At 40.3% G+C, this 255,274-nt stretch overlaps 2 protein-coding genes across 2 annotated transcripts; both read right to left on the reverse strand.

Annotated features, from left to right (window-relative positions):
• Positions 1–66,830: 66,830 nt before the first annotated feature.
• POC1B (POC1 centriolar protein B) lies at positions 66,831–181,762 on the reverse strand (the record flags this gene model as incomplete). The annotated part of the gene is made up of 12 exons (XM_079714308.1): positions 66,831–66,932; positions 70,387–70,605; positions 104,714–104,794; positions 120,360–120,512; positions 121,247–121,315; positions 123,586–123,719; positions 125,023–125,138; positions 125,493–125,600; positions 155,634–155,813; positions 160,072–160,243; positions 180,996–181,080; positions 181,748–181,762. 12 exons carry the CDS (start codon positions 181,760–181,762, stop codon positions 66,831–66,833), a joined length of 1,434 nt encoding a protein of 477 aa, XP_079570434.1.
• Positions 178,665–180,672, reverse strand: GALNT4 (polypeptide N-acetylgalactosaminyltransferase 4; the record flags this gene model as incomplete). Its single annotated transcript, XM_079715245.1, has 1 exon — positions 178,665–180,672. The coding sequence occupies exon 1, from the start codon at positions 180,411–180,413 to the stop codon at positions 178,665–178,667; it is 1,749 nt and encodes a 582-aa protein (XP_079571371.1). The 5' UTR covers positions 180,414–180,672.
• Positions 181,763–255,274: the final 73,512 nt, after the last annotated feature.

Here is a 255,274-nt window from a genome sequence, read left to right on the forward strand (position 1 = left end):
AACTCCCAGGGGGTGACTTTTCATTGTAGTCGGGGTCAATGGCACCCACTGGAGTCACACAGTGCAGCCGGTTGGCTGTACAGGGCAGCGATAGTTTATGAGAGTCGTCAAAATATCACGAGTCCACGTTTGGCCATCCTAATTCAAACTATCAGGCTTTCTGAGTTTTAACAAGCTAGATTCTGAAATTCGGGAAATTTTCTCCATCGAGAGTGTGCAGTTTTCATTCTCTTGAATCCCTGCAGTTGTTAGGGAAGAAGGAGGTGTGTGTGCACAGTGAGAAGTGATGAAGGTGACAGGAATCTGGGAAGCCACTGAAAGTAAAGTCGGCTAAGAAAGATTTCAAGATCAGAGGCACGCTTATTATGTTGGTTGGCTTATATACAAAACAAATCCGATAAGAGCAAGTTTCAGGGGAGAAGATGCAAAAATGGACCATCATAAACTCCCAGCCATGTATAACTTGGTATTTCTGAAAGGCTATGTAGGGGTATGTGTTCAAAGTCTAAATTATGCGCATGTCAAAAATTGTAAAGCAGGTTTTAAAACTATGTACAGAGTGACCTCACCAAAAATACATATGAATCCATGAAAAAGACTGTGAGTTTAATTGCGTGTAGACAATGGTTCTCTGGAGAGCATGGTTATGGGTGATTTTTTTTTTCAGCTTTACTAAGATATAATTGACTGACATATAACATTGTGTAAGTTTAAGGTGTACAGTGTGTTGATTTGATAATTATATATTACAGAATGATTACCATCATAACGTTAGCTAACACCTCCATCTCATTATATAATTACCATTTCTTTTTTGGGGTGAGAACATTTAAGATCTACTGTCTTCGCAACTTTCAAGTATATACTACAGCGTTATCAGCTATAATCACCATGCTGTACGTGAGATCCTAAGAACTTATAACTGGAAATTTGCACTTTAACCAACCTCTCCCCATATCTACCACCCCCAGCCCCTGGTAACTACCATTCTACTCTTCTATCATCTTTTTTAGTTTCTACTTTTAAGTGAGATCATACAGTATTTGTTCTTTGTCTGGCTTATTTCACTTAGATTAATGTCCTCAAGTATCATCCACATTGTCGTAAATGACAGGATTGCTTTCTTTCTCATGGCTGAATAAAATTTCCTTTTTAAATATATGGGTGATGTTTTTCTAACTCTCTCCTTTTACTTTTCTAATTTTTTTGAAAGATTTATTCACTCAACAGATGTGTTGAGCACCTGTCACTTGTTGGGGGGTTTCCAGGTGCAGGAGATACAACAGCAAATCTCATGGTGCTTAGATTCTAATGGGGGGATCTAGGCACAAAGGAAATAAATAAAGTATGTAGTGATATGGAGAAAAATAAAGTGGAGAAGCATATCAGGAGTAATGGGGTCGGAGGACTGTGCTTTTTAAATAAGCATCAAGAAAGGCTCAGAGAAAGGTGATATTTAGGCAAAAATGGAGAGGAGGTGAGGGAGTAAGCCTTTCAGGTGTCTACACAGAAAAGCTTTCCATGCAGAACAACATTTTCAAAGGCCCTGAAGCGGAGGACGGAGCAAGCAAGAGGAGGGAAGGTAACAGGATCTGAGTTTAGAAAGGCAATGAGACCGATTATATGAGACTCTAAGGTCTTTACAAGCGCTTTGCTTATACCCTGAGTGAGATGGAAAGCCATTGTCTGATTTTGAGCGGAAATGTTATATGACCTGGCACGTTCTTCAGTGGTACCCCTCTGGCTGTGTTGAGAATAGTTTCAAGGGGAGCAAGGTGGAAGCAAGAAGATCAGTCATGAGGCTATTTCAGCAGTCCAGGCAAGATGTTCCAGTGGTTCAGACCAGAATGGTTGTGACAAATGGTGTGGTACTAGATATATTCTGAAAGTGTGACCAACAGGATTTGCTAAAGGTTTGGATGGATAGCGTGAGGGACCAAGAGAGATCAAGGAAGACTCCAAGGTTTATGGCCCTAGTTAGAGCTGCTATTGACTGAGATAGGGACATCTGTAGAAGGAGCAGTTGGGAAGGGGGAAGGCCAGGGTTTCAGTCTTGGACGTATTGTATTTGCAATGTCAAGGAGCGGTTGGATCTGGAGTTGGGGGTGGAGTGCAGGTGAGAGAAGGAGCCTAGGCTGGAGAGTTACATCTGGGAGTTTGTTAACTCCCAGAGACTGAATGAGGTCACCAAAAGACTGCCTGTAAACAGCAAAGAAGTGTCCACGCTCTGGAACCCTCTAGAGTTAAGTGCATGGAGATGAGGAGGAGCCAACAAGGGATGCTGAGAAGGATCAAGTGAAGGAGAAGGACAACCAGGAGCTCATGAAAAAAAACTCTTTCAAGGAAGAGGGATTCATGATCAGTGTCAACTGCTGTGGATTGGTTAGGTAGGATGAGACGAAAAGTTCTCCATTGGCTACAGCAACTTGGAGGTCACGGGTGACCTTGACAAGGATAGTTTTGGTGGAGTGTGCACATGAAGGCCTATTGAAGTGGGTTAAAGAAAGAATGGGAGGAATTGGAGCCAGCGAATAAAGACAACTCTTTCAGGAGTTTGCTGCAAAGGGGAGAAGAGAAATAGAGCTATAGTTAGAAGTGGAAATGGGGCCAAGAGAAGGGTTCTGTTTATTTTAAAGATGGGAAAAATAAGAGTTGTTTTATGCTGACGAGAATGATCCACAGGAAAGAGGAAAAATTGATGGTGCTGGAAAAAGAAAAGAGACTTGCTGGAACAGTGTCCATGGTTAGGCAGGGGGGCTGGCATCCAGTGCCCAAAGGGAAGAGGAGGGAAGGCAGAGCTCATGGCAACAGATGTTGGAAGATGGTCGAAGTGGTGCTGGGGATAGTGGAAATGATCTTCTGGTGACATCTATTTTCTCACTGGAATAGGAAGCAAGTGTTAAGAAGATGAACACATATTACTTAAGGACAAGGAAATAAGGAAAGAAAGAAAACTTAAATATGCATGAACTTTCACTTGGCAACATCACTTCCAAGAATTTTTCTTAAGGAAATAATTAAAGAACTTTGCCAGGATGTTCTCTGGCAGGATTATTTGTAAGAGCAAGAAGTTAGAAACAATCTAAGAGCCTCGCAGGAGCAGATTTGTTATAGTTAACCAGTTTATTAAGCAGTGCTGACTTTCAAACATAGGCATTGATATTGAAAGCTATTGACTATACATTTAGAAGAAAAACAAAGTTCCCATGTTTGTAAAAATTATATGTTTATTTGTAGATATCTATCTATATGTATCTACATGTGTGAAATTGGTAATCCATGCCAAATTGGATCATGGATTGCCGACACTTTTTGTCAACTATATTTTCTTAGTTTTCCATAATAAGCAGAATGAGAAACTTGTAATGAGAAAGCAACAACACAAGAACTTGCTCAATGTATCTGTGCTGTGTGGCACCTTTCGATTTTTTGGTGACTCTCAAGAGGTCCTGGGCCTCTTTGCCTTGGGTCCCTCCACATCATTCAGGACCCTCTTGCTTGAACTAACTCAAATGTTGCCTGTATAATCCTGCTGTATGTCGGCAAGTCTCCTTCAGACCATGTCTGTAAGATGCTGGTTGATATCCACAGCAACAGAGAGGGAGGTGTCCAAAGCTATAAGTTGCGCCTGCCTGCTTGCTAGCTAATATGTGTACATATGTCCGGCCATTTTGCCCAAGACTTGCTTGAATTGTGACACACTAACTGGTTTGGATCAAGTAATGCCCACTAGCCTGTTACAAGAAACTGCTGAAATTTCTCAGGAAGAGCCGCATGATCATCCGTTGGCCAGATTGGTTTAAGCCATTTGTTACAAATAAAAATAATCATATTACTTGATATATATAAGGGACATTGTCTCAGTAGTATATGAGGTGGGTATAAAAGCATATTTAGAGAATAATACTTTCATTAATCTGTTGTACGTAATCTAAGTTTTAAAAAGTGTGCTGCCTATACCTTGAAGACAACCCTTAGGCATCTCTCTTTTTTTTTTTTTTTTTTTTTTTGTGGTATGCGGGCCTCTCACTGTTGTGGCCTCTCCCATTGCGGAGCACAGGCTCCGGACGCGCAGACTCAGCGGCCATGGCTCACGGGCCCAGCCGCTCCGTGGCATGTGGGATCTTCCCGGACAGGGGCACGAACCCGTGTCCCCTGCATCGGCAGGCGGACTCTCAACCACTGCGCCACCAGGGGAGCCCAACCATCCCTCTTTAAACCAGATTGCTGCTCCAAGCCCCTGCTATCTAGGGATTCTGGTGCAGCCCCGACCCCCAGGGGACTCTGGATGTCCTTTAGAAGTCCATCTGCCTTGTTTCCGCAATGTGCCACTTACATTTGAAACAGCTGCTCCACAATTGGAATTTCCAGCCCCAAATTGGCGTTTCTCTGAACCATTTGCAACTATGCACTATTAACGTTTGGATTACACTGGATAACTTTGGAGGTTAAAATTGATTCATGCAAATAGATGACTGAGTAAGCAATAGAAACATGACCTAGAATAATCTCATGGTTTGCTATTGCATAAACATGTTTTATAATCTGTTTAACAGCAAACTTGATACTTCCTGAACGTGCCAACCATAACACACCCTTTTCTGTTAGACAAGAGAAAAAGAAAAACCAGGTTTTTCTTCTCATTCATAATCAAGGAAATTATTAAACTAAGAAAATCTGGTTGTCCTTAGTAAATATACTTTCTTGTGCTTTTCCTTTTGTTCTGTATTCTTATCTTCTTGTGCAGGACTGGAACAAAGGCAACACTCATAGTAGCAATGGTAGCATTTGACCTCAGGTTTATTATTTTAAATACACCTGCCTGAAAATGACCAGAGATCAAAATAAGCATCGCCAATAATGGGATGGATTGAAGCTATATGTCCCTTGGTATGACACACTAAGAGAAACACAGCCTCACTTCCATGATATTCCTGGCAAAATGCAAATTGTACTAATCATAAGGAAACATAGTACAAATCCAAATTGAGGGAGATTCTACAAAACAACTGGTGTGAAATCTTCAAAAAAATAGAGGTCATGAAAGACAAGGACAGATTGAAGAATTATTTCAGGTGGAAGAAGATGAAAGAGACATCCAAAGTGAAGGTGACACATTATCCTGGACTGGAACCAGAAATAGAAGAAAAAAGAATCGGAGGGGGTGGGGGGTGGGATGCAGTATGTATTAGAATAATAAGTGAAATTTGAATGGTGTGAATGGATTACATGGTAGTACTGTATAAATGTCAACTTCCTGCCCTTGATGGCTGAATTGTGGTTATTATGTGGGAGAATGTCCTTGTCTTTTAGTAAGTTCACATTGACACTTCCAGTGAAACTGGGGCATCACGTCTGCAACGTTCAATTATTTCAGGAAAATAGCTAGCTAGACAGATAGATAAAGATAGATACATAGATAGATAACAATAAAGCAAAAGTATCAAAATGTTAGGAATTAAGGACTTTGGGTAAAAGGTATATGGCAGTTCTTTTTATTATTCTTTCAACTTTTCTGTGTCTAAAATTATTTCAAAATAAAAAGTAAAAAAAAAAAAAGAAAGAGAAAGAAACATTAAAGAATATATTAAAGCAAGAGACATTAGTTTACTTACCATTTCCCTTAAAGTGAGAAGGTTCAATATTGCCACAAAACAAATATCTGTACCCATATCTGTTCTTATATAAGATATAGATAGACATCTGTCTATCTATTTATATCTATCTTACATATGTACATGTATATAATTTGTCTGGGACCCTGCAGGCCTGCTGAATTAGAATATGGGTAGGAGGTGGGGGGTTGGTCCTAGAAAGCCCAGAGGTGACGATGGTACACAGCCAGCATGGCACGTCACCCTCTAAGCAAGTCCTCTCAGTTCCGGGAGCTCTTGGGTGGGTCTGGGAAGGAAGCAGCAGTTCTGCTTCTTGTCCTGGCTTCTCTCTCTTACATTCCAAGTCCAGTACCTACTGTCTTCTCTCTTTTGCTACTTCCTAGAGTGTAAATACCTGACAATGACTCAGCAAAGCTTCCCAAACTGTGTTTCTCGAAATGCTAATGTGTTCTCAGAAAACAAATGAAAACAGAAACAAATAATCCATTTGGTTCTGAGTTGAATATGCTTAATATAATAGTTCCTTCCTGGACATTTATAAAAATGCATTTGTTTATAAATGGCTTACAAGTGGCTGCATTTTGTGTAATTCAATATTTTGCAAACGTTTTTGGCCACAGAACACTTTCCCCCCCACTTAACACCTATCACATAGCAGCCAGTGACCCTTGTGTTTCTCCAGGTGCTCAGTCTCTAAGGCTGTGTGAGCCATTTAGGATGCTGATGGGAAAGGCGTGAAGGTAGTCGGCCTCAGGCACGGCTCACTCAGGGCCTGGCTCAGGCCATTTGTTGTTATCCTCACGGATCTGCCTTCTTGCGTGTGTGTCAGCTTATGTGCAGAGTGACTTCCCTCAAGAGATTTCAAGATGCTGTAAGCAGCAACTGGGTCTAATACTTCTGCCTTCACAGGCAGGCAAAGAACATATTGTGCCCATCCTGCTCAGACGACCCTTGAACCAATCACCAGATCCAGGGAAATGGGACTGGCCTGTTCGCATGGACCAGCCAGGGCTCATCCATCCATACATGCTGGCTACGCGTTGGTGAGAGGGTGGGATGGATGTTGGGGCTCGGGGTACCAGAACGTCCTCCACAATGTGGAATTTAAGTAAGCAGAGAACTGGGGTCTTGCAATTGGCTCAGGTAAAACTGTCCCCACCCAAGTGTCCCCAGACAAACACCAGCTCCTCGGGCAGTTCTGTACCCGGTTAGCCTGTCCTGGGGTGAGGAAGGGGCCCCCTGAGAGCAGAGGGCAAGGGCAAGGCTGACCCAGTGGCTGCTCACTGAGGAAAGGATAAGCATGCCAGTGAATTGAGTTGCCTTTTCCAGGTTTTTCTTTTCTTCTTTTATTTGCATGCTTTCCCATGATTGGATTTTTCTTTTTCTTTAGCCCCACCTGGCAAGCCCTGGTCTCTAGGAGCCCGGCTACATTCAGGACACTTCTGAAAAGAATACTGAACACAGTTTGCTTCCCAGTTCCCCCACTGGAGGCTGAATTCCAAAGGTTATTTTCTTTAAACCTTAATCTCAACCTTTTGCCTCATAATTTTGAAGTAAAATCCATCTCGAGACAGGTCCTCATAAAGTGCTAAGAACTGAACAACGTGTCATTATTACACTTGCAGTAATTCCCAAACAGCAACAGTGAATTCGAATATTTGTACCTTTGCGTGGGTCAGCCAGACTGCAGCCAAGGAGACTCCCATGCTAGGTTAACGTTGAAGCTTTCGTTTGATCTAATGCAAACAATGAACAGAAATCAACCCAGGTCGGATTTTCCCTCCTTTCCTGGGAAATAGTTAGTGTTAATGCCACAAGTACAGTGATTTCAGAGGACTACAGCTGGCTTTGAAGACGGGCCATCACTCATTCATCACCCAGGTAGATGAGAGATGGATTCTAGGCCTCGGCGGCTTACTGTAGGAAGCCTCAGAAAGTGCCCGGGCCTGTCCCAGAGCAGGTGTCCAATTAGATGTTCTCTCTCCTTCCTTCCATTCCTTCCCTGCTTCTTTTCCTTCCCCCCAACACTGCCCCAGAGGAAAAGGCCCAAGAAATTACTGAACGTTAATGTAACAAGTTACTCCTACAGCTACTCTCCAGTTGCCATTCCTGAAATTATCTGTCCCTTGTTTTTAGGTTACTGCCTAATTCATTTGATAAATTACTATGTGATGAGGTGTGTTATCACACACACACACTTTTTTTTTTTTTTTTGTGGTACGTGGGCCTCTCACTGTTGTGGCCTCTCCCGTTGTGGAGCACAGGCTCCGGACGCACAGGCTCAGCAGCCATGGCTCACGGGCCCAGCCGCTCCGCAGCATGTGGGATCTTCCCGGACCGGGGCACGAACCCATGTCCCCTGCATCGGCAGGGGGACTCTCAATCACTGTGCCACCACGGAAGCCCCACACACACTTTTTTATTGAAGTATAGTTAATTTACAGTGCTGTGTTAGGTCCTGGTTTAGAGCAAAGTGATTCAGTTATACATCTATATGCATATAGCTTTTCACATTCTTTTCCATTATGGTTTATTACAAGATATTGAATATAGTTCCCCTGTAGTTTACTTTATATATAGTAGTTTGTATCTGATAATCCCAAACTCCTAATTTATCCCTCTCCTCCGCTTTCCCCTTTGGTAACCATAAGTCTGTTCTCTATGTCTGTGAGTCTGTTTTTGTTTTTAAAGTAAGTTGATTTGTATCTTATTTTAGATTACACATATAAGTGACATCATGATATTTGTCTTTCTCTGTCTGACTTACTTTGCTTAGTATGATAATCTCTAGGTCCATCCATGTTGCTGCAAATGGCATTATTTCTTTCTTTTTTATGGCTGAGTAATATTCCATTTAGACACATTTTTAATATGAGAACTTCAATGCCTCAATTCAAAACAGTGACAAGAGCTGAGAAACTTAAGCTTTCTCCTCACCATCAAGCACTTGCTACTCTTTTAAACCAACCCTAGTGATGAATTGGGTTTAAATTTTTTTAGGGTCCCTTTCGGATACAAATAACCCCTTAAAGCCTACTGCTTGTCAAATATCTGCTTCAGAGAAGATTCAGAGCCTAACTATTGTAAGAGTTTCTTGAGGCTCAAAACTCCGCAAGGCCATTCTTAGACGTGTAAATCTCCTCCAGTCCCAGAATGACTTCTACATTGACCAGTTTAGCAGATGTAACCACAGGATCATGGAGTCTCAGGGTTGGAGCTGGTCTTGAATGTTCCATCATCTATTCTAAGCTACAATTTCCTTGCCAAGTGGTAAGCTAACCTCCCATAAACTAGCCTCTGCCTGGCAGGGTCATCAAGATTCTTGCCTTCTTTATTTTCACGTATATCCTTCTAAAAATTCTTGCATTACCTGAAACAAATCAAATGGATGTCTAATCCTTGAACCCATAAGAATTTTTTTTTTTTTTTGCGGTACGCGGGCCTCTCACCGCTGTGGGCACAGGCTCCGGACGCACAGGCTCAGCGGCCATGGCTCACGGGCCCAGCCGCTCCGCGGCATGTGGGATCCTCCCGCACCGGGGCACGAACCCATGTACCCTGCATCAGCAGGCAGACCCTCAACCACTGCGCCACCAGGGAAGCCCAAAAGAATTTAACTAGGCGTTCTCGCATTTTCCAAGTCTTCTCCAGGGTAACCATCTGCAAACATTTAAACCCTCCTTCTGAAATGGCTTCCAGTTGCTGCAGTTTCTCTGCCCTCCCCTCCCTCCCCCATCCTCTCTCTAAAGTTCTTGGTCCCACCTCCTCACCCCCAATAACCAGCATCAGAAACGAAGCACATCAAATGGCAGCCCATCCTAAGCGTGTGCTCTGTATCTCCGGCATAAGCAGAAGGCTTTTATGAAATCAAATCAATATACATTTTTTTGAATGATCATAGTAAAGATTTCCGTACCTAATCAGTCCCATGGCTCCCAAGGATTGTTAGAACTAAACTTGTGAATAATGAACTAAAATGGATGATCATCTGTATGCTCTTGAGGGGAACATGATGAGGAGTCTTCTGTGGATCTCCTGACCACTCCTCTCCATTGGGTAAGATAATCAAAAGTATTGGCTCTTAGTTCAACTTACTTAGCTAGTATTTGGAAAATAAGTATCTGAAAGAAAATGTAAATGTTCTTATGTATATTCATTTTTTGGCTGCAAGTAATAGAAAACCTAATAATTTCATAAACCTTAGGATACCATTGAATGCAGGTACCTAAAACTGGGTGCATGTAAAGGTCTATGCTTTTGCTTTTGTTTTCCACTCAAGGTTAGAATCTGTAATTCTGCCTCCAGAATTCTGCTTGGCATTTTCACAAAACTGTGTTCAAGACTGAAAGTTCTGAAAATGTGTAGCCACCAGCAGACTTCCCCTCCTGTCTCATTAGTCAGGGTGGAGGCACCAGGCCAATCTGAGCTACAGGGAAGCAAGGAAGTGCGTTTCTGGCAAAGGGAGGTGGGATGGTCATGACCAGGCAAAGCGTCTGCTTCAGTGTGTTTAGAATGTGTAAAAATAGAGTTTTATTTTATTATAAAAGTTAATGCATAATTATTAAGAAAGTGAGAAAAAAAATTCCCCAATGCCACTACCCAAAGTCTTTTCTCAATGTACTATTTTAACACTGTTCTAATCATTTTGTACAGTGTGAGGTTTTTTTTTTCACTTAACATTATTTTAAAGCTCTATGGTTTTTGAAATATAGTATTTTGAAATAAAATAGAAACCAAAGGAGGCAGCATAGAACAGTGGAAAGAGGGCTGGCTCTGGTGTGAAGAGACCATGAGTGTGGCCCGGGTCCTGGCACTAATCCATCAGTGTATTTCCATTTCCTCAAAACAGAGAAATGTGTTTCCTTAGTTCTACCATTTCTTTTTTTTTTTTTAATTTATTTTGCGGTACGTGGGCCTCTCACTGCTGGGGCCTCTCCCTTTGCGGAGCACAGGCTCCGGACGCGCAGGCTCAGCGGCCATGGCTCACGGGCCCAGCCGCTCCTCGGCACGTGGGATCCTCCCGGACCGGGGCACGAACCCGTGTCCCCTGCATCGGCAGGCGGACGCTCAACCACTGCGCCGCCAGGGAAGCCCCGAGAACTGTATCTTTGAGACACATAAGCCATGCTGTTCAGATACTGATTCAACACAGCAGGTCAGGACCACAAGGACAAACAGACAAGTGAGCTGGAGGTTACCACCATGTGAAAGTGATGCATGATATGTAATAATATAAAATATAATATGTAATATGCACTATATGACATTACCAGTTCTTTGTATTTTTCAGTGGAAGCCAGAAATCTGGATTTTCATGTGAAATTGTTTGCTTTTTAAACATGGGCACCTAGTTTGAAAAATAAAATACTCTAGAGGCCAAACAAAACATGTCTGTTGATTGCCTGTCGGCAACTCTGGTTAAACCAGCAGCCAACTTGATCAACACCAGTTGATACTAACTAGTTAGTGTTGATACTAACACTAACTAGTTTAACACTAGTTAAAAAGATGTACAGAGCGGGGGTAAGAAGAGCTGCTTATAAGATGTTTTGGCTACACAGCAACTGGATTATTACAATCCGTCTAAAACTTCAAATGCTTACATTAATGGTGAATAAATATAATTAGGATTTTATCATCTCTAGTTTTTTACAGTGACAATATAACTACTTCCCATTGCTGATTCTGAAACACCCTTGGGTATGAACTGAGCTTTGATGTGCTGTCTTGTGTGCTATATTGGAAACAACTAAGTCAGGACCCTGCTAGGATGACTCCTTTCACATGTGTTTTTCATGATCATGATTTTTATGGTTCAAAATCAAGTCCTGTGTCTTTTGCCTCAATCATTCAGTTTAAGGACAAAATGAAAAAGGAAATGATGAAAGTCTTAGACAGGTGTTCCCTTGAGTTAAGAACTGCCACCTCAAGCAGTTTGCTCTCTTCTCACCCTGAACGTTGCATCTTTAATCTCTCCTTTTCAGGCAGAGAATGATTAACGTCACCAGTCACTGCAGGCCTTTGCACCCAGCAATTCTGACTATCACTCTCTTGAGAGCAGTGCAGAAAAAGGATCTAACAACTTTGAACTTTTTACGTGATTTTGTACCTTTGACACCGTTGTTAATTAGAGTTCTAAAAAAGCAACAGCTCCCTACAAGAACATCAGGTTTTTAAATGATTCATCTTCTCACAGACCTTGATATTCAATCCAGGTGCAGGAATAAACAGTATAGCCCTTGGGTTCTATCCTCAGGGCTTGGAAATGCTTCAGTGAAATTCTATAGCGAAAGGCCCCTGTGCTTCCCCTGACTTTCTCTTTGTTCTACTAACTTTTTATCTCTGAAAAGCAAAGGGATTTCCTTTGGGGATTAAGCAGAGGAAACAACCTAAGGTAGCGATAGTGTTTCATTAGAATTATGAGATGCAAAATTATCCTGAAGTCAACTCAACAAGAAGTTCTTTGCCCCAGTCTTGGAAGGGTCCTCATGTATATCCAGCAGAGAGCATCACAAGCCCTTGCCCCACGGAGGCTTCTCATCCTCTGTTCTCCTGGCGCCACAAATATCTTCGACAAACAGTGGTGGGTTTTGAGTGAGGTGGAGAGGTGTCTCATCTGAATGTGATGCATGACAATTTTTTGTCCTTTTTCTTTTTAAAACTTTTTTCATGTATTATTTTGCTAACATGAAATCATTCTGAAATAAATATTTAAAAACAGTTAGGTGCCATGCTCATCCTGCCACGTCCTGCTTTTGAGTCACTGAAAGCAACAGAGGTAGAACAAGACAGATGATTAATTTTCTTAATGACAGATCTTAGAAGCTTCTGTTCAAAGAATGAGATGCAAGTGAAGGGTTTCCTGTTCACAGAAGACCAATGTGCTACTCTACAAACCGTTCCTACTCACACTTCTTCCAAACGGGGAGTCTGCAGAAGGATTAGCGTATGACGGTAAAAGAAAAGGATTTGTGTCAAAGCAGCTACACTAATGCCAGCCTGACATATCCATCTTCTGTCAACACAAAGCTGGATGAAAAGTACATACTTAGCTGCTATTCGAGAGTCACTAAAAATTCTTGAAATAAACAACAACATAAATCACTTTTCTATTAGATTTCTCAAATATTCACATTCTGATTTATGGCTGACATTTACTTTAAAAATGTTCGATGGTAACCTGAATGGCCAAATTTTAAGTTAACTGTGTTTTTATTAATTACTTTTGAAGTAAAACAAGCTTTTTTTTATCCTTTTGGTTAATGATTAACTTTAAAAATTTTGAAGAGCCAGCTATTTTTCACATTTCCTTATATAGCTTTGTTGTATTTTCCTTTCACTTATTATGATTGCTCTTTACATTCTTAGGGATATCCTTGGTTCATACTTTTATTGTTTTGGCTGTATCCCATCTAATTTGACATATTGCATTTCTATCTGTATTTAAAAATACTCTTCATTACATTTTGGGGTTTCTTCTCTGGTCCAAATATTATTTAGTGGAGTTTAAGTTTTCCTTTTCATATTTTCTGTGTGACTATTTTATTTTGTTATGTCTAATTTTAAGATTTACTCATGATACATGGAATGTAGAGTTGTGACTTTATTATGTAGGGCAAAACATGGTCAATTTTTGTCTAAAATACACTTGGGCGAAAAAGCAAACTTGCTTATATTTCCACGTAGTTTTTTGCACAGATGTTAAATCTGCCTTATTAATTTTGTATCACTTTGTGTCATGTGGATGAACTAAATTCTACTTCTGAACTGTTGGTATTTCTAATTACATTTTGTATTTTATTTCTGTCAATTATTTCTATTCATGTACTTTGTAAATTTAGAAGTTTAAGATGATCGAGTTACTTCTCCTACTGATTTTGTTGTGAAATCTACCTTATTATGAGAAGAATCTCAGATCAGAGTCTTTATTTTTAATAGAAACATGCTTGAGATTTGACCCAAAAGAAAATGCAACTGATGGACTTTGCAAACAAAAAAGTAGTTATACACACCCTCTCCACCCCCATTAACCTCTGCCTCTTGGCAAGCCATTGACCTATTTTCCTAGTAAGCCCAGGCTACCATTGTGTTATCAGGCTGAGTCACAGTTAGAGCTTATGGAGGACAACCTGGAAATTACACCGTGTTCCTAGATTCAATGTACATTCATAAATCCTCTGGTTCATGAAGTCTAAGATCTTGTGACTTGCTAAGGCAGAATGTTGTATCAGCCATCAGGGAAAATGAAGCATAGAGTGTATTGATATAATTCCACTTAAATATCTACTATAGACCCATCTGTTTTTATCATTAAAATTGCTCATGAGTTGAGCATAATTATTTGTCAGTAACCTCCAAATATTTGGATTTTTTTTTTCCTCAACAGCCAAATATTTCTACCCACGAGCAGACGGTTTATCCTCCAATCCCCTTGTATGGTCAGGCCAGTCAAGATGGCTGTTTTCTTGCTCTTTGTACATCCCCTCTTCCATCCGTCCTGCCTCACCGACATCCCACGCACGTGAAGGTCCTTTCCCCTGCCCCAGCTAGTGCTTGTTCTAATCCTTAGGCCAGCACAGCTCCACGTGATGGTTGATTAAAGGGAAACATCTACCCTCATGATGGTCATTAACCAGAGGGTCTGTGAGGGATGTGGCTCAGCTGCCTGTTCCCCTGGTAACTGATAAGCCAATCCGATGATAATTCCCCCTATAAATGGTAGCCTCTTCCCCTCAGTAGCGAAGATGGCTACTATGTCCTGTCTGCCTGTGGCCACACAGGGTGGGAATGTTGCTCCAGGACCTTTTGCTTTTGCGAGTAAGATCCCCTGTCCAATAACCCGTGGATGTCTCTGTGGCTGTCTCTGGGCTTTCTTTAGTCTCCGGGCTGGGTAAGTACAGGGCTTGCAGGTCTGTGGGGCTCAGCCCAACAGTTGGCAAGCCACAGGAGGCCGGGGAAACTCCCGGGAGCACCATGATGTCAGGAAATAAGGCCGGGGAATGGGAAGTTGGGAAGGTGCTCCCGGGGTGGCTGTCCACTGGTATCTGAGGCCTGCAAGTTGAGGGGGTAACCTCGGGCTGTCTGTCCACTAGCATGTGAGGCCCTGTGGCAGCTGACTACCGTGAGAGCTGTCTTTCTTTTCCATTATATTGACATACGCTGCTATGTGTATTGACATACACGTACACCTCAGTCTCTTTCCAGTTGACAGTAGCACAGCTGAGCTCCCGGTTCATTGACTGCGTGAGGATGGCTGGTGAAAACGGACAAAACGCAAGGACCTGGATTATCTATAAAATAAAGGCATACCCACACCCACCATGCCTCAACAATTACAGATGCGGGCTTTAGGGATATTAACTCAGGGACAGGCTTGTGAATTGGATGTTGCCAGTTCCCCAGAAGGGTTTGTTTGGGGCCTGAGGCAACAGCAAAATGATGAGCACCCTTGGGCTTCTGGTCCCAGCTATGGAAGGGGGGAGAGCAACGATATAGCGTGATGGAACAGGAGGAACAGCAGCTATGTGCCATCTACAGTGCCTTACACCAGGTGGAAGACGTTCCAAAAGCCCTACCAGAGTCCTCAAGCAACACAGAAAAACCACTTTACCGGCCGTGAAGTTCAGGAATGGGCCAACAAAACGAACATACATGGGCTTTTCCTCCTGCCCTACAACCCTCCTGCTGCTGGGCTAACTGAAAGGATGAGTGGGTGACTTAAAACAACAGTTGAAATGGAAACCTGCTTTCTCCACATGTGGACCACCCAGGAGGCTACCTCAAGCCCTACAAACTATAACTGCACATCCCAGGAGCAGTCCTCCCAGTGCCTGTGCTGTGTCAACCCAGAGGCAACTAGTCAACACAACCCAATTTCAACTGTTGACCACTGAACGATTGTTACCAACTACCAGTCAGGACGATAACTCACTTTTGCCCTCGTCACAGGGTCTACCCCCAGGGGAACACCTTATAAAATGGGACTGGCAGGTAAATCCCCGATGGTTTGGGTTTGCTGCCCTGTGAGGGATGGGATTAGAAAGGGACCTACAGATTTCACCTGTCTTCTACCCAGCCTCACCTAAGACCACTAAGGTAATTAATCCAGGCCCCCTACTGGCGGAAGGCACCATCATATTAACCTTGTATTCTGTTGTTATACCGCCTCTCCAGTACTGGGCACCGGCTATGGGGACTGAGGGTGGACAGGCGGGATGGTACTGCAGGCCAGGAGGAAAACCACAGGCAGGGGTGGTATTCTCTCAGAATGCTGTTACTGCTTGTATTTTGCCTAGTGGTCATGATCTTCCCTGTACTATGCCTGTTAAACATTTTACATTTGTTCCCTAGTCTGAGCAGAGGGAATCAGCTTGTAGACCAGGCGACAACAGTGGCTTCACTGAGAAATGAGTTTGATTGCTGGGTCTACGGCGAGCTGTCATTGTCATCCTCTGGACTTCCATGAAAGGAAGCGTCTGGCTCCAAAGTCTGCCCACCTCTTAGACTCTTGATAGTCGAGCTGCTGCTGTCTGTACTGCCTTTGTGGTATTTGGTTGAAGGGCACCTCTACATACTTGATCCCAGGGATATCAAGGAGGAGAGGCAGACCAAGATGATAAGGGTTGTGCAGGGTGTGTGTGGGGGTGGAGTGTGTGGTCAGGCGCCTCAAGATGGCTGTTCTCTTGCTCTCTGTACATCCCCTGCTTGACCGATCCCTGCCTCACCTCCAACGCCCCACGTGAAGGTGCACGGCCCCCGTTCATCACTTGCAGGCCCCTCTGATCATGTGTGCACCCCCTCTCGATCATGTGTGCACCCCCTTTTAATCACATGAATGCCCCCTGGTTGGGGGTCCTTTGCAGGAAGAAGGCTGATTTCTCAGCCTTCTGTTAAATATTTTGGGGTTTTGAACTCAAGGACAGAGAGCTGCTCCTTCATGGGAGGGAAGCTCTCGCCAGGGCTGTGGTTCCCACCAAGACCACTGCCCAGGTGCCTGAGAATGGCCGGCTGGATTCTGCCACATCTGGATCCCCCACTTTGGACTCATAGCAAAACCTTTTGAATGAAGCTTCTAAAGGGGAGATCGTGAGTCTCTAGACTGAAATCTTGGAGGATAAACATCCAGAAGACCAGCTCCATCCCTGCTGGATAGGACCTTCTAAGAAATGTGACTGGAAATGGAAACCATGCTGCAGAAGAAAAACCCTGACCAAGATCATGCAAACCTGGGCTGGTTCCGGACCCTGGCTCGGACTTCTCGCAGAGGGCAGGTGAACCCTGCTGGATATTAAGTTGCTTTTCAGAAGCTGTGAGAAAGGAATCAAGGTGAGTGGGTTTGCTGCAATGGTGGCTTTGGTCAGTCCTGTGTTTCTGACCTCCCTGGCCTGGAAAAGAAAACTCGGGGACTAGGATTTCTCCTACTTGGGCAAAAGTAGGGAACCTCTCTAGCATTGGATCTGTCCTCCAAAAGCTCTTTCTGGACCAGATCATGCTGACCCCTTGGTTGTGCTGGTCCAATTTTCAACCGTCCCCCACTTTGCTGACTTCAGACGGCACCTATCAAGATCACCTGTCTCCTGTCTTACCCTCGCCTAAACCGAACCTTTGCTCTCTGCCTGTCATGGGATCCTCAGATTTAATAACAAACCAACAAACCCTGGCATCTACAACTGTCAAGGTTTGACTTGGTCCAGATATTGGAGGAACCATACTATTCCTAGCCTGTGTCCCTTCCATATTTCATATTGAAGTGTTTCAGCCAAAAGGATAATGATGGAGGCGCTAGAACATGTAAACAGGTGAGACACCATCTCCGCTGGACACTGTCCTAGATAAAGCCCCTAAAAATCCTAAGTGTTCATCATGGCTGGCATTCTGTGAGACCCCTGAGGGTACATCTTATAGATTCAGTTACCGATCTTGGGCCTACGGCTGCTCTGACACCTGGTACATAGGTGGGATTTGTTTCTTGGCATCCAAAGGTGAACTTGGAACCAGAAACCAGAAAATACTCTCAAAGGGGTGCTAACCAGTTTCATTCCTCAAGCCCTTGTCGGGTCTGTACCCCTTATCAGCAAGAAGTACCCAGAGCTGACCTCACCCCTTTCCCTGCAGATGGAGGAATGATCCAAAGATGGGGGGACTGAAGCCTGAATCCGAGAGTTAAACCCATTCCACCTGCCCTCAACTAATCAAAGTCGTGAGGACTTCATGTTCTCCCATGAGAACGGAGCCTAATCAGTGAGCTGTTTGCCTGAATTACTTTCCAGGAACTTGGAGTCTCAGCTGTGTCTAGTTGGGGCTGAGCGTGAGACTGGATAGGACCACAGATCCCTCCACTGGGCCTGCGCGCATGTCCGCAGGACGCTTGTGAACGTGGGCGGGCCTAGAGCCTAGTAACGCCTGCGCAGAAGGACCCTACCCGCTCGTTTGCCAATCACGAGTGCCCGCCCCGCCCACGCCGCCCACGCCGCCCACGCCGCAGCCCGCCCCGCAGCTTCACCCTAATCCGTCAGTCTCCAGCCCGGGCTTTCTCGGAGGCGGGCTTGAGGCCTGTCCTCCCGGCTCCTCGCCTGACTGCCTCGTGAAGAAACCCTCTCCTCGCTTCCACCGTCTGCATCTGGGCTTGCTGTGCGTCCGGCAAAACGAACTTGGTTTGGTGACCAATTCGGAAGCCAGCGGGAGGCAGTCCAGGGGGACCTTTGCCCGAGGGTCGTGGCCCCCGGGGGCACTGAGAGCCTGTGTGTGAGCACCAGAGGCGTCGGGTCCCTTGGTTCCAGCACCAGCCCCGGATTCCTCCAGACGCCGCCGACCACCTGAGCTTGGTTTGGTTTTGCAGCGGAGAAGCGGTTTGGGTAGGAAGCCGCCTTTGGGTGAGTAACCTGGTTATGGAAACGCACCTGGCTCTAAATTGTTATGCAGTCCTCAGCAGGTCGTGGTTGGAGGCCCCGCTGGCGGGGTTTTGGAAACAATAGGAAAGGTCTCAGCTGCTGAGGTCCTCCGTGCCTGGAGGAGAGGCCAGTCTCTGCTTTTTGGTCTTGTTTGTTCTGGTCTCACGTGTCCAGGACCCTCTGTATCTGATTGGCTTGTTAAGGATTGGATATTGGAGACTGAGCTTCTTGGTGACCACAGCAAGGACCCTTAGATTTCTTTACTGCGACCATCTGGAAGCAGAGCCCCTTCAGAATGGGAGATGTTAATTCAACAACTTGCAATTCCCTCTAGGCTGCATTCTCCAAAATTGGGTACTTTGAGTTATGAATCCAGGTTGGAGACACTGTTTTAATTCTTGTTGTAAAATGACAGGTTTTGGAATGAGCTAGATGCATTCATGAATGGTAACGTGTTCTATTGGGTTCAAATTTCCCACTCCAGAATTCAGTTAGGTGACACCACCCACGTGTGTCACAGAGACGCATGCAATGGAAGAATAATTTATCTGAGTATGAGATGGAGACATCCTGGATTCTTATAGGCACGTTTAGAACAAATGCACATCATTACTAAGAAGTCTTCTCTTCGACCATGGCTGCCTTCCCCTATAGATGCCCTTCTAGGGTCCTGACCCAGAATGCAGAGAGGCCGGGTCCCCCTGTGTGTTCCCTTCACCATAAACCATGAACATGCACATTCGTTTTGTCTTGGTGTCCCTGACAACACAACCCTTTACTCTCCAGGGGTTGGCCTGGTAAACGTACCAAAGGCATCCAGCACGTGGGTGGTCTTGCTTTTAGCATTCCGGCTGACTGTGTATTTTACCAGGAAATCATGTGTTGAGTGAATAATGATGAGGTCAAGTGTGCCTGCCTCTGTGAGAGTGAAAAGATAGAACATGTATCACTTGAGTGGGTTTATTCCACTTTGGCTTTCCCCTGTTTAACATGTTCTCAGCATCTGTGCGTTTCAGTCTCATCTCTCTCTCCCCCTTTTCCCTCCCTCCTCATCTCACTCCCAAAAGTCTTAGAATCAGTTATGAAAGCTACACATTAGGGATGGTTTCTGTTCAGGCGCTTCTTTAAGCATCAAGAACCTTATGTTTATATGTTTCCATTATAGTATATGATGATATTTTCAGTATTTTCTGCATTTTAAAACATTTGTAACAGAATTGCAAACAACTTAGGGACCACTTAGGATACTGCTTAAGTAAATATGAGTACACGGTGTGCAGCTCTTCACAAAGCATTCTTCTGGACAGTGTAGGTTATCATTACTTTTCGTTCTTTTTTTAAATTTTATTTCTTTTTTGAAATATAGTATATGCAGTACTCTAAATCCTTTGTTGTAATTTCAGTAGTCTTCACAGCATCTTCAACAGGACTGGATTCCATCTCAAGAAACCACATTTTAAAAAATTTATTTTTTAATTGACGTGTAGTTGATTTACAGTGTTGTGTTAATTTCTGCTGTACAGCAAAGTGCTCCCGTTATACATATATAGTCTTTTCCATTATACTTTATTAGAAAATATTGCATTTTGTTCTCATCACAATCCAGACAATACATAAGATTCCACAATATTGACAGATCCTTCTCTTGAGAGTCATGGTAGTCTTTGTGTCATTCTCTTGCTCTCCTCTCTGACCTTTTCGGAGGACACAGATAAAGAACAGAACGTCACAACTGCGTTTTCACCTGCTTGTGAAATCCATCCCTTGCCTTCTTACTATCCCAAACTTCAAGATTTTCATTCTGCTTGCTTCCTTCTAGTTTTCTTTTCCTTTGCTTTGGCGGGGGTGGGGGTGTGTGGAATCTTAGACTGTTTTCTTCAACATACCCTTTTACCTTTTTATCTGTGCAGTTGCCCACTGTAAGAAAGAGGAGATGAATGTCTGTCAGATGATGATCCAGCATTCCTTGCTCACTCTCACTGTCCTGAGCTGACTGATAATCACCAGGAGATACTTTTCATCATCCTCACCCAGGCACTCAATCTGTCCCGCTTAGTGCATTTTCCAGAGATCTTGTCTTACGATCCTAACTCTACACAAGTGGAGTTTGCCCCAAGGCATCTCCATCTACAGTAAATTTATCATCTCAACTAATAATGATTCAGATAATGTCTGCGGGTCCATGAACACAGACTACTCTGCATTTATATATAACTTCTTCTTTTTTTTTTTTTTTTTGCGGTACACGGGCCTCTCACTGCTGTGGCCTCTCCTGTTGCGGAGCACAGGCTCTGGACGCGCAGGCTCAGTGGCCATGGCTCACGGGCCCCGCCGCTCCGTGGCATGTGGGATCCTCCCGGACCGGGGCACGAACCCGTGTCCCCTGCATCGGCAGGCGGACTCCCAACCACTGCGCCACCAGGGAAGCCCTATGTATAACTTCTTAAATCAGAGATTTCTAGTTTTCCAGATGTAGATCTTATAAATATTTTATTAGATTTATGCCTAAATATTTAAATTGAGTTGGTGATAATGTTATTTTTTTCTATTTCAAATTGTTCATTGCTAGCATCTAGGTAAGCTATTTATTTTTGGCATATTGATTTTACATCCTGCAACCTGGCTATTGTCATTTATTATAGAAATATTTTATCAACTTTTTGGGATTTTCTACATAAACAATTATGTCACCTGCACATAAAGACAGTTTTTTTTTTTTTTTTTTTGCGGTACACGGGCCTCTCACTGTTGTGGCCTCTCCCGTTGCAGAGCACAGGCTCCGGACGCGCAGGCTCAGTGGCCATGGCTCACGGGCCTAGCCACTCCGTGGCATGTGGGATCTTCCCGGACCGGGGCACGAACCCGTGTCCCTTTCATCGGCAGGCGGACTCTCAACCACTGCGCCACCAGAGAAGCCCAAAGACAGTTTTATTTTTCTTCTCAAATTCTAAACATTTCATCTCCTTTATTTTATTGTTCTAGGTAGGTTTCTAGCATGTTGTTGAATAGGACATCATTATCTTCCTGATCTTAGGCTAAAATCATGCACTTTCTCAGTATTAAAAATGATGTTATATTTAGTCTTTTATAGATATTTACTATCAAGCTGAAAATTTCTCCCTCTATTAATAGTTTACTGTGATATTTTTCATGAATTTTTACTTTTTTCCAGGTGCTATTTTCTGCATCTGTGATAGGATTATATAATTTTCTTCTGCAGCCTGCTGATGTGATGGGTTACTTTGATTGAATTTTGGATGTTTACCACTCTTACATACCTGTAATATGTCCCCTTTGGTCATGATGTATACATCTGTCTATCTCTACAGATGTATACATACACACATATATAATTTTTGTAAGTATCACGCTGAGGGTATTTGCATATACAGTTATAAGAAATATTGAGCTGTAGGGTTTTTTCTTATAATTTCTTTATCTAATTTTTGTATTAGAGTAAAACCCAGACGTACAGGATGAGTTAGGAAGTGATTCCTCTGCTTCTCGTTTATGGAAAAGCTTACACATCTTTGGCATTTTTTTTTTTTTTTTTTTTGCAGTACGCGGGCCTCTCACTGTTGTGGCCTCTCCCGTTGCGGAGCACAGGCTCCGGACGCGCAGGCCCAGTGGCCATGGCTCACGGGCCCAGCCGCTCCGCAGCATGTGGGATCTTCCCGGACTGGGGCAGGAACCCGTGTCCCCTGCATCGGCAGGCGGACTCTCAACCACTGCGCCACCAGGGAAGCCCGATCTTTGGCATTTTTATTCATTAAATGTTTAGTAGAATTCGCCAGTGAACCTATTGAGGCACGCTGCTTGCTTTTATTCTGAAAAGTTATTAATTATTAATTTGATTTCTTTAATAATGATAGGCCCATTCAGATTTTATATTTCATCTTGTAAAAGTTTTGGTAGTTTGTGTCTTTCATGAAATTGGTCCAGTTCATCTAAGTTACCAAATCTGTGAGCATAGAAGTGTTTGTAGTATTTCTGAACACAGATTGTATTAATATTGTTCTTATCATTGCTCTTGGTTTTGCCTTCCAGCATGCTTTGTGATTTTCTTGTTGTTGTTGAAAGCCCCATATTTTGTATCAGGTAATAGGAAGTAAAATCAACAAGACTTTTGTGTGAGGGTTTATGACAATCTGCTGGTAGTTGTGCTATAATTAATATTTGTGGGTTTCCACTCAGGTCTCTTTGACTTTGAGCTTCCTTAATTACTCCTCCTCAAAGAGAAACTGCATCTTGAAATTCTTTCTGTGGGATCCACTGTTTTTATATCCCACTCTATTGGTGTGATGCTGAGGTATGGGAAAGGGAATGCATTTTATAATATTATGACCAAATCAGTAGTCATGTGGCTTTGTGTCTTTGGACTGAGACTTTCACAAGTGTTTCTCCAGTCAAATATGAAGTGTGGAATATGAAGGTGGCCTTCCTTCAGCTGGGTTAAGACTGTGGCAAAATACTTTTTTCCTAGAGTGTAAGCTTTTATCATGGAAAATGCAGTGGCCATATTTCATGATAGTTTCTCTTCCTCACTCTTGACGCAGCCACAGTGGGAAGTTTCTTGGTTTTCACTGTGAAAACCTGGTAGGGTTCCTGGAGTCACAGCCTATGAAGATGTGTGGACACCTGACTTGAGTTACCAGGATGTTTTCCTTCTCAAAGTCCACACTCCACCTCCAAGAATTTGACAGAATTACTACTTAATCTGAGCTACCCTGTGATGGCTCCAGAAGCTTGTGCTTCAGCTTGGCAAGTCTCATCTGTGACTCTGTACACATCTGTCCCTCCAGAATTTGATGAATCTGTTTGCCCTTAGACCTCACTTCTCTAATGCATCTAAGAAAAGCTGATCTTTTTCATTTTGTTCATTTTCTTCTTCTAGGGACCTGAGTGATGACTTATAAACTTTACATGTGTAGCTGATATGAAAAGTCCTAGAAGTTTGATATGTCTTCCAAAATAAATGTACTTCCCTCATATTTAACAATGTTAAAATATAGTTTCCCTCTAACATACTTAGGAATTACACCTCTAAAAGAGTGTGCATTTATCATGGTATCCATCCAGAAGATCTAGATTTAAATTTAATAAAATTTTAACAACAAGGACCTATTTTGATATTCACTATACCAGTAGCATTTATTGAATGGCACCACCTAACACCATACTCATATGATATTCCTGATTTTTCTGCCCTCAAAAATTGACTGTTCTTTCAAATCATTCTCTTGAACTATCCTTTCAGTAACTTTCTCAGATTACATAATACATGGGAGGGAGTTCTGTACATAATGTAGCCAGTTTGCTCTAGAATTTACACATGAGTTTAAAGGTGGTCCAAATTAATAGTTAAAATAGATGGGGCTACTTGAGGTGAAATGTAAGAACAAATGTCTGAGGAGAAAAGACAGTACATTTGGCAAGTGTTATAATAGTATGAGGCAGGTACTCCTTAATCAATGACATAAACAATGTGTTGAACTATTTGACAGGACGTAGTGCCATTTATAGATGTAGAGATGATGAAGACAGTCTTGAGAGACAAGGAAAAGATGTTCAAAACAAAACAGTGTTACAAGCCGACATTCTAAGTGCAAGATTGCTAGCCAATGGGGTACACACGTGTGCTAAGTCAGCTGCTTTAACTTCCACAAATTGCTAGAGCAGGAAATTTAAATCATTTAATGGTATTTCTGGGAAGTTGAAAATTCCCACTTGTAGAGTTTTAAAGAGAGTGGCAAAGAGTGAAGACTTTTATTATTTGTACAGTTCAGAGAAAACTGGTTTTACACAAGGGGACAGCATGAACAGATGAGCTCTAACAATGCTATCTCATCTCCAAGTGCAGGATGGAAGGTGGAAATAGGAAGTGCTATCATCAAAATCCAGGGGAAATCTCTGGGAGCAATGCAGACCAGAGACATTCTCAAAGGTCTTGAAGTCAGAGGTTGTAGACGTGTAGAAGAAAGCACACATCCCCATCATCAGAACAAATCTGAAAAGTAATTCTGGCAATTTGGACACTAGAAAACCTCAGGCCATACAGGATCTCCTAGTGAATGACATTAAGACTCATAAGGGAGCTGTGCATTGAATCAATTCTTGCACAAAAAGAATGTGGAAAGAGCAGAGAAATTCACCAATACCTTGGGAGTTCAAAGAAAAGTTTCCTCTACTCTGTCTACAGGTCCAGTTTTACAGAGGATAGTTCCAAAAGCCAGATAATATCTTTTCCTGGCATATTTGTATACCTTTGTGTTTATTAAATAGTTTCTTGCCCAGTAATTTACCTCCAGGAAATCATTTTATTTACCCTTGGCCAAGAATTGAGCCTAAAGAAAATTCACCCTCAGGAAGAGACAGCGATGGTTGTTTGATGAAAAATTTCCCAGTCAGATGAATATAATTCCCCAAAGTACCCACACAATGGCCTCTGCTTTGATGATGCATCATAGTTTGGAATCTTTTTTTGAAGGGGGAGTAATTTAATTAATTAATTTTATATTGAGATATAGTTGACTTAGAATGTTGTTTCTGGTGTACAGCAAAGTGATTCAGTTATATATCTCTATATACATATTCTTTTTCAGAGTATTTTCCCTTATAGGTTATTACAAGATACTGAGTATAGTTCCCTGTGCTATACAGTAGGACCTTGTTGTATGTCTATTTTGTATGTAGTAGTGTGTATCTGTTAATCCCAAACTCCTAATTTATCCCTCTCCCACCCCTTTTCCCTCTGGTAACTGTAATTTTGTTTTTTATGTCTGTGAGTCTCTCTCTGTTTTAAAAATAAATTCATTTGTATTGTTTTTTAGATTCCACATGTAAGTAATATCATAAATGTCTTTGTCTGACTTACTTCACTTAGTATGATAATGTCTAGGTCCATCCATGTTGCTGCAAATGGCATTATTTCATTCTTTTCATGGCTGAGTAGTATTCCATTACACACACCCACTCACACACACACACACACACACACACACACACACACACACCACATCTTCTTTGTCCATTCAGATGTCAGTGAATGTTTAGGTGGCTTCCATGTCTTGGCTTGAATTCTGACCTTTCTGAAAGTTTTAGCTGAATAGGTTTAGCCTTATTTTCACTCTATAACTGGAGTCTCACTTTTACTCCATAAAAAACCAACAATGATTATTTAATCTGATTGCCTTCTTTTTATCTATTTCTCTTTGCTTTCTAGTTTAGATGAGTTTAACGTACTGTGCTATATTTTACCCCTGTGATCTTGTGTTGTTAAATACATGAAATAAAACATAAAGTCCAGAGCATCCCATTCCCCCTCACCTCCATCATTTGTGCAAAACCGATGTGGAGATATAATTTCATTGTTCCCAAATACAGCCTCCATCTCCCGTTCTCTTTTTGGGTCCTGTTGAGCAGGTTTCTTCCTGGTACCATGCCTTACAGGCACCCTCATCTAGAATAAACGTGTTACCTTGAGACTTATTTAATAAGGCTTGATTATATCCTAGAGATCTTACTGGCCTTCTTTTTTCAAACTTGAATGGATTCATGAAAACCCCTACTGTAAATCTCTCAGTTGTCAATTTTTTCCCCAAGTTCTTTTTTTTCTCCTTCTGATATGTTACATTCAGGTTCTTCTTTGGTATAGTAATCACCTGACTATGTCTCTTTTATATCAGGAAGCTTTATTGAGAAATAAATTACATGTCATAGAATGCAGATTTTCACTGTCAAAATCAATCAGTGTTACCATGTGTGTACAATGTAGCACACAACCCTTCAGGTATATAATACACCATCACCCAGAAAGTTCCCTCATTCCCCTCCTGAGAAGAAATCATTGATCAGATTCCTATAGTTTTGCCTTCTCTACATCTTCATAAAACTGGAATGCACAGTATCTACTCCTTGGTCACATTCTTCATAATTTTAGAATTTTTTATATTGCTGTTTATCAGTAGTTCTTTTCCTTTTTATTATTGAGTCTCACTGTGTGGTTTTTTTTTGTTGTTGTTGTTTACTCACCTGTACATAGTTACCGGGCATATTTCTAGTTTGCAGCTATTATGAATAAATCTGCTATCAATATTCTTGTGTAATGCTTCTTGAAGACATGCATTTTTCTCTTTCCGGGTTACATACATATCCAGGGGAATCGCTGGTTTATTGAAGTTGTATATATTTAACTTTTAAGACACAGGCTGACAGTTTTCCAAAGTGTTTGTACCATTTTAAACACATCTTCACCAACATTTGGTGTGGCAATTTCCTTCAAATTTTAGCTATTTTACGGTGCACTAATGACGTCTAATTTTGGTTTTATATTGTATTTCCCTAATCCTAATGATGCTGAGGGCATTTTAACGTGCTTATCGTTCACTCGTTTAGCTCTTTCTGAGAAGAATATTTAATTTCGCAGCAGCATAATTTAATCATTTTCCTTTTATGGTTAGTGCTTACATTTTAAATCATTTTGAATTGATTTGTATGCATCATTGGAGGTGGGGGGTTGAAGTTCATTTTTATCCATACGGGAATCGAAGTATTTCACCAACACTCATTGAAAATATTTTCCTTTCCCACTGAATTTTTTCATCACTTTTGTTTACAAAAAGTCTACGTATATGCAAGTCAGTTTCTAGACTGTTTTCTCCCTTTAATCTGTCTCTTTTCTTTGGCTACTATCACATTTTCCCTTATTTTCCTTTTTTTCCCCCCAATTTTTTTTTATTGTGGTAAAATACATATAACATAGAAGGTACCATATATTCATAATGTTGTACAACCATCACCAAGCATCCATCTTCTGAATGCTTATCCTGCTGTAAAACTGCCCATCTCCTTTTCCTCCAATCCCTGACAACCAACATTTTACTTTCTGAGTTTATGATTTTGACACTTTACATACCTCATATGGTGGAATCACACTTTGAAATCAGTAGATACAGGAAAAATCTTGGTATAGTGCAAATCCTCCACTTTTTCTTCTTTTATTACAGGCATTATAATACAGAAGTTATATCATTATATATAATATACATAACTAATAGTAATAGATGATATGTATTTGTGATATAATTAATACTAATTTAATATTTATAATTGGTATCAACATGATTAATTATGTATGATATATATAAACTATATAATTTCTGGAACATAATGCCTGGAATAGACAAAAGAGAAGAAAAAAATATATTTGTATTTTTAAGGTACAGGTATCACATCTTTGTCACCCTCATCCTGAAGTAATTTGTCTTTCAATACTATTTTGAATGATATTTTATTTCAGTCAGCTGATACAGATCTCCAGTCTGTTTCTTCAGCCCAGGGAAACTCATGAAATCTCTGCTCAGCAATTTTAGCTTTCCTGGGATTGTTCTGTTAGGATCCTTAGAGTCTCACACTGAATTGATGCAATTAGCAGTCAGGCCAGGATTTTAAGGGAATTTTTCCTGACTTTTTTTTTTTTTTCGGTACGCGGGCCTCTCACTGTTGTGGCCTCTCCCGTTGCGGAGCACAGGCTCCGGACGCGCAGGATCAGTGGCCATGACTCACAGGTGCAGCCGCTCCGCGGCATGTGGGATCTTCCCGGACCAGGGCACGAACCCGTGTCCCCTGCATCGGCAGGCGGACTCTCAACCACTGCGCCACCAGGGAAGCCCTTTCCTGACTTTTGAGCTCAGCCTTCTGTGGCCTCCTTCATTGCAGATGGGCACCCTTGATTTACAGGGTCACAACTCTGTTGCAGGTCAGCATCTGATTTCCCAAACCTGGAAAACAGCTGATCTTTCTCCAGGTTACTTGTACGGTCACACAGGGAGTGCCTTCAGGTGACGGTCAGATGTATATATGCCCATCTCATCCACTTTTCCCTCTCTTTACATAGGGATGTTGACACCTCACATTCTTCCGTTTGGTTCCCCACCTTCAGAAATATGTATTTTTTTTAAACTTTGATTAATTGTTATTGGCAGAATGATGAGTCCAATGCAAGCCATTTTCCTATCACCATAAACAGAATTTCTTGCCAATATACTTAGTTTTATACATTTTACACTTCAACTCATTATACTGAATTTGGAGGAAAGATGAGAACTAGATCAGAAAATGTATAAAATTAATCATCCTCACTGAAAAGTTACCTTTAAATTAATTTGGAAAATATGAAATATTATCTAATTGAACTCTGGCCATAGCCCCACATTTGGTATCTAAGTTCACAGCATTTGATATATTTAATAGATTATAAATGCATTTTGACTGCCTCGTCTTAATTCTTAATATTAGGTTAAGTAAAAATCGGACACAAGTACACTTTTATGTAAGCAGCACAGAATAAAGTGGCAGAAAGTTTCTGTATCTCCCAATATTTCCCTGTTTCTCATTGCAATCACCACTCCCACCCGCCCAGCAGCAGGCAAACAAACCCTTATCTAATTTTATCACTCTCGGTCAGATTTATGTTTCTCCCATTTCATATGAATGGATCATATATCGTGTTCTCTTTTGTTTCTGGCTTACTTCGTGCAGCATAATGTTTTAGAGATTTTTGAATGTAATCCTGTGGTTCAGGAGTTGTCCTATTATGTTTTGACACATAAATGACTATTTTTAGAGGAGTTCTAGGTTTATAGAAGAGTCAAGCAGCACGTAGAGTCCCTGTACACCCCTCTCCTCCTGACAGTTTATCAGCATCTTGCATTAGTGGTGTGTGTTTGAGACAATCGATGAACCCACATTGATACACCCTTGAAAATCCTCAGTTTACATTAGGATTCACACTTTGTGTTGTACAGTGTTTGGGGTGTTGAAAAATGCTTAACATCATTTAGCCAACATTAAAGCACCAAAGAGAATAGCTTTACTATCCCTAAAAATTCCCTGTGCTCCACCTTCCTCCCTCCACCTAAGCCCCTGGAAACCCCTGGGTTTTTTTGTTTTTTTTACTCTCTCTGCTTTTTCCAGAATGTCAGAGTTAGAATCATACGGTGTGTAGCCTTTTCAGATGGGCATCTTTCACTTAGTGATATGCATTTAAGTTTCCTCCATATCTTTTTATGACTTGATAGCTCATTTCTTTTTTTTTTTTATTAGTTTCTGCTTTATAACAAAGTGAATCAGTCATACATATACATCTGTTCCCACATCCCTTCCCATCAGTTCTTTTTAACACTGAATAATATTCCATTGTCTGGGTGGACCACAGTTTATTAATCAGTTCATCTACTGAAGGACACCTTGTTGGCTTCCAAGTTTTGGCAATTATGAATAAAGACGCTATAATCATTCATGTGTGGGTTATTGTGTATACACAAGTTTTCAGTTTATTTAGGTAAATACCAAGGATAATTGATGGTTGGACTGCATGGTAATTGTATGTTTATTATTGTAAGAAACTGTCAAACTGTCTTGCAAAGTGGCTGCACCGTTCTGCGTTCCTATCAGTGAGTTCCTGTTGCTTCACATCCTTACCAGCATTGGTGTTGTCAGTGTCTGTATTTTAGCCATTCTAATAGGTGTGCGGTGGTCTCTCCTTGTTTTAATTTGCAGTTCCCTAATGACCTATGATGTTGAAGATCCTTTTGTAGGCTTATTGAGCCTGAGTATATCTTCTTTGGATATTTTCAGTTGGGTTTTTGGTTTTATATTGTTGGGCTTCAGTTGTTTTATATATATTTTAGATTGGATTCCTTTATTAGATAAGCACTTTGAAAATATTTTCTCTAGTTTGTGTCTTATTTTTCCATTGTCTTAACAGTGCCTCTTGCAGAGCAGAAGTTAATTTTTAATGAAGTTCAGTGTATCTTTTTTTCTTTCATAAATTGGGCTTTTGGTGTAATATCTAAAAATTTACCAGAAACCTAAGGTCATCTACATTTTCTCCTGAATCTTGATAGTTCATTTCATTCATTTTTTCATTAACTTTAGGAATAATTTCTATTTTTGGTATACACATATTACATATTTTACTAACTGTATCCTAAATATTTCATGTTCCCTACAGCTTTTAAGCATTTCATTTTGTTTTAAAATTCAGTTCCAAATGTTTTATAACATATGTAAAAATTAGTTTTGTTTTGTTTCTTTAAGTTGTTCCCTGGAACCTTACTAAACTTACTTGTCTTGTTCCTGTTGTTTATTTTGTAGGTAATTTGGTATATTCTTTATAAATTATCATGTTGTGTGTGACCACGGAAAGTTTTGTCTTTCTTTTGAACCTGCGTTTCTTTTTTTTTTCCCCCTTTTTTCTCCATTTTGGTACTGCTAGCAGGTCCAGTAAAATGTTAACGAGAGGTTAAAGTTATAGATATCTTTTATTTTTTCTTGATCAATGGACTTAATCTTTCACCATTAAGTTTATTTATTTATTTTTTGTGGTACACGGGCCTCTCACTGTGTGGCCTCTCCCGTTGCGGAGCACAGGCTCCGGACGCACAGGCCCAGCGGCCATGGCCCCCAGCCGCTCCACGGCACGTGGGATCCCCCCGGACCGGGGCACGAACCCACGTCACCTGCATTGGCAGGCAGACTCTCAACCACTGCGCCACCAGGGAAGCCCTTAATCTTTCACCATTAAGTTTAAATGTTACATGTATGTTTTTATTTTATGCCTTCATAAAGTTCATAACATTTTTTTAAATTCCGAGTTTCCTGATAATTTTTATAATTAATATATTAACTTCTGTCAAGTGTTTTTTCTTTATCTATTGAGATGATTACAGAAAATTTTATGAGATTGTGAGGGCTGCCATAACAAAGTACCACAGACTGGGCAACTTAAACAACAGACATGTATTTTCTCACATTCCTGGAGGCTGTAGGTCCAAGATCCAGGTGTTGGCAGGGCTGGTTTCTTGCAAGCCTCTCTCCTTGACTTAACCTTCTCTCTGTGTCCTCACATGGCCTTTCCTCTGTCCTCATGAATCCCTGGTGTCTCTTTGTGGATCCAAATTTTCTCTTCTTATGAGGACACCACTCAGATTGGAGTAGGACCCCTCCGATGGCCTCATTGTACCTAGTTACCTCTTTAAAGGCCCCATCTCCAAATATGGTCACATTCTGATGTACTGGGCCTTAGGGCTTCAACATAGGAAATTGCGAGGGGGGGACATATTTCAACCTGTAACACTAATGTCCTCCTGCATGTAGGTCTGTATACTATATACTTATATTCTTATGTTTACCTATGTAGAAACCTTTACAAGCAGTCTGTGTGTCTTTAATTCTTAATGAGCATTCAAGTTACCATCTGCTATTACTTCTCACCTGCAAACTTCTTTTAGTCTATCTTCTGAGGCAAGTATGCTAGTAATCAGTTCTCTAAGTCTTTACCTGTGAAGGCATTTATCTGGCCTCCTTGTTGGAAAAATAGGTTTGTTGGATATAGGGTTTTTGTTGGGTCTTTTTTCTCTCTTCCAGCACTTTGAATATGTCATCCCACTGTTTTCTAAACCCCATCACATCTGATCAAAAGTAAGCTGTTAATCATTTTGAGGTTCCTTTACTTGATGGATCATTTTTCTCTTGCCAGTTTTAAAGACTGTCCCTTTATCTTTGGCTTTAAATAATCTTCCTATGATGTATCTAGATGTGAATGTCTTTATATTTGTTCTACTTGGACTTTCTTGAGCTTTTTGGATGTATGTTAGTTTTTGTTGTTTGTTTTCCCATTGAATTTTGGACATGTTCAGCCAATACAATTTCAAATTAAATTTGTGCTTTTTTCTCTCTTTGCCTTCTACAACTCCCATTATATATCTTAGTAATAGTGGAATTCTGTAGGTCTCTGAGACTCTGTTAGTTTTCCTTATTCTTTATTCTTACTGTTCCTCAGCAAGAATAATAACTACTGACCTAGCTTCAGATTCACTGATTTATTATTCTTCCTTCAGGTCAAATCTATAGCCTAGTCATGCTAATAAATTTTTCTTTTATTTTATAACTTCTAATTCCAGAGTTTCAGTTTCTTTCTTTTTTTAAAGGAAGTTTTCTGTCTTTATCAAAAGCCTTTTTTTTGTGGTGTTTTATTGTCATTATACTCTAATTTAAAAAAATTTTTTCTTATTTGAACATATGTATAATAGCTGATTTTAAGTATTTTTTCACTAAGGCCAATATCTGGCCCTTTCCATTTATTTTCTTTATATTTATAGGCTATCCTTCCCTCTTTGTTTTTCTATCTAATAGATTTTTTGGTTGAAAAATTGGATGTTGTAGATCATTATAGTGTAAGAGATTTGAATTTTGATTTTTCCCTGCAGCTGTTGTTTCTATTTTTTGTTTTATTATTATTATTTTTTTGAATGAGGGGCTCAGAAAACTTTGTTTTTCATTTAGTGACTTACTGTAATAAATTTACAGTCTCTGTTCCCTGCAGGTGCAGCCACTAAAGCCTCTGCTCAGTTTTTGGTTTTTATTTTTTAATTCTTGTTTTCATTTTTAAGGCTGATTTCCTAAGGGTCAGCCCTGAGTCAGCATAGCTTAGTAGTCAACCACAAATTGTTCCGTTTTCTTTAAACAACTCAAGTCAACAAGACACAAACATCTTTCCCTAGGAGACCTGCGTGTGGGTTGCAATATGCATTCAAAGTGCATGCAGTCTACAATCAGCCCTGAGCAAATGGTAACCAATGCCCTCTTCTGTCTTTCCTGGCCCTACTGTAGCCCTGCATATGCACAGCCTTCCAAATCCCCAGGAATACACCAAAGGTTTCCAGAGTTGTCTAGGACTATTTCCTCTTTCCCATTTCCCTTAAATTTTTGCCTAATCTCTCGCCTGGTCCAGCAGTATGATCATTTTGGGTTGCTATGATGCTCTTTTTTCCCCCATCATTTGCCATCAATCAATCACTATTGATTTTGAAAACATCCCTGATATGGGACTTTTATGCACAGCTGCAAATAAGTCAGCCCACTCCATCAGTGGCAAGGCTGCTGGTCTTCAGGTATGGGGCAGGACAGTAAGCAGCCCCTAGTCAGACAGCACAGACACTGTGCTTTTTTTTTAACCAACATTCAGTACTTTTTCTTGAGTAAATATTTTTCATATTTGTTGTACTCCTTTAATTAATTTCCAGAACTCTAAAATAGTTGTCTTTGATAATTTCATAGTTTCGTGAGTTTCATAGTTTTTTTGTTGGAGGAGAGAATTTTCTGAGTTCTTCATTCCATCCTTCCAGAAGTCCTATACCAACCTTTGAGTTTTTGGCAACTGAAGCTGCTCACTTAGCCCATCCCATTGGTGGATTTTTGTTAAAAAAAAAAGATGATCTCCTACATGCTAAGCATTTTGTCCATTTCTAGTGAATAATTGGGAATTCTGTCTACCTAAAAATAGACCCTGACTTTATGTGGGTATCCTGGTGCTATGGTCCTCTAATCATAATGGGTTCTGTGTAGTAGTAGGGCTTCATGAATTACAGGTGCAAGTATTTGTCTTGCATCTTAATCAGATTCTCTTCCTATGGCTTAGCATCTTATCAGATTTCTGAGACACAGGGATAAGAAGTAAAAGAATGACTGATATGCAGAGCAATATGAAAATTCTAAAATAAATTATGAAGAATGAGAAAAAGGAATAGATACTGTGGACTCCAGTTTTATGAAGATGGAGATTAGGCAGAACTATAGAAATCTGATCAGTGATTTCCTGGGGGAGGGGAATGAGGGACCTTTCTGGGCAATGGTGTATTCTATATCTTGATGGGTTATGGGCTACATTGTACACACATGGTAATACTGATTGATTTTTACAGTGAAAATCTGCAGTCTATGACATGTAAATTATTTCTCAATAAAGCACTCTGAAATAATTAATATATTCAGGTGGTTACTACATCAAAGAAGAACCTGAATGTAATATGTCAGAAGTAGAAAAAAAATTGGGGGGAAAATTGATGACTGAGAGACTTAGAATAGGTGCTTTGATGAATCCATTCACGTTTGAAAGGAGAAGACCAGGTAGATCTCTAGAATATAATCAAGCCTTACTAAATGAGTTTCAAGGTAACACATTTATTCTAGGTGAGGGTGTCTGTCAGGTATAGGACCAGGAGGAAACATAATCACAGGACCCAGAAAGAGCAATGGTAGATAGAGTCTGCAGGTTGGAACAATGAGAGTATATCTCCACCATGGCCTTGCAGAAATGACGGAGGTGAGGGGTGTGAGATGCTCTGGATTTTGCTTATTTTTTATTTCATGTGTTTGACAACAGGAGATCACAGGGATAAAATATAGCACAGTACGTTAAAGTCATCTAAGCTCGAAAGCAAAGAGAAATAGGTAAAAAGAAGGCAATCAGATTAAATAATCATTGTTGGTCCTTCATGGAGTAAAGAAAGTAAGACTCCAGTTTTAGCTAGTGAAAATACAGCTAAACCCATTCAGCTAAACACATTCAGCTAAAACTTTCAGAAAGGTCAGAATTCAAACCAAGACAGGGAAGCAACCTAAATGTCCACTGACAGATGAATAGATAAAACAGATGTGGTATATACATACAATGGAATATTACTCAGCCATAAAAAGAATGAAATATTGCCATTTGCAGCAACATGAATAGACTTAGAGATTATCATCCTAAGTGAAGTCAGAAAGAGAAAGACAAATATATCACTTACATGTGGAATCTAAAGAATAATACGAATGAACTTATTTATAAAAGAGAAAGAGACACACAGACATAGCAAACAAATTTAGTTACCAGAAGGGAAAGGGGGTAGGGGAGGGATAAATCAGGAGTTTGGGATGAACAGATACACACGACTGTATATAAAATAGACAACAAGGACCGACTGTATAGCACAGGGAACTCTACCCAGTATCTTGTAATAACCTATAAGGGAAAATAATCTGAAAAAGAATATATATGTATGTATGTGTGTGTGTGTGTGTGTGTGTGTGTATACATATATTTACATGTATATATATATATATATATACGTATATATGTGTATATATACGTATATATATATATATATAAAACTGAATCACTTTGACCAGAAACAACATTGTAAATCAACTGTATTTCAATACAAAATAAGTAAATGGATGAATGAATGAATGAATAAATAAATAAAATTACTCCAAAAAAAAAAAAGATTCCAAACTATGATGTATCCTCAAGGCAGAGACCATTGTGTGGGTGATTCGGGGAATTATATTCATCTTACTGGGAAATTTTTCATCACTGTCTCTTCCTGAGGGTAAATTTTCTTTAGGATTGATTATTGGACAAGGGTAAATAAAATGATTTCCTGGAGGTAAATTACTGGACAAGAAATAAACACAGAGGTATTCAAATACGCCAGGAAAAGATATTATCTGGTTGTCGGACCTACTTTTTGCAAAACTGGACCTGTAGACAGAGTAAACTTCTTTGAACTTCCAAAACAGACGGGTGGATTTCTCTGCTCTTTCCACATTCTTTTTGTGCAAGAATTGATTCAATGCATAGCACCCTTATGAGTCTTAATGCCATTCACTAGGAGATCTGGTATGGCCTGAGGTTTTTTAGTGTCCAAATTGCAGGAATTACTTTTCAGGTTTGTTCAGATGATGGGGCTGTGTGCTTTCTTCTTCACGTCTACAACCTCTGACTTCAAGACCTTTGAGAATGTCTCTGGTCTGCATTGCTCCCATAGACTTGCCCTGGGAAGATGAGACAGCATTGTTAGAGCTCATCTGTTCATGCTGCCCTCTTGTGTAAAACCAGTTTTCTCTGAACTATACAAATAAAAGGCTTCACTCTTTGCCACTCTCTTTAAAACTCCACAAGTGGGAATTTTCAACTTTCCAGAAATACCATTAAATGATTTAAATTCCCTACTCTAGCAATTTGTGGAAGTTAAAGCAGCTGACTTAGCACACGTGTGAACCCCATTGCTTAGCAACCTTGCACTTAGAATGTCGGCTTGTAACATTGTTTTGTTTTGAACATCTTTTCCTTTGTCTCTCAAGACCATCTTCATCATCTCTACATCTATAAATGCTACTATGACCTGTTAAATAGTTCAACACATTGTTTATGTCATTAATTAAGGAGTACCTGCCTCATACTATTATAACACATGCCAAATGTACTGCCTTTTCTCCTCATCAGAGGTTTGTTATATTTCAACTCATGTAGTCTCATCTATTCAAACTATTAATTTGGACCACCTTTTAACTCATGTAAGTTCTAGAACAGATTGGCTACATTATGTACAGACCTCCCTCCCATGTATTATGTAATATGAGGAAGTTACTAAAAGGATAGTTCAAGATAATGATTTGAAAGGACAGTCATAATATTTGAGGGCAGAGAAATCAGGAATATCATATGAGTATGGTGTTAGGTGGTGCCATTCAACAAATGCTACTGGCATAGTGAAGATCAACATAGGTCCTTTTTATTAAAATTTTACTAAATTTAAATCTAGATCTTTTGGATGGATACCATGATAAATGGACACGGTTTTAGAGGTGTAATTCCCAAGTATGTTAGAGGGAAGCTATATTTTAACATTGTTAAATCTGAGGGAAGTACATTTATTTTTGGAAGATATATATCAAATTTCTAGGACTTTTCATATTAGTTACACTTATAAAGTTTATAAGTCATCACTCAGGTCCCTAGAAGAAGAAAATGAACAAAATGAAAAAGATCAGCTCTTCTTGGACACATTAGAGAAGTGAGGTCTAGGGGCAAACAGATTCATCAAATTCTGGAGGGACAGATGTGTACAGAGTCACAGAGGAGACTTGCCAAGCTGAAGCACAAGCTTCTGGAGCCATCACAGGGTAGCTCAGATTAAGTAGTAATTTTGTCAAATTCTTGGAGGTGGAGTGTAGACTTTGAGAAGGAAAACATCCTGGTAAAGTCAGTTGTCCACACATCTCATAGGTTGTGTCTCCAGGAACCTGGAGTATTTTATTGAAGTAGAGTTGATTTACAAAGTTGTGTTAATTTCTGTTGTACAGCAGTGTGATTCAGATATATATTCTTTTTTTATATTCGTTTCCATTATGGTTTATCACAGGATATTGAATATAGTTCCCCATGCTATATAGTAGAACCTTGTTGTTTATCCACCCTATATACAATAGTTTGCATCTGCTAACTCCAACCTCCCACTCCATCCCTCCCTGCTGCCCTCCCACTTGTCAACCACAAGTCTATTCTCAATGTCTGTGAGTCTGTTTCTGTTTCATAGATAGGTTCATTTGTGTCATATTTTAGATTCTACATATAAGTGATATCATATGGTATTTGCTTTTCTCTGTCTGACTTACTTCAGTTAGTTTGATAATCTCCAGGTCCATCTGTGTTGCTGCAAATGGCATTATTTCATTCTTTTTTTATGGCTGACTAGTAATTCCATTGTATACATGTACTACATCTTCTTTATCCATTCATCTCTCAGTGTACATTTATGTTGTTTCCGTGTCTTGGCTATTGTGAATAGTGCTGCTGTGAACAATAGGGTCCATGTAACTTTCTGAATTATAGCTTTGTCTGGATATATGCCCAGAAGTGGGATTGCTGGGTCATATGGCAACTCTATTTTTAGTTTTATGAGGAAACTCTATACTGTTTTCCATAGTTGTTGCACAAACTTACATTCCCACCAACAGTGTTAGAGGGTTCCCTTTTTTCCACACCTTCTCCAGCATTTGTTATTTGTAGGCTTTTTAATGATGGCCTTTCTAAACAGTGTGCAGTGGTACCTCATTGTAGTTTTGAAATGCGTTTCTCTAATAATTAGGAATGTTGAGCATCTTTTCATGTGCCTAGTGGCCATCTGTATATCTTCTTTGGAGAAATGTCTATTTAGGTCATTTCTCGATTGGGTTGTTCATTTGTTGTTGTTGTTGTTGAGTTGTATGAGCCATTTGTATATTTTGGAAATTAAGCCCTTGTAGGTCGCATTGTTTGCAAGTATTTTCTCCCATTCTGTAGATTGTCTTTTCATTTTGTTTTTGGTTTTCTTTGCTGTACGAAAACTTATAAGTTTGATTAGGTCCCATTTGTTTATTTTTATTTTCATTTCTATTGCCTTGGGAGACTGATCTAAGAAAACATTGGTACAGTTTACATCAGAGAATGTATTGCCTGTGATCTCTTCTAGGAGTTTTGTGGTGTCATGTCTTACATTTAAGTCTAAGCCATTTTGAGTTTATTTTTGTGTAAGGAGTGTTCTAACTTCATTGATTCACATGCAGCTGTCCGACTTTCCCAGCACCACTTGCTGAAGAGACTGTCTTTTTCCCATTGTATATTCTTGCCTCCTTTGTCAAAGATTAATTGACTGTAGGTGTATGGGTTTATTTGTGGACTCTCTATTCTGTTCCATTGGTCCATATTTCTGTTTTTGTGCCAATACCACACTGTTTTGATTAGTGTAGCTTTGTAGTATTGTCTCAAGTCTGGGAGGGTTATGCTTTCTGCTTTGTTCTTTTTCTTCAGGATTTCTTCGGCAATTCTGGGTGTTTTATGGTTCCATATAAATTTTAGGATTACTTGTTCTAGTTCTGTGAAAAATGTCATGGATAATTGACAGGGATCACATTAAACTGTAAATTGCTTTAGGTAGTATGGCCATTTTAACAATATTAATTCTTCCAATCCAAGAGCATGGGATATTTTTCCATTTCTTTGAATCACCTTCAATTTCCTTTATTAATGTTTTATAGTTCTCAGCATATAAGTCTTTCACCTCCTTGGTCAAGTTTATTTTTAAGCATTTTATCTTTGGGGATGTGACTTTAAAGATATTGGTTTCTTTACATTCTCTTTCTAATATTTCATTATTAGTATAAAGAAAGGCAACCAATTTCCGTATGTTAATCTTGTATCCTGCTACCTTGCTGAATTTGTTGATCAGTTCTAGCAGTTTTTGTGTAGAGTCTTTAGGGTTTTCTATATATAGTATCATGGCATCAGCATATAATGACAATTTTACCTCTTGTCTCCCAATTTGGATAACTTTTATTTCTTTTTCTTGTCTGATTGCTGTGGCCAGGACTTCCAATACTCTTTTGAATAGATGTGGTGAGGGTGGGCATCCTTGTTTTGTTCCAGATTTTAGCAGGAAAGCTTTCAGCTTTTCACCACTGAGTATTTTATTGGCTGTCAGTTTGTCATAAATAGCTTTTATTATGTTGAGATATGTTCCCTCTATGCCAACTTTGGTAAGAGTTTTTATCATGAATGGATATTGAATTTTATCAAATGCTTTTTCTACATCTATTGAGATGACCATGTGGTTTTTGTCTTTTATTTGTGTGATGTGTCACATTGATTGATTTGGATTTGCATATGTTGAACCATCCTTGTAAACTTGGGATGAATCCCACTTAGTTGTAATGTATGATTTTTTTATGTGTTGTTGGGTTCAGTTTGCTAATATTTTGTTGAGAATTTTTGCATCTATGTTCATCAAAGATATTGGCCTGTAATTTTCTTTTTTGGTTGGTGTCTTTGGTTTTGGTGTCAGGGTGATGGTGGTTTCATAGAATGTCTTTGGGAGTGTTCCCTTCTCCTCAATTTTTTGGAAAAGTCTGTGAAGGATTGGTATAATTTCTTCGTATGTTTGGTGGAATAAGTCCATCTGGTCTTGGACTTTTGTTTGTAGGGAGTTTTAAAATTACAGATTCTATTTCACTTCTAGTGATCGGTCTGTTCAAATTATCTATTTTTTCTTGATTCAAGTTTGGTGTACTGTATTTTTCTAGAAACTTTTCCATTTCTTCTACGTTGTCGAATTTGTTGGAATATAATTATTCATAGTATTCCCTTATGCCTTTTTGTATTTCTGCTGTATCAGGTTTTTTTTTTCCTTTTTTTTTTTGTGGTACACGGGCCTCTCACTGTTGTGGCCTCTCCCGTTGCGGAGCACAGGCTCTGGACGTGCAGGCTCAGCAGCCATGGCTCACGGGCCCAGCTGCGCTGCGGCATGTGGGATCTTCCCGGACCGGGGCACGAACCCGTGTCCCCTGCATCAGCAGGCGGACTCTCAACCACTGCACCACCAGGGAAGCCCCTGCTGTATCGGTTTTTATGTCTCCTTTTTCATTTCTTATTTTATTTATTTGGGTTCTCTCTCTTTTTCTTCTTGGTGAGTCTGGACAGAGGTTTGTCGATCTTGTTTATTCTTTCAAAGAACCAGCTCTTGGTTTTATTGATTTTTTTCTATTGTTTTTTTAATCTCTTTTATTTATTTTCTCACTGATCTTTATTATTTCCTTCCTTCTGCTGACTTTAGGTTTTGTTTGTTCTTGTTTTTCAAAGGAAGGCTTATATTGCTATGAACTTCCCTCTGACTTTAGGTTTTGTTTGTTGTTTTTCAAATTCTTTTAAGTGGTAGGTTAGGTTGTTTATTTGAGATTTTCTTGTTTTTTGAGGCAGGCTTTTATTGCTATGAACTTCCCTCTAAGAACTGCTTTTGCTGCATCCCACAGATTTTGTATGGTTGTGTTTTCACTGTCATATGTCTCAAGGTATATTTTAATTTCCTCTTTGATTTCATTGTTGACCCATTGGTTTTCTACTAGCACGTTAGTAGCATGGGTTACCATGGGTAACCATTTTTTTCTTATTTCTTTTTCCTGTGGTTAATATCTAGTTTCATGATGTGGTCAGAAAAGATGCTTGAGATGATTTCTGTATTCTTAAATTTGTTGAGGCTTGTTTTGTGCCCTAATATGTGGTCAGTCCTAGGGAATGTTCCATGTGCACTTGAAAAGAATGTGTATTCTGTTTTTTCAGGTGTAATATCCTGAAAATATCAATTAAGTCTAAGTGTTCTATTGTATCATTTAGGATCTCTGTTGCCTTATTGATTTTCTGTCTAGAAGATCTGTCCATTGATGTTAGTGGGGTGTTAAAGTCTCCTACTTTATTGTATTCCTGTCAGTTTCTCCCTTTATATCTGTTAGTATTTGTTTTATGTATTTGGGTGCTCCTATGTTAGGTGCATATATGTTGACAAGTGTAAAATCCTCTTCTTATATTGATCTTTTTGTCATAATATAACGTCCTTCTTTATCTTTCTTTATGGCCTTCGTCTTAAAGTCTATTTTGTCTCATATGAGAATTGTGACACCCCACTCTCTTGTCATTTACGTTTGCATGAAATATCTTTTTCCATCCCCTCACTTTCAATCTATGTGTGTCCTTTGCCCTAAAGTGGGTCTCTTGTAGGCAGCATATTATAGGCTCTTGCTTTTTCATCCAGTCCGCCACTCTGTGTCTTTTGATTGGAGCATTTCATCTATTGACATTTAATGTAATTATTGATAGATATGTATTTATTGCCATTTTAAACTGTGTTTTCCTGTTGATTTTACATTTCTTCTTTGTCCCTTCATCTTTTTGTTTTTCCTTTTGTGGTTTGATGATTTTCTTTTGTATTAAACTTATGTTTTCTTATTTTTGGTTTTTATGAATCTGTGTTTTTGATTTGTGTTTACCCTGTTTTTCAAGTATGTTACCCCCTTCCTTTATCTACGTGACTTAGACTGGTAGTCATATAGACTCAAACACATTCTAGAAAAACAATCTACATTTACTTACTCTCCTCCCCAACATTTTATGATTTGATGTCCTCTTTTACATCTTCCTGTTCATCCTTTTGGTGGTCATTGTGGTTATCGTCACTTTCACAGAAATTTTTTATTATTATTTTTAAATCTGTGTAATGGCTTGTTTAAGTAATTTACTTTCCAACTGTGATTTTCTCTTTCCTATAGATTCTTACTTCTTTTTTATTTAGGGAAGACCTTTCAATATTTCCTTTAAGATAGGTTTAGTATTGCTGTATTTTAGTTTTTTCTTGTCTGAGAAATTCTTTATCTCTCCTTCTATTCTAAATGATAATCTTGCTGGGTAGAATATCCTAGGTTGCAGATTTTTTTCTTTCAGGACTTGAATATATATTGCCACTCCCTTCTGGCCTGCAACATTTCTGTAGAGAAATCAGCTGATGGCTTTATGGGGGTTTCCTTGTAGTTAACTTTGTTTATCTGTTGCTGCCTTTATAATCCTCTCTTTAACTTTCACCATTTTTTTTTTTTTTTTTTTTTGCGGTACGTGGGCCTCTCACTGTTGTGGCCTCTCCCATTGCAGAGCACAGGCTCCGGATGCATAGGCTCAGCAGCCATGGCTCACGTGCCCAGCCGCTCCGCGGCATGTGGGATCCTCCCGGACCGGGGCACGAACCTGTGTCCCCTGCATCGGCAGGCAGACCCTCAACCACTGCGCCACCAGGGAAGCCCCGCCATTTTTATTATAATATGTATTGGTGTAGGTCTCTTGGGTTTATCTTGTTTGGGACCCTCTGTGCTTCCTGTACCTGTATATATTTCCGTCTTTAGGTTTGGGAAGTTTTCAGCTATAATGTCTTCAAATACATTTTCGACCCACTTTTCTATTTCTTCCCCTTCTGGAATTCCCAATATGCACAGATTGACATGCTTTATATTATCCCATAGGTCCCTTATATTGCTTTCATTTTTTTTTCATTTGGCTCTCTGTCTTCTGCCCTGATTTGGTGATTTCCATTATTCTATCTTCCAGGTCACTTATTCGTTTTTCTGCATTATTCATTCTGCTAGTCATTGCCTTTAGCTCAGCTTCCATCTCTGCAAATGAGTTTTCTAATTTTTCTTGGTCCCTCTTTATAGTTTCTAGCTCCTTTTTGCAGTACTCTGCATTTCTGTCGATAGCCTTTATAATTCCTTCAGTGTTTTCATTATCTCCTTTTTGAACTTGGTGTTTATTAGACTGAAGAGGTCTGTTTCATTGTTTTTTCCTTTAGTGGAATTCTGCTTCTTCATTATACTTATATTTCTTTTATTCTGTGAGTTTAGGAGAAACAATTATCTCCTGTGGTCTTGGAGGGCTATTTATATGTGGGGGCGTCGCTGTGTAGCTTGTGTGGGTTTAATATATTTGGTGTGAGGGGTTTTTTTTGTATGGATCCCTGTTGCCCACTACCAATGGGCTTTCCCCAAGGTGTGCTGTTTGTTATTCCCTTGATAGCAGGTGTGCAGATGCATCAGCTGATGACTGGTACTGGGATTCTCAGTGGCTGTGGCAGCTCAGGTGCACCCCCAGAGCATGCAGTTGGAGCAGAGGCAGCACACAACCACTCCTGGAGTCTGGGAGGGAGGCAGCAGTGGCTTGCGACCACCCCTGAGGCCCTTGCAGGTGGTGTCCTGCCCTCTGTGAGCACATGTACAGGGAAAAAGGCTGCAGTGGTGGGCCCTGACCCTCCCCCAAACATCTGGCCTCTAAGGTGGCCCAGGCTTCCTCTGCGTAAACCCTCAGTTGCTGTCATGCCAGATTCTAGCACACCCCGCCTCCAAGTCTGTTTCTGCACAGCCAACCCCAGTGTTCTCCCTGGGTCTGATCTCCAAAGCCTGAGTTCCAGCACCCAGCCCACACTGGTGATCATGTTTCTCAGGCTGGGGAATGCAGGGCGGCGGCCCTGACGGTCTGTGCAGTCCTTCCTTCACTCTGGCTGCCACACACCAGCTGCTGCATTCTCCTCTGGGGCTCTGAAGCTCCCCTTCTGTCTTGGCTGATCTCCTTGCCAGTGAGGGGGCTTCCCAGGGTGCAGGAACCTTTCCTCTTTCACAGCTCCCTCCCAGTGGTGCAGTTCCCATCCCTATTCCTTTCTTACTTTTTTTTTTCTTTTTCTTTTGTCTTACCCAGTTACGTGGAGATTTATTGCCCTTTCAGCAGTCTGAGGTCTTCTGCCAGTGTTCCGTAGATATTCTGTGAGAAACATTCCACATGTAGATGTATTTTTGATGCATTTGTGGGAGAAGGTGAGCTTCACTTCCTACAACTCCTGTATCTTTTTTTTTTTTTACATCTTTATTGGAGTATAATTGCTTTACAATGGTGTGCTAGTTTCTGCTTTATAACAAAGTGAATCAGTTATACATATACATATGTTCCCATATCTCTTCCCTCTTGCATCTCCCTCCCTCCCACCCTCCCTATCCCACCCCTCTAGGTGGTCACAAAGCACTGAGCTGATCTCCGTGTGCTATGCGGCTGCTTCCCACTAGCTATTTATTTTACATTTGGTAGTGTATATATGTCCATGCCACTCTCTTGCTTTGTCACAGCTTACCCTTCCCCCTCCCCATATCCTCAAGTCCATTCTCTAGTAGGTCTGTGTCTTTATTCCTGTCTTACCCCTAAGTTATTAATGACATTTTTTTCTACTTCCATATATACGTGTTAGCATACGGTATTTGTCTTTCTCTTTCTGACTTACTTCACTCTGTATGATGGACTCTAGGTCCATCCACCTCATTACAAATAGCTCAATTTCATTTCTTTTTATGGCTAAGTAATATTCCATTGTATATATGTGTCACATCTTCTTTATCCATTCATCCGATGATGGACATTTAGGTTGTTTCCATCTCCAGGCTATTGTAAGTAGGGCTGCTATGAACATTTTGGTACATGACTCTTTTTGAATTGTGGTTTTCTCAGGGTATATGCCCAGTAGTGGGATTGCTGGGTCATATGGTAGTTCTATTTGTAGTTTTTTAAGGAACCTCCATACTGTTCTCCATAGTGGCTGTACCAATTCACATTCCCACCAGCAGTGCAAGAGTGTTCCCTTTTCTCCACACCCTCTCCAGCATTTATTGTTTCTAGATTTTTTGATGATGGCCATTCTGACTGGTGTGAGATGATATCTCATTGTAGTTTTGATTTGCATTTCTCTAATGATTAATGATGTTGAGCATTCTTTCATGTGTTTGTTGGCAGTCTGTATATCTTCTTTGGAGAAATGTCTATTTAGGTCTTCTGCCCATTTTTGGATTGGGTTGTTTGCTTTTTTGTTATTGAGCTGCATGAGCTGCTTGTAAGTTTTGGAGATCAATCCTTTGTCAGTTGCTTCATTTGCAAATATTTTCTCCCATTCTGAGGGTTGTCTTTTGGTCTTGTTTATGGTTTCCTTTGCTGTGCAAAAGGTTTTAAGTTTCATTAGGTCCCATGTGTTTATTTTTGTCTTTATTTCCATTACTCTAGGAGGTGGGTCAAAAAGGATCTTGCTGTGATTTATGTCATAGAGTGTTCTGCCTATGTTTTCCTCTAAGAGTTTGATAGTTTCTGGCCTTACATTTAGGTCTTTCATCCATTTTGAGCTTATTTTTGTGTATGGTGTTAGGGAGTGATCTAATCTCATACTTTACATGTCCCTGTCCAGTTTTCCCAGCACCACTTATTGAAGAGGCTGTTCTTTCTCCACTGTACATTCCTGCCTCCTTTATCAAAGATAAGGTGACGATATGTGCGTGGGTTTATCTCTGGGCTTTCTATCCTGTTCCATTGCTCTGTATTTCTGTTTTTGTGCTAGTACCATACTGTCTTGATTACTGTAGCTTTGTAGTATAGTCTGAAGTCAGGGAGCCTGATTCTTCCAGCTCCATTTTTCTTTCTCAAGATTGCTTTGGCTATTGGGGGTCTTTTGTGTTTCCATACAAATTGTGAAATTTTTTGTTCTTGTTCTGTGAAAAATGCCAGTGGTAGTTTGATAGGGATTGCATTGAATCTGTAGATTGCTTTGGGTAGTAGAGTCATTTTCACAATGTTGATTCTTCCAATCCAAGAACATGGTATATCTCTCCATCTATTTGTATCATCTTTAAGTACTTTCATCAGTGTCTTATAATTTTCTGCATACAGGTCTTTTGTCTCCTTAAGGTAGGTTTATTCCTAGATATTTTATTCTTTTTGTTGCAGTGGTAAATGGGAGTGTTTTCTTGATTTCACTTTCAGATTTTTCATCATTAGTGTATAGGAATGCCAGAGATTTCTGTGCATTAATTTTGAATCCTGCTACTTTACCAAATTCATTGATTAGCTTCTAGTAGTTTTCTGGTAGCATCTTTAGGATTTTCTATGTATAGTATCATGTCATCTGCAAACAGTGACAGCTTTACTTCTTCTTTTCTGATTTGGATTCCTTTTATTTCCTTTTCTTCTCTGATTGCTGTAGCTAAAACTTCTAAAACTATTTTGAATAATAGTTGTGAGAGTGGACAGCCCTGTGTTGTTCCTGATCTTAGTGGAAATGGTTTCAGTTTTTCACCACTGGGGAGGATGTTGGCTGTGGGTTTGTCATATATGGCCTTTATTATGTTGAGGAAAGTTCCCTCTATTCCTACTTTCTGCAGGCTTTTTATCATAAATGAGTGTTGAATTTTGTCGAAAGCTTTCTCTGCAACTATGGAGATGACCATATGGTTTTTCTCCTTCAGTTTGTTAATGTGGTGTATCACGTTGATTGATTTGCATATATTGAAGAATCCTTGCATTCCTGGAATAAACCCCACTTGATCATGATGTGTGATCCTTTTAATGTGCTGTTGGATTCTGTTTGCTAGTATTTTGTTGAGGATTTTTGCATCTATGTTCATCAGTGATATTGGCCTGTAGTTTTCTTTCTTTGTGACATCCTTGTCTGGTTTTGGTATCAGGGTGATGGTGGCCTCGTAGAATGAGTTTGGGAGTGTTCCCCCCTCTGCTATATTTTGGAAGAGTTTGAGAAGGATAGGTGTTAGCTCTTCTCTAAATGTTTGATAGAATTCGCCTGTGAAGCCATCTGGTCCTGGGCTTTTGTTTGTTGGAAGATATTTAATCACAGTTTCAATTTCAGTGCTTGTGATTGGTCTGTTCATATTTTCTATTTCTTCCTGATTCAGTCTTGGCAGGTTGTGCATTTCTAAGAATTTGTCCATTTCTTCCAGGTTGTCCATTTTATTGGCATAGAGTTTCTTGTAATCTCTCGTGATCTTTTGTATTTCTGCAGTGTCAGTTGTTACTTCTCCTTTTTCATTCCTAATTCTATTGAGTTGAGACTTCTCCCTTTTTTTCTTGATGAGTCTGGCTAATGGTTTATCAATTTAGTTTATCTTGTCAAAGAACCAGCTTTTAGTTTTACTGATATTTGCTATTGTTTCCATCATTTCTTTTTCATTTATTTCTGATCTGATCTTTATGATTTCTTTCCTTCTGCTAACTTTGGGGGTTTTTTGTTCTTCTTTCTCTAATTGATTTAGGTTCCAGGTTAGGTTGTTAATTCGAGATGTTTCCTCTTTCTTAAGGTGGGATTGTATTGCTATAAACTTCCCTCGTAGAACTGCTTTTGCTGTATCCCATAGGTTTTGGGTCGTCGTGTCTCCATTTTCATTTTTTTCTAGGTATTTTTTGATTTCCTCTTTGATTTCTTCAGTGATCACTTCGTTATTAAGTAGTGTATTGTTTAGCCTCCATGTGTTTGTATTTTTTACCGATCTTTTCCTGTAATTGATATCCAGTCTCATAGTGTTGTGGTCGGAAAAGATGCTTGATACAATTTCAATTTTCTTAAATTTACCAAGGCTTGATTTGTGACCCAAGATATGATGTATCCTGGAGAATGTTCCATGAGCACTTGAGAAAAATGTGTATTCTGTTGTTTTTGGATGGAATGTCCTATAAATATCAATTAAGTCCATCTTGTTTAATGTATCATTTAAAGCTTGTGTTTCCATATTTATTTTCATTTTGGATGATCTGTCCATTGGTGAAAGTGGGGTGTTAAAGTCTCCTACTATGAATGTGTTACTGTTGATTTCCCCTTTTATGGCTGTTAGCATTTGCCTTATGTACTGAGGTGCTCCTATGTTGGGTGCATAAATATTTACAATTGTTATATCTTCTTGGATCGATCCCTTGATCATTATGTAGCGTCCTTCTTTGTCTCTTCTAATAGTCTTTATTTTAAAGTCTATTTTATCTGATATGAGAATTGCTACTCCAGCTTTCTTTTGATTTCCATTTGCATGGAATGTCTTTTTCCATCCCCTCACTTTCAGTCTGTATGTGTCTCTAGGTCTGAAGTGGGTCTCTTGTAGACAGCATATATATGGGTCTTGTTTTTGTATCCATTCAGCCAGTCTGTGTCGTTTGGTGGGAGCATTTAATCCATTTACATTTAAGGTAATTATCAATATGTATGTTCCTATTCCCATTTTAATTGTTTTGGGTTTGTTATTGTAGGTCTTTTCCTTCTCTTGTGTTTCTTACCTAGGGAAGGTCCTTTAGCACTTGTTGTAAAGCTGGTTTGGTGGTGCTGAACTCTCTCAGCTTTTGCTTGTCTGTAAAGGTTTTAATTTCTCCATCAAATCTGAATGAGATCCTTGCTGGGTAGAGTAATCTTGGTTGTAGGTTTTTCTCCTTCATCACTTTAAATATGTCCTGCCAGTCCCTTCTGGCTTGCAGAGTTTCTGCTGAAAGATCAGCTGTTAACCTGATGGGGATTCCCTTGTGTGTTATTTGTTGTTTTTCCCTTGCTGCTTTTATTATGTTTTCTTTGTATTTAATTTTTGACAGTTTGATTAATATGTATCTTGGCGTGTTTCTCCTTGGATTTATCCTGTATGGGACTCTCTGTGCTTCCTGAACTTGATTAACTATTTCCTTTCCCATATTAGGGAAGTTTTCAACTATAATCTCTTGAACTATTTTCTCAGTCCCTTTCTTTTTCTCTTCTTCTTCTGGAACCCCTATAATTCGAATGTTGGTGTGTTTAATGTTGTCCCAGGGGTCTCTGAGACTGTCCTCAGTTCTTTTCATTCTTTTTTCTTTATTCTGCTCTGCAGTAGTTATTTTTCACTATTGTATCTTCCAGGTCACTTATCCGTTCTTCTGCCTCAGTTATTCTGCTATTGATCCCATCTAGAGTATTTTTAATTTCATTTATTGTGTTGTTCATCATTGCTTGTTTCATCCTTAGTTCTTCTAGGTCCTTGTTACATGTTTCTTGCATTTTGTCTATTCTATTTCCAAGATTTTGGATCATCTTTACTATCATTATTCTGAATTCTTTTTCAGGTAGACTGCCTATTTCCTCTTCATTTGTTAGGTCTGGTGGGTTTTTATCTTGCTCCTTCATCTGCTGTGTGTTTTTTTGGCTTCTCATTTTGCTTATCTTACTGTGTTTGGGGTCTCCTTTTTGCAGGTTGCAGGTTCGTAGTTCCCGTTGTTTTTGGTGTCTGTCCCCAGTGGGTAAGGTTGGTTCAGTGGGTTGTGTGGGCTTTCTGGTGGAGGGGACTAGTGCCTGTGTTCTGGTGGATGAGTCTGGATCTTGTCTTTCTGGTGGGCAGGTCCACGTCTGGTGGTGTGTTTTGGGGTGTCTGTGGACTTATTATGATTTTAGGCAGCCTCTCTGCTAATGGGTGGGGTTGTGTTCCTGTCTTGCTAGTTGTTTGGCCTAAGGTGTCCAGCACGGTAGCTTGCTGGTCGTTGAGTGAAGCTGGGTGCTGGTGTTGAGATGGAGATCTCTGGGAGATTTTCACCATTTGATATTATGTGGAGCTGGGAGGTCTCTTGTGGACCAGTGTCCTGAAGTTGGCTCTCCCACTTCAGAGGCACAGCACTGACTCCTGGCTGCAGCACCAAGAGCCTTTCATCCACACGGCTCAGAATAAAAGGGAGAAAAAGTAGAAAGAAAAAGAAAGAAAGGAAGGAAGGAAGAAATGAAAGAAAGAGAGGAAAGAGGATAAAATAAAAAGTAAGATAAAATAAAATAAAGTCATTAAAATAAAAAATAATTATTAAGAAACAAGCAAACAAAAAATGGACGGATAGAACCCTAGGACAAATGGTGACAGCAAAGCTATAGAGACAAAATCTCACACAGAAGCATACACATGCATACTCACAAAAAGAGGAAAAGGGGAAAAAATAATAAATCTTGCTCTCAAAGTCCACATCCTCAATTTGGGATGATTTGTTGTCTATTCATGTATTCCACAGATGCAGGGTACATCAAGTTGATTGTGGAGATTTAATCCGCTGCTTCTGAGGCTGCTGGGAGAGGTTTCTCTTTCTCTTCTTTGTTCGCACAGCTCCCAGGGCTCAACTTTGGATTTGGCCCCGCCTCTGTGTGTAGGTTGCCGGAGGGCGTCTGTTCTTTGCTCAGACAGGACGGCATTAAAGGAGCAGCTGCTTCAGGGAGTCTGGCTCACTCAGGCCGTGGGGAGGGAGGGGTGCGGATGCAGGGTGAGCCTGCAGCATCAGAGGCTGGCGTGACGTTGCACCAGCCTGAGGTGCGCCGTGCGTTCTCCTGGGGAAGTTGTCCCTGGATCCCGGGACCCCGGCAGTGGCGGGCTGCACAGGCTCCCTGGAAGGGCGGTGTGGACAGTGACCTGCGCTCGCACACAGGCTTCTTGGCGGCGGCAGCAGCAGCCCCAGCGTCCCACGCCCGTCTCTGGGGTCCGCGCTTTCAGCCGCGCCTCGCGCCCGTCTGTGGAGCTCCTTTAAGCAGCGCTCTTAATCCCCTCTCCTCGCGCACCAGGAAACAAAGAGGGAAGAAAAAGTCTCTTGCCTCTTCGGCAGCTCCAGACTTTTCCCCGGACTCCCTCCCAGCTAGCCGTGGTGCACTAACCCCCTGCAGGCTGTGTTCACGCTGCCAACCCCAGTCCTCTCCCTGTGCTGCTACCGAAGCCCGAGCCTCAGCTCCCAGCCCCGCCCGCCCTGGCGGGTGAGCAGACAAGCCTCTCGGCCTGGTGAGTGCTGGTCAGCACCGATACTCTGTGTGGGAATCTCTCCGCTTTGCCCTCCGCACCCCTGTGGCTGTGCTCTCCTCCGTGGCTCCGAAGCTTCCCCCCTCTGCCACCCGCGGTCTCCCGGGTTCCTAGTGGCTTCCTAGTGTGTGGAAACCTTTCCTCCTTCACGGCTCCCTCCCACTGGTGCAGGTCCCGTCCCCGTTATTTTGTCTCTGTTTTTCCTTTTTTCTTTTGCCCTACCTAGGTATGTGGGGAGGAGTTTCTTGCCTTTTGGGAGGTCTGAGGTCTTCTGCCAGCGTTCAGTAGGTGTTCTGTAGGAGTTGTTCCACGTGTAGATATTATTTCTGATGTATCTGTGGGGAGGAAGGCGATCTCCGCATCTTACTCTTCCGCCATCTTCCCGATTTCCCCCCCACACGTGTCAACTCCTTTATCTTGATCACATTCCCTAGCTCATCGTAGTTTTTATTTGCATTTCTCTAATAATTAGCAATGTTTAGCATCTTTTCATGTGCTTTTTTGTCATCTGTATGTCTTCTTTGGAGAAATATCTATTTAGAACTTCTGCCCATTTTTCAGTTGGGTTGTTTGTTTTTTTGATATTGAGATTCATGGGCTGTTTGTGTATTTTGGAGATTAATCCCTTGTTGGTTGCAGCCTTTGCAAATATTTTCTCCCATTCTGTGGGTTGTCTTTTCTTTTCATTTATGGTTTCCTTTGCTGTGCTAAAGCTTTTAAGTTTAATTAGGTCCTATTTGTTTATTTTTGTTTTTATTTTCATTACTCTAGGAGGTGGATCCAAAAAGATCTTGCTGCGATTTGTGTCAAAGAGTGTTCTGCCAGTGTTTTCCTCTAAGAGTTTTATAGTGTCCGGTCTTACATTTAGGTCTGTAATCCATCTTAAGTTTATTTTTGTGTGTGGTGTTAGAGAATGTTCTAATTTCATTCTTTTACATGTAGCTGTTCAGTTTTTCCAGCACCAATTGTGGAAAAGACTGTCTTTTCTCCATTGTATATTCTTGCCTCCTTTGTCATAGATTAATTGACCATAGGTGCATGGGTTTATGTCTGGGTTTTCTATTCTATTCTGTTGATCTATACTTCTGTTTTTGTGCCAGTCCCATACTGTTTTGATGACTGTAGCTTTGTAGTATACTCTGAAGTTCAGGGAGCCTGATTCCTACAGCTCTGTTTTTCTTTCTTGAGATTGCTTTGGCTATTCGGCATCTTTTGTATTTCCATACAAATTAAAAAAAATTTTTGTTCTAGTTCTCTGAGAAATGCCATTGGTAGTTTCATAGGGATTGTATTGAATATGTAGATTGCCTTAGGTAGTATAATCATTTTGACAATATTGCTTCTTCCAACCCAAGGACATGGTATATCTTTACATCTGTTTGTGTCATCTTTGATTTCTTTCATCAGTATCTTATAGTTTTCAGAGTACAGGTCTTTTCCTTCCTTAGGAAGGTTTACTCCTAGGAATTTTATTCTTTTCAATGTGATGGTAAATGGGATTGTTTCCTTAATTTCTCTTTCTGATCGTTTGTTGTTAGTGTGTAGGAATGCAAGAGATTTCTGTGTATTAATTTTGTATCCTGCAACTTTACCAAATTCATTGATGAACTCTAGAAATTTTCAGGTAGCATCTTTAGGATTTTCTATGTGTAGTATCATGTCATCTGAAAACAGTAACAGTTTTACTTGTTCTTTTCCAATTTGGATTCCTTTTATTTCTTTTTCTTCTCTGATTGCCATGGCTAGGTCTTCTGAGACTATGTTGAATAAAAGTGGCAAGAGTGGACATCCTTGTCTTGTTCCTAATCTTAGAGTAAATGCTTTCAGTTTTTCACCATTGAGTATGATGTTAGCTGTGGATTTGTCATATATGGCCTTTATTATGTTGAGGTAGGTTCCCTCTATGCCCACTTTCTGGAGAGTTTTTATCATAAACGGGTGTTGAATTTTGTCAAAAGGTTTTCCTGCATCTATTGAGAGGATCGTATGGTTATTATTCTTAAACTTGTTAATGAGGTGTATGATACTGATTGATTTGTGGATAATGAAAAATACTTCCATCCGTAGGATAAATTCTACTTGATCATGGTGTATGATCCTTTTAATGTATTGTTGAATTTGGTTTGCTAGTATTTTATTGAGGACTTTTGCATTTATGTTCATCAATGATAATTGGCCTGTAACTTTCTTTTTTTGTGATATGTCTGTCTGGTTGTGGTATCAGGGTGATGGTGGCCTCATAGAATGAGTTTGGGAGTGTTCCTACCTCTGCAATTTTTTGGAATAATTTCAGAAGGATGGGTGTTAACTCTTGTCTAAATGTTTGATAGAATTCACCTGTGAAGCCATCTGGTCCTGGACTTTTGTTTGTTGGAAGTTTTTAAATCATAGTTTCAACTTCAGTACTTGTGATCAGTCTGTTCATATGTTCTATTTATTCTTGGTTCAGTCTTGGAGTATTGTAACTTTATAAGAATTTATCCATTTTCTCTGGGTTGTCCATTTTATTGGTATATAATTGTTTGTAGTAGTTTCCTTTGATCCTTTGTGTTTCTGTGGTGTTAGTTCTAGCTTCTTTTTCATTGCTAATTTTACTGATTTAAGCCCTCTACTTTTCGTTCTTTATGAGTCTGCCTAAAGGTTTATCAATTTCGTTTATCTTTTCAAAGAACCAGCTTTTAGTTTCATTGATCTTTTCCATTGTTTTCTTCATCTCTCTTGCTTTTATTTCTGCTCTGATCTTTATGATTTCTTTTCTTATACTAACTTTGAATTTTGTTTGTTGTTCTTTCTCTAGTTGCTTTAGGTGTAAGGTTAGGCTGTTAATTTGAGATTTTTCTTGTTTCCTGAGGTAAGATTGTATCTTGTAAACTGCCATCTTAGAACTGCTTTTGTTGCATCCAATAGGTTTTGGATCATCAAGTTTTCATTTTCATTTGTTTCTAGGTAATTTTTTATTTCCTCTTCGATTTTTTCATTGATCCATTGGTTGTTCGGTAACATTGTTTAGGCTCCAAGTGTTTGTGTTACTTACAGTTTTTTTCCTTGCAGTTAATTTCTAATCTTATAGTGTTGTGGTTGAAAAAGATGCTTGATAAGATTTCAATTTTCTTAACATTTACTGATTTTTGCTTTGTGGCCCAGCATGTGATCTATCCTGGAGAATGTTCCATATGCACTTGAGAAGAATGTCTCTTCTAACGCTTTTGCATGGAATATACTATAGATACCAACTAACTTCATCTGGTCTAATGTGTCATTTAAGGCCTGTGTTTCCTTATTTTCTGTCTGGATGATCTGTCCATTGATGTAAGTGGGGTGTTAAAGACCCGCCCCCCCCATTATTGTGTTACTGTCAGTGTCTCCTTTTATGGCTGTTAGTGTTTGCCTTATATATTGAGATGCTCCTATGTTGGTTGCATATATATTTCAATTGTTATACCTTCTTCTTGGATTGGTCCCTTGATCAGCACGTAGTGTCCTTTGTCACGTGTAACAGTCTTTTTTTTTTTTTTTTTTTTTTGCGGTATGCGGGCCTCTCACTGTTGTGGCCTCTCCCATTGCGGAGCACAGGCTCCGGATGCGCAGGCTCAGTGGCCATGGCTCATGGGCCCAGCCGCTCCGCGGCATATGGGATCCTCCCGGACCGGGGCACGAACCCGTATCCCCTGCATCAGCAGGCGGACTCTCAACCACTGCGCCACCAGGGAGGCCCAACAGTCTTTATTTCAAAGTCTGTTTCTTCTGATACGAGAATTGCTACTCCAGCTTTCTTTTGATTTCCATTTGCATGGAATACCTTTTTCCATTTCCTCACTTTCAGTCTGTATGTGTCCCTAGATCTGAAGTGGGTCTCTTGTAGACAGCATATATATGGGTCTTGTTTTTGTATCTATTCAGCCAGTCTATGTCTTTTGGTTTGAACATTAAATTCGTTTATGTTTAAGGTAATTATCTATATGTATGTTCTTATGCCATTTTGTTAATTGTTTTGGATTTGTTTTTCTAGGTCTTTTTTCTTTCCTTCCTCTTTTGTTCTCTTCTCTTGTGATTTGATGACTAACTTTAGTGTTGTGTTGGGATTGCTTTTTCTTTTGTGTGTGTGTGTATCTATTGTAGATTTTCAGTTTGCAGTTACCATGAGGTTTGGATATAGGCATATATATATATATATCACACACAAGATTGTTTCAAGTTGCTAGTCTCTTAATTTCAAATGCATTTCCAATATATCCTGCATTTGTACTCTACTCGTGATTGCTGGTTTTGATATCAGATTTGTATGTGGATGACTTCTTACCTTTACGTTTGCCTTTATCAGTGAGCTTTCCCATTCGTAACTTTCTCATTTCTAGTTGTGGCCTTTTCTTTTCTGCCTAGAGAAGTTCCTTTAGCATGTGTCATAAAGCTGGTTTGGTGGTGCTGAATTCTCTTAGCTTTTGCTTGTCTGTAAAGCTTTTGATTTCTCCCTTGAATCTGAACGAGAGCCTTGCTGGGTAGAGTATTCTTGGTTGTAGGTTTTTCCCTTTCATCACTTTAAATATATCATGCCACTCCCTTCTGGCCTGCAGAGTTTCTGCTGAAAAATCAGCTGATAACCTTATGGGGATTCCCTTGTATGTTACATGTTGCTTTTCCCTTGTTGCTTTTAGTATTTTCTCCTTGCATTTAACTTTTGTCAATTTGATCAATGTGTGTCTTGTGTTCCTCCTTGGGTTTATCCTGTATGGGACTCTCTGTGCTTCCTGGACTTGGGTGACTGTTTCCTTTCCCATGTTAGGTAAGTTTTTGGCTATTATCTCTTCAAATAGTTTCTCAGACCCTTTCTCTCTCTCTTCTCCTTCTGGGACCCCTATAATGTGAATGTTGGTGTGTTTAATGTTGTTCCAGAGGTCTCTGAGAGTGTCCTTCTTTCTATTCCTTCTTTTTTCTTTAATATGTTCCATGACAGTGATCTCCACCAATCTGTCTTCCAGCTCACTTGTTCTTCTGCCTCATTTATCCTGATAATTGATTCCTTCTGGAGTATTTTTCATTTCAGTTATTGTATTGTTCACCTCTGTTTGTTTGATTTTCAAATCTTCTAGCTCTTTTTTAAACATTTCTTGTATCTTCTCAGTCTGTGCCTCCATTCTTTTTCTGAGATCTTGGATCGTCTTTACTATCATTACTCTTCTTTTTCAGGAAGATTGTCTATCTCCACTTCACTTAGTCGTTCTTCTGGGGTTTTACCTTGTTCCTTTGTCTGGAACATATTTCCCTGCCGTTTCGTTTGATCTAACTTCCCGTGTTTGCAGTCTCCGTTTCTGAGGCTGCAGGTTTGTAGTTCCTCTACCTTCTGGTGTCTGCACCCTGGTGGGTGAGGTTGGTCCAGCGGACTGTGCAGGTTTCCTGGTGGGAGGGACTGGTGCCTTCCCACTGATGGGTGGAGCTGGGTCTTTTCCCTCTGGTGGGCAAGACCATGTCAAGGGGTGTGTTTAGAGGTGGCTGTGGGCTCAGGATGACTTTAGGCAGCCTGTCTGCTGATGGGTGGTGTTGTGTTCTCACCCTGTTTGTTGGTTGTTTGGCCTGTGGCATCCCAGCACTGGAGCCTGCAGGTTGTTGTGTGGGGCCAGGTCTCAGTGCCAAAATGGCGACCTCCAGGAGGGCTCACCCTGATGAATATTACCCGGGGCCTCCACCACCATCGTCCTTGTCCCCACAGTGAGCCACAGTCAACCCCGCCTCCCCAGGAGACCCTCCAAGACCCACAGGTAGGTGTGGCCTAGGTTGCTGTGGAGTCATTGCTTTGCCCTGCATCCCAGTGTACATGAAACCTTGTGTGGACCCTCCAGGAGTGGAGTCTCTGTTTCCTCCAATCCTGTGGAGCTCCTGCACTCAAGCCCCGCTGGCCTTCAAAGCCAAATTCTCTGGGGACTCCTCCTCCTGATGCCATACCCTCAGACTGGGGAGCCTGACATGGGGCTCAGAATTCTCACTCCTGTGGGAAAACCTCTGTGATATAATTGTTTTCCAGTTTGTGGGTTACCCAATCGCTGGTTATTGGATTTGATTATATTGTGAAAGTGCCCCTCCTACCATCCTGTTGTGATTTCTTGTCTTTGAATATAGAATATCTCTTTTGGTTGGTTCCATTCTTTTTTATTGATGCTTGTTCAGAAGTTAGTTGTGATATTGGTGTTTTCATGAGATGAGGTGAGCTCAAGTCCTTCTACTCCACCATTTTGTCTCGAACATGTTTTGTTTTGCTGTTAAAATAAGGAAACCAACTCCTGTTGAGCCCTGAGCTCACTGTTTTTTGCTGCATCTGGAGTGGCAGGTGAATCCTGCCACTTGAATCCTGGATCCTTGTGCCATGGCTTTTTTCCCCCCCTGAGCTTTCAGAATTATTTGAAGCATTTCCTGGGAGTAAAGTTTCTGAATCTTGTATAGGCAACATCCTTCCTAGTCTCTTCTGGGAATGCCTCTTGCGTCTTATTGATTTGAGTAGATATTAAGAGATCTCATTAATGGCTGAATGATGAATCCTTTACATTAGAGAAACTTCTAAATTGGTAAATTTTTAGAGAGTTCTCATTATTAACAACTGTTTCATTGGTAACTATAAAAAAACAAATTAGAAGGTGGAAAAAATATTTAGTGGTTAACCTAAGAACTCCCTTAATTTAAAACAAACAAACAGAAAAACGGTTTTGGAAGTCTTATTTGTGGTCTCCACTTCCCCTCAATGAGTCTCACAGTTGCTAATAGAAACAGTAGGATTATTAATAGGTTGATTAACAGAGAATAAGAAAAAACTGAAGGAAAGTCTAGAGACTTCCTCCCAATGAGGTGGAAATTTTAAAAGTACTTGTCCCAAATGGATAAAGAAGTCTTTAGATGGTTATTAAGAATTGGGATAAATTAAATGGACATCAGTGGTATTAAAACAAAGATTTGATACAACAATACCAAAGGTTGGATGACCCAAAGAGACCCTCTTTTTGGTTCCCAACATTAAAGCACTCCAAACGAGTTTGCTCTATTTCTCCCAGATTATACATATACTTAAAAATGTTGGAAGAAAATTACTCTGAGATACTTGATGAACAATTACTTGCAGCAACAGTTAGGCCTAGTTAAAATCAAGTTAAAAGACTGATAAAAGGGCCTGAGTCCCTTGGCTCAACTGCTCGCTGGGGACCCCAGAGCCTTTTATACAAAAATAGATAAATGGTCAGGAATAAAAAGAAAGGAAAGCTTCTAGGACTCCTTGAAACAGCAAGGCTTTTTTATTGTGTCCTAATTGAAACTAAAAGCTAAATGTTTAATAAGAGTTGATAGAATTGAGATGAAAGTTTATAAAAATTGGTATATTTAAATATGCTTTATTGAAGATGGTTACATCTCTTTTGCCTAATTGTATTGTGGGATAAACTATCTCACTGGGGAATGCTTCCCCTGCTTGGTATTATAAGACAGGGCATATGAATCTGTCTCTCAGGAAACATTAATTAAACATACTAAGGAAACCAATGGGGTTACCTGAGACTGTACAATGTAAAGTAAAAACTGCAAGGTAATATTCAGGGGCTAACAAAAGAAAAAAAAAACAACAGAAACTTTGCTCTGGGTCTAGCCTGTGCACTCAGAAAGAGGGACTTAGTTGAATGCTTTGTGCAAGCTTTTGAAGGCTTGATAAACGAAACTAAAATTCTAGAACATAGAATTCTTGAATTTCATTTTAGTTGGAAATCTCACTTATATGAAAAAAGCAAATGAAAGAAAATATAGTTGGGCAAATCAATCTTTTAATATCATTTAGGAGGCAGACCAGTTCTTTGGAGAATTAAAAGCAGCTATCTTTGTCTTGTAAATCTCTACAAATCAGAAATTTAGATATAACCCACAGTGACCTGAGACTGAGCCTAATCAGTTCAATCAGAAAGAACCTGAAGCCAAGGAGAGAAAAAGGGAAAAAGTGGCCTTTTAAAACTCGAACAACTGGAAAGGCTCCCTCACCTAGAATCTAAATCATAGCCTCCTTAAGTGTTTATCAAAGACAAATAAAAATCTTACGTCTTTTCCACAAAGAGTAAAGCCCTAGTCATCTGAGCAAATAAATTTAATTTATTTCAACTATTATTTATAAATGAAGTTTATATTGTTTATAAACTTACTTTATATTGTAAGTTTATATCTAAGTAAATTTATATTGTAACACCTGATTCATAACTAAGTGTTAAAGTGAAGCTATGAGATTTCTAATTATGTCTTTTTATGTCTGTGTATATTATACATATAACATATCTCTACCTCCAGAAAATATCAAAATTAAATTTATAAAAGAGCTTTGTTTGACTTGAAAGTAAGCACTTACAAATAAAATATTTCTAAATATAAAAGAAACTGGTCAGAATGAATTTGAGGTTTACATGATCTAAGAAATATCCAATATTAAATTAATATCTGGTATTAAAGCTAGCTTAGGCTTGTTGGTTTATCAATATAGACATGTCTTACTTTTATTGTACCTAGGTTAACTGAAGGTCAGTAAGGTCATGTTATTTCTGTTGGAGAGTTTGTCAGCAAGAAGAAAAAATTAACTTGGTATATTTTCATAACTTGTAAAACAAAAGTAAATGAGGAGTTTTCAGGTGAACTCCTTAGGAATTATATTTGGGGTATGTCTGGCTAAAATAGTTTCTCCAGATTTCTGGTAACTTGAGTTTTGCTAAGTTAAATGATGGGAAATCATTGAATATCAAAGTCATTTCAAATAAGATAAAATACTGGAACATTAAATGCTAAGCATATCTAAAATTACCTACCTTTGTATCCTTATGAGAGGGAAAGAGGAAGGAAATTATGCTATGAGAAGATGTGTGTTTCTGGAGGTTATGGATTATTCCAATCAGGAATGCTGGTATGACAGAGTTCACAGTTACTTGCTGCTTGTCAGTTTTTGCTAGAGATTAAGGTTTTTAAGGGTTAAAATTGTAATACGTAGTTAAATCTACAAAAAACGAGGGAAACATTACAGTATGCAAGGAGAATAGAATGTGTGTCTTCAGTAAAAGAAGGTATGAGGAATGGAAATACTTTTGTTAAGTGAAAAGAGTGATTTTTGTTCTAGAGCTGGTTCTTGATGGAAAAATATGGGACAAACTCATATGGATTCAGAAAGTCATGAAAGATTTATGGAAAGGGAGCCCTGAAAAGTAGTTTTGTGCATGGTTAGGCTGAGATTAAATTTAATTAGGTAAATGGATTTTGTTAAAAGTGGGCTGGTGCAGGATGGATTTGGTTCCTCTCTTCATTGAGAGAACAAATTTTTCTTGGAATACTGCTTTTGATTGTGTTCCTTTACCTTTAAGTGATTTGTATTTGCTTTTGAAATATTTTGTCACTTACATTAAATAAGTATTGTTTCACAGTGACCTATGATCCTGTTTGACCAAGTGTCTTGAAACCTTTTTGATATTTTTGACAGACTTCTCAAATATCAAATTTAATTGAAGTTCTTTTGACCTCCAGCTAACTCTGGGATGCCTCAGAGGAACCCTGAGGCACCTTAGAGAAATGTTAAACTAATTAAGCTTATTCAGTATGTTAAATTACTTGAAGCATTGTTAAATGATTGGAGACAAACTTTAGGTTATATTGTATGGGTAAATGTGATTAATATAGATATTCCAAAATTTATATGACATTCCTAAAAGTCTGATACGTCCTGTTATGTTATCAGTCATAATTCTATTTATTATCTCAAAATGTTGTATGTTACAAAAATATCCCAAGTTTCTTGTCAATTGCATTGTAATCAGATCTTTAACAATACCATTTTAAGTCTTTGTCCTTTAAAAACAATCATTGTTTTACTCTGATTTTATAAAATGAGGATCTTCAGGAAGATTTATAAAAAGGACTTTTTGACAAATTAAGTTTCTGATAACTTTTATATCATACAACTGAACTGGGTAGGAAATTTTAAAACTCTAATGAAAAAACCTGATGACTTCATCCAGATCAACAGGAATTAGTTACATGGGTCTGAATGAACTGATACATAAGACAATTTTATGACTCTTTTCTGAAATATACTGCCTTTTAATCTTTTCCAGAAAATCTTTCCTCTTATGCTGTGACCTGCAACAAGTTGATAAAGTATACTTTTGTAAATGATTATGAAACATTTACCTTTTTCTCTTTACCTGATTCTTCCAGAATTTGGCTTCTCCAGGTGGCTCCCCTGTGGACTTGATGGCTTATTGCAACCAGATTATAACTAGTTATACTAATCATTGTTTTAATTTGCTCTCTCTTGTTGTTTTTAAATTATTTATACCTTGTGTCTCTCTCTGCTGTACTATGACCTTATTAATGTTACTAGCTATATTATTCTGTCTATTTTATAGGATTGTTATCTCTTGCACTACCCAATATGTAACCAGGCCTCTGACAAAATTAATGATGGCTAAAAGTCTTGAGGTAGTTGATCATATATAACTCTACATAGAATAATTGTAATAGTGCCACTCTAGATATGGGAAGAAGCAACAAAGGAAAACATTACCTGGATCATAATAGTCTAGTAAGACAGCTGATCCAGAGAATTTTAGAAGATCAATAGCCCTAATCCAAAAAATGAGCAGATTGAATAGCCTATCACACAATCTTTGCCTGATCTAGGAATGAGCCTTCCTAGCACTGTGGGACAAAATTGGTCATTAAATGCCTCCCAAACGTTGGTTGAATTTATGACCAAGAGGAAACATTGTGGACATAGAATGTTACCAGCATTTCAGTAAACAAAGAATGCTGCAGCCGCTGCAGCCACCAACTGTGCACCCTGAGGGGAATTCAGGATGGAGAAAAACAGGATACTGGCCCTAGATAGTTAAGGTGCATATCAAAGGAATAATTTCAATAAGCCCAGACTCTTGCATCTTCCCATACATGGAAAAGTGCTAAAATTCATTAACTTGAGATGTCTGGTTTTTCTCTAACAGTAATCTTTTTTTTGTTTTGTTTTGTTTTGTTTTTTACATCTTTATTGGAGTATAATTGCTTTACAGTGGTGTGTTAGTTTCTGCTTTATAACAAAGTGAATCAGTTATACATATACATATGTTCCCATATCTCTTCCCTCTTGCGTCTCCCTCCCTCCCACCCTCCCTATCCCACCCCTCTAGGTGGTCACAAAGCAGCGGGCTGATCTCCCTGTGCTATGTGGCTGCTTCCCACTAGCTATCTATTTTATGTTTGGTAGTGTATATATGTCCATGCCACTCTCTCACTTTGTCACAGCTTACCCTTCCCCCTCCCCATATCCTCAAGTCCATTCTCTACTAGGTCTGTGTCTTTATTCCCATCTTACCCCTAGGTTCTTCATGACATTTTTTGTCTTAAATTCTCTATATATGTGTTAGCATATGGTATTTGTCTTTCTCTTTCTGACTTACTTCACTCTGTATGACAGACTCTAGGTCCATCCACCTCATTACAAATACCTCAATTTCATTTCTTTTTATGGCTGAGTAATATTCCATTGTATATATGTGCCACATCTTCTTTATCCATTCATCTGATGATGGACACTTAGGTTGTTTCCATCTCCTGGCTGTTGTAAATAGAGCTGCAGTGAACATTTTGGTACATGACTCTTTTTGAATTGTGGTTTTCTCAGGGTATATGCCCAGTAGTGGGATTGCTGGGTCATACAGTAGTTTTATTTGTAGTTTTTTAAGGAACCTCTATACCGTTCTCCATAGTGGCTGTACCAATTCACATTCCCACCAGCAGTAACAGTAATCTTTTGATGTTCTGACTACCTGTTTTTGTTTGTTTGTTTTGTTTTGTTTGTTTGTATTGTTTTGTTTGCAGAACTCCTTTATATCCTGGCTCCTGTCTTAACCTCTTTGGAAATAATCCCTCAGAGCTATCTGAGAAGCTGTATCTTGGGCTTAAGTCCTCAGTAAGCCCACTGAATAAAACATAATTCTCAACTTTTAGGTTGAGCATTTTGTTTGGACACCTATCTGTTGAGCTCCTCCTATGAACGAGGTACTGTGGTAGATGGGGAATATAAAGATGACACTGCTTGGTTTTTGAGAAGGTCAGTTCACAGTGGAAGAGGCAGGACTGTAACTGTGTTGCAACCTATGTTGTACCAGAGCTATATACCAGAGGGAGTGAATGGAGGGTTACTATTCCATATAGGCGGGTTAGGAAGAGCACCTCTGAAGAGGCAGAATGTGAGCAGGGCTGGAATGTAACGAGGGATACCTGGGGACAGAGCTCCAGGCAGAGGAAATGGCAAGTACAGATGCCCTTGGGGGGAACCATTTTGCTTCTACAAAGGGAAGCAGAGAGGCCACTGCTGCCAGAGGGCAGTGAGTAAGGGTGACCCCCAAGGGGGAGGGGAGGTCTAAGGTGAAGAGGTTAGGAGCACATCACTCCTGTCAAGTCTTGGGCTTTTACTCTAAGATGGGAAGTCCTGAAGGGTTTGGAGCTGAAGAGCCACATGTTTGAACTCGGGCTTTTCTTTCTTTCTTTCTTTTTTTTTTTTTTTGGCGGTACGCGGGCCTCTCACTGTTGTGGCCTCTCCCGTTGCGGAGCACAGGCTCCGGACGCACAGGCCCAGCGGCCATGGCTCACGGGCCCAGCTGCTCCGCGGCATGTGGGATCCTCCCGGACCGGGGCACGAACCCGTGTCCCCTGCATCGGCAGGCGGACTCTCAACCACTGCGCCACCAGGGAAGCCCCCCCCTTTTTTTTTTAACACCTTTATTAGAGTATAATTGCTTTACAGTGGTGTGTTAGTTTCTGCTTTATAACAAAGTGGATCAGCTATACGTGTACATATATCCCCATATCTCCTCCCTCTTGCATCTCCCTCCCACCCTCCCTATCCCACCCCTCTAGTGGTCACAAAGCACCGAGCTGATCTCCCTGTGCTATGCCACTGCTTCCCACTAGCTATCTGTTTTACGTTTGGTAGTGTATACATGTCCATGCCAGTCTCTCACTTCGTCCCAACTTACCCTTCCCCCTCCCCGTGTCCTCAAGTCAATTCTCTACATCTGTGTCTTTATTCCTGTCCTGCCCCTGGGTTCTTCAGAACCATTTTTTATTTTTAGATTCCATATATATATATATATATATGTTAGCATATGTTATTTTTCTCTTTCTGACTTACTTCACTCTGTATGACAGACTTTAGGTCCATCCACCTCACTACAAGTAACTCAATTTCGTTTCTTTTTATGGCTGAGTAATATTCCATTGTATATATGTGCCACATCTTCTTTATCCATTCATCTGTCGATGGACACTTAGGTTGCTTCCATGTCCTGGCTATTGTAAAATAGAGCTGCAGTGAACATTGTGGTACGTGACTCTTTTTGAATTATGGTTTTCTCAGGGTATATGCCCACTAGTGGGATTGCTGGGTCGTATGGTATGAACTCAGGCATTTCAAGAACCACTGTGGCCTGCTGTGCAACAGTGACAGTGGGAGACAGTTAAGAGGCACTGCAGACATCCAGGTAAGAGAGGATGATGGCCTGGGTTTTGGTGGCTGATGGAGGTGTGAGAAATGATCAGGTGTTTCATATGTTCTCATGAGATTTGCTGAAGGAATGGGAGTGGAGAGTGAGACCAAGGATTCAAGGATAACTGAGGTCTTCAGCCTGAGCGACTTGAAGGAGAGTTGCCATTTATGGAGATGGGAAGATGAGGGGAGGAGCTGGCTGTGGGTGGGGGTGAGGCGCAGCAGAGTTTGGCTTTGGACATATTCAGAGACTGCTTGCCATGTCGTCCAAGTGGAGATGTTGATCATGCAGTGTACATGCAGCTAGGACAGCTGAGAGGCTGGCATCTGACGAAAAGAAGCCTCAAAAGCATAAAAGAGGAGTGGGGGGGCTTATAAACTAACCCTCCTGAAAAAGTGTCAAGGCTTTTAAACTTACATCATCACTGTTTTTATATCACTTAAAAAGTTCTATGACTGTAAAAGGTGTGGCAATACCATGTTGCAGGAAGTGGCTGTAGCTGGTCAGTGGTTTCTAAAGTGTGGGCCTGAGGCCAACAGCATTAAATCTCCTGTGAGCTTGTTAGAGATGCAGATTATTGGGCCTCACCAGACCAGACCTAGTGAATCATAAACCCGGGGCAAAGGGCCGGAACTGTTTTGACAACTTCTCCGGGAGATTGTTATGAAGGTTAAAGTTGAGTGAGCTAGATAAGAAGTTTAGCATTTCTAGATTTTAATCATTTAAAAAGAAACAACTTTTTTAAAGGTAAAATGTCTTTATTGTTTGAAGCATTAAAAAAGTAGACAAAAATTGGTATGACATTTCATTTCTTAGTCTTCTCAATGAGGTTATAAAAATAGTGCCACTTAGTCTTATAAACTCTTGAAACTGTCTAGAAGTTCACACTTAGTATTATCTAAAAAGTCACTTAAAACACACGAGGTGATAAAACAAAATCACCTCATAAATACAATCAAAATTGCTTTGAGAAATTTCTAAATATAGACTCCTAGATAAATAGGACTTTTTTCTTTTCCAAAGCACAGACAGTATTTTCCCCATGTTATGCCTATAGGCGTCATAAATGTGGACTGCCTTCTCCTACCTTCTGTTCTAGATATAGGTTAACAAATGCAAACTAAATTCAGTTTTTTTTCAATTTAATCTCTTATTTTGTTTAAGATAAAATTCTTAATTTAAAACCAAGATCTTTTAGAATGCCGGGCTCACTTTCATTTTGTTTCAAATCACAATTCATTAAAAAAAAATAGGAAGATGATGCAAATGTTCTTTTAAAGTACTTATATTCAGCTACAAAATCACCCTTAACATTTCTGAAGCATGTGAACATACATGTGTGTATATTTTTAAATATTGCTGTTGCATCGTTCTGTGTTTTGAGGATTCTGCACTAACTTAATCTTCGTAAACTGAGATCACAGGTTTGGATACAACCCAAATCATTCAGTGCATTCATCTACGGAAGCAGATTCGTGCACTTTACATGTTTCTAACTCTTCATTTTCCTTCAGGTTGGTCAAAGAATAAACAAACAATGTATACCATAAATTAAATCGAAACCCTCCTGCCTTATGTCCTGTATGTGCTGTTGCTAATTAAAATAAGTGTATTCTTTCTTGCTGTGGAAATTCCGCAGTTTGGGAGTTGTATGAGATCATCTTTTCAAGGCATAGGTAAAGAATAAATTTTTTTTTAACAGAAAGAAATACAGATCAGATCATTAACTCATTCTCTGCATACAAAATGCTATTTTAGAGGTAAGTGAATTATTTCACCCCAAGGGTATTGTTTACACTAAAGAAGTACACCAGTTGTTTAAGGAATTGCCTGAACATGTTCAGTTTGAAATAACAATGAAATACAGAGATTTGATTACTTTACTGGCAGGATTTGGACTATTAATGAAAACTGACATTTAAAATAATATGGGGGAAAATACAGAGCCACTTGAATGCTTATCACCTTATTACTGCAATCATAAATGGTAATGATTTGAATGAGTCCTCGGCATTGATCTGTGTGTCTAAATTAGTCCTTAATTATGCCTTTTCTGCCTTTTGTTTGATTGCTCACCCTTTTAAGAAATGCCATGATAATCAGCACATGGTTGTGTTGCATAAAGCATCTTGTACCACCTTCCTGAGTACGTGCACATGTGTTCATTTCTCGGGCCTCTGCTCCTGTTTTTCTATTCAACTTTTCTGGATGGCATTGAAAAGCCTTTGCTGATTTTCAAGGCAGTCTTTCAGCTTATCCTCTGTCAAAGTCAGTCGCTGCTCCAAGATTGAAACAGTCTGCAAGAAAGGAGGACAAAAGAATCAATGCCTGGTGACCTGGTGGTGAGGAGGAGGATGATGATCTCAGCACTGATCTTTTTCAGAACTGGAATGCAACCCTTTTGCCAGGAGGTTGGCTCAGAAATGAGCCCCAGAACTTGCCCTGCTTCTGTGCCCTAACCAAGGCAAAGCACTGTCAAGCAGTTTGAGGAATAGAAGAAAAAGGAACCATTTGAGGAAAACGGAGTAAATGATCAAGACTCTGTAGGCAGTTCTGAAGTCTGATCTTCTAAAGCATCGATGCCAGAGAAGAGGCCACATGAAGCATGTTAGGTAGTGTCACAGGTGACATGGAATGTGGGAGGTGGGGATGGAATGCCACATAACCCCACTGCTACTTAAATGGCATCACTGGTCATTATGTCACAGTCAATCCATGATGGACCATACCTATATTACCCTAGACGGCTGGATACCTAGCTTACTTGGAAAATATAATGACTGCTACCCCTTTCTGCACCCAGAAGATGACAGCAACTCATAGGGTTGTTAGGAAGACTGACTAAATGAAATACAGCATGTAAAATGCTTAAGCTAGTGCCTGGCACACAGGACTTCGTGGATCTTAGCTAGTCTGACTCCTTCAGCTCATAAGTGAGTATATAACTACACACACACGTGTGACTACTTTTAAATCTAATTGTGATAGACGACTTCATCTTCAGTCTTTTATCTTTTAAAAAACCTATACGATAAAATAGATTCAGGGAGTTGCACAAAAAACACGTGGCACTTAATGAACTCTCATGAGAAAAGCACCCTTATGACCAACACCCAGGTCAAGAACTAGAACTCTGCCAGCCACCCCAGAGTGCCTTGCATACACCTTTCCCCGTAACAGCCCCTATCCTGACCATTATAATAATCACTTTTCTGCACGTCTTTATGGTTTTATCTTTCAAGTGTACATCCCTAGACACTATAACTGTATCTTACCCATTTTCAAGATTTGATGTCATTTAAAGTCTTTTAATCTACAGGTACCCACTCTCTCCATTTATTTTCTTTATAATTTGTCTTTGGACAGGTTCAGGCCATTTGACCTGCAGCGCCTCTACCAGTCTGGATTTTAGGGACTGCATACTCTGGGTACAGTTTAATCTGTTCTTCTACCCTCTGTATTTTATGTAAATTGGAAGCTGGATTCAAAGGCTTGGTAAGACTCAGGTTAGATCCCTCGGTAAGACTATTCTTTCTTTTGAGGGCACGATAATAACATTTGCTTCTTCTTCTGTGTTGTTAGTAGCTACTTAATGCCTAGATCTATCGATTCTTAGAGATTGCCAGTGATATTCTAATTCCATCACTTAAAAATTTATTAGTTGGGATAATTTATACAAGACACTTCTCTCATATATTATTTCGTTACCTGATAGTACAGTTCATATAGGAAAAGCAGCATAAATGCTTGGTTACTTTAGTTGACAAGTTTCAAAATAATAAATTGATTCCCTACCAGCCTCTGAAGGTAATCAGTTTTAAAAAAAACCATTATCATCTAATAGTTTTTGCTCTCATATTCCGTACTATAGATCATGATTCTTTGAAATTAACAGCAATGCTGATAATACCTTCTACTATTTCTTGAGTGCCTACTATGTGCCAAGCATTTTGCCTGATACTTTACATATATTATCACAATGTAAGATGAAAAAGCTTTTGATATGTGTATTATCAACACCTTTAACTGGTTAACTCCACTTACCTACCAACCATCTTAAAAATTATAATGAGAAAGTGATACTACAATCTGTACTGAAATATAAGCACTGCCACTGGGTTAGGAGATGTTCAGTCATCTGTAATTAAAGTGAATCTGAATGTGTTTATTTTACTTGTTATTTGCCCATAGATTCACACTGTTCCCATTTTGCAAGTGTGCTGTGCCTGCTTTTAACTTTTCATATTTGAAGGAAAGTCAGTCCTTAAAAATTAAAAGTAAAAAATTACAGACTTTCAATAAAGTTTAAAGTGATCCATTTAACCTTGAATCAGGAAAAAAGAAGGCAAAATGAGTCACGAAGCTGACAGAGTAGAAGATGGAAAGACCCTAAAGAGGACCTGCCACCCAATGTGACAGTGCAGGTGAGGAAGCCAGGGCCCTGGGAAACAGGCCAACCAAAACTAAAGCTGTCATGAAGCTGAGAGAAAAACTGCCTTTTAAAGGAAATGAAAGTCCGATAAACACAGTCACCTCTAGCACAATACTGCAGAGCAAAAATTGATGATTTTCCTATGATTTTCACTGAACAGATCTTATGACTCCAAGGTCTCACAAGGCTCATTCCCACAATTTGTCATGACCCACATCCACATCCCTTAACTCCAAGGCCCTGAGATGTTATCTAAACGGTAAAAATTTTAATTACTGGCTCTTAACCCAAAATGGAACCTTAAAAGTCCAATGCCAGGGCCTTGAATTCTCTGGAGATGAGAACTGGACATCTGGATGATTCTTAACTGCCCTGGCGATTATAACATACAGCCAGGGTTGAGAATAAGAATTAGATGATTTCTATGCATGAGCAATTTCAACTTGAAATATTTATTCTGCAAAAGTAATTGACGTCTTCTCTAGTTCACATTATAGCCTCTTTCTGTATAATTTAGGACAGTGTCTGCTCTGACAAATATTAGTATCCTCATTCTATTTATCAAAGAGGAACAATAAGAATTCTTCAAAGGAAACACTGAGCAGAGCCAGAAGGGCAACCTCGGATGTATCCATCTTAATACACCACTTCCATTAAATGACATCTGTATTTCCTGACCAAGAGTTGGAAGACCTTTGATATATTAAGATCCATGGTATCCCTTCTTGCAAAAGTATATTGGCATCAAAGGACTGGGTAATATTCTAAAAGGGGAATGTGGAAACCTCACCTCCAGAAGAACAGAGCATCAACATAAGGAGCTTTACAGAGAGACATATCTCTCTCTTGGACAGAGAGAACTTCTTCAGAGTGAAAAACTAAAGCACTGCCGATATTTCATTCTAACCGAAATGATTAATCCCAATACATTTTTCTTACTGCCCTAAATATTTCTTTGATAATGTCAAAATCTGAATACACGGCATCAAAAATTCTTAGGGCAAAACATTACTGTCCAAAATCAAATAATACATTTGTAGCACGAAGTACATGGTCTCCCCTATTCTCTTGTGGTCCTCAGATGCCAGATAGAGTACAGTGTGTGTGTGCACACATGCATACGTGTATATGTGTGCATGGGCTCTGACTTTGCCTCCATAAGGTTTAGAGCAGCTCAGCACAGCAGGCGCTGCTATATTAACTACCACCTTTGAGCTTGCCTTGCTAAGAAAATTTTCTCCCTGCTCTGCTAGTTCTGCAACCTTCTGTAACTAGGATTTTGTACCTCTTACCACCAAGTGAAAAGCGCGCCAACCCACCTGTGTCAAAACATTGAGCTGTTCCATAATATGCTCTAACGCGTTGGTCACAGCGAGCGGTATGCTTCGTTGACTCTCAGAAGGGAGGTCACTCATTTCCTCTGTTTTCTTTTTCAAGGTTGTAGGTGAACATTCTGATGACATTAAAGAAGGGTTCAAGAAATATCCGCAGATCTCTTCACCCTTGTCTGGTAGAGTACGAACAGTGGTTTCCATTGTCTTTGACACCATAGAAAAGATAGGAAGAGTTATATTTTCCAAACTTTAAAATGATATATATTAAAGTTTTCAACATTCCTCTTTTAAAAGCCCAGCTTTCATTTAATTGTTCATCTTCAACTACAGCAAATTATGGAAATTACAATTATAAGAAGGAAAAAAAGGCTAAAAAAGGATGGACGAAATTCACAATTTTCCTTGTACTTTGTATGTATCTGTCTGAAAGGTGAGTTCTACCATTAAAAAGGTGGTTACATGCTAATTCTTGATTTTTAAAAAGTCACATCCATTAAATGACTATTATTTGATTTCTATGGGGAGGGGACAAGATGGCAGAGTAGAAGGACTTGAGCTTACCTCCCCTCATGAAAACACCAAAATCACAGCTAACTGCTGAACAACAATCGAAAAAAAGATGAGAACCTACCAAAAAGATACTCTACATCCAAAGACAAAGAGGAGGCCACACAAGACAGTAGGAGGGGTGCATTCACAGTATAATCAAATCCCATAACCACCAGGTGGGTGACCCACAAACTGGAAAATAATTATATCACAGAGGTTTTCCCACAGGAGGGAGAGTTCTGAGCCCCATGTCAGGCCCCACCCCCAGCCAGGGGACTGGCATCAGGAAGAAGAGGAGCCCCCAGAGCATTTGGCTTTGAAGGCCAGCGGGGCTTGAGTGCAGGAGCTCCACAGGACTGGGGGAAATGGAGACTCCACTCCTGGAGGGCCCACACAAGGTTTCATGTGCACTGAGATGCAGGGCAGAGCAGTGACTCCACAGGAGCCTGGGCCACACCTACCTGTGGGTCTTGGAGGGTCTCCTGGGGAGGCGGGGTTGACTGTGGCTCACTGTGGGGACAAGGATGACAGTGGTGGAGGCCCCGGGGAATATACATCAGCGTGAGCTCTCCTGGAGGTCGCCATTTTGGCGCTGAGACCTGGCCCCACCCAACAACTTGCAGGCTCCAGTGCTGGGATGCCACAGGCCAAACAACCAACAGGGTGAGAACACAACACCACCCATCAGCAGACAGGCTGCCTAAAGTCGTCCTGAGCCCACAGCCACCTCTAAACACACCCCTTGACATGGCCTTGCCCACCAGAGGGAAAAGACCCAGCTCCACCCATCAGTGGGCAGGCACCAGTCCCTCCCACCAGGAAACCTGCACAGTCTGCTGGACCAACCTCACCCACCAGGGTGCAGACACCAGAAGGTAGAGGAACTAGAAACCTGCAGCCTCAGAAACGGAGACTGCAAACACAGGAAGTTAGATCAAATGAAACAGCAAGTAAATATGTTCCAGACAGAGGAACGAGGTAAAACCCCAGAAGAACAACTAAGTGAAGTGGAGATAGACAATCTTCCTGAAATAGAAGAGTAATGATAGTAAAGACGATCCAAGATCTCACAGAAAGAATGGAGGCACAGACTGAGAAGATACAAGAAATGTTTAAAAAAGAGCCAGAAGATTCAAACAAAAATCAAACAGAGGTGAACAATACAATAACTGAAATGAAAAATACTCCAGAAGGAATCAATTATCAGAATAAATGAGGCAGAAGAACAAGTGATCTGGAAGACAGATTGGTGGAGATCACTGTCATGGAACATATTAAAGAACAAAGAAGGAATAGAAAGAAGGACACTCTCAGAGACCTCTGGAACAACATTAAACACACCAACATTCACATTATAGGGGTCCCAGAAGGAGAAGAGAGAGAGAAAGGGTCTGAGAAACTATTTGAAGAGATAATAGCCAAAAACTTACCTAATATGGGAAAGGAAACAGTCACCCAAGTCCAGGAAGTGCAGAGAGTCCCATATTGGATAAACCCAAGGAAGAACACAATAAGACACACATTAATCAAGTTGACAAAAATTAAATGCAAGGAGAAAACACTAAAAGCAACAAGGGAAAAGCAACATGTAACATACAAGGGAATCCCCATAAGGTTATCAGCTGATTTTTCAGCAGAAACTCTGCAGGCCAGAAGGGAGTGGCATGATATATTTAAAGTGATGAAAGGGAAAAACCTACAACCAAGAATACTCTACCCAGCAAGGCTCTCGTTCAGATTCAAGGGAGAAATCAAAAGCTTTACAGACAAGCAAAAGCTAAGAGAATTCAGCACCACCAAACCAGCTTTATGACACATGCTAAAGGAACTTCTCTAGGCAGAAAAGAAAAGGCCACAACTAGAAATGAGAAAGTTACGAATGGGAAAGCTCACTGATAAAGGCAAACATAAAGGTAAGAAGTCATCCACATACAAATATGATATCAAAACCAGCAATCATGAGGCGAGTACAAATGCAGGATATATTGGAAATGCATTTGAAATTAAGAGACCAGCAACTTGAAACAATCTTGTGTGATATATATATATATATATATATATATGCCTATATCCAAACCTCATGGTAATTGCAAACTGAAAATCTACAATAGATACACACACACACAAAAGAAAAAGCAATCCCAACACAACACTAAAGTTAGTCATCAAATCACAAGAGAAGAGAACAAAAGAGGAAGGAAAGAAAAAAGACCTAGAAAAATCCAAAACAGTTAACAAAATGGCATAAGAACATACATATAGATAATTACCTTAAACATAAACGAATTTAATGTTCAAACCAAAAGACATAGACTGGCTGAATAGATACAAAAACAAGACCCATATATATGCTGTCTACAAGAGACCCACTTCAGATCTAGGGACACATACAGGCTGAAAGTGAGGAAATGGAAAAAGGTATTCCATGCAAATGGAAATCAAAAGAAAGCTGGAGTAGTAATACTCATATCAGAAGAAATAGACTTTGAAATAAAGACTGTTACATGTGACAAAGGACACTACGTGCTGATCAAGGGATCAATCCAAGAAGAAGGTATAACAATTGAAATATATATGCACCCAATATAGGAGCCTCTCAATATATAAGGCAAACACTAACAGCCATAAAAAGAGAAACTGACAGTAACACAATAATTGGGGGGGGCGGGTCTTTAACACCCCACTTACATCAATGGACAGATAATCCAGACAGAAAATCAATAAGGAAACACAGGCCTTAAATGACACATTAGACCAGATAGACTTAATTGATATTTATAGTGCATTCCATTCAAAAGCAGCAAAATAGACATTCTTCGCAAGTGCACATGGAACGTTCTCCAGGATATATTACATGCTGGGCCACAAAGCAAACCTTGGTATATTTAAGAAAATGGAAGTCACATCAAGGATCTATTTTGACCACAACGCTATGAGATTAGAAATCAACTACAAGGAAAAAAACTGTAAAAAACACAAACACGTGGAGGCTAAACAATATGCTACTAAACAACCAATGGATCACTGAGGAAATCAATAAATACCTAGAGACAAATGAAAACGAAAGCACGATGTTCCAAAACCTATGGGATGCAGCAAAAGCAGTTCTAAGAGAGAAATTTATAGTGATACAGTCTTACCTCAGGAAACAAGAAAAATCTCAAACCTAACCTTACACCTAAAGCAACTAGAGAACAACAGACAAAACCCAAAGTTAGTACAAGGAGAGAAATCATAAAGATCAGAGGAGAAATAAAAAATAGAGACAAAGAAAACAATAGAAAATATCAATGAAACTAAAAGCTGGTTCTTTGAAAAGATAAATAAAATTGATAATCCTTTAGCCAGACTCATAAGGAAAAAAAAGGAGAGGACTCAAATCAATAAAATTTGAAATGAAAAAGAAGTTACAACAGACACCACAGAAATACAAAGGATCATAAGAGACTACTACAAGCAACTCTATGCCAATAAAATGGACAACCTAGAAGAAATGGAAAAATTCTTAGGTATAATATTCTAAGACTGAACCAGAAAGAAATAGAAAATATAAACAGACCAATCACAAGTACTGAAATTGAAACTGTGACTAAAAATCTTCCAACAAACAAAAGTCCAGAACCAGATGGCTTCACAGGTGAATTCTATCAGACATTTAGAGAAGAGTTAATACCTGTCTTTCTGAAAGTATTCTAAAAAATTGAACAGTATAGAGGTTCCTTAAAAAACTAAAAACAGAACTGCCATATGATCCAGCAATCCAACTCCTGGGCATATATCTGGAGAAAACCATAATTCGAAAAGATACATGCACCCCATTGTTCATTGCAGCACTATTTACAATAGCCAGGACACGGAAGCAACCTAAATGTTCATTGACAGATGAATGGATAAAGAAGATGTGGTACACATATACAATGAGATATTACTCAGATGTAAAAAAGAATGAAATAATGCTATTTGCAGCAACATGGATGTACCTAAAGATTATCATACTAAGTGAAGTAAGTCAGAGAAGGATAAATATATATATATATATATATATATATAGCACTTATATGTGGAATCTAAAAGGATGATACAAATGAACTTATTTACAAAAGAGAAACAGACTCACAGACTTTGAAGACAAACTTATGGTTACCAAAGGGGAAAGGTCAGGGGGAGGGATAAATTAGGAGTTTTGGATTAACATCTACCCACTACTATATATAAAATAGATGATCAACAAGGACCTACTTATAGCACAGGGAATTCTACTCAATATTCTGTAAAAATGTATATGGGAAAAGAATCTGAAAAAGAATGTGTATATATATATATATATATATATATATATATATATATATATATATATATATATACATATATATATATATATATATATCTGAATCACTTTGCTGTACACCTGAAACTAACACAACATTGTAAGTCAATTATGCCCCAATATAAAATAAAAAATAAAAAACTATTACTTTTAAAAATGAAAATAATAAGCGTTGGTGGAGAAATTGGAACCCTTATGCATTGCTGTCGGAATATAAAATGGTCACCTGATGTGGAAAACAGTTTGGCTATTCCTCAAAAGGTTACAATACAGAATTAGCATACAATCTAGCAGTTCCACTCCTGAGTATATATACAATATATATACACAAGAACTGAAAGCAAGGACTTGAACAGATACTTGTACACCAATATTCATAGTGGCATTATTCACAATAGTCAAACGATAAAAATAACCCAGTACCAATCAACAGATAAATGTATAAACAAAATGTGGTACACACATACAATTCAATATTATTTAACCATAAAAATAAATAGAATTCTACTACATGCTACAACATGGATGAACCTTGAAAACATACTAAGTGAAAACAAGACACAAAAGAAAATACCATATGATTCCACTAATATGAGGTACATGGAACAGGCAAATTCAGAGAGAGTATAGGTTACCACGAGCTGGAGGGGAGAAGAAACATGGAGCTTATGTACCCATTGCTTAATGAGGACAGAGTTTCTGTTTGAAATGATGACAAAGATCTCAAAATAGTGGTGATGGGTACATAACATTGTGAATACTTAATGCCAGGGAACTGTACACTTAAAAATGGTTAAAATGGTCAATTTTATGATACGTATATTTTACCACAATAAAACAAATGAGCCCTCCAAACGTATAGCAATAAAAATCTAAAAATAAAATTAAGAAAACAACTCAGTCTACATGAGCATCAAAAAGAATAAAATGTTTAGGAATAAATTTAGCAAAAACAGTGCAAGGCTTATATACCAAAAACTACAAATAAACCATCAGTGAAAGAAATTAAAGACCCAAATAAATGAAAAGACATTCCATACCCCATGTTCATGGAACATAAGACTTAATATTGTTAAGATGGCAATATTCCCCAAATTGATATATACAGATTCAATACAATCCCCATCAAAATCCCAGCTGCCTGTTTAAAAGAAATTGACATGCTGGTCTTAAAAGGCATATAGAAATGCAAGGAACCCAGAATAGCCAAAATAATATTGAAGGACACAGTTCAAGACTCACATTTCCCAGTTTCAAAATTCACTACAAAGCTACAGTAATCAAGACAGCATGGGACTGGCATAAGGACAGACATATATAGATCAATGGAATAGATAGACCTTTCCATATACGGTCAATTGATTTTTGACAAGGTTGCCAAGATAATTTAATGGAAAATAATAGTCTTTTTCAAGAAACTGTGCTGGGAAAACTGTGTTTTTAAATTCGAAAGAATGGATTTGGGCCCCTACCTCACACCATGTACAGGATTAACTCAAAATGGATCATAAAGTTAACTACAGGAGCTAAAACAATACAAATCTTAGAAGACAACATAGGAGTAAATTTTCCTCACCTTGGATTAGACTGAAGCTTCTTAGATACAATACCAAACTACAAATGACAAAATAAATAACAAATTGGACTTTATCAAAACATAAAACTTTTGTGCTTCAAAAGACAACAAGAGGGACTTCCCAGTGGTCCAGTGGCTAAGACTCCATGCTCCCAATGCAGGGGGCCTGGGTTCGATCCCTGGTCAGGCGGCTATATACCACGTGCCGTAACTAAGAGTTTGCATGCCACAATGAAGATCCTGCACGCAGCAAAGAAGATCTTGCATGTCTCAACTAAGACCCGGCACAGCCAAATAAATATTTTTTAAAAGTAGGTAACAAGAAAGTGGGAACAAATCTCGCAGAATTGGGGAAAATATTTGCAAATTGTGTATTTGATAAGAGACTTGTAGGAGAACATATAAAGAACTCTTACAACTCAACAATAAAAAGACAACCCAATTAAAAATGATCAAAGGATTTGAATAGACATTTCTCTAAAGAAGATGATATACAAATGGCCAATAAGCACATAAAAAGGTGCTCAATATCATTAGTTATCAGGGAAATGCAAATCAAAACCCCAATGAGATACCAATTCATACCCATTAGGATGACTAAAATAAAAAAGAATATAACAAGTGTTGGTGAAGATGTAGAGAAACTCGAATCCTCACACATTGCTGGTGGGATTGTAAAACGATGCAGTCACTTTGGAAAACAGTTTGGAAAAATTCCTCAAAACATTAAACATTGAATTACTATGACCCAGTGATTCCACTCCTTGGTATATACCCAAGAGAAATGACATCCTTTACATAGATCCACATAAAACATGTAAATGAATACACAGCAGCATTATTTAGAATAGCCAATAAAATGGAAACAACCTGTATACATCAGAATGTTGTGATAATTAATGGAAAAACAAAATGTGGTATTATCCTTACAATGGATATCAGTTACCCACAAAAAAAGAAAGAAGTACTGATACATGCTGCAACACGATGAACCTTGGAAACAGTAGGCTGAGTTAAGCCGTACACAAAGGCCACATACTATGTGATTCCATATGTATGAAATAGTCGGAATAGACAAATACAGGAAGACAGATTAGTGGTTGCCAGGGGCTGGGAGGAGGGAAGCATGGGCAGAGGCCGGTAATGGGTATGTGGGTGATGAAAATACTCTAAAATTATTTTTGGAGTGATTAAATATTCTAAAATTAGTGGTGATGGTTGCACAACTTTGTGAATATTCTAAAAATCATTAAATTGTACACTTTAAAATGGTGAGTTTTCTAGTATGTGAATTATCTCATTAAAGCTATTTTTAAAACAGAGTCCAAATATATGCATCACAGAAATCACAGAATTTTTTTAAATTTTAATCAATTTTTCATTCCTGGTTGTCACTGGCATATGAGAGTTCCAGACAGAAGGTACCTCAAACATGGCAAGTGTACTTCTAATGATGATGGTGGTGGTGACAATCAGCATGTACAGAGCTTACTGGGTACTTGGCATTGTTTCAAGTGCTTTACACATGTTAACTGGTTTAATCTTCACGATAACCCTATCAGGTATGTTCTGTTCTACTATTATTCTCATTTTTCAAACTAAGAAACAGAGATACAGAGAGACTAAATAACTTGCCCAAGCTCACACAGGTAGGAAAGGTGTATGAAACATAACCAATCATAGATCTAAGAGATGCCAAAGCACTCTGGGTATTGTAACCTTGGGATCAAAGCCACTGTTTTCCATGATCTTCCCAACCATTTTTAGGAAGATGAAAACTTTCAAATTTCCCTCTGTCATAATCTTACTAATTCATCATTTGTTGAAAATAATAAAAACAAACTCAAAATCCACCACCCCCAGTTCAAGCTTATTTTAAAATATGCATAAAACACATCTTAGTACTCCTATCCAGCTGAGTGGATCTGCTCAGGTTCTTTTTGTTTGTTCACTTAACAAATACTTCTGCAGCCTCGCTCTGTGTGAGGCACAGTTCTCAATGGTGAGAACCCAGCAGTGGGTGGCAGGACCCAAGACTCTGCTCTCCTGAAGCTTATGTTCTGGTACCTTCAGTCATTTGGTACTTTATCTTTTCTACTTTTCTTTTGTTGCATACCAGCCTATGTTTATCTCCAAAACCATCCTGGTCTCTGAGCAGTTATGCTCTGTACCCCCAGTTTTCCACCTTTGTGATATACCTGACAATATTAGGGTCTGAACCTAAAATACCAGAATGAAAATGACTTTTTTGGGCAGAAAGCACTCATTAAAATCCACCCCCCGCAAAGAATCCTATTACTAATGCTTTGAATTACTTTGTGTGATGAAGAAAATCTAAAACTGTCCTTGAAATGTTCAGAAGCAAAACTCCTAGCAATCATAGATCACAGAACAAGTTCACATAAAGGATTTTTAATGCCACTCATTAGCTGGGCCCAGAAGCACCTATGACCTACTTATTCATGTCCTGAGCTAAGGGAACTTAGAAAACAATCTACAGCACTTATCTACCTGGGTCCCCAGCTATTGGCTGGTGGCAAACACTGAAATAAAAGCAGTGTAAAAGTGAGTATGGAATATGTGAAGAATTCACCAAGAAGTCCTGTCTCACAGTCACAGTCTGCATTCCTGGTCCTAGGCAGCCACCTCATTGACTGGGGACATTGTATGGATGGCCGTGCACAGCCATCCTCACCCTAAAATAAATAATTCCTGCTCAAAAGACAGACTTTTTTTTTTTTTTTTTAACATTGCTTCTGCTGTGCTTTCTCTGCTCTCCTAGCATGACTGAATCTTCTTTGATCTCCAAATTTCAGCTTAATTGTCACATCTTCAGAAAAGTAGTCCCGGACCACCCTAATGAAGGTGGTCTGTCTACTGGCTACCATGGCATCCTGATGTCTTCTTCCATAACTGATCAGAGTTGTCTTTTCCTTCTCTATTGTCTGTCTCCCTCACTAGACTGTGCTATGCCTACTCTTCTGACCACTGTACCCCCTGGATTTAGCAGAAGTGTAAATATTTTTGAATATGTTAACCACTCACATGCAGAGTTTATCACTGTTTTCACAGATGGAAACCAAACTCTCTATGGCCAGGACAGTCTTTTTTACACGGATCACAACATACCTAAGTATGTACACACATGGTTGCAAATATAACTAATTGTAGTAGCAGCTCCGGCCCTTCGTGGGAAAAGGCCTCAATCTAATTAACAAATTGGTCATCAAACCCTGGGGGACTGCAGTCAGGGTGGTTAGTGAAGAAAGGGCAATAGGAAATGGGCAAAGAAAGATTTAAGGCCGTAGACAGTCTAGGCAGGAAAAGATCCCAATAACCTTAACAATAGTTCTCTTGTTTGGGACCAAAAAATATATATATATATACTATCATATGACACATAAAGATGAATAGAAAAGGGAAAAGGGTGTGGGCAGAGAGAAAAGTACGAGATCTCCATCCCACATTAGCCGACTGACAGATCTGTTCTCTGGTCTCTCAAAGCTATTTGGACCTAGATATTAGCAGATTCTTTCCCACCGACCAAGCCTGCCTTTGCTTCCTGTTTGTACAGGAAAAGAGCAAGATGCACAGCTTGGGGAAGTTTCAACGCTCTCATTCATTAAAAAAAAATGAAAAGGGAAAAAAATATGTTTAAGATTCTGGGTTATTAAAAGTCTAGCAAATGAGGCTGCAGTACCTGCTTGCTCCCAATACATGGAGGTCCTCTCCTACGTCAGAGTTGCTAATATTCATTTTTTGGGTGAATGCTTAGTGGACACTGACATTATACTAAGCATTTACCAATGTTAAATGTGAGTACAATGTGATACCAACAATCAAGGAGGAGTCTCTGTTATGGGGAGAGAATTAAGACAGAGCAAGCCTGGGATCCCCTGCAGGGCCTGGCACATACTGGCAGTGAATAAACAAGAAACACAAGCAAATGATTGTAAGAAAAGAACAAATGCTTTGGAAGTCCATAAAAGGAAGAAATCACACATGTTCCCTTACCTCTTACTTTTTTTGCAGACACTTGAAGTACAGCAGGGTAACAATAACATTCATTGATTGATCCAGCAAACGAAGGCCTCCTATATGTAGGCATTAAAGCTACAGCAAAGAACAAATCAGATACGGTACCTTCCTTCAAGGAGCTTACAGTTCTCCAGGGAGCCAGTTCCTTCAAATGGATGGCAGGGCAGTTACCACGCTTAAGTTCTCCTTGGATAAACTCATGGTTGCCATCTCAAAGATGGGAAATACAGCCTCACCAAGTGCACAGAATGAATGTGTGTGGCTAAGAAATCCTTATCCCTACAGGTTAAAAGGCTCCACTTTCCCTCTGAACATATATAATAGAGTAAAAAATACAGAGTTGACTGATGCAAACTACTTTGATAGTCCTGAGAGCTATATATAAAACCTGTCACATTCTAGGGACAGATGACTCTTAACAGGTTGTTTAAATGCCATGATTAATTTTAATGCACAAAGTTTCATTTGTCACATTAGAGAATGAATTCTTTTAATGCATCAACAAAGTGAAAATTGTGGCATTTGCAAGTAAATTTTTATTGGGAAATTAACCATTCAACAATGTAATCAAGGTCTACACATTTAAACTACTATTTATATCATTAATAATGAAACATTCAAGATACTGTGGTGCCCAATTACATATGGAAGTTCATGCATTATATTTATTCTCTTTCTTCCTCTCTTCTCTCCCCTGTCTACTACCCTTCCTACTTACCGACTCACTGTCTGGGCTGGCAAGTCAGAACTAATCACTGGCACCACTTCACTCTCAAGGAAGCAAAAGACCTGTACTCTGAAAACTATAAGATGCTGATGAAAGAAATCAAAGATGACACAAACAGATGGAAAGATATACCGTGTTCTTGGACTGGAAGAATCAATATTGTCAAAATGACTATACTACCCAAGGTAACCTATAGAGTCAGTGCAATCCCTATCAAATTACCAATGGCATTATTCACAGAACTAGAACGAATAATTTTTAAATTTGTGTGCAACACAAAAGACCCAGAATAGACAAAACAATCTTGATAAAGAAAAACAACTGGAGAAATCATGCTCCCTGACTTCGGTCTATACACCAAGCTACAGTCATCAAAACACTATGGTACCGGCACAAAAACAGAAATATAGATCAATGGAACAGGACAGAAAGCCCAGAAATAAACCCACGCACTTATGGTCAATTAACCTACAACAAAGGCACGAATATACAATGAAGAAAAGACAGTCTCTTCGATAAGTGGTGCTGAGAAAACTGGACAGCTACATGTAAAGGAGTGAAATTAGAACACTCCCTAACACCATACACTCTCATTAAGTCTTTGTTCATGCCATTAGTAGAGCATTCATCACTTCTCATTATATTTGTGCTTTCATGTCTATATTCCCTACCAGGTCATGGGTAGGAGGGTAGGAGCCATAACTTGGTCATCTTTCTTCCTCAGGTGCCTAGCATAGTGCATGAGACACATACAGGGCTCAACATTTGTTGAACGGAATTCAGCTGACCGTCCTGCATCTGCTGAGCCATCCTCAAAATGTAAATATTAATAATTTGACAGTATTTGGAGAGAAGTATTGATATAAACTCAAAGTCAAGCCAGTACAATTCTCTACTAAAAATTACTATCTTAAAGCCCTCCTCAAAGGCACAGTGAGGGAGCAATGGAAGCATTTATCACTTAACTGCAAATCACTTCTTGATTGTTATCCCCCCCAAAGTGTATTTGATGGTTTCTGGTGAAATAGCATAAGTGTGAACATGCAAAAGGAGGTACTTCACGTGTAAAGATAAGCAGTGACCTGAACTGCAGATACATATTTAATAAATGGGTTAAAATAAGTCAGTTTGGGCTTATACTTAACATTTCTAGTTTTGGTTTAATTCTGTAAGTAGAGAACAAAACAGACCAAAGTCAGCACAGTCTATCCCAAAGTGGTCTTGATCCCTCTAGCTAAAGTGAGTTTCCCATCACTGAAGGTTCTCAAATAGACTAGGGGTGATCACTTGTCAGGGATACTGTGAGAAGTAAACAAACATCAGATCAGGAAATTCAAACTGAATGCCCTTTAAAAGTCTGTTCCATTCCTGACATTCTGAGATTTTTAAAATCACTACACACACACACACACACAAAATGCCTGCCTGAAATAGACTAGGATAACAAAAAATACCTTTTGCCTGGACAAAAATAAAAGCAAATATTGCTTTTCAAAGAAAGAATGGATCATTTATCTTCAACAATAACATTTAGAATAGGGGTTAGAAACTCCAATAATCTTTATATGGGATATCAAACAATGAAGACATACCAGTTATTCAAACAAAATTGTTTTTATTTAGCACCTACGTGCCAGGAAAATTCTAGGTGCCAGAGATATAGGTGTATATTAGTTTCCTACCACTGCTGTAACAAATTACCACAAGTTTAGTGGCTTAAACCAACACAAATTTACTATCTTGAAGTTCTGAAGGTCCAGATAGATCTTATGGGGCTAGAATCAAGGTGTCAGCAGAGCTGTGCTCCTTCTGGAGGCTCCAGGGGAGAATCTGTCCTGCCTTTTCCAGCTCCTTGAGGCTGCCTACATTGGTGGCTCTAGGCTGCATCACTCCAACCTCTACTCTGATTCCTATGCCTCCCTTCTTCCCCTGTAAGGACCACTGTGATTGTGTTGGACCATAATCTAGGATAATCTCCCCATCGCAAGATCCTTAATCACATTTGCAAAGCCCCTCTGCCATGTAAAGAAACATATTCACAGATTCTGGGGATGAGGACTTGGACATCTGTATGGACCATTACTCTGCCTAATACAAGAAATGGTTAAACAAAAGAGACCCTGTTGACATGGGGTTATATTCCAGTGAATAAATAGATAGATATGTGATGTCATGTCAGGTAGTAACAATGGTTATGAAGAAAAATAAAGCTGGGCAAGGTGTTACATTATGATTTAGCTCCACTGATGGTGCATTTTTTAATTGGGGTAGAGAATAAATTGGGGGCATGTTAAGTTTGAGATGCCTATGAGCCTTCCAAGGGGAAGAATCATGAATATAATTGGAAATATATGATTCTAGATTTCTGTGGAGAGGTTGGGGCTAAAGATATAAATTTGGGAGTTATCAGAATACATATACATATACTTACCAGTTTTTATAAAGGATACAAATGAACAGCCAGGTGAAGAGGTACATAAGGCAAGGCCTGGGAGGGTACCAGTTGCGGAAGCTTCTGTTCCCTTGGAGTTGGGGTATTCAGCATGTAACTATTTACAGCCATGGCTCTATGATCAAACAAGAGGGAGAAGCCAAACGAGAACAGTTGCCAAGACTTTAGAAGGCAGGAAGAGAAGGCGCAGGAAAGGTGACTAGCGACCCATGAGGTAGGAGGGGTACTGGACCCGAAGGTAGGTAAGGAAAAAGTTTCAAGGGGGAGGGAGTGATCACTAAGACCAAGTCCTATAGAAAGGCTGATTTGGATGAATCACTGGGACCTTGACATGAGTGGAATGGTGGGGACAAAAGCTTAACTGAAGTGGATTCAGAAGAGTAGAAAGTGAAGAAATGAAGACTGAATATATGCCTTTCTTTTGAGGAGTTTTGCTATAAAGGGGAGCGGAGCAATGAGACAGCACTTGGAAAGGGATGAGGGGTCAAATGAAGTTTTCCTTTTTAAAGACGGGAAAGACATTACACACGTGGGCTGATGGAAAAGATCAAACAGAAAGAGAGCACTGATGTCACAGGATGGTGAGGAGATAACTACTTGGTAAATGGATTGCCAGGCGGTACTGAGTGCCCCTGGAGCTTTGTATAAATAAATTTAAAGGGAGATCAGTCAGCATGGCTGTCTAGTCGAATTCAGTTGCTTGGGTGTAGGTATAGAGTCGGCAGAAAAAAATAGATTTAACCAGGCTGAAGTTTTTTGGGGTGAGTGCAATGGAGAGAGAAAGGGGAAAGGGTATGGCTACGATGATGGACGATAGCATCTAAGCCCATAAAGGCGAGACACACAGACACAGAAGGTGGGCAATGAAAAGGAAGAGGCTCAGTGAATTGGAGGTTCTTCTGAGGTTGAGGAATTATCAAAACTGAAGGACTAGAGGAAGTGGTGGCCCGTGCGTGGGAGGCTTTACACTGAGTTTACCATTAACACAAAGGATTCAGACAGTCACTGAGTTCATCTGAGAATCCTGACCAAGAGAGGATGGCTGTCTTTCAGAAGTGACTCAGAGTGTTGCTCTGTCTTTGGTTCTTTCCTTGAGATCAAAAGCCAGTGTTAACCAAGAAGTGGATGGATTAATCAGAAAAACAGAAAGAAGAGCTATGGAGTCACCCATGTGGGGCTGTCACAGGACCACAACACAGGCAGGATTCATTCCCAATTTCTAAAACTCTTAAGAAGAAAAGGCTGTTGATCCTGAAGAAGAAAACCGCATCTCTTCTATGTTATATCTGCACAGTGTATTGTATATCCTTGTAGGAACATACCCACCTGATCCAGTCTGATTGATTTAAAAATACTTCTAGGATAAAATCAGAGAATGTCATGTGAAATTTGTGTCTCCCAGACTAAAGTCGCTGAGCTGAGAAAGCCTTCTGTTTATCCCTTGGGAAAAATCATACATCTTTTTCTCAAAGAGAGAAAAAGAGGCTTTGGGGATAAGGTTTTACTGAGGGCTTTGATTTTTCTTCTTCAAACCAAATTGGAAATTTCATGTTTGTCAGAAGACTTGAAAAACACCCCCGCCCCTATGCAACTATCAACTAGAATATCTGAGTGATTAATTCAGTGCCCTTGAAAATGACAGCCGAGGCCAAAAATCTGTCTATCTTTGTCTTTAATCTTTACTGTCATCTCCAGAGAAGCTTATTAATTTTGAAGCCATGAATAGGTAGGATACAGCTAGGACAAATAAAATCTGTACAAAAATTTCCTTTCATGTTTCACTATTTACATGATTAGGCAAACATAAACTATGAATCCCTCAAAGGAATATTTGTCTTCTAATGCCCTATGCTGAGTCTAGAACTGTGCACTGCACCAGATAAATTTTAATTAATGATAAAGTACTTACCACAATTATCTGGGGGAGGTGGAGGGAGACAGCAGGTAGTCAGTGAACTAGAATTAGTACTCTCTCTTCTGAGTTAATATAAAACTAAAAATTCTAATCCCAGTATTCTAGACAAATAGAATGCCAATAAAACTTTCTGTAAATTCCAAAGGGAAAACAAGTAGTCATTACATCTTTTGTGAATCCTGCTGTTATACCCCAAAGGCCTACAGAATAAGGGATTCATTCTTATTATCTCTTCCATATAGAATCAACAAGAATATTTTATGCAAGTTGCCGAAATGACAAGGGCAGAAATCAACCACTCTTTATAGCGATACCTTACTGTGTTCAAAAACGGTGTGTGCATGTGTTAATCTAAATCCTGAGGCAGGTAATAACTTATATTGTACAATGATGTACTTTTTTAAAAGATATTTTACATTCAAGTAAGGATTACATCTTGGAGAAAACTGAAGTTTGACTTGGAGAACCACATTTGGTTTAGTTTCACCCACATCATGTCTCAAAAAAGCCATCTGTTCACCTTTCAGAAAGCTGCCCCTTCTTTGCATGCAGAACAGCAATCAAGTGAAATTAATACAGGCATGAATAAGCAATGCAACCGCACTGCAACACTAACATTTCTGAATGAATCTGTAATCCCTCTTTTTATCTCATAATAACTGATTTTTTAAGTGCCAATTTTGCTTTCAAAAATGCGTTGAGAATAAAACTAAGTGAAGTAAGTCAGAAAGAGAAAAATATCACATGATAGCATTTATATGTGGAATCTAAAATATGACACAAATGAACCTATCTATGAAACAGAAACAGACTCACAGACATAGAGAACAGACTTTTGGTTACCAAGAGGGTGGGGGAGGAATGGATTGGGAATTTGGGATTAGCAGATGTAAACTATTATATGTAGAATGGATAAACCACAAGGTCCTACGGTATAGCACAGGGAACTATATTCAATACCTGTGATAAACCATAATGGAAAAGAATATGAAAAAGAATGTATATATAACTGAATCACTTTCCTGTATGGCAGAAATTAACACATTGTAAATCAACTACAATAAAGTAAAAAAATTTTTAAAATTCAATGAAAAGATATAAGAATAATAAAGCAACCCTCTCCCCTACCGTAAGAAACAAAGTATACCCTTTTATGATCTATCTCCCTACCCGTCCCTCTTAAAGGATACCACCATCTTGAATATTGTGTCTATCATCCCAACCTATGTCCCTTTACTTTTATCACATAGGTAGACATCCCTAAACAGCAGTATTGCTTTTGTGTGTATTCGAGCTTCACATAAAATAGCATTAGATCTCTTTAGTATTTTCTGTTAACCAACATTGTTGGATTTGTCTATGGTGTTGCAGGTAGGTCTACTTCACTTATTTTCCCTGCCAAATAGTATTCCATTGATTGGGTATTCCACAATTTATGTGTCCTTTGTACTGTTAACTAGCATTGAATTCCACAGTAAGCATTCTTATAAATGTCTCCTGTACACAGGTAGGTGAGTTCCTCTAACGTGTCATAGTTCAGTTATAGTTTTACCAGATACTTTCCCAAATGGTAGAATCAACTTACTCTTCCATGAGCAGAAGAAAATCCCCCCTTTTTCTACAAAGTCAAAAATATTTAATTGTCAGGCATTTTAAATTTTAACAAAATTATGGGCAGGAAATGGTATCCCATGGTTTTAATTTCATTGTTTCCTTGATTACTGGTAACTTGAGCATATTTTATGTGTATATTGATCATTCTTCTGCAAATTACCTATTTAAGTCCTCTGTCCACTGTTTAGTTGGTCTACTTCTTTTTTCTAATTTATATTTAAGAGTTCCTTCTATAGAGAGAAATGCAAATCAAAACAACAATGAGGTACCACCTCACGCCAATTAGAATGGCCATCATTTAAAACTCTACAAATAACAAATGCTGGAGAGGATGTGGAGAAAAGGAAACCCTGTTACACTGTTGCTGGGAATGTAAGTTGGTATAACCACTGTAGAAAACAGTATGAAGGTTCCTCAGAAAACTAAAACTAGAACTACATATGATCCAGCAATCCCACTCCTGGGCATATATCCAGACAAAATTATAATTCAAAAAGACACATACATCCCTATGTTCTTAACAGCACTATTCACAACAGCCAAGACATGGAAGCAACCTATATGTCCTTCAACAGATGAATGGATAAATAAGATGTGGTACATATATACAATGGAATACTACTAATCCATAAAAAAGAATGCCATGTGCGGCAACATGGATGCAACCAGAGATTATCATACTAAGTAAGTCAGAAGGAGAAACACCATATGATATCACATATATGTGGAATCTAAAATATGACACAAATGAACCTATCCATGAAACAGAAACAGAATCAGGGATATAGAGAATAGACTGGTGGTTGCCAAGGGGGGAGGGAGGTGGGGGAGGGATGGAGTGGGAGTTTGGGATTAGCAGGTGCAAACTGTTATATAGAGAATGGATAAGCAACAAGGTCCTACTGTAGAGCACAGAGAACTATATTCAATGTCCTGTGATAAACCATAATGGAAAAGAATATGAAAAAGAATGTGTGCGTATGTGTGTGTGTGTGTATATATATATGTATAACTGAATCACTTTGCTATATGGCAGAAATTAACACAACATTGTAATTCAACTATACTTCAATAAAAATTTTAAAAGTTCCTTATATATTATGGATACCAATACTTTGTTTATATGTGTAATACATCCCCTACTCTGTGGATTGTATTCACTTTCATGGGATTTTTTACAGAAGTTTTTTGTTTTAAATGTAGTCAAATTTATTAAACTTTTTCTTTTATGATTTGTACATTTTATATTTTGCTTAAGCAATCCTTGCCTACCCAGAATACATAAATATATTCTTCTGTTTTCCTTTAGAAGTTTTGAAGTATGGGGTTTCACACTTAAGCCTTTAACCCATCTGGTATTGATTTCATTTGTCGTTAAAAGTAAGAACACAATTTTTTTTTTCATATAGCTAGCTGTCCCAGCAATATTTATCGAATAGTTGACTTAGTGACAAACCCATCTTCATATGTCTACAAAATCAGGCCTTTCATAGACCAACCATCTGCACTTGTGTGGGTCTGCTTATGTGCTCTCCATTGTGGACTCTTTGTCTCTCTGTGTAACAATATCACACTTAGAGCTTAACGAGTCCCCAACCTTCAAATTTCTTCAAAATTGTCCTGTCTATTTTGGGCCCTTTGCTCTTCCATGTATGCCATAAAATCAACTTTTTAGGTTTCATGAAAAATCTTAATAGGATGTTTATTGGAATTGCCTTGAATTTGTAGATTTATTCAGGGAGAACTAACGTCTTTATGACACTGAGCCTCCCTAACTACAAACATAATATTCCAAAACACATGGAACATTTAATAAATTTCAACTTATCCTCTCGTGGAGGCCACTCTAATATTTTCTGCATCTTTTCAATTTTAGTATACGTGCTGCAAAAGCAAATACACCACCACCATTTTAGTATCATGATAATGTACGTGGAGAGCTGACCAAACCAACAAGCCAAATGTTGTCCTCAAATAACTACCCTCATTATTTTTATGAAACACAAAATTATCACAGAGTCAGGATTATTTAGAATAAATTTCTGAAAAATTATTTCCTGGGCTTGCTGACTCTCTTAAGATAAATAACGCCATTCTTTGACCTCTTTTATAGGCCTATTTTCTGTTCCTCAAAACCCTTCAAGTGCCAAGTTCAGGAGAAGTGAGCTGTGTGTTAAAAGTCATGAGATAATTTTTTTTTTAATAGCACATACACAGTAACTCATGCTTTGCTCATTTCAATAAGACTAGCTTCTTTACTGTGTTTTAATACTATGAAGAGGCAATTTTAAGGCAGAAATTTATCCAATCATTTAACAAAGCTACATCCAGAAAACTGGCAAGCTTTTCCGAACATATTTTAGAGGGCAAATATTATATTTATTTATGTTCTATTCACCATCTAGCATAATGTGAACATTCTAGTACGATTAATGATAAAACTGTGATTATAACAGTAATGTATATTCACAGCTGGGTATTGAGAACCACTCTTCTATTTATTGTTCATTATAGCATTCAAAAGACAGAGAGTGAAAGCTTTCTATGAGATCTCAGTATACACAGTGCACTTTATGTAAGTTTACTTCAATTTGCATTTGCAAAATAATGAAGTCTTTCCTCATCTTCCCCAAATAGATGCAATTTGCCTGTTCTAGATCTCTAGAAGAATTCAATTTTGTTTCTTAAAGGTAATTATCAATTTTCCCTGCATTTCTGCTGTTTGTGATACTGTATAATTATCCATGCTATCATGTAATATGGCACCATATTCATGGGGCATCAAGTCACACAGACTTGGGTTTAATCTTGTCTCTTCTGTGTACTGACTTATGACCTTCTCTAAGTGTTAGTTTCCTCACCTGTAAAATGAAGAAAATAACCCTGGGCTACATTATAAGGTTGCTGTGAGAATACAGGTAAAGAGTTTAATCTATAGTTTGTGATCAATTACCTATCATTATCAGTATTATCAAATTGTGTCCTCCCCCCAACTCCACTAAAATCTAAATTGCACCTTTCTAGAAGGCAGAAGCCGTAGCTCACCTTCTTTCGGATAGTTGACAATATGGTGAGTGCCTCCTATGTGTAAGGCATACATAAAGTAATTAATAAAATTTGTTGAATTAAAGATATTTTTCTATCCATTATATTCAAATTTAAAAAAATTCTTCTATATCTGGTTTCTCAAATTAGTTAATAGGCTACTTAAGGGCAGGTGGAAGTTCAAAAAATAAATGAACAAGCCATACTAAATAAAGTAGTAAATGGATAAGCATATGCTGAATATACATTTAAAATGAAAATCACTGTTCAGCAAATCCAAAACAAAATATTAAGACATTTTCAGATATAGTTAAAAAAGTTTCCATTTTCAGGCAGGCAGCTGCCTGAGAAATGTACATAATACCTTTTTAAAACACTTAGTAGACAAAGATCCAACATCTTTTTAAAAATTCTGGTCCCATCATTTAATGGGTGAAAAATGATTTCCTAATAACACAGGAAGCCAATCTAATATCAAGCATTTAAATCTATGAATCTCATCTGAAATATTTAACCCCTTAATAAAGATTATATAACTGGACATAGTTGAAAAATTATGCCATAAAATCTTCAGGACAAAGAGCTTATGAGTAGAAAATCAGTAACAAAGTACTTCATTATAAATAAGAGGCCATGATAACAATATTACTGTTTGATAGACATACTATATTTTTCTTTCCTACATTTTTGTGTATAGAAAGGTATGGGTGTTTTGCTCCTTTCTAATTTTGCTGGTGGAAGAAACTTAGAAACCAAAGGATAACAACAATGACTGATAACTAACAAGGACCTACTGTATAGCACAGAGAACTATACTCAATATTTTTTAAATAACCTGTAAGGGAAAAGAATCTGAAAAAAAGTGTATATATATATACATATATATATAACTGAAACTAACACAGCATTATAAATCAACTATACTTCAATTAAAAAATTAATTTTAAAATGACTGTCTTTATAAAGAAAGATTTTCCTTTCTTTTTTTTTTTTAAACCAATTATCATGGGGAAAATGGTCCAGGAGAATTAATATTCAAATGTTACCATAAAGTTCAAAAATATTTTTCACAGATGTCATGAGTCAAAGAGAATATGAACTACATTCTATAACTTTATTAAAAGTGTGGTTAAGAACCATGAAAATTTATCTACACTAAACACATACCCAGAGGAGTAAGCAGGAAGTTCTTAAAAAAGGAAGCTGTGACACCACTAATGCACGTCTGCTACTTACAGCCATTAAATGCAACCAGTTTTATCTGCTTTATATTTCAGTCACAGTATTTACCAAATAACCTGCATTATTCAAGCAAACAGTCTTCTAATTACCACTCCTGATGAATGAGATGAGATTACTGGTGATCATCTATTTGTCATAATCATTACCGTATTTAGCATGAAGCTGCAGTTCAGGGATCATCCTGTGGGACCTCACGGCTTGATCAATCAATTAAAGATTCCCAGATCTATATTTCTGCCTGGATGCTCCATACCCAAGACCTGTCTCTGTCCTATCTTGGTAAACAGTGTCACTATCTACTCAGGAGCTTCAAATTTGGGAGCTATTCTAGTGTCTTCCCTCTCCTATGTCTAATCAGTAAACAGAACTTTTAACTCTTTCTCTTCAAGATCTCACAGCTCAGCCTCCTCTTCTTCATTTCCCCCTATGTTACTGCTCAAGATCAAGCACCCCCCCACTCCGTATCTAGATTATGACTGCACTTGCCTCCTAATTTTCATGCCTCCCAGCCTCACCTCCCTCTAACTCCTCCTTTATCACATCCCTAGAGTAACTGTCCTAAAACTCAAATTTGCTCTTGTCATGGTTCCCTGAATTCACCATCCCCTCTTAAGCCTTGTCACCTATACAAATGCTGAACTCCGTCCGTGTTCTCCATAATGGTAGGCAAATTCTTAAAGAAACAGCTCAAGTTTCAACCATTTCCAGGAAGTTATCTCTGATTAAGTTTTCTGTCCCCCACCCAAATTTTCTAGTACTCACACACATGCTCATGTGTACACACACACACACACACACACACACACACACTCCTTATTTAACCACTCCACTGATGTACTCCCATAGCAACTTAGGCATTTATCACTATTATTGGACTCTTTAATCTGTGCATTCTCATTGCTTGGTATATAATAGACGCACAGCAAATGTATTCAATAAAAGAAAGAATAATCTATTCTAGCTGTCTCTTTGCTCACCCTGCCCCCTCCACTCACTGTTCAACTCACTTCCTACTGGCTCGCACCTGTATTAGTCCATTGAAAAAGCTCTCCGAAAGGTAACCAAAAATGTCTGCTAAATTGATTATTATAAAAATCCTTCTCTTGGCTTTCAGCAATGTTGACACTCCCATCTTCTTTAAACACTCCTCTCTTGGCTGTCCTGATACCACATTCTCCTGCCCATCCCTGGGCTCCAGCCCTCTTTTCAGTCCCTAGAGCATACCAAGGTCCCTGCAAGCCAGTCTTTGCATACACAGTTCGCTCTGCCTACAACCCTCCAGTACTCCTAATCTTCTCACACCAACTCGTACTGAAGCTGTAGATCAGCACTTCTCAAACTTTAATGGACACAGGTCACCTGGGGATCTTATTAAAATGCAGAGTCTGATGCAGTAGGTCTGGGGTGGGACCCAAGACTCGGCACTTCTAAGAAGCTCCCAGGTGATGCTCAAACAAACCATGGACCACAGTTTGAATAGCAAGGTTTTGTATCTCAGCTTAAAACAACTTTTTCAGGGAAACTTTCTCTGATTTCGCCTCACCTATACTCCTGACTTAGTCAAATGCCCACAATTCATACTGTCACTCTACTATGTAACTTTCCATGATAGCTTTTGCTTATCATTATAACCCACATTCATCCTCCTCCCTCTCAACCCCCTACTCCTATCTAGTGCCTGGCATGTTCATTTTTGAGAAATGAATGAACAATGTCTATTGAGTCAGCCCCTAACTTAGGCTGAGTCACTTCCCTTCATGATGCTGCACACCAAAGGTTCACTGCCCTGAGCTCGGCTCCTGCAAAAATACAGCTCATCCGTGGTTAGTACTCTGAAAGATTTCTATTCCTGCCAAGATTCACTCATTTGGGGTCTGCAGAGCTATGGCAGGAGAGTAATTAATTCCATATGTACTCGTTTTGCTACTCTAACAAGCTGGTTGGCCACAGTCTCCACATACAGTCTACTAGTACTCCAGATTTTCTTGTGCCAGGTATATAAGCAGCAGAGGAAAAAAAGCAAATCCTAGTTAATGTGGTCAGATCCAAATCTCCCACCCTGGTGTGAGGACTTGCACCAGGAAGGGTAGAGGCAGGAGGAAAAGACAACAAGTTTCAGTACATTCTGATTTTTTTCCATTCAAAATTCATTGTTTAGCTTCTCATAAAATTCATTTTCCCCTTACATTTAGGAAAATAATTTTGACTAAAAATACTGTAGGAAAAATTATATAAATTAATGGCTAGATACAACAGCTAGAACATTTGCATGAAATAAGTTGTGATGGGGAATATACTGGAGGAGCTTAATTGCATAAAACATGACAAGCAGAAGCAATGCCACTGTTGCCAAGAGAACTGCCTGGAAAAAGTGCCAAAGCAAAACTAAAAATAAACAAATAAAACATAATTTGAGATAAACCCCAGGAATGTCATTTTGCTTGACTAATAAATACATAAAATAATCATAGTACATAGTAATAGAAATAACAAGATCCTAATGCTTGATTAAAATATTAATCATATAATACCTTAGGGAAAACTATTGCTCTCTAAATAAAAAGTTTCAAATACATTTCAGGGAGGAGATAAATTTATTTTTAAATAGAAAAAATTTTTTTCTCAATTCTGTGTCATAAACCTATCAGTTTGCTCAATTTAAAAAATGGTGATATTTTTAAAAACATATTATTTGTTTAAAATTTTTCATGTCATTTAATTGTATATCAGAAAGAGGAAGAGGGTGTGACTCTCTGATAGATTAGTGCCCAAAATGTAAAACAGCCATAGTTTTATGGCATTTAAAATTCATAGGACATATATAAACAATTTCTTGAAAAAGAACAAAGTTTTTAAATAGTGTTAACAGCTTGAATTTTTTTCAGTAATTGTACTGTGTACTGAATTGTACAGAAAGTACACCGAATTTTCTAAAAGTACAAATCTGGGAGAGTGCATTTCTTAGTCAAATTCTTCAAAATTTCAACTGATTTTCCAAAGCACACAACTGTCTTCACTTTATCTTAAAATAATGCATTTCCAGTTCTGTTTAAAACAAGTAATTATCAACAAATAATTAAAAATTCATTAGATGATTAATTATTATCCCTAAAATGCATTGTTTCTGAATTTAGAATAACATTTACTCTGGTACTTTGCCTGATGCTAAATGTCATTTAAAATGAATTTAGTTTACACAATATCAACCTTAGAGAATGGACAAAATGGGACACAGATTCATTCTACTGAACCTGTAGCTTCAAACAGAAGAACTTTCCAAGTGAATTACAAAATGTCTTTTAAAGTTTCACCTATGGGAACAAGGTGTACTATTACTGTTAACACTGTAATTATGGATTTGGGCATGCTTTCAAGCCTAGCCCATAAGATTTCCAGCCCAATAAACAGAATATTACCAAGAAAACATAGCTCTGCTTAAAAATAAAAGTTAGTGGAAAATAGGATTCACTTCATAAAATTCACACTGTAAACAAGTCTGATGGAAACTATCACCTATTCCACAAAGGAAATAATATCTGCACACACCAGAATGAATAGCAATAACACCACCAAAGAAACCTTAGGCACACACAATTCTTGCCACAGAGAATACCCTTCCTTAAAAAAAAAAAAAAAAGAACAAACAAAAAAATGAAAATAAGTGATGGGTGAGGTTGGGGACCTGGGAAGAGCAGTAAAAGAAAAGTAACTACAAAGCCCTACCAAGGAGGTAAAGCCCATCCTCAATTTTTGTCCACTGTCATAGTGATGTTCTATATAGCAATTCTTCTACTGACCCAGAATCAAATTCAGAATCATACACATGCATTTAGTTGCTGTTAAACATGGCATGGCTATATAATATTCCATCACTTGATATACTATAGTTTTATTTAACTAATACTCTCTTAAAGGATATTTGACTTGTGTCCATTTGTTGTTATAAGTAATGCTGAAATAAACACCCTTGAATACAAGTCTTTTTCTGTACTTCTATTTCTTTAGGATGGTTTAGGATCTTTAGGATGATCATTCAGGATCCAGCAGGAAAACAGAAACCACAACAGTTATTTTAGCAGAGAGAATTTAATATAGGGAACTGGTTAAAAAGGTTTGGAAGTCTGCAAAGGCTAAAAGGGATCACAGAGGTGAGAAGAAATAGTAAATGCATGAAGCAACTAACTCTCTAGGGCTGAAGGAACAAAGGAAAGAAGTTGGTCTGTTAGAAACTTAGACACTTAGAGGCCCCTCACTGAGTTGAGATGGTTTGTTCATAGGAGGGAAGAGGAATGTTCATTAAAAAGACATTCTGAAAGGAAGAGGAAATGCCTGACATTCCTTTTCTCCATCTCCCCTTCAACTTAAAACAAACAACATGTAACTCTTATGTGCTTCAGTAAAATAATCCAAACAAATACATGAAAAGTAAAGGAATTTTGCCACCATAAATGCTGAAACCCACCAAAATTCTGCAGTGATCTGGAAAGCAATTTAAAAAGAACATATGATATAAAAACTGGGCTTTACAGCGGCCATCATTATCTCAAGTAAAGGAAAAAGAAAATACGTAGGAATTAGGGGAAAAAAATTATACCAGAACATTCTTCAGTTGTAAAAGTCATTCCAAGTCAGTCTCAATTTTTAAATTATAGGGGTTGGTGGATTGGCCGGTTTGAAGCAGCAGAGTTTTCTGTGTGCTCGAGGATGTATGATTGTGCACACAGTATGATATCTTCTACTGATGCCTGACTTTCAGAAAGTAAAAGCAAGGAGACTGAAAGACATAGATGGAACTAGTCAAGAACCAGCACTGGGCATCAGCAGCCAGTTCACTCAGATTATGAGGATTTTAATCTCTCTCTGAAGTCCTAATATAGTTTACATAACCTGACTTCATAAAGCACAAAGAACTGACTGAAAAATTCATTTCAGCAGACTTGTTGACTACTTCCACCGAACAATTAGCTGTCAGGTGGCTAAATAAAGGAGCAAAGCCAACTAGCTTCACTGTATTAGCAGCACCAAATTGCTCAAAACCAGATGGGTGTAATGTACAGAACAGCTGAAAGGGAAGCTCGCTATCTTCCAGGCAACTCTGACAGACCTGCCAACGGCATTTAGCTCCATAGTAAACCATCCTCCAGGTCAGCAGGAAGCTCATTATGGGCTGACAGTCCAGGAGACGAGCACTTTGCAGAATGCTCCCCTAGTAATTTCCTGTGTGAAAAGCTCACTGCTGTTCCTGCATTCCTCAGGGTGCATTTCTTCTCATCTTTGAGGATGTTGCTCTTCCACAGGAAGAGGAAGGAACCAGTTGTTACTGGATGTGTGGGCTGAGGCTGTCGGGCATTTTCGGCACGCCTCAGTCCCAACTGTGGGAACTGGGGATGCGGCTTAGATTCCCAGGCCTGCAACAGTCCGGATGACTGCAGCAGTTTAGAAATACAGTAGCTCAGGAAGTTGGAAGGTAGAAATAATACCTGGAACATCAAAACCTCCAGTTCCCAGAAATGTGCTAGTTTTCTAAAGGAAATTAAAAAACGTATTTACTCTGTTGGGCTCCCAAATAGCATGTTTTATAAAATCCTTTTGTAGAGTTCTCTCTCTCTTTACATTTCATAAAGAAAAGTTTAAGTCCTAAATCACTTTTGTCAACAGGTTATAAGGACCAGTTTCACTGCATAAATTTTTAACTAGGACTATGCTTAAAAATTTACTTAGTATAAAATTTTTGGTAAAAGGAAACACTCATTAATGTAAGCTTTCTTTCTCGGTGACCTTGAAACTTAAAGGGAATGAAGCTCAAATTAGTAAGTCGTTAAGGATAGTTAAACATTTGGGACTTATGATTATTATGATTTTTATCAAAAAGTATATTTTATTTGGAGGAAAAAAGAAACCCTCTGACCCACACTATTACTCTCTTTTTACAGTGGTACTATCTTAGTAAATCAGCTATAAAAAAAAAAGCCACGTTCCTTTAACAGACTAAAAGTTTTAGTTGCTTGTTTTTTTTTTTCTATAATCCCCAAAACACTTTTTTTTTAAAGGTCAGCTATCACATTCACAACTGTTGGTAGTTCTTATAACATATAGGTCATGATGTACTTCTAAAGCAAGGATGCAACTAATTTGGAAATCGTCTCTTCCTCTCTAATGTTTTCTCTATCTCTATCTCTAAAATAACTTGTATCTGAAAAAACCATAAATGTGTTTTCTATTCTAAAGGGTGAGAGATTTGTGGAAGTGTATTTTTTCTTATTTACTTCTGTTAGTTTTATCATGTATGTCTTATTTTTTAAATGCTTTGACAATTTAATTACTTTATTTCTTTCGATTTCAAAGGGTGATGTTTTAAAATTATTTCTCAGCCCTGATAAGAATTCATCTTTTACTCCTACTACGCATCTTAACTTTTTGAGACACTGGATTAAAAAAAAAAAAAAAAGAATCACTGTATCTCACTTGACATATTCACTATCATTTGAAATTAAGACTAAATGTCTTTTAATAAAATGAGGATAAACTGTGGAAAGCACCTCTGTGTACAGTCCATAGGCGGATTTTACGAATGCCTGTGTTCATTTTCTTTCAAACACTTCGAGTGGGAGCAGGAGAAAAGTCCCAAGGGCCACTGAACTGATGCCTAGAGATATCATGAATATGTCTGTTTCCTAAAGCTTAGCAAGCAACAACAAAGTTACAAACATACCTAGTTTCAGAAATCATATGCCCCGAATTTACAAATCAAATGCTACCTTATAAATTGTTGCAAAGTTTAAACACTTAAAAAAGAACTTCACCTACCTCCAAATTAGAAGCTGTTTATATGTAAATGCAGGAATGTTAGCATACAGAAAAGCAGTGTAAGCAGGTTTGTGCAACATGATTTTTAGTGATTTTCCTGGAAAGGTAAATGAGGTATCTGGGGACAATACATCACATATTGCCATTTTACACTTCCAAGTTACAAATTTTAGTTTTGAACATCTAGGTTTGCATACACTGTGTTCTTTCAAGTAAGTCTTTCCAAATCTTTGCTTACATAAGCAGTTAGGAACTGGAATAGCTCTGAACTGGTTACGCAATGTTGTCTAGTAACCAGGACGAACTGTTGCCACAACAACCATGGAGATATCCTCTCTGCAGCTGTAAGTTTACTCTTTGTATGTCCTTTTATTTTATCAATACATCAATATTTTTCAGAGGGCATATATCATATGACAATCTCCATGAAAGTGGATAACTTTTTTCTTCCTAAAAACAGGCTGATGCAACACCCTTTCCAAAAGGGAAACCAATAAACTTTGCTGAAAAATGCAAACCTAAAGGACACCTAGGAAGGAGGACTATGTTTTACCACTGTGCTTCCCAAAGTCACAGAAACAGCACAGCCATCTCTTGCTTTGATTCAGCTGATCACTTTCCTAATCCCAGAAAAGAAGATAGGAAAATCACAAATCTTTTTTTCTCTCAGCAACCCCTCTGGCAAAATGATGCTGAGCCAGGAGATAAGCTTGGCCACCCTGAGATTACTCAGGGCTGCGCCTTGCTACCCCTGGGAAAAGGAGATAGGGAATCCCACAGCGGACATCCAGTCCATCGGCTCCACCTTCAAAATACATCCAGCATCAGATCGCTTAACACCACCTCCTCTGCTACGGCCCTGGATCAAGCCACTCGTGCCTCTGTCTGAGGATTTCATCAGCTTCGGAGCGAGTCTCTTGGCTTCCCTCCACCATCACCCCCAGCTGATTCTCAACACAGTAGCCAGAGTGACCCTGTTAAAACACTCATGAGATTATGCCCCTTTCTCTGCAGGAAACCCTCCAGTGGCTCCTCCTCACTCCCAATCTGGCCTTCCAGCACTGCTCCCATGGCCTGGAGTACCTCCCCAGATAGTCATCTAACTTGTTCACATCATTCCTTCAGTTCCTTCCACAAATGTCACCTTTCAAATGACTCTTGTCCTGGCCATACTATCTAAATGCACCCTTCTTCCTACCTAACTTCGGTGCTAGTTACACCTTTGCATTGTTTCCGTCTACTATACTATATGGTCTACTTTTTAAAAATCTGTGAATTGCTTGTCTCCTCCTCTAGAATATACAATGTAGGCTTCTCTGGGGCAGGTAGTTTTTGTTACTCAAGAAGTATTGATTGAGAGCTAAAAATGTGTGTGAGTAGGTATGCTCCCAGCATCCTACCACATCTGCTATCCATTGAGTTAGGCAACGCAGAGACTCCAGATTAGACGGCTACACTTTTATTACCATGGTACATACTGTATTTTCAATTACTTCTAAGGCATCTACTTATACCTTGCCCTCCCCACCTGGAATGTCTCTATCAAAATCCTACCCATCTTCGGTCAGGTCAAGAACTGGTCAAATGTTTTCTTCTAGAGAAGTCTTCTAGTTTCCTCTAGCCCATTCATGACCTTTTCTGAATCCTTCTGTTAACAACCTTTCCTTTGACAATCATATACCCTTGGCATCTAGTATATTGAAACTGCCACTTACTTCTCACACTGTTATTTCTCTCTGGCTCGGCTGTAAGTTTCTTGAGGTGAGGCAGCCAGCTTGACATCCTGTCTTCAGTACATCATATGATGCCTCCATGCAGTGTGGCTTTAAATATTTGACTGATGGAGCAAGAAAAGACTGTAGGCCTTGATTTTCTTCTATGATATAACTGCAGATTCTCAGTTTATTGTACATAATTAATTTAACCTGAAAACTCTCCCTAATTCTAAAGAAAGGCATAAATATTACATTCATACTCTACACAGTTGCCAGAGTGAAGGCAAGGACACTCTTTGAGTTCTCTGAGTCCAGTGTTTTGAGTCAATCAGAGTAATACTAGCAAGATCATCAATTTCATTGTGTTCATTTGTTGGACAAATAGTAATAAAATACATCAAAACCTAGGAATATAGTTTACCTAAAAATAACAATTTTAATAATCCTAGAGTATTTTAAACAAATTCTGTTTAATTAGTATTTAAAAAAAAACAAACACCACGTTATATTAGGACACAGAAGAGAAATTACTGTCTTATTCGCCTTTGAGGGGAGAGGAGCTGAGGATGTAGCCACACCACATGTGCTAATGCTAAATGCCTTGTACAATTTTGATGACAAAACTTTGGTCTATTTCTAATAGAGTAAATGAAAACATTAAAAGACTCAATGGGAATCTTGAACTAAATAATCTTTAGATCAGCAAATAACAAGAGACAACGTAATTGGAATAAGATTCAGAAATTTGAGATCAACATTTTTAAACTATGTCTATGCGACAGCCAGTATATCCCTTTACAGAAACATTTTTTTTTTTTTTTACAACAAAGCTTTAAAAATGCAGATTGGGAACAGCTTATTTTGATCCTGAAATATTGTATCAAATTTCCTGCCTGGCATTAGAGACACAAGTGCAAGCCACAAAGATACCAACTGTTACACTGTATGCCATAATTTCTTCTCTGTTGTAAGAAGGCATCCGAGCATAGATATCAATACACTTAGATCTAGAAATCATCCTGAATGTAATATTAAATCAAGTCAAAACAGGAACAGAAGCCAACTATTTCCTACACCATAAAAAACCTGCTTTTATCCTACTAAGAAATTTCACAAATTAAGGTTTAAAGAGTAACCTTTTTGCATCTCATCTTGATGGAAATGAATTTCTAAAGAAACTTTCTTCCAGTCTGCAAAAACCAAACCAACAAATCCCCAAAATAAACAGTAACCACAATAACAAAACCCAAAACCACCTGTAAATACTGCCTTTTTTTTTTTTTGCTTCCAATACTTCTCTGTGTTTTTTCATCATAATTACATGCAAAGTTCACACCACAATAGTGCTTCATGCCAGAATAGAAACAAATCTCCTTTACATTTATGTTTGATTTGTTGTGCAGAAGCAAAAGAAAAGCAGCCAATACAGAGGAGATGACAGATTAAGAATTACCACTAGATTAATGGAAAGGCAAACAATTACAGTGATTGCGCTTTAGTTTTCTAACCACTTATCTATCAATGAGCTAAAAGAAAGACACATACATTGAAAATTTAAAGGAAAGCTCTTTAAAGATACTCTTTATAAAAATCTAAATGCTTCATGAATATCTGTCTTCAGAAAATGTGTCAGTAAAGTAAATAAAATCAGGAGTCCTTATGTCTTGCCAGGAGGCAAGCAGCTATCTTCCAGATTGTAAAAAAATCTATCTAAGTGGGACATCATTAGCCTAATTCCAAACCAATTTATAGCAAACAAGTTTTTGTTTTCTTGTTTGTTTTATTTTTATGTAGCATCAAGCACACAACTCAAAGTAACAGTGGAGTCTTCCTTATAATGCTTATGTGTGGGGCTGAACCATGGGAAATCACTGATATGTATTAGATCATTTTTGCCTACAAAATGGCAATATCATATAATTCAACCTAATAGTATCCCTTATGTGGGTAATAACTGTACTCTTCAGTCTTATTATTCTGCTTTGTAACACAACTGCAAACGTGTCACATGTTTATTATAAAAATTGTCTTCCCTGTAGAGAACAGACTTGTGGTTGCCAAGGCGGGGGGGAATGGACTGAGAGTTTGGGGTTAGCAGATGCAAACTATTACATATAGAATGGATACACAACAAGGTCCTACTATATAGCACAGGGAACTATATTCAATATCCTGAGATAAATCATAGTGGAAAAGAATATGAAAAAGAATTGTATATATGTATAACTGAATTACTTTGCTGTACAGCAGACATTAACACAACATTGTAAATCAACTATACTTCAATTAAAAAAAAAAAAAAAAGAATTGTCCTTTTGAAGTCCCACGTACCCTGTATTCCCGAGTTAGGGTTCTATAACATAGACACTTGACTTTGGCACTTCTGCATTACCATCCAGGGACAGACACCCTGCTATTGCTTGCTAGGTGGCACTTATGCCCACCTCCATAGCACACTGTTGAGAACACATGGATTCCTCAGGTCATGAGGTTTTGCACATTTCGAAGGGTACTGGCAGGGAGAGTGAGTCTCAAAGCTCCGATCAAAGATTTTTGATGATCTCTGATATCTTTTAGGCCAGAAACGCCCAATTTTAGTCTACCAACTACCTCACAAGAAGGCAGCACATCTCAAAAACCACCTATCTTTTGCTCCTCTCACTAGTGGGGCAAAAACCCAACTCACCAGCATTTGTAAATTTCAACAGTGAGACTTTTGAGTAATTCATTGAACATAAGTATTGAGCACCTACTATAAGCTAAGCACTGTGGCAAGAATTCGATGTCTAGTTAATTTTTAAAGTCGTAAGTAAGTTATTATTGCAGCAATGTTTGTAGTGTTACTTTATAAACATGAACATTGTAAGAGACCAGACCACAGATCCACTTAAGGTCCTAGTTGTCACCAACAGTTCTTGGACCTCTCTTTGACAATCAGCCCCTGGGTTGACCCTCCAGCTGATTTCCTGTCTCTGGAACTTCTCATGAGTGATCTAGGAGTTTTCTCTGCATGGAATTAACACTGAAAAGACCCTGTAATAAGCAGACTACTTTCTGACACAGCATAGACTCAAGATAGACTAGTTCTCTGCAGAATTCCTCTACAATAAATACAATTCTTGAGATCTACTGGAGAGTTTGTAATGTTGTAATGTCAAGTGTTCTTCTTGTTTGTTTTCTTTTCTGGCCATGTATTAATAAGTTACCCAAAATATTTAACTATACCGACATTATCACAGTAGTGTCGCCAAAGATCATGCCATTCCTCCCATTCATTCTTTTTTTTAAAATTAATAAATTAATTAATTTGGCTGTGTTGGGTCTTCGTTGCTGCATGAGGGCTTTCTCTAGTTGTGGTGAGCGGGGGCTGCTCTTCATTGCGGTGCGTGGGCTTCTCGTTGTGGTGGCTTCTCTTGTTGAGGAACACGGGCTCTAGGCATGCAGGCTTCAGTAGTTGTGACATGCAGGCTCAGTAGTTGTGGCTCGCAGGCTCAGTAGTTGTGGCGCACAGGCTTCAGTAGTTGTGACACACAGGCTCAGTAGTTGTGGCTCGCAGGCTCTAGGGTACAGGCTCAGTAGTTGTGGTGCACAGGCTTAGTTGCTCCACGGCATGTGGGATCTTCCCGGACTAGGGCTCGAACCCGTGTCCCTTGCTTTGGCAGGCGAATTCTTAACCATTGCACCACCAGGGAAGTCCCTCCATTCATTCTTATAACTAGTTTTGCCCTGACTAGCAGAATTGATGGCAGAAATAATCTGCTTTGCAAAGATTAAGCAGACTCAAATTGAAATGCTAAAACTCTCAATTTTTGAAGTCTTTGGATACACTTAGTAAATAAATTATATGTATGAAATTTTTTAAAACAAAATTGCAAGTGTTAGAAATACTTCTTAATTTCTGGATTATCCATCAAGAGAGACGAACAAAGGGAAATGATTGCTTTTCTTACACCTTCTAAGGAGACTAGACGTAAGTTTAGCACCTCTGAAAGGCAATTACCAAGGAAGGAAATCTGTTCTGTGACAGCAAGTGAAATGTCACATGGGTGGCACCTTAACAGGCGATGAGACGATATGGATTCTACTGAGCTCAAGGTCCTCAAATTGAAGCTTTTCTAGAAATCGGTACTGCTCCCCCTTGTGGCTATTTAGACACATTGTAAATATGACTTTTGTACAAGGTTTTTTCTATGCTAAGATGTTAGGCTATTTAGCCCATTTTTTATCTTCTCTCCCACACACTTTTTAAGGAAAATGGATTGTGCCAAACAATTAAATACCATTTAAATGCCAAAGAAAACTTACTGTGGTAGAATCAAAAGAAAGGATGTCCACAACAGGGGGAGTAGAGGTCTGCAAATCGATTACATCAAGCTTTGGATTAATCTGTATATATACATTAAAAAAAGCTAATATTAGATTTTATACCATAGGAAAGTGGATGCCATTTCTAATAATCTAGAATAGTCTAAAATGAAAATATCCATATATTAGCATGGATACAAAAATTTTAAATAAAATATTAGCCTATCAAATCTAACAATATATAAGAAAAGATCACTGTGAGCAAGTTGAATTTATCCCGGGAATAAAAAGTTGCTTTTACATTAGAAAATCAATGGGATTCACCTATAAAGGGATTTTAAAAATAAAATAAAATGACCCACCTCAAAAGATGCAGAAAAAAATCCTAGCCAGTTCAGTAAGACAAGAAAAGGAAATAAAAGCATTAAGATGGAAGAATTGGAACAGAAGAAATAAACATTGTCATTCATATATAATTATCTATAAAGAAAGCCCAAAAGAATCTACCGCTGAATCATTAAAACTAAGAGAGTTTACTAGATCCAAAATTGATATACAAAATCAATTACCTGTCTGTACTTCAGCACACAGAAAATGTAAATTTTTAAAAATCATAATTTACAATACCATAGAAATTTCTAAATACATCAGGAAAAAAACCCAAAAATGCATATGACCTTTACAGAAAAAAATAAATTAAAACTCATGTAAAGACATTAAAGAAGTCTTTAAAAAATAGGAAGCAATACCATAAAGAGTTCAGAAGCAAAGCCCTGTATATATGGAAAACAAATACGAAGGAAACGTGGTGCCACAAATCAATAGAGGAAGGATGACTTGGACCTGAGAAAACGGGCTCAGTAAATAGATCCCTGCCTGACGCTACATACAGAGGTGGACAGCAGATAAATTATAAACCTAAATGGTAGGTTAAAACTCTAAAGTTAGTAGAAGTCAATGTGTAAGAATATCTTTCTGACCCAGGGTAGAGGAGAACATCTTAAAAGCTGCAAAAGTAAAACCATAAGGCAAAAACTAAATAAATTTTTTTAAAATGGATCCACCTGTTTACCCCAAAATTAAGGATTTCTGTTTAACAATGGTTACCACAAAGTTAACAATCAGATAATGGAATAGGAGGAGATATTATATCTGAAACTGAAAAAGGACAAATATCTAAAATATATAAGAAAAACCTACAAATCAATGTGAAAAGAAGAGCAATCCTAAGGAAAAAATTATAGAAAACCTAACAGTTATCTAGAATATGAAGAGATTTTCAGAAACATTAGTAGTAATTAGAAAAGGGACGATTTAAGCAAAATACTGCTAAACACCTACAAGACTGCAAAGCTAGAAAACTCAATGATGCTGACATTGTTTAGAGCAACACTGTAATGGCAAAAACAAAAAGAAACCACAGTCTTGCAGAAACTAACACAACATTGTAAATCAACTATATGTCAATAAACAGTAAATTAATTAGAAAAACAAACCACAATCAGAAATCCCCACCTGTTTATCAACAGTAGAATAAATGTATAATCATGGGAATTAATACTGTAGTAAATTCACTGAAATCCTATACAGCTGTGAAAATGAACGAAATACAACTATGTGCAACAACATACGAATGTATGAATTCAGAATCCATGCACATGAATCTCAGGATTTTAATGCTAAATAAAGAAGGAGGCTATAGTAAAATATATGCAGTATGATTCCATTTATATAAAGTTTAAAACTATCCAAAATGAAAAAATATCTAATTATTGATTCAATCATAAATAGAAAAATTTAAAAGAAAAGCAAGGGAATAATTAGAGTGGTGACTACTTCTGAGGAAGATTATTTCAGAATTCAGAAAAACAAAAAGGGAAAGAAACCACATGATCACCATTTATTTACTAAACATTATGAATACAAAGAAGTAAACACAGGGCAACAGAGATAGCCAACTTGGTATCAAATAAATGCTACCAGCAAAAAGCATACTGGCGAACCTCAAAGGAGAAACTGTTGACTGAGCACTTAGTGAGAAAGGCTTCCCGTGGAGGAAACAGAGCTTACGATGGCTCCTCTAGAAAAGGTTTATAAAACAAAAGCAAAAAGAGAGAGAGACAGAGATGAGGTTACAAGCCTCCCTGAGCACAGAGGCAGAATGCTGACACGATACTGCTGCAGAGGGCAGCGACGAGAGAGGGTGGCAAGGGTCATATTGTGAGGGGGGAGGGAATTTGGGAAGGCACAGAAAAACTGGAGGCTAAAATGTGCCTTAGAAAGATCAATCTGACAGGAACATGTAGAGTATCAAGAATAAAGTAGGGGTAACAGTGAGGACAACACTGCAACAGTCAGGGACTGGGGTAAGAGGAGTGGAATGATTTTAACAGCACTTATCAAGTTTGATGGGTACAGCTGTAGTTTTGGAAATATTAATAAGCATTTACATCTATCCAGCCACTTGTGTCAGAAGTAGAGGTGTACACTCCCAATAATCCCCACACTGCAGTAAAGAAGCAATTAGAACCATGCAGGACTATCTGCTTGGCCCGCCAACACCTATGTTTCTTTCTGGCCATTCCACAGAGCAGAACACACAACCTTCTTCCTATCAGCTCTGAGTCCAGAGTTGAGGCAAAGATAAGAAACCTGAGGCTGACTCGCTTTCCTTTTAAGCTTGGGCTAGCTGTCCAGAAAGAGTGCTTGCAAACACATTATTCTCATTTATCTACTGCCACCTAGTGTAGATATGAAATTGTTTACCAATGAAAAATACAATCTGGTTTTGCCATCTGAAACTGGAATTGCTCAAAAAAACACTAAATCACATGGAAATGGTCAGCATTTCTCATAGAGAAATCCTTGAGCTTCTACGAGCTGGGAAACTTTTGATGTAACAATATTTTGCTGTACTGTACCACAGTTGCTGCCATATACATTAAATGGAGAAGGAAATTCTTACTAAGTAAAACTTTACAGTCTTCTCTGCAAAGAAAATATGCTGAGGCAGTGACACTTACAGTTAAGTTCTTTGCAAGCTAACCTCCATGAATATTAACAGTACTGTCTATCTCTCCATTTTTATTAAAGGAAAGAACACTTCAATAACTACAGGTGCCTTGAAATGGGGTTGGCTGCCTTATGACAGGCTGAGTTCTCCATCACCGAACAAGGGATTCATGCATGGGGGAGGGTTAGTATACATGACCTCACCAATACCATCCCACTCTGAGGTTCTGGTGTATCCATCATACTGAGGAGTCCATGAGCACAAACCCTGCTTCTAACAAATTCTGGAGGGCAAGAAATATGCCCATCTTGTTCACTGTTGCACACTCTAAAGCTAGTACGATGTCCAATATCTGTTAACAGGATGAAATTAAATTTTTATTCTATTGAAGCACTGCATCAAAATAGTTAAAGGTATAGAATGGAACCAGAGTGACTGGGTTGAAATTCTCATGTTGTTAAAATAGTTAAAGGTACAGAATGGAACCAGAGTGACTGGGTTGAAATTCTCATGTTGTTACTTACTAGCTTTAAGATTTAATTCACAGACTAGGAAACAAGACGGCAGAGTAGAAGGATGTGCTCTCACTCCCTCTTGCGAGAACACCAGAATCACAACTAGCTGCTGGACAATCGACAGGAAGACACTGGAACTCACCAAAAAAGATACGCCACATCCAAAGACAAAGGAGAAGCCACAGTGAGACAGTAGGAGGGGTGCAATCACAGTAAAATGAAATCCCATAACTGGTGGGTGGGTGACTCACAGACTGGAGAACACTTATACCACAGAAGTCCACCCACTGGAGTGAAGGTTCTGAGCCCCACGTCAGGCTTCCCAACCTGGGGGTCCAGCAATGGGAGGAGAAATTCCTAGAGAATCAGACTTTGAAGGCTAGTGGGATTTGATTGCAGGACTTCAACAGGACTGGGGAAAACAGAGACTCCACTCTTGGAGGGCACACATAAAGTAGTGTGTGCATCAGGACCCAGGGGAAGGAGCAGTGACCCCAGGGGAGACTGAACCAGACCTACCTGCTAGTGTTGGAGGGTCTCCTGCAGAGGTGGGGGATGGCTGTGGCTCACCGTGGAGACAAGGACACCGGCAGCAGAAGTTCTGGGAAGTACTGCTTGGCATGAGCACTCCCAGAATCTGTCATTAGCACCACCAAAGAGCCCACGTAGGATCCAGTGTTGGGTTGCCTCAGGCCAAACAACCAACAGGGAGGGAACCCAACCCCACCCATCAGCAGTCAAGCAGATTAAAGTTTTACTGAGCTCTGCCCACCATAGCAACAGTCAGCTCTACCCACCGCCACTCCCTCCCATCAGGAAACTTACACAAGCCTCTTAGATAGCCTCATCCACCACAGGGCAGACAGTAGGAGCAAGAAGAACTACAGTCCTACAGCCTGTGGAACAAAAACCACATTCACAGAAAGATAGACAAGATGAAAAGGCAGAGGGCTATGTACCAGATGAAGGAACAAGATAAAACCCCAGATGAACAACTAAATGAAGTGGAGATAGGCAACCTTCCAGAAAAAGAATTCAGAATAATGATAGTGAAGATGATCCAGGACCTCGGAAAAAGAATGGAGGCAAAGATCGAGAAGATGCAAGAAATGTTTAACAAAGACCTAGAATAATTAAAGAACAAACAAACAGAGACGAACAATACAATAAGTGAAATGAAAACTATACTACAAGGAATCAATAGCAGAATAACTGAGGCAGAAGAACAGATGAGTGACCTGGAAGACAGAATGGTGGAATTCACTGCTGCGGAACAGAGTAAACAAAAAAGAATGAAAAGAAATGAAGACAGCCTAAGAGACCTCTGGGACAACATTAAATGCCAACAACATTCGCATTATAGGGGTCCCAGAAGGAGAAGAGAGAGAGAAAGGACCCAAGAAAATATTTGAAGAGATTACAGTCGAAAACTTCCTTAACATGGGTAAGGAAATAGCCACCCAAGTCCAGGAACCACAGAGAGTCCCATACGGGATAAACCCAAGGAGAAACACACTGAGATACATAGTAATCAAATTGGCAAAAATTAAAGACAAAGAAAAACTATTGAAAGCAGCAAGGGAAAAACGACAAATACCATAGAAGGGAACTCCTATAAGGTTAAAGCTGATGTCAGCAGAAACTACAAGCCACAGGGGAGTGGCATGATATACTTAAAGTGATGAAAGGGAAGAACCTACAACCAAGTTTACTCTACCCAGCAAGGACCTCATTCAGATTAGACGGAGAAATCAAAAGCTATACAGAGAAGCAAAAGCTAAGAGAATTCAGCACCACCAATCCAGCTCTACAACAAATGCTAAAGGAACTTCTCTAAGTGGGAAACACAAGAGAACAAAAGGACCTACAAAAACAAACCCAAAACAATTAAGAAAATGGTCATAGGAACATACATATTGATAATTACCTTAAACGTGAATGGATTAAATGCTCCAACCAAAAGACACAGGCTTGCTGAACGGATAGAAAAACAAGACCCATCTATATGCTGTCTACAAGAGACCCACTTCAGACCTAGGGACACATACAGACTGAAAGTGAGGGGATGGAAAAAGATATTCCATGCAAATGGAAATCAAAAGAAAGCTGGAGTAGCAATACTCATATCAGATAAAATAGACTTTAAAGAATGTTACAAGAGACAAGGAAGGACACTACATAATAATCAAGGGATCAATCCAAGAAGAAGATATAACAATTATAAGTATATATGCACTCAACATAGGAGCACCTCAATACATAAGGCAACTGCTAACAGCTATAAAAGAGGAAATCGACAGTAACACAATAATTGTGGGGGACTTTAACATATCACACCAATGGACAGATCATCGAAAATGAAAAAAAATAAGGAAACAGAAGCTTTAAATGACACAATAGACCAGATATATTTAATTGATATTTATAGGACATTCCATCCCAAAACCGCAGGTTACACTTTCTTCTCAAGTGCGCACGGAACATTCTCCAGGATAGATCACATCTTGGGTCACAAATCAAGCCTCAGTAGATTTAAGAAAATTGAAATCATATCAAGCATCTTTTCTGACCACAACGCTATGAGATTAGAAATCAATTACAGGGAAAAAAAACGTAAAAACACATACACATGGAGGCTAAACAATACGTTACTAAATAACCAAGAGATCACTGAAGAAATCAAAGAGGAAATCAGAAAATACCTAGAGACAAATGACAATGAAAACATGATGATCCAAAACCTATGGGATGCAGCAAAAGCAGTTCTAAGAGGGAAGCAGCTTTATAGCTATACAAGCCTACCTCAAGCGGGGCCTCCCTGGTGGCGCAGTGGTTGGGAGTCCGCCTGCCGATGCAGGGGACATGGGTTCATGCCCCGGTCTGGGAGAATCCCACATGCCATGGAGCGGCTGGCCCCGTGAGCTATGGCCGCTGAGCCTGCGCGTCCGGAGCCTGTGCTCCGCAACGGGAGAGGCCACAACAGTGAGAGGCCCATTACAGCAAAAAAAAAAACAAAACAAGAAATTCCTCAAATAAACAATCTAACGTTACACCTAAAGGTACTAGAGAAAGAAGAACAAACAAAACCCAAAGTTAGCAGAAGGAAAGAAATCATAAAGATCAGAGCAGAAATAAATGAAATAGAAATGAAGAAAACAATAGCAAATTTCAATAAAACTAAAAGCTGGTTCTTTGAGGAGATAAACAAAACTGATAAACCATTAGCCAGACTCATCAAGAAAAAGAGGGAGAGGACTCAAATCAATAAAATTAGAAATGAAAAAGGAGAAGTTATAACAGACACTGCAGAAATACAAAGCATCCTAAGAGACTAACAGACTACTACAAGCAACTCTATGCCAATAAAAGGGACAACCTGGAAGAAATGAACAAATTCTTAGAAAGGTATAACTTTCCAAGACTGAACCAGGAAGAAATAGAAAATAGGAACAGAACAATCACAAGTAATGAAATTGAAACTGTGATCAAAAATCTTCCAAGAAACAAAAGTCCAGGACCAGATGGCTTCACAGGTGAATTCTATCAAACATTTAGAGAAGAGCTAACAGCTATCCTTCTCAAACTCTTCCAACAAATTGCAGAGGAAGGAGCATTCCCTAATTCATTCTATGAGGCCACCATAACCCTGATACCAAAACCAGACAAAGATACTACAAAAAAAGAAAATTACAGACCAATATCACTGATGAATATAGATGCAAAAATCCTCAACAAAATACTAGCAAACAGAATCCAACAACACATTAAAAGGATCATACACCATGATCAAGTCGGATTTATCCCAGGGATGCAAGGATTCTTCAATATATGCAAATCAATCAACGTGATACACCATATTAACAAATTGAAGAATAAAAACCATATGATCGTCTCAATAGATGTAGAAAAAGCTTTTGACAAAATTCAACACCCATTTATGATAAAAACTCCTCAGAAAGTGGGCATAGAGGGAACCTACCTCAACACAGTAAAGGCCATATACGACAAACCCACAGCAAACATCATTCTCAATGGTGAAAAACTGAAAGTATTTCCTGTAAGATCAGGAACATGACAAGGATGTCCACTCTCGCCACTATTTTTTTTTTTTTTTTTTGCGGTACGCGGGCCTCTCACTGTTGGGGCCTCTCCTGTTGCGGAGCACAGGCTCCGGATGCGCAGGCTCAGCGGCCATGGCTCACGGGCCCAGCCGCTCCGCGGCATATGGGATCCTCCCGGACTGGGGCACGAATCCGTATCCCCTGCATCGGCAGGCAGACTCTCAACCACTGCGCCACCAGGGAGGCCCCACTCTCACCACTATTATTCAACATAGTTTTCGAAGTCCTAGCCACGGCAATCAGAGAAGAAAAAGAAATAAAAGGAATACAAATTGGAAAAGAAGAAGTAAAACTGTCACTGTTTGCAGATGACATGATACTATACATAGAGAATCCTAAAGATCCCACCAGAAAACTACTAGAGCTAATCAATGACTTTGGTAAAGTTGCAGGATACAAAATTAATGCACAGAAATCTCTTGCATCCTTTACACTAATGATGAAAAATCTGAAAGAGAAATTAAGGAAACACTCCCATTTACCACTGGAACAAAAAGAATAAAATACCTAGGAATAAACCTACCTAGGGAGACAAAAGACCTGTTATGCAGAAAACTATAAGACACTGATGAAAGAAATTAAAGATGATACCCACAGATGGAGAGATATACCATGTTCTTGGATTGGAAGAATCAATATTGTGAAAATGACTTCACTACCCAAAGCAATCTACAGATTGAATGCAATCCCTATCAAATTACCAATGGCATTTTTTAGGGAACTAGAACAAAAAATCTTAAAATTTGTATGGAGACACAAAAGACCCAAAATAGTGAAAGCAGTCTTGAGGGAAAAAAACGGAGCTGGAGGAATCAGACTATGCTACAAAGCTACAGTAATCAAGACAATATGGTACTGGCACAAAAACAGAAACAGAGATCAATGGAACAAGATAGAAAGCCCAGAGATAAACCCACACATCTATGGTCAATGACTCTACGACAAAGGAGGCAAGGATATACAATGGAGAAAAGACAGTCTCTTCAATAAATGGTGCTGGGAAAACTGGATAGCTACATGTAAAAGAATGAAATTGGAACACTCCCTAACACCATACACAAAAATAAACTCAAAATGGATTAGAGACCTAAATGTAAGACCGGACACTATAAAACTCTTAGAGGAAAATATAGGAAGAACACTCTTTAACATAAATCACAGCAAGATCTTTTGTGATCCACCTCCTAGAGTAATGGAAATAAAAACAAAAATAAACAAATGGGACCTAATGAAACTTCAAAGCTTTTGCACAGCAAAGGAAACCATAAACAAGATGAAAAGACAACCCTCAGAATGGGAGAAAATATTTGCAAACGAAGCAACAAAGGATTAATCTCCAAAATATACAAACAGCTCATGCAGCTCGATATTAAAAAAACAACCCAATCCAAAAATGGGCAGAAGACCTAAGTAGTCAGTTCTCCAAAGAAGACATACAGATGGCCAAGAAACACATGAAAAGCTGCTCAATATCACTAATTATTAGAGAAATGCAAATCAAAACTACAATGAGGTTATCACCTCACACCAGTTAGAATGGGCATCATCAGAAAATCTACAAACAACAAAGGCTGGAGAGGGTGTGGAGAAAAGGGAACCCTCTTGCACTGTTGGTGGGAATGTAAACTGATACAGCCACTATGGAGAACAGTATGGAGGTTCCTTAAAAAACTAAAAATAGAATTACCATATGATCCAGCAATCCCACTACTGGGCATACACCGAGAGAAAACCATAATTAAAAAAGACATATGCGGGCTTCCCTCGTGGCGCAGTGGTTGGGAGTCCGCCTGCTGATGCAGGGGACACGGGTTCGTGCCCTGGTCTGGGAGGATCCTACATGCTGCAGAGCAGCTGGGCCCGTGGGCCGTGGCCGCTGAGCCTGCGCATCCTGAGCCTGTGCCCCGTGGCGGGAGAGGCCACAGTGGGGAGAGGCCCACGTACCGCAAAAAACAAAAAAGAAAACAAAACAAAAAAAAGACACATGCACCCCAACATTCATTGCAGCACTATTTACAGTAGCCAGGTCATGGAAGCAACGTAAATGCCCATCGACAGATGAATGGATAAAGAAGATGTGGTACATATATACAATGGAATATTACTCAGCCATAAAAAGGAACGAAATTGGGTCATTTGTTGAGACATGGATGGATCTAGAGACTGTCATACAGAGTGAAGTAAGTCAGAAAGAGAAAAACAAATATCGTATACTAACGCATGTATGTGCAACCTAGAAAAATGGTACAGATGAACCAGTTTGCAGGGCAGAAACTGAGACACAGATGTAGAGAACAAACGCATGGAAACCAAGGGGCGAAAGCTGTGTGTGTGTGGGGGGGGGTGGTGTGATGAATTGGGAGATTGGGATTGACATGTATACACTGATGTGTATAAAACGATGACTAATAAGAACCTGCTGGGCTTCCCTGGTGGCGCAGTGGTGAGAGTCCGCCTGCCGATGCAGGGGACACAGGTTTGTGCCCTGGTCCGGGAAGATCCCACATGCCGCAGAGCAGCTGGGCCCGTGAGCCATGGCCGCTGAGCCTGCGCGTCCGGAGCCTGTGCTCCACAACGGGAGAGGCCACAACAGTGAGAGGCCCACATACTGCAAAAAAAAAAAAAAAAAAAGAAAAGAAAAAAGAAAAAGAAAAAGAAAAAGAACCTGCTGTATAAAAAATAAATAAAATTTAAAAATTAAAAAAGATTTAATTCACATGTGCCTCAAGTTCTCATGGGATAAAAATGGTGCTTACTTTATAGAGTTTTAAGGAAGATTTAATGACAATTTGTGTAAGGCTATTAGAAAAATGTTGCATGTATTAGATATTAGTATTATTACTGCTATTATTATTATGTAATCTCTGAAGAACAGTTTTTGAGGTCCAAAACAGTGTAGACATATAGTACAGCTAGAAGTAAAATACAAAACTGATAGAGGAGTGGTCACTTTTTTAATCATAAATTATAATGTTTCAACCTTAATAGAAGGTTGAGATAAAACCCAATCTCAGACTCCAAGACTCAAGTTGATCACTTGTAGTTTTCAACTGTGAATCGTGGCCGGACTACCATAAAATATCATTATATAAATATTTGGTTAAGTTAAAGGAAGTTTTCCTTCCTGATCAATGTACGGAATTTCCTATGCAATGTGTAGATTAAGGTAATCTCAAGTGGCCATTACAAAATTAGAAGCCATCAAAACAATTATTTTATTTTTATTTATTATTTATTTTATTATTTTTTTTATTATTATTATTTTTTTGCGGTACACGGGCCTCTCACTGCTGTGGCCTCTCCTGTTGCGGAGCACAGGCTCCGGACGCGCAGGCTCAGCGGCCATGGCTCACGAGCCCAGCCGCTCCGCGGCATGTGGGATCCTCCCGGACCGGGGCACAAACCGGGCACAAACCACGTCCCCTGCATCGGCAGGCGGACTCTCAACCACTGCGCCACCAGTGAAGCCCCTTATCGTGTATTTTTGTTTGTTTTGGGGTTTTTTTGGTTTATTTTTTGCGGTACGCGGGCCTCTCACTGCTGTGGCCTCTCTCGTCGCGGAGCATAGGCTCCAGACGCGCAGGCCCAGCGGCCATGGCCCACGGGCCCAGCCGCTCTGCGGCACGTGGGATCCTCCCGGACTGGGGCACAAACCCACGTCCCCCGCATCGGCAGGCGGACTCCCAACCACTGCTCCACCAGGGAAGCCCAAAACAATTATTTTATTAACAAATTCTTTTTAACAAACGAACCATTACCCCTTCCTACAATATTCAGCAACTCTCCTAGAATAGTTATTTTGATGCCTTTCTGTCACCAAGATCTACCACCATCCCTTAGAATGGCTCTATGTCTTCCCATTAAAATATGCAAAAGGGTAGGGAACTGCTTGGGAGAAAAGTGTCAGGCACACACATTAAGTTAGTTCCTCCTTCAAGAAGGAAGGTTTGGTTTTGTCTGGGCGGCTGGACTATGCAGTCCAGCTCGTGACAGTCTGAAGAAGACAAAGTCAGCACAAATTAGTGATGTGCCATTGCGCAATGCAGGCAGGGTTAAGATACCTTGTTTTAAAAGTGGGCTTCTTTCCCACCAAAAGAAGAAAGAAGTTGGTCTTATGTTTTAATTAAGACAGAGTGCCCAGGCCAGGAGCGTTACAAAGGCTCCGCAGTTAGATGAGCAGAAAGGACAGGGGAGGGGTGTGACACAGCAAGGGAAAGGAATTCATGCTTCCTGCCTTCTTTCATGTGGCCTTCATCTCTCATTTATTCTAAAAGCAATCTGGCTATCACCCTCTCTATCTGTGTAGGAATTAGTAATTTATATCTGTAGTCAGCTGGTAGCCAAGGTCTAAGACTCCACAGGATTCCCCACCTTCAAACAAGTGACAACTTTAAGGCTGGCAAATGGATGGCTTTTGCAAAAGGCCAAATAATTTCACCCAGAAGACTAAGATTATATGTGATTCAAATGAGCCTCACAGAAAACACAATAAAATACAAATCATAGGAAAGCTATGTTACTTCAAACTCAGAAATGAAACACTCGTGGTTACTGTAAAAAGAAAAAGCTGGGGAAATTAGATCATTTAGATGCCATTTATTTCACATCTTCTAATAATACATTTTTATTCCTTTAATCAGGAATTCTGACCTCAAAAAAAAAAAAGTTTACTAGTTTCCAAATATTTCCAAAGTAACATATGTAAGCTGACCTTGCCTAAAGCTTTGAAAAAAAAATCTAATCCATCAAATTTAGTATTTCAAAATAAAATTTGCTAATCTTAAATGAGCACAGTACAAGTTCTGATTCATACTATTCTATTCTAAATGATATTTAAAAATTTATAGTCTTTTGACTCTATGAGGGATTCACAGACATTACTTTAAAGTCTTTAAAAAATAATTTGATATTTAATAACTATTTATTCATAATATTAAAGATGTTCTCTGTCCAGAAAACTTTACACCCTTGCTTTATTATAAGAGATTTTAAGGGGAAAAAAAATGAACAGTTGGCTGTTCATTTGTAGAATCCTATATCATAAAATCTCTGGCATTTCAGGTCACAAAATCTGAATTTTGACAAATATTAAGTCATACTGTATACTTAATTTAAGCAGATAATAAATGTAAAGTGCCCAGGTAGTAACTGATATTTAATAAATGTTCAATACTCTCTATTATGTACTGGCATCTAGTAAGAACCAAGCCTTTTGGTAAATATGAAAAATAAAAATAGTAAGTAGGGTTGTAGAGAATATCTATGTGCACAACCTGTATACTCTCTCAGGACGTTTCTCTCATCACTGTCCTGTACAGAAGCCATATTTCGAGTGGTAAATCATGGTTACTTGTTTACGCTTAGGGAGACACAGCATTGGTTCCCCCAATCATCTTCTGTAACTAAGAAAAGGGAAAGAAATGGATAACGACTCTTTATGAATTGGTCTCTGATCCCCTAGGATTAGAAACCGACATTCACTTTCTCAGAAGTGCCATTTTCTAAAATGTTTGTGGTAGATAAATGATAGATACTACAGTTGCTACTATAAGTTTATTTCAGTCCCCATTCAGTGAGTACCTATGAGTGCGTACAGATAATTTAAACTGTACACAGAGGCTGACTTTCTTAAGGCAACAAACAATTCAGTCACAGCGTTCAAGATTCTGTATAGTGTAACTGAGGTGTAACTCCAAGATGAAAAGCCAGTTTTTAATAGATTTTTTAAGGGTATATGTGAAAAATATGGGTCGAGGGTGGCTCTGCATGGCCTGGGTCATCTTAACCTAACCATAGAAAGCAACCCAGCTGGTTTTACTGCTTTCTGGCTGCACTGTCAGAGAAGAGCTACTCAGAGAACTTGTTGACACTTTAAAGAAAGTCTAGCACTCTTAAGTGAGCTGGGGCTGAGAGTAAATCACAGAGAAAATGGCTTGAGTCCCCGGCGCTGAGGCAGTGTGATGCCATGGACGTATAACTGAATTAGGAGTAAGGAGACCTGGGCTCAGCCTGCAGCTATCACCTACCACACTGGAAAGGTAGGTGGCTAAGCGGATGAGAGGGCAGCAGCAATGGTGCTGATCAGGCCCAGCTAAGCTACAGAAATACTAGAACAAAAAACACCAAGAGGGGCTTCCCTGGTGGCGCAGTGGTTGAGAGTCCGCCTGCCGATGCGGGGGACACGGGTTCGTGCCCCGGTCCGGGAGGATCCCACGTGCCGCGGAGCGGCTGGGCCCGTGAGCCATGGCCGCTGAGCCTGCGTGTCCGGAGCCTGTGCTCCGCAACGGGAGAGGCCGCAACAGTGAGAGGCCCGCGTACCACAAAAAAACAAAAACAAAACAAAAAAAATGACTTACAGGAAGCCTTGAGAGTGTTACCAAATTTAAAAAATAAAGAGGTGGTTCTAATTTAAAAAAAAAAAAAAAAACACCAAGAGTCAATAAAACCAGCTTAGGTAAAACAAGAAAAGAAAACTCAAGTTAAAACATATTTCACATATATTTGATGTGAATGCATGGGATCACAGGGGATCAACAAATGCATCCATAATTGCAGAAACTGGAACAAAAATGTGGTGAACCACAAATTACATTACATTCTTTCTTTCAAAGAAATGAAAGAGGGGGAAATGATAATACAGTAAGTGGCATGAAGATGTAGTAAAGCACAATGGTAAACACTTTATTTAGAAGGTCTAGAAAGATGGTCGGAAGTTGGAGAGGACAAAAATTATAGCAAAGAACTGAAAATAAACACTACCATTGAAAAACAAGGAAAGAAATCCCCAAAATGTGGCTAGATTAAACAAAATCTAAAAAACAGTCTAAAAGAATTAAAAGTTTTAAAAACTTAAATTTATGAGTGCGTGCACATGCACACACACATACACAAAACCTGAGACTAAAAGAAATACGTGAGGTAAGAGAAAAGGCTAAGACCAAGGAAACCAAAATTAAAGAACTGACATGGGGTAAGGGACCCAGAGACCACAGAAGGGGGTCTGGAACCACAGCATGAATAACAAGCAGGAGGTGGCTGTGAACTGCCAGTCAGGAATAATATCTTAAGAATTTTAAAACATCTACTTGAAAAGCAAAGAAAGACTCTGCCAGTGATTGGAAAAAAAATTCAGATGAACAGATAATAGTGATTCCTGATATCTGCTCTTTCTGAGAGAAAAAAGAACTTAAGAAGAATCATGCAATGGGAATTCCCCGGCAGTGGTTAGGATTCGGTGCTTTCACTGCTGTGGACCCGGGTTCAATCCCTGGTTGGGGAATGAAGATCCCACAAGCCAGCAAAAGGAAAAAAAAAAAGAATCATGCAAAATGGAAAGAAATAGACTAATACCAGCAAAGTACCCCGCAAAGACAGAACTTTTTTCTTTGAAGACAGTAGAAGAACATTTCAATCTATAGGACCTAAGGGAACTTGCCAACAAAAAAGTACAGCTAAACAGATAATTATATACTTGAAAATATATGTTGGCAAACAGTAAACTGGTCTCAACTATTAGGTTTAATGCTTAAGTCTCTTCTTTTTACTGTTCATAAGACCTTTTATTTTATTTTTTTGTTGTAAAAGGGCTTCAAGATACTGATTTCAATAACTGCTCTAAAAATTCTTGCCCTTCAGCCCTGTTCTCATGACAGCCATCACATGAGCTCCCTAAACATGTCTAGAATACGAAGCCAGCTCAGACTTTACAGTCATCAGAGGTCTTAGATTTGATTGCTCATTTCCATTATTATTAACACAATTTTTAAGTTTTATTTCTAAATCTTCAAGAAGCAAATATGAGAGGCTTTAGTACTATTACACACTGCCTTATTTATAGTTTTATTTTATTAGTGAAAATAATTGTTTCTTGAAGTGCTGCTGTTTTAAAGCAGGACTAGGTTTCATCTAATTAAGTATAATTTCAAGCATCTAGTTGACCAATAGCCCCAAAGTGTACACTTAACAAATGGTAGGACAAATATGCACAAAGTACTCACTTCAACAGTTTCAATTTTTCCCTCCCGGGGATGTGGTGTCCTTGGGTAGATATCGAGAAGATGTGGTGGTGAATCAAAGTGTAATCTTTTGAGGTTTCTTTTAATAACATCTTTACAATTCAGTTCATCAAAGTTAGTCCTCCATAATAAGACCTATAAAAATTAATCAGGTTGGCAGTTATTGACTTGCATGTACAAGCAGTAGAAGTAAAATTTTTTTTAAATGAATATATAGAATGGTCTCTCAAAATAGGAAGGCTAAATATATATTCTGACAATGTTACATCTCAACACTTTTTTTTTTTAAAGGGTGATAAGGAGAGATTTAGCATTTCAAATTGCCTTTATGTCCAGTTTAAAATTCATATTAAGAAAATAACTTATTACCTTAAAATCCTCTTTTATTTTTCCCAAAGCCCAAAATCATGTTTTTGGCTTTACTGTCCACCTTATTCAATAAATCTGGCTCTGAATGACTTTTGGTCATTTCAAATAAATGCAGATTTGCTATACAAACAATTTAATTTTACCATCCTCAAGGAGCTTAATCAACATTTGAAAAACAAGGCATACAGACAATAGATTAGGCAATAATTCAAGTGAAAGGGCCACACCAATATTAGGTATTCAGTAAGTGTCAGTTTTATGTATTATAATTAAGTGTAAAGATGAGCAAAAGAAAATAACTGCTATTTGAGTTCCAAAAACTATCAGAACTGGCAGTATTTCAGCTATGAGATAGCAGACTTCCTGGCACTAAATTAAAATATAAACTCATTGATAATCATCTTAACATATACAAACTAGCTGGTCGTAAAAATCTTAGCTGAGGTCTCAGATTCCATTCCCCTAACCAAATCAAAGAGGGAGCCGAGAGATTTACAAACCTGTGCATCGGCACCTCCTGATGTAAACAGCTCTCCACCTTTTGAAAATGTAACAGTGAAGACAGGCCCCTAAGAAATAAAGGGAGATAAAAGAAAAACTTACTTGGTAATGTGTTCTCATGGCCAAGAGGGCCGTGAGTATTAATTTTTCATCCTAACTTGTGCAGACTATTTTTTTTTTTTTTTGGCGGTACGCGGGCCTCTCACTGCTGTGGCCCCTCCCGCTGCGGAGCACAGGCTCCGGACGCGCAGGCCCAGCGGCCATGGCTCACGGGCCCAGCCGCTCCGCGGCACGTGGGATCCTCCCAGACCAGGGCACGAACCCGCATATCCTGCATCGGCAGGCGGACTCTCAACCACTGCGCCACCAGGGAAGCCCAGTATCCAGCTGTTAGCAACTTATGCAGGCAAAGAGAATCAAAGAATCAACCCAATTATATTAAAACATCTATAAATGACACTAAGTGAAAAAAGAGATACTAATAAAAATGAGAAAATACACTTTTCTCCCCTTTAAAGAAAAGCTTGGGCATAGGTAAGTTAGTAAGAATTTCTGTTAAGATTTTCTGGCTTTGGATTCTTTATTCAACAAATCACTAGCAGAAACTGAATGATAATTCTGTAGGTGATGGGAATGAGGCTGTACGAACAAAGCTCATTTCCTGACCACAGCAGGCTTTGCCGAGTTCTCCCTTCATGTGGGCAACATTGAGCCACTCAAAGTTTTAAGAGCAGGACATGGATAGAAGAGCTGTGATTGATGAAAATTGATATCACGATTGTGAGAATGATGAGTTGGAGTCAGAACAAATGGTTGCAGGGCAGTTAGGAAGTTACTGCAATTATCTGGGTGAGAGGTAACAGGAACATGAAATGGAGCAATGGCTGTGGAGCTGGACAAGACTATACCCGGCACAGTCACAACATGACCTCTAGGTCAATTTTCAGTCAAGATGAGAGTAAATATTCCTTACTTCAAAAATATTCGTATACTGTTTGTTTTTAATATGTCCTTAATCTATAAAAGAAAATCTTGGGGGGAAAACATCTTATATTTTTCAAGTAGACCATCCCACAGACTCAGGTTATTATAGCTTCATAAACACCTTCACCTCCAGACTGAAAAATTCCATCTTCGTGTGTAGTGCTTTTCTCCTAAATTATTTTATTTCTCCTTTTTCTATTACTCTGTCCTTCTTCCATGGATATTTTAATCCTTGGCCACTTTTATTTGTTGTTCATCCAGCCTAAATCCATGGGTACACATACATCTGAGCTGGTTAGTGTCTATTTCTGCTTCACTCTAACACAGCTGCAGAACAAATGATAAAGCAAGCAGGAAGTCCGGCAGGACACATGAAGGCAGAAAAAAAAACTCCCTTAGACCACAAAACCCATTCTATTTCTGGATATAAATAACTTATACTTGGTTAAAAGGAAGTACCTAGTACATCTTATTTAAAAAAAAAAGAGGATGCATTCTAAAAAATTTAGAGAAGTTTGAATATTTACCCAGAAAGGAAAGATAGTTTCTACACTTAAAAAGTTTTTCTTTGGTACATTATATACTAGTGCATATGTGTGTTTGTGTGTGTGTGTGTGTGATTGAATAGGCTCAATAAATAGCACCCCACTTCCCCACTGGGTTCCTAAAACAATTGAAAAATAAGACAAAAGAAATATTATCTTTCTTACTGATGAAGGCTCATAAAGAGAAAATGTGGCTTTATCTGTGGGCAACTGGGCTTTCTAGAACTGAATCCCAGAATGAGTCAGATTTGAGTACCCAGTCACAGGCAAGGCTGGACAAGGGCAGGCCTCCCCACAAGAAATATCAGAGGAAAACCATATGGACAGGCACAGGCTCCCAAGAGTAGAGGGCATTGGGCTCGACTTGTCAAATTTCTCCTTCTAAACTCGCCAATCAGATTAGTGAAAGGAGAGAGTGAGGGGGTGTGGAGGCTAAGAGGGTCAAAGCTAGTGGGACAGCCTCCACATGAGGGGAAAGATCAGAAGTAAGAAAAACAGGTACCCATCACCATTTAACCAGTCAAACCTATACTACATACTGAGGAAGACAGCAGTAGAGGATTAAGTTAATGTCCACTGAAAGATACACATTGATTTTGACACGACTTACAATAAATAATATTTATTTAAAGATAAAAAATATTTATTTAAAAATAAAAAATATAGCCTTGGAAGCAAAAAAACAAAAAAACCCATTGTGATAGCAGCAATGTGTGCTACACTTGGAAAAATAATAAAGCCATATAATAAAATGGATCAAAACTTTTAAAGAGATATTATTTAAGAAGCAAAAATCTTAGTGTTCATACCGTATGTCCTTGAAGTGTATATATGAGCCTTCCTTCTAAGAGGTCCAGGATCTTAAGCATACCATCTGAAGAAGCAGTGATGAGATAGTTACCCGAAGGATGGAATGACACACAATTAACTCCACCGCTGTGAACTGATTTGCAGAAAATTAAAGCAAAAAGTTCAGAGAATAATTCTTAATTCTAGAGATGCCCCTTTACCCTATTAGCAATACTAGGCTGAAAGCAAGAATCAATTAGGGGCAATGTCTCCACAGCAACCAAAATTCCACATAGCTCATGAGACAGAATAGCTTTACAAATGAGAGTGTGTCATGGAAGAATGATCTTAATAAACAAACACATAACTATAAAATCTTCAGATATATTACCAATATAAGCAACCATTGATTACCACCAGCTCACATAAGGTATACATCTTAGCCTTAAACTAAATTTAATAACCAGATAGCTGCTTGGGACAAGGGGTGAAGAGTATGGAGATATATTTGGAAAGGGCAGTCTTGCCAGCTTGAGAATTCATTTCTGGACAACCTCCTTCCAATAGGAGGCAGTATAACACAGCGATCAAAAGTTTGTTCATCACTGTATTTTATAAAAATGTACTTTATAAACAGAAAGTCCCATGTCAGTTCTATCCCTATTTTAGCAAGTAACTTAGCCCCTTTAAGCCTCCGTTTCCTTATCTTTAAAGTGGATGTAATACTAATACCTGTTAGGGCTGTTGTGAGGATTTAGCACAGTGTCTCCTACATTATAGTTATTAAGAAAGGGAAATGTGGATTTACTATAAATCTAATATACACTAAGAAATCAATTCATTTCTCTTTTAACTTCAATATATGGGCACAGTAGGATGTTGTTTTCTACCAGTTATAACACCTATCTGTGCTCAGGTATCTCCTTCTGAGTCAATTTCTATCCTGGATTCTTTTTTTTTTTGCGGTACGCAGGCCTCTCACTGTTGTGGCCTCTCCTGTTGCAGAGCACAGGCTCAGGACGCGCATGCTCAGTGGCTATGGCTTACGGGCCCAGCCGCTCCGTGGCATGTGGGATCTTCCTGGACCGGGGCACGAACCTGTGTCCCCTGCATCGGCAGGCGGACTCTCAAGCACTGTGCCACCAGGGAAGCCTTATCCTGGATTCTTATACAAAGCAGATAACCAAAGTTTGAAAATCCTACAGTAACCTTTTTTTTTTTTTTTTACAGCCCTGGCATCATTTTTAGGGTCCCTCCACCCCCTTCTGCACGCTGGCCTCTACTCCAGCTCCTTGAACCATGCTGCTGAGAGGGGCTAACTCTTCTCTAGTCAGTTCACAGTCAGCCCATCTTTCTCATTAAGAGGGCCAAGCCACACTGAGAAGGATAGTCTGTCAGCGTAAGAACTTCCTAGAGGAGCCCATTTTACAACTGAATTTTGTTATGGAAATCGTTACCTTGATAATGCTGGAGTAACTTGTTCACTCTTATATCCCAGATTTTCACGGTATGATCAGAACCTGCTGAAGCTATGCATGTACCATTAGGGTTAAAATCCACAAAATTTGCAAACCTAGGAGGAAAGAATAAGATGGCCTAATATATATATATATATATTTTTTTTGCGGTACACGGGCCTCTCACTGTTGTGGCCTCTCCCATCGTGGAGCACAGGCTCTGGACGCGCAGGCTCAGTGGCCATGGCTCACGGGCCTAGCCGCTCCGCGGCATGTGGGACCTTCCCAGACTGGGGCACGAACCCGTGTCCCCTGCATCAGTAGGTGGACTCTCAACCACTGCGCCACCAGGGAAGCCCTGGTCTAATATTTTTATTTTTCTTTACTCTCATTTCTTTTTTTGAATTGTAATAATTAAATGTCTCCGTAGCAAACTAACCCATATAAATGCAAAAGGAGAATGGACTTACCCTACAAAATCTGAGATGTTATTAACACATTGCTTATTTGTGGTATCCCAGATTTTAACAGTTTTATCCTCACTACATGATACAATTAGTCTTCCATCAGGTGAAAACCTGGAAAGCATAAGAAAGATAATTTTTGTGGAAGGCTCCTGACAAACACCCCCACCCCCACCATGACATACACAACATACATGTACATACTAAATACCCTAGGCCAGTGTTAGCACACCATGCAGCAAACTCCTATTCTGCTACCAACATCTTTTCCAACTAAAAATAAGAACAACGAATGACACTGATAGACCATTAAAAAGATGAAAATATACTATATAGACTAACCGAGAGTCTTTTAACCTTTTATTCTTTTATACTTAAATAACTTAGTTTCAAGGTAGTTTCTGTCTGAGGTCTGCACTGCTTCCAAGCCAAGTAGCTTGTTCTTTGTTTTTTGGGTTTTTTTGTGGTACGCAGGCCTCTCACTGTTGTGGCCTCTCCCTTTGTGGAGCACAGGCTCCGGATGCGCAGGCTCAGCAGCCATGGCTCATGGGCCCAGCTGCTCTGCGGCACGTGGGATCCTCCCAGACCGGGGCACGAACCCATGTCCCCTGCATCGGCAGGTGGACTCTCAACCACTGCGCCACCAGGGAAGCCCCAAGTATCTTGTTTTTTAAAAGTATTCTCTATTTCTTTCTACTGTCATTTTCTGGTGTTATCCATATGACCCAAGAGAGCATCTATTACTCATCCTACCAACTCTACAGTGAGGCTTTTTGCAATAAAAGAACTGGTGTGTTGAGAATTAAAATTGAATGCTATCATCAACAAAAGAACCAACTCCCCAAGCCTGTAACTCCCTGGATTTGGGGAGGCCAGAGAGCTCCAACAGACTGAAAATAGGACAACTCATTTTTACAAAACTGAAGTTCCTTCACGGACACACCTATTATCCATATGCCCCATTAAAAAACAAATGAGAAAATTCTCAGACATCTTGTCTACTGCTTTTATACTCTCTCTCCCTTTAAAATCCTTTCCAAGGTTCTTTTTCTCTCTTAAATGCCTTTTAAGAATGGAGATAGAAGAGCAGAAGGCTGAAAAGAAAATGAAAAGTTTTAGACTATTAAGAAACTATGGAGCAGAAGCAAGAAGAACTACAGTCCTGCAGCCTGTGGAACAAAAACCACATTCACAGAAAGATAGACAAGATGAAAAGGCAGAGGGCTATGTACCAGATGAAGGAACAAGATAAAACCCCAGAAAAACAACTAAATGAAGCAGAGATAGGCAACCTTCCAGAAAAAGAATTCAGAATAACGATAGTGAAGATGATCCAGGACCTCGGAAAAAGAATGGAGGCACAGATCGAGAAGATGCAAGAAATGTTTAACAAAGACCTAGAAGAATTAAAGAACAAACAAACAGAGATGAACAATACAATAACTGAAATGAAAACTACACTACAAGGAATCAATAGCAGAATAACTGAGGCAGAAGAATGGATACGTGACCTGGAAGACAGAAAGGTGGAATTCACTGCTGCAGAACAGAATAAACAAAAAAGAATGAAAAGAAATGAAGACAGCCTAAGAGACCTCTGGGACAACATTAAACACAACAACATTCCCATTATAGGGGTCCCAGAAGGAGAAGAGAGAGAGAAAGGACCCAAGAAAATATTTGAAGAGATTACAGTCGAAAACTTCCTTAACATGGGTAAGGAAATAGCCACCCAAGTCCAGGAACCACAGAGAGTCCCATACAGGATAAACCCAAGGAGAAACACATCGAGACACACAGTAATCAAACTGGCAAAAATTAAAGACAAAGAAAAATTACTGAAAGCAGCAAGGGAAAAACGACAAATACCATAGAAGAGAACTCCCATAAGGTTAACAGCTGATTTCTCAGCAGAAACTCTACCAGCCAGAAAGGAGTGGCATGATATACTTAAAGTGATGAAAGGAAAGAACCTACAACCAAGATTACTCTGCCCTGCAAGGATCTCATTCAGATTCGATGGAGAAATCAAAAGCTTTACACACAAGCAAAAGCTAAGAGAATTCAACACCACCAAACTAGCTCTACAACAAATGCTAAAGGAACTTCTCTAAGTGGGAAACACAAGAGAACAAAAGGACCTACAAAAGCAAACCCAAAACAATTAAGAAAATGGTCATAGCAACATACATATAGATAATTACCTTAAACGTGAATGGATTAAATGCTCCAACCAAAAGACACAGGCTTGCTGAATGGATAGAAAAACAAGACCCATCTATATGCTGTCTACAAGAGACCCACTTCAGACCTAGGGACACATACAGACTGAAAGTGAGGGGATGGAAAAAGATATTCCATGCAAATGGAAATCAAAAGAAAGCTGGAGTAGCAATGCTCATATCAGATAAAATAGACTTTAAAATAAAGAATGTTACAAGAGACAAGGAAGGACACTACATAATGATCAAGGGCTCAATCCAAGAAGATATAACAATTATAAGTATATATGCACTCAACATAGGAGCACCTCAATACATAAGGCAACTGCTAACAGCTATAAAAGAGGAAATCGACAGTCACACAATAATTGTGGGGGACTTGAACATCTCACTTACACCAATGGACAGATCATCCAAAATGAAAATAAATAAGGAAACAGAAGCTTTAAATGACACAATAGACCAGATAGATTTAATTGATATTTATAGGACATTCAATCCAAAAACAGCAGATTACACTTTCTTCTCAAGTGTGCACAGAACATTCTCCAGGATAGATCACATCTTGGGTCACAAATCAAGCCTCAGTAGATTTAAGAAAATTGAAATCATATCAAGCATCTTTTCTGACCACAACGCTCTGAGATCAGAAATCAATTACAGGGAAAAAAACGTAAAAAACACATACACATGGAGGCTAAACAATATGTTTCTAAATAACCAAGAGATCACTGAAGAAATCAAAGAGGAAATCAAAAAACACCTAGAGACAAATGACAATGAAAACATGATGATCCAAAACCTATGGGAGGGCTTCCCTGGTGGCGCAGTGGTTGAGAGTCCGCCTGCTGATGCAGGGGACACGGGTTCGTGCCCCGGAGCGGCTGGGCCCGTGAGCCATGGCTGCTGAGCCTGCGCGTCCGGAGCCTGTGCTCCGCAAGGGGAGAGGCCACAACAGTGAGAAGCCCACATACCGCAAAAAAAAAAAAAAAAAAAAAAAAAACCCAAAACCTATGGGATGCAGTAAAAGCACATCTAAGAGGGAAGCAACTTTAAAGCTATACAAGCCTACCTCAAGAAACAAGAAAAATCTCAAATAAATGATCTAATGTTACACCTAAAGGAACTAGAGAAAGAAGAACAAACAAAACCCAAAGTTAGCAGAAGGAAAGAAGTCATAAAGATCAGAGCAGAAATAAATGAAATAGAAACAAATAAAACAATAGCAAAGATCAATAAAACTAAAAGCTGGTTCTTTGAGAAGATAAACAAAATTGATAAACCGTTAGCCAGACTCATCAAGAAAATGAGGGAGAGGACTCAAATCAATAAAATTAGAAATGAAAAAGAGGAAGCTACAACAGACACTGCAGAAATACAAAGCACCCTAATAGACTACTACAAGCAACTCTATGCCAATAAAAGGGACAACCTGGAAGAAATGGACAAATTCTTAGAAAGGTATAACCTTCCAAGACTGAACCAGGAAGAAATAGAAAATAGGAACAGAACAATCACAAGTAATGAAATTGAAACTGTGATTAAAAATCTTCCAACAAACACAAGTCCAGGACCAGATGGCTTCACAGGTGAATTCTATCAAACATTTAGAGAAGAGCTAACACCCATCCTTCTCAAGCTCTTCCAAAAAACTGCAGAGGAAGGAACACTCACAAACTCATTCTATGAGGCCACCATCACCCTGATACCAAAACCAGACAAAGATACTACAAAAAAAGAAAATTACAGACCAATATCACTGATGAATATAGATGCAAAAATCCTCAACAAAATACTAGCAAACAGAATCCAACAACACATTTAAAGGATCATACATCATCATCAAGTGGGATTTATCCCAGGGATGCAAGGATTCTTCAATATATGCAAATCAATCAATGTGATATACCATATTAACAAATTGAAGTATAAAAACCATATGATCATCTCAATAGATGCAGAAAAAGGTTTTGACAAAATTCAACACCTATTTATGATAAAAACTGTCCAGAAAGTGGGCATAGAGGGAACCTACCTCAACACAGTACAGGCCATATATGACAAACCCACAGCAAACATCATTATCAATGGTGAAAAACTGAAAGCCTTTCCTCTAAGATCAGGAACATGACAAAGATGTTCACTCTCACCACTATTATTCAACATAGTTTTGGAAGTCCTAGCCACAGCAATCAGAGAAGAAAAAGAAATAAAAGGAATACAAATTGGAAAAGAAGATGTAAAACTGTCACTGTTTGCAGATGACATGATACTCTACATAGAGAATCCTAAAGATCCCACCAGAAAACTACTAGAGCTAATCAATGACTTTGGTAAAGTTGCAGGATACAAAATTAATGCACAGAAATCTCCTGCATTCCTATACACTAATGATGAAAAATCTGAAAGAGAAATTAAGGAAACACTCCCATTTACCACTGGAACAAAAAGAATAAAATACCTAGGAATAAACCTACCTAGCGAGACAAAAGACCTGTATGCAGAAAACTATAAGACACTGATGAAAGAAATTAAAGATGATACCCACAGATGGAGAGATATACCATGTTCTTGGATTGGAAGAATCAATATTGTGAAAATGACTTCACTACCCAAAGCAATCTACAGATTGAATGCAATCCCTATCAAATTACCAATGGCATTTTTTAGGGAACTAGAACAAAAAATCTTACAATTTGTATGGAGACACAAAAGACCCCAAAGAGCGAAAGCAGTCTTGAGGGAAAAAAATGGAGCTGGAGGAATCAGACTCCCTGACTTCAGACTATGCTAAAAAGCTACAGTTATAAAGACAATATGGTACTGGCACAAAAACAGAAACAGAGATCAATGGAACAAGATAGAAAGCCCAGAGATAATCCCATACACCTACGGTCAACGAATCTACGACAAAGGAGGCAAGGATATACAATGGAGAAAAGACAGTCTCTTCAATAAGTGGTGCTGGGAAAACTGGACAGCTACATGTAAAAGAATGAAATTGGAACACTCCCTAACACCATACACAAAAATAAACTCAAAATGGATTAGAGACCTAAATGTAAGACCGGACACTATAAAACTCTTAGAGGAAAACATAGGAGGAACACTCTTTGACATAAATCGCAGCAAGATCTTTTGTGATCCACCTCCTTGAGTAATGAAAATAAAAACAAAAATAAACAAATGGGACCTAACGAAACTTCAAAGTTTTTGCACAGCAAAGGAAACCATAAACAAGACGAAAAGACAACCCTCAGAATGGGAGAAAATATTTGCAAACGAAGCAAGGGACAAAGGATTAACCTCCAAAATATATAAACAGCTCATGGAGCTCAATATAACAAAAACAAACAACCCAATCCAAAAATGGGCAGAAGACCTAAATAGACATTTCTCCAAAGAAGACATACAGATGGCCAAGAAACACATGAAAAGCTGCTCAACATCACTAATTATTAGAGAAATGCAAATCAAAACCACAATGAGGTGTCACCTCACACCAGTTAGAATGGGCATCATCAGAAAATCTACAAACAGCAAATGCTGGAGAGGGTGTGGAGAAAAGGGAACCCTCTTGCACTGTTGGTGGGAATGTAAATTGATACAGCCACTATGGAGAACAGTATGGAGGTTCCTTAAAAAACTAAAAATAGAATTACCATATGATCCAGCAATCCCACTACTGGGCATATACCCAGAGAAAACCATAATTCAAAAAGACACATGCACCCCAATGTTCATTGCAGCACTCTTTACAGTAGCCAGGTCATGGAAGCAACCTAAATGCCCATCAACAGACGAATGGATAAAGAAGATGTGGTACATATACACAATGGAATATTACCCAGCCATAAAAAGGAATGAAATTGGGTCATTTGTAGAGATGTGGATGGATCTAGAGACTGTCATACAGAGTGAAATAAGTCAGAAAGAGAAACACGAATATCGTATATTAACGCATATATGTGGAACCTAGAAAAATGGTACAGGTGAACCGGTTTGCAGGGCAGAAATTGAGACACAGACGTAGAGAACAAACATATGGATACCAAGGGGGGAAAGCAGCGGTGGGGGGTGGGGGTCGTGACGGTGTGATGAATTGGGCGATTGAGATTGACATGTATACAGTGTTGTGTATAAAATTGATGACTAATAAGGACCTGCTGTATAAAAATAAATAAATAAAATTCAAAAATTAAAAAAAACAAAGAAACTATGAACAGTAATTTTGCTATTAATATTTTAGCAATAACAAAAACCAAAAAAATTTAGGTCATAGACCGATTATATTTCAATTTTATTTGTAGTTTCCCTCTCTGCCCAGATTACTATAAAAGTCATTAACTAAGGGTGTGGATTAGAAGTGAAGGTTTTTCTTTTTGTTTTTTCACTGTCCCCTCCCCTGCCCCTCCCATTCTTTTTTTTTTTTTTTCCCCTGTACGCGGGCCTCTCACTGTTGTGGCCTCTCCCGTTGCGGAGCACAGGCTCCGGACGCGCAGGCTCAGCGGCCATGGCTCACGGGCCCAGCCGCTCCGCGGCATGTGGGATCTTCCTGGACCGGGGCACGAACCCGTGTCCCCTGCATCGGCAGGCGGACTCTCAACCACTGCGCCACCAGGGAGGCCCCTGCCCCTCCCATTCTTAAGGTTGGCCGACAAATAATTCTTCCTAACAGAAACTTTCAATCTGGAATTTATGAATTCACCATATTTTAAAAGCAACATAGATGCATAATTAAATTCTATGTGAAATTGTTTTTAAACATTCAGGAAAATAAACTTGCAAGGAAATATCTTCCACTGGGCAGTTCAGCTTGATTTTATCATAATATTTTATTAATTTTTTCCTTTAGGAAAATATGTGAGGAAGATTCAAATATGAAAGACAGTTTTACAGAAATGCTCCAAATAGATGTAACTTATTTTGTATAGATACTGGGGAAGGAAAACCTATTCAGTATCCCCATGAAAATAAACTTTGCATAGTAATTGTAAACAACTAATGTAAGAAATCGAATTGTTTATTAATAAGCTCTCTTTTAAAAAATTATTTAATGTGAGCATTCTAAATGATAAGAATATTTCTAGGAGATGAGTTGATTCTGACATTTTAGGAAAGCAATGATGAAAAAAATGTAATAGAATGGAAGGATTAGGTTAAAAACAAAGTACAAATATACTCATTCTATGATATTATTGGCCAAATACCACCACCACCACCATCATCATCATTATCCTGTCAACATTTACTGAGCATCTGTGTCCTAGAATGGTTCTTAACACTTTACCTGTAGCAACTCATTTAATCCTCAGAATAACCTTACAAAACAATTGCTATTGCCGGCCTCAATTTACAGATGAATAAACCAAGGCACATAAAGGGTCAGTAACTGCCAGTCACACAGCCAGGAAGATGTGAACTAGGCAGTCTGGCTCCAGAGCCAGATCTCTCAGCCACTCTGTTTAAGTCTCCGACAGAAAGGAAAGTTTCTTTTACCGGCCAAAGTAGAGCATGGGAAGTTCTGTGTGGCTTGTGTAACCACAGAAAGTTCTAAAGTGGAGAAAAACCACAGGCAATGCTCTTAGAAGGCTATATCACTGGGCTCTGCCTGATAGGCTAACCACTAGACAATCCTTTAACAAAAATCTGTGTGTCTGCTGCCATACCCGATCAGTGTCCTTGAGGAGTTTATGGGGAAGATAGTCATGCATTGGCTCATTCGAATATTTACTGAGCACCTGCCAGAACCAGGCACTGGTCACTGGCCTAGGTAATAGGAATACCACAGTGAAGGAGACTGCTAAGACCCCTACTCTCATGAGGCTTTCATACTAGGAAGGAGGGAGGGCACACAAATAATATAATTTTAGATAATGGTAAGAACAGAGTTGGTAACAAAAAGGTGCCAATTAGTTACCAGAAGAAACAGGATTTTAAAGAAACTTGTGAATTAAGGAAAAGAAGGTATCTTGACCAGCCAGAAATTCATCCTAAGCAGGAGTGGCCATAGCCTGGGAGAGATTTCCCCAGCACTAGAGAAATGAAGGGAATGTGAACCTCAGATAAGTGGGGAGTGGAGAAGCCGACTGGGATGAAAGAAGGCGGTGCCTGAGGGGGGGCATTTCTACCTCCCCCCTCTGCACGACCAAAGCGGGGCTCAGGGTTAGGGCCTCTCACTTGCTCTGGACACTGTGTATAATCCCCTCATAAACTCTCTGTCGGCTCTTTTCGCCTTTGGAGGGGTTGAAAGTGAGGACGGCGGTTTGTATCTTCTCCTCCCTTTTATTTTTAATTAGATACATCAGAAATAGGTGCGTGCCAATAAAACGGGCTTCTCTTTGCCCTGACTTTGATCAGGAAAGCATAGTCCTTTTTTTGTCAGGGCTCAAACAACATCTGATGGGGTTATTAATTTGAAGCATGTTAAGAGGATATAAAATTTCTATCAAGACATAAAAAAAATTTCTAACACTCTAATTCAGTACCACCTAACCACCTTTTAAAACTTCCAGCAAGTGTGTCAAGAAGATGGATGTCACATTAGTCAACAGTGACTAATGGATCAGCAGACGTGAACTGTCTGTAAGGCATCTGCGAAGTTAACTACTTCCTATTCAAGCCTTTAAAATGTACTGGTACTCTTTGGAGAAAATGAGGTAATTCTTGAACTTTTTTCTAGAAAAACTGGTTCACATGTCCTTGAGAGTAGCCCAAGTTATGTAACAGGAGTTCTTTAACTTTGAATCTATGGAGTTCCTGAAACTATGTATAAAATTATATGTCCATAAGCACAGTCACTGAGTTATTCGCTCACTAACGAGCCAAACATGTCCATGAACCCTGAGAAGTTTTAAAGTGCTTTCATAAGAAATCAAAATTTTCATTTGGCTATTTCTTATCATTAGACTAAACAGTCTATAAAAACACAATATATACATGCATGTATCAAATCACCACATTGTACACCTTACGCTTATACACGGTTATATGTCAATTATATCTTAATAAAGCTGGTGGGGGAGGCACAGGGGCACACAGCCCCCATCCCTGCCAGACACTCAGCTGCATGGAGGAAGGGCTCAGCCTTCTGAGATGAGAGCCTGTGACTCAACCGTCAGCCCTCCAAACAGGAGGAGGACACAGAAGACTAATTTGGGAGTTAGATACGCCACATTTAGGAACTAGATATCGTCCCTGAGGACCAGCCTGGACTCCAGGGGCTGAAGGATATCTATTTAGCATCCAATGTCAGCCACACTCACCAGCTCCACCTCTGGGGGGGGGGCAGGGTAAAAAAAAGAAAAGAAATTAAAAATAAGGGAGGACAGAAAGGGAATCGTGGGAGAGAAGGAAAGAATGAAGGAAATACAGAAAGAAAAATATTCTCAAAAAAAAAAAAAAAACCCTACATTTCTGGCCCTCAGGGTTCTGAGACCAGGGTAGGCACTGTGTTCCATGTCCCTTAAGAAACAAATCATTAGTAAGTGGTACTCTGAAGCCAGCAGCTATTCAATAGGAGGGGAAAGCAGTAAAAAGCAGTGAAATTAAGACTACCCAGTCAGTACGGAGTCCTGAATTCTAAAGCCAATTTTGCAACTGCCCAGCTATGTAACCTTGTGAAACTCATAACCACCCTGGCCACCATTTTCTATTTGGATAATGAGAAATTCTGGATTGCATTCAGGCCTAAAACTTTCATAGACTCATTAAAAAAAAAAAAAAGGGCAGTCTCAGAGTTTGCTTTGATGGGATTTTGGGTTTACATAGTGAAGGTGGAATTCAGGGCAACAAGCAAAACCGTTATGCTTTTTAAGTGTTGGTCAGCATTAGAGGAGAAACCGTCTGTTGATCGCAGTAACCGGATTCATCCCTCTAACTGCTGAGAGACAAAAAGCAGATGAAAGAGACATAAGAAGATTTAAGTACGCCATGAAACATGCTAATTATTGCTGGGTCATTTACCATTTACACGCCCAGACTCCTCTCCCGGGATTTCCACCCATAAGTACAGCTGCCTACTAAGCGTTTCCTCTTGGATATCCTGCAGGCACCTCTGACTCTGAACTTGTCCAAATCTGAACTCATTATCTTCCTCCCCGAACTGCTCCTCCAGCGTTCCTTTTCTCAGTAGGTGGTTTCTCAAGACAGAAACCTAGGAGCCAAGCTTGATTCCTTTCTCCCCCACTTGCTGCCACGTTCCAATCCATTATCAGGCCCTTTCTCTTCCAACCATAACAGGCCCTGCTGACATTCCATTCTCCACAATCAATAAAAGTGATCGTTAAATCTTAAATAAATTTTTTCTGATTAAAACCTTTTGGTGGTTTCACATTTCCCTTGGGAAAAAGCGACACCCTTCCCACTGCTTCCCGGGTCCTCCAGGATCTGCCCTCCTGTCTCTTCATCTCCATCACCTTACTCTTCCTGGCACCACACCCCTCTTCTCTCGGGTCTTTCTCTTGCCTCAGGTGTTCCCTCACATGCTGTTCCCTTTGCTTCAAACACCGCTCCCTACTCTTTATCTAGTTTTTTTTTTTTAATTTATTTTATTTACTTATTTTTGGCTGCATTGGGTCTTCGTCGCTGCGCGTAGGCTTTCTCTAGTTGTGGCGAGCAGGGACTACTCTTCGTTGCAGTGCGTGGCCTTCTCATTGTGGTGGCTTCTCTTGTTGCGGAGCGTGGGCTCTAGGGTGCATGGGCTTCAGTAGTTGCAGCACGTGGGCTCAGTAGTTGTGGCTCACAGACTCTAGAGCACAGGCTCAGTAGTTGTGGCACACGAGCTTAGTTGCTCCGTGGCATGTGGGATCTTCCGGGACCAGGGCTCGAACCCGTGTTCCCTGCATTGGCAGGCAGATTCTTAACCACCAGGGAAGCCCTCTTTATCTAGTTTTAAATACCTAAGGGGATTTTACTCATCCTTCAAGTCTCTGCTCAGGGTCACTTCCTCAGGAAAAGCTTTCCTGAACTCCTCCCCCCCAGTAGGTCTGCTCTCCAGTATGCATCTTAGAGTAGCTCACAGTCACACTTACAACCAATTATTCTGTTTGCTTCCCTAAGAGAATGTAAACTACAAGAAGAGAGAAACAACATCTGTCTTATTCACTCACTGCTGTATCCCCAGGCACAGTATATGGTACTGAGTAGGTCCTCAGTAAATATGTAGGGCATTAAAAACCTTTTCAAGGGGATTTTCATCAGCCAATGAACGCTGATGTTTAAAATCTTTGCAATTATTTGCACAACATATACGTACTTAATGCTATTGAACTGTATACTTGAAAGTGGTTAAATGGTAAATTTTATATTACATATAGTTTACTGCAATAAAGAAAAATCTTTGCAATTCAGATGATCAAAGATCAGTTGTAACACTACCAAACACTGAAAACTAAGGTCAGATTTCCCCCCTAAAATTAATGCTAGAAAAACAAAGTTGGAAAAGTCGTTCATTAGCCGCTACATTTTTTTGCCTGAGGACACCTAAAGAAACATAAGTTATCCCACAACACACCTTAGTTTTTAAAATACAGGATTATAACAATTTGAACTTTCAGAAAAATTCATCTGCCATTAAAAATACATATTTCTCAACCCGCATATGTAGATATTTCAAATGATACATGTTTTCTTCATTACTCGTTAAAGACAAATTGCTTGTTTAAAAAAACTGGGAAATACAGTAAGTAAAAAAAGTCCACAGTGCCAGCACCCAAACAAAATCATGTAATATTTGATGTATGTAGGTACTTTATCTTTGTCCATGTACAGATCTTTTATATTAGAATCATGAGCTCTGAATTTTGCCCTTCTTACCCCACACATAAACACGTTTTTATGTCACTACTTACATATATTCTCCTTTAAATGGCTAAATAATAATCTAAATTTTTTAAACCAGCTTTCTTTATTTGGAAAACTTGGTTATTTCCAGTTTCTCATCATTATAAATTACACTGAAAGCAATATCTTTAAATACAAAGCTTTTTCCTTTAAATACAAAAGAGTATTTATTTAGGATAGATTTACAGTTGTGGACTCACTGCCACAAAGACTCCTGATATATTTTTCAAATTGATTTCTAAAAAGACTAGAGTAATTTATATTTTTAAAGCATGAATATATCTCCCAATAGATGACATATCTTAAAAATATGAAATATTTCTGTGAATCAAGATGTATGATCATAAACGATAGTTAGTCCAGAAAACATAGCTACTCATCTCTTCTTACACTAATGGGCACCATCTCTGTGCCACATGGAGTAGGTCTGGACTCCAGGGACAAACTCATAATAAGTACTAGGCTCAGAGAGAGACACAGAATTTTAATTACTCAAGTCCATGGCACATTTAAAATTCAAATACTTAAGGGAGAAATAATTGCTCTGTTGACCCTCTACATTCATTTAAATATGCTGTCCATGCATTAGAAGGAAAAGCAGTATCACTTAGACTATTTTTAATGTTTAGTTGTTTAATTCATCTACAATTTTTGTAAATGTGTGGTGTGCAATATAGATCTGGCTTTAAATTTTTCCACATAGAAACATAATTATCTTAACTACATCTAAAACAACTATTTTAATATATTAAGTAACTATTTAATATTATCTTTTTTAACATCTTTATTGGAGTATAGTTGCATTACAATGGTGTGTTAGTTTCTGCTTTATAACAAAGTGAATCAGCTATACATATACCTATATCCCCATATCTCCTCCCTCCTGCGTCTCCCTCCCACCCTCCCTATTCCACCCCTCTAGGTGGTCACAAAGCACCGAGATCATCTCCCTGTGCTATGCGGCTGCTTCCCACTAGCTACCTGTTTTACATCTGGTAGTATATATGTGTCCATGCCACTCTCTCACTTCGTCCCAGCTTCCCCTTCCCCCTCCCCGTGTCCTCAAGTCCATTCTCTTTGCCTGCATCTTTATTCCTGTCCTGCCCCTAGGTTCTTGAGAACCATTTTTCTTTAGATTCCATATATATGTGTTAGCATACAGTATTTGTTTTTCTCTTTCTGACTTACTTCACTCTGTATGACAGACTCTTGGTCCATCCACCTCACTACAAATAACTCAATTTCGTTTCTTTTTATGGCTGAGTAATATTCCATTGTATATATGTGCCACATCTTCTTTATCCATTCATCTGTCGATGGACACTTAGGTTGCTTCCATGTCCTGGTTATTGTAAATAGAGCTTAATAACTCTTTAATATTATCTTAACATTTTAAATAACTATTCATCCATTTCCCCACTGATTGGAAATGCCATCTTTATCAGAAAACATATATGGATCTGCATCTGAGCTTTCTATAACCTATTTTCCTAACGTGGTACCATGATCACCACACTATAATTTCTATAGCTTTATACTGTGTTCTGAGAGCTGGTTAAACAAATTTCTTCCAATTTTTTCTGGTCATTTTTTTCTTGGCTATTCTCACACATTTAACTCATCTGTACAAACTTTGAAACTGGCTTGGCAGTTTCCACTAAATTCCTTCGGCAAAACTTCACGTTCTGGATAGGAGCAGTAATGATGATCAGACTTACTTCCCTACCATAAACAATCATACAACTCAGCAAAATACATGAAGCAATTGTTTTTAGGCACTGCACAAGAGACAGCACAGGGCTGTGAAACTTGAGAGATAGAGAACAAATGAGATAAACACAAAATGCATCCCAGATTTCTACCCGGGAGCATTTTCAGGCATGGCATAAGGACGCAGAGTCCAAGGAAACAGCTGCAGTCTCACTGGGCAGAGGAAATAGCAATTAGAATTCAGAACTGCTAAAGGGCTGGAATTTTGAGGGCAGGGTAGGTGAGAGGACCTGTGAAGAGCAGAAATCCCCCAAAATCTGCCTAGGAGTCTCACTGAGTCTCTGGTCAAATACAAACCTGATAATGCACAGGACAAGAAGACTTGGCAGAGAACAACGGAGACTGTGAGCCAAAGAAAGATTCCTGAGGTTACACAGTACTGAGAGATGTTCAAGTTCTGAACCGATTTGGCTGAACACTCCAGACCTTCAGCTGAGGCCCTAGAAAGTCCACTAGTACTATAGCCCAAGAGTAAAGGCCACTCCGGATCCACCCTAAAAAGTCTAAATCCAACACAATCTAGCCAGGCCAGCAGAAAGTTAATTGTTTACCAAAACAAAACTCAACACTTTTCAGAAGATGACAGAGTAACTCATACTCTCAAACACTGAGCAATGTTTGTGCATACAACAAAAAATTTAAAAAATACAAAGCAGCAAAAAATTTTGATCAAGATATGACATAAATGTTAGAATTAACAGACAAGGACTCTAAAATTGTTATTATAAATATGTTCAAGGAGTTAAAAGAAAAGATGGGCATAATGAGCAAACAAATGGAAAATCTCATCAGAGAAATGGATAAGCTTACAATAGATTGGACAGTGCAGGGAAAAAAATACCACTGAACTTGAAAACAGGCCAATAGAAACTATGCAAACTGAAGCACAAAGAGAACACAGAAGTTTGAGAAAATGAACAAAGCCTCAATAAATGATGGGACAATATCAAGTGGTCCAACGTGAATTTGGAGTTCCAGAAAAAGATGAGAAAAAAATTAGGGCAGAGAAATAATATATGAAGAAAAGAGAAAAATTTTCTAAATATGATGAAAAAAGATCAATCCACAGATCCACACAGTTCAATGAACCACAAGAAAAATATACAAAACCATACCCAGGTTCATCATGGTCAAATCACTAAAAACAAAAGATTGAGCAAAAAAATCTTAGAGCAGCAGAGAAAAAAAAGACACATTACATGCAGGGGAATAACGATAAAAACGACTGTTGCTTTCACTTTTAAAAAAATGCAAACCAGAAGACAATGGAATGATATCTTTAAAGTGCTGAAAGAAAAATTATCCACTGAAATAAAATTCTACATCTCAGCAAAAATATCCTTTAAAAAGGAAAAACAAAAAGCTGAGAGAATTCATCACCAGGAGTCCTGGGATACAAGAAACAGTAAATGAAGTTTTTTAGGGTGAAAGGAAACGATATTAGATGGAAACTTGGATCTACACAAAGGAAAAGAGTGCGGGAAAAGGTAAATATAAAAGCCTTTTTTGTTTCTTTAGAAGAAAATGGTTGCTTAACGTATTATGGGTATATATGATATGTAGAAGTAAAACTGTCAAGAGGTGGGTGAATGGACATGTATTTTTTTAAGTTCTAACATTAGAACTTTTATAAGTTCTAACATTATATATAGAACAGCATAAAATTAATTCTAGACTATGATATGCTAAGGTTACCGCTAAACAAAAATATAAGACCAAAAGTAAAGCTAAAAAGACAATAGAGGGACTTCCCTGATGGCACAGTGGATAAGACTCCATGCTCCCAATGCAGGGGGCCCAGGTTTGGTCCCTGGTGAGGGAACTAGAGCCCACATGCATGCCGCAACTAAGGAGCCCACGAGCCGCAACTAAGGAGCCCACCTGCCACAACTAAGACCCCAGGTAGCCAAATAAATAAATATTTAAAATAAATAAATAAAAAGACAATAGAGGAGATAAAACGGGATACTAAGAAATACTTGATTGATCCAAAAGAAAAGGAGTAAAAAGAAATAAACAAATGAGACAAATAGAAAACAAAGAGCAAGATGGTAGTGTTAAAATAAATCTAATCATAGGACTAGTTACATAAATTTACGTGGACTAAGCACTCCAATTAAAAGGCAGAGATTTTCAGACACAAGCAGTTAAAAATAAAGTTATCCTCTATAGTTAAGTACATAAAATGCACTCAAAGGTTAATAGTAGTTACCCATAGCAGCAACCCCAAACACTATGTGCAAATGTGTGAAATGACTTTGGAACACAACCTAAAGGTGACTCCAGTAGAATTCCAAGGAGAAAAGGCTGGAATGTGAGGGTAGTTAATAGCTGACATTATTTACATTCATTAACTTGTTCCGTTTTCAGGATGACTCTCTGAGGAAGGTCCCCTTTGTACCCATTTTAGAAGGGAGCAGACTAAGGCCCAGAGGAGTTACGTCACGTCTGCAGGATCACATGCTAGTGAAACCAGTCGGCTCTACTGCCCCACCTAAAAGATACTATGTCAACAGAGAGGAGGTGCCCAGGAACCACCCGAGGCAAGAGCAAGAGCAATCATCCATCAGGGTGTCTCCAGCCTGGCCCAGGGAAGAGAGGACCCGACCAGCAGAACTGATCGTGCAGTTTCCTTGGCAGGTACGTATATGTGGAGGAGATAAGCCCACCTCACTACCCTAACCTGAAAAAACTATCCACCAAGATTGTTTTCAACAAACTTTCTTGCCTTAGTTCCAGGGCCCACTGAGCCCTTATTCTGACTTTGCTGACCGGGGAGGAAGGCCCTGACCGAGGCATGCAAACGCCCTAGCCCCTCTGAAGGCTAGCGTTGTCACTGTCAATAAACTGTAAATTCGGCTTCTGTTTCAGACTCTCGTACATTTATTAAGCCTGACTTAGTTCCCCCCTGAGCCTTCTCACCTCGGGCCAAAACAGAACTTCTGGTCCCTCAGACATTTAGCAGAAAGTCCTAGACTGGAAGGACCCCATCAAGGCGAAGCTCTCACAGGAAGCTGCACAAGCACTGAGAGGCCGGGCCTGAGTGGTCAGTTAGGCCCTCCCAACTCTCTTGGACTCCATCTGCATTAAGAGGAGTCAAGAAAAAAGATGGTAATAAATGTGTGAGAAAGAACTCATGGTGTCGAGCACATCTATGGAAAGCCGGCCAAAAGAGGAAATCTTTATTCATTAAATTTAGCCAAATTTGTTATCAAAGAACATTCCTCCAGAGAGGCCTCTGCAGAATTCCACAGGAATCACTCTCTCCAAACAGTAAGAAAACAACTGATGGAAAAATCAATCCATCAATCAATCAATCCCTCAGATCCACAAGGTACCAGCAAAATAAAGGCATTCTATTAAGACCAGGTGTGCAGAGTATAAAAATTATCAATCTGATCAAAAATAACACAAAATGAAACAGTAGTGAAGCCACATAAATATTCCTCATGCATAACATGCATGTATAGTACTCCTGAATTTGGTATAAAAAAAGCCACAAAAATGACTCTTCCCTGAAGAAGCCCATGAAAACTCCCACCAAAGCCACCTGCACATTAGCGGTCAACCTTTCAGGGATTCATTCAACCCACATTTTTACACAACTCCTCTGAGCCTTCCTCACCCTATAACTAACACTCTGCAGTGTCTCTCACACTGTATCTGACTCTAAATTGAACACTCTCCCCCGATACCCACCTTATCAGTTCCCCCACTTCAGTCAGTGTCACCTTAATAGAGCTGCCTTCCCTGGCCACCATATGTGGAAGAGCACCGCCCATCCCCGTCACTCTCCGTCCTGTCACCCGACAGCACTTTTCTGCGGAGCACATATCACTAGTATATTTGGTTATTGTCTGTCTCCTTTTGGAGTCCCAGGACAGTAGGAATTTTGTCTGTTTTACTTTCTGCGGTATTTACAGCATTTAGAATGGTCCCTGGCATGAGAATACACAATGAATAAAATACTTGTCATTCAAAGTCTAATAGGGAAGTGAGGCCTAAACTGGCAAACAGACCTCATTCACAGGGTAATGTGGTGGCATAAAGGCATCATAACAGGCTCCACCTGGAGAATCGGAAACACTTCTTAGAGGAAGAGACGCAGAGCAGGCTGGTGAAGGGAGGGTGGAATTGGGGGCATTCCAGGTATGGCGGGCAACATGTGAAGGGGCACAGAACATAACAGAGCACCGCACACTTGGGGAACCTCGTGTAGCTGCAATAAGGTGAATGGTGAGAAGGAAAGAAAGGCGAGCTTGTAACAGGAAGGCAGAGCAGATATGGCAGGACAAGTGTGCCTGGACAGGAGTCACCGAGTGGCTTTACCCTGAGGAAGAGCACGATCAGATTTGCACTTCACAAAAGTCTCTTTGGAGGCAGTAGGGGAAGGAGGGAATAAATGCCAATCTGTAGTCATGGAAAACATTTAGGAGTTTATTGCCAAAGTCTCCACAAGTGATAATGATGCTGAAAACGAAGGCCGTGTTGGGGATGGAGATAAAACAGGAATCACGAGTGCACATGACCGGATGCAAGGATCAATCCCACTTTTCCAAAACCCTGCTTCACTATCACTGCCTATGGGAAGTGCCTTTTGAAACAAGAGGGAAAAGAAATATTTTAAGGCTCATGTCTCTGTCTCCCTCTCCGGCCCCTCCCCACCCCCACTAATAATCCCAGGCATGGCTGTACCCAGAAACCACACCATGTAATCAGACAACAATTTCTGTCTTCCTCTCACAGCTCCGCTCTCCCCTGAAAGAACGAGCATCATTCTCAGGTCAGTATCTTGTGCACGGTGTCCCTCAGCAGTTCAGGTTTACATAAGCCTCAAGATAGCAATCCCACAACAAAGGCCTACAGTTCTAACAAGGCTCACTCTCTCCTGTAGGAAGCGGGATGCTCTTTCCCGAATGGCAAACCTGAGCTGAGCCTCCTGCTGGACCGGAGATAGGGCCACCATAGCACAGAGGGACCGTCGGGGAGGGCTGGTTCCTCAGGGAAAATGTGGGCGCTACTACCGGGAAACGGGGAATGATGCTAGGCAAAGTGCAACGGTCCACCATGGTTTTCTTCTCTCGATTTAGGGAAAAACAACAGTTTCAAAGGCTCCCCCAACTTCCCGAGTTTCACCCTAGCTGATGGTGCTCAGCTGGAGTCCTGCTGCATCACTCGGTTCCAAACGCTGTAAACTTGTATTTCTCAATCTCGCAACAGTCCACTTTGAGGAGCCTCATCACCCTCACTTTCCAGAGGCAGAGAGCCGTGAACCGAAACATGCCCGAAGGTAACAGGTGCTACACGTGGGCATGTGAATCTTGGACCATCTCATGCCGACCCTCTAAACGCAAAGTCATGCCAGTAGAATAGACCAATTAACAAAGAAGAGCTCAGATCATGCTTCTTCCAGATTCCAAGCTCTCTGGTGTCTCCGTATCACCTGTAGGATGAAGTCCAAAGTCTTTTCACGTCATCCAGGACCCTGAGCCTTCCCGTCTCCTCCTGCACCTCAGCCCACCTTACTTCCTGAGCACGGCCATAGCTGAAGAGTTGACAGGGCACCACACGCTCTCAGCCGCGGTGCTCACTCCCACTGCCTCCCTCTGGAAGGCCTGCCACCCGCCTCCCGTCTGATGATTGGCCCCTCCCTCCTCGTCTCCTCTCCCCGCCCCCCTCAGTTAGGGGCTCACAACGTCTCTTTTTTTTTTTTTTTAATTTATTTTTTATTAGTTTCTGCTTTATAACAAAGTGAATCAGTCATACATACACATCTGTTCCCACATCCCTTCCCTATTGCGTCTCCCTCCCTCCCACCCTCCCCATCCCACCCCTCCAGGCGGTCACAAAGCACCGAGCTGATCTCCCTGTGCCATGCGGCTGCTTCCCACTATCTATCTACCTTACGTTTGGTAGTGTACATATCTCCATGCCTCTCTTTCGCTTTGTCACAGCTTACCCTTCACCCTCCCCATATCCTCAAGTCCGTTCTCAAGTAGGTCTGTGTCTTTATTCCTGTTTTACCCCTAGGTTCTTCATGACATTTTTTTTTTTTAATTCCATATATATGTGTTAGCATACGGTATTTGTCTTTCTCTTTCTGACTTACTTCACTCTGTATGACAGACTCTAGGTCTATCCACCTCATTACAAATAGCTCAGTTTCGTTCCTTTTTATGGCTGAGTAATATTCCATTGTATATATGTGCCACATCTTCTTTATCCATTCATCCGATGATGAACACTTAGGTTGTTTCCAGCTCCGGGCTATTGTGAATAGAGCTGCAATGAACATTTTGGTACATGTCTCTTTTTGAATTATGGTTTTCTCAGGGTATATGCCTAGTAGTGGTATTGCTGGGTCATATGGTAGTTCTATTTTTAATTTTTTAAGGAACCTCCATACTGTTCTCCATAGTGGCTGTACCAATTCACATTCCCACCAGCAGTGCAACAGTGTTCCCTTTTCTCCACACCCTCTCCAGCATTTATTGTTTCTAGATTTCTTGATAATGGCCATTCTGACTGGTGTGAGATGATATCTCATTGTAGTTTTGATTTGCATTTCTCTAATGATTAATGATGTTGAGCATTCTTTCATGTGTTTGTTGGCAGTCAGTATATCTTCTTTGGAGAAATGCCTATTTAGGTCTTCTGCCCATTTTTGGATTGGGTTGTTTGTTTTTTTGCTATTGAGCTGCATGAGCTGTTTATAAATTTTGGAGATTAATCCTTTGTCAGTTGCTTCATTTGCAAATATTTTCTCCCATTCTGAGGGTTGTCTTTTGGTCTTGTTTATGGTTTCCTTTGCTGTGCAAAAGCTTTGAAGTTTCATTAGGTCCCATTTGTTTATCTTTGTTTTTAGTTCCATTTCTCTAGGAGGTGGGTCCAAAAGGATCTTGCTGTGATTTATGTCATAGAGTGTTCTACCTATGTTTTCCTCTAAGAGTTTGATAGTTTCTGGCCTTACATTTAGGTCTTTAATCCATTTTGAGCTTATTTTTGTGTATGGTGTTAGGGAATGATCTAATCTCATACTTTTACATGTCCCTGTCCAGTTTTCCCAGCACCACTTATTGAAGAGGCTGTCCTTTCTCCACTGTACATTCCTGCCTCCTTTATCAAAGATAAGTTGGCCATATGTGCGTGGGTTTATCTCTGGGCTTTCTATCCTGATCCACTGGTCTATCTTTCTGTTTTTATGCCAGTACCACACTGTCTTAATTACTGTAGCTCTGTAGTATAGTCTGAAGTCAGGGAGCCTGATTCCTCCAGCTCCGTTTTTCGTTCTCAAGATTGCTTTGGCTATTCGGGGTCTTTTGTTTTTCCAAACAAATTTTGAAATTTTTTGTTCTAGTTCTGTGAAAAATACCAGTGGTAGTTTGATAGGGATTGCATTGAATCTGTAGATTGCTTTGGGTAGTAGAGTCATTTTCACAATATTGATTCTTCCAATCCAGGAGCATGGTATATCTCTCCATCTATTTGTATCCTCTTTAATTTCTTTCATCAGTGTCTTATAATTTTCTGCATACAGGTCTTTTGTCTCCTTAGGTAGGTTTATTCCTAGATATTTTATTCTTTTTGTTGCAATGGTAAATGGGAGTGTTTTCTTGATTTCATTTTCAGATTTTTCATCATTAGTGTACAGGAATGCCAGAGATTTCTGTGCATTAATTTTGTATCCTGCTACTTTACCGAATTCTTTGATTAGCTCTAGTAGTTTTTCGGTAGCATCTTTAGGATTCTCTATGTATAGTATCATGTCATCTGCAAACAGTGACAGCTTTACTTCTTCTTTTCCAATTTGGATTCCTTTTATTTCCTTTTCTTCTCTGATTGCTGTGGCTAAAACTTCCAAAACTAGGTTGAATAAGAGTGGTGAGAGTGGGCAGCCTTGTCTTGTTCCTGATCTTAGTGGAAATGCTTTCAGTTTTTCACCATTGAGGACAATGTTGGCTGTGGGTTTGTCATATATGGCCTTTATTATGTTGAGGAAAGTTCCCTCTATGCCTACTTTCTGCAGGGTTTTTATCATAAATGGGTGTTGAATTTTGTCGAAAGCTTTCTCTGCATCTATTGAGATGATCATATGGTTTTTCTCCTTCAACTTGTTAATATGGTGTATCACATTGATTGATTTGCGTATATTGAAGAATCCTTGCATTCCTGGAATAAACCCCACTTGATCATGGTGTATGATCCTTTTAATGTGCTGTTGGATTCTGTTTGCTAGTATTTTGTTGAGGATTTTTGCATCTATGTTCATCAGTGATATTGGCCTGTAGTTTTCTTTCTTTGTGACATCCTTGCCTGGTTTTGGTATCAAGGTGATGGTGGCCTCCTAGAATGAGTTTGGGAGTGTTCCTTCCTCTGATATTGTTTGGAAGAGTTTGAGAAGGATGGGTGGGTGTTAGCTCTTCTCTAAATGTTTGATAGAATTCGCCTGTGAAGCCATCTGGTCCTGGGCTTTTGTTTGATGGAAGATTTTTAATCACAGTTTCAATTTCAGTGCTTGTGATTGGTCTATTCATATTTTCTATTTCTTCCTGAGTCAGTCTTGGTAGGTTGTGCATTTCTAAGAATTTGTCCATTTCTTCCAGGTTGTCCATTTTATTGGCATAGAGTTGCTTATAGTAATCTCTCATGATCTTTTGTATTTCTGCAGTGTCAGTTGTTACTTCTCCTTTTTCATTTCTAATTCTACTGATTTGAGTCTTCTCCCTTCTTTTCTTGATGAGTCTGGCTAATGGTTTGTCAATTTTGTTTATCTTCTCAAAGAACCAGCTTTTAGTTTTATTGATCTTTGCTATTGTTTCCTTCATTTCTTTTTCATTTATTTCTGATCTGATCTTTATGATTTCTTTCCTTCTGCTAACTTTGGGGGTTTTTTGTTCTTCTTTCTCTAATTGCTTTAGGTGCAGGGTCAGGTTGTTTACTCGAGATGTTTCCTGTTTCTTAAGGTGGGATTGTATTGCTATAAACTTCCCCCTTAGAACTGCTTTTGCTGCGTCCCATAGGTTTTGGGTCGTCGTGTCTCCATTGTCATTTGTTTCTAGGTATTTTTTAATTTCCTCTTTGATTTCTTCAGTGATCACTTCGTTATTGAGTAGTGTATTGTTTAGCCTCCATGTGTTTGTATTTTTTACAGATCTTTTCCTGTAATTGATGTCTAGTCTCATAGCATTGTGGTCGGAAAAGATACTTGATACAATTTCAATTTTCTTAAATTTACCAAGGCTTGATTTGTGACCCAAGATATGATCTATCCTGGAGAATGTTCCATGAGCACTTGAGAAAAACGTGTATTCTGTTGTTTTTGGATGGAATGTCCTATAAATATCAACTAAGTCCATCTTGTTTAATGTATCATTTAAAGCTTGTGTTTCCTTATTTATTTTCATTTTGGATGATCTGTCCATTGGTGAAAGTGGGGTGTTAAAGTCCCCTACTATGATTGTGTTACTGTCGATTTCCCCTTTTATGGCTGTTAGTATTTGCCTTATGTATTGAGGTGCTCCTATGTTGGGTGCATAAATATTTACAATTGTTATATCTTCTTCTTGGATCGATCCCTTTATCGTTATGTAGTGTCCTTCTTTGTCTCTTCTAATAGTCTTTATTTTAAAGTCTATTTTGTCTGATATAAGAATTGCTACTCCAGCTTTCTTTTGATTTCCATTTGCATGGAATATCTTTTTCCATCCCCTTACTTTCAATCTGTATGTGTCTCTAGGTCTGAAGTGGGTCTCTTGTAGACAGCATATATATGGGTCTTGTTTTTGTATCCATTCAGCCACTCTGTGTCTCTTGGTGGGAGCATTTAGTCCATTTACATTTAAGGTAATTATTGATATGTATGTTTCTATTCCCATTTCCTTAACTGCTTTGGGTTCGTTATTGTAGGTATATTCCTTCTGTTGTGTTTCTTGCCTAGAGAAGTTCCTTTAGCATTTGTTGTAAAGCTGGTTTGGTGGTGCTGAACTCTCTCAGCTTTTGCTTGTCTGTAAACGTTTTAATTTCTCCATCAAATCTGAATGAGATCCTTGCTGGGTAGAGTAATCTTGGTTGCAGGTTTCTCTCCTTCATCACTTTAATTATGTCCTGCCACTCCCTTCTGGCTTGTAGAGTTTCTGCTGAGAGATCAGCTGTTAACCTGATGGGGATTCCCTTGTGTGTTATTTGTTGTTTTTCCCTTGCTGCTTTTAATATGATTTCTTTGTGTTTAATTTTTGACAGTTTGATTAATATGTGCCTTGGCGTATTTCTCCTTGGATTTATTCTGTATGGGACTCTCTGTGCCTCCTGGACTTGATTAACTATTTCCTTTCCCACATTAGGGAAGTTTTCAACTATAATCTCTTCAAATATTTTCTCAGTCCCTTTCTTTTTCTCTTCTTCTTCTGGAACCCCTATAATTTGAATGTTGGTGCGTTTAATGTTGTCCCAGAGGTCTCTGAGACTGTCCTCTATTCTTTTCATTCTTTTTTCTTTATTTTGCTCTGCATCAGTTATTTCCACTATTTTATCTTCCACCTCACTTATCCGTTCTTCTGCCTCAGTTATTCTGCTATTGATCCCATCTAGAGTATTTTTCATTTCATTTATTGTGTTTTTAATCGATGCTTGATTCATCTTTAGTTCTTCTAGGTCCTTGTTAACTGTTTCTTGCATTTTGTCTATCCTATTTCCAAGATTTTGGATCATCTTTACTATCATTATTCTGAATTCTTTTTCAGGTAGACTGCCTATTACCCCTTCATTTGTTAGGTCTGGTAAGTTTTTATCTTGCTCCTTCACCTGCTGTGTGTTTTTCTGCTTTCTCATTTTGCTTATGTTACTGTGTTTGGGGTCTCCTTTTTGCAGGCTGCAGATTCGTAGTTCCCGTTGTTTTTGGTATCTGTCCCCCGTGGCTAAGGTTGTTTCAGTAGGTTGTGTAGGCTTCCTGGTGGGGGGGACTAATGCCTGTGTTCTGGTGGTTGAGGCTCGATCTTGTCTTTCTGGTGGACAGGTCCACGTCTGGTGGTGTGTTTTGGGGTGCCTGTGGCCTTATTATGTTTTTAGGTAGCCTCTCTGCTAATGGGTGGGGTTGTGTTCCTGCCTTGCTAGTTGCTTGGCATAGGGTGACCAGCACTCTAGCTTGCTGGTCGTTGACTGAAGCTGGGTGCTGGTGTTGAGATGGAGATCCCTGGGAGATTTTCGCTGCTTGATATTATGTGGAGCTGGGAGGTCTCTTGTGGACCCGTGTCCTGAGGTTGGCTCTCCCGCTTCAGAGGCACAGCACTGACTCCTGGCTGCAGCACCAAGAGCCTTTCATCCACCCGGCTCAGAATAACAGTGAGAAAAAGTAGAAAGAAAGAATTAGTAGAAGAAAGAAAGAGAGAGGGAAAGAAAGGAAGGAAGGAAGGAAGAAAGAAAGAAAGGAGGGAGGGAGGGAGGAAGGATGGAAAGAAAGAAGGAAAGAAAGGAGGGAGGGAGGGAGGAATGAAAGCAAAAGGAAGAGTGAATGGAAGAAGGGAGGGAGGGAGGAAGGAAAGAAAGAAAGAAAGACAGGAGGGAGGGAGGGAGGAAGGAAAGAAAAAGAAAGTGGAAAGAAGAAGGGTGGGAGGGAGGGAGGGAGGGAGGAAAGAAAAAGAAAGAAGGAAAGGAGGAGCGGAGGGAGGGAGGGAGGAAGGGAAGGTAGGAAAAAAAGAAAGAGCAGGTAAAGTAAAATAGAATAAAGTATGAAATATAGTAGCGTTATTAAAATTAAAAAGTAATTATTGAAAAAAAAAACACGGACCGATAGAACCCTGGGACATATGGTGGAAGCAAAGCTATACAGAGAGAATCTTACACAGAAGATTACACATACACATTCACAAAAAGAGAGCAGGGGGAAAAATCAAAAATCTTGCTCTCCAAGTCCACCTCCTCGATTTGGGATAATTCGTTGTAAAAAGAGGAAAAGGGCGAGAAGTCTGAAATCTTGCTAAGTCCACCTCCTTAATTTGGGATAATTCGTTGTAAAAAGGGGGGAAAGTCTTAAATCTTGTCCTCAAAGTCCACTTCCTCAATTTGGGATGATTCGCTGTCCATTCATACACTCCACAGACGCAGGGCACATCAAATGGACCGTGGAGCTTTAATCCACTGCCTCCGAGGCTGCACAGAGAGATTTCCCTGTCTCTGCTCTCACAACTCCCGGGTCTCAGCCTTGGACCTGGCCCCGCCTCTGCGCGTAGGTCGCCGGAGGGCGTCCGTTCTTCGCTCAGACAGGACGGGTTTAAAGGAGCCGCTGATTCGGGGGCTCTGGCTCACTCAGGCAGAGGGGAGGGAGGGGAATGCCCTCTCCTCGCGCACCAGGCAACAAAAGGGAAAAAAGTCTCTTGCCTCTCCGGTAGCTCCAGACCCTTTCCCCGGACTCCCTCCGGGCTAGCACTAACCCCTTCAGGCTCTCTTCCTGCCGCCAGCCCCAGTCCTCTCCCTGCGCTCCGACTGAAAGCCGATACCCGAGCCTCAGCTCCCAGCCTCGCCCGCCCCGGTGGCCGAGCAGACAAGCCTCTCGGGCTGGTGTGTGCCTGAGGGCACCGATCCTCTGTGCCAAAATCTCTCCGCTTTGCCCTCCGCACCCCTGTTGCTGTGCTCTCCTCCGCTACTCCGAAGCTTTCCCCCTCCGCCACCTGCAGTCTCCGCCCGCGAAGGGGCTTGTAGTGTGTAGAAACCTTCCCTCCTTCACGGCTCCCTCCCACTGGTGCAGGTCCCGTCCATATCCTATTGTCTCAGTTTATTCTTTTTTTCTTTTGACCTACCTAGGTATGTGGGGAGTTTCTTGCCTTTTGGGGGGTCTGAGGTCTTCTGTCAGCGTTCAGTAGGTGTTCTGTTGGAGTTGTTCCACGTGTAGATGAATTTCTGATGTATCTGTGGGGAGGAAGGTGATCTCCGCGTCTTACTCTTCCGCCATCTTCCTCCGGCTCCAAAGACCTCTCTTATTAGACAGTCACAACGTCTCTTTTGACGTTTCCTCACACAAGCCTAGTTCAGTGCTCCACTTGCACACTCCCTCATCATGTATATAATTTTCCTATAGGACACACCCCTTTATAATTATTTATATCTTTTTTTTCCCTTGAATTATAAAAGCTCCTTGAGGCTAAGATGGTGTCTTTCATCTCTCCATACTTAACACCCAGCACAGACATGTGGCTCGTATCGGGGGCTATGCTTATTAAAGGAATGTTTTGATGACGAAAATTTCACATTATTGGCGATCTTTCGACCTTTCGTAAGTTCTATCTTACATCAGCGTTACCTTTTTTCCTTTTTTAACATTTATATTATACATAGATAATTCAATACAAGGGCAAGGAATAAAGTATTTCCTAGAATCTACTCCAGGAAAAATTTTCTCTTATCTGAACAACTTGACAGGATTCCTTCTTGTTATTAGAAAATGAAAATATGTCAGCCTCCATCATTCCATTAATACCTGGGCTGCAGGAAGCTCAGGCTACACCTCATGCCAAAACTGCACTAACCCGGGTTACGTGGTTCTAGATAGAACTGTCTCTCCATTCCCTCCAGTGACTGAGGTATACAAAGGTATGTCAGTTATTATAAACCACTTTAAATTCTTTATGAAAGGAAATAGAGATACATAGGTCACAGTGGATAAATAACAGCTCTTATTATTAGTCAGAATATAGAGGACACATTCTGTCTTGATTAGTTAAATCAACATTCAGTGCTTTTGCTTATGTTGAGCTCCCTGATGAAAGTAACAGAAATCAGTCTCTTTACCGAACATATCCAGAGTTGGCACACAGTGGGAGCTGAATGACCCCTCCTAGTCTCCGGCCCTGCCACCTATACCTCTGCTCTCCAGGCCCCAACCACTAGATAATAGATCTCTGCCTCCTCTTATTTACAGCATCATTTCATAAATAAATACAAATCGTGCCACCTCCTTAGGTGGGGAAAAATGATCAATTCAGGTTACATAATACATGTAAAAATTAAATAAGAATGAGATGTCCAGTGATGGTGATGGGGATGATGGCTGAGATTTATCTACTGATTAGTCTGTGGGCTTTTAAATGTACTCATTTAAATACCATGACAACCTAGGTGGCAGGTTACTAGTATCATCCTAATTTTACAGATAAGAAAACTGAGGCATGAGAAATCAGATAATTTCCCCAAAGGTCATACAGCTAGTAAGTGGTGGGGCTGGGATTTGAATCTATATATTTGTAACCACACAGATATATGGCATATATAGAAAATAATACTAAGATGGCCAGAGCCAAAAGTAGCTAAGCCCTTTAGAAGGAAAAAAAAAACAAAAAAAACTATTGACTAAAAGTATGATCTTCTATCCTTTTTTAGTCTGCTTAGACTCATTACCATAAATTATAATCAACACCTCCTGGGCATAATGCCCCCCAGAGAGCATAACAAGGGTTAAGAGTTTGGACTGTAAGGCAAGACAGAGAGAGCTGGGCTCATATGCTCACTCCACCACATCCTAGCTGCGGACACCTGGCACGTTACGTCATATGGTGGGCACAAATCCAGGTGACCACAGGGTTCACGGTTCCCCCCACTGATTACCTCTGTACCAGCCCCCTTCTTGTGAGAACTCTCCTCTCTCTGCATCACCAGAAAACATGGTTGGTATGACCCCTCCTCCCCAGCCAGGGTAGCTTGTCTCAGTTGGCTGCCTGGATAAATTTGAACAATCACAGTGTCTCACAGCCTGGTGAAGGGATGGGTACAGGGTCCTAGCTGGGCCAGAGTCACCCCCGGGTACTTTTCTAACTGGAGCTGGGAGACGCTTTTCCTCTCAAAGCTTAGAGTTTCCTCTCAAAGCTTAGGGTTTCTCAGAGAGTAAAGCTGGCATGTTAGAGAGGCCTAGAGAGAGCTAACAGCATTGGAGTCCCTCGTTCTGGTCTCTCCTTCCAACTCCAAGGTTATCAAACAGCCAACAAAACCACCTTGAGAAGTGAAAAAGAATGGGCTTCTGTCACTTTCAGCTAGATGAGCTCTAACTCTAACTCTGAAACTTAGTTTCCTCATCTGTAAAATGGGGAATTTAGAACAACAGCCCTTCCCTCCCTGGCCAGTTCCGATGGGGAAAGGAGATACGTATTTTAAGTACTGGAGCATTGTGTCTTAGGAATAGAGGGCTCCGTGGCTATTAGCAGACCTTAATAACACAATAGCACTTGTCCCAACAGACTGTTGCCAAAGATTATGGAGTCATTCTTGGTTTCTCTCTTTCTCGTCACATCCAACACGACAGCAAGTACTTTTGGTTGTAACTTCAAACTACAGTTGACCCTTGAGCAACACGGGGGTTAGGGGCACCAACACTCCACAGAGTCAAAAATCCATGTGTGACTTAGTTTGCCCTTGGAATCCAAGGTTCCTCCGTATTCACGGTTCCACATCTGTGGATTCAACCAGCCTCGGTTTGTGAAGTACACTAGTATTTATCGACACAATTGAAAAAAATGCACGTATAAGTGGACCCCTGCAGCTCAAACCCGTGTTGTTCAAGGGTCAACTGTATAGATTATCTGAAATCCAACCGCTTCTCGAAATCTCCACGGCCACTACCCTGGACCAAACCGGGATGAGAACCACTGCAACAGCCTGCACCTCCGGGCTCTGCCCTGACTTCTGACAGTCTACTCTCCACACAGTGGTCAGAGGGGTCCCATTAAACTGTAGGTCAGAGAGATGAACATGCTCCAATGGCGCAGCTACTCAGCGTGCCCGTCAGGGCTGTTCCCCGGCTTCCCCGCACTCTTGGCCACCCCTGCCTTCTTGTCCTCACACAGCCACCCAGCTCCCGCCTGAGGGCCTTCACTCCTGCTTCCTCCATGTGGACTTTCCTTTCCCAAACGTCTGCAACCCTCACTCCCTGCCCTCCCTCTGCTCAAAGGCCACCCTCTCCGGGAGCAGTCGCTGAACACCCTGTTTAAACTGGTAGCCCCCCCTTCCCATCTAGCTCTGTTTCTCTCCATAGCACTTACCACCATCTGACCTACCACATCCAGTTCCCCATTTGTTTATTGTCTGTCTCCCTCCCCAGAATATAAGCTTCATGCGAGCAGCGGTTTTTGACCGTTTTGTTTACTATTGTTCCTGGCACATAGCAAGCACACAATAAATATTTGCTGAATGAATGAACAAACGAATGAATGAATGAATGAATGAATGAATGAATTTGCCCTCAATCTCCTTTTCTGGGAGTTGCGGGGGGGTAAAACATGGACTATAGCAGGAAAAAAAATGTGGAAACCTTACTGTGAAACTTTGCACTTACTTGGCACAGCGAACCCAGTGTGTGTGTCGGTACAGAGAATATAAGAAGCGCTGGCGATACATGTTCCATACTTTGATAGATTTGTCTTCAGATGCTGTAGCAAGAAACTGGCCATCGGCTGAAAAGTCCACACTTCTAACTGGAGCTGTGTGAGCTTTAAATTCAGAGGATTTCCCTCTCCTGGAGACAAACAGTTTAATATTTATAACACTTGATTTAATTATCAGTATACAGACTTTGAAACATATAAAATAGTTTGTTGTAAAAACTGACAGAAGTGTGAAAAGGCTGTGTTGTACTGTACTCTTCATCGACACTGTTCCAAGCTGGTTCCAAGTCACAGCTGACACTAAACAAGTGAGAACCTAGTGGTCCCCACCCTGAAATGCATTTGCTGACTTTGCTTTAATTGGAAGCTACAGAATAATATTTCGAACAAATCTCTACCATGCATTTTAACTTCCTGTCGTTCCTCTAGAGAGAGCAACATACAGTTTAAATAAACTGCAACCTAGAAAACCTAAGACTCATTAAGTGAAGAGCTCTAAGGTAGGGTTTTCAAACTGGGCTCACATGGAAATTGTGTAGACTGGCAGTCTGGCTTGGGAAGGAGGAGATGTCCCCTATGTCACCTGCCTCTATACAGAATGTCCCTGGGTGATCTGACTTTCCTGCTTTCACCCACCAGCCATGCGAACTGAGACCCTGAGGTGCACCTAAGGCCTTGCTCACCCCTGAGCCCAATCTTACATTCATAAGCAAAACAAAAGATAAATGGTAATAACATATTGATCCTTCAGTTCTCAACACCTTGAAATTTCAGATACTTTTTTTGGCTAGGGTGGGAAAAAGAGAATAGGAAAAAAAAGATGGAGAAAATAATGTTTGGCATTTAAGGAGAAGCAGCAGGAAAAATGTTGACATAATTAGGGGTAGGCTAGTAGACAGCGCTGGAGTTAAATGGTGACATTTGGGAAATGCTACTTTGTGTCAGCGTTTCCAAGTTCCCAAGGTACTTTCACTTTATACTACATTTAGACTTAGCAATTTTTCCATTCAGAAAGTCATATTTATACAGGTGATGCCTTATGGGAAAAATCACCACAAGTGTTTGAAGAAGATCAGGCAGCAGAATTTGCAGAAGCCTGGAAGTTACACTCAGCTCCTCCCCAACATCCGACAGGTCAGCAAACCTATTTAATGTGACAGGGAGACTGCTGTCACCTCCTAAATATCTTTTGAATTCCTCCTCTTCTTTCCATCCCAGCTCTGCTTGCATTAAGGTAGATATACGTACCCTCAATATCCTTCACCTAGATTACTGCAAAAGCCTCTTAACTGGTCTCCCTGCTCTAATCTTTTATCTCCCTCCAGTCACCTACATCCTGTGCTTACAGCCTTGCTAAATGTATAATTCTAAGCGTGTAAATCCCAGTGTAAACGTGTCATGGGCTGCTCTCCAAGAAAAAGTACAACGCCCAAGCTCTTTGGCCACTGCCTGCCACTGCACTGACCTTTGTACTCTTACAACAGTCTCACTGCTTCAAACACACCTCTGGCTTTGTACTTACAGCTTTCTTAGCCTGACTACTTTCCCCTACCAGCAAAGCCCCCTTGACCAACCCAGACAGGCTTAATTGTTCCCTTTCTATTATAGCTATTTAGCTTATTACATTATACAGTAAATTTTGTTTTAAAATAGTCCTGTTTCTCTCCTATTAGGCAGTAATTTTTTGAGGACAGGAAAGTTGACTTATTCATCTCTAAAAGACCAGCATCTAGCACAATGTCAGGTGTGGAAAAAGAACTCAGTACATTTTGCTGAATTCTGCTGGGAAGAGTCAATACTTAATGGTTCTTAGATCCATCCTGGCTTTCCCTTCCAGTGGCCTGTAGAAGGCAGAGGTGACTTTGTCATAAATCTCTATCACCTGATATATGACATACCAAGAATAATTAAAATCAATATTTAAAAAAAAAATAGGAGAGAGCATTCAGGGACTACTAGTTCAGTGAGGTTTCAAGGGAAAGTTCTTTGAGTAGAAGTCAGGAGTACAGTATGGCCTGATTTTAAGAATAAAGCCTAGAGAAAGCAAAGACTTGGCAACTGCTGTGGCCAGGAAGCCAGGAGACAGTTGGTATCATCAAAGTCTGCCCTGATCTTTATTATGCACTCCATACTGCAGGAGCCTTTCCTGCTTGCATTCTTTCTAAAAGCCGCTCCTCTCGGCTATAGCCTGGCCCAACTGCCAGATCCAGATCCGGTCTCAACAGGAAGCATACAGGAAACCGAGATAAGAGGGCCTAGTGTTTGTTGTGCTGGTGCTTAACTGGTTTCTAGTTCATCACATCGCCTTAACACAGACTTTCCACCTCCCACACATTTACCTGCCCTTTCCGCCCAGATTCTCTTGATTGCCGACTGTGATGAACGCCAGGCCAGACCTGCCTCCGAACTCGCTCCTACTATGCTTTCTTAGCCTTCCGGTCACCAGCTCTGGTGTTTGCTCATCTGGCTGCCCACAATTCCCCTCAGCCCTGTGCACACACGTCACTCCTCCCCATGGGAGGTGGAATCCATCAATTTCTCCTCCCTTTGAATCTCGGCTGGGGCTGTGACTTACTTTGACCAACAGAATGTGGCAGATGGGATACATACTGTGCAAGTTTCAGGACCAGCCTTTAAAGAGTCTAGCAGCTTCGGCGTTTACCATCCTAGAGCCCAGCTGCCATGCTGGAAGGAAGTCCTTATAGAGCCGGGGTAAGGGCATATGGAGGACCAAGGTGCCCCAGCCAATAGCCAGCACTAAGGCCACAGGTGTATGAGGGAGGCATTGGACCGGCCAGCCCAGCTGCCAGCTTAATGAAGCTGCATGAGTGAGAGCCAACATCAGTGCGGCAGAGGAGTCATCCAGACAACCCACAACGTTGTGAGAAATGATAGTTATTGTATTAAGCTACTAAGTTTTGAGGACTGTTATGCAGCAATAGGTAACTGGTTAATCAGTTTCCTTCTCATGGCCATGACCCACTATTGCCCTGGCCCCACTATGATCTGATTTAGGAAGAGGAACTAGACGTGTCTACAGAAGCCTAACTGTTGTACTTAGATTAGCCAGTACAAGTTAATGATTCAGTGTGCTTTTAGCTCATCTACCGTTGTGCAGTTTACTGAGATTTCCCTGAATTAGCGATGGGAGACTGAGGCTGTGCTGAAAATAACAAACCACTAGTCCTAAATTCCTAAACTGAAGGATTTTTTAAAATGCTTTCACTTTTGGACCCCAAATCAGCCTCTTGTCCTTACAATTCCCTCTACATTGCCATCTGCAGTATCATAATATGTCACTTCTCCTCAGTAGTGTTTGCTACCTCGGGATAATGTTCAGATTTCTCAGTATGGAGATCATTTGGGTAGTGGCAGGAAAAAAGTGCCCACTGGCAGGGAAATGCCCCTGGAACTTTCATTCATTTGCGAGTGCCTGAGCCTGTTCAGTCACGTACCACAAATCAAATCCTGCCACAACAGAGTGAAGGAAAACACTCATTTCTTATTATCCGAAGTATTTATGGAGGAAATGATATGATGTGTGGGATTTGTTCTAAAAATACGTATTCCAGAAAAGAAAGAAAAAAGGTGTGTGGCAACGGGGGAACAGATGAAACAAGACTGACAGAACACTGATAACTGCTGGATATAGGGACGGTTATGTGGGGAGGGAGTTGTCACGTTACCCATTCTATTTTCATGTATGCTTGAAATTCTTTATAATTAAGAGTTTAAAAAGTTTTAAAATAATCAAGGCTCAATAATTGTTTAAAATAGATGGGCTATCAGCTAGGATTTAAAAAACCTCTTATAGAGAGGTTTGCTATGACAGGATAGGACTGTGCACAAATGCAATGAGGTTTATACACTTGTCAGAAATTCTCTTTAACAAGAAAATTCTGGAGCCCAAATGAATGATATGCATCAAAGAATAGCTACCCCCGGGGTTTTTAATAGAGATTCAAAGTCCCCTCAAGGATCCACGATGGGTGGTAGTAGGTTAATAAACTGTAAAATCTTGGTTAGACTGGCTGATGTATATCTCTCTGGGGAGACGATCTAAAGCTTACATCAGATTTATAAAGGGATTGATAACCATCACCTTTCCTAACCGCCCCCCAAGAAAACCTTAGGACATATTAAGCATATTTCCACGGTTAGAAATAGTTTTCAAACAGAAGACACAATTATGAGTTAAAGATGAGGAAAAACTGGTACGAAATAGTTTGAATTTAAGACAAGGGCAGTACACCTTGTTTGTGACTCAGACTAAAGATGTGCAGGTAACTGGGGGTGTGGGCATTCCAAGAACGGCACAAGGAACAGCCCGCCTCCAGTTTTCTTTCACATTTCTAAACCCAGAGCATAACAGGTGTTTGTTTCTCTTACTTGTCAGGAATCCAGAGTCTAACAGTCCTGTCTCGTGAAGCAGATGCCAGTAAGTTTCCAAGTGGAGAAAACTGCACGCTGGTTATAACGTCCTTGTGACCCACATATCTGAAAGCTCTAGCTTGCGGCTTGAAACTCCATAGCATGAGAAACGTATCCCAAGAACCAGTAGCTATTAAGAAATAGAAGAACAAAACCACTGTGTGTTAAAACACAAATGTAGGCATGTCTCATTACAATGGGCAGCATATCTAAGAACAAGACGTCCAGGTAACAGAGGGGCCTGGAGGTTGTAAGACAGACCAAGTAATGGCAAAAACATTAGTAAAAGAAACCCCAAGCCACATCACTAATATGCAAGCTTGGCTGTGTCCTGTGTAGCCACAGAGCAGGATTATTGGCCTCTGTATTTGGTTAGAACTCAATGACTATTTACTAGAAGAAGGCAGCACAATACAACAGAGACACAGGAGTAGGAGTCAGTTCTGTCTCTCTCAGGTTGACTGAGAAAGTAACTTAATCTTTGTGTCATAAGGACTGAATGCTTTCCCTGAGAGGGCTGGATGAGACTGATTTTTTTTTTTTTTTTTTTTTTGGGCGGTACGTGGGCCTCTCACTGCTGTGGCCTCTCCCGTTGTGGAGCACAGGCTCAGCGGCCATGGCTCACGGGCCCAGCCGCTCCGCGGCATATGGGATCCTCCCGGACTGGGGCACGAACCCGTGTCCCCTGCATCAGCAGGCGGACTCTCAACCACCGTGCCACCAGGGAAGCCCGAGAATGATTTTTTTAAACTGTTTATGCAGAGATAACTTCACAGATACAGAACAGTCATAATAATAGTTTAAAGAACATTAATATACCCTTTACCAGATCCACCTGTTGTTACTATTTTGCCCCATTTGGTTTATAATTTGCTCCTGTGCTCACTCTTTTTCTGTACACAAGCATGTATGTGTGGGCACACATACACACAATTTTTTCTTCCTAAGTGATTTTGGGATAAGTAAATTCATCATCATGACACCTTTATTCCTAAATACTTAAGCGTATTTTTCTAAGAATAAAGATATTCTCTTACATACCAATAGCACTGTAATCAACTTCAGAAAATTACCAGTGACAGTACTTTAATCTACCGTTTTCCGGTTTTGTTAATTGACCAGTAATGTCTTTTATAGCTAGATAAGGTAATCTTAAAACACACTTTTTGCTCTGTTATGACATTCTACAACTAATAAAAGAGTCATGTGTTTCAGACATTAACTTTAAGGCTTTAAGAAAAGGAAAACAAATGAAATCAACAGTGGAAATAAATGCCTTAAACAAGGAATGAAGAAATAAACAAATGAAAGATAGATCTAACTCTTGCCCTAAAACCAAATTTTATATATTCATGTAGCCCCAAAATAGCCCCAGTGAGAGGAACCAGTTCAATGAGAATCACTAAGTCTAGACTGTAGAATGTTTAGAAAAAATACAACTTTATAAACTTGAAATACAATTAGTATTACTGTTAGAAGAGAAATATAAAGTCACTGAAAACCTTCTAAGTTCCTTAGACATAGATAAAATTCATTTGGACTTGGCCTATGCAATGTTTCCATGTAAAATAGTTAAGTGAGTTTATAAGCTGTATACTACCCCCTTTTTTTAAAAGTACAAAAAGTTGATATTCCATTACAGCTCATCAAATTATTAAATAAATCAGGGTTTGAATTATCTGGGGCTAATGTGGACAAAATAGGGAAAACAATGAATTATCATGTACATTATATTGGGGACTCTATTTGAGTTCTAAGGTATTATGCTACAAACAAGAGCTACAAGAGGGAGCAAGACACAATCTCTCGCCCTCAGGGAATCACAACAGAGCAGGAGATGGTTCATTAGATTATAATATCATACATGTTCAGAGGACTTTTATATATTATTTATTCTTTTTTCTCTTCCAGGTTTGAGATATACATCATGAAATGATTACCACTATAGGTTTAGTGAACATTCATCATTTCATATTTCTCATTAAAGGAAAAAAAAATTTTTTTCCTTGAGATGAGAACTCTTAGGATTTACTCCCTTAACTTTCACATATAACAGACAGCAGTGTGAATTATATTAATCATGTTGTACATTACATCCCTAGTACTTATAAGTGGAAGCTTAAACCTTTTGACCATATTCTTAATGTTATACGGGGTAGTTAGTGGTCCTTTCCAAGGAAGAGACATTCGAGCAGAGACTTGAGTGAAATGAGGAGTGATCCAGGCTAAGACGTGAAGAAAGAGCATTCTGGGCAGGAGGGCTCCACATGCGAGGGCCTGAGACAGCCATGCACTTGTCAACCTGAGGAACAGCAAGGAGACCAGCATGTCCACAGGGGAGGGCAGAAAAAGAGAACAAGGGACGGAAGCCCAGAGAGAAGCTGATGCCAGCAAGGAGCCATGGTGAGAGGTGTGTATTTAGTTCTCAGCCACTGAAGGATTGTAAGCAGGAGGACCTTGTGATCTGATTTAAGAAAACTGCCGCTCTGACAGTGAGAAAAGGATGATCTTTGCAAAAATGATGTTGGGTCAACTGGATATTCACAAGGAAAAAAAAACGTACCTTGACTTCTACACTTTATACTGTACACAAAAGTAATTCCGCATGGATTGCGGATCTAAATGTGATCGGTAAAACAATAAGCTTTTAGGAGAGAACTTAGGGGAATATCTTCATGGCCATTGGGGTAGGCAACGATTGCTTAGATAATACCTGAAAATGACTAAATTACTAAAATTACTAAAAGAAAAGAATGATAATTTGTACTAAAGTAAAATTAAGAAATTTTGTTCATTGAAAGATACCGCCAAGCAAGTGAAAACGCAAGCCACAGAGACAAAAAAGATATTTACAATACGTTTATCCAACATATAATAAAGAATATATAAAGAATCCTAGAAATCAATAAGGAAAGGCAGTAAAATACGACAGGCAAATACATAGGCAAAGGGCTTAAACAGGCACTTCATAAAGGAAGCTATGCAAATGGCTGATAAACATATGAAAAGGTGCTCAAATCCATTAGTCACTAGGAAAGTGCAAATTAAAACCACAATAAGATATCACTACACTCTCATTAGAATGGCTACAATAAAAGAGAGAAATAGTACCAAACCTTGGTGAGTATGTGTAACAAGTGGAGCTTTCAAATAATGCTGGTCGTTTTAAGCACCCTTGGAAAATTGTTTTGAAATCTGTTGAAGCTGAATGGACACTTACCATCTGACTCAGAATTTGACTCCTAGGTATATACCTACAGAAATTCTTATGCATGTTTAGCAGAAGACATGTACAATAATGTTTGTGGAAGTACTATTCAAAGAAGACCAAAACTAGAAACCCAACTGTCCATCAAAGTAAAATGGATACATAAATTGTGGCATATTCATACTGTGTACCTAACGTGTAATTAAATTTCATTTATACGAAGTTCAAGAAGAAGCAAAACTAATCTATGGAGTTAGAAGTCAGCATAGAGATCGTGTGGGTGGTAGGGAGGGAGGAGAGTGGCTAGAAGGGAGCACAAGAGGGCTTCTTACTCTGGATGTTGGCAAAATGGGCACATCACAGTTGTGGAAATTCAGCAAGCTGTCCAATTTTGGTACATATCTTACACTTTAATAAAATGTTTAGACGAAACGAACAAAAAATCTCACTCTGGCTGTTTTGTGGAGTATACACAGCGGGAAGAAGGAAATCAATCAGGAGGCTATTGTAGTAATCCGGCCAGAAGGTGGTGGTCGGGACTAGGCTGAAGGCTGTGGAAATGGTAGAAGCAGTCAAAACCAAGATATATCCTAAAGACGGAGTCCACAAGGCTTGCAAACACATTAGATGTGAAGGGGAAAGGAAGAAAAGAAACAAAGGTGCCCAGCTTTTGGCGTGCGCACCCAGGTAAATCTTAGAGAGATTTAATGAGATTAAGGCATTTAAAGTATTCAGTGAAATAATACTCAGAAGACATGCCTGGCACATAGAAAACGCTCAAATGTAGCTATTATTACTGTCGTTTTAATTTTTGTTACTGTCAGCAGCAACAGTGTAGATAATACATTAGAGACTGGAAACTGGATGGGATCACTCAGGCAGTGAGTCTAGATAAAGAAGAGGGTGCAGATACTTAACCTGGAGAGAAGGGAGAGACAGGAAGGAGCCATAAATGGATGAGGAGGGGGCAAGGAGACTGTGGTGTCCAGGAATTCAGGACGTGTTCCAAGAGGCTGACGGGCTGTGTGAAGTGCTTTGAAGAGACCTGGTTAAGATCAGGCCTGAACACGACCAGCTACATAATTTGGGGGGGTCCAGTGTAAATGTGGAGGCCCTTGTAGGAAATCATTAAGAATTTCAAGACCGTGATAGCAGGGCATTAAACCAAGTATGAGACCTGCGCAACGATACAGGTCATTTGCCCAAGAAGCCAGCCCTAGGCCCGAGGATCAAACGTTGGCTTGGCAACAAGGATTGTTTCAGTGAAGTGGCGGGATCAAAGCTGGAATGGTGTGGGTTGAGGAGAAAACGGGAGGGAGGCAGTGGAGAGAGTTAATATACACAATTGATCCATGAACTCATTGAAGGTTTACAGGGTCACTAATGTTCAATATGACAAGGACCAGAAAAAATGTTATTATAGGATCATGGTGAAGCAACAATTGATTGGGGGTGGCATGGGCTGGGTGGGGGGGAGGGCAGAACCGGAGGAATAAGAACATGACACTTAGCTGAGAAGGTGCCACAGGACTTGAGCCTTTACACATTTTGTCAGAAAAGGAAAAGGACGTCTTAAGCAGAGCGGATGCTCAAAAATCATAAATTTAGAGTTGATGGCTACATACCCACATTAAAGCAACACTTGGCTATTATCAGCCTGAGGCCCGCTAAAGAGAAGTGATGAGAGGGCCGGATGAACGCATGGTGTAAAGGACAGCAAAACCTTACAGCAAGGTGGCATTTGCAAGCCCTAATAATTAGGAATCACTAGAAGCAGGGAGGTCCCAACTACAGCTGTGTGGCTCAGGGAACACGCTACATTTTCTTCCAAATTTCAAGAAAACAGAAAAAAAGACTAACAATCTACAAAAAGCCCATGAATGCATTCTTATTGGAAACGATGAAAACCAACATTGAATTTCCCTCCTTACTTCCTCAACCCTGCCCCACCAAACCCTAATACCACAATAATAAAAGGTATTTGATTATCGGTGTCAGTGCTGTACAGTGTCAACCTGGAATTTGCTTTCATACATTTCTAGTGAACCACACCCTCTATAAACATTACCACATCATTTAAAATGTCAAAGCTTGTACCCAATCGTCATCTGACTCACCTATTTTAAGATAAACTATCAAAGGGAGGAAGTTAAAAATTTAACTAGTAAATCTACCCATTTAAAAAAAGTATTTATATTGTATAACAATAATCTATTGTTTCAAGAAGTCCTCATTACGACAAAAGAAAGAACAAAGTCCACAGTCACCTAGGCCAGTGCCAGGTCTCTGGAGGTGACAACAAAGAGCATACTAATGGTTTGCTCTCCATCATGTCCAAAAGGCCAACAGTTATTGTGTCACCTTAAGTAGCAATAACTTTCTTTCCTCAACCCGAGCTCTCTCACTGATTTAACCAAAATCAACTACGGTTAACTGGAGGTTTGCTTTGCGAAGAATACCTTTTTCTGGAAAGAGATGGTACTGCCTCCCAATTATTGCATTTGTTGTTAAATTAATCTTATCTTTTCTAACGGTGATAAATGTATATGACGCAGAATTCTAGTATTACAAGGGTATTTACCAAATTTCCTTCCAGCCCTTGGCCACCTGGTTTCCCTTCCTAGAGGCACAGTTAACATATTTGTTTAAGCACATAGGAGAGAGGATACTCATTTTCTTGAGTATCCTCCCATGTGCTTAAGCAAATGTGTGTGTCAAATCACTTTTTTTTCCTGGATTATTTTAATTTTTTCTTCCATTTTTATTGAGATATAACTGACATACAGCACTGTATAAGTTTAAGGTATACAGCATAATGATTTGACTGACACACATCAAATGCTGACCACAATAAGTTTAGTGAACATCCACCATCTCATATAGATCCAGTAAATAGGGAAAAAAAATTTTTCCTCATCATGAGAACTCTTAGAGTTTACTCTCTTAACAGCTTTTCTATACAACGTACAGCAGTGTCAATTACAGTTATACACCCCTAGTACTTCTTTACCTTACATCTGGAGGCTTGTACCTTCTGACCACCTCCATCCAAATACCCCTTCCCCCACCACTGCCTCTGGTAATCACAAATCTGATCTCTTTTTTAATGAGTTTGTTTTTTCCTGTTGTTTCCTTGCCATTAGATTCAGTATATACACTTTTGACAAGAACACCACAAAAATTATGTTGCACCCTTATCAGTGCATCATATCAGGGTACGCTTGATATCTGTCCCAGTACTGGTGAGATTAACTTTGATCACTTGGCTTAGGTAGTTTTTGCCTTGTAAAGTTAGTATTTTTCCCCTTTGTAATTAATTAGTATTTTGTCGGGAGATACTGTAAACTATATAAATATCCTCTTCTTCAATAAACTGTCACCCACTAATTTTTTTTTTTAACTAATTAATTTATTTATTTTTGGCTGCGTAGGGTCTTTGTTGCTGTGAGAGGGCTTTCTCTAGTCACAGAGACCGGGGGCTACTCTTCGTTGCAGTACGCGGGCTTCTCATTGCGGTGGCTTCTCTTGTGTGTTGCAGAGCATGGGCTCTAGGCACGTGGGCTTCAGCAGTTGTGGCGCACAGGCTTAGTTGCTTTGCGGCATGTGGGATCTTCCTGGACCAGGGCTTGAACCCGTGTCTCCTGCATTGGTGGGTGGATTCCCAACCACTGTGCCACCAGGGAAGTCCATCACCCACTAATTTTAGCATCCTTCAATGATTTTCCAACCCATTATTCTTTCTATGATTTACTAATTAATATTTAATTAATGAACTAATGTTTAATTTGTTATTTTAAGGAAGAATCTTCTCTTTTTCTCCACTTATCTACTTATTCAAATACTTGTTTATATCAGTGTGAACTCAGATTATTTTACTCAGTGGGTTATAATCCAAAGCTATCATTATTTATTTTGACTCATATTGTTCCAGGTTTGGCTAGTAAGAGCCCCTTAAAGCTGACCTCTGTGTCCTCCTGATATGTGTGCATCATTTTGAATACTTCCTTACTTCTAGAACTACAAGATGTTCCAAGATGCACTTTCCCTGCTCCAGCCCTGGAATAGGTCTTTTCTCCCCAAGAAGCTCTGATTCCTCTTAATAGAGAGTGGTATTTAGAAACCAAGATCTGGAAACTATGTTTGCTCACTGCTACTGTTGTGACAGCTAAAAGAACTAAGAAAGAAGGTATAAACAGAAATCTCAGCAGGCAGAACTAAGAAATTAGATATAAATAGAAAGCTGTATCTATCAATATGTAGAAATGAAGATAAAGATATTAAAAACCATGAGTTCATATTGATAACTCTAATTCAATCTAACAGCACCGAATACATTCCAGCCCTCCCTCTTCTTACATTTATAACTCTCTTCCCCCACAGTAAAAAATCTGGCTCACATTACACTCAATATATTTCTGTTCAAGTCTAGAGCACGCAAACGGTTTCAGAATCACTAACCCACACCCCTGCAAAAAGCGGTGCTACTAACTAGAGCTCAGGGTGCAGTTTTACTCCTTTTGATCTTGCCAGGCTTGGTTTTATTCTTTGTTAGTGCGAATCTACTTCAGTTTTAAATTTAGTTTTCGGGCATGCCCTTTATTTCAGATGTGGTCCTGATGCCTCAGGCCTGGCCTCCCTGGTGTCTCGGCTGAGGTGCTGGGCAAGATCTCGCCTTTGTCTGAGCTACAGCTGGAGCGCTCTAGCCCGGCATGGTCACTGGGCTCCCCATTCCTCTTCCAGCCCAGCAGGAAGGGGTCTCCGCTAGACCTCACACTCTCTCAACTTGCACCTCAGCCAGAACTGCAGCAGGCCCCACAGACATCTGAGGCCACGTACCCCACTCAGCAGCAGCTTCTCAGGAACCCTGCCACACGCATTCAGCCTGGACACAGCCAGAAGAACTAAGACCTCTGCTCTGCTTTGCTCTACCTCTGCTGTGCAGCAGGAAGACCACCCCCGGGGAGAAAGCCAAGTAGGGAGGAGCTCACCTTCCTTACAAGAAGGTGTTTCCTTCTTGCAAGGATCACCGGTTTACATTCCCTGTTTGCTCAATGCCCGAAAACAGTTGCCTCATATATTCTGTCTCGTTTTACAGTTGTTTTCAGCTGGAGGGCAAGTTTGGTTACCAGTTACTATCGTGTCTGGAGGCAGAAGTTGGCCTTAGTCCTTTTAATAGCTGCATAGTATTCTATGGTGTAGCTATACCTTAATTTATTTAACCAGTCTACCCTGTTTAGGTTGTTTACAAATGATGCTGCAATGTACATGTGTCGTTTCTGACATATGCAAAATAACACTGTGATAAATGCCCAAAAGAATTATGGATGGGTCAAAGAGTACATATTTTAGAATTTACTAAAAAGGTCCATGTTCATAATATAGTATCTTTCACAACTTTATAAATTTGGATTATATTCCTCTTAGGCCTTTTCATTCCATAATCAAGAGAGTCCTAATAACTCAATCACCTCCGTATAGAAATTCTTGAATTTTTCAATTACTTCGGAAGCCCCTCAATATATTTCCTACCCTCATTATGTTCTGCTTTAAAACCCACTACCAGAATGAAACTCAGCTCTCTAGTTTGAGGGCACCATGATTTTGTACTTTCTGTTGCATTTCCAGGTTCATGCTGGTCTTTGGTTCACAACAGAAACACTGGACCACCTTCTTCAGGAAAATATAAACAAGGAAATCTTCTAAGGAAATCTAACAGAAGTTCACTCTAAATATTTTTAAGAAAAGAAAAATAAAATGTAATCCCCAGGCATACACATCTATAAACCCAGACAGAAGGGAGGTGGTTGCACAATAAAAAAACAATATTCTAACCGTAACTAGATAAAGTTTAATAGCCTATCTAATACTTTCAGAATAGTCTGTACAACCCAAGCACTATGTAGTAGTATAATTAAGGGATGGCACTGACTTAAAATTCCTGTCTGAATGAGGGAATAATTTTCCTGCTAGCTGACACTAAGTAGTTAGCTTCCTGGTGTAAGCAGAGTCTCAAAGGAGCTGTGACTGCTTTAAGAATAATCTTTAGTCATGACAATGTAGAGAAATTTAACGTATTCAAATTCTGTATCTCGATGAGGGGTGACGATCTTAACAACACAAACCCTTCTCGAGTTGTCACTGTGGGCCAAGTACTTTTAAGAACTTGGTAAACATCCTTTTACATAATCCTCACAATGAGGTAGGTGACTATCATTATCCCTTTTTTACAGATGAGGAAATGAGGCTTGGTGAGGTGAAGTAACTTGCCCAGAGTCACGCAGATGGAAAGGAGGAGAGCTCCGTGTTTAACCGGGTCTATCAGACTCCACAGCCTGGGCATGTCACCAAGAACCCAGTGCTTGGAGAAGCTCTGGGGATTAACTGATCACCCCCATTGGAATTACTTGGGGACCTTGTTAAAAACGTGTATTTCTAGTACGTTACATTCTCTGGAGTGAGACCCAGGAATCTGAACTTTTGATCACTTTCTCAGTCAAGTCTGATATACGTGGAAATCTGAGAAATACTGCACTCTGCTACTGCCTCTCAGTGCATACCCGAGCTCACTTTAGCGCTTGGGAGCAATTTTTAAAACTATAACAGGGGCTTCCCTGGTGGCGCAGTGGTTGAGAGTCCGTCTGCCGATTCAGGGGACACGGGTTCGTGCCCCGGTCCGGGAAGATCCCACATGCCGCGGAGCGGCTGGGCCCGTGAGCCATGGCCGCTGAGCCTGCGCGTCCGGAGCCTGTGCTCCGCAGTGGGAGAGGCCACAGCAGTGAGAGGCCCGCATACCGCAAAAAAAAAAAAAAAAAAAAAAACTATAACAGTAGGAGGAACTCAAGTAAATCTGCTACACACGTTGCCATCAAGAACCAGAATAGAAAAAGAATTTCTGGCAAACTTTAATTATAGTTTCACTGTGAGGAAAATAACTTAAAAATTCACAATTTCATTCTGCCTCTATTCAGAAAGAAAAAGGAGATATAAACTTGTCCTATACTGTCATTTACTCTACAAACATCCCACAGATTAAATAGGGAATGACTCAATGACAGGGTAACCTCAAACACAAAAAGAGGAAAAGGTGACAACATCAATGTTAAAATATATCATTTTAAGTGGAAACTGCTAAAGTGCAGCTCAGACTGTCCACGTCACATGAAAATGCTCTTAAACTCTTCTAACATTTGTATAAACTTCAGTGTGGCCCTCTGGGAAACTGCCCTAATGGAAAAGAGTGTGGCTCCAGAGGCCGACTGGAAGTCAGGCTCAGCCAGGCTCTGCTGCTTACCAGCGATACCGCCTCAGCAAAGTTACTCAACTTCCAGTTTCTGTCTGCATAAAGAGGGATGGTATTTCACAGGTGGTCCTTTTTTCCCATCCTCCCCTCTCTGACCACCTTCCAAGAGGCTATTGAGTATAAATCCACTATGCTTCATGCTCTGTTTCCTCCAGTCATGACCAGGAATTTAAGCCTTCAGCCTCTCTGGTCATCAATTACCCTGCACTCTCTCCCATAATGCTCCAGATAGCCCCTGAGCTGACCCTGGTACCCATGCCTGCTCTCCTTCCCCAGAGCTACCACGGGCCAGAGAAACACCCGCTACATGACCCCTCTTGTAGACACATTCTCCTCTCTGCAAGCCCCTCCTCCTACTAACCTGCTTACACTTTGACTCTGCTCGGGGACAGCAAGTTCCCTGCAACCCTTTCAAGCAACAATCATTTTCTCTTTCACACTTCATCTACCTCAGGTCACAGTCTTTCTCTCCGTTCTAACTCCTGGTATTATTCGTTCATTCAACAGATATCTCACCCTTACCACATGTGAGCCATGGTGGGCGGGGCAGGGAGAGTCCTAAGTAACGATATAGGCAAAAATCTCTGAATAGGGAGCTTAATTTTTTTTTTTTAATTTAAGTTTGTGTGAAGCTTTATTTCACTTAAGTAACTTCTTTGGGTTTCAGTAGACGCATTGTTTTCATGAACATTTCAATCAACGCAAAATCAAACATACTGGCAGGTCACGAACTTGTCTGAAAATCGCAGGTGAGCTCTTGACTCGGGCAGCATTTTCAAGTGCTAAAATCTATAGTGCATCTCAGACACAGGATCTTAATGGAAGAAAATATCATCTTTCTCCAAAGCCATGTGAACAGTACACCTATCACCGTTCTCCCAGCAAAATCTGCTTTAGCCGTGATAACACCCAAAGCAAAGACCAACGATGATCTTGCCGGCACTTTTCCACGTGCCTCTTTGTGCCCAGCTACTTGATTTGTAAAACAGGGAGCCCTGGTATAGGCTTAAATTTAAGCAGAGAAGAGGGAAACAAGTCAATTAGCAGGCAAACATATCTACTTTAAATTGTGCTAAGAGACATGAAAGATAAAGCAGGATGTCACATGAGAATTTTTCATGGGCACAGAATACTTTATTCAGATGGAGGAATCAGTGGCATTTTAAGTGGAGGCGTGAAGCACAGGGAGCCAGCCAACCAGAGTGAGGTGGTGAAGGATATTTCAGACTAAAGGGACAACCAGGCCTCTCCAAAGACCTTTTCTTCCATGCTTCCTCAGCAGCCCATTCCACGGTCAAACCCTGGATCTTGTCGCCAGCAGAACCAACACGTCCCTGACTGCTACATGAAACCCACTACCCTTTGACAACATGCTTTTCCTATAGCTTCTTTTCTGGATGAGCTTCTAACTCATCCAGAACTCCAATCCACTGACCTATGTTCTCCACTGAGGCCCTCTTTCACTATCTTCATTTCACTATCTGATTTAGAATCCTCACTTCTCTCCTTATCCAAATTATAAAGCCCTTCTTACACATATATTCAATCCTTTGACTTTTCCTCCTTCCTTTAAATTCCCCTGGCAAAATCCCAGTCACTCTGCCTTTTCTGAGACTGTATCTGTGCCAGTGAGAATTGCTAGACACACTCCCAGGAAGACTGGAAACACTATAAATTCATGATCGCTAATTGCACACAGATCTTCCACACTGCCCAGTGGTGCTCAATTCTATAATAGTTCCCTTCCCCACTCTTTCTAATGACTATTTAATATCTTCTTCTCTCCTACATTTTTACTCCACTCTATCTACACCTTGGCTTTCATAATACCTTACTATAATGGGTTTCCCTCCTATTTTTCCGACTATTCCTTCTTTGATTCTTTTGTCATTTCCTCTTCTGATCCAAAGGTTGGAGAGCCTTAGGACTCAGAAAGGGACCATTTGCCCTCATGGTTCTATGTTTTTCCCAGGTGACCTCATCTATTCCCATGACTTTAAGTACCATTTGTATGCTAGTAACTCCCAAATTTCTCTCTTTCCCAGGCTATCACCTAGTTTGAAGACCACCATCCTAGTCTGAACCACCATCATCTCCTGCTGATATTAGTATAATAGCTCCTAATTGATTTCTCTACTCACAGTGGTTCAACCTCCACATAGTAACCAGAGTGATCTTTTTGAGGTATAAATCAGATTGTATCATTCCCTCATTTAAAATCCTTCAACAAATCTCCATGACTCTCAGCACAAAAGCCTAAAACATGCCCTCTTAGTTTCCTGTGGCTGCCATAACAAATTACCAAAAACTTGGAGGCTTAAAGCAACAGAAATTTATTCTCTCACAGTTCTGGAGGCCAGAAGTCCAAAATCAAGGTGTTGACAGGATCACACTCCCTCTAAAGGCTCTAGAGATTTCATTCCTTGCCTTTTCCAGCTTCTGGTGCCTCCATGAGCTCCTTGGCCAGTGGCTCTATCATTCCAATCTCTGCCTCTGACTTCATGTGGCCTTCTCGTCTTATCTCCTCTGTATGTCTCATTTTAGGGTCCACCCAGATAGTTCAGGAGGATCTCTGCTCAAGATCCTTGATTACATCTGCAAAGATCTTTTCTTTCAAATAAAGTCACATTTACAAGTTCCAGGGATTAGGACATGGACATATCATTTGGAGGGTCGCCGTTTAACCCACTATAGCCTCCAAAGACAACTCCAGCTGCACCCGCCTCCCCCTGCAATCTCACCTCCCAAAGCTCTCGTTCTTCCTTTGTTTACAGGCTCTACCCTTTCTGGCCTTCTTTTATCTCCTTGATCAAGGACAAGCTCTTTCCCACCCTTGATTTTTGCTTATTCTATTCTGTCTCTAGTCTTTGCCTAGCTAGCTCCTCCTTCAGGTCTTGAGTTAAATCTAACTTCCACGGAGAAGTGTTCTTTGACCCCATAAACTTAAGTACATCACCCCAGTTTTCATCCCTCAAAGAACCCTGTTCCTTTTCTTCACAGCATTTGATTGTTTTCCAGTTTCAAGTTGTATCTGCACATGATTTGTATGTTTACCTGTTAATATCTGTCTCTATCACTGGACTGTGAATTCTTCATACCATCATAAGAAGCACACCTGTTTTGTACATCTCTGTATGTACACCCAAGCATAGGACAGCACCTGACACATAGCAGAATTAACTTAAAAAAAAAAAAAAAGAGTACTAAGTAAATAGAGGACCTCCTATTCCTTTTATCAAGAGGATTAGATAAGTGTAAATAAATGGGTTAGAATGATGATCAGACAGCTGAGGACACTGCTGGCCTGCAGTAGACATCCCTCCCCAGCCAGCCTGGGAAATGATCAAGTTGGGCACAAAAGGAAAAGTAGTATCCGACTACTAGCAAGTTAGACGGAGTTCTCTAGTCTTCAGTTCTGCCACGGACAATTATATACTCTGGGAACTCGTTTCACCCTTTATAATAATCTCTACCTCCTGTTCAAAAGGATTGAGGTTTTTTTGAAATTTTAAGAGAAAATTCCAATACAAACTGGTTTCCACCTGCACCCTCATACGAAGCTGGGAGATTCACATATTTATCTAACTTCCTTAATTCTGCTGAATTACGGCATGACTCAAGTATCAACAATAAATACTGCTGGCCTGTTTTAAAGTCTAGTATGCACAGAGGGACAGAGAAAAGAGCAATCTTTTCTGAGACACATGAAATTCTCCAGCCTCTTTTTCTACCCTGAAGTTTCTTTTTTTAATTGAGATACAATTCACATACCACAAATTCACCCTTTTAAAGTGTACAATTCAGTGTTTTGCCCAAAGTTGTACAACCATTGTCACTATCTAATTCCAGAACATTCTCGTCACCACCACCACACCCTCCAAAAAAACCCATCCTCATTAGCAATCATTCTCTATTCCTGCCTCCCCCAGGCCCTGGTAGCCACTAATATTGTCTCTACGGATTTTCCACGTTTTTCTAACGTTCATAAAACTGAAACACAGAGAGATGAAATGATTTGCATAGGGTTGCAGTCACTTAGAAACTTACTAGCAAGATGATATTACTCATTATTAGGAGGATCATAACATATATTTATAGTAACGTTTTAAACTGTACATAAAAAAAAAAGATCAGTGAAAATATGTTTAGCTTGACTACACATATCCTAAATGTGGCTATAAGACATCTGATATATAAAGCGGAGTCCTTAGGCTGGTGATGCTCAGACAGTGTTTCAGGCCAGGGAGAGGCAGGGGTGGAGGGTGTTTGGCAGGAATCACTAAAAGAGGAACAGAGATGCTACTGGTGGACAGGAATTGCACTTAGGGACAGGGTGATGCAGAGAGAAGGTTGAGGGAAATGCGAAGCCATGCAGTTTACAGGACGGACATATTTCTTTTCGGCCCAGGGTTCTGAAATTTGTGCTAAGGTGCCCACGTATCCACTTGCCTCCTTTTACAGTGTCCCCAGTTTGTCCCAGAGATCTCCGATCATTTCCAGTTTGTTTATGAGTAGTTAATGCATGAATAGTGTTAACACCACTTCAGAATACTTGCTGGTCAATGACACTTCGCAAAATAATACATGAAATTCAACTTTTTAAAATGTTCTACTGCCTGCATTGTCAAATAAGTAAAATAATTACAAGCTAACTTACTTCTATTACCATCAATAAATGTGTACACAGGAAGAGTGACCCCAGAGACTAAAATCATCAGAATCCATTTGCAAAAAGAATTAGGCACACATTTTATTTTATATGTCTTAATCAATATTGCAAATACCATTAACAAAAGGAAAAAAGGATGGAAACCGCTCATCACACACACAAAAATTCATCGTTCAAAAGAGGTTAACCTGGGCTTCCCTGGTGGCGCAGTGGCTGCGAGTCCGCCTGCCGATGCAGGGGACACGGGTTCGTGCCCCGGTCTGGGAAGATCCCACATGCCGCGGAGTGGCTGGGCCCGTGAGCCATGGCCGCTGAGCCTGCGCGTCCGGAGCCTGTGCTCCGCAACGGGAGAGGCCACAGCAGTGAGAAGCCCGCGTACCGCAAAAAAAAAAAAAAAAAAAAAAAAAGAGGTTAACCTGAACCTCAACGTTCCTTGTGCTCATTTTAAAACATTATTAAAACATCAATAGAAAAGGACAAACAAGTCAAAACTAAGTATTTTATTAATTAAAATTGAGACCCTAAACCAACTAAAATTACACAACTGAAAAATAACCTCCTATCATCAACCTAGAAAAGTTAGATTTGCCAACATATAATGAATACCCAGGAGCCTACTACTGGGTGCATAGACAAATTTTCTTTTACAAACAAGTTATTTTGAGTTATAGAGATCCTGTAGATGACCAGATTATCATTTTTTTAAATGGCTGCTAAAAATGACTATTTAGTCAACCTATTCATAGAACTGAACACTAAATAACATAGTGACCATTTAAAGTTGAAACTTCTTGTCTACCAAATTTCTTATAAAACTGCTTTTAAGCATGTAAATTAACTTAAAAGATCAACTCTTAATTATCTACCGCAAAAGAGAGCTTTGGTACCAATAAATTAGAAGTAGGCAATCAACATATACTTTGTAGTTTTACAGTGTATTTTAGGAATTAAATTGGAAATGCCTATATATGAAAATTGGGTCTCATTCTCCTGTTACCTACATTACTGTGAGGAATGAAGAGCCCACTGATTCCAAATTACTGATATAAATAAAACACTAGCCTAAAATTTCTTCCAAAAAGATGAATAGGTCACACCCTGCAACTTAGGCAAAAGGTAAATAAAGAATTAAGCACTTTTCAATGCTCCCTTTTTCTTTCGATGGGAGCAGCAAGATTCTAGAATAAAAATAATTCCAGTAAGTACATGTAGAATATGTCAATCTTAGTTTCCCATTTGATAGGGCACTAAGAACAACAACAAAAATAAATAAAAAGAGAAAGGGTGATTTTAAAGACGAAAAGGCAGACTGAGCAAGGTGGGAGGGCGGGTTTAGGAGCATATCTGCTGCCAATTAACCAAATCAGAGCAGATTACAAACCCTCCTAAACTGTACCCAGGGCCATGCACACTGCACATGGAATCTGGACAATTCTTTGCTACATACCTTACAGAAAGTTATTAACACATTTTTATTTTAAGAAACAAAAGAGAATCAAAATATTCAAAACACATAGCAATTTTACTTTTTGAAATGGTTATCCTACAAACTTTTCTTAAATTTAGATTTTGCAAAGTTCCTACTCTCCAAGTCATCAAGTAGACACTGAAAACAACTTCCGAGTACTGTGGGCTGATGTTTTATGGAGCGTGCATTTTTCACAAATCTAGACCACAATGAACTAATTAAGATTTAATTCTGAATTCAGCCTGTGATTGAATTCTGGATACAACATTGGAATAAAACCAGTAAAAATAATTTAAGTATGTCTACTTCTTGCATAATTTAGTTTGGAAAATATTCATATTCTTAACCCAAAAGATTACTTTTAGAGTTTGAAAGATTAAAGATAAAAAACAAAAATTGGTTCAGCAATTGTCAAAATAAAATGAATACAAACACTGACCACAACTTTCCATTCAATCCAAAATAAACCACTTCAGTTGAGCTCAGCTCACTTAATTTTTAAAACCATTTCTTTTTTCCAGCTTCATAACTGGACTGAACGTTGCTCAACAACATTACCTACGTTAGCAGGGAGGAAATCAAGGTGTTGTAAAGATTGCACAGTGACTGAATGTACAAGCATAACATTTCAGAGCTGGAGGGATCTTCAAGACCTGCTCCAGCACCCACATTTTACAGAGGAGAAACTGAGGCCCAAACTAAGTCAATCAAATGACTTGACCAAAGTCACAATCATCGGCTGAGCCATCATTCATTCAGTCAGTCAGTCATTCACCCACACTACTGACAGCTGCCTGAGCACCAGGCTCAGGGTTAGTTGCAGAAAACAACCTGGAAGGCAGCATCCACCATTGCCAAGGCTATCTTTTCCCCTTGTTTTCTTAAAATTGATCCTTAAAAGTCCTAATCAGCAAGAACTCTGTAGGAGAGTTCCACAGCCTTTGTAGATGTGGGCCCACTTTCAGTTTCACACATTTCAGTAAATGCAGCTGTCCTCTATTGTGTTAAGTGATTAAGCATTTACTTTAAGTGATTAAGCATTAACAAAGAGAAGCACAGTATTTTGAATGAGTCCCTCTCCAATACATTCATAACTTAAGGAAGTGCAATCAGAAAATGCCCTACACACACAAACAAGTTCACAGAGAGGACAGCTTACAAAATCAGAATGATGTGAGGTATCAATATAGATCAGTTAAGTCCAATAGCTCAAGTTTGCAGTGTGGAATGTAAATATCTCTCATTTCATTCAGATATAGGTATATTTTTCTGAGATGTCTGTATGTTAAAAAGACCTCTAAACTCACATTCAAATTCACATCTAATGACACATATGTCTAAACCAGGTCTTTCTCCTTAAGATTAACTTTCCTTGATTTCTATTTGAGTAAAGGAAAATTAGAATTAAAAAAATAAACAAAACCTAAAATTTAATGTGCTGGCTAAAGGAAATTCAAATTCTATGTACAATAAAAATAGCAATAGCTCAAACTGCACATTTCTGAGTTGTTTTTTTGTTTTTGTTTTTTTTTGATGGGATGTGCAGTGAACTTACCCATCAACATAAATCATCCCTCGTTTTGCATGGACTTTTACGTTCTTTAACATTAAGTCTGGCACTTAAATGTTTTGTGTATCTCAAGTCAAATTCTTTAAGAAGAGACCATATTGACAAAACTCTTAAATAAAACAACCCATAAGTAAGGCACTTTGAAATATTCAACAGCAGCTCTCTGTGTACCCAGTTTCAGTGTTTTTACCAAAATGATCCACAGCTTTTACAGAGCTCTCACAGGTGACCATTGGGTGAATGCTGATAAACTTAATCTTCACTGAGGCTCTCTGAAGGCTCTTTGACTTTCCTCAAGCTATTGTCAGCTCAGGACGAAAGTGCTGTTATGCTCTTCTATTTCACAAACTTCCAGATTTGATTTTTATCTAGAGCATCACAAGTTCTCATTTGAACATCAGGTCGGCCCTCAGGTGTCCGGTAAGCACTAAGACACAGTCCTGAGTGGGGATGAAAAATGGTTCCATCTTCTTTAAAATACCAAATAATGTTTGCTGGAACAGGAAACCCATCTCTGGGACAATTTTGCATTCCCACGTGACTTTTTTGCTCAGGAACCTCTGCACATAACTCTGTCACTGAATTAAACCTTATTTCTTTGTTTGAAGTATATTCAAAGAATTGATTGCCTCCTTGACCGTGGCATCCAAACAGTGAAAGGTTAGCACCTGTGGGGTTGTTGTCAGGAGAATTATAATCTAAACATTCAGAAGAGATCCCAATACTGCGAATAGCTCCGTGCCAGCCTGGCCTATCCTCTGGAACATGTAAATTAGAAAACACATTTTTCAAATACCAGTCAAAACTCTTGCACCTCAGCCGTTCTCGTAGTAATTTTCTTTCAGAAATATCGCCATAAGCTTCTTTCCTTGCTGGAGGGTTTCGATTGTAGAAATGCTCTTTGTACCCGTCCATCCACACTTCCGCTGCCCGAGCAGTATTCTGCAGGAAATTGGGCCGAGCATATGGCGCCCGCTTGGGGAATACGTGGCCCACATGAGAACAGGGGTGGATCTCCAGTTTACCTCCACACTGCCACACCCTAAAAGACAGCTCCAGATTTTCACCTCCCCACACTTCCATCCCAGTGTCATAAGTTCCAAGGTACTGAAAATATTTTTTGCTGACAGCAAACAGTCCTCCAGCCATGGTGGGTGATCTGATTGGGTCAATTCTCGATTTCCTCCTCTCCCTTTCATGTTTGGGGACAGAATGCCACTGGAACGTTAGACGCCAGTCAAACCCACCAATCATGGGCTCCCCAGTCTGCATATAGAATTCAAAAGTATTCCAGTCAATGGTGTCTATAACAGGACAAACAATTGCTGTTTCATCTTTAGCAATCCTTTCCAAAAGTGGCTCCAGCCAACCAGTATTACACTCACAGTGACAATCCAGGAAAGTGAGGACATCCCCAGTGGCAAAAGTGGCCCCAATCAGACGGGCCCTAACCAGCCCCTCCCGCTTATTTGTTCTAATCAAGCGAACTCTATCGAGATTGCTGATATAAGTTTCAAGTTGTGTCTTCAAATAAACTCTGTCGCTCAAGTCATCGACTAAGATGATCTCCTTCAGAAGGACTGCAGGAGAAGTTTCTAAAACACTGTGGATGGTGCGGAGCAAAGTCGACCAGGCTTCGTTATAGAAAGCAATGATAACAGAAGTGGTGGGAAGTCTCCTATAGTTAAATTTCTTGGATTTACACTCATACATTCTTTTATCCTCTATGTGGCGGTGCAGGGAAATCCTGTCACTGAGGTAAATATTAATGGCATATCTCTCAATGAGTTCTTCTTGCTGCTTCACATCACCCTCCTTGAGCTGGAGTATGCTGGCTTTCCCCCACTCCCCAAGTGCATGGGAATCTGCAGGGGGCTTCTCATAAAGCGGTCGAGACAAATCCACAGCTTTCTTCCCGGAGTCTGAGAGCTGTCTTGGGCCCCGCTCCCTGGTAAGGCCGGCTCCTGGGGAGGCATGGAAAGTGGAGACGGAGAGTTCCACCAGGAGATAGGCCACTGTTAAAAGCGCCAGCAGCAGGCAGCTTTTGCTTGCCCACGTCCACCTCACGGCCATCCGGATCCTCATGGCTGGGGCGCGGACGCGGCCACCAGAGCCACCACGCAGGGGAAGGGCTGCGGGACCCGACGCTGGAATTCCGGACTCAGGTAGAAGCGAACTTCCCAGCAGGTCCCTCCTTTCATGAAGGCGCTCGGCTCCTTTCCAGCCGCGGGGGCCCCCCGGGGGTCACCTAAGACCACCCCGTGCTCGGCCTCCGGAACAGCCCCAACGCCTCTCTCCCCACTTCCTCCTGCTGGTCTCACAACTTTTCACAAACTCTCCAGCCAACACCCCTCCCTCCCGGGGCCGAGGACAAGCTCCGCCCCTTCCCACTTACTCCTCCTGGTGGTTAGTTCGAGAAAGTCGTCGGCCAGGCCCAGGCCTATAGGCGACTCTGCGGGGCCGGGCTGACCGAGGTGGCCCGGGGCCGGGCTGACCGAGGTGGCCCCGGCTCGGGCCCACTCTGGCTCCGAATGCATCTCGGCCGCTTTCAACATCACCTCCACCCATAGGTCCTCAGTGGTTCTCGCGGGGGCCCGGCGTGGACAGGAGACAAGGGTTCCGACCGGTTGAGCGTCTCATCACAAAAAGAAAAAAAAGAAAACTTACCAAGTTGTTTGCCGTCGGGACTAAAGTCCACGGAGGTGATCGCCGCTTTGTGGCCCTTAAAATAACGCTGCAGAACGGGGTCCTCCTGGGAAGGAAAGTTGTCAAGTTTTGAAAGCAGATGCTGACCTCGAATTTGGGGGGTCGGGGATCAACGATGTCCCCTCCCCCGGGGGCCGGCCCGGGAACGGCCGCATCGAAGGTGGGTGTGCAGAGCAGGAGCGCCCCGCGCGAGCACACGCGGCCACCGCTACAGGGGGACGCCGAACGCCAACTTCCCCAGCAGAGCCGGCCGAATCCTCCACTCGCGCTTCCCAGAACCGAGCGCACGCGAGGGACCACCTGGGCCGCTCCATTGAAATGCACGTTCCGGGGCCCCGCCCACTGGCACGCAGTCACAGGTGCGAGGCGGGGCCCCGGCTTCGGTACTTTTCAAAAACCTCCCAGGTGATTCTGACGAAGGCGCTCCACGGAAACGCTCAGAGAATTCTGGGGTCCATGGGGCTGCCGGGGCTGTCGGAGCTCCGGGACTCGGGGAGGAGTGCCCGGGAGCTCGGCCAGGGCTCTGCGCTCCCGGTGTCCCAGTGGCAGAGGACGAGTCACCGGCGCCCCGGGGCGAGGGGCGAGGAGCTAGCGGCTCGGGACCCAGCTGAGGACGTCTGCCTCCATCTCCCGCCAGGTGCGGGCGCGGCCCCGACCTGGCTCCCCAGCCGGCGGCACCGGCTCCAGGGAGGCGCACCCCAGCCCGTCCTTACCGGGGCGGAGGCCATGGGGGGAGCGGTTGGCTCCTGGCTCCTGCCCGTGTGGGGAATCGGGGGAAGGGAGGGGGCGAGGTAGGAAGGGGGACCGTGCGGCGCCCGGAACCGTCTGCCCGGAGCGGCAGCGCCTCGCGGTCACTACAACAACGGCCCACTCAAACCCCGCGCTCCAGGCATGGCCAGCCGAGCCCCGAGGCTCCGCCCCCGCCGTAGAGAGCCTGGCCTCCGCCACCTGGCAAGCGGGAAGCCCCGGGGTCAGGTGCCGGCACACATCAAAGCCAACGTTTACTAACACCTACGCTCCCCACGACTTGACACAAGTAGGAGGGTAGTAACCAGGATAGAAAAGAGACTGATGGGTGGGAGAGGGTAATGAGCCTGTGATCGATGCAATCAGAGTTCTATTACACGTTAAAGAGACAGCCCGCGAGAATTTCAAGCTGTTCCCAGACAGCTTATGACGCACAAGAGAGTTTGATGCGAAATGGGGCCGCTTGCTATTTATTAATATACCCAAAGGAACTAAATCTCTGGAGGACAGGCTTGAATTTATTTAATCACTAGTTTTCACACAACGCCTGGCTTGTTATAAATGTAGATGCTGTATAAACGTGATGAATGAATTAATGTTGTGAATCCACTTAATGTTTTTCTGCTGTGCGTTTTCTATTCCAATCTCATTTGCATATGCTTTAGAGCAGCAAATTGATACAGCAGCATATTTAAACTTTTTAGGAAGACGTAGAAAAGAACATATTGTTTTGTTTAAATTATTGGGCAACATAATAACAATAGCCTTTGCTACAGTAGGCTTTCTTGCACAGAATATCATTGAGCTTCAGCAACGCTATGAAGTTAATAGTTACAAAATGTTACCAACCTTTACAAATTATAAACTTGATTCTTAGATATTTTAATTTAATTATCAAAGATCACACAAACACAGCTCTTCCAGTTCCAAGTCCATACCCTTTTTACCCTGCCTCAAAGCTTGAAGGACTCAGCTGAAAATTACATACAGAATAAAGATTCTTGGCAGCATAAGATGGCATAATAGACCACAGCTGGTAAGATACACATTCTATGCAAATGAAAGATAAACTATACACCAAAATTACAGATTAACTAGTTGTCTAGTGACAGAATTTAGTTTTAATGAATACTATACATAGCAATCAAGCAAATAGGAAATAGCTTTAGACTGCAACATTAGTTCAAATATATGTTTGTTGAATATCTCCTATATATTTGGCTCTGAGGAGTACAAAGGTGACTGAGGTATCTTCCCTGCCTTTAAGAACTCAACAATCCAGGTTTCTGCGTCTCATATTTTAACATGCATAATGATGATTTAGAGCAGGGGTCCCCAACTTCCGGGCCGCGGACCGCTGCAGGTCCGTGGCCTGTTAGGAACCCGACCACACAGCAGGAGGGGAGCGGCGGGCGAGCCAGCGAAGTTTCATCTGCCGCCCCCCATGGCTCCCTCGCTCGCATTACCGCCCGGACCTTCACCCCACCTCCCCCGCCACACATACACACACTCGCCCCCCGTGGAAAAACTGTCTTCCACAAAACCGGTCCCTGGTGCCAAAAAGGTTAGGGACAGCTGATTTAGGGGATCTCATTCCCCCAAATACTGAATCAGCATATAGGGGGTGGGATCGAGGACCCTATAGATGTAATAAGCCCCTTAGGTGATTGCCATGGGAGTCTCAGCTGAGTACATTGAGAAACATTGCTCTAGTTTAGGAGGTGATGTGTCCAGATTGTGGATACCAGCAACGTATCAGCAAACTGTGGCAGGACTCTAAGCTTTGCTACATATTCCCAGTCTAGGTTTGACTTTTTTTTTAAAAAAAAGAGCAATATATTTAAAAATAATGCTGGATGCTGGTGGGAATGTAAAAGGATATAGCACTGTGGAAACAGTTTGGCAGTTCCTCAAAAAGTTAACTCCTAGGTATATACCCAAATGTATTAAAAACAGGGACTGGAACAGATACTTGTACACCAATATTCGTAGCAGCATTACTCACAATAACCAATAAGTGGAAACAATTCATGTATCCAACACGTGAATCAATAAAATGTGATACCTACATAAAATGGACTGTTACTCAGTCATAAAAAGAAATTTTGATACATGTTATAACATGGGTGAACCTTAAAACGTTAAGCTAAGTGAATAAGCCAGACCTAGAGGAACATATATTGTATGATTCCACCTATATGAGGTACCTCAAATACATGGATTCATAGAGAGAGACAGTGGAATGGAGGTTACCAGGGGATGGGGATAAGGAAGAATGGAGAGTTATTGTTTAACGGGTGTGGAGTTTCTGTTTGAGATGATGTTCTTCCAGTTTTGTTGAGATATAACTGAATTATAGCACTGTATAAGTTTAAGGTATACAACATAATGAGTTGACTTTCATACATCATGAAATGATTACCACAGTAGGTTTAGTGAACATCCATCATCTCATATAGATACAAAATAAAAGGGTACGCAGCTAGGAAGTGGCAGAGCTTTAGTCTGGCACTTCCAGACTCCACCTCTTAATCACTAAGTCATGATGCCTTTTTTGTGGTTGCAAGGGTATGATAAATGTAAAATTCTGTATCCTACCTAATGCTTTACCAGTTTACAAGTTATACAAAATAAAAAAATGTAACACCTCCTTTACTTCCATTCTACTGTCCTCATTTATTACTCCCCAATGCCCCTCCCATGATTCTCTTCCATATCTGATTTTATTTCTTTTTGCTCTTCCTAACCTTTGCAAACAGCAAAAGCTCAGAGGTGGATATTTGGAAATGTGGCCCAAGATGGGGATTTCTTTTCTAACCCTAAGCCTGCTTCAGTTCATGTAATTCTACTTGCTACAGTAATTATTTGGGACCACCTCAAACTGCAAATTTATTCATCTGGATGGGAGTCACAATATTTAAAAATCTAAGGTATCACTGGAGGCCAGGTACAAAGGTCGGGTAAAACTGACTCTTTAATTAGCCCTCCTTTTCCAGATCCCCTTCAAACCAGAAATTGAATTTATCCACTTGCACGCGACAAAGGGTAGTTTCTGGTTTAGCACGAGTCATTCCGAGGTTACTTCCCTTCCAAGTGGAGAATTCAGGCATAGCACAAAAGCGCCATCTACTGTTCATTTCCCTATGTGGCACTTGAACTGAAAATACAGTTGACCCTTGAACAACATGGGTTTGAACTGCGCACGTCCACTTATACGTGGAATTTTTTTTTAATAAAGATATTGAAAAAAAATTTTTTTTTTTTGAAATTTGCAAAATACTTTCTAGGCTACTTTTGTGTAGCCTAGAAATCTCAAAAACTTAAGAGAAATGTAAGTATGTCATGAAGGCATAAAACTATGTAGATTAGTCCATCCTTCATAGGCATAAGGTGAGTGATATTGAATATTAAATTAATCATGTATTAGTCTTCTTACTGTTTTACAACTTTGCTTTCAAAGAATTACATTACCATATGGTATGCCTCTCTCTCTCTTGTAATTAGAGAAACTGCATATCATCCTATCATCACAGGTGTTTTTTAAAATGTAACAATGTTTCCAATACTGTACTCTGAATATGACTACAATACTGTATGTATGCCATAAAATTTTTATATTGATTCATTCATTTAGTGTATAGGCTAGGCTACCATGAAGCATTTGCATTGATTGCACTAGACTACACAATAAAGCAATGATATTGCTGCTGCTTCATTATCAATGCATGAATCGTTATACCTGTAAATAAACATGGATTTCCTTTTCACATTATCTTTTCATTTTTGATGTCTAGTGTTAGTAATATGTATAAGATATACAATGGTTTGTATTATATAAGATAATATTGATGTAGATACAGGCAGACGATTCATCTTGTAAACAGACCACCTAAACTTATGGTATTGATAAATATAGTACAGTACTGTAAATGTATTTTCTCTCCCTTATTATTTTCTTAATAACATTTTCTTTTCTCTAGTTTACTTTATTGTAAGAATTTAGCATATAACACATATAACATACAAAATAGGTGTTCACCAACTGTGTATGTTATCAATAAGGCTTCCAATCAACGGTAGGCTATTAGTAAAATGTTTTGAGGAGTCAAAAGCTATACATGGGTTTTCAACTGCCCCTGGGGGGTCAGCACTGCTCAAGGGTCAATTATTTTGTAGCCTGTTGCCTGGAAGTGTAAATCTCTTCTGGATACAGTTACTTCAAAGTATAGAAGAATACATAGAAAGGAAAGTACCAGATCCTTCTGAATCATTAAAGCATTAACCTTTAAAAAAAAAAAAGACTGTGAATGATTTGTCAGTCAACATTAAGTCGCCAAATCCTATCCACTATATCCTCACAACAGATTTTATCTTTCTATCCTTCTGTTCTTTGGCTCCAGCCCCTCTGCCTCTGCCTTCTGGAGTATTTCCATAATCCCTAAATTACTTTCTGACTTCAAGACTTACCTGTGTCTGTCTATCCTGCATGTTGCCAACAAACACATAAGAATCACCTGGGTAGGGCTTCCCTGGTGGCACAGTGGCTGAGAGTCCCCCTGCCAATTCAGGGGACACGGGTTCGTGCCCCGGTCCGGGAGGATCCCACATGCCGTGGAGCGGCTGGGCCCGTGAGCCATGGCTGCTGAGCCTGCGCGTCCGGAGCCTGTGCTCCGCAACGGGAGAGGCCACAACAGTGAGAGGCCCGCGTACCGCAAAAAAAAAAAAAAAAAAAGAATCACCTGGGTAGCTTAAGTACCAATTCTTGGGCCCCACCCCAGATATTGTGATTTAGAAAAGCTGATGTGAATGCAAGAAATCTATATGTTCTTGAACAAGCTTTCCAGGTGATTATAATGTACATCAATATTTGGGAGCCATGGGGCAAATCATGCCACGGGACTTCTTTAAAATGCATTTTGTGGTTGCATGGTCTGAACCTCAAACCAACTCTTATTTTATAGCCAACAGCCCAGCTTCCCTAGGCCAATAGTTAAGCCATTGCAGAAAACTCCTGCAGGATATGGGCATTAGGATCACCTGAAGGACTTGTTAAAATGCAAATAGCTGGGTCCCACTTGAGAGTTTCTGGTTCAGTAGGTCAGGGGTCCAAGAATTTGCATTTATATTTCCTAGATGTGACACTTATGCTGTCAATGAACCATTCTGTGGCAATCAGCAGACTAAATAAAAAGTGGTGATGGGGACTTCCCTGGTGGTGCAGTGCTTAAGAATCCGCCTGCCAATGCAGGGGACACGGGTTTGATCCCTGGTCCAGGAAGATCCCACATGCCACGGAGCAGCTAAGCCCGTGCACCACAACTACTGAGCCTGTGCTCTAGAGCCCATAACCCACAACTACTGAGCCCACGTGCCACAACTGCTGAAGCCCGCGCACCTAGAGCCCATGCTCTGCAACGAGGGAAGCCACCGCAATGAGAAGCCCACGCACCGCAACAAAGAGTAGCCTCCGCTTGCTGCAACTAGAGAAAGCCCATGCGCAGCAACAAAGACCCAACGGAGCCAAAAATAAATAAATAAATATATATTTTTTAAAGTGGTGGTGGTGGTGGTGGTGGCGGTGGTGGGACGCAGGGAGGAGACAGGAAGTAGAATGGTGGTTGCCAGGGGCGGAGGGGAGGAGGAGATGGGGAGTTACTATTTAATGGGTACAGAGTTTCAGTTTGAGGAGATAATGAAGTTCTAGATGGATGATGGTAAGAGTTGCACAACAATGTGAATGTACTTAATGTCACTGAGCTATGTACTTACAAACGGCTAAATAGTAAATTTATGTTGTGTATATTTTACCACAATTGAAAAAAAAAGTAAGAGACGTATTGAAGGGGAAGAAAGTACATAAATAAAGGCATCCCTTTCATGGGATGAACTTCAGTAGAATGGAGAGCACTATAGGAACGGGGAATTCTGGCATTGTTGGAGTACGGGCAGTAGGGATGTAAAGAAATTGATAGATGTGTGCAAGTGTGACATATATAAAATGAAGGGGGGGCAGAAGAACCGTGAATGCTGTCCTTGGTCCTGAACCAATAGTGCCTGTTGGCAAATGGTTATCTGACCTACTCTGAGGCACTGGTAACTCCTCTTTTCGGGCTTACAGTTCAATATTTAATTTTCTATAAAAGAACGAAGATTTTACTGTCTCAGAACAAATAAAATCCCGAATTATTATCATTTTACCTAGCTCATTCCTTGTATTTTGACTGTCGTATCAGGTTACCACTGGTAAGAATTTTCTCCTTTTTCCCACTAGAAAGAAAAAGCAGTACATGCCCCCTTTCCCTCTCCATCCTAATCATAAGCTGATGCATTGGAAGGTCAGTTTGAGGTGAAGTGTCACTAGGACTTGTCAAGTGACTGTGTAAGAGGGCTGAAGGGAAAGATGGAATTGAAGATGGCTGGCAGGTTTTTGCTTAAACAACACGCCTCAAAGAGGCTTCAGAGACTACCCTATTTAGTGTGGCTCCTCTTTCCAGTCATTACCTATCCAATTACCATGTTGTATTTTCTCCATAGCTCTTGCTGATCCCTCTGCCTTTGCTTCTCTAAAATCTTTGCATGACCCCCTTCTTTTACTTCACTTAGGTCTCACAAGCTTTTTAAAAATTCATGCCCCCTCTCATTCCTTATCACATTTAACTTTTATTTTTCTTCAAACATGTATGCCTCACAACTAAAAAATAGGCAAATGATTTGAAAAGACATTTCACCAAAGAAGATATATAAATGGCCAGAAAGCACATTAAAAGATTCCCAACATCATTAGTTATTAGAGAAATGCAAATCAAAACCACAATGAGATACTACTTCACAGCCACTAGGATAGCTATAATCAAAAAGATGAATAATCCTAGGTTGCAAGGATGTTTTGACATATGCAAATCAATAAATATAATACACTACATTAAAAGAATGAAAGACAAAAATCATATGATCATCTTAATAGATACAGAAAAAGTACTTGACAAAATTCTACATAATTTTATGATAAATACTCTTAATAAATTGAGTATAGAAGAAATATACTTCAACATTATAAAGGCCACATATGACAAACTCACAGGTATTCATACTCAGTGGTGAAAAGTTGAAAGCTTTTCCTCCAAGATCAAGAACAAGACAAAGGTGCCCACTCTCACCACTCCAATTCAACATAGTACTGGAAATCCTAGACGGAGCAGTTAGGCAAGAAAAAGAAACAAAAGGCATCCAAGTTGGAAAGGAAGAAGTTAAATTGTGTGTTTGATGATGACATAATCTTGTATATAGAACATCCTAAAGACTCTACCAAAAACACTGTTAGACCTAATAAACAAATTCAGTAAAGTTACAGGATATAAAACCAACACACAAAAATCAGCTGCATTTCTACACACTAACAATGAACTATCTGAAAAATAAAGAGAACATCCTGTTTACTATAGCATCGAAAACAAAATACTTAGGAATAAATTTCACCAAGGAAGTTGATGAGCTATACATGAAACACTATAAGACATTGATGAAAGAAATTGAAGAAAAATAAGTGGAAAAATGTCCTGTGTTCATTAATCAGAAGAATATTATTAATATTAATTTGTCCATACTACCCAAAGCCGTTTATAGATTCAATGCAATGCAATTCAATGCAATGGCATTTTTCACAGAAATAGAAAAAACAATACTAAAATTTGCATGGAACCACAAAAGACCTCAACTAGTCAAAGCAATCCTGAGAAGAACAAAGCTTGAGGCATAACCATTCTTTATTTCACACTATAATACAAAGTTATAGTAATAAAAACAGTATGGTAGTGGTATAAAAACAGCCACACAGTCCAAGGAAACAGAATCGAAAGCCCATAAAAATTCTCACATATACGGTCGACTAGTATTTGACAAGGGAGCCCAAGAATACTCAGTGGGAAAAGGTCCCTTCAATAAACTGTTTTGAGAAAACTAGATAACCACATGCAGAAGGATAAAACTGGACCCTTATCTTACACCACTCATAAAAATTAGCTTGAAATGGATTAAAGACCTAAACATAAGACCTGAAGCCATACAACTGCTAGAAGAAAACATAAGAGGAAAGCTCCTAGACACTGGTTGTAGCAATGATTTTTTGGTATGACATCAAAAGCATAAGCAATAAACACAAAAATTAATAAGTGAGACTACATCAAACTAAAAGGCTTCTGCACAGCAAAAGAAACAATCAACAAACTAAAAAGGCAACCTATGGAATGGGAGAAAATATTTGCAAATCATATCTTTGATAAGGCGTTAATACCCAAAGTACATAAAGAACTCATACAACTCAATAGCAAAAACCAATCTGAATAAAAAATAGAGGAACTAATATATATTTTTCCAAAAAAGACACATAAATGGCCAATAGGTACATGAAAAAGTGCTCAGAATCACTAATCATCAGGGAAATGCAAATCAAAACCATAATGAGAGAATCACCTATTAGAATGGCTATCATCAAGAGAATGAGAGATACCAAGTGTTGGTAAGGATATAGAGAAAAGGGAACCTTTGGGCACTGTTGGTGGGAATGTAAATTGGTGCAACCACTATGAAAACAGTATGGAAGTCCCTCAAAAAATTAAAAATAGAACTACCATTTGATCCAGCAGTCCCACTTCTGGGTATATATCCAAAGGAAATGAAAACAGGATCTCAAAGAGAAATTTGCATTCATATTTATTGCAGCATTATTCACAATAGCCAAGAAATGGGGAAAAAAAAAATATATATGCCATTAAAAAACAGAAGGGGGGCTTCCCTGGTGGCACAGTGGTTGAGAGTCTGCCTGCTGATGCAGGGGACACGGGTTCATGCCCTGGTCCGGGAAGATCCCACATGCTGCGGAGTGGCTGGGCCCGTAAGCCATGGCCGCTGAGCCTGCACGTCCGGAGCCTGTGCTCCGCAACGGGAGAGGCCACAACAGTGAGAGGCCCACATACCGCAAAAAAAAAAAAAGAAAAGAAAAGAAAACCCAGAAGGGAATCCTGCCATTTGTGACAGCATGGATGGACTTTGAGGGCATTATGCTAAGTAAAATAATTCACACAAAGACAAATACAGTATGATCTCATATGTGGAATCTAAAAACATCAGACTCATAGAAATAAAGTAGAATGGTGGCTGCCGGGGCTGAGGAGTAGGGTGAAAAGGGAGATGTTGGTCAAAGGGTACAAACTTTCAATTATAAGATGAATAAGTTTTGGGGATCAAGTGTACAGCATGGTGACTATAGTTAACAACACTGTATTGTAAATTTAAAAGTTGATATGGGAGTCAAGCTTTGATGTTCTCACCCTAACAACAACAGCAACAACAAAATGGTAATTATTTGAGGTAAAGTATGTATGAACTAACCTTATCATGGTAAACATTTTGCAATATAGCTGTTTATCAAATCATCACATTGTACATCTTAAACTTACACAAAGTTATATGTCAATTATATCTCAATAAAGCAGGGGAGAAAAATGGAAAATAACAAGTGTTGGTGAGGATGTGGAGAAATTGAAACACTCCTAAGTGAGTGGTGGCAATGTAAAATGATGTGGCCACTTTATACCTAGGAGTAGAATTGTTGGGTGATATGGTAACTTGATGTTTAACTTTGTGAAGAATTTCCAAACTGTTCCTCAAAAAAGTTAAACATAGAGTTACCATATCACCAACCAATTCCACTCCTAGGTATGTACCAATGATAAGTGAACATATATATCCACACAAAAACTTGGACACAAATGTTCATAGCACTATTACTCATAATAGCCAAAGGAAGAAACAACCTAAATGTCCATCAACTGATTAGTGGGCAAACAAAATGTGGTACATCCATACAATGGAATATTATCCAGCAATAAAAAGGAATGATTTATGCTACAACATGGATGAAACATGAAAACATTATGCTAAGTGAAAGAAGCCAGTAAACAATATTTGATCCTGTTCACAAGACATACTCAGAACAGACAAATCCATAGAGACAGAAAGTGGATTCATGGTTGCCAGGGACTGCAGGGAGGAAAGAATGAGGAGTGACTACTAATGAGAAAGGGGCTCCTTTTTGGGGGAGATGAAACTATTCTGGAATTAGATAATGGTGACAGTTTCACAACTTAAGTATAAAAACCTTGCTCTTTATACTTAAAAATATTAAATAAAAATTTTTCTTTAAATGAATAAACACAGGTAACCACTTATCTTTTTTTAAAAAAATCTTTATTGGAGTATAATTGCTTAACATTGTTGTGTTAGTTGTTGCTGTATAACAAAGTGAATCAGTTATATGTATACATATATCCCCATATCCCCTCCCTCTTGCGTCTCCCTCCCACCCTCCCTATCCCACCCCTCTAGGTGGACAAAGAGCATGAGCTGATCTCCCTGTGCTATGTGGCTGCTTCCCACTAGCTATCTATTTTACATTTGGTAGTGTATATACGTCCATGCCACTCTCTCACTTCATCTCAGCTTACACTTCCCCCTCCCCATGTCCTCAAGTCCATTCTCTATGGCTGCATCTTTATTCCAGTCCTGCCCCTAGGTTCTTCAGAACCTTTTTTTTTTTTTTAGATTCCATATATATGTGTTAGCATACGGTTTTTGTTTTTCTCTCTTTTTTCTTTTTTTAACATCTTATTGGAGTATAATTGCTTTACACTGGTGTGTTAGTTTCCGCTTTATGACAAAGTGAATCAGCTATACATATATCCACCCCTCTAGGTGGTCACAAAGCACCGAGCTGATCTCCCAGTGCAATGTGGTTGCTTCCCACTAGCGATCTGTTTTACATTTGGTAGTGTATATATGTCCATGCCACTCTCTCACTTTGTCCCATCTTACCCTTCCCCCTCCCCGTGTCCTCAAGTCCATTCTCTCCGTCTGTGTCTTTATTCCTGCCCTGCCCCTAGGTTCATCAGAACCATTTTTTTTTCATATATATGTGTTAGCATACGGAATTTGTTTTTCTCTTTCTGGCATACTTCACTCTGTATGACAGACTCTAGGTCCATCCACCTCACTACAAATAACTCAATTTTGTTTCTTTCTATGGCTGGGGAATATTCCATTGTATATATGTGCCACATCTTCATTATCCATTCATCTGTTGATGGACACTTAGGTTGCTTCCATGTCCTGCCTATTGTAAATAGAGCTGCACTGACCATTGTGGTACATGACTCTTTTTGAATTATGGTTTTCTCAGGGTATATGCCCAGTAGTGGGATTGCTGGGTCTTATGGTAGTTCTATTTTTAGCTTTTTAAGGAACCTCCATACTGTTCTCCATAGTGGCTGTATCAATTTACATTCCCACCAACAGTGCAAGAGAGTTCCCTTTTCTCCACACCCTCTCCAGCATTTATTGTTTGTAGATTTCTTGTTGATGGCCATTCTGACTGGTGTGGGGTGATAACTCATTGTAGTTTTGATTTGCATTTCTCTAATGAGTAGTGATGTTGAGCATTCTTTCATGTGTTTTCTGGCGATGTGTATATCTTCTTTGGAGAAATGTCTATTTAGGTCTTCTGCCCATTTTTGGATTGGGTTGTTTGTTTTATTGATATTGAGCTGCATGAGCTGCTTGTAAATTTTGGAGATTAATCCTTTGTCAGTTGCTTTATTTGCAAATATTTTCTCCCATTCTGAGGGTTCTCTTTTTGTCTTGTTTATGGTTTCCTTTGCTGTGCAAGAGCTTTTAAGTTTCATTCAGTCCCATTTGTTTATTTTTGTTTTTATTTCCATTTCTCTAGGAGGTGGGTCAAAAAGGATCTTGCTGTGATTTATGTCATAGAGTGTTCTCCCTATGTTTTCCTCTAAGAGTTTTATAGTGTCTGGCCTTACGTTTAGGTCTTTAATCCATTTTGAGTTTATCTTTGTGTATGGTGTTAGGGAGTGTTCTAATTTCATTCTTTTACATGTAGCTGTCCAGTTTTCCCAGCACCACTTATTGAAGAGGCTGTCTTTTCTCCATTGTATATTCTTGCCTCCTTTATCAAAAATAAGGTGACCATATGTGCGTGGGTTTATCTCTGGACTTTCTATCCTGTTCCATTGATCTATATTTCTGTTTTTGTGCCAGTACCACACTGTCTTAATTACTGTAGCTTTGTAGTATAGTCTGAAGTCAGGGAGCCTGATTTCTCCAGCTCCGTTTTTCTTTCTCAAGATTGCTTTGGCTATTTGGGGTCTTTTGTGTTTCCATACAAATTGTGAAATTTTTTGTTCTAGTTCTGTGAAAAATGCCACTGGTAGTTTGATAGGGATTGCATTGAATCTGTAGATTGCTTTGGGTAGTAGAGTCATTTTCACAATGTTGATTCTTCCAATCCAAGAACATGGTATATCACTCCATCTGTTTGTATCATCTTTAATTTCTTTCATCAGTGTCTTATAGTTTTCTGCATACAGGTCTTTTATCTCCTTAGGTAGGTTTATTCCTAGGTATTTTATTCTTTTTGTCCCAATGGGAAATGGGAGTGTTCCTCAATTTCTCTTTCAGATTTTTATCATTAATGTATAGTTATGCAAGAGATTTCTGTGCATTAATTTTGTATCCTGCTGCTTTACCAAATTCGTTGAGAACTGCTGTCAGCTTTCTGCTTCAGCACTAGCCTTTGTCCCCGTGGTTTCAGCTGCTTGCCTTGCAAGCGACCCAGTTAACCCTGCTAGCTTGTATGGGATAACCACTTATCTTTTACCAGAATGTAAACTTTATATCAGTCATCCTCACAGAACAGAATGAAAACATTACAAACAAGATACAATTTATTAGTAAAGGACTCAACTATGTTTACGCTAGTGAAAAGTTAAATACCAGTGTGTTTTCAAGTCAAATGAGTAAGTAATTGGGAGAAAAAAAGCTCAGAGAGTAGCCTGGAAATTTCCATTTATTCCCATAAAATAAATGAGAGTCATCCATTTTAGACTTTAACACCACAGAGGTAAGATGGGTATTACCAGCGCCGGCTGCGTGGCAGATAGTAAGTGTTTAATAGCTGTTGGAGACCTATCCTTCTGTTTTCTGACCTCCCTTCTTTTATCACAGAAGGGAGATGGGTGGCAGGTCAGAGGACAGCACTGTTGTGTCTTAACTTCCCCAGGCCCAGGGACTCAGTCTGAGCCTCATGGAGAGAAAGGGCAGAGGGAGAAGCAGGAGAAGCTGCTTCGTGGCTGAGTCTGGTGAGACACTTAACACAGGCTGCACTGCTTGGGCACCCTGGAGGCTACGTGGAAAATGAGGCACCAGAAGAGAAGGCTCCCTCCCAGGTCTGCATGGACCACAGCATGGCCTCGGCACCATGAAGACTGCAGGGACCTTACCCTGATGCGTTTCTGTGAAGTATTCAATTCAATTGGATCATTTAAATCAGTGGTTCGTAACTAGGGACAATCTCTCCCCCACCTTCCTTGGGGGAACATTTGGCAATGTCTAGAGAGAGACATTTATGGTTGTCAAAACTGGGGGTGTCGGTGCTACTGGCGTCTGCTGGGTAGACAGCAAGGATGTTGCTAAACATTCTGCAATGCATAGGACAGCCCCTTGCAATAACTATCCAGTCCCAAATGTCAATAGGGCCAAAGTTGAGAACTCTTGGTTTAAATGAAAGCCCTTAGCACAGTGCCTGGCACTTGTTAAAAGCTCAATAAATGTTGATTCACTGTTATGGGCTGGTCTTCTCCTGGTGTTCAGAATGTTTCAAATAATTGGCAATCCCCTAAACTCACCATATATATACTACAGTTTCTTCACTGTAAGACACACTTCAAAAAAAATCACTGTTTTAGTTTTTTGACTTGGCATGAGATGTGATCATTTATATATTTTCTCCCTAAGTAGCTGTTATCAAATCTTGGTGGATGTCAGTTAATCGCCTCTTGAACTTCTGAAAAAGCAGTCTACTATGTACTCTTCTAGGTTTCTATTTCCTGTGTTAGATCGGGAGTTCCTGAAATAGTGCCTGGAGACATGAAAAAGTAACCTATTCATATGTGAGCTGATTTATTATCACCAATACAGAGTCACTAATTGACTTTTCTCCTACTGCTGCTGACAAATACTGCTGTCAAATTCTGCACATGCTAATCTTTTTCTGATGAATACTCAGAACAACAAAAAGCTGCAAAACATTAGCTTTGGTAGGGGCCCTGGGAAGTCTTTCGATTCCTTTCTATTAGAGATGAGAAACTAGAGATCTCTGAAGGCTCGTTGACTTTCCCAACTCCATTCAGCTAGACCGTCACGGAGCCAACCCTACAAGTCAGTGCTCCGGAATTCCAGTTCAGGGCTAGCCCTTGAACACAAATACATCTTCTTTATTCAAGATGAGCTCAGCAAGAGGTTACGACTTTTTATCCATCTTGTGAGACTTAGTGACCTTCTCTATGGAATATAATTTTTTTCCTCAGACTATATTGCTATATTCATGTTATAAACATTATTAAGCACGCAGTACTACGAACCATATAATATTTAGATAAAAATATAAATATAAGTAAAAACGAGTACAAGGGTAGAAAACTCACCTACCTTCTAGGCCCATGCAGATAACAAAAATTAGTGAAACAGGTCAGACTGTAGGGTTACCAGATACAATACAGGGTACCCTAACTGAACTGCACGAATTACACGGGACATACACTGAAATCAATAAAACATAATAAAATCGCTGTTTATCTGAACTGTAAGTGGGACATCGTACATTTTAATTTTCTAGCCCAACAGGAATTGCAGAGAACTGGAAGGTGCCTTCCCCCCTCACGTAAAGGGGACAGCTGCCACTCAGTCTCAAATTGCTGCCGTGAGGAAGGCAGCCCTGGTGTCACCGAATCATTGAAATTATCATGATAAGCTGGAAATCCAGACGTTTAGTTAAACTCCTCCACATTTTAAAAGTTGTAAACTGATTTGGAAATATTCACAGACTATTTGGAAAATAAAATCATGTGTATGGATTGTGATGGTGTTTAAGGGAGCCCCCAAATAAGACCTCTCTTTCTCACCCAAATGGAGAAGCAGTTGAGCCCTACAGGTTTCAGACAGATGGAGGTCGAAATGCCAGTCTTGATTCCACTGATGCTGTAACAATAAAGGATTTGGCTTAAGTACTAAGTATATAACCAAACAGGCTTGCTAGCAGGCTTCTAAATTGAACTAACCCTGTTCTCACCTAATCCAGCCTTTCACTCCAGCAAAGCAGAGTTTACCCTACAACTAAGAGAGCAAACTAGAATACTCCCTCTCTGCAGATGGACAGATTTGAAGGGAGAGGAGCCGGGGCAGAGGTGGACATGAGTGTGCCCTGCCTTTCTTCCCGACTCTCTTACAACTCTGTGATACCCCCGCCTCCACCCCGCGACAAGGAAAGTAAAAGGGGAGAGAAGAGGGATGTTTTAATTACTAAAAAAACGCTATTTTGAATTAGAGGTGACTGGGAGACATTTTATTGTCATTGAAAGAACAGATAAGGCATGGGGCTTCCCACTCCTCCTTGCATCCCACCCAGATTTCATACAGAGACAGAGGAAGAAGTGGTCCTCTGGGTGAGTTTGAATGGGCAGGAGAAGAAAAGAATTAACTTGTCTTCTAATTGCACCCTATGAATCTTGCTTTTTTGTTAACATAAATGCTGCCGATATTTTTAGCTTGTATAACTGAAAACACATCTCAAACTGGCTTGTATAACAGATGTGGGCACCACGTGATCAAGGCCACAGCTCTGTTTCCCAGGGGCTCTCTCGGCTGTGCCTTCCTTCATGCTATAGCTTCTCCCTCTGACTGGCACCCTTCTTGGTTACAAGATGGCAGCCAGCAGCAGATGTAACTCCGTGTGCCTTGTTCACTTCTGAAGGCGAGAGCATCACTTCCTGCAACCAAGGATCAAAGATCCTCAGTTTCCTGCTGAGTAGAACACCTGTGAAGAAGTCCCTATGACCAGGGAAATGTCATGTTCTGGCAGGATTAAGCTTGTATTAACTAATCCAGTCAATGGAACATAATTAAACTACCCAGGATCCTCCACAGACACTAGAGAAAAGGTAACCAAAATGCCCAGTAAGATGGAAATGGCATGGATGCCGGTGAGGTGGGGGAAAAAAATGTACACCCAGGAGATCAGGAAGGACTGAAGAGAAGACATGGCTGTTGAGCCATCACCTCTAAACAGGAAAGGGGATTGGGACTGGGTAAAGGCCAGGGAGGAGAGTGGGCTGTAAAGGGTTTGGACGTGGAGTGTGTAAGGGCACTGCAGACGGATGAAGTCATCTGACAACCCTGGAGCGCTAAGCAGCATATTATGTAGCATGGAAACTGTAAGTAGTTGGTTTGTTGGAGCGCAGGGTACCCGGGAGGTGAGGGAGGGATGAGAGTTTCAACCTGAGGAATTTGGACATAGTATGAGTAGAATCTGTCAGGAGCCAGATGCCACTCTCAGGGGAATTGAGGAGAGCTTAATAAAGGGACTGTTTACAATGTGGCAGGATTAGGGGAAACAACTGAGATATGCTGTGCTATGGGGGTAATAACAGCACAAAGCCATTTCCATCCCTAGGTCTGAAGCGGGAACATGGAGAGCCAACACCGAGGGACCAGATATCTCAGAGTCTGCATGACAGGAGCTGTGGGCTTCGCTATAAGGGTACTGTCTTCTCTTAGCAACCTGGCTGGGAGGGGCCAGGGGAAATAATACCCCAGACCTCAATGCTGGTGACTTCCACTGGTTAAAATAAACTGGAAGTTAGTGGGCAAGGGAAGCAAGAGGCAGTCTTTACAGGTCAGCCTCCAGGGGCCCAGAGCAGAGCGGAAAGTGGTGGAGAGTAGACCCAAAGGGACAAACAGAAAACATTCAGCACAGAAGAAGTGACAAACAGCTGGAGGAATCAACAAAATCTCAGAAAGCATCCCGTTGGTCTCAGGACATCACTGAAGATTTCAAAGTTGGAGCACCACTGGCCTCTAGAGGGCGCTCAAGGATTTCTCTCCTTAACACTCAATCGCGCCAGAGAAGAAACATCAATAGAGGCTAAGGACAAAAAAAGATTCCACAAAATGAGCCCTTCGCTAGGGGATGGAACTCAGAAGTGGAAAGGGATTGTTCCCAGAAATGGAAATTTCCCCTCTGCACTTAGATTTTCTACATTTGGATTGATTTGTAATAATACCAATTAAATAAATCAAAGCTAACGCTAAGTATTCTTCACTGTGTGCCAAGTTTTAGCACAACATTTAGTACAACTCTTCGAGGTAAGCACCATTTAAAATCCCATTTTACAGATTAGGAGGCTGAGAGCACCCGGATTTAGACCCACATTACACTGGATTATTCTGCTCTTTTTTTCTCCCGGGTTGCTGGTTTAGTCCACTAGGTCAAAGCTTGCCCTTCCTTAGAAGCTTAATAAAACCAGGGTAGGGTCCAGTGAAAAGGAGGCTTGAAAAGAGAGGAAACTTTCTATGTTAGGATTTATTTTCATTTAACAATTTTAAGCACATATTTAATGATTGAACACTGACTACCTGCCAGGCTTTGGGCGGGGTGCCAGGGATACCCAGGTGAACAAGGTGAGAGCCACCACAGTGTAACACCTAAGAGATTTCAGAGCCTGATGAACAGACGTGAATCCTGAGTCTACCACATGCTACCCATGTGACCAGGGTCAGTCACGTAAATCACTTAACACTCTGTTTCCTCACTCTCTAAAATATAATAGATAAACACACTTAGAACAACGCCAGGCATGTTGTTAATACTACAAAGGTATGAACTGCTATCCTTACAACATACTGTCAGGCTCTGAAGCTTTTTCAATAGATGGAGAGACACAGAGAGAGACAAGGTCAGGTTCTGGGCCGGGTGCAAAAGAGCCATAAAGGCCATGTCATCTGCCACTTTGTCAGGACTGGGGTTATAAGGGCAAAAGGGGTTCTGAAGGCTCTACTTGGTCCAGTTCAGCTATTGGGTTTGGGGTCAAAGCTCTAGTTCCGACGTGGCAGACAAGTTCCTGTCTGACATTCCGAGTCTGACCAGTTGATATTGGCTGCCTGGACCACTAGGAAGAGGGATTCTCAGACTGCATGTAGAATTAATGAGAAAGAATGCCATGAGCTGTAAAGGCTTTCTGCCATTGACAGAGTATTGCGAGGAGATGGCTCTTGGTTCTAGAATAGTTCTTTGCCTGGAATGTCCCTTTAGCAGGGAGATCTGGGGAGGCCTCAGAGGTCCTGACTGAAGTCACAGATGAAGGTAACCAGTCACCCCAGTTTGTCTAGGACTGTCCCAGTTTCAGCTCTGAAGGAATCATCCTGCATCTGAGGAAGCCCCTCGATCTTAGACACAACCCAATTAACGTCACAGGCTTTTTCTACCTGACAACACTTAAAAAAAACAACAACTATAAACTCTGACCAGTAGGGATTTCTGTTTTTCAGCCTGTGAAAAGGCATGTCTTCTGGCCTGCTGTAATATGCTGGCCTGTATATCCCTAAATTTCCCTTCACCTCACAACAGCCAACGGTATAGCTCTCTCATTTCTGGGCTATTTTCCCTGCTCTATCCATTGAAGTCTTAGCAGGAAACAGATGGCACCCTCAAAGGGGTTTAACTGAAAAGCATTTCACGCAGGGATTATTTACAGAGGCGTGGGCAGGGTTCACGGAACCAGCAAGATCTGGGGAGACAGCCAGGGATTAGCTAGCCCTCAGCCCCAGAGAGGGGTGCTGCTCCTGGCCTGCGGAGAGCTGAGCTGTGCAGAGCAGCCCCGGAGCCTCAGCCGGGAGGAGCGGGCGGGCAGGAGGAGGAACCCCCGACCTGGCCCCCCGCCTGCTCTCCAGCCTCTTGCCGGCACCTCCCGATCAGAGGGCAAGGGAAGCACAGCAGGCGGCAGCAGGTGTGGTGGAGCCTCCCAAGCCCCAGCGTCTGGCCAGAAAAGAGCTAAGAATAACCGGGCCAGGCCATCCTGTTGTCACTCAGCTTCCGTTCTAGTCCTTTCCTCGGCTGAAGAAACTCAGGCCCCCAACGACGAGGACACTCAACATCTCATCGCCGAGGGGTGACAGAGCTCAGTCCTGCTCCTTCCTGGAAACTAAAGCCAGCAGGGTGCAAGGCAACCAGGAAAGCAAGACAAAGAAACAACGACCGCAACATGGAGTGGCTCCAGCCCTGCGTCTGAGTGGAGCTAATGTGACAATCCTGGCTTCCTTCTTCCACCGTTCAGTCCATGACGCCCTTACTCTCGACAGCACCTTGGCAGTGAAGGTGTTCTCACCTGAAGGGATAAACCAAACCTTCAGCCTCACAGGACCCAGGTGCTTAATGGCTCTGTCTTTATCGAGTTGCTGTGGTCTCCCACTGACCATGACTATTGAACAGGGAGTGCAATACATCCCATGGGCTCCAGACATAGCGTTGTCCCCATTTTGTAGCAACAATCCAATTTCTCCCTGAGAAGCAGAATCAATCACACTGGCCCATTACAGGCACCCAATTCTCTGCCCTTAATTAGTGGCAGGCATAGCCTGAGATGGCCAGGGGGCAGTTTCAGTGTTGTCCAGTGGAAATATTCCTCCCTGTTTGGCACAAGGACCTCAAATTCACTAGATACAATGTTTCAGGGACAGGAAGATAATCTTCTTGAAGTGGGTTATTAAGGGTAACATTGAGAGAAGCCACTGCCACCTCCACCCCTGGGTTCTCAGGGCCATATACTCAATACCTTGTATTGACTACTGACCTGACCACTCGACAAACAACACCCCAGCCTCACAAGATGTTGTCTCCCCCGGCTCCATGAACTGAGCCTTCAATAAGTCAGACAAAGACAAATATCATATGACATCATTTATATGGGGAATCTAAAAAACGGATACAAATGAATCTAAAAAAATGATACAAATCAACTTATTTACAAAATAGAAACAGACTCACAGACTTAGAAAACAAACTTTATGGCTACCAAAAGGGAAAGGTAGGGGGAGGGATAAATCAGAAGTTTGGGATTAACATACACACACTACTATACGTAAAATAGATAATCAACAAGGACCTACTGTATAGCACAGGGAACTCTACTCAATATTCTTTAATAACCTATGTGGGAAAAGAATCTGAAAATGAATGGATATATGTATGTGGATCACTGAACTGTACACCTGAAACTAACACAACACTGTAAATCCACTATATTCTAATATAAAATAAAAACTGAATTGAAAAAAACCCTGAGCCTTCAACATGACATTCCATCAAGCCAGGTGCTTCTAGGTGATGTAAGAACAGTGGATTTCTTGATGTCAGCTCTCAATACCACAGTTATTTCACTGTAAATGAGTTCCGCGGTCAGAGGCGATGATGTGTGTGATACCCTGGGGTGAATAGGCAGCCTATCAACCACATACGGCGGTGCTGGCCGAGGCATCACCGGTAGGACAGGGGAGTCACTCTCCAGAATGTGCACTTATCTCCATACAGTCACATCACTGCCCCTTCCAAAACGGAGTGGTCCAAGGTAATCGACCTGAGTGGCAGGTGCTCCCAGGAGACGATGCCAAGTAAGGGCTCAGTATTAGATGCCGGTTTAGAAAGCTGGACACTCAGCAGCGGCAGAGGCCAGCTCAGCTGTGGTGAGAGGACGTGCCTGTCTTCATTCCCATACATCGTGTCTATTTCTTCCCACAGCCACTTGGTACTTGGGCCATTTAGGCGAGCACAGAGATGGCTGGGGAAGGGGCTTACTGACAAACAAGGCATAGGTCGTCTTGACCTCCTCCTTACTTAGCCTTCCATGAAATGGATGTCCTCTGGGGGGCATTTACATGGGGCTCAAATGGCTTTGAACACTGCAGCCATTCTTAGGGATCCATGACGTAATTTCGCTACAGATGATCTTGGCCCCAGTCTTCCAATATGTTTAAAAATTGCTAAGTCCCTGATAAGTTGACCAACATGGTTGGTCATTGCCCATGAATCAGTGTACTTCAGGAAAACTCAGGTTATCTCTTTTTTCATGTCAAGTGACCAACTAGATGTAGTGCCCAAAGTTCTATCTACTGGGAGATTTCCCTCTGACTTGCAGAGCCACCCTAGACAGATACCTCCTTGAATCAGGCCAGCATCCCCTTGTCTTCTGATTGTTTGGTCAGAGGGAATTCCCTGGGGCCAGAGGTAGGGTTTGAGGGAGAGGCAGGAAACAGTAGGAAGTCTGAGTCGTCTGGTTCTGCAGGGAAGAGAAGGGCTGAGAATAGAATTGGGGATGTGAAGGGATACAGGATAACAGCTCACCCACATATGTGCAAGTTCTTTACCCTTAAATTTAAATGGAGCTTCAGTAAGTTTCTTCTTACTTTATATGAGAAAATTCTTACAGACGAAACAGCATCAACATTCAAGCCAAGAAGGCAATAAAGGAATAATAACTTAGCACTTGACATATATTTCTGACAAATAATGTATTTCATGGTCCATCCTAAACGTACCTGAGGTAAAAGGAGGTGCATCCAACATCTAAGCTTAATTGATTTTTGCCAGAAAGTCTATTTTGAAATGTGAGCTTCTGATACATTCCTTATATTTGTGCTTTTTAAAACAAGTTTCATTTCTATATTTTCTTTGTCAGCAGGGGAAAAATCAGATCAATTCTATAAGATCAGTTCTATACAAGCATTATTGAAACTGTTGGAGTCCCAAGATGGAGTCTTTAAAATAAATGTGCTTAAACTAACCTATGATGTCAGAAGTCAGGAAAGGTAACACAAGGGGGCATCTAGCAGCTGATAATGTTGTGTTTCCTCCTCGGGGCATAGGTTACATGGGAAACTTCATTTCGTGAAATTACGACAAGCAGTGCACTTATGATAGATGTACTATTGTATATGTCTATTACACTTCAATATGAAGGGAAAAATGGAATGTGTTTTATATAATCATGACACTCTTGCAAACGTTTTCATGAACTAGAAACTAGATTAGACAATTTCACAAAATGCTGCACAATTCGTGCATTCTTCCAGCTAACCAGCCCATCAAAATCATTTCTTGAAGGTGTAGCATGCAGGGCATTGCATTAAATGTTGTCTATACACTTGCGGGGAAGGCAACATAGCTACATTAAAAACAATTAATCACAAGACAAATATTTATGGAGCACCTGCTAAGTAGCGGGCACTAGTCTAGACCCCTGAGCTTACATGAGTGAGCAAAACAGGCAGAATTCTTATCTTCGTGGAACTGATGCCTAGTGAGAGAAGACAGCCAATGAACAACAAATAAGAAGTAAATTGCATGATCTGTCAGATGGTGATAAGGGATGTTCAAGAAAACTGAGCAGGGTAAGAGAGATGGGGAGTGTTGTAGGGGAAGTTTGCAATTTTAAATAAGATGTTCAGGTGGGCATCACTAAGGAGGTGATATTTAAGCAAAGATGTAAAAAAGATGTTACCCATGTGTAGAGCTGGAGAAAGAGAATCCAGGCAGAGGACACAAAGAGTCAGAAAAGGACCTGATGAGTTCAAGCCAAAGAAGCCAGTGTGATTAGGATAAGATGAGCTAAGGGGAAAGGAGTAGGTGTGAGGTCAGGGAATTAATGAGAGGAAAGATAATTGCAAACTGTTGTATGATTCTGGTTTTTACGTTCAATGAAATGGGACACCACTGCAAGAACTTGAGTAAGGGAGTGGCATGAGCTGACTTACATTTTGAAAGTATCTAGTTGCTATTTTGGGAATAGACTACAAAGGAGGAAGAGTAGTAGAAAGAGGAACCCTCCTACCCTGTTGGTGGGAATGTAAATTGGTGCAGCCGCTATGGAGAACAGTATGGAGGTTCCTTTAAAAACCAAAAATAGAGCTACCATGTGATCCAGAAATCCCACTCCTGGGCATATATCCAGAAAAGACAAAAACTCTAATTCAAAAAGATACATGCACCCCAATGTTCATAGCAGCACTATTTACAATAGCCAAGACATGGAAGCAATGTAAATGTCCATCAACAGATAAACAGATAAAGAAGATGTGATAGATACACACACACACACACACACACCACACACACACAATGGAATATTACTCAGCCATAAAAAGAATGAAATAATGCCATTTGCAACATCAATGGACCTAGAGATTGTCATACTAAGTGGAGTAAGTCAGATAGAGAAAGACAAATAACATATGATATCACTTATATGTAGAATCTAAAAAAAATGATACAGATGAACTCATTTACAAAACAGAAATCGACTGACAGACATAGAAAACAATCTTATGGCTTCCAAAGGGGAAAGGGTGGGGGGATAAATTAGGAATTTGGGATTAACAGGTACACACTACTAATATAAAATAGACAACCAACAAGGACCTACAGTACAGCACAGGGAACTGTGTTCAATATCTGTTAATAACCTAATGGAAAAGAATCTGAAAAAGATTTTATGTATAATATCTTAAAATATATATTACATATAACTAAATCACTTTGCTGTACACCTGAAACACTGTAAATCAACTATACTTCAATTTTAAAATATTGACAAAAAAGAAAAGACTCGTAACAGGGAGACCAGTCAGGAGGCTGTTGCAATAATCCAGGTGAAAAAGGATGGTGACCTGGACCAGGCTGGTAGCAGCAGACACATAAATAATTGTCAGAGTTTGGATATATTTTGAAGATTGAACCAACAGGATTTGTTGAAGGATTGGATATGAGATTTGAGAAGAGAGAGGAGTCAAGCGTGGTTTTGAGATTTCAGGGCTGAACAAAGGGGAAGTTGTCATCAACTCAGATGAGGAAGACAGTGGGTAGAGCGGGGCTGAGGAGGAACATGGCAAGTTCCGCGGTGGGCACAGTAAGTTGGGGATGTCTCTCAGACATCCTAACAGAAAAGTCAAGTAGGTAGTAAAGTATATATGCGTTTAGAGTCCAAAATAAATGTGTGAATGTGAATGTAAATTTCAGGTTAATAGGCATAGAGATTATATTTATAAGATTAGATGAGATAACCAGGAAGAGAACATAAAATAGAGGAGAGAACCAAAGACTAAGCCCTGGAGCAGTCCGAGAGAAGCACCCAGCAATAGAGAAAGAACAGCCAGTTCTGTCCTAGGGTATTCCAAGCCTGTGACAGGACTGGTTGACTTACCACTTACCACTGTAATAATTACCTCCCAGGAAAAGAAGTCCAAGGACATTTTACCAGTTTCTATGCCAAGCTATGATCATGAGTAATCACACAGTACCTGGCATATAGTAGCAAGAGCTTCCGAATTATTGCAAATTGTTGAATGAATTATTTCAAGACTCTGCAGACAGGCCAAAATCTCTTGAGGCTTTAGCTCTTGTTATTAGAGAGACCTGGTATTCTAAATACATTTAGACTCCCTCCCCTTTGTACCCTCTGGGCACACTGGGGACCAGATGGGTCAATGTGGTTCCTACTTGGGACTGAGCTGAAAGCCTATAGGCTGCTTCACTCAAAACCTCTGTTCTGGGGCTTCCCTGGTGGCGCAGTTGTTGAGAATCTGCCTGCTCATGCAGGGGACATGGGTTCAAGCCCTGGTCTGGGAGGATCCCACATGCCGCGGAGCAACTAGGCCCGTGAGCCACAACTACTGAGCCTCCGCAACAAAAGAGGCCACCATAGTGAGAGGCCCGTGCACCGCGATGAAGAGTGGCCCCTGCTTGCCACAACTAGAGAAAGCCCTTGCACAGAAACGAAGACACAACACAACAAAAATAAATTAATTAATGAATAAACTCCTACCCCCAACATCTTAAAAGAACAAAAAAACCACATCTGTTCTTTCCCCTGATCAACACTATCTGATCAATTCTTTTTGGTCCTGAAATATCCACCTGCTGTAACCAAGCCTTCTTCTACCCCAGAGCCTCTGTCTCGCTGGTCCCTCAGTCTGGCCCATCTCCCCTTGGAACAGCTTACTGCCTCTCTTCACTGAAGCCTCTGCTTAATGTCATCTCTTCAGAGAAGCCTATTAGCATCATTTGATCTCAAACTGCGCTAGTCTTTTCCACTTTCTTTTTATACCACTCACTACTACCTGCCATTACATTTATTTGTTTGGTGATTGGTGATATGGTCTGAGTTGTATCCTCTGAAAATTTGTATGCTGAAGCCCTTCCCTTCGGCACGCTAAATGTAGATTGAGAAGTAATTGAGTTTAAATGAGGTCTTAAGAGTGGAGCCCTGATCCAATAGGATTAGTGTCCTTATAAGAAGGGACATCAGAGATTCAGCTCTCTCTGCCGTGTAAGGACACAGTGAGAAAGTGGCCATGTGCGAGCCAGAAAGTGCCCTCACTAGGAACCGAATTAGCCAGCTCTGTGATCTTGGACTTCTAGCCTCCAGAACCACGAGAAATAAATTTCCGTTGTTTAAGCCACCCAATCTATGGTATTTTGTTATGGCAGCCCGAGCTGACTGAAACCATTGGTTACCTTCTTTCTGCCTCCTCCACTAAGAGTCTCTTTAAAGCAGGATTTATTTGGGTTTTTTCCTATTCCAGTGTATGGAACTAGAACAAAGTTTCACCCATAGCAAGCTACTCATTAAATGTTGATGAATGAATCAATTCTCAGATCTGGTCAAGATGTCACTTAGTTAAATAGTTTCATGGATGACCCCCATGTGGAAGGTTCTGGCTGAGCAAGAGAAAAAGTAAAGAACACGTGGTCCCTGGCCCACAAAAAGCCTGAAATCTGGTCGTTCTGGGTTAGGTTGCTCTGTTAGGCTGATAGCAATTCAATTCCCCAAACTCCAAATTCTGTTTCCTGCCAGGCTCCAGAGAGGAGGGACAGTGCTTTGGGTAATAACAACCCTCATTTTAGCAGAGGCTCCAGGGTGTTTTCCATGAGAGTCATCTCGGGCAAACAGAGCAGGTTTTCAAAGTAAATTTAGCGTCTCATTTGGGATAAATAGTCTGTGTTTTTGTCTTATAAATCATACCCAGCAATCCTTTTCTCAACCTTGGCCCTTGAAGAGTAGAGGATATGGCATTTCTGACCAAACCAGTTACAGGACGGGAGTACATTATAGAGATACTTGTAGGAAAGGGTTTGGAGAAAACCCATGTCTCTCTTGTCAGGAGACCCCCAATTCAGGATCTTATATCCTTGACTGAACTCTGACTTTGAAAATTTCCCAAAGTATATACACACGCGCACGCATGCGCGCACACACACACCCCATAATTAATATATTCAGGCTGAAACCAGCTAACACAGTGGCGCATTGTGTAGAGGCTGATATTTATAGTGACCTGACTACATGGACTATGTGGACATGAGAGCCAAAACTAGCTAATTGTGTGGGAAAAAGTAATACTATTATGGATCCACAAGGCTATGAAAGATAAAAAAGAAGATAAGCAATAAGAAAAGCTTTCAGAGTCTCACAGCTCAGTCCTCTATTTGGAGGTAGAAGGGTTTTATTTCTGTCTCAAGCGTAGGCTTAGGCAAACCCAAGCCTTGCTCTTTGTGGTGGGCTTATAAGCAGGGTAAATGGAAAAAGGGAAATTCCTGGCAAGCCCTGGCTTGGAGATGGTACAAAAAATCCTCAGTAAGTATAGTGTATTTCCTTCTTTTCTGAATCCATACTAACTTGCCCAGTAAAACTTTCTTTAGTCCTTTACTGATTCCAAAACTTATTTTAATTCTTGCCTTTCGCTTCTTATTTCCTTTCCCACAGATGGTGGGTAAAATATAAGCCTGTAAAAGTAAAGCTTAAAAGACTTACGTTTCTTTTTTTGGCTTTCAAGTGTTTCACACGACTACGTGATAGTCCCACCTCATCCACCCACACTTACATTTTTCCTCTTCCTAGCATTAAGAGGCTTAAATGTTTGGTTAGGCAGGAAATTTAGAATAGGGAACTTCATCCACCATTCTCTTGCCTCTTGAAGGAGTTTTTAAAAATACTGAAGAGATTCGATTCTAGGTACAATAGAGTGAGCACATTCATTCATTCCACCCTGTTCCTCCTATGAAACCTGCACACAACACATGGAGCATCTGAGGGTCCTGAAGGTAAATAGTAGCAGGCAGATTGGAGAAGATGACCAAAATGCTGATTTTATCACTTTTTCCCCTCTGGTATCTCTTGAAATTCAAGTCTGTCCAACAATATGTAAAAACAATAATATATAATGCCAAGTGGAATTTACCCTACAAATGCAAGACTGGTTCCACATTGAATATCAGTCAATGCGATTCACCATATCAACAGTCTAAAGAGTAAAAAACAAAAACAAACAAAAAACAAAACAAACAAACAAAAACACCAAAAGCATGAAACATAAAAGAAGAAATTGATAAATTGACTTCATCAAATTTTTGCTCTACAAAAGACATTAAGAGCATGAAAAGACAAGCTACAAACTGGGAGAAAATATTTGCAAATAATATTTCTAAAAAAGAACTTTTATCCAGAATACGTAAAGAACCCTCTAATATCAACAATAAGAAAAAAATTCAACTCTGACATAAATCGTATCAATGTTTACTTAGGTCAGTCTCCCAAGGCAATAGAAAGAAAAGCAAAAGTAAACACATGAGTCTTAAGCAAACTTATAAGCTTTTGTACAGCAAAGGAAACCATAAATGAAATGAAAAGACAACCTATGTATTAGGAGAAAATATTTGCAAACAATGTGACTGACAAGGGCTTAATTTCCAAAACATACAAACAGCACTATTTACAATAGTCAAGACATGGAAGCAACCTAAATGTCCGTTGACAGATGAATGGATAAAGAAGATGTGGTACACATATACAATGGAATACTACTCAGCCATAAAAAGAATGAAATAATGCCATTTCCAGCAACATGGATGGACCTAGAGATGATCATACTAAGTGAAGTAAGTCAGAAAGAGAAAGACAAATACCGTATGATATCACCTATATGTGAAATCTAAAATATGACACAAATGAACTTATTTATGAAACAGAAAGAGACTCACAGATGTAGAAAACAAACTGATTGTTACCAAAGGGAAAAGGGGTGGGGGAGGGATAAATTAGGAGTTCGGGATTAGCAGATACAAACTACTGCATATAAAATAGATAAACAACAAGGTCCTACTGTACAGCACAGGGAACTGTGTTCAATATCCTGTAATAAACCATAATGCAGAAGAATATGAAAACGAATATACATACATGTGTATACCTGAATCACTTTGCTGTATACCAGAAACTAACACAAGGTTGTAAATCAACTATACTTCAATAAAAAAAAATTTAAAAAAAACAACCCGATATTAAAATGGACAAAAGACCTGAATAGATACTTTACCAAGGAGAATGTAAAGATGGCAAATAAGCCCATGAAAAGATGTTCGATATCATTAGCCGTTAAGGAAATACAAATTATAGCTACAATGACACATCTATTACCATGGCTAAAATAAAAATTACCAACATACCAAGGGGTAGCAAGGATGCAGAGCAACTATAATTCTCATACTTTGTTGGTGGGGATATAAAAGGGTACAAGCCCTCTGGAAAAAGTTTGGAAGTTTGTTTGTTTAAATTTTTATTAGCATATAGTTCATTTACAATGTTGTGTCAGTTTCTGCTGTACAGCAAAGTGTATGAGATATACATATACATATATCCACTCTTTTTTTTTTTTCGCGGTACACGGGCCTCTCACTGTTGTGGCCTCTCCCGTTGCGGAGCACAGGCTCCGGACACTCAGGCTCAGTGACCATGGCTCACGGGCCCAGCCGCTCCACGGCATGTGGGATCTTCCTGGACCAGGGCACGAACCCGTGTCCCCTGCATCGGCAGGCGGACTCTCAACCACTGTGCCACCAGGGAAGCCCCTATATCCACTCTTGTTTAGATTCTTTTCCCATATAGGTCATTACAGAGTCTAGAGAAGAGTTCCCTGTGCTATACAGTAGGTCCTTATTACTTATCTAGTTTATATATAGACGTGTGAACTTGTCAATCCCAGTCTCCAAAGTTCTCCCCCTCACCGTTTCCTCCTGGTAACCATAAGTTTGTTTTCTACATCTGTGACTGTATTCCTGTTTTGTAAATAAGTTCATTTGTACAATTTCTTTAGATTCCACATATAAGCGATTATCATATGATATTTGTCTTTCTCTGTCTGACTTATTTCATTCACACTCACCATATCCAGCAATCCTATTCCTGGTTATTTATCATAGAGAAATAAATACATTTACAAAAACAAACAAACAAGCTTTGTACATAATTGTTTATATAGTGGCTCTAGTCATAATCACCAAAAATTGGAAACAACCCAAATGTCCTTCAACTAGTGCATAGATAAACAAACAGTGGTAAATCTGAATAATGGAATACTACTCAGCAATATAATGAAACCAACTTCGAATCATTCTACAACTTGGATGAATCTCAAAGGCATTAAGCTGAGTGAAAGTAACCAGTCTCAGAAGGTTACCTACTCAATGATTCCATTTATATGAAAGTCTTTAAAGGACAAAGTCATAGTGATGGAGAACAGATTAGGGGCTGGGGAGAGAGTATGATGGCAAAGGGATAACATGAGGGCATTTCAGGCAGAGTAGAACTGTTCTGTATCTTGATCCTGGTGATGGTTACATGAATTTATATACTTGTTAAAATTTATAGGACAGTACATACAAAAAGGTCAATTTTACTGTATGTTAATTTAAAAAATGAGACTGGGAAAAACACAGAAGATTGCACAGATATATAAAACAGGCGGAAAATCATCATTTTTCTCAGTTTTCCTTTTCCATTTATCTAGGATAGAAAACTGTTTAGGCAAAGTACTTTCAGATTTAATATTCTACATGTGTGTTCATTCCCAATTTCCACCAAAGCATCCATGCAACTTGAGTCACCGAGTGCAGATCTGGAACAGATAGCTGGGGGGAAAGGACAGGCTATCAGAAAGTTAATGACTTGGCCTGATGCCATGTTTAAAGGAACAAGGAGGACATTCAAACCTTAATGGAAGTATTCAGTCCATGAGACAAGGAGACAAGCTTTAGCTTTAATCAGCTTTTCCTGCAATATGTTCCATGAGTTTGCTGGGTCACCAAATGACCAGCTTCAAGTTCTTAAGCTCACAAGAAGGCGAAACAATTGCTTTTCTATGATCCTCAAAACAAAGCTCTATACACAACAGAACTGTGCCACCAAGCCCAAAATAAGACTACAAATTTGTTGATTTTTTTTTTTTTTTAGACTGAAGCTCCCTGAGAACTTACCTGCCTTGTGCACAGTTGCTCCCAATACCCAGCATGTAACAGATATTCACTTAGTGTTTACTGGATTGCGCTGAATATTAGAAAGTGGCTTTAACTTACTAGGATTATTTTAGGATCTCTAGTTTGGACTAGGTTAGCACTCGTAGTAAAAATAAGAGGAAAGTGCCTGATAGAAAGGAGGGTGAAATATTTTTCATGGTTTGAACATCAATCAGAACAGGGAGGCATCATCTAGAACCCCATTGATGGAAGTCAGGAGGTTTGACCTTGACTCCAGGCTGGGTTCTCTCTCTCCGGCACTCACAGAGCAGACAGCCACAAGGATAGCGTAGCCAGGGGAGGTGGTGACCTCCCTGTGCCATGTGGAGTAGAAGGCAGTATCTTTTGAAAATATCAAGAGCGACCTGGACTTCCCTGGTGGTGCAGTGGTTACGAACCTGCCTGCCAATGCAGGGGACACAGGTTCGATCCCTGGTCCGGGAAGATCCCACATGCTTGCCGCAGAGCAACTAAGCCCGTGTGCCACAACTACTGAGCCTGTGCTCTAGAGCCCCCAAGCCACAACTACTGAGCCTGCTTGCTGCAACTACTGAAGCCTGTGCACCTTGAGCTCATGCTCTGCAACAGGAGAAGCCACCGCAATGAGAAGCCCGCGCACTGCAACAAAGAGTAGCCTCTGCTCGTTGGAACTAGAGAAAGCCTGCGCACAGCAATGTAGACCCAACGCAGCCAGAAAAAAAAGAGTGAACTTGCTTCAACTTGGCTTGGTTAGTTTTCAGGTTACCTCAGGAAAAGTGAGGGCTGCTTGCAGGAATCCACATGCATTACTTCTGTAAACAGCTCAGGAACTCAGGCAGCATCAGCCTGGACCAGCACTGTCTCAGCCTATCTGCTACGTTCAGCTGTTTGCTCCATTTTCCTCTCTCTACCTACTGAGTCCTCTGCTTATGCATTGACTCCTGTTCCCACTACTAACAGGGAGATCTCTTAGAATTTTCTAGTTCTAACGGGTTACAGAATTTTACTGGGCCACAGTAATGTCACAGCCTAGCCAATGGATGGGCTGCCCTTGGGTCATAAATGCCTATATAAATGAGGCCACAGAAAGTTGGGGTCAGGGCTGGAGCAGTTCCCTTCACAAGGGTTGTGAAAGGACAGAAGCTGAAATTCAAGGACAGAGCTTCCTCTGGAGTTGGGGGCTGAGGTTGATGGCATTTGGCTGACACTCTTCTGACTCACTGATATTACACAACAGGTGGAGGGGTGAGTGAGGGTGGCGGCTCTTTGTAGGCTGGAAGGACAAACTCACAAAGACAGACTGTGGCACACAGCTCCTGTTGCTGGCGGGCCACTCTCAGGTCCCACACAGAGCTGGAACGCTGCTCTCGGGGCACTGGAGGTGGCCTGTGCTGCATGTGTCTTTTGGTGAGACTGTGTGTGTGTTGCCTAAGAACATGAGTGTAGAGTGTCTTGGGTTCCAATCCCAGCATGGTCACTTGCTTTGTGATTTTGAATAAATAACCTTGCCCTCTGAACTTCAGTTTTCTTCGTTATAAAGTGGGGCTAATTCCCCCTTAAATTGTTTACAACAAAATCCAGATCAGGTTATTCTACGACCTAAAATCCTACATGACTCCCCCTTACTCAGCATCACATCCCAAATCCTTACAATGGCTGACGATGCCCAGAACATCTGTATCCTCCTCATTCCCAGGCCTTCTCGCCTGTCTTACTCTGCTGCAGGCACACCAGCCTCCTGGCTATTCCTTGTACGCTCCAGACCTGTTCCTACCTTAGGCCCCTTGCACTAGCTGTACCTTCTGCCTAGAAAAATCTTCACCCAGGCGGCTTCAAGAGTCTCTGTGATCAACTTCCAGTCTGTCCCACCCTCTGGCCTGTGTTCTACATTCCCCTTGTCCTGCTCTACTTTTGCATAGTACAGATCCCTTTCTAACACAGTACATAATTAATTATTGATCATGCTTATTTTGACTGTCCCGCAGTAGAACATAAACCCCAGAGAACAGGAACTTTGTCTGTTTTCCTCACTAAGTGGTCTTCAGCACCAGGAACAGAGTAGGCACAGAACAGGCACAAGAAATAGCTTTGAGTGAATGAGCAAGTGGGTATCAGTTGCCTTCCAGCTTCATTTCCTTCCAGTGCAACCTCAGCTCCTGATGATTACCTGAGTCACTCCCTCACCCTCCATTCACTCACTTATTCATTTGTTTGCTCAACAATTATTTATGTGTCTGTTCTGTACCAGACATTGGAGATAGAGCAGTGAACAAAACCAAGTCACTGCCTCCTTACTTGCCAGGAAGACAGGCAATACATACATAAACACATTAAAATGTGCTCTAATGTTAGGTGCTGTAGGATACCAGAATATGTCACCCCAAAATATGCCTCTTTTGCATAAGGATTATTTTAAGCTGATTACTTTGAAAAAGAGCAGACACAGGTGAAGCTCTGAAATCAGAGTGGAAGTTACTCTTTTGTAAGGAAAATTCGCAGTTATAAAAGAAATCTCCATGTGTAAGGATGTCTCCCACTCTGTAACAGGGAGAAGACAACTCTAAATCACAGAAACCTCTTAGCCATAGAGAAGGCACAGACCTAACTCTGCATAACAAAACTTACTCTTGTTTTCCTGGTCACTTTCCCAGAACTTGCCTCCCCACACCTTTCTTCTTTTGTTGTAGCTGAAGATGGTGTTTAAGCCCAGCTGAAGACGGTGTTTACGCCCAAATTCTAAGTCACCTCTGAGTTACTGTTCCCTGAGTTTATCCCATGTATATGAGATATACATGTTAATAAACTTCCGTTTGCTTTTTTCTTTTTAATCTGTCTTTTGTTACAGGGGCCCCAGCTGAGAACCTTGAAGGGTAGAGGTAGGATTTTTTCTCCCCTACAGTGCCGCTGCGAGCTAATGAAGAGATCAAGCAGGGCGAGGTAGAGTGTTACTCTCAGGAGGGTGGCCAGGGAGGCATCCCAGTAGAAGTGACACTGGAGGAAAAGTCGGAGTGAAGTGAGGGCAGGAGCCACGTGGCCAAGGGCAAAAGGTGTAGCCGGCAAGAGAACAGTAAAAGCAAAGGCCCAGCAGCAGTGGCTACAGGGTTGGCGTGCTGATGCCCTCACCCAGCCATCACCACCCTGTACGTGATCAGTTGGACGTACTCACGGCACTGAGCAGACAGTGGCGCTGTAGATTTATTGCTTCAACTCTCAGATGGGTTCTCAGCACTGCTCCTCTTGTTCTTAGTTCTCTCTCCTGAGACAGGAGGGAAGTGGGCAGGGGACAACCATTAAAAGAATGACATAGCCGTTGAGGATACGACATAAACTGGTTAGAACCCACTAGGTCCAAGATGGCGGAAGATTCGACTTCCAGTGGACCTTGAGCCTCATTATAGGCTCATTGTAATATATTAGCATATGCTAAATGACACACCCACAGGCGCCATGGCAGTTCAAAGGCTGACCATAAAAGGCCAAAAAGTGGGCGGTGGCCCAATTTCTGGAAATCCCCGCCCCTTCCCCCAAATAGTTGGAATACTCCTCCCACTCATTAGCCTACGAAATTACCCAGACCCGAAAAACTAACCATCCCCACCCCTGAGGGCTGCTCTCAGAGCCTTTTGAGATGGACCTGCATTCTGCCTATGGAATGTGTATCTCTGCTTTCACTTTACTTCGGCTCACTCTTGAATTCTTTCCTGCGAGAAGCCAAGGACCCTCACTTGGCGGCCTGTCCCAAGAACTCCCCCAAGACCTGGGACATGACCATCTTCTTGAGCCCCATTTTCCTGCAACCTCTTTACAAAGGATATTAATAAATCTACTTCTTACCTATCACTTTGCCTCTTGCTGAATTCCTTCTGGGCCGAGACATAAAGAACCTGAGCTTCATTAAGTCCGAGACGAGTTGTTTGGTTTCAGTTGTAAGACTGTGGAATCGAGTTCCATCTGAGAAGTGTGGTTTCATGCCCGCTCGCCATGGCAGCTCTTCCAAACATGCACACTTCCCTGAACCAAAAATAAAGTTAAGAACAACAGCAACTAACCTTTCCTCACAGTTTCTATGGCTCAGGCAACATGTTAGGTTTTTTTTCTCATAAATTTATCTCATTTAGTCTTCAGACATATAGGTTAGGTACTGTTATTTTATAGATGAGAAAACTGAAGCTTAGGGATGTTAAACTTGACCAAGGACTTCACTAGTAACTGGTGGAACTAAGAGTAAATTCAGAGCCGGGGCTGGACTGACCTCATCCAAATTCCAACCCCATCCCTATTGGCAAATGACCTCACCTCATCTCTTCCTTCACCTGCTCAGAAAATGAAGAGCATGGAGGTGGTCAAACAACTACTGATACAATTAGCTGCCAAATTTCATCAAATCTAAGAGACTATTGATTATGAGAAGCACCATTATGTCATATAACACTAAACACTGCTGCAGTAAATTATGAAACAATGTTAAGACAATTCCTATACAAGCGATGTTTTAAGAAAAAAAATTTGTCTTTAAAAAATGGATGATTTTTAAGTATGGTACATCCACACCCATCAAAACCTCTTTCTTTCCTGTGTTGAAAGATGAGACATCCCTCCTCAAAACTAAAACCCTCTTCCTATGTGCTTTACTCTTTCTCCTCCTTGACCTTTTTCCATTGATTTTTTTTTTCTTCCTTTCTCTCCAGTGTTTTCAACTTCACCTTCCTCAGACTAAAAACATCTTCAGGTTTCTTTCATGCTGAAAGTCATCAGCTTGATACACACAGTGGCATCCTCTAGTTATTACTATTCCATATTTCTCTTTTCCTTCTTATTTCTTCTTCCTTCCTCTCTTCTATTTATGTTGAGACTCACAAAGATTATCTCAGAGACATCAGATATTTGGGTCCTAATTATAAAGCCTAATATTTGTTTGCAGCATCTTCATTTTGGGCATGTTATTGCGGTTGTTCTTTCCCCAGAAAACCTTCCATTGGGGAACCAATCTTCCCTCACACCGACCCTTAGAAACATTGTTCAGGAGAACTGACTCCCCCAGTTCCTTCCTCCAGGAATGCTCACAGGATCTAGGCCCAGACAGAATACTACATCCAGCTGGGCACCGGCCTTAGGTTAAAACAAGGATGGGTACAATCATCTAAGCCAGGCCAATTAGAATTCTGCATTGAATTTTTCTCTTGGAGCGTTCCTGAAAGATGTACTCTTTCTGTCAAGATTCTTCTTACGCTGCTGGTGGCCGTTTGGTCCATGATGTGGAAATAGCCTGTCTAAGAGGTGCAGAAAGATATGGATCCCTTATGTCATTCCTTGATTTCATAGATACAAAGATGCCTAACACCAGGATATTCCTAGACTTTTCAGGTACATGAGTTAATAAATTTCCTTTTTGTTCATGATGTGTGATTTGTGTTTTTGTTACTTACAATCAAAAGTGTTCTTCTGTGTTCTTTTATGCGATGGTCAGTCAAGTGCAGCCACAAGAAGAGATGCAGGAGAGGCACAAGAAAACAAATTTTATTATACTCACAGGTCTAGAGAGGGGAGTGACAGCTTGCCATACAGGGTTACAGGGAAAGCACCAGAATTTGGGTTTTATCTTCAAGCAGAAGACAAGAAAAAGGGGAAAGCTGAAGCTAGAACCTTTTTGAAGTTTCTGTGGGAAAGACAAGGCAGCTCAGGGTAAACAGTCTAGGATTGGCTGGTTTGAATAATTTCCATGGGCTCTAAACTAGAAGGGTGTCTCTAGTCACCTGACACCTGGCCTAGGATGATTAAGGCAGAGGGATATTGTCTGCTGGGGTGTAGGGCCTGATAGAGGAGCTATAGCTTTGGATTTGTTAGTTTGTATATCAAAGCCATGCTCCCAGATGAGTCCTTGGCTATCTCTTAAGTTTGCTAGTCTCAGGAACTATCTTTCTCGAGCCAGAAAGGCTTTTTTAAAAAAGGTGTCAAACATCAAATAAACAGAAAATAAAAATATATACAATACCTAAAGTTACACAGTTTTCAAAGAGCTTTGACATACATTGTTTTACTTGATCCTATGGTTTTTGGGGGGCAGGATATGTTTGTCCTGCTCATGAGTAAATTTCTGGGACTCAGCGCATGCCAGGCATATAACAGGTGCTCCAAAGTATTTGCTGAATTAAGTGAGAAGTATATGTGTTATTACTTACCCCATTTTATAAAACGGGGTCCTGAGATCAGAGAGTTAGTTAGATCCTAGAGTTGGGTTAGAATGGTCTTGGTTAGACTAAGGTAGGAGGCTATGGTGAAAACCCAAACTGGGAGTGGGTAGTGTAGGATGGACTTGGATTACAATACAGGTGACAGATCAATCTTAGTCTTTTCTTCTGGAGTTCTACAGCAGCTCTTCACTACCTCCCATCAATTTTTGCTTATCTACAGTCACTACGTCCACTCAACAGCCAGAGTGATCTCGTTCAGGTATCAGATCAGATCCTACTACTCTTCTGCTTTAAGCCCTCCAATCGTTTACCTTTACTTGCAGGGATAAGAGCTCCAATCTCCAACAAGTCATACAAGGTCCTTAGGATCTTGCTGGCCCTGCCCATCCCTTAGCTTCATTTCCTCCTATCTTTGTCTGTATTCTTGCTGCACCAAACAGAACAACCTTCTTTCCGTTCTAGAAAAATACAGCTCTCTCCCAACTCAAGGCCTTTGCCCGGAACACTCTCTCTCCTTCACTCTTTATCTAGTTAATTCCTCCTCGACGTTAAGGTTTCAGTTCTAACATCATTTCCTCCAGAGCCTTCCGAGCTCTCCTTCCCCACTCTCATTCCAGATCGCATCTTTTGCTATCCATTCTTGTTCCTGGGTTTTGATTTCATAGCCCCTATCAGTTTAATGATTATTGAGTATAGACTCTCCAAAAGACCACCGGCATAACCTGTCAATCAACTAAAACTCAAAAATGTCTCAGAGGGGGAAGTCAGGAGCTGATATTTATAGGTTTTTGAGGTCTAGACTCAAGTGGTTTTAAGGGGATCCGACTGAGATCAGGCAAAGTTCTTTACTGAATCATTTCAGATTGGTAAATTTAGAGTGAGCTGGGGGTCTTGCAGCAAATCTTGATAAGTAAACAGTTGTTTGCTGAGCAAGGAGTTTGCCAGTTAAGTGTTCTGTTATCCTGAGAAACTGACTGTTTGAGCAGCTAAAGTTCAGATAAATTGATTTTTAGAAAGTCCTTATAGCAAACGATAAAGATATTTACTGGGATATAGCCTCAGCTCCCTGGGCAAGAATTACTGGAACAAATCAAGCAGTCATGTTGGTGTAGGTGACCTTAGTTCTGAGGCCCCAGTTACAGTATATATGGAGGCAAGCAGTCTCAGTTATCATGACATGCCTGTGTTTATGTCACCCTTTCCCAATAGCACTCGTGGCAGTTGTAACTTTACATCTAACATCCATCTCTACCATAGACTGTATGCTCGGTGAGGGGAGGTTCCATATCTGTTTTGCTCACGATTTTATTCCCCGTACTGGTCATAGCACCTGGAACATAAAAGGTATTCACCTAATATTTGCTGAATGACTGAGACCTTTGACAAGAGCCTGCATGGGAGGATGGGGTAAGAAATCAGAGCTCACTTTGTCTTCAGTCCTGGGTTTGAGTGGTTCTAGAAGCGCCAAGATGGGTGCTGGGAGAACACATTAGAAGGGAAAGATGAGAGTTCCACTTTGGGAAACTGAGTTTCATTTCTGACAGGAAATACACATCTCAAATTCAGGAAAGATAAAAGCCAGGACAATATATGCAAATTTTATTTATTCAGAATGTCTGAAAAACAAAGTAATGTGAAGCTGTCAGATGACTATCGTTGCTATAAATCTGACTTTATCAGAAAAAACCCTCCTTAAAAGTCCATTTAGATTGAAAGTCCTCCTCAGTCTGGCAAGGGCAAGACTAATTAAAATGTACTAGCTTGTAATACATACATAGCACCTTCTGTGTGCCCTTTCTAAGTGCTTAACCTCCATTAACTCATTAAACCCCATAATAACTCTATGAGGTAAGTGCTAGAATCATCTCCATTTACAGATAAGAGACATAAAGAACTGAGAAAAACTGCAACTGTATGAAATAGGACTGGCTACATGAACTTAACTTTCTATTCTGGGAAGTTCTTGCCCAAGAAGATAAAGCTTGCAAAATATTTGTCTCAAGGGCATCCTGAAAATTCACTTATCTGGAGACTAGACAGCTTACCTGGGAAAACCAGACTGATTATCAAAGGGTTACTTACTTATCAAGAGTCACTTCAAAACCTACACCTTGCTGAGTTCACAGATCTTAAACCATTGTGTCACACACTTGGCCCATCCACAAGCATGTCCCCACGCTGAAAATCTCACCTAAACCTAATAAATACCCATCCTTGTTGTCTCCCTCTGAGACACACTAAGACGATGTCAAGACAGTGCTGTCCTTCATTGCAATAAGCTATAAACTTGGATTTGCTTGACCAATAGGTTAATTTGGTGGTCTCTTCAGGAAGTCAGCAGTTAATAGAACAACAAGATTAATGCCTTGTACCCAGCGCTTTGCTAACGTGTTCACTAATTTTGTGTGGAGAAGGAAGTAAGGCCAGAATTTATTATCCAAATGGATGTCCACCTCACTTGGGTAAAGAAAGTTAAGTTTTGAGAAAATTAAGGGCAAAATTCTTTGTATCTGTTATAGAGCTCAGCATAGCTTTAAACTGAATTAAATATACTCATAGACTAACAGACAGAAGCAAGATACTTAAATGAATATAGCCGAAAACATCATCAAAACCAGAGAAGGACCGTTAGAATGGGGAAGGTCCCAGGTACAGTCAGGCACAGAGATTAAAAGCACCGACTTTGGATTCGGAAATGAGTTTAAGTTCTGGCTTCACCATTTACCAGCAATTTGACTTTGGGCAATTAACTTCCCTGAAACCTCAGTAGCTCACCTGTAAATTAGAAATAATGTTCGTACCTGCATCATAGAGTTAATATGAGAACTGAATGGACAGCGTATGCCAAGAGTTGGCCACGGTATAATTGGTGGTATTTATTGTTATTATTACAATTCACTGCAGGATTTTAGGGCTTGGGAAAGAGGAAAGATAAAATCAGTGTCATACTTGAAGGAAACTGGAGGATTCAAAGAGAAGAAACAAACAAACTGTCTTACAAGTTTGGGAATTCAGGATTGGATTTTTCTGTAGTAGTCTGGTATTTTTCCAGGAAGACTGGTTACCAAGGCCAGAGGGGTAGTTCCCCAGCTGAACCTTCTCTCCATTTGACATGAAAGCACTGTTTACCTCCCAAAAGGCAAAGTTTAGGACGGTAGCAGAAGCTTGATCTTAAAAGTTTAAGAATTTAGAACCCTGAGAGAGTGATGAAATCTGTCAAAGAAAAATACCTAAGCACTTCTGTGGGGCTATGCAGGAGGTGAGTACTGGTGTTTTCTAGATGTTGCCACTGCTAATGCAAAGGAACAGGAGCTCACTGAGCCCAAACTTGTTCTTTTCCAAACTGGCTTATTTACCAACCAAGCAAGTCTTGCCCAGAAGTACAGATAGGAGGTGTTGGGTGGCCCCAGTGCTTATTGCATCCACACCAGCTTTTTGTCTGGCCTCCAAAGATGAATAATCTTGGAAAGGGAAGCCATTTTCTCATTATTTGGAGAAGTGTAGAGCCAATGTTTATTTTGTATTTATCATGAGCCTCTAGGGGCTGCTGTTTTGCATGCATTACTTTATTTAATCTTTCTCACAAATCTTTCTAGGTATTATCACCAGCATCATTGAACTCCTACTTGATTTACTTGTGTTTTCTTATTCAGTACTCATGGCTTTGTGAAAGAGCCCCTGGGGTCAGGAAAATTCAATGGTCTGTAAGCAGACAGGAGAGATGTGGTGTGGTGTTCCACTGAATGTGGGAACAGAAAAGAGCCTAGAGGATCAACAATAACGAGTTCAAAGTAGAAGTAACAGGATGGAAAGACGGCAGGTTGAAAAAGAAGATAGGCTGATGACCCCTATTTTAACAGCATGCCCTTGAATAGTAACTATACATGCTGGGAAGTGTCTCTAAATATAAAGACAGAAGTCTTGAGGGTGATCTTAAGATTATCAGACTGGAAAGGGTGAACTACTTTCTGATTCTAATGTCCCACTTGGAAAATTGGGTGGTTTTCCAGATGCCAAATGAATTCTTGGAATAAGGTTAAAAGGTGTGAAACAGAATATTGTATGTAATTTTTGGACTCACCTTCAATTTTATCCTGTATGAATTGATTTTAAGTTAATACCATGTCAAGATATAGTCCACATGGGTTTTAATAATTTTAACTCCATCTCTTATTGCTTTATAAGAGATAGGAGAGTGATTCACTCCTGTGTGAGTTAATACCAACCCTTTCTCAGAAACAGTCAAAACAAATCAAAGTTCTTCAAAAGTAACCCAAGGGCCATGGAGCCGTGCCAGTGCTGTGAGGTAGACATAAGTCCTTTCGCAAATGTTCTACCTTGTTGAACTGTGTATTTCCAAATTTCAAGCTTCAAGAATCCATTAAGCAAGCTTAAAAGAAGAAATGCCATCCCAGAAAAAATGAGATTTGCCAAACTCTTCAAAGCTCCTTCGATAACAATTTAGCGAACATTCCTGAGCATCTTCTGTGGGCGATGGTCTGCGTACGTTTCTATAGGGATGCAGAGATGAGTGAGCATGAAGCTGGACAAAAGTTACAGCACAGAGTAGGAAATGGGACAGCACCAAGTCTCACAGAGTTTAAAGACATCGGGGACGGGGGAGATTGTTCAATGGAAGACCTTAGGAAGTAGGTGGGGTTTGAATTTTTTCTTGGGTGGGTAAGTGGGGTGAGGCGCGGTGTCAAGGAGTGGGAGTTTGGAGTAAGTAGAATGGTTAAGAGCCTATTTTGATTGAAGTGGGAATTATGGAAATTAGGGTCCGGATGATAGGTCTGATGCGATAAACTTGCTGGTTTGTTTTTAAAGAGAGCTATTAAATACTAGGTAGAAGAGTGATTTCCTTAAGTAGTGTGAAAAGTATCAGTGCCAGATATATCCCTCTGCCCCCGAGACACACGCTCTACCTTTCTCCTTCCATTCTCTTCCCCGGCAGGCAGGCCTATAGAGGCTATAGCACAAGGGTCTCCCTTACGTCCTGGTTCAGCCACGGAGTGACTTGCAAGTGATCCAAGGGAGGGAAGGAAGTGATGCGAGGGAATCTATTTTCCAGGCTCCCTCCTTTCAGGGTCATCTTGGGCTGCTGCAGCCCACAGAGGAATTGCACAGTTCTTCTGGGCCCTGGGGTTCTGATAACCGCTCTTTATCCTTCTCTGGGTGGGTCCAGGGGTGGGAACAGCCCGGCTTGAGTAATACCTTCTTCCTGTTCCCTACATCCTGCTCACCTTTGTAAGTAGTCCTTTTCTTACAATTTCCTCAAGTTATCCTAAGATGAGTATACTCTCTTTTCCCCACTGAGACCTCCATCAGACCTGAGGTGGAGATGCACAGAGCATCTGCTCACCCTGATCCCAGGAGGGCCACCAAGGGTCTGTGTTCACGCTACAGGGTCCCCCACTCCAGGCCAAAGTTTATTCGAAAAATGTTTGGACACATCACCCAAATTAGGCCAATCAGATATCCTTCCGGGGAGTCTGCATTAAGGAATTCTCCATATGGGCTGAAGAGGAGGAGAACTCAGGGGTTGTGCTGTTACATTTTCACCCACCGAGTGGACTGGCAAGTAAAGGAAGTTGGTCCGTAGAGAAACTCACTCACTGAAGTTGCCTGAGTTCTGACCGGTTTTGCAGTTCCAGGTTCCAGTCCCTTCTGAGGATCAGGTAGATTCTAGTCCTCAGGTCCCATGAGATAACTCTATTTTCTTATAATAAACATCACTTTCACCACCCAGACACAGACACAGACACACACACACAAGCACACAATTCTTTGTCGGTTTAAGTATATTGGAGTTACTTTCTGTTACCTGCAGACAGAGACTTAATAGAAGACCCAATACATGCAACCCATTTACCACTTATGGAGCACTTAGTGTGTGCCAGACTTTACATGACTTAGCTTGTTTAATCTTCTCAACTCCCTGAGAAGTAGTTTTCTTGTGACTCAGCTCTTTCTTGGGTTAAAAGTTTCCTCCAATATTCCACAATTTTTTTCTGGGTGTCCCTCAAGGGGTGTCTCATTAAAGGGGCTCTGGTCACCAGTTTCCAATGGAGGAGGGGCTTCCTCCTACCACCAACAAGCAGTTCTTGAACAGCTGCTGGATGTCCTGCCATTCAGCTCAATTTGGACACTATCCACCCTGAGACGGCATCAGATTCCACAGGTAAAGGGCTCAGTCCCACAAGACCACCCTCCACTTCAGATGTCAATCTCAAACCCAGGTTACCTGTTACCTGTACTTCTGACTGACTGGGTATAAATCAGAGGTTCCCAGGACCCCCTCCCTCAGTTTGACTAATTTGGTAGAGTGGCTCACAGAACTCAGAAAACCCATTTACTCACCAGATAACCAATTTATTACAAAGGATACAACTCAGGAACAGCCAGATGGAAGAGATGGCTAAAGGCAAGGCACGAGAAAAGTGCACCAAGCTTCCGTGCCCTCTGCGAGGGCACTACTCTGCCCACATCTGCACGTGTTCACCAATGCAGACGCTCTCTGAGCCCCATCATTTTGGGTGTTATGGAGGCTTCGTTACATAGGCATGATTGACTACATCACTAGCTGTTGGTGACTGAATGCAATCAGCAGCCCCCACGCTCCCTGGAGGCTGGACGGTAGAACTGAAAGTTCCAATGCCCTAATCATGCTCGGTTCCCTTGGCAGCCAGCCTCCATGCTCGGTGCTTACCAAAGTCACACATTAACATAAACTCAGCTGTAGTGGAAAGGGTCTTGTTATGAATAAAAAGGCATCCGTTCCACCTTTACGATTCTGAAGTGATTTCAGGGACTGAGGACAAAGATCAGATATTATGACAAGAGATGCTCCCATTGTTTATTGCCCAGGAAGTCCCAAGGGTTGTGAAAGCTGTGAGCCAGGAACCTGGGACAAAGACCAGATATATATGAAAACTATATTTTAGTCATCTGAATGACCAAATATGTATTTCTTATAAATCAGAATATCTCCCTTATGGTTTCTTATAAACCAGTCTGTCAGCCTCAAGTCACCACACAGTCTGTTCTGTTCTTTTTCTTCACACACAGATGTCCCTGTGAAATGACAGTATCTACATCCAAGATCTCAGCTGCAGATGCTACCGAATGTTCTGGTACTTGGGGTGCTCAAACATCTCTGAGTTGAATGAAGAGATAGGGAGAATGTCTCATCTCCCTCTGTGTCACCTCATGCCTTTGGCAGCTTTTCATGTGGCCAGAAGCTCGTCAAATCTCCTGATGAGATCTATGAGCTAATGGCAGAGCTTCCCAACAGTACACTGGCACAGCAGTGAACCACAGAGGTTACAGGGGACACTGGTCCCCTTGGCCCCTGGGGCAGCCTGGTGGGGACTGAGTGACCAGAGCCCTAACACACTCATCTAACCTTGAGCAGTCTTTTTCATCAACCCCAGTGTGGCCTACACATACTATCATTTCTGTAAATATTAATATTATGACATGAATCTAGCCATCCACATAAACCCAACCACACAAACCTGTGCCAACCACAAAAGGGGTACGAATCCAGTCTGGACTAGCTCAACAACAAACACTGTGCCATTGCTAGCCTGCTTGCCTTTCCTGTTTTCTAGTTTCTCTTCTTTATCAGGAAACAAAACTTGCATGCAAAGGAAGAGGCAGATTGTGGTGTATGTATGAGTGTGTGGGTGTGTGTATGTACGTATTATTAGATATAATATTGTCCATACAGATCTTTCTCGACTTACGTTGGGTTATACCCCAATAAACCCATGGCAAGTTCAAAATACCGTAAGCAAAAACGTGTTTATAATACACCTAACATACCAAACATCAGAGCTTAGCCTAATCTACCTTAAAAGTTCTCAGAGCACTTAAATCAGACGACAGTTGGGCAAAATCATCTAACACAAAGCCTAATTTATAATAAAGTGTTGCATATCTCCTGTAATTTATTGAATACTGTACTGGAAGGAAAAGAATGGTTGCGAGTGTATTGATCACTTCCACTTGTGATCTCGGGGCTGACTGGGAGCTGAGCTCACAGGCTCTGCCCAGCGTCATGAGGCCGTATCGTACCACATATGGACAGCCCGGGGAAAGATCAAAATTCAAAATTCGAAGTACAGTTTCTACAGGATGTGTATCGCTTGCATACCATCATAAAAGTTGAAAAATCATGAGTCAAACCGTGATCAGTCAGGGACCGTGTGAGCTCACATTAGCCAGCCCCAAATGTCCTTTTAAATCCATCCCGCTCTGACCACTGAGGAGAGTCTTGGAGAGTCAGGCCACCTACCTGAGGTCACACACTAAGTGACAGCTGAGATTCTAATCCAGGTCTGTCTGGCTCCAGGGACATGTGCCTGATTCCTCACGAGTGCCGCGCCCCATCTTCCTGATGTTCCACTGATACGGCTGAGACCTTTAAATCTCCATTTAGAGCGGAAGCTCGGGGGCAGCCATGGAGGCACACCTCTCAGAACTCTCTTCAAGAGGGAACTTCAGGGCTTCCCTGGTGGCGCAGTGGTTGAGAGTCTGCCTGCCGATGCAGGGGACGCGGGTTCGTGCCCCGTTCCAGGAAGGTCCCACATGCCGCGGAGCGGCTGGACCCGTCAGCCATGGCCGCTGAGCCTGCGCGTCCGGAGTCTGCGCGTCCGGAGCCTGTGCTCCGCAACGGGAGAGGCCACAACAGTGAGAGGCCCGCGTACCACAAAAGAAAAAAGAGAGAGAGAGAACTTCATAAGGAGCTGAGTCAGGCGACAGCTTCTAGCGGCAACAACTTTGGGGTCTCACCTTGTTGCGTCCCGCTCCCTCATCCCTTTACTTTCCATAGGCATCACCCCCAGTAGATCTCCTGCCCTCCTAACTCTGTCTTGGTGTTTGTTCCTTGACACAAGCTCCTGGAGAGACGGGCCCTCCCACATAATTCTATTTATCCTCCACCAGCACTTAGTACAATACTTTGCACATTGTCCCTAGTACTTCTTTTCATGAAATACGTTATATTTAAGTTGCTTACTTTATGTATCCTTTTCACTCACTCACCTGAACATGCTTTGGGAGTGAAGTCCATTTCTTTTTATCTCCTCATTCCAATGCCTACTCCAGGATAGAATACGGTAGGAGATCAGTTAATGGGATGGATGGAAAGAAGGAAGGATCGGAGGATGGTAGCAGGGATGAACTCAAGGTGACCAGACACCACCTTGGGACAGTTTCATTTCACTTTACTTCCCACATTCATATCCAATACCACATTAACTTAAAAATAAATGGTTATGTCAGAGAAATATATATATATATATATTTATCTTCTTTGTGCTTTCAATGTATTTAAATCTACTTTAAATGAATTAAAATATTTATAAGAACATTTTAAAAAGTAAAATAAAACAAATTTTTCTAATCAAGATGAAAATTTATATTATAGGAGGCAGTGTGATATAGCAGGCTTTGGAATCAGTTACTCTGAGGTTAAATCCCACTTTGTGACTTACTGGTTATGTAGCTTCAGTATCATCATATGTAAAATGGGATCCATAATATTTATGTCATAACAGTTATATAAACCCAAGCCAAGTCCCTGACACATAGTAAGGACTCAACAAACATTAATTACCTTCTTCCTCTTTGGCCAAAACTTAATAGAATCCTTGTACTTGGAGATCAGACCCATGCTGTCACTTTTTAAAAATTGCTAAATGCATTTACGTAGATTAGATGTTCAGTAAGTACATGTTAGATGGATGAGAAAATTGTTTCATTGCTCCTAGCTTATTCCAAATTCTAATTTTAGTTCACTTCAGTGTTAAGAAATGAATTTAAAAACATATTGACATGGCTCAAAAGATTAAGATTTTCTCTCCAGAAATCTAGATTTAAATCTTCAGCAGTTGACTTCTGAGCAGAGTGCAAATGTTGGTATTATCTTCTTTATTAGCAATTTGTAAAGAGCTGAGATCTCACACAGCTGTGTGCAGCTCAAAGATGTACAAAGCAAAGAATAAATTTCCTGCCCACACAAACTCAAGGCAAAAAACCACAAGCTGTCTTATATTATTCTGACAGCCCCCGCAAGGTTTCTTCTTTTTCTCATAAAGAAACTTGACACAATTACAAGAATCTTCCACTATGTAGATTTTTTACCTTATGGGATTGTTAAAGCTGATGATATATTTGTTTTAGCAGAGACCAAAGAGTCAGAGTTACAGAAATTTACAGATCCACTCTAGCAATTCAGTGAACAAAAATTCCTCTTTGAAGCCTCAAAGTGACTAGTGCTATGATCTGAACTGGGTCCACTCACACTCCTTGCCAAGTTACATTCCAAAAGGTACTAGTACTTTGTCTTCACTGTAGTAGTGTACCCAAACTTATAGCCCAGGTCAAAGTGGGTCAGGCCTCCTTGAAACTGCTGGAGCCCAATTCTTATTTAAAATGGACAGCAAAGGGAAAAGGGGACTCAACAGAGGTTCTGCTCACAGGTCCATTTATTGGACTCCATCAGTAGAAAGCACAGACAGGGCTGTAGACATCTAATAGTCTCAGTAAAGCTCAGGACTAGGCAAAGACCAAGGAAACTCATCTACTGGGCATTCATTCTGTAAGAGGCACTTAACATTAATAAGTATTTGTATATTTATTTTACTTATACCCTCTTTCCAGAAGGAAAATAAAGCTGCATGGAAGACAACACATAGGATGAGTGGAACACTATACAATAGGAAATGAAGATGAAGCCAGAAGCCAGGGGTATATATTGTGCACTAGTCCTAGTCCACCTGCCAGCAGTGGCCTGCTAACTCAGCTTGGAAATTCCTACCAGCCAATGAAAGATCACTCTATGTGGTTTCAGTGACCAAAAGGCAAAAGCAAACGATCTGTTGCTCTGAAACACAGAACAATTCTTAGTCCTAAGACTCCAGGGAGGGCGGGGGAGGGGGTCTTCAAGATGGCGGAGGAGTAAGACGTGCAGATCACCTTCATCCACATGAATACGTCAAAAATGCATCTACATGTGGAACAACCCCTACAGAACACCTACTGAACACTGGCAGAAGACCTCAGACCTCCCAAAAGGCAAGAAACGCCCCACGTACCTGGGTAGGACAAAAGAAAAAAGAAAAAACAGAGACAAAAGGATAGGGACGGGACCTGCACCAGTGGGAGGGAGCCGTGAAGGAGGAAAGGTTTCCACACACTAGGAAGCCCCTTCAAGGGCAGAAACAGGGGATGGATGGTGGGGAAGCTTCGGAGCCATGGAGGAGACCGCAGCAACAGGGGTGCGGAGGGCAAAGCGGAGAGATACCTGCACAGAGGATCGGTGCTGACCAGCACTCACCAGCCCGAGAGGCTTGTCTGCTCACCTGCCGGGATGCGTTGGGGCTGGGAGCTGAGGCTCCAGCTTCAGGTCGGATCCCAGGGAGAGGACTGGGGTTGGCTGTGTGAACACAGCGTGAAGGGGCTAGTGCGCCATGGCTAGCCGGGAGGGAGTCCGGGAAAAAGTCTGGACCTGCCTAAGAGGCAAGAGACCATTGTTTCTGGGTGCACGAGGAGAGAGGATTCCTTAGGCAGAGCACCTGCCTAAGCGAGCTCCAGAGACGGGCGCGAGCTGCGGCTAACAGCTCGGACCCCAGAGACGAGCATGAAACACTAAGGCTGCTGCCGCTGCCACCAAGAATCCTGTGTGCAAGCACAGGTCACTGTCCACACCTCCCCTCCCGGGAGGCTATGCAGCCCGCCACTGCCAGGGTCCCGTGATCCAGGGACAACTTCCCTGGGAGAACTCATGGCGTGCTTCAGGCTGTTCCGGCCTCTGCCACCACAGGCTCGCCCCGCATTCCAATTATGACTACATTACCCTCCCTCTCCCCGGCCTGAGAGAGCAAGAGAGCCCTAATCAGCTGCTGCTTTAACCTGTCTGGGTGGGGAACAGACACCTGAGGGCAACCTACATGCAGAGGTGGGGCCAAAACCAAAGCTGAACCCCAGAAGCTGTGCGAACAAAGAAGAGAAAGGGAAATTTCTGAGTGTAGCCTCAGGAGCAGGGGATTAAATCCCTGCAGTCAACTTGATGAACTCTGCATCTGTGGAATATCTGAATAGACAATAAATGTTCCCAAAATTGAGGTAGTGGATTTGGGGAGTAAATGTAGACTTGGGGTTTGGTGTCTGTGACTGATTTTATGTTTATCTTAGTCTAGTTTTTAGTGCTTGTTATCACTGGTGGATTTGTTTATTGGTTTGGTTGCTCTCTTCTTTTTTTTTAAAAATTTAATTTTATTATTATTTTATTTTATTTTTTCTTCCTTTTTTTCCTCCCTTTTCTTCTGAGCCATGTAGCTGACAGGGTCTTGATGCTCTGGTGAGGTGTCAGGCCTGAGCCTCCAAGACGGGAGAGTCAAGTCCAGGATATTGAACCACCAGAAACCTCCCAACCTCATGTAATATCAATCGGCGAGAGCTCTCCCAGAGATCTCTGTCTTAACTCTAAGACCCAGCTCCACCAAATGGCCAGCAAGCTCCAGTGCTGGATGCCCCATGATAAAAAAATTGTAAGACAGGAACACAACCTCACCCATTAGCAGAGAGGATGCCTACAATCATAATAAGTTCACAGACACCCCAAAACACACCACTGGATGTGGCCCTGCCCACCAGAAAGACAAGATCCAGTCGCACCCATCAGAACATAGGCACCAATAGCCTCCACCAGGAAGCCTGCACAAGACAGTGAACCAACCTCACTGACTGGGGGCAGTCACCAAAAACAACGGGAACTACGTACCTGAAGCCTGCAAAAATGAGACCCCCAAAACAGTGAGTTAAGCAAAATGAGAAGACACAGAAATATGCAGCAGATGAAGGAGCAAGGTAAAAACCCACCAGACCAAAAAAATTAAGAGGAAATAGGCAGTCTACCTGAAAAATAATTCAGAATAATGACAGTAAAGATGATCCAAAATAAATACAGAAAATACAAGAAACATTTAACAAGTACCTAGAAGAACTAAAGAGCAAACAAACAATGATGAACAACACAATAAATGAAATTAAAAATTCTCTAGAAGGAAGCAATAGCAGAATAACTGAGGCAGAAGAACAGATAAGTGATCTGGAAGGTAAAATAGTGGAAATAACTACTGCAGAGCAGAATAAAGAAAAAAGAATGAAAAGAACTGAGGACAGTCTCAGAGACCTCTGGGACAACATTAAACACACCAACATTCAAATTATAGGGGTCCCAGAAGAAGAAGAGAAAAAGAAAGGGAATGAGAAAATATTTGGAGAGATTACAGTTGAAAACTTCCCTAATATGGTAAAGGAAATAGTCAACCAAGTCCAGGAAGTGCAGAGAGTCCCATACAGGATAAATCCAAGGAGAAGCATGCCAAGACATACATTAATCAAACTATCAAAAATTAAATACAAAGAAAAAATATTAAAAGCAGCAAGGGGAAAACAAAAAATAACATACAAGGGAATCGCCATAAGGTTAACAGCTGATCTTTCAGCAGAAACTCTGCAAGCCAGAAGGGAGTGGCAGGACATATTTAAAGGGATGAATGGGAAAAACCTAAAACCAAGATTACTTTACCCAGAAAGGATCTCATTCACATTCGATGAAGAAATTAAAACCTTTACAGACAAGCAAAAGCTAAGAGAATTCAGCACCACTAAAGCAGCTTTACAACAAATGCTAAAGGAACTTCTTTAGGCAGGAAGCACAAGAGAAGGAAAAGACCTACAAAAAGAAACCCAAAACAATTAAGAAAATGGTAGTAGGAACATACGTATCGATAACTACCTTAAATGTAAATGGATTAAATGCTCCTACCAAAAGACATAGACTGGCTGAATGGATACAAAAATAAGACCCATCTATATGCTGTCTACAAGAGACACACTTCAGACCTAGGGACACATACAGACTGAAAGTGAGGGAATGGAAAAAGGTATTCCATGCAAATGGAAATCAAAAGAAAGCTGGAGTAGCAATTCTCATATCAGACAAAATAGACTTTAAAATAAAGACTATTATAAGAGACAAAGAAGGACACTACATAATGATCAAGGGATCAATCCAAGAGGAAGATATAACAATTGTATCTATTTATGCACCCAACATAGGAGCAGCTCAATACATAAGGCAAATGCTAACACCCATAAAACGGGAAATTGACAATAACACAATAGTAGTAGGGGACTTTAACACCCCACTTTCACCAATGGATAGATCATCCAAAATGAAAATAAAGAAAGAAACACAAGCTTTAAATGATACATTACACAAGATGGACTTAATTGATATTTATAGGACAATCCAACCAAAAAAAGAGAATACACTTTCTTCTCCAGTGCTCATGGAACATTCTCCAGGATAGATCATATATATCTTGGGTCACAAATCAAGCCTTGGTAAATTTAAGAAAATTGAAATTTTATCAAGCATCTTTTCTGACCACAGCACTATGAGACTAGATATCAATTACAGGAAAAAATCTGTAAAAAATACAAACACATGGAGGCTAAACAATACACTGCTAAATAACCAAGAGATCACAGAAGCAATAAAAGAGGAAATCAAAAAATAGCTTGAGGGCTTCCCTGGTGGTGCAGTGGTTGAGAGTCCGCCTGCCGATGCAGGGGACACGGGTTCGTGCCCCGGTCTGGGAGGATCCCACATGCCGCGGAGCGGCTGTGCCCGTGGGCCATGGCCGCTGGGTCTGCGCGTCTGGAGCCTGTGCTCCGCGGCGGGAGAGGCCACAGTGGTGAGAGGCCCGCGTACCGCAAAAAAAAAAAAATAGCTTGAAACAACCGACAATGAAAACACGACGACCAAAAACCTATGGGATGCAGCAAAAGCAGTTCAAAGAGGGAAGTTTATAGCAATACAATCCTACCTTAAGAAACAAGAAACATCTCAAATAAACAACCTAACCTTACACCTAAAGCAATTAGAGAAAGAAGAACAAAAACCCCCCAAAGTTAGCAGAAGGAAAGAAATCATAAAGAGCAGATCAGAAATAAATGAAAAAGAAATGAAGGAAACAATAGCAAAGATCAATAAAACTAAAGCCTGGTTCTTTGACAAGATAAACTAAATTGATAAACCATTAGCCAGACTCATGAAGAAAAAAAGGGAGAAGTCTCAACTCAATAGCATTAGAACTGAAAAAGGAGAAGTAACAACTGACACTGCAGAAATACAAAGGATCATGGGAGATTACTACAGCAACTATATGCCAATAAAATGGACAACCTGGAAGAAATGGACAAATTCGTAGAAAAGCACAACCTTTCAAGACTGAACCAGGAAGAAATAGAAAATATAAACAGACCAATCACAAGCACTGAAATTGAAACTGTGATTAAATATCTTCCAACAAACAAAAGCCCAGGACCGGATGGCTTCACAGGCGAATTCTTTCAAACATTTAGAGAAGAGCTAACAGCAAACCATTTCAAACTCTTCCAAAATATAGCAGAGGGAGGAACACTCCCAAACTCATTCTACGAGGCCACCATCACTCTGATACCAAAACCAGACAAAGATGTCACAAAGAAAGAAAACTACAGGCCAATATCACTGATGAACATAGATGCAAAAATCCTCAACAAAATACTAGCAAACAGAATCCAACAGCACATTAAAAGAATCATACATCATGATTAAGTGGCGTTTATCCTATGAATTCAAGGATTCTTCAGTATATGCGAATCAGTCAATGTGATACACCATATTAATAAACTGAAGGATAACAACCATATGATCATCTCAATAGACGCAGAAAAAATTTTGACAAAATTCAACACCCATTTATGATAAAAACCCCTCCAGAAAGTGGGCATAGAGGGAACCTACCTCAACATAATAAAGACCATATATGACAAACCCACAGCCAACATCATTCTCAATAGTGAAAAACTGAAACCATTGGGCTTCCCTGGTGGTGCAGTGGTTGAGAGTGCGCCTGCCGATGCAGGGGACACGGGTTCGTGCCCCGGTTCGGGAAGGTCCCACATGCCGCGGAGCGGCTGGGCCCATGAGCCATGGCCACTGAGTCTGCGCGTCCGGAGCCTGTGCTCCGCAACGGGAGAGGCCACAACAGTGAGAGGCCCACGTAACGCAAAAAAAACCAAACAAACAAACAAACAAAAACTGAAACCATTTCCTCTAAGATCAGGAACAAAACAAGGTTGCCCACTCTCACCACTATTTTTCAACATAGTTTTGGAAGTTTTAGCCACGGCTATCAGAGAAGAAAAAGAAATAAAAGGAATCCAAATCAGAAAAGAAGAAGTAAAACTGTCACTATTTGCAGATGACATGACACTGTACATAGAGAATCCTAAAGATGTTACCAGAAAACTACTAGAGCTAATCAATGAATTTGGTAAAGTAGCAGGACACAAAATTAATGCACAGAAATCCCTTGCATTCCTATACACTAACAACAAAAGATCAGAAAGAGAAGTTAAGGAAACAAACCCATTCACTACTGCAACAAAAAGAATAAAATACCTAGGAATAAACCTACCTAAGGAGACAAAAGACCTGTATGCAGAAAACCACAAGACACTCAGGAAAGAAATTAAAAATGATACAAACAGATGGAGAGATACACCATGTTCTTGGATTGGCAGAATCAACATTGTGAAAATGACTATACTACCCAAAGCAATCTACAGATTCAGTGCAATCACTATCAAACTACCAATGGCATTTTTCACAGAACTAGAAGAAAAAATTTCACAATTTGTATGGAAACACAAAAGACCCCGAATAGCCACAGCAATCTTGAGAAAGAAAAATGGAGCTGGAAGAATCAGGCTCCCTGACTTCAGACTATACTACAAAGCTACAGTAATCAAGAGAGTATGGTACTGGCACAAAAACAGAAATATAGATCAATGGAACAGGGTAGAAAGCCCAGAGATAAACCCACACACATATTTCACCTTATGTTAGATAATGGAGGCAAGAATATACAATGGAGAAAAGACAGCTTCTTCAATAAGTGGTGCTGGGAAAACTGGACAGCTACTTGTAAAAGAATGAAATGTTCTTATTTCATTCTTTTACTCCCTAATTCCATACACAAAAATAAGCTCAAAATTGATTAAAGACCTAAATGTAAGGCCAGACACTATAAGACTCTTAGAGGAAAACATAGGCAAAATACTCTATGACATAAATCACTGCAAGATCCTTTTTGACCCACCTGCTAGAGAAATGGAAATAAAAACAAAAATAAACAAATGGGACCTAATGAAACTTAAAAACTTTTGCACAGCAAAGGAAACCATAAATAAGACGAAAAGACAACCCTCAGAAAGGGAGAAAATATTTTCAAACGAAGGAACTGACAAGGATTAATCTCAAAAATTGACATGTAGCTCATGCAGTTCAATATCAAAAAAACAGCCCAATCCAAAAATGGGCAGAAGATGTAAATAGACATTTCTCCAAAGAATATATACAGATTGCCAACAAACACATGAAAGGATGCTCAACATCACTAATCATTAGAGAAGTGCAAATCAAAACCACAATGAGGTATCATCTCACACAGGTCAAAATGGCCATCATCAAAAAATCTACAAACAGTAAATGCTGGAGAGTGTGTGGAGAAAAGGGAACCCTCTTGCACTGTTGGTGGGAATGTAAATTGATACAGACACTATGTAGAACAGTATGGAGGTTCCTTAAAAACCTAAAAATAGAACTACCATAAGACCCAGCAATCCCACTACTGGGCATATACCCTGAGAAAACCATAATTCAAAAAGAGTCATGTACCACAATGTTCATTGCAGCACTATTTACAATAGCTAGGACATGGAAGCAACCTAAGTGTTCATCAATAGATGAATGGATAAAGAAGATGTGGCACATATATACAATGGAATATTACTCAGCCATAAAAAGAAACAAAATTGAGTTATTTGTAGTGAGGTGGATGGACCTAGAGTCTGTCATACAGAATGAAGTAAGCCAGAAAGAGAAAAACAAATTCCATATGCTAACACATATATATGGAATCTAAAAAAAATGGTTCTGAAGAATCTAGGGGCCAGACAGGAATAAAAACACAGACGAAGAGAATGGACTTGAGGACACGGGGAGGGGGAAGGGGAAGCTGGGACGAAGTGAGAGAGTGGCATGGACATATATACACTACCAAATGTGAAATAGATAGCTAGTGGGAAGTGGCTGCATAGCACAGGAAGATCAACTCGGTGCTTTGTAACCACCTAGAGGGGTGGGATAGGGAGGGTGGGAGGGAGATGTAAGAGGGATGGGATATGGGGATATATGTATACATATAGCTGATTCATTTTGTTATACAGCAGAAACTAGCACAACATTGTAAGGCAATTATACTCCAATAAAGATGTTAAGAAAAAAAAAAAGACACCAGGGAGATATATTCCTCTACATTGTAAAGGGTGAGGATTTTTCATTTTTTATACAACCACTCAGATATGCTGGGATTCTACCTTCTCAATACATACTGTCTTGGAGCTCATTCTTCAGGACCCTGTATACACAGAGAATAATAGCAGAATGGGAATCATATTTCTGCTTGATTAACAGATGCTCAACCACTCACTATTTTCCCAAGCCAAGGTTGCCTGGTAATAATCACCTTTGGCATGAGGTTAAGGCTTGAAGCAGAAGTCAGATCTCCTGTCTCCTTCTGGAAATGCACATGTAGGTGTGCCTGTAAAGGGGGATCGGATCCCTCCCCAATTTTCTGAGTCTGCTGGCCTCTTCTGCTACATGGAGAAGGAGAAAGAACAGGGCATAACTAACCCAGGAAGGAGGATGATGTCATCTGTGTAACAAAGCACCCCAACCTTAGTGGCATGAACAGTCACAGTCTCTTATGACCATTGTCTCCCATGGTTCTGAGGGAGACGCAGCTCACCTAGGCATTCTCATTCACAGCATCTCACACAGGTGCAGTCAGGTGGTGGCTGGCACTGAGATCCTGTCAGAGGCGTCCTCACACTTCTGTCTGGTGCTTAATGTTGGCCAGCATTTGAAACTGTCCCTAGGACTGTCGGCTGGAATGTCTGCACCAGGTGCTTCCATGTACACTAGATGTTCTCAAGGCTTGACATCTGGAATGAAGAGCAAGGGGGGTGAGGGTAGGGAGACAGAGAGAGAAAAGGAAAAAGAGGCCTAGATGGCTATATTGCCTCTTTACTTTTATTTTTTTAATATTTATTTATTTATTTATTCATTTATTTATTTTTTGCCTGTGTTGGGTCTTCGTTGCTGCACGTGGGCTTTCTCTAGGTGCGGCGAGCGGGGGCTACTCTTCAATGCAGTGCATGGGCTTCTCATTGCGGTGGCTTCCCTTGTTGTGGAGCACGGGCTCCAGGTGGGCGGGCTTCAGTAGTTGCAGCACATGGCTTCAGTAGTTGCGGCACGCAGGCTCCAGAGTGCAGGGTCAGTAGTTGTAGTGCACAGGCTTAGTTGCTCCGAGCATGTGGGATCTTCCAGGAGTGGGGATCAAACCCTTGTCCCCTGCATTGGCAGGCGGATTCTTAACCACTGCACCACCAGGGAAGTCCTGCCTCTTTATTTTTAAATAAAATTTATTTCAGAATAATTTAAGACTTACACAAAAGTTGCACACAGAGTACAGAGTTTCTGTACATCCCTAACCCAGGTTCAGTTTCCGCTGTTAACCATCTTCCCTCATGGTACATTTGTCAAAATTAAGAAATTAACATTCACTCATAACTATTCATTAAACTCTCTTTATTAAGATTTCATTAGTTTTTTCATTAATGTCCTCTTAGTTTTCTGTTCCAGGATCTAATCCATGATCCCACTTTGCATTTATTTTCATGTCTCCTTAGTTTACTCGGGTCTATGACAGTTTTGAGGGGTACTAGTCAGTTACTTTGTAGAATGCCCCTCAAGTTGGATTCATCTGATGTTTTTCTCATAACTAGACTGAGGGGATGGATTTTTGGAAAGAATACCACAAAGGGAAGTGCCTTTCCCACGTGGAGGTACAAGATATCCATGTGATATCACTAGTGATATTAATTTTGATCACCTGGTTAAGGTCATTTTTGCCATGTTTTTCCACAGTAAAGTTGCTATTTTTCCCCCATATTCGATTCTTAGGAAGCAAGTCACTAAGTCTAACCCACGCTCAAAAGGGAGAGTGAGGCTAAACTCCATCTCCTGGAGGATAGTATCTACATGGATCATTTGGAATTCTTCTGTTTGGAATGTCTGTCTCTCTTCCCTCACTTATTTATTTATAACAGTGTGAATTCACATATATTTATTTTATACTTTGGGTTATAATACTACAATACTACATTATTTTATTGCCCAAATTGTTCCAGCTTTGGGCCTTGGGGGGTCCTTTAGTTTGGCTCTTGTGTCCTTTTGACATGCTCCCATTCTTTAATTTTTTTTTAGCACTTCTTTACATTCTAGTGCTATAAGATGTTTCCAGGATCACTTGTATTTTCCCTACCATATACTCTAATTTCTATAAGAAACCTTTGTCCTTTCACTGGGGAACGGTATTGCATTGCCTTTTATGACTGAGCCTCAAGTCACATAAAATCTCTCTGCTGGCTGAGAGAGTCACAAAGTTTCATCCAGGTTCAAAGGGGAAGGAACATAGATGTCATATCTTAGTTGGGAGAGTGGAAAGGTGACATTGTAAAAAGAGTCTCAGGATGAGATATTGTTATGGCCGTATTTGGAAAATTCAAGCTGTTGCAGGTGGTCAGGGTATCACAGACTCAGAGGAGGTGAGGAAGTCAGCCCTGTGGCTATCTGTGGGAGGAGTGTTCCAGACAGAGGCAACAATTAATGCAAAGGCTTACAATGAGACCACACCCGGTATTTTGAAGGAACAGCAAAGGCCCATGGTAGCTTATGGAGGAGGGGTGATGAGGAGAGTCAGAGAGGATGAGGCTGGAGAGGTAAAGGGAGGATGGAGAGGACAGATTATACAGGGCCTGGAGGATACTGTGGGGATGTGAGTAAGCAGCCATTGCAGGGTTCAGAGTGACAACATCATGGGACTCATATTTCAAACACTCACGATGGTTACTCCATCAAGAATTGACTTCAGGGGAAAAGGGCAGAGCAGTCAGGATGCTACTGCAGTGATCTATACAGAGGTGATGGTGTCAGACTAGGGCAATAGCAGTGGAGGTGGTGTAAGGGCTTGGGTTCTGAACATCTTTCCAAGGTAAAGCTAACAGAACTTCCTGCTGGATTGGAGATGGGGCATAAGAGAAAGAGGAAGATCAAAAATGATTTCAAAGTTTGGCCTGAGAAACTGTAAGGATGAAGCTGCCATCAGTTGAGATGACTATGGATGGGGGACAGGTCAGGAGCTTTTTTGGGGAAATGTTGATTTCCGGATGTCTATTAGACATCCAAGTAGAGATGTCAAGTAAGCCTTGGGTACACAAACCTGGAGTTCAGGAAAGGAGTCTGGGCTGGAAATACACATTTGGATATGACTGCATATAGATTTGTATTTCAGGTCATAATGAGATCACCAAGGAAGTGAGTAAAGGTAGAGAATCAAGGACCGATCCCTGGGGCGGTCCAGCATTACGATGAAGAAACCATTAAAAGAGACCGAGAGGGAGTAACCAGTAAAATACAATCAAAACCAAGAGTGTGTGGTGTCTGGGAAGCAAGTGAAGAAAGTGTGTCATGGAGGAAAGAGTCATCAACTGTCAAATGATGTCACTTGGTTTAGTAAGATGAGGATCCAGGATCTGAACATGGGATTAAACAACATGGAGGACATTGAATTTTCACGGCAAGAGCAGCATGGACTCACGGGGCTGAAAGGCTGATACCTCTTGGAGAAATTTTGCTGTAAAAAGGAGTAAAAGAATAGTGTGGTGACTAGTATGGGGAAATGAGTTCACGAGTCAGCTTACATGCCTGGGAATAGGCAGAAAAAAGTAAAAGGCTGATGAGACATGGCAAATTGCTGATGCCATGTCCTTGCACAGGTGAGGGATCTGGGGCCCATGGGGCTTAGGAGCACATAGAATTCCTCTGATGCCAGGCAGAGGGTCGGAGTGTGTGGGTGCAGCAGTTGGTAAGTCCATGTGGTATTGGGGCTCAATGGGGTTCTCTTCTGGTTGGTTCAGTTTCCCAGTGAAGCGGGATGCAAGGTCATCAGCTGAGAGTGAGAATGTGGGAAGGTGAGTTAGAGGTTTAGGGAAAGAGGAAGCAGTGGAGAAGGGCCGAGGGCATGCAGCATGGATTCCTGGCAGCATTACGGGGCCACCTGAGGGCTGCTGTCTTAAATTCGCACTGAGGTCCGTCACCATGGCTCTGTTTTCTCTAACCACCTTCAAGGGCAGGTGCTGAGTAGGCAGAGAGGTGGATTTAACCAGGGTATGATGAAAGGAGAGATGGTGATGGAGATGGGGGTGTAGGCAAGGAGTGAGGACAGTGACTGACTATGGAATTTAAGCTGAGGAGGGAGGATAGTGAGGACACGTCCAGGGGATGGAAGACAATGTAAATTGTAGGGTCTTCAGTCACCGAATTGAATGTTTTAGTGGCAACAAACAGAAGAGGGTCAGATCTGAGTGCTAATTTTTACACTGAGTTATCCTGGCCACTAATAAAATTCAGTTTTATGAATATACCAGTCAGATAATCAATTCTTACTTCCGTGAGCTGGAAAATTTCCTAGGGGAAAATGGACAAGTTTGGAGTGGGGAAAAAAGAAGGAACGTCCCTCCTTGTCAATAGTATTCACAAAAATTAGATGAGATAATAAATGTTCTTGGCGCAGCCAATGCAGTAATGAGTTTCATAGCATCTTTTTTCTTACAGCAGTCTTCACTGAAGGCTTCTGTCTTCATATGCCACAATGCTGACATGGAATACTATCCCGAGGTTGTCTCACGGAGGGTGGGATCAGCACCCCCTGCCTCCAAATTTGTTTGGATGTTAAGATGGATGATGCCACATGAACACCAAGAAACTATGAAGAGATTTATTACTCATACACTGAGGCTTTCTGAGGAGAACAGGGAAGTCACCCGAGGTGGGCTCAAAATGACTGGAGAGAAGGAAGGGGTGAGTGGCTTTTGCGTGTGTGATTAGTAGCTAGGGTTGGAGTGAAGTGAACTTCCTCGCTGGCACAAAGAGAGGGAAGGTACCAGCTTCCATATAGGCTTGCCCAGATGTGGAGCACAAAAAAGAAGGGGGACCTAAAAGCTGCCAGCTGTCAAGCATTAACAGTGGAGTCAAGGGTCTTTATTACAAATACATGCCACAAATCTCTTAGGCGACAAGTATAGCATGGTGCTTAAAATCTTAAGCTTTGGAGTCAGGCTGGAGTTTAAATCCTAACTCCCTAGCTGTGCGGGTATCATTAGCTCCTTGGCCTTAGGCAAATTAGTTTCTCTGCTGCGTCTCAGTTTCCTCATCTGGAAAAGGGCCCCCAAAGTAGGTAACTCCTTGGTTGTTGTGAAGCTTAATAATGTTGGTAAACTGCTTTTGGCACAGCTTTGCAATTTAGCGTGTCACATACTCATTTCTGAAAATTCTGTGATTGATGTTTCTAGTTCAGACGCGTGTGATCTTCACGGTTGAGCCATGTCAGGTTGCCAATGGTTCCGAATATGTCATTTTTCAAATACTTTATTTCCTTGCATTTTGAAAGCGTTGTATATTCACTGCACAAAAATTAACTTTTACCTTTATGCTCTAAGCTCCCCTAAGAGTTTATAGTTACAAAACAAAACTCAACACTGGAAAAATCAGAGAAGGAATCTTGGGTGTGTCCGTTTGGAAATAAAGAGTTCTTTCCATTTAGATGTTATTACTAATTTATCTTTGAAGTTTAATTTTCATAGATTCTCTTAAATCATAGAATACATTTATTGCGTTTTGAGAAAGTAAAAGCATGACTTTTCAACATTGGTTACTGGTATCTCCTCTATGCTTAACACGCATTCATTCATTCATCAAATAACTATTAAGCACCAACTTTGTTTGAAACCGGGACGGGCCCCGGGACATTATGCCATGTGAACAAGCAGTTACAGACTCCACTCTCCTGGGAACTAGTAATCTAGTGGGTTTGACAGACAATCAAATAATCCCATTCTAACAGTCAGGGTTTTTATTTGCAAAAGACAGAAACCAACTGTGGTTACCATAAAGGGAAGAGGCAGTTTTGGAATGACGCTGCCGAAGCCACAGATACCGTAGGAAACCTGGAGAGCAATCCACATAGAAAATGGAACATTGCTAAGGGAGGCTGGGCCCCTGAATCAGGTCAGAGTCTGGTCTGGCATCCCTGCTGCCCCTGATGGATGCTGCCGTGGAAATCACTGCCACCACAACCATTAGTGTAGCCACTGCCCTTGATTCTCCACAGCACATGCTTTATCTAAATCCAGGAACAGAAGCATCCAATTGGAGGCGCCACAGCTTTGCTGTCGGATTGAGGAGGTCAAAAGGAGGACCTTTTGTTTTCTGTGCCAGGAGGTAGGAAAACCAACCAACCAACCAAATACAATTACATCCATCACGGGCGCAAAGAATCTACAACAATTGTTAAGTGCTTTGATGGGGCACCTGCAGCAAAAACACACAATATTTTTGTGCTTCCCAGTCTTCTCTAGGGTTTGAACTGCTGCTGGCACTGAGTGTTTCCCACACCTTGTCACTCCCATGCCTCCTTCCCCATGTGGCCATAGCTGTGCCCTGTCTACACTCACATTTATAACTACTCCTTACTTAAATACATCTATTCTATGTATCACTGCTGTAAATGGAGAGCCAGCATCATTTGTCATAAATAGACGGTAAAAGTAAGAATAAATACAATGAAAGGAGACAAAGCTACGAAGATCTAGCTACATACTTTACTGAAAGTTCTGAGGCTATGGCCCACGTACAGCAAACGTTAGGTACTGAAAACATAATGGCACCAATCAGAGACTGTATCTTTGACCTTATTAAAAAACTTAAAAGAGGACAGGAAAGGGTCAAATCTTCAAACTTTATATTTAGTGCTTTTTAAAGTGCTCTCTGGGTACCATTTAAAATTAACTTTCATATCATTAGTTAAATGTTCCATGCTTTGAGTGATAAATATTATAAAGAGTGTGGGCTTAGGGCTTCCCTGGTGGCGCAGTGGTTGAGAGTCCGCCTTCCGATGCTAGGGGACATGGGTTCGTGCCCCAGTCCGGGAAGATCCCACATGCCGCGGAGCGGCTAGGCCCGTGAGCCATGGCCGCTGAGCCTGCGCTCCGCAACAGGAGAGGCCACAACAGTGAGAGGCCCACGTACCGCAAAAAAAAAAAAAAAAAAAAAAAAAAAGTGTGGGCTTAAAAATGGGCAAAATTTGAGTTGTTTGAATTTTAGCTCCTACACTTATTAGCTCTGTGATCTCAGACACATTATTCAACCTCTCTGAGCCTCAGTATATTCATCTATAAAATAGATGCAATAATACCAGTTTTCCTGGTGTCTTAAATAGATCAGTGCTTCCCGAACTATACTGTACATATGAATCACCAGGAAGTCTTGTTAACTGTAGATTCTGATTCAGTAGGTCAGGAGTGAGGTCCGAGATTCCAATAAAATCCCATTCCCAATCCCAGGTAATGCTGGTGTGTGGACCACACTTTCAGTAGCAAGGTTTTAATTCTGTGCTGTCAGTGTGGAAGTCACCAGCCACATGTGGCTATCGAGCCCTTGAAATGTGGGCTAGTGCACCTGAGAAATGGAATACTTTAATTTCAATTAATTTTTAAAAACTGATACTTGGTTCAGTTATCGGAAAACAATTTTTAGTATGCTCGGAACAACTTGTGAATCTGTCATTTCAGCTGTTAATTTTATGAAATCGAAAATAACCAAACATCTTTTTCCAAGGGAAAGTGAATATCTGAATTGAGATATGCTCTGAGTGTAAAATAAGCAACAGAAGACTCAGTTTGAAAAAGTAAAGTATCTTGTTAATAAAGTTTCTAGTGATTTCATGTTGAAATGATAATATTTTAGATGTGTTGGGTTAAAATATACTATTAAAATTCACTTCATCTGCTTCTTTTTACTTTTTTTAACGTGGCTACTAGAAAATTTAAAATCACCCTTGTGGCTCACGTTGTACTCCCAGTGAAGAGTGCAGGCAAAGGCAGTGAGCACGGGGGCTGGTTCCGTCAGCTCCCTTCGTCCTGTCTGAATCGGGTGGGTGACCTCTGGCTGGAAAAAGGAAGTGAAGTGCTGCAAACAGACAAGGTTTCTTCCTTCCCGTCAGGAGGCTGTGGCAGAAAGCCAACGTTAGCGGCAAGTTCTTCGGCTCACAGACAATTTCTTCTGTGGTTATTTCCACCACATTCCATGGGAGGGTCTGCTTTCTGGAGAGGTAAAACAGAAACATGTCAGCATTCCAAAGTAAGTTGCTTTAAGCTGGCTCTCCTAAGAAGATGCTCACTTTTCAAGAGCTAAGGGTCATGGCAAAGGGCCTACTCGACCCAGCCTCCTCTGTGACATTAAAGGGGAGTTAATTAAAACAGCCTGGGCTCCTGTAAATGTGCTGTATTATCTCCCGGTTGGCTCAGCCGTTCCAAAGGAGACTAAAAGTTTAATGAAGAGCAGTAATGAAGACATCTGCAAATTTGACAACAACCAAGAATTTAGCCAAAAGAAGTATGCAGAAACGAAAGTTAGTTTTCTCATAGGTTTTATTATGGTAACCTCACTTCCCCCACTCTTGTGGAAAAAGAGAATTTAACCCACTCAGGCAAATATTTACATGTAGAATCAGACCTGGCAGCAAATTCAAAGGCCAGCAAGAGCTGCTTCTGTATCAGAGGCTTGGAGACTCCAGATCTCCATTAACCTTTCTAAATAGGAACTGACAGCCTTGGATGGAAAATGTGGGGGGGAGATGAAAATGTTTTTGAAGAATGTTTGACTACAAAGTAAACAACCCAAATAGAAAATATTAAATCAGATGCTGCCTCCACATTCCAAAAAACTGAGTACACAGTAACATGTACTGTATACTTAAAAGGCTTGGATAAAAGAAATCATGAAACAATTTTAGCTTTGAGATGATTCAAATGTCATGGAATTAGTTATGTTGGCATAACACAGAGAATTTATTTTTTCTAATTATGTTAGATCTTGACATGAAGTTATACAATTGGCAGTGAAGGTATGACTTTAAAGATATTTATCTTTAAGCCTTCTTGTCCTTTCTGTCACCAAATCCAACCATGAGAAAATATTTAGTAGGTAAACTGTTCATTAAAGGGTAGACTGTCCTTCTGGTAACCAAAAAAAAAGCTTCTTCTTTTTTTTTTTTAAACACAAAATAGTACAGTAAATATTTATTATTCAGATTCAGGATTTATTTTGCTTTGGATGGAAGCAAAAAGAAGGTGAGTTTAGCAAATTCATAGCATAATCAAGATTGTAAGGGGGAAGGTTTAAATGCTGGGACAGAACACGTTCGAAGCACACATTTATAAGCTATTCATTGTTAGTTTCCACAATTCTTATTATCCAACAGTTATTGTCATCTGAATGCCTTTATGTATTTAAAAGCAATACAATCCCACATCTTCAAGAATCTAGTTAATCAAGATAAGCCTTTCCCATTAGCCTGTTCTAGAGAGATTTGTACTATATTATAAACATGTGTCATTCAATTAATCTTAAAGGGTAGTGGATTCAGAGCTATTGCTTACCTGATAAGCTCGTAGATCATGACGAAAACATCTCTGTCTCCCTGCTGCTCTGCATCAGCTGTTTTCTCTGTCTAGCCTGTCTCCATCTGTCTCCCTGGGCTGGCAGAGCCCCATCCATCTCTCAATTTCTTGCCCTGGGGATTTCTCTGATAAGCATTCTTTAACCCTGGATTCCATCCTTGTTGGAGCTAATCCTCCAACATGCCCTGTTTAGCATCGTTATTGCACTTATCACTTTATCATAATTGTTCCTGTATCAGTCTCAGATACTGGGGATTGTGTCTTTTTCGTTTTGGTATCCCTTCTGCCAAGGACAGTCCCTGCATAAGATAGACACCCAGTGTGGTTTCTGGAGCAGAATTTAAAGCATCACATCGAGTGATGAGCATAACAAGACTGCTTATTTCTGTAAAGGCTCTCGTGCTCTGGTCTGCTCACCCATTATCATCTGCTTGGGTCTTCCTCACTTGGTCCTTGGGACTATGGCCATTTGAACCTCTTCTTAGAAGCCTACCTTAATCTCCCTCTCTGACTGATGGAGAAATGGCTTCTCTGTGTACGTCCTCGCCTCCATTTATGAGGGTTCTGTAGGAGAGTGACTCAGGCTACTGGTAATACTGCTGTTTCACCCTACAGTCCTCTTGGAAGGCGGCCTTGACGGCATAGTTGCCGGGGCCTCTAACCACACAGCTCACAGCTCTTCTCCCTTTCGTGTCTTTCCTTCTCAGGAGAAGCCTCATTGTGAGCCAAGCTCCTCTGCCCTCTTCCCCTCCACTGGCCTGGTCACTAAGATCGATAAGACCAGGACTTCAACCTTCATATATGTGGTTGGTTGGTTTGTTTGTTTTAGGTGTCCTTTGTCCCTACCAACAATGAGGATTGCATTAGGCTATTCCTAAAATCCATCAAACTTTTTTTTTTTTTTTAAATATCCAGAACTCCCATTGTGGACAGTTCTGAAGACATGAGCTGTGGTATTAACTCACAGAACAAAAGCTTCTAAATATACACACCCATATTTTAAGTCTGTGCAATGGGGTTAAGGGTAGTTTTCCTTGTCATTAGATAACTTCCTTATTTAATAGTGAGCATAGATTATTCTTATAATTAAATAATAATAATACTCTTTGAAATAAAAACCAAAGCTATTTATAATTGGGATTGTTTCATAACAAATATAATCCAAAATTTCCCATATAAAACTATCAAGTCCAATGATAAAAGGTAATGTTCCCAAAGGGAAAGCATAAAACACTGTTTTCTTAATGGAACTACTAGCTATAATTCTTTTGTTCTATCTTCAAATTAACTCAGTTAGTCGCATTATAAATTTCAAAAGAGCTTTATATTTTTTATACATACTAATAATGCCTCACTTATTTAGTATAGAGCCACTTGTGAATTACCCATGTCATCTGCTTTCCAACTCCTTTGGGCTGTTTCCCTTTCCAGAAACTGGAGAGGGGAAGAAAAAGAACATAAAAATAAAATGATTTAATTCAGTTGTTTGTTATTTGTATTAAGTAATGTTTTGGAGAAACAACAAAACTACCTCCACATGCATGTTTCAAGGTTGCATGGCCTTCAAGGACAAGTTCTAACCAGGTTCCCAATTCTTGAAAAAAAGGAAAACCATTAATGCAAAATACAGTACTTTTCAAATGGTCTTTTAAAATTCGCTACAAGCATTACAACAAAACTAAAGCTTATTGAACTAAAAAGTTTGACATTATAAGAAAATGCTAAAAATATGCATTTAAAAAGCTATGAATTACATATGTGTTTTGTAGAGGGAAGAGGTATTGGAGGGTTTGTATACTCTGAAGGGAATTAATTTACACTAATTTCCATTATATAAAAATTATGACAAAAATAATAACACTTTTAGAACTCTAATAAATATATAGAGAGACAACATTCTACATGTGATTCGGCCTCAAATTTGTTTCTAACTAAAACCTTGGGCATGTCACAATCTCTCACAGGTCTTAACTCACCTATAAAATGAAGAAAAGATGATTATCTGGTCCAAAGTGCTGGTGGTTTGTTATAGCTCTAGAATTTTATGAGAGGCTACAGGTTCCACACAAACACCTATGTGGTCAGGCAGGTAACATATATGAGGGAAAAAGACCAGAGTGAGAAGAATTTTTCTTGAGAGTAAACCATTGTCAATCTTATATTATTCCACACTTGATAGCAATAAAAATATTCCACTTTCCTCTTAGTTTTACTCTGAGAGAAACAGTAATAAACGGTCACCAATACTGATAAATAACAGTGGTGTGGAGCTATAGGGATTGTTGGAGACTGTGGCAAACCAGAGAGGGTAAAGTACCAAGCTATTGTTACCATATGGGAATCAGGGTCTAATGTTGCTAGATGCCAACAGTTTGTATGTTTTGAGTGAAATCTAATTGTTAATGCAGGCAATCAATTAAGAACATTAAAAAAACAAAAACAACCCTTTTGGACCATTACCATTCTGGACAAATGAAACACACCGATGGATCAAATACAGCTCGCAGGCTACCAGTTTACACTACTGGATCTAATTTGCCTCCCTCATGGTACTGGAATCAGCACTTATTAAATAACTTGCTAATAATGCCCCTTTAATGAAAGCTCTTACTATCATAACCCACAGAGTATTTACTGAGATTGTTAATTTTGAGCACAGGCTGTGCTCTGTGCTAGGACTTTCTGACATTTCATCTCCTTTGATCATCACAATAACCCTGAGAGATGTGTAGATATACTGTTACCCCAATTTTACAGGATGAAGTAAGTCTCACAGAGACTAAATAACATGTCCTAAGTCACACAACTCATTTTTTTTTAAGGAACTGAGTCTAAAATATTGACACATAATTATTTACAATATAATACAGAATGAAAAAAGCCAGCTATAAAAAGTATATGATTTTTTAAATTTCTTTTTTACGTTTTTAATGATTGCTTATTATTCTGTTATGAAGATGTGATATAATATACATGAACAAGCCTTTGTTATTAAACACTTGAATTGCTAGTAAAATCATGCAGGGAGGTATTTTTTCAAAACCCTGACCTGACTTCATTCATTTGAAATTATTGATTGAGGGCCTATACATAAGTCACTTTATTATATGCTATCCTCAAAGAAATGTCTGATTTGTAATTGTATCTTTGGTAAGTGTATATATATATATATATATATATATATATATATATATATATATATATATATATACAATTTTTAAGATATTTAAGCATTTGCCTCTGAAACACAGATCAGGCCAAATTATATCCTTGGTCTCTTGGGTGGAAGAAAGGTAGGTTTCACTCAGACAGCTCAGTGTAGAGAATTGCACAATGGATTACAGTGGTCTTCTCAGCTAGAAACTTTAGGAGATATATTGAGCCTTACCTACTGAACTTTGAGAGCTACCCCTACCAGCAGGATGTACTTGGGAGTTTCTTTGTCATCTATATAGATGACATAAAGTGGCTCCACATATTTTCTCAATTTTCCACTTGTCAAAGCAGCAGAACCCCAAACTCCACAATCTCAAAATAATAGCTGCCAGACTGCAGACACAGAAGGATATAACCACATTGGAGGAAAGGGACCAAGATGATGAGGCAACTTGAAAACATATAATTTTGATCATTCAGTCTAGAACACTTGAGAGTAAAAGACAGGAGTTCTTCATAATCACATTGGGATGGTAGGTTTGTACACAAAGACTATCCCTGGTAACCTGGGACATACAGTCACCCTACTATGAAGAACAGTTGTAGAAACTGGAGATGTTGAGCATGGAAAAAAGAAGATGGGGATGGAGTTTGGGGGGACATGCAAGCTGCCTTAGGTATCTGAAAACTCCATGAAGAACTGGTTTGATATGATCCTGATTCTAGCCCTTGGAGTGACTAGACTGAGCTGAAGAGGCTTTACCATCTGATGTAATGGTCATGAGTTTGGTTGTTGAACAGCTCTGGATTCAATTCCACATGATGCTGACTAGGTGTGTGGCCATAAGCAAGTCTTAAATTATTATAAAAGGGGAATAGAGTTGTAATGACATACTGAGGTAAAACAGAAAAGCAAGTCACCCAGAGTAGGGGCTCAATAAATGTTAAGTGTGTGCACTGTAACTGTTGCTGAAAATAGTCAAGCATAGGACAGACCACCAGCAGGGCAATGTTTTGGGGTCTTTTAGGGATTAACTAAATGGATGGTTGGAGCCAAACTTTTTTTGACTAATTTAATTTTTATTCTTAGAAATAGAAAAAAATCAATTAGTAATATTTTCCAGGTACAAGATAAAGTGGTTTTATTTAAAATCTTATTTTAAAGATGTATACTTTTAAATAATGTATTATAAATATTTATATATTTAACATTCATCATAAAATTACATTTGCTTGTCAAGCTGTACATGTTGCTTATTTTTAAGTATGCAAAAAAGTGTTAATATGCTAGAAAAAATTCTAAAATGGCATATTGCTTGATTTTGAGATTGCATCTGTAAATATAGACTAGAATTTAAAAAACAAGTAAAATTTCATGACCTGATATTTGAAATCCTTTCATTAAAACCAATTAGTTTATTTTAAAATTGGTCATAATTTGCTTTTGAAATAAGATAAAGAGGTTTTAACTTCTTACTAAAATATATTTTAGGTTACTTTTTAATCACAGTAAATTAAAAAAAAACCTAAATATAATCCTCTGTACAGTATATTTTCTCTTATTAACATTGATTTTTAAAGTACTAGAGAACCTGATGTTTTAAAAGCATTTTGTCCAAGAAAACAGGACTTCTGCTACTGAACATCTTGAAGGGCAAATTTACAAAATTATTACTTTTTATGCTCTTCATTGTATCTTCTTGCGTTTCAGCACTGTAGTTTTCAATGCTTACCTCTGTTTAACCCAGTAGTTCCCAAACTGGCTGCATAACAGAGTCACCTGGGAAGTTTTTAAAAATCCTGAAGCCCAGGCCACAATGCCTGGGGGTGGGAGCCTGGGGCCAGTATGTTTTAAAGTTCCCTGGGTAACTCCAATGTGCAGCAAAGTTTGGGAAATATGGACTTAACCCATGGTCCATTATGGAAATAGTCATGACTAGGATCAAAAAAGCCATTAAAACGAGGTAACAGTCCCAAACCATCAGTGGTGTTCAGCTAAATAATAACATAGTAAAAAAAAAAAAAGAAATTGAGTGGGTTACTAGCACAGTCATCTGATCCTCCAGATGTGCAAGAGGCAAGCAAGCTGCTTCTTTTTAAAAGGGAAAATGTTTCTGTGACTAAAAGCACAGAAAAAAGGAAATGGAAGCAAACACTATTATTTCTAGTGAGATGAATCTCCCGGGTACTCTTCACAAAGCCTTGGGTGTTTATAAACCAGTTGGGATTTAAGGGCACTTTTCAACTCTGAAAATTTCTATTTAAACCAAATTTATAGGGAGAGGCAGGAATAGTTCTTCACAGAATTGTTTCTGTTGCTACTGAGTCAATAGTACCATCTTGCATTGCTCTTTATAATTGTTAAAGTGCTTTCATGTTTCCAAGCTCATCTGAACATCCAAAACTGGGGAAGAATCGTAATAGTCACAATTCTGTTGAGGAAAATGAAGGCTCAAGGTATTAAAAGCTGGCACAAGGCAGAACTGGGACCAAACCCCAGGTCTGACTTCTAGGCAAATCCTCTTCTGACATCACATCACCTTTCCCTAAACCTCAAGAGATCTTTAAACCTCAGCACCCTCTTCTGCAGAGGTGATTTCCCCCTAAAAAAGCACTCTTCACTATTTCTCCCTTATATATCTGAGGTGTTGAGGGTGGAGGGAGGTCGGGCAGTACATGCACCATGAAAAGGTATACGGTAAAAACGGGGCCAAGAACGTGGAGCTTCAAGGAGGAATCCCCAGGGAAGGGAAGAGAACACGAACAGAAAATGTGGTCAGAGCAGTGGAAAGAGGGCAGGTGACATCCATGTGAGGCCAGAGTTGTTAGGATCAAATAAAGAGCCATTTAACAAGTGTTCTTTCTTAAACTCTGGTATTTACCTATTTTTTGAGGAGAGGAGGGATGATGTGGGCAAAGTGGTGATTTAGGAAGATTTTGGGTTATGTGTCGGATTGATGATGGGAAAGAAAAGAGGACAGGGATGTGGACAACACAGTTAAGAAACCTAAGTGTGTGGGCTTAAGGCAAAGAGGGAATAGACAAGGGTAATAACAGTGAAAATCAAGAAACTGACAAAAGTACTTGAAACCAAGGAAGAAGTATTTGTAGCAAAACAGGAAATGTAGTTGACAGTATGTCAACAAGACATCTACTTTTGGATCTGATGGCTATTTTTGTGTAGGATGACAGAACATTTAATTAGGCGATCCCTAATTGGTTGAGTGACTGGATTAAAAGGGCATTAATATCAACCTGGTAGTGGTTTTGAAAAGTAAGGCAAAGGGTTATTGGCAGATCCATCTTATGTCTTTCAGTTTTGTTGTGAAACAGTGGTTTCCATAAAGGAGTAGAAGGAAAGCTAATCACTTGTCTTGGGCAGCATTAAGCTGAGAAGGGTTAAGAATAAACTAGATGATAAAATTAGGAGTCAAAGTGGTCTGAATGGACTAAAGCAACAGTTTAATATAGATAGATGTAAAATCATGTTCTTTGGACCAAAAACCAGTAATAGAAGTATAAGGTGAGGCAGATGTCTGCTAAAATGTGTGAAAAAAATATACATTTAGTTGACAGTGAGAGGTAGAATAGGAAAGGTACGTTCTAGTCAGACAAATCACATCTTGAATCCTTGTCTTGAGAAAAATGTAAAAGGTTTGGAATAAATACAATGAGGAATGACCTTTAAAAGAATAAGGGACAAATTAAAGGTTGGTTTGAGCATCAGTGAGGAAAACCAGGAAATGAGTGTGAACTGTGGTCACCAGCAAGACTGTGAGTATACTCTGAAGCTGAGGACAGGAAGGAAGTAGAGGTGGCTCAGGATTAGGAACCAAGCTGTGAAATGTCAAGGAGGTAAAGCCATCTTAGTCAATGACAGAGCAGGAGTGAGGCAGCCAACTGGAGTACCTTCATTAGGATGGAGCCAGGAAAATTAGTAGCTAAAAAAGACCGGGAGATGATGAAAGAATCAACAGACCAACAGCCAGACTTGGTATAAAAAATAAAATTAGCAGGTGCAAAGAGCTTTTACAAAAAAAAAAAAAAAAAAAAGGATATTTTGCAGAAGGTGCACTTACAGTCTTAAGAGACTGAACAGCTGAAAAATTACCTTCTATTTGGGACCATGTTGCTGAATGACACCGAGTAAAAACGTAGTACTGTGATTCACTTGGGAAACTGCATAAAGGCTAAAGCAAATGAGGAAAGTTCTGCGAGTTGACTGTAAAAATGACGCCAGCCTTATGTCATCTGGATCGAGCATAAAGGTAAAACATATAAAGAAATAAGGGGTCCACAAGACTCTTTAGTAGCTTGAAGCTTCTAGAAGAAAGCTTTGGGGCTACAAAAGCAGCAGAAAAAGCTAAGCTGGAATGGAATGCATCTGAAAAAGGCAAAAGCTTCCTAACTGTTTTTCTAACTTCCAACTTCTCGCTCTGTGTTAACAGCCAACGATCCTTTCAAAGGTCAGACTCATTGCCGCTCTGCTCAAAAACCTCCACTGGCTTCCCGTCTCAGTCAGCCTAAGAGCCAAAGTTCTTGCCAAGGCTTATAGGGTTGGGCAAAGCCCTCCACTGCATCTCTCAGCCTATATCCTACCACTCTCCCACTGGTTCACTCCACTCCAGCTACACTTGCTGTTCCTCAAAGTTGCCAAGCACCAGCTACTGGAACCTCTCGCTGGAAGGCTCCTCCAGACAACCAAGAAGTTGGCTCTTTCACTTCCTTCAGGTCTCTGCTCAAATGTCACCTCATTTGAGAGGGTTCCCTGACCACATTATGTATAACATATAACATTCCCTTACCACCTCATATAGGTCTGTCTCTCCCACCCACTACAACTTAAACTCCCGCACAGGAAGGACCTTGCTTGGTTTTCCCAAGTCTAGAACCGTATGAATTTCCCATGACAGGTACCAAATATCTGTTGAGTGAATGAAGAAATGGTAAGCAGGAGATGTAGATAAAGGGCAGGAAAGCAGTTATCAGTCAGACATTTTGGGGACCAGGAAAGGGGAGATAGACACTAGCGTAGTGCTCTTAAGCAGTTGAGTCCTGGACTCAGGAAATGTGGTGTGGCTTCACTGTCACAATTCACTCTCTCCACCACCACATTTCAGTCCTTGAGACCTACTTCTCATCCCAAGTCTGTAACAGTGAGAAAGTGAAAGATTTTAGTACTACAGACCCTTCTTGGAGGATTTGAAGCCAACTGAAAGAGCAGGCTTATGGTTAAAAGATTTAGAATCCTAGATAAATCAAAAACAGCCTAAATTTAAATTTCTAACTTTGGATAACACAGGTGTCCCTGAGTTCACGTTTTAAATATTTTTGCATTTGTCTCAAGCTACTCACTAAGGTATGCCTCAGACTAAATACTTATGATTTCAAAAGCTGCCTTACAAGAAAAAGAGTCTAAAAATATTTATCTTAAAGATTATAAAAATATTATTATAAATAATATTTATTAATATCATTAATTAAATAATTATAATAAAAATATATAATATTAAAGATTATAAAAATCAGCAAGGATCTTATTTTTACAGATGGGGAGGCTGGCTATTCACAAACCATAAACATTAATGTAAAATGGTATTAAAACAGTAGTGAAATAATGGCTGTAATTTTATTTTAAAAATTATTAAAGTCTAATGTGCAACAGGGTTACTCCCTTAGGCTAAATATTAAAACATTAAGGATTTTCACCAAGGGAAATACAGCTGGAGGACCAAATAATTCTTTAAGAAATATAAAACACCCTATTCTTTAGTTTCACAAATTTCAAGAAAAATGCTGTTATCTCTTTAGTGTGATAAATTTTCATTACAAATTATTTAAGAAATAAAGTGATGACTTTTTAGATTAATACTATGAAACTTTTTCCTGCTCATTTGGTATCTTCTGAACCTGACAGGTTTGTCAAATGAATGAATAACTCTGGCTATTAGCATTAATACATACCCGTTCAAAATGCATCAACCTTATAAAAATTCCTTCTTTTTTGTAAAGAGCACTCCATGCATATACATGTAACTCCTTTCATATACAAAGTCTAACTATGTGTCTAACAAGAAATTGTAACAGTAGGTTTTCAG

Source organism: Hyperoodon ampullatus (genome assembly GCF_949752795.1).
Source record: "Hyperoodon ampullatus genome assembly, chromosome: 11".
In the NCBI taxonomy this organism is placed as follows: Eukaryota; Metazoa; Chordata; class Mammalia; order Artiodactyla; family Ziphiidae; genus Hyperoodon; species Hyperoodon ampullatus.